Genomic DNA, 275,333 nt, shown 5'->3' with positions numbered 1-275,333 from the left:
CGCCAAAGCTGCGGCCACGTCTGAGCGAGCCTCGGTGCCTCGTGTCACTTCCAGGAGGCTGGGAGGGCTCGGGGGTGATGTCTGTGAATGTTAAAGGCACTTGTGTAGCCAAGCAGCACAGGCACATGCTGTCACTGCCTCTGCAGTGCCATCTGGCCAGCAGCAACGCAGCTAGAACCGGGGCTGTGCGCAGGAGAACATTTTACAACAGAAAGCAATTAACAGAATAAAGCCCTTTTTAAAATTCAGTAATTAAAAACAGTCCCTCCCCCTTGTTTTCCTTTTAAGCTGAAAGTTGCTGTTTACTCATTTGCTTTACAAAGTGTGCCTTGTTGTGGCTTCAGAAGAAATGAAAGTTTGAAGTGGTTAGAGAAGAAAGGCTTTGGGGCTGCTTCGTTCCAGGCAGGGCGGAGGGGCAGGGGCTCTCCAGCCCGGCTTGTTTGTATTTGTTCTTGTCTACTCACAAGATCGCTAAACACACATTTAACAAGTGGTGAAACTGTCTACCAGCCTGATCTCTCCCAGGGTTCATGAGAAGAGGCCTGGCACATTAGCATTGCTGGGGGAAGGGGAGGGGGAGGACAGGCCTTTTGAAGGGTTGGTGTTTTGGGGCTGAGCAGGGAAGGGCTCCCTGCAGCAGGCCAAGTCCCAAACAAAGGCATTGTGTTCCCCGGAGCCCTGGGGACTGGCCCCGGGGGAAGGCCAGGACCTTGCCTCACCAGCCACGGGTTTTCCCATCCCAGCTCCTCTGGTTTCCTAGCAGGAGTGCAGCCCTTGGGCCATCCAAGGCTTTCCAGCAGCCAGAGGTGGGAACGGGGCTGGCACCTCCAGGGCTGGCTCATCCATCCCTGAGAGTGAGAGCCACAGAACCCAGGGCTGCAGAATGGTCATGGGCACCATCCTGTGCCACAGCAGCTCACCTGTGCCCCATCACCCTCACCTTGTCCCTACCACCCTCACCTGTGCCCCATCACCTTCACCTTGTCCCCACCACCCTCACCTTGTCCCCACCACCCTCACCTTGTCTCTATCACCCTCACCTTGTCCCCACCACTCTTTCTGGGTACAAAATACCAGAGGAGCAGCCCAGTGTCCAGTGGTAACAAGTCTTCAGTCCTCTCTGGGTGGTCACAGGGGAGCCCTGATCTCAGGGAGCTCCTTGGACAAGCAGTGACCCCGTTTGTGGGCAGGTTTGGTGCAATATCAGTTATCACTCGTTGTGGCTTCTCTGTGAAGCGAGTGCCCAGTGCAGCAACACCATTATGGGTGGGGAAACTGAGGCATGTCTAGGGCCCAACCCACTGGCAGTGTCTGATGCTAAACCATCAGGATGTTCTGCTGATTCCAGGGCAGGATGGTGCTCCTGTCCCTCAGCCCCACTGCCCTGGTGACACAGAGTGGCACGGACTCAAGGGGACAGCAGCAGCTGCAGGGTGTCCCAGCTGTGAGCTGGCAGGTGCAACTTCTGGAGCCCCATCCCATCGGATTGCAGAGCTGAGCCACATTCCCAGACCTGCCGTGGGGCAATAGGTGTGAGGACACAGGCAGCCCTGCCAGGGTGGTGAGGGCAGCGCCGAATTCCAGCTCCAGGATCTGCCCTGTCCCTGCCTGGGGAAGGGTGAGGCCACGGGTTTGTGGGAAAATGTTGTTTTTCCCTCCCCTGGACTGCCCGTAGCAGTCGGCTGGGCGGGCTCTGGATTGCGTGGGCCGGGGAAGTGGGGGGGAGTTTGCAATTGTGGTGCCTCTGGCTTGGAGCAGAGCCACGGCAAACAATCCTCTCCTGGCCCTGCTCCAGATCTGACAGAGCACGGAGGTGATACCGTATTCATCCCTCCACGCTTTCATCCCAAATCACCTCCTGAAAGCCCTGCCTGCTTCTCCCAGCCGCCCGTGATGAATCTGCTTAGCCACAGAGGGAGGCAGCCTGTCCGCAGCCAGGAATCCTGTCCAGCATCCCTGTGAGGCCTCTGCCTTGGAAATTACAGCTGTGGCTCTGGCAGGCGGCGGTGGGACCTGAGGTTGGGAGGTGATGCTGACTGAAGATGTGAGGACAGGGCATTCCAGGCATGCACGGGGTTAAATCAGAGGTGTCAGTTCACGGGGAGGTAACAGATAAGTCCTGCTCCTCGGCTGCCTCTGGCTTTCCAGAAGCCTTGCCCTCCCTCCCACATTCCAGCTGCTGCAGCTTTTCACAGCTGGCCGCTCTCCTGGGACATTTCCCAGAGCTGGGAAGGAGGGAGGGGAGGGAGCAGCGTGGTCCCGGCGTGGGAGGGGGGTTGGTGGCTGGGCTGACCATTGCTCCTCCAGGGACACTTAGTCTGGAGCCCTTCACCCCCAGGACAGTCCTGGCACAGGCAAACCTAGGCAATCCCAGGTCCCTGGCAGGGATCCACCCTCAGCCCTGGCCCGGAGAGTTTTTCCTGCTGCAGGGAAGGGACATCAATCTTTGCAGCTCACTTATTCCTTGGCCTCTGAAGCAGGGTAGCCAATTAGTGCTGGGTGTGATGGATGGCTTAGCCCCGTCCTCGTGACACCCATCCTCTGGAAACAGTTCCCACCACGGAGAGGCACAGCCAGCCAGAGCAGGGGACAGCTCCCAGCAGCTCCTGAGTCCCTGAGGGTCCCACAGGGGTCCCAGGGATGGGGACAGGCATTGCAGCAATGCTGGCTGTGATTGCAGAGGGGAAAAGCCCCAAGCACGGGGCCAGAGCTGTGAATTCAGGGCTTGGGGAGAGATTTCCTCTGATAATTCCCTGGCTTGGCTGTGGCAAAGCCTGGAGCTCTCCAGGGAAAAGCAAATCAGCTCTGGGCAGAGGTTGGTCACCCACTGCTTGTGGCTCTGCTCTCGGGGTCACTGTACCGTGGGAATTGGCTGCAAAGACACCCAGTGAGAGGCCAGGGGGGGCAGAACCCCCATTTCTGCACCCCAGCTCTTCAGTGGGGGAGGTCTGGCTGCTCCCTCCCGTGGGACATGGGTGACACTCCCAAAATCCTGCTCCCCTCACGCAGCTGAGCCCATTTAATCCTTCCCTGTTGTCTCCACTGAACCATCCCGTGAGGGGTCCCTGCTCCATCTGGGGTGGCTCAGATGTCCCTCACAATCCCCCCAGGGATCCCTGGGGTCGGTTAGAAACGACTCTCCAGGAGCTCAGGCTGGAGAACGGATCCGATTACAGGAGAAGTGGGTTTGGGGGCCCCTGCTCTCTTCATAATGAAGTGTAATCCTAGAAAAACATGTTGCCAATTACACTTCAATTGAACCCAGATAATGATGCTTAGACAGGGCCCAGAAAAGATGGAGTCTGGACAGTGAATTCCTTTCTAATGGAGAAGAAAAGTGCTCCTCTGTGGCAGGTCTGGGCTCGGCTGGGTTCAGGCTCGCTGTGATATGAGCAAGGGCCTGAAACAACCAATCTCAGGATCCCATTTAAATGGTTTTATCAGTGGAAAGAGTATTAATCTCTCAAAAACACATGTTTATGGGAAGTTTGGTTTGGAGATGTATGTGTTTCTAACTGAAATCACTTTGGAAAGGGAGGAGGAGCGGGTCTCAAAACTGCTAAAATAACACTTTTCTAATTCTTCTGGTTCAAAGTAACTTTTCATTTGGAAATGTAAGCTAATAACAGCTCGGCTTCTTGACCACTTCTCATAGTGAAAACAAAACACCAGAATTAGAGCAACAAAGTGCTGTGACCTAAAGCAAAGGTTTTACTCCCTTTTTTTCAGTTTACAAACACTACCAAGATGTCAGTTTTCCGTTCCAGCCCAGGACGGCTGCTTCAGGTCCCTGCTGCTTCACTTCAGAAGGGAAGATGGTGTGGTTCAGTCCCAAAAACTGCTCGGGGGGGGGGGTCTGTGTTTTGCTCAGCTGGGGCAGGCGTGGGCGAAGGGCGGGCAGGAGCCGGGATTTGGCTTTTCCGGAGCTGCTGGCGAGGTGCTGGGGAATTGCAGACACCTCGGTGGGTGAGCTGGCAGAGATGGCTGAGGGAGATAGGGAGAACCCCAGGAGGCCACGGGAGACGGGCGGCTTGGCTGGCCCGAGCGGCGACGGGCTCTTATCGCCGCCACGGTCTCTGCAGAAGGGCTTTGGGAAACCCACGTGTTGCCAGATCTCAGCGCTGATTATTTTCTTCAAAATAAAAGGCATTATTTTCGTACTGGGAACCTCCACTTCAGCGCTCTCCCTCCTCCCCTCTCTCTGTCTCTCTCCCACACGCACACGTTTTTGCTGCCTTGGGGGATTTTAGCAGCAGCAGGGCTCTGAAAAACAGATTCCTGCCTCCTTCCTGCAGGAGCGGGGAAAGGGAGATGCTCGCTCGATGCTGGGCTGGGGGTTAAAGTTTCCAGCACTGTGAAAAGAGACCAGAAACCAGCGATTCATCCCAGCGTTACAAAGCCTAAAGTTGGGCTTGGGCCGTTTTGTCTCTCAGGGTAGGCGTCAAATGCCCTGGCAGCGCCGGGAGCTGGCACTTGAAGAGGCTCCAAGGCTGTGGGAGCGTGGCAGGGGGCCGAGCTCCCGGCGGGACCACCGCGCTGCGGTGCCAGACCCGGCCCTGGCAGCGAGCGCGGTGCCACCGCTGCCACCCGGCCCTCGCCGGTGGCCGCCGATCCCAGCCGAGGGCCCTTTGAGCGGCGTCCCCGAACCGCGCTCCGAGCATCCGAGCCCCGAGCCCGCAGTGCCTGCGCCGCGCCGAGCCGGGCAGACATGTGTGTGCGTGTGGGGCTGGATGTTGATTTTTCCCTGAAACAACTCAAGGCTTTATCAGTCCCATCTCTTTCCCACGGTTTTCTGTTGCCAGTGAGGTCACTGGTCCCTTTAAACTGGGGCTGAGGCCAATGTGCAGCGGGTGGAAGGGGGGCCGTGGGCAGGAGGGGGGGACATGAGACGGTTCACACAGACTGTTCCTTTTACAGGAAGACTTGGGATTTCGACCAGCGAGCGGGAGGAGGCGGGGGGGCGAGGAGGGGGGGCCCTGGGAACCGGGGAGCGCCGGCGCGGCCGCGTAATCCGTCACTCCCGGGAGATGGTGGCTCATTAACCCATTACCCGGGAGGTGGGGACGTGCCGGGAGGGAGCCGGGGAAGGAGAGCCGGGGGTGGGAGAGGCACAGCGGGCAGGGGAGGAGCCGTGCGGGGCCGGAGCGGCGGAGCCCGGGCAGGGACAGAGCGCTGCCCCGAGCGCGGCGGGCAAGGACGGCGGCGGCCACCGGGGCCACGCGTGGGGCAACCTCGCCGAGCCCAGCGGCCTCTGCCCCCGCCAGGATGAAGCGGCTCTGCGAGGAGAGCTCGTCCGACACGGAGTCTGACGGCACCATCGACGTGGGCCGGGAGGAGGAGTACAGGTGAGGGCAGGCTCCGTCCCACGCGGGGTTTGGAGTCCCGGCACCGCTCCCCGAGAGCTGCTCGGGGCGGCAGCGCCCGGTGCCTGCCGGGGCACGGCACGGGAGGGCACCGGGTCTGCCACGGCTGCACCGGGCACGGCACGGGAGGGCACCGGGTCTGTCACGGCTGCACCGGGCACGGCACGGGAGGGCACCGGGTCTGCCACGGCTGCACCGGGCACGGCACGGGAGGGCACCGGCGCTGCCACCGCCGCACCGCGAGTCCCTCGCACCTCGCTTGACCCCTCGGGGTCATGCTGGTCCTGCGGGGACCGGCAGGATGAGCCCAGAGTGCCGGCCAGGGCTGGTGCTGGCCATGGGCTGACCCCGCAAGGAAACCGAAGTGGCCGTACAAGTGTTAAAGCTGCGTTAGGAGCTTCGGGAGAATCCCATCAAAGCCAGCGCGGTGGCTTCTCCTGCCAGTGGGAGCCCGTTCTGTTCCCTGCACCCCCAGATGGGGCAGCCCCCCCCCGAGCAGAGGCACCCACACCCCTGCACTCAGGCAACCCGAGGGCTCCCAGGGAATGTGGAAGAAACGAGAGGTTTTGCATGTGAAAAACGCCTCTGCTGTGCTGATGCACTGGTAAGGCGGCAGCTGGGGCTGTGATGTGTTAGGGAAGGGCTGCCCCGGTGCCCCTCGGCAGCGCAGGGTCTGTCCCATCGCTGCTGAGCTGCATTTTGGCTCTGGGGCTTTGCTGTTTGTGAGGGAATGGTGAGGACAGGAGCCGTGTGTGGTTCCCCAGGCGATGCCCTCAGGCTCCCCTGGCACCGGGCATCCCAAGCTGGGTCAGCCCTCCCAGGCTCCGAGGGTGCAGACGGCACAGGGGATGAAGGAAAGGCTCTGTTATTTGTTCCCATCCAAAAATCAGCTGCTTTTGAACTCTTGTTTCAGTAGCCAAGTGTTTCCCCTCCCTCAGCGTCCAGCAAGGCCTTGGATTAATTCATTCCCTCTTGCTCTTTGGTATCCTGAGTGGAGAAACTGCCAGGCTGGTGCCAAGCTCAGCTTCTCATGGCACTAAATTCGTGAATCTGCTTCTGATACAGTCGCAGCAGAGTCGGGCACGTCTTACACAAAATGTCCTGCAGAAATTCCCTGAGCCCTTGTGCATTTCCAAGTGCATCAATATTTCAGCTGCTTTCCTGCTGTAGCTGAAATGTATCCCACCTCTTCACATCAGTGCAGCACAGAGGCCACAGGACCCCGAGGGATAAAATACTGGAATTGTCACAATATTTTATTTCGGTGGCCAGTAATAATGAACTTTTACTCTCTGTGGTGCTGCTAATGTGTTTGCCTTCTCAAGCCAGTGGTGGAACCAGGCTGGCTGTGATCTGGTGATATTTGTATAGGTGGATGTTGTTCCTCATGCCACGCAAATCTATGGCCAAAAGAGCTGTTCCTGCCCTGCTGAGGGCACACCCCGAGTAATGCCATCCTGCATAGGATGCTGGTGCGCCCAGAAAAATCAAACATTTCCAGGTGGGGAGTGAGGAGGAGGAGTGATTAGAGCAGAGAGAGGCTGCCTGGCTGGGGTTCCCAGCCCATTATCCATCGGTTGAGTGGTTTGGGCAAACCAGTTTCCCTGTAGTGAGGGGATGAGTCACGCCGGGTGTGAGGCTTGGATCAGTGCGTGGAGCAAGTTTGGGCTCCGGGGTCACTGCAGAAGTGCAGGATCTGCTCAGTTCACAGCCAAAGTTATGCTGTGGATGATAAAACCAAGCAAAGAGAAATGCAGAAATTGTCATCAGTGGAGAATATACTCACACTATGTTTTATGTGGTTCAAATCCACCAGATGTATTTTTAAAATACGTTTTGCAGTGAGATGGGTGTTGATATCTACATCTGGACCTAAAGCTCACCAAGAGCAATGCATCCAGACAGCTCTACAAAGAGAGTTTCAAAAATCCCTATTCCTCTTTGGGTGCCTATTTTGGATTTCCAGGTGAATTCAGCACCTACCCCCTGCACCTAAAACACCCTGGTGTCCATACAGAGCCTGTTTTCACACCAAAATTGCTCATTCTCTGTGTGTCTGTGTAGCTGGCAGCGCGTGTTAGCACTTGTGGAGCCAGCCAGCACCTCTGCCCAGAGAGAGCCCACCCAGCAGACATTCAAATAGGGGACCTGCATGGAGATGAGCAGAGCAGGCAGTAGAAGAACGTGTTATTGTGTAAAACCACTTCTGAAAGCACCTCGCTTGGGCCTATTTTTAATAGGCTGCGCTGGGTCGGCTCGCTGCAGACAGCGCTGTCTGTGCAGGAAAATCCTTAATAGACTCTTATTAAAATGCTTCGTCAAACTGAGAAACATTTGGACTGGGGTGAACCCAAGTGCCCCTTTTCCAGATCTGGGTGTCTGACACCAGCTCTGCTCCCTGCGGCGTGCTGGGCCGGCCGGGATTGCAGGCGTGTTCACATCCCTGCTCCGAGTTTCGTAAGGCACAGGAGCAGCTCTGAGCCAGCTGCCCTTTCCAGAGGGACAAACCCTGCTGGGGGGAGGTGGGGGTGGCCCAGCCAGCCTCATCCCCCTCCTCTGCCACGGGAGGATCTTGCTGCAGGGAGTTTCCCACGCCTGGTTATCCACGGTTATGGAGAATTCACCTCCATGGGGACCTAAGGGTTGAACTTTGCCTCCCTCTGCGTGTCCAGGGCTGACCTTTGGTGCTTTTAGCCGGGCAGGCACAGGGTGGTTTGTGGGGCCCTGTTCCTTAGACTGTCCCCACGATGTCTCTCATCCCCTGAGCAGAGCTGTGAGCCAGCAGGAGGGTCCCCTGCTCTGTCACCTCCTGCCAGGTGTCCTCCCTGCCCCTCTCTGAATGGTTCAGGGATGTCCGTGAGTTCAGAACATCCCAGCCCACCCTGAAAATTGTGGTTTGGGAAGCAAATCTCTGGGAAGCCCTCAGAAACCACATCAGTGCCACCACTGGCCTCACCCTGAGGAGCAGCCAGCCCTGCCTGGGTGGGAGCTGGGATCCCAGAGCTCAGATCCCTCCTGCTATCGCGGCTCCGAGATGCAAAGCCCTGCAGACAGGGCAGGCTCAGACACGAGAGGCGGGAGGTTCACACATGGAGGAAAAAAGGCCATGACTCCAGAGCTCAGATCTCTGCTTTTCCAGCCCTGTGGAGATGCCAGCACAGGCTGGGATGGAAGAATTGTGCCTGGCAGAGGATGGACAGTTTGGTGCAGAAATCTGTCCCAGGCTGGTGGGAGATTCTCGGAGGGGAGAGAGTGCGATTCAAGTCTCTGCTTTGCACCCCATCCTCAATTCCTGAGCTCTGTGTTGTGGGTAAAAATGAGATGGGAACCACAGAAGACATTTTTTGGGGTGGGGGGAGGAAACTGCAGATGGCAAACGTGTGTAGAACATATGTGCAACAGAGGTTGCTCTCCAGCCAGAAATGATCCCCTCTCCTTCCTTTCCAGCCATGTTTCCAGGTCTGTGTCTCCTACCACGACATCTCAGATACAAGCCAGGAAGAAGAGGAGAGGGGTGAGTGTCCTTTATGATGATCAGGGCAGCTGTGTCCCCTGGTCAGGCTGGCCCTGTGTGCCAGGGGAGCTCTGGGGGGCTGTTGGCCAGTCCTTACTGTTAAAATCACCTTTACGCTGCTCCTGCTCCACCTCCTGCAGAACTCTCCCCAAAAGCCAATTTTTTTTCCCAGCGATTTGGCCTCAAACCTGGCAGAAAAGGGGAGAGCAATTTCACCTGGGCTTACCACACCAGCCCACGTTTCTTCACTCACCTTCTACACCCCAAAACATTGACACACACGGCCCTTCCAAAGCACCTGGAGGGCTTTAGACCTGTGAGCTGTGGCTGTGAGTGACTGTGGTTCCTTCTGTCTGCTTGGGAATCTCCCACAGATCATCGAGAAGCGGCGCCGGGACCGCATCAACAGCAGCCTCTCGGAGCTGCGGCGCCTGGTGCCCACGGCCTTCGAGAAGCAGGTGTGTGTTTGGGTTTGGGGGAGCCCCCGTGCCCCCTGGGAGGCTGCAGGGTTTGGGGTACAGCCCCCAGAATGAGGCAGTCTGGAGCAAGGCTTTGCCTTTCTCATCCTCCTCACTCTGGGGAGTAAGTAGGTGGTGGAGATGGGGTGGGGAAATGATATTAGCAAATATTCAGGCGCCCTGGGGAGGATCAAATCAATCTAGGAAGTGTTTTGCAGATATGAGGAAGCACAGAAATGGGGGTTTTTCAATCTGCATCATGAAGGAGCTCTTTTTTCTGCTCACTTGATGTAAAAAGCAGAGCCCTGGTGGTTGCCCTGTGCCATTCTGAGCACTCCTGGGCTTCAGGGAGGTTTCAGGGAGGAAATCATTGGTCAGACCCTGGCTCCTGAGAGGCACAAAGCCCTGGACCATAAAATGACAAATGGCTTTTCCTTTCTGCTCCCAACACAGGGGTCTTCCAAGCTGGAGAAGGCAGAAATTCTCCAAATGACAGTGGATCACTTAAAAATGCTTCATGCCACAGGAGGAGCAGGTAAGAGCTGCTCTTACGAGCACATGGGTGAGGTGAAGGTGCAAACCTGGAAGGAAAATTCCCCACTGGAATTTGGGGAGCTGCCTCCAGCCTGCTCGGCCTGCTTCCCAAGGGAAATACCTTTTGAGGGAGGGCAGATGGGCATTTTCCTACAGATGGGTCAGCATCCCATGCATCCATTTGGGAGTCTGGGGTATGTGGGATGGTGAACCCTCAGCCCCACAGGGACAGCACTGTTGGTGTCACACCCCCTGCTAAAAGCTGTTTTGCCAGAGACTCATTTATTCCTGCTCAGAAATGGAGCCTGCTTCCAGAAAAACCATATTAAACTCTTTACCTCCTCCCTGGGATACATTTCCTGCAGAGGCTGAATTCTGCATGAGGACTCTGCAAATAAACAAGGCTTTTTTTCCCCTCTCTGTTCTTTTTTTTTTTCTTTTTTTTTTTTTTTTTGTGTGTGTGTCTCTTGGTTGTTATAAGAAGAGAGAGGGAGCCCTGTGCAAAATCCAACAAAGGTCTTATTTGTACTGAGACCTCAGTACAGACCCTCTGTCCTGTTCCAGTTAACAGGATGGAGATCACAGCTCCAGGAAAGAAGCCTCTGGCTTGCTTACCACCCAGTTTTGGCTTGCTGGGGACATTGCTGGCATCCAGGCTTTCGTTCAGGGCTGTAACTTGGTCTGGAACATTTGTTTAGATATTCAGTTTGACTGCACTGCAACAAAGGGCTGCATTGTCACGAGAGACCCCATCAAGCACAGTGGTCCAGCATTTCACTGTGCTGTGACATTCTCTGCTTTATTGCTTATGGTCTCATGAAGCTGCAAGTTGGGAGCAGAAGCCTGAAAATCAGGGGTTTGTTGCTGGTTTCTGTGGCTTTGAGCTTCCTCAGCCCAGCTGCTTTGGTTCTGCCACTGCCCTGTGACATTGCTTTAAAAGGAGTGTAAATTTTGGGAGCCAGGCAGAGGGAAGTGGTGCTCAGCTGTGCATTGAGACAATGTCCAGAGTGGAACATCCCACTGGCAAAGGCAGCCCGACCCCTGTGCCCATCTAGCCCACAGCCACATCTCCAGTATCACTGATAGAATCCAATAGGAAAAAAACCCTGAGCACAGCTAATGAAACCTCCTTGTGGTCTCAGGGCAGCGAGAGGCTCCCTGACCCAGGCGGGTTTATCCCGCTGAGATAACCGCAGATGCGGCTCTCAGGCACACAAACCTCCCGTCCCTTGGGACACCCACTTGGCCGCCTGCTTCAGGAATATCACACGGCAGCAAAGTGCCTCAAGTGAGATACACAGTGCATTAGAGAGGGTACTGAAATCCAAGTGCATTCCTGAGCTCTGCACGGTTTTACTGTCACCCACGTCCTCTCCCTCCAGGCTTCCTGGATGCCCGGGCTCTGGCTGTGGATTACAGAAGCATCGGCTTCCGCGAGTGTCTCACCGAAGTTGTCAGGTACCTGGGCATCCTCGAGGGCCAAAACGCTGCCGACCCCATCCGGCTGCGACTCCTCTCCCACCTGAATAATTACGTGGCAGAAATGGAGCCTTCGCCCGTGGCCACGTCCCTGCTGCCCGTCCAGACGTGGCCCTGGTCCTTCCTGCACGGCGCCGCCGGGCCCGTGCAGGTCCCCAGGAGGGAGGCTGCTCCCGCTCCGGTTGTTTTGACTGCATCTTCCCTGCCTTACCCCAGCCCTGCAGTGAGGCCGGCCCCTCTCCGCCGTGTCCCCGGTGAGATGCTGCCGTCCCGCCGGAGCTTCCTGGCCAGCAGGATGGGCTCCTCCAGCCGGAGGGCCCGCGGCGCCGGCTCGGCCGCAGCCGTGCCAGCCGTGCCAGCCGTGCCCAGGATGCCGTCGCCAGCGGGAGCACTGAGAGAGGGCTCGTCCAAGAGCAGCCAAATCACCACATTCCTCTTCTCCCCGGCCTCTGCCGGCATCCCTGTGCCGCCAGCTTACGCGGCACCGCCCGTCTTGGGCGCTGCCACGCAGGGACCAGGGATCAGGGTTGGGACATCCAGGATCTGCCGCTCCTGGGCGACGGAAATCGGGGCTTTCTGACCCTCCCTCCCCCTTCGGAGACAGGAGTTCTCCAGCGCTCGTCGCCCGCTGGGCTGAGAACAAACTCGGTTGAAAAGGCATCTTTCCTGCTTTGCAGAAGCCAAGGATCCATAGAGAAAATTCTCTCTGCTCTTGCCTCCCTCCTTGCACCGCCCTCCTCGCCTCGCCATCACACGTCCTCTCCCTCGTGACGCCTGCAAACGTAAATCACACCCAAGTCCATGCACTTGTCTGCACGAGGCCACGCTCCAGACCCTTCTGGATACGAGGGAGGGGGCACACGCAGATCCCAACCCCGTTTCTCCTCCAGCAAGCCCCTCTGCAGAACCCAGCCTTGCTCTCCTTTGGAAAACAGCCAGCCTTGAAATACTGTCTTTATTTCCCCGGGGACTCGGAGCTGCCAGCCAGACTCGCTCGTGCCGATTCCCTGCGACACATCCCCCAGCTGCAGCACCTAATTTTGGTGTGGTGGGATGGACACAGCTCACAGCCCATGCCCAGCACTGCTGGCACCCTCAAGGCAGGCTCCAGCCCCCCCAGCTCCCGAAGAGAACTGGCTGCCTGCTAATCCCTGTGCTTTCCTCTCTGCATTACCAGCTTTTCCCACTTATGTGCCCTTAAGGTGGAGTGAGGCAGCGGCTTAGCAGGGCTCGTTCCCACAGCCCGGCTGAGATCCCGCCGTGGCTGCAGGGCCTGTGCTGGGTTTCCAGCACAAACTCTGCTGGAGCAGCCGGCCAGGCTGCCTGGGCACAGCCCCTGCCCCGCACCGAGGTGTGAAGAGGTGAGACAGAGAATTTCAAAGGGACGCCTGTCACCGAGGGGAAGGCTCTGACTGCCAAAGTGAGAAGAAAATGCCTTTCCCTCTGCCAGCCTCCCTGCTGGAGCTGTCTCTCCTCCAACCCCTGCTGAACAGGCGTGACTGCAAAGGAGGAAAATGGGTTGGAGCAGCCTGAATTTGAAGTGCCTCCCTTGTTCTCCCTGAGCTCAGCATCCCTCACCCTCCCCTCCCACGGTGTCTCTGTTTTCTTTCTCCAGCACTATGTCTGGGTCTCACACCTCTCATCCCCCTCCCTGGGCCGGGACCAAAACCCACTGAGGTGTCACTGCACTTGTCCTGAGTCCTGAGAGCTCTCCCTGCCTTGCCCTGTGTGCCCCTAGATGACTGTCACAGCAGATCACACCTCTGCTCCCGCAGCTGGCCTCCCCTCCTCTCTTCTTTGGGCAGAAAGAACAGAAGCTTGAAGCTTTCGGGCCAGCCTGCCCCTGTGCCATGTCCTGTGGTGGCAGGACAGGGTGTCCCAGTGCTCCCCCCCACCTGAACAGCTCCCTGCATTTGTGCCTTGACTTGCTGGGATACACGTGCAGAATATTCTGGACCCAGCTGCATGCCCAACCCTTGCCCACCTCTACAGCACTCCGACATGGAAAGAGAGAAGAGGTCAGTGCAAAGAAAAGTAAAAAAGAGGGAGAAGATCTCTTTTGAATGGGAGAAACTCTTCCCATGCCTCAGGTCAGAGGTGCAGCCGGTTGGGCTGTGTGGATGAGCTGTTGTTTTCCCTCCTGCAGATGGTATCTGCCATGTGCATGTCAATGTCTCTATCTGCCATTGTTTGGGAAGTGAGTCCCTCCCAGTTGTTTTGGTGGAAGTCATCGCACTTAACACACAGAAATGCCTCTGCTGCTTCTCACCCTTGTCCTCAAGTGCTAGAATCAGCCAGGAACAACATATTCCCTTTTAATAAAGTCACAGGAGGGAAATCCTCGTGGAGCCTGGCTGTTCCTGCAGCTGGTTTGTGTTCTAGAGCTCATGGCCTCACTTTACACTGTGCAGTGCTCTTAGATTCACGAGCTGTGACATCAGCAAAGGTGTCAAATAAAGTCTTTCAAACCCCTGTCCTGGTTGTGCAATGTAGTGTTGAAGTGAATCCGCTCTGCTCATCCAGCCTGCCTGGATCACGGAAGGGACCTGGGGAGGTCATTGCTGAGCAATTTTGTGCCAGGTTCTGATCCCTGAAAAGCTTCAAAAAAAAAGGTAAGATGCAGCTTTAAAGGTGACGTCCCCTATGATTTTTTATAGCTCTTCTGGCCCCAAGCCATTTTACTTTGGCAAACGAGTCAAAATCAGATGGGTATTCACCAAGGCTTGCTCTGAGATTGGCAATAGAAGAAATAATTTTATTTAGGGTCTCCAAAAGTGTCAGGGAACAGATGGGGTCTGGCAGAGCCTTGCAGCCAGACTGAGGGCTCGCCCTGCTCTCCTGACCCTTTGCAGCCAGGACCAGAATAACCCCTGTGGCATCTCGCTGTGGGGAAACGCTTTGGACTAAACAAAGAGCCGCAGCTGAGAGCCTGTCTCTGTTTTGAGGAAAGCACCAGTAAATGATCCCTCTTCGCGAAAGATGCTTGGGAGAATTTTACTGGGGAATGGTGGGAATTCAACTTCCTTTCCCATAACTCCTTCTCGCTGCAAAATGCCTTTCAAAACCGCCCATAAATCCCTTCCTTAAGTGCTGTGTGGGGAATTGCTGGAAGGGAGCAACTGCAGCTGTGATGGAGTAATGCAGCATCCGTCTGGAAGCGGGGAGAAACTTCAAGAGCAATAATGGGGCTATTGATGACGCTCATCCCGCTGGTGCCTGGGCTGCCCTGACCCGGCTGGAGGTGGCGGTGGGAGCTCAGTGCTCTGCTGTGGCCTCGGCCAGAGGGAGGAACCAGAACCAAATTCCCCTCCGTGGGAGGCAGGCACACAAACCGGCCCCGCGGGCTACAGGGCTAAAACAAAACAGAGACAGTGGAAAAAAAGAAAAAAAACAACAAACCCACTTCCTGATCTCCGCGGATCAAACGGGAGCCAGGGTGGGTGGAAGGGCATCGGTTCAGGCCCGTGGGGTTTTCTCCCCACAGCAGTACGGTGATTATAGAGCAGTAGCTCAGGACTGCAGCTTCATTTTATTTTTTTTCCCAGGGTTTTCTTTAGCCTAAACCCTAATACATCCTGGCAGCTTTTGATCTACCCTGCAGGGGAAATCCCCGAACTCTTGGTGCACTCCCTTCATCCTCGTTCTTCAGGCAAAAAAATCCTGATGGAGAAGCCTGTGGGAAGGCGTGGGCAGCTCGGTGGCACAGCGGTGTTAAACAAGGCTCCCACCCAACGTGGAACAAAACAGGGTCCTGATGAACGAGCCTGGAGGGGACAGGGACACTCCCAGGCTGTGGGAGATCTGCTGCGCTGCAGGTGCTCCAGGAGCCAGCCCTGCTCTCCCAAATTCCCCCGCATGAAAAACATTGCTTATCTCAGCTCTGCTGCTGGCCGCCCTGGGTGAAATGCTCTCCCTCCTTCCCACTCGTGGAGCAATCCCGCCCTGCCATCTGCTGGTGAAATCCCAAAGCCGAGGAGGAGAAATCCTAAACCGGGGGCAGCATTTGGTGGAAAACCTGCCATCTGTGCTGAGAATTGGCTGATCTTTCAGGGTGACCATCAACCACTGAGGCACAGCAGCTTGGGAGGCCTCTGGATGATGGATGGATCACCCACCAGCACCATCCATGGGCATGGATTGGCCAGATAAAGCCATTAACAGATGTCCCCTCTGCTCCAGGCACTGCTGAAAGTCCTGAGAGAGCCAGCTGGGAGGATCTCAGGTATCTCAGGTCACCAGGAGCAGCTTGGTGTGTTGAGGGCACCAAGAGCAGGGCATCCCTGGGGCAGGTTTGTACCCCCAGCCTGTCAGTCCGTGTGGGGAGTGAAAAGGATCGAGCAGGACACAGGACTGTGGCTGTCTGCACCCAGTCCCCTGGGAGGGAGCACAAATGTCACTGAATATGTCTCAAATCAGAGCCACAGCGGCTGCAGCAGCTGAAGGGCGTTTTATGTGGAAACACGCTCTTTGAGCTGGGCTGTGTTTTGACTTTAGCTGTCAAAGCAGGAGCTGAACACTTCCACAGCGACATGCCTGTGTCGTGTCCCTGCTTTCCCAGAGGAGGAGGTGCCAGCTGTGAAGGACCAAGCACAAAACAGTGGCAGGTGTGATCCCACCAGTGTGGCCTCGCAGCACAGTCAGCTGTTGGGAGAATGATGAGAGCGGGAGGAGGCGGATTTGTGTCATTCGTGTCTTTCAAGACAGAAAATATTGCAAATCACTACAATTTGCTTTGCTATTTTTACCTTTTTTCTGCTACTCTTGGTTATTCCACTGTAGTGGAAGATTATTCCACTGAAGGGGAAGATATCATATCCCACTTTTATGATAACGTTGTATCCGGATTTTAAAGCAAATTAAAGGCAATTTAACAATTGAAAAGCCACAATGCAGTGTCTACAGACTATCTTAGTCCCCCTTAACAGGACAGCCATGGAGCCTGAAGGTCACTGATGAATCACTGAATCCCGCACTGCCGTGTCCTCACGCTCCGCTGAAGATGCTGGAAATAGATAATTACGGATCTCCCCGGAGCTGATCTCGTGAGCGTGGAGCAGAGGGGGGTGAATCCCTCTCCCTTCCCAGCAGCTTTCTGTTGGGAGCTGTTTGAGCCTCACCCAGGGAAGAGGGACTGACAGCTCACTTCCATGGGGAGCCATCGGGACCCTTGGTCCTGCTCCAGGGCAGCCCATGCTGGGAGCTGGCACAGCGCTGGGGCTGCTGCAGGAACTCTGCTAATTTGGGGGAAAATGATGATCTGAAGAGGAGGAGGAAGAGGAGAAGGAGGAGGTTGTGGGAGCAGCTCCAGCTTTGACCGCTCCTCATCCCTCTGCCAGCGACACCTCCCAGACCAGAGCTCGGAATCCCAGGGGAATTGTTCACATGGAGCATTCCTCTGCTTCTCTGGATTATTTTGTGTTTTATGGTGGGACTGAGCTGCCCTGTGAGACATCTGCACATGTAGGATGGGGTGGGAGTGAAAACAACCCTAAAAACTCCTCTGGGGTTTGTTACTGTGGATCCATCTCCCTGCCAGCTGCCCACAGGGGATTCATCCCTCAGTCTGTTGAGGTGAAACTTGTGTTTTACCTTATGGCTGGGAACAGTCTGGCACATTCCTCTGACACCCCTTGGGGATATTTTATGGATTTATGGGATTCCTCTCTCAGCCTTCCCTCCTCCAGGCCCAGCTCCTACAGCCTCCCTTCCTTAAGGCCGACGCTCCAGACCCCAAATCATCTTCGCGACCTTTGCCGGACCCCCCTCCAGCATCTCCTTTCCTTTATTACCCTAAATCTAACCAGGCAAGCGACACAATTTCCAACAACGACCAACTTTAATCATTCCCAACGCGGCCCGTTCTCCGGTGGCGCCCCCCGACATGGCGGGGACGGCCGCGTCCTCCCGCCCGCTAGGGGGCGCTGCGTGCGGCGCGGGGCGCTCCGGGCCGGGCCCGGCCGCCTCCTCTCGGCGCCACCGCGGCCCACTCGCGCCGCCGCGGCGCCTATAAAGGGCCGCCCGCCGCCCGAAACCGCCACCTCTCTGCCCGCCGCGGCCGCACCGCGTGAGTCGGGGTCGGGATCGGTGCCGCCGGGCCCGCCCCGGGTCGGCGCCGCGGGGTGGGGAGCGCGGCGCGCAGGGAGAGCGCGGCGGCCGTGCCCTGCCCGCCCGCCCTCAGGCCGCCGCGTGCCGCGCTGGTTTATTTATAATACCTTCAGGCTGTCTAGCCGAGCCAGTTTGAAGAGAAATTAGTTGTATTAGTGCTTGTTAGAGCTTTCTTTCTTTATTTATATATTTATTTTTTTATTTCCTCAGAAAATCAACGGGCCGCCGCTCTGCAGAATCTGGGCTAAATCGAAGCGAAAGATAAGAGACGTTGGGGTTTTTAGGAGGTTTTTTGCCTCAAAGCGCTCGGGAGCCGGCGGATGAATTTTGGCGTCTTATCCGATCCCTCCTCTCCAGGACGCTTAACTTTGGGCTGGTTTTGCTGATTTTTCAAGCTTGCACAACCCTCTCAGCTGCTCTGCGTCCTGGTGCCAGCCCCCTTGTCCCAAGCTTTGCCGGCCGCAGCTTAGGCTTTAATTAAGATTTTGAGTGTTCCCCCAGAATTAATATTTATAAGACGCTTGACTTGAGACCCCCCCCACCATAGTGAAAAACCCCAGTGGTCGAGAGGGGAAGATGAACACGGCCGCCAGCAGTTACCCCATGGCCTCGCTGTACGTGGGGGACCTGCACCCCGATATCACCGAGGCCATGCTCTACGAGAAGTTCAGCCCGGCTGGCCCCGTGCTGTCCATTCGGGTCTGCAGGGATATGATCACCCGCCGCTCCCTGGGCTACGCCTACGTCAACTTCCAGCAGCCCGCAGATGGTAAGTGACAATTGCAGCCGCATCCCTGGCTCTTTCCCCCCTCATTTTTCCTCGTTTTCCCCCAGTAATTCACGTAGCTGCCCCAGGGTGAGTCGTCTCTTTCTGTTGATTGCAGCTGGAATATTTTTTTCTGCTTGGTGTCTGCAAAATGCACTTCTTGCTAGCATCTCTAATTTTAGACAGGCCTGTTTCTTTCACTGTTAGTAAATTTCAGAGGTTTGTGGTTTTTTTCCCTCTCATGAGAAAATAATCCCCCGTGGTGTTTCCCTTCATTCTAGGGTAGTTTGGGGCTGTTTCTGTGGGGATTTGTGCAGCCAGTCCTAGCAGAGAAAGTTCAGAAGTAGGCTGAGTGCTCAGTTAAGTGACTGATCGGTGGCTGCTCCACACACTCCCAGTTTAATAAATTTAATATCTCCTGTTGTTCAAGCAGCTGGATGCGCCTCCCAGTTGGGGAAGTGGCATTCTTGCTTTAAAGTGAAATAAAACACTTTGTTCAATGTGTAGAGAGCCAGATTGTCTTATGTGCAGAAGGCACATTTGCTTTGCTCTTGCCAGACTTTCTTTTTTTTCACACTTTGTTTCCTGCTCAAAGCCAGGTGTTGCAGAGCTGAAGCAGCACATGAAAGATGGGACAGGAGAGGTCATTTTGGAACACGTCTTTTCTGGAAGGAAAATGGGTCAGCATTTTCTGCCCCAGTTTTCAGAGCTCTGCCTGCTGACTGCTGCAAGTTTGTTGCTCCGTGCTGGGATTTAACAGCATCTCTGTGTGATAGAGGCATCCAAGTAGAGATAAGAGTGATCTTTTCCCTTGAGTTTAGAATCAGTTTACAGCAGCACAGATTTCAGCAACAAGTAAACTTTACTTTACATTTTTTGCAGAGTTTCTATCCTCTCCCAGGGCCGTTCCTTGTGATGCCATTTCCTTGGACTGATCTGACTGAGCACTTTTGATCCTTTCCCTTGTCATGCTGATTAAAAGCTGACTTGCACCCCGCTGCATAATTTCTCATTCATGGCACCAAAAAGCTTTTTTTTTGTTGTTGTTTTTTGGCAGTGAGAAAGAAGGAACCTGGCAGCCTCCCTCTGTATGTGGTCCTATCCTGCCCTGTATAAAACCACCTTGGTACATTTATGTCCTGAAAGTTATCCCAGCTCACCTGCCTTCCTTAGGCTCTGATCTCATTTTGCAGGATCAGAGGCATAAAAACAAGAAGCAGAAACAAAGCCAAGAAGGATCTCTAGCTTAGATTTGAGAAATTTTGGGGAGATGGGTGGCAGAAGCGTAGCTAAAGTTCTCTCAAAGCAGAGAAGAGTGATCTCAGAAGGATCAGTGGGAGGTCCCATGTGCTTTAGCAGAAGCATTCTGCACCTTGTACAACTGGGGGCCTTCCCAATATATTCCAAGGGACTCTTTTATGGTAATAAATAGGCAGGAATTTAGGGGGAGGTTGCACCATTCTGGGCTGCTGGGGAGGCAGCAGACATTTTAGGAAGCTCCTGGGCTTGAAGTGATACTTGGAGCTAGTGGGTGGTGTCCTGTTACTGGTAGGTCTTAGAAGGTCAAGTGGTTTAAACCTAATCATTGAGTGAATATTGGGACAGGGAAATAGTCAAACTCCTCCTGCCCTCATGAAGAGATGTGAATTTTTGAATTTCTCCTGTCAAACTGCAGCAGGTGTTACCCTGCATAAATCCAAAACCCAGCTGCTGCACTCCATGTAATGCAGCAGGACATGGACAGAAAGTTTAGAAGAGGGTTATGATCACTCCAGAACAAACTTGACTATGAGGGATATAATTTTTGTTGTAAAATGCAGAAATTTGGACTGATTTCAAGGTGGCACTTTCCTGCATGAGGCTTCCTGAGAGGAGGAGGGATTCTGTGTTTTCTTCCAGGAATGCATAATCAGAAATGCACTTGGCTTCATCCCACTAAATCTGAGAAAAGCTGAGGGGAGCACTGCAGGAATCTGATGGGATTTATGCTTGAGAGTAGGTGCTTACAGTAATCAGGAGGTTTTGTGCTCTGCAGACTTCTTGTGGTATGTTTGAACTGGTGGTAGATGTTAAAAAGGTTGATAAATGATAGTTTGCATTTCCCTGGTACCTTTTGTGGAAGGGTGAGGGCTTTGTAAATCTGAAGAAAGCAATGTTTTAACTTTATTCTGGTGTGTTCTAAAGCAGGGCTCTGCCCCTGTGTCCACAGAGCAAATCAAGAAACCAGAGCTCTTCCCCATTTCAGGGCCACGAGGAGCTCATCCTGTCACATCTCGAGCATGCTCTGCACTTCCAGGCTCCTGTGTCCAAACTGGGCCAGAAACTTCTGGTTTTCTTTACAGTTTTTTAGGTGCTGGAGTGATGCTGGACAGGCATTGTCTAACTGGCAGCAGGCTGCTGCAGAGAGGTTATTTTTAGGGAAAATGAGCTCTGCTGGTTTTGATTGCAGTTCCTTGCTGTAGTAACCAGGGAATGCTGAATTCTGAGCCTGTCATCCTGTGATAGGCAGGGTGAGGAAACACTTCAAAGTTCTGGCTAGTTCAGGCTCAGCCGTGGTTGTTAATATTTATTCTGTTTGACTGTGCAGAAGGGAAAGAAAACAAGCTCAACAAACAAGCTGAATTTCTCTTTTCCTGTGTTCCATGCAATTGAATTCCAAACATTGACAGTAACAAAAAGACAGCTCAGGGCAATGAAGCAGAAAAACTTCAGTTTGGCTGCAGAGATAAGGTGTTCTGAAAGTGTAGGAATATTTCCCAGGCTAAGGAGGATCCCAGGGCTGGAAATAGATGTGTTTCTGCAGGAAAGTATAGATAAACTGTTTGTTCTCCTCCTTGAAAGTTATTCCTCCTGAAGACAGGAGGAGCTGTGTAAGGCAAATTGTGAAGTTAGAAGGGAAGCGTTGGTACTGCCACAGGCTTCATTGCAGCAGCATTTCGTTGTAACCTCAGTGATTGAGGAATTTAATTCTTTTGAATATGCACCATCTCTTTTTTTCAAAAAATAAGTGGCTAAATTTGTTTTGTGTGCTTTCCTTGTCAGGACTTTTTTGCTGGGTGACCTAAGTGAGAGCCTGGAGAATAAAACTCCTGGGGAGAATAAAACTCCTTGTGTGGAGTTTCTCCTGGGTGAATCCTGGGGTGTGAGGTTGGTTATCGATCTTCACGCTGCTCAAGCACAGCCTGTAATTCAGCATTGTGTTAACTCTGCATCTACAAGGGAGGTTAATTGCTCTTGAGGCCTGTGGCAAACTGCAGTGGGTGTTCAGATGCTCTCCCTATCAGAAAGGGAATTAAAAGCAAGCCTGAAAGGGGCTGTGAGTGTGTTTTATGTTCTGTATGAGCCACAGTTGAGTCTGCTGGAAGGATGACAGGAGCCAGTGGGAGAGAAACAGATACAGGAACTGAAATGGCTGAAGCTTTGTGGCTTAAATAGAAGAAAATGAGAAGGTGTTTGCTCAGATGAAGGAAATGAATCAGATGTGCTTGCTGTGAGTCATTCACAGAACTCTTGCAGATCCTTTACAGGTTTTCTGAGGTCCTGGTGTAGAGGAGTTGCATCTCCACCTGTGGGTGTGGCGCAGATCCCTCGGGGAATCCTTGTAGGGCTTTCACAGCTCACCAGAAGTGTCTGGGTGTAATAATAGAGTGGAACAGTAGCAACCTGCTGAAAGAGCAGTGCAATAGTATCTGCTCGGGGAGCTCGGGAGAACCTGAGCAACTTCCTAAGTGCTCTGGAGCTGGGTGCTGGCCGTGGAACCATCACACTCCTCCTGGTTACAGCCACTGCTTGATCTGCTTGTCACCTTCCAGCAGGAGCCTGTTCCTGCTGCAAATGGTATTATCCACCCAGTTTGTGCCCTTGCCAGCACATGCTTCTGCAGGACCTCTGCCTGCTATAAATAAACACTGCCAAATTTGACGAGCTGCACTGGGTCGCCTCTGAGCTGCCTACACCAGGAAAGGACTGCAGGAAGAACATGGCTTGCATGGACTTGGAGCAGCAGCTGAGGAATCGTTTTAGCCTGGCAGTTAATTGCATTTAACACCTTGGTCTAAGCAGAGCTGTTGGAGTCTTTAAATGATATTTTTTTCAAGCAGAGCTTGTTTCCAACTGGATTTGTGTGTGGGGAGAGCAGTGATGGTCCCACTTCAATTTAAAAAGCAGCAGGAAGAAAAATACACATTTCAAAGCACATGAAAAATTCTGAGAAACTTCCATGCAGTAGTGGAGGCTGGCCTTGGGGGTAGGGAGTGCAGGCTTTGGTGGGCAGTATTCCACTGGAATTCCTGGAGGTACTTTTGGGACATGCTGAGTAGTTAATCAGGCTGCAGGAGCCAAGTCACGTGCAAGGTGTTCAGATTGGTTTTTTTCCTTGAATTTTCTGCTCCTGAAATCAAATCAGCAAATACCACAGGGTGAAGGTGGCGTGGGACAACTGAGCCAAACAAATGTGGAAAGCTTGGGTTCTGCCCTGTTAATTTTCCTTGATTGCAATGCATGTCTTTCCATCTCTTTGCCTGCTCCATGCTGGGAATTAAGACTCTTTCTTCTCTGCTTGCTCCATGCTGGGAGTGTTTTCTGGCACAGACCAGTGCAAGCATCTCAATTTTATGAACAAGATCCTGATGTGTGTACGTAATGATCCTTTTAATACACCAGCAGGCAGCAGAAATAGCCTGGTGGAGGGGGGGTTTCAGTGCAGGTTAGAATGACAGTGCTGGTGTTTGAGAGCTTGGATAAACGCTTCCCCGTTAATCAGATGGGGTGTACAGACTTTTCCCCCCCCCCAGAATTTTCTCAAGTCTTTTGTCATCTTTAGCTTGAGCAACTTTGGAATCATTTTTTGGCCACATAAGTTGTGTAGAGGCTGACTCATGTCCTCACAGCCAGCCATGTGTTCGTGCACATTTTCCCTGACCTGACAGGGAGATGATCCTTCTCTCTGAATAGAAATGAGGATGGGGAGATGTGAGCTTCATGAAAAGCAAAACAGCCACACAGTCACTCCTTTTACTTCATTTTTTTTTTACCAGAGTTTCCTGTTCCTTTCCTTCTCTCAGTGGAGTAATTTACATTTATAATAATTCAGAATATGGCTAATAAACCAGGCATTTTGATATCAGTTTTGCTGTGGTGGTGAATATATTGCTATAATGTAAATTTAAAGTCTGTGAAACCTTTTATATACTTAGTGGCTGTGCTGCAAAGAAACATTGAGTTAAAAGTCATTGATCACCTCTGATAATAACCCAGATGAGCTGAGTAAAATTCAGAGAAAAGAATCACCCACCCACTGGAAACCTTTATATTTTAACCAACCACAGAAAATCTGTTCTTGGCTTCTCTTGCAGCTGAGCGAGCCCTCGATACCATGAATTTTGATGTGATCAAAGGGAAACCCATTCGCATCATGTGGTCTCAGAGGGACCCCTCCCTCAGGAAGTCAGGGGTTGGGAATGTCTTCATCAAGAACCTGGACAAATCCATTGATAACAAGGCACTTTACGACACATTCTCAGCGTTTGGAAACATTTTGTCCTGCAAGGTGAGATGTGGTTACATTGTCCAGTTCTTTTAGGGTGGGGACGTGATCAGAGATTTGAGTGTAGGTGTGAAAGGGACACTTCTTGTCAAGTGTAAGGAACAGAGACACAGAATATTCTGAGTCGGGACACACAAAGCTCATCAAGCCCAACTCTTTAAATGAACGGTTCCTAAAGAGATCAAACCTGAGACCTTGGTGTTAAAACAGAATCTCTGAAAGGCAGAGTTGACCAAAAGCTGAAATTACATCAGCTTTGGTCATGAAGTGCAGGAATCTGACACTCAGGTGGTGTTTCCCAGGAGCAGTGACACATTTTCACCCGTGGCAGAGGAGGGACGCTGACAGCTGCCTTTGCTCCCTCTCCTGCAGGTGGTGTGTGATGAGAATGGCTCTAAGGGCTACGCCTTTGTGCACTTTGAGACCCAGGATGCTGCAGATAGGGCCATCGAGAAGATGAACGGCATGCTGCTCAACGACCGCAAAGTGTGAGTGTCACAGGCGGCAGCAGCAGCGCTCACATGCTCCGGGATGCATCTCGGTATTAACAGGGACACACAAGGCACTGGTTCTCCTGGCCCAAGCCTTGGCCTGCTACCTCTCCACTCCAGGGCTGGTGAGTGACCCTGCCCAAGCCATGGCCTGCTACCCCTCCATTCCAGGACTGGTGGGTTTCCCTGAGCGAGCCTTGATTTGCCACCTCTCTGCGAGCGGGCTGGGGTGGGTTCTGTCTAGGGCCAGTGGGACTCCTCGGCCAGCCACAGCACAGGTGATTTTTCTGGTTGGTCTGTGGCCTGTTTGTTGTCCTCTGCTGTCACCCTTTCTTGTCCCCATTCCCAGCTCCTACTGCACACTCATTTTTTTTTTGCCTCGCCGCAAGTCACACATTATTTTTTCGCTCTTGAAACCGATCTGTTTATTGGGATTTTCTTTTCTTTTTATCTTACAGATTTGTTGGGAGATTCAAGTCTCGTAAAGAGAGGGAGGCTGAGCTGGGAGCCAAGGCGAAGGAATTCACCAATGTCTATATTAAAAACTTTGGGGATGACATGGATGATGAAAGACTAAAGGAGCTCTTTGGCAAATACGGTAAATACAGAAATACTTGTATTGAGGCTGGGAATTTCATGAAATGGGGTAGTTTGAGTGCTGCTGTGTAGTCCCTACCTGGGTCACTTTAAGGCTGAGAACATGAGGAGATATTACATGGAATTTAATAATCTTGAAATATTTTGGCTATTTACTAACCCTGTCCCTTGGTAACAGGTAAAACTCTGAGTGTTAAGGTGATGACAGACCCCACTGGAAAATCCAAAGGCTTTGGCTTTGTAAGCTTTGAAAAGCATGAAGAGGCCAACAAGGTAGGACCAACTTTTATGTTGCTTAGATAACTTCAGAGAAGAATAACTTGGTTTATCTTGGGTGCCTGTTTCTGAAATGGAAGAAAATTCTGCCTTGGGCATGACCTCTTCTAGATGTGGGAACTTGGAAACCTTTTGCACCTTAATAGTTTGACATTCAAGGGTAACTTGGCATCCCTCCAGTTTCCTAGAACCACACAGTGGTATAATCAAGAATGTTAATTGCTGAAGAAACACTACAGTGCAGGGCTGAAGGAGGAGGAGGGCACCTAGAGTGAGAACATTGCTCAAAAACGGTCTTTTCTAAGGAGAATGCTTGTTAAAATGGAGTTTTAATTACAAGAAAGGGTGGGGATGAATTTCCAAGTTAGTTCAGCACTCTGTGGTGTGTCAGCTTGAGCTGTGTGATAACTTCAGCTTGTCTTTAATGAGCCTACTGTTAACAGGAAATGTGCAAAGGTAACGTGCAAACTCTGATTTATTGGCTGGCAGGCAGGGACACAGCGTCAGCTCTGGGCAGTCCTGCTCTGACAGGATCAGGGGCTGTCCTGCTTCAGCAGCTGAGAGTTTCCTCTTGAACCCTCTGTGCAGGCAGTGGAAGAAATGAATGGGAAGGACATCAATGGGAAAATGCTCTTTGTGGGCAGAGCACAGAAGAAGGCTGAGCGCCAGGCAGAGCTGAAAAGAAGGTTTGAACAGCTAAAACAGGAGAGACTCAGCAGGTACCAGGTGAATGATGTTTGTTTTTCTCAATTTAAGCACTATTTCTGATCTGTTGAAGGAATTGCCAGAGCAGTTATTGTCCTGTGAGACAGCCTGGGTTAAAACACAGAGGTGTCTCTGTGGTATTTGGTTGCAGAGGGGGCATCAGGGCTTAGTCTTGATACTGAAAGTGTTTAGGAGGATGTGAGACAACAGGCATGAAGTCTCCTTGACTTTCAAATGGGGATCCCTGGAGGGATGGGAAGAGACAGCACAACTCTGCACTGCTCTCTGTAATTTGTGGCAGAACTGGGTCGTGTCAGAGGTGGCATCTGAAACTCCCCCACTCCCTGAGGTGCACTGCTGGACTGGGGACATGTGATGATGCCACAGGAAGGCAGAGGAAATCCAGACAAGCTCCCTTTCACCACAGTGGGACTTGTCTCTACGCCTTTGCAACATTTATCACCTTCAGCTTTGGGTGGTGTGGAAGGAACATGATGCTAAATTAAGAGTTTTCAGATAAATTACAGCTCTGGCAGATGGGTAACAGTTGATGTGCTTAAGAATTTTTTTTAATGTTGTGAATGTCATGCTGTTCTTTCCCTTTCCAGGGTGTTAACCTGTACATTAAAAACCTAGATGACACTATAGATGATGAAAAACTGAGGAAGGAGTTCTCACCTTTTGGGTCAATAACGAGTGCCAAGGTACCGTGGGATTTGGGGGTTACTTGGATTTTAAAGCCTGAAGAAGGAATTGTTGTCTACCATGGGATTAAAGGGCTGTTCTTAACCTGTGGTTATTGTGATTCTGAAAACACCTTGGCTAGTAAATAGTGGGATTGTACTGAAAACTTCATTCCCTTACAAAAAGGGGAGTCAGGAAGTGGCAAACATGCTTGCTTGAGGTGGTAGGCATGACATGGCACTTTCCTCTGTGCATTTAGGACTGCACCAAATCTTTCCCATTCCTTACTGTGCAGTGTGGGCCTGGGGACACATGGTGCTGACAGCAACGCAGAGCAAATCCAGACAGGTGACTCTTCATGAGAACCTGTCTCTACACCTCTGCAACAACTTATGTGCTACCTAAAACCTAAAAAACCACAGATTCTTCAGCTCAGTTGTCCTGGTACTCCATTAGCAATTGATCTTTACTGCAGGTGATGCTGGAAGATGGACGGAGCAAAGGGTTTGGCTTTGTCTGCTTTTCCTCTCCAGAGGAGGCCACCAAAGCGGTGACAGAGATGAACGGGCGCATCGTGGGCTCCAAGCCCCTCTATGTGGCACTGGCCCAGAGGAAGGAGGAGAGGAAGGCCCATCTCACCAACCAGTACATGCAGCGCATCGCTGGCATGAGGGCCTTGCCTGCCAACACCATCATCAACCAGTTCCAGCCCGCTGCTGGCGGGTATTTCATGCCTGCTGTGCCCCAGGTGAGCTCCTGTGGGGTTTTTAACCCGTGTTAATCTCACTGAGCCTTTCTCATGCCTGTAAGCAGCAACTCCTAATGAGGGCTGCAGCAGTGGAGTTAATTCTGGGACTTGCCAGCTGCCTGTTCTCTTAATCTGACCTGAGTGTTGAGTCCTGGCAACAGCTGCCAAAACACGTTGTAAACAATGTTTGTGATGCACTTGGATGTTGCCTCTGAGCTTATCTGATCTCCCTCCAGGCTCAGAGCAGACCCACTTACTATGCACCCAACCAAATGACACAGATGAGACCCAACCCACGATGGCAGCAAGGAGGGAGACCTCAAGGTGAGAGTGCCAGAGGCTGTTTTGGTTGTAGAGCCCTTTGGGAGCTGTACTTCCCAACAGGAGCAGTTGATGCTTTCCTTTGTGGGCATGGTCCTGTGTAGGGCCAGGAGCTGGACTGTTATCCTTGTGTGTCCCTTCCAACTCAGCATATTCCGTGATTCTTTGATTCTCCCTGTGCACCACCCCTGTAGCTGACTGTCCTGCCTTGCCAGCTGCTTCTCTTTTGAGGATTTCCCCTCTTTCCATCCTTCAGGCTTCCAGGGAATGCCCAACGCCATGCGCCAGTCGGGGCCCCGGCCCGCCCTGCGCCACCTGGCCCCTGCCAACGCTCCCGCCTCCCGGGGCCTCCCCGCTGCTGCGCAGAGAGTTGGTAAGATGGGGTCTCTTCCTGGGCTTTTCCTCTTCTCTGGGAGGGAGGAGGATGCTGTGGAGACTTGGCTTCTGCTCCCCAAGATGGTTGTTAGAGCCAGCACCTGCTGCTTTCCTGTTCCTCGCTGTGCGGTGCAGGTCTGGGGGCACTCGGTGCTACAGCACAGCAGTGGAAATCCAGATGGGTTCTTCTCCACTGGTTTGGGACTTATCTCTACACCCCTGCAACACTGCTCAAAAATCTCTGTAACTGATGGGTTTTGCTTTCAGAGGAGAGCAGCCAAATTAATTTTTTCCCAGTGATCAGCTGTAAAACAAAAGGTGTGGAATCTATGGATCGGTTCTAGGGAGAACAGCCCCTTCTTGAAGTAGCCAGCTACACTTTGGTTTCCAAAGAAGTATCACCCTTCAGGGCATAGTTGAGTTAAAACCAGACATGCTAAGTTGTTAGCATGTTGCTGCAGGTGTTTGTCACTGTGTTCTCCTTCCTTTGCAGGTGTTGGCACAGCCGCACAGAACTTGGCTCCCCGTCCTCCTGTAGCTGCCCCTGCTCCCAGGGCTGTCCCTCCTTACAAATACGCCTCAAGTGTCCGCAGCCCACACCCAGGTGTCCAACCTCTGCAGGTACCACCAGGGCTGGGCTGGGAAGTCCCTGCAGTTTCACATGCCACTGAAGTATTTTTATAGAAACTTCGAGCTCCTTTTATGACCCAGACAGTGTTAATTTGGAATTTAAAAGCCTGGCAGTTGTGCCTTTGCCAGGGGCACCCTGGTTGGTTTATCTGTCTTGTACTCACAAGCCCTTTTGTAGCCAGACTGGCTGTAAGGATATTTTTCTTGGTTCTTTGTTCCTGTTTTGCAACCATTTAAGTGTCTCTCCTCTTTGCCAAGTTCTCACTGGGGTATCATTGAAAGAGTGAGCACCATCTACACCTGCCTTTCTCAACATCTCATGATGTTTGATCCAGTTTTTGTAAGATATTTGTGGTGTTCCTGTGTGGCATTCTTGAGTTTTGAGTTCAAGACTTGCAGGGAGTGTTTGTGAACCAAGGGCACCTTACCTGCCCTTTTCTGAAGCTGAAGTGTTCTGTAGGCTTGACAAAGATTGTGTTTAGGAGTGAACATCTTAGAATTGTCTAAATATGAAGCAGTCAGCCTCATCCTTATTTCAGAAGCCTTGTCTGCCCTTTTCAGGCACCTCAGCCTGCAGTGCATGTGCAGGGCCAGGAGCCACTGACAGCCTCCATGCTGGCTGCTGCCCCTCCCCAGGAGCAGAAACAGATGCTGGGTGAGTAAAACCCCACTGCTCACCGATCATTTTTCATCCCCTCAGGTTTCAAAGATCCAAACTCACCCACTGGAATTCCTTTTTCTCCCTCAGGAGAACGTTTGTTCCCTCTGATCCAAGCTATGCACCCCAGCCTGGCGGGGAAGATCACAGGAATGCTGCTAGAGATTGACAACTCAGAGCTGCTGCACATGCTGGAATCTCCAGAGTCCCTCCGCTCCAAGGTGAGCTGCTGGCTCCCTTTTTTGTCTAGAGAGGGCCTCTGAGCAGGGAGAAAATCTCACTGGATTTGTGTCCCCAGGTGGAGGAGGCTGTGGCAGTGCTGCAGGCTCACCAAGCCAAGAAAGAAGCTGCCCAGAAAGTGGGTGTGGTTGCTGCTACCTCTTGAACCAGGATGACTGGTGAGTGTCTGAGTCCTCAGCTTCAGTGAAAAGCTTCCAGAATCAGTAAATAAAACACAGTTTTTAGTGAACAATTCATGTGGGTCTGTGACCAGCACTTACCTGATTGTTGTCCACTCTTCAACAACAAAAAGCTCCTAATGTAGTTTCTCCCAGCAGAATAGAAGTTAAGAAATATTGATTCTGATGCTTATTTAAGGGATCTAAAGATGTTGAAGTCCCTGAGGTGTTCCTTGGAGCTGGGGATGAGTCTTGTGGAACTGCTAATCTGGGAAATAGCCACATTTTGAGGCTAAACAGGCTCTTAGTGCCCATTGCTTGTTCTGGAAACCACCTGCCTTCAGGATATAATAAATGCTGGACATGTTTCACTGGATAGGTCTGTCCACACAAGTGGTGTCACCTGGGTTTGGGCTTGGCTCTTGTTTCATTTATGAATAAGGATTTTGATTCTTGGAATGCCTCTTCCTGTTTCCCATGATCCATTTTTCTGTGGGTAGTCTGGAATTGCCATCTCCAGGACTTTCTGTGCTGCTGTTTGTGATCAGATGTCACAACTCAAGCTGGTGAAGAATTCTTAGTTTCACTGAGTGATCTAGCAAAGAATTTGAGCTTCTTGTGGATAATAACAATTTCTGATCATCTGACCACCACAAGCAGCTTCTCTGTACCTTCCCAATTATATTGGAATCCTTTTTCCTTGGAATGCTGCAATGTTCCCTAGCCTGGAACAGCTGTGAGTAACTTCTCTCCCTTTTTCCCCTCCAGGATACAAAGAAGCCAAATAGCCCCTTCCTAGACATCAGCTCAAGATGTTTGAAGATCCTTCACTGTCCTGCAGATCTCAAGGCCGTTGCATTGTATCACATAGTTATATTGCATTTTGTAAATTAATCTTAAAGATCTTATTTAAAAAGCCAACTCTGAAGCTTGAGGTTTCCAAAACCAGAATCTGGGGGATTTGCAAGCTTTTCCTTTGCCAGAACAGAGCTGCCCCTTGTGTCTTCTAAAGAGGACGTTGAGGATATTAGGCTGGAAGTATTTTTGTGAGTTTGTGTTTAATTGAACAATCCAGTTTGGAAAGTTTGGGAAACATTTATCAATAAAGGAATAAACTTGCACTGTGTTTGTCATCATTCCTCTCTGTTGGATGAATAAATGTGCTGTGGCTTTGTGAAATTGAACTGATGGGTGGTTATTGGAGGGTGAATACATTAAACAGGGATTTGGCTTATTCTGCTTGGTAATTTGGGCTAATGAGTATTTAAAATCATGCCTGGGGCTGTGTCTCGAGGGGTGGTGGCTGTAAACAGTGATCTGAGAAGAGCTGAGGAGGTAATTTCAAGTGAAGGGTACAAGGGTTTGACCTGTTTTTGTCACGGGCTGTTCTTTGTTTACAATTCTACATTTTCAGCTGGATTTTTAGTGCTCCTGCTGCTCTTTTATACTCCAAAGGTGGCCGAGTTTTACCACTGGGGTTGACAAATCCTTTGCACACTCATTTTCAGTGATCCTTTGGGATAAAAAGCATTATTCAGACAATCCCAGAGCAGTCAAAGCTCCAACTGGAGCTGAATGGTTTGGAGGCTTTGGGAAGGCCTGGGATGGGGTGGAAGGAGCGTGCAATCACTTGTTTTTAAAATTTTAAAAGTTTTAATAGTAATAAAATGGTTATAAAAATGGCAACATAATTAATTAGAGTAATAAAAATTTTGGACAATTTGAATTAGGACAAGATGAGACAATAGAAACAAAGAGTTAAGGACGTCCAGGTACCTTTTCTGGGCAGCATAAGGCTGAAAAAGGACCCACGTTAACAGAGGATTAACCCTTAAACACAACAGCCTGTTGCATATTCATACATGATGCATAAATTCCATTCAAACACCGGATTCTGTCTGGTCAGTGTCAGCTTCTCCCTCTGAATCCTGACGGCGTGGTCCTGGCTGAGCGAGGCAGGAAGAAGTTTGTTTCTCCCGATAATGGGGCAATAAATTCTCTTTCTCTGAAAGATTTAGTTGTCCTGTAGCTGCTATCTGGTGCGAGTCCTTTCTTTAGGAAAAAAGTATCCTACACATCACAGTTTCTATTTTAACATTTCATCATAACCTAAAACTATATTTAACACCCTACTTACGAGAATTAACAGAGCGTCACTTTCTAACGCTACACATTTAACATTCATTTTAATATTTGCGAAAAGCCAATCATGAAATAGGCATTTTTCACCCAGGGATGCGCAGGATCGGACGGGATCTCCGTTCCATGAGCCGAGCCGAACCGAGCCGCTCCGTGCGGGCGCGGGGCGGAGCGCTGCCGCCGTTCCGGGGCGGGCCGTGCCGGGCCGAGCCGTTCCGGGGCACCGGGGCGCCATGGCGGCCACCAAGCGGGTGCTGTACGTGGGTGAGTGGCCGGGCTGGGGGACCCCCGAGGGGCCGGGGCCGCCGGCGGTGCCCGGTGACCGCTGGCCGCCCCGCAGGCGGGCTGGCCGAGGAGGTGGACGAGAAGGTTCTGCACGCTGCCTTCATCCCCTTCGGAGACATCACCGACATCCAGATCCCGCTGGACTACGAGACCGGTGCGTGCCTGGGAGGCTGGAGCATCCCTGGGGTGCGGGTCTGGGGTGGGACCCCCCTGTGGGACCGGCTGGAGCATCCCCGGATGCGGGTTTGGGTGCGACCCCCCCGTGGAACCGTCTGGAGCATCCTCCGGGTGCGGGTTTGGGGTGGGAGCCCCCCGTGGGACCGGCCGGAGCATCCTCGGGTGCGGGTTTGGGGTGGGAGCCCCCTGTGGGACCGGCCGGAGCATCCCCGGGTGCGGGTTTGGGGTGGAACCCCCCCGTGGGACCGGCTGGAGCATCCCCGGGTGCGGGTTTAGGGTGCGACCCCCCCGTGGGACCGGCTGGAGCATCCCCGGGTGCGGGTTTAGGGTGGGAGCCCCCTGTGGGACCGGTGTGTCCGTGCTGGCCCTGACCATTGTTTCCTTCCTTCCTTCTCTCCAGAAAAGCACCGGGGATTCGCCTTCGTGGAGTTTGAGCTGGCAGAGGTGAGGAACCAGCAAGTGCTTGAGCCGTTTGGGTTTTTGCTGCCCTTGGGGTTTTTGCTGCCCTTGGGGTTTTGGGATGGATCCTCTTGCTGCTGGAGGAATCTGAAATCGCATGTGGGTTACCCACCATAACATTCAGGTGTTGTTCTGCTTTTCCAAGTCCCCACTTTTCCCATTTTCTCTTGGGCTGAATTCCCACTTTTCCTGTTTCCAGCCCAAACTGTTCCCCTGCCACTGTCCTGGGCTGGGTTTCTTGGTTTCATGGATGTCATATATTTGTCCTCTGCTTGTCTGTCCTGGGCTTTGTACCCAAATCTCTCCTCTCCCAAATGCTCATGGCATCACTAAAACATCTTAAATACAAGGGGTTAGTGGGTTTTTGGTTTTTCCAAATCACATGGGGTTTGGAAACCCCCCTTGGATGGGGTTTGGATATGGCTTTTACAAAATCCTTCAGTTCACACATCCCTGGGATAAATAAGGTTTAGGAAAACCTGGCAGTTGTCTTTATAGTGAGATCCTGGGACGTGGCTATGCTGGACCTTGAGAATAAATGTTAGTAATGATTTTATTTGGATTTTTTTTTTTTTTTTGGCAGGATGCAGCAGCAGCTATTGACAACATGGTATGGACCCTGCTCCCTGTTCCTTGGGGATGTGTGGCTTTGCTGCCCTGGCTGCTGAGAGCTGCAGAGAGAGCAGAAGCTGTGTCCTCTGAGCTCTGCAGGGCTTTGGGGGGGCACGGTGGTTTTATACCTTTTGGTGGGCTGTGCTGTGCTGTTTTCCCCTCTGTAGAATGAGTCTGAGCTCTTTGGCAGGACAATCAGAGTGAACCTGGCCAAACCCATGAGGATTAAGGAAGGATCTTCCAGGCCTGGTGAGCTGGGGAACAGAACATCCCTGGGCGTGCTTGGAGCTCCGTGCATCAGCTGAGCTCCCTTTGGGTCAGTTCCTGTGCTCTGACCTTTCCTTTTGTGGCCACAGTCTGGTCAGATGATGAGTGGCTGAAGAAGTTTTCAGGGAAGACTTTGGAGGAGAACAAGGAGGAAGGAGGAGCAGAGGCCCCCAAAGCAGAGGCACAGGAGGTAGGAAAAGCAACCCAAGCCATCTGTATCCCCGTTACCCCAGAGGATGAGAAAGCAAAGCAGAGAAATGTCACCTCAACTTGCTTTTGTCTCTTTTCCTGCCCAGGACGAGCCTCCTGCCAAGAAATCCCGGGTGAACCCCCAGGTTTACATGGACATCAAGATTGGGAACAAACCGGCGGGGCGGCTGCGGATCCTGCTGCGCTCCGACGTGGTGCCCATGACTGCAGGTGACAGAAGGCTCAGCCTCCCCTCCTGGGACCCCCAGGGGGGCACAGCTCTCACCTCCCTCCCCTTTGCCCCCCACACACAGAGAATTTCCGCTGCCTCTGCACCCATGAGAAAGGATTTGGCTTCAAGGGCAGCAGCTTCCACCGCGTCATCCCCCAGTTCATGTGCCAGGCCGGGGACTTCACCAACCACAACGGCACCGGGGGCAAATCCATCTATGGGAAGAAGTTTGATGATGAAAACTTCATCCTCAAGCACACAGGGCCAGGTAAACCCATCTCCAGGAGAGAAGATGGCTCAGCATCACGTAGGGCTGTTTTAGCCCTGTTAATAGCAGCAGCCCAGAATTATAATTATTGTAATCTACGTTGGCCAGATTTTTCTGCCACATTCAGACCCTTGTGTCACAGACATATTTGATGAAAAATCCTTTTGTCAGGATCTTTTCTCCTGAGAAGCTGAGAAGCTTCAGCTTCCCCATGTTTTGCTGCTTTGGAATGTGATTTGGAGAACTGTTTACCCAGCATGTGAATTGTTTTTCTTGATGACCAAAGACAGCCACCTGTGTCGAGGCTGGGATTTTTTTATTATAATCTATTCCTTTTCCTTTCAAGCCTTCTGATGAAATCCTTTCTTCTATTCTTTTAGTATAGTCTTAATATATCATTTTCTTTTAATATAATATATATCATAAAATAATAAATCAGTCAAGATTTATTAGAATCAAGATTCTCATCTCTTCCCTCGTCCTGGGACCCCTGCAAACACCACCACAGACAGCAGCAGCCCTGAATTATAATTATAATTATTATCATCTACATTGGCCAGATTTTTTCTGCCACATTCAAGCCCTTGTGTCTCACCAAATGCATCGTTCCCTCTCCATCCACTTTATCTGCAGTATTACATAAAGGAAAAACAATTTCAAAGCTGCTTTTCCTGCTTGATTTTAAACGAGGAGTGTCACAGCATGACTGTGAAAGGCAGGAGCAAGCCAGCAGGTTTATCTCCATACAAACAGCTTTGCTGTTACTGCAGCTAAAAATAGCTGAGCATCTTTCACACTTGCAAAGCGTTTCTCAGCATAAATTGATTTCCAGTAATTTCTGTGGGTTTTGATGCCCTGTGGGGCGCGGGGCTGGGCTGAAGGAGCAGCTGCTGAGCTCAGCCCTGACTCTGCCCTCTCTGACCCCAGGGATGGTGTCCATGGCAAACTCAGGCCCAAACACCAACGGCTCCCAGTTCTTCATCACCTGTGACAAGACGGACTGGCTGGACGGGAAGCACGTGGTGTTCGGGGAGGTGACGGAGGGCATGGACGTGGTGAGGGAGATCGAGGTAGGTGTGAGGGCAGGGGGGAGCTGGGGGCACAGCCCACTCCCTTCCTGCCCCCAGGCTTCACTCCTGGAATTGCTGCTCTGTTCTCCAAGGCTCAGGGCACCAAGGATGGGAAGCCAAAGCAGAAGGTGATCATCTCGGACTGCGGGGAGTGCGCGTGAGCTCGGCGCTCCGAGGGGCTGGGTGGGGGGAGCCTGGCCTGGAGGGACGGGGAACCAGCAGGGCTGGGGCACCCCAGGGCCCCCCCAGCACTGCCCATCCTGCAGCTGCCATAGGAATTCCCCTGGGCAGGATTTTTCCTTCCTGGGATAAATCCCTTCCCAGCCTGCGCTGCCCGAGCTGGGCTGGGCTGGTCCTGCTGCCGTGTTTTGGAAAAAATTTATGTTTGGTAAAAATAAAACCTAGTTTTGAAAATACTGAGGGGCCTGGCTGCTGAATTGCCTCTGTGGGAGGCTGGTCTTTGAGCAAAGATTTTATTTTATTTTTTGTATTTACCCTCATCTTCATTAATCCTGTGTCTAAGTCCTGGCTCCAGGGATGGGTACCTGTGCCAGGGAGAGCAGAGCAGAGCTGAACCTCTCTTGTTGGTTGCATAGCAGCATCTCCTGGAGGTGTTTTTGGCTTTGTAGTGTCCTTTTCCAGCAGCAGAGGGAAGCAGGTCCCTGGCTGGTGTCTCTCCTGCTGGGAAGGCTGGTCCAGCTCCATCCCCATCCCCAAGGGAGGGCGTTCACTGGGCTGTGTGAGCTGGAGAGCACCAGGAAATGAGGGATGAAGAAGGAAAAAACCCAGAGTGATGCGGCTGTAGGGAGGGATTTCCAGCCTCCAGGTTGCAGAGAGGGATAAACCACATGGATTTATAGTTCCTGTGGTGGGCAGCCCTGGCTTTGCACTTCAAGGTGACCAGAAGTGATGGATTTGGGGGTTTCCTGTGAAATTATGGAAGGGGTGTTTGGTTCTGAGCTTGTGCAGGTGTTGGCAGGAGGGGTGAGGCTGCTGGTGTAAGGTTCCCCAGGTATCCGAGCTGAGAACCAGGACAGGCCTTTTCCTTTTAAAATCAGAGCAAATAAATAATTTAATTGTGCAAATAACCTGGGGAAGCTGCCTGGGACTGGTCACAGCCCAGCTGGGAGCCCACGGGATGGGCACAGCCTGACCTAAAACTCACATCAGGGCTCATTTTCAAGCAAATAAGTACAATTTTAGCCAATTCTGAGTCTTTTTTCACTGCAAAAGGCCCTCTGAACAGAGCCCTGTTGTGCTGTGACATTAAAAAACAAAGAGCAAGAGAAACTCCGTGTTTACTTTCCAAACTTTGCGTTTATTTTATAACAGTGCTGTAGCTCAATATGGATATTTTATTTTTTTTCCAACTGGCTGAGTTTGGTGAACTTTGGGTAAACAGGAGGGGGTTAGTCAGCCAGCTACTTAATTGGCTGATGATATTTTCATTAAGGGAATTAAAAGCGCTTGGGTAGAGGTGGGTTAGTGGAGAAATACACAGCTAGAAACAGCTCAGTCCCAGAGCAACCTGGGTGCTGCCTCCCCCCAAAAAGTGCCTCCAGCACAGGGAAAACTCATCAGTCACAGACAAAACAGAATCAGCCAAAAATCCTCTTTCCTATATATATATATATATATGTTTGTATATATCTGTGTCTCATCAAGCAGGATAAGAAAAAGGAAGTTTTATATTATTTACATCCACTTCTAGAAGGGGGTGGGAGAGGTTTATTTTTGGCTTTTATTATTAATTATTATTATTATTAATGGATTTTGCTCTGGTGCAGCCCACAAAGCTCCTCCTCCACGCATGCAGCAGAAACCCAGGGTCACATTGCTCTGGTGGGAATGGGAGGGGACACTCAGGGATGGGATGGGACATTCAGGGATGGAAAAGGGACACTCAGGGGTGGGATGGGACACTCAGGAGTGGGAATGGGACACTCAGGAGTGGGAATGGGACACTCAGGGGTGGGGATGGGACATTCAGGGATGGGGATGGGACACTCAGGAGTGGGGATGGGACACTCAGGAGTGGGGATGGGACACTCAGGGATGGAAAAGGGGACACTCAGGAGTGGGAAAGGGACACTCAGGGATGGGGATGGGACACTCAGGAGTGGGGATGGGACACTCAGGAGTGGGAATGGGACACTCAGGAATGGGAATGGGACATTCAGGAGTGGGAATGGGACACTCAGGAGTGGGGATGGGACACTCAGGGGTGGGAATGGGACACTCAGGAGTGGGAATGGGACAGTCAGGGGTGGGAATGGGACATTCAGGAGTGGGAATGGGACACTCAGGAGTGGGAATGGGACAGTCAGGGGTGGGAATGGGACATTCAGGAGTGGGAATGGGACACTCAGGAGTGGGAATGGGACACTCAGGAGTGGGAATGGGACACTCAGGAGAGGGAATGGGACACTCAGGAGTGGGAATGGGGCATCCAGGGATGGAATGGGACACTCAGGGATGGGAATGGGACACTCAGGAGTGGGAATGGGACACTCAGGGGTGGGATGGGACACTCAGGGGTGGGAATGGTACACTCAGGAGTGGGATGGGACACTCAGGGATGGGGATGGGGCATCCAGGAGTGGGAATGGGACATTCAGGAGTGGGAATGGGACACTCAGGAGTGGGAATGGGACACTCAGGAGTGGGATGGGACACTCAGGAGTGGGAATGGGGCATCCAGGGATGGAATGGGACACTCAGGGATGGGAATGGGACATCCAGAGGTGGGAATGGGACACTCAGGGACAGGAATGGGAGATCCAGAGGTGGGAAATGAGCACTCAGGAGTGGGAATGGGACATGCAGGGGTGGGATGGGACACTCAGGGATGGGAATGGGACACTCAGGGACAGGAATGGGACATCCAGAGGTGGGAAATGAGCACTCAGGAGTGGGAATGGGAGCTGTCCATCAGTGGCAGCCGCAGGATTTCACCACCATGTTCCGGTGCTTTTTGAGGATGACGTTGTTGTTGCTGTCGTAGTAGAGGACAGAGGTGGCACTGAGCTTGGTGGGGGCACAGCACGCCTTGGGCACGGCCTCAGGCTTCATCAGGTGGACCTGGGGGATGGATGGAGCCATCAGTGCCAGCAAACGTGGCTCCAGGCAACAAACCAACCAAAAAGCCCTGGGTGAATGGGGGGATTATTTCCATCTTTTTGCAAAAATATTTATTCTAAGCTCCAGGCAGTCCCTGCTGCGGTTTATATTGGATCAGGGCTCATGGCACTGCGTGGGCCAGGCAGCCCCTTCATTAATTTGGGATTTCAGGGCCCTTTTTCTCACAAAAACAGACAAATGACTTAAAAAAAAAAAAAAAACCATAAATCAGCACAGCACGGGTCAGGCTCCGGTGTGGGCGGGGGGGTGCTGGTGTCGTTCCAACAGAGATTCTCCACCCCAAACTTAAACCCTAAAGTCCACAACACCTCTGTGCACAGGACTCCACTCTGGGATGGTTTTTCCCTGCTGGGCACACGTGTTATCCCAGCGTTTCCCTGCAGGGCAGGGGCTGGAGGAGGCTGGCAGGACGCGGGAGCCCCGGTGGCTGCCCTGACATGTGCGATTCATTTTCAGCAGGGGCAGCCGAGCTCTCCCAGCTCGGAAGTCCGGTGTTTTTGCTGTCCAACCCTGCTATTTGCAGCTCAGGCTGGGGCTGGCACGGCTCCCCAGCCGCCTTTGCCCTGGCTCTTCCCAGAAGGGCCGGATCCAGGTGATTCACATCCTGCCCGTTTTGGGAACAGCGCTGGGTTTGGGGGTGATGGGTGGGTGTAGGGGGGGAAAAGAGCCCCTCCCTGGATGGTTCCCAGCCCCTGGAAGTTTTGTTAATGTCAAAATTAAACCCAGCCAGGCGACACCTTCAAAGGCTGGGCCCAGGGCTCGGCGCTCCCTGTAATTAACCGCGAGCACCGGAGCCGGGGTGGCTCTGCCATTGGGAAACCAAACACTCACAGGGCAGGAAATTCCAGAAATTAAAGCGCTGGCTGGGATGTGGGGTGGGTTTGGGAAAAAAACAAACCCAAGGCATTAAAGCTTTTCTTGCTGGGAATATGCTGAGCCCAACGTTTGGGTGCTGGGGCTGTGGATGAACCCGCAGGAACAGCTGGAGAGGAGGAGGCAGGGATGACACTGAGACTTTTTTGGGGGGCTCTGTGTGCCCTGGGCTGGTCCCTGCTCCCCAGCTCGCTGCCAGGGGAGAAGGATCATTAATCTGCCAGAAATCAGCAGTTTTGCCCCAACTGCTGCAAAACTGGAGCAGGATGGTGTCAGTCAGAAAATCAAGAGGTGAGGGAGCTCTGGGATGACAAAATCCTGCTGTGGCACCCCTCTGGCTGAGGATGAGGGACAGAGCTTTGTGCCCTCACTCTGGGTCTTTCCGTGAATGCCTTGAAATTCCATACTGGAACCTCCTGGGAGCCTGTGGTGGGGGCCAGCCTGTGAGCAGCCACCCAGATGTGTGAGCACCCATCCAGATGTGCGTTCACCCAGCCAGATGTGCGTTCACCCACCCAGATGTGTGAGCAGCCACCCAGATGGGTATGAACCCAGACAGATGTGCGTTCACCCACCCAGATGTGCATGCACCCACCCAGATGTGCATGCACCCACCCAGATGTGCGTTCACCCACCCAGATGTGTGAGCACCCACCCAGATGTGTGAGCACCCACCCAGATGTCTGAGGACCCACCCAGATGGGTATGAGCCCACCCAGATGTGCATGCACCCACCCAGATGTGCGTTCACCCACCCAGATGTGTGAGCACCCACCCAGATGTCTGAGGACCCACCCAGATGGGTATGAGCCCACCCAGATGTGCGTTCACCCACCCAGATGTGCATGCACCCACCCAGATGTGCATGCACCCACTAATTCTTTATTCCAGCCAGGAGCCCACCTGCACCCTCCCACCTGAACACCCTCAAACCCAGCCGTGCTCATCCCAAAATCCCAGCTCTTCCTCAGGACCTGCCGGGCTCTGACTGCTCCCCAGGACCCTGGGTGTCCCCCCAGGGCTGCCCTGGCAGGCTGCACTGACCAGGGACTGCAGGATGGCGTGGTTGGTGGCGTTCATGCAGGAGTCCAGTGGGAATGCACACTCCCCCTCGCAGTAGTAGGCTGAGTATCCCTGTGGAGCAATCACCCAGTCCTGCAAAAAAATAAAAAAAAAAAGAGTTACATTGAGGGTTTCACCCTTCTGTGCCCCCTCATCCATTCCCCACCTGCACAAACAGCTCAGCAAGGGTTTATTTTGGTTTTTTGGATCAGCCGTGAGTTGTTCGGGGTCACCGGTGGGGTTTGGGGTTGTGGCAGTTCATGTTTGCCTTCCCAGCTCCTGGGGTGGTTTCATGGGCAGGAGAATCCAGGGTGGGGGAATGGAATGATGGGGGTGTTGGGGTTTTTTTGGTCATTTACTTCTCCCAGCAGACAAGTACCAGCCAGCCGAGGTCCTGGAAGCTGACGTAGAGCTCGTGGCGCCGGCAGACCTGCCGCCCATCCGCGGGGTGGACATCATCTGTGGGGAAAGGGGACAGGGATTTCAGCCCTGGAATTCCCCCTCACAGGTGGGGTTCAGCCCCTGGGATTGGGATTAGCCCAGGAGAGCCAAAGGAGAGGAGGCTTTGTTGCTGCACAAAGGGAAAAGCAGCTCCAGAATATCCAATTGATATTCCTATATTGGGATGAATGAATTCAGCCTTGGAAGGGCTAAACCCCAGCTTTGCTCACTTTGAGGGTTTCCCAGACTCAGGCTTTCCTGCTCCCCTCCTGCCTGAGCTTTCTGGAGCTGTGACACCTTCCCAGAGATCCAAAGCCAAGGGCAATGAGGCAAAAATTCCAATATTCAGTAATCCTGACACGCTCACAAAACACCATTTCCTTGAGGGCATCCAACCCAAACCCTCTCTGCACCTCCCAAACTGCAAAAACCTCCAATCCTAAAACCTCAGGACTTTTTGCTCCGTTTCCCTTGGGCCAAAAAAATTGGGATTTCAAGGCGCTGACAAGCAGAGCCTCGTGTTTTCCATAGGGACATCCCTCCTGCTGCAGGAAACACCTTACCAAAAATTCCTGGGAGCTTGTTTGGGTGGGGGAGGTCGTTGGATTTCTTGTGCTGTCGCCTCCTCTGGGGTTTGGCTGCTCGTGTGACACGGGAGGGGCTGGGGCTGGCCCGGAAAAATGTCACCATGAAGGGCTGCTTGGAGCGGGGTCCCCGGCGCCCCAGGAGCCCGGCTGAGCCTGGATCCACGCTGTGCCCTGCAGGGACAGGACCATCTCTGGGGTTTGTCCTCAAATAGAACTCGTTTGGTTAAAGCAGAGATGAAAAACACAGGAAATTTGCAGTGGGAGATGTGGTTCTGGCATGCCAAGGGGTTGGAGCCTCCTGTTCCAGCATGAAATGGTCACAGAGGGAATGGCCAATTCAGGGATTAAAAGTGATTTTCTCCTTCACCCCAAGGAATGGATGGGGCTGTGATTCCTCCTCCCATGGAAGAGGAGCTGCTCTTTGTGTGCCTTCCCACCTGGAAAAGGCACTGCTGGAGCAGATTTAGTCCCGTGGGGAGAACGGGGTTAATCCTCTGCCCCACACACAGAGGATCCCTCCAGGTAAAGGAGTTCATTAACTATTAATGAGGTTAATTACAGTCCACGCCATCAGAACCTGCAAACCCAGACTGCTGGCACCCATCAGAGCTGGAAATTTAAAATTGCACTGAGATCAACCCCCCAGCACATCCTCAGCACAGAGAGGACTCCAATTCCTGGGAATTTGTCCCCAAACTCTGCAGGGCGGTGGGGCAGGCTCACCATCATCTGTCTCCACGTAGAGCCGCAGCCCCAGGGTGTATTTCTGGTCCACTGACCAGTGGTTGCTGGCAGCTGTGACATCAAACACCAGCCAGCCCTCTGTCCCAGCACGCAGGTCCTGCACATCCAGCAGGAACAGGTCAGATTCCCTGCAGGATCGGGGGGAAAGCAGCAGGTGAGTAACAGCACCCAGAGGGCTCCAGCAGGAGGGATAATGAATGGAAATGACTCCTGGGAGCTGTGTCCGGGCAGATCCCGGCTCTTGGGTGCTGGACACCATGGGGGTGTCCTGGGAAAAGCTCCCTCCCTGCCCAGTGGAGGTGCCAGGGCGTGGCACTGCCCTGGGGAAGGTGTGGGAGCAGCCGGACGGGTGGGGCGGGAAGGGAAAGCCTGGAGCTGGTCCCCACACCTGTCTCCATCTTCATCCCAATTCCCATCCCCATCGTCTTCATTTCCATCACCATCACCCCATTCCCAACCCCATTCCCTTCTTCTTCAGCACCATTCCCATTGCCTTTATTTGCATTCCCATTCCCATCTTCATTCCTGTACCCACGCTCATTCCCATCATCTTCATCCCCATCATCTTCATTTCCATTGCCATCCCCATCACCCCATTCTCCTCTTCTTCAGCTCCATTCCCATTCCCTTCAGTTCTATTTCCATTCCCATCTTCATTCCTGTACCCACACCCCTTCCCATCATCTTCATCCCCATCCCCATTTACATTCCTGTACCTATCCCCATTAACCTTGCTTCCACTCCCATTCCCATCTGCTTCATTCCCTTACCCATTCACATTTTCATTCCCACTCCCATTCCCATGCCATCATCCCCATCCCCTGCATTCCCATCATCTCCATTCCTACCCCCGTTCCCTTCCCATCTCCTTCATTCCCTCCCCCTTCACCCTCATCCTCATCCCCATTCCCATCATCTTCATTCCTATCCCCGTTCCCATCATCTTCATTCCTAACCCTGTTCCCATTATCTTCATTCCTAACCCTGTTCCCATTATCTTCATTCCTAACCCTGTTCCCTTCCCCTTTCCTTCATTCCCACCTCCATCACCTTCATCCTCACCCCCATTCCCATCCTCTTCACCCCATCCCCATTCCCTTCCCCTCTCCTTCATCCCCACACCCTTTCCTACCCCCTTCACCTTCATCCTCATCCCCATTCCCATCATCTTCATTCCCTTCCCATCTCCTTCCCTCCCACACCCTTTCCTACACCCGTGACCTTCATCCTCACCCCCATTCCCATCATCTTCACTCCTATCCCCATTCCCTCTCCCTCTCCTTCATCCCCACACCTTTCCCACCCCCATCACCTTCATCCTCACCCCCATTCCCATCATCTTCACTCCTATCCCCACTCCCATCATCTTCATTCCCACCCCCATCACATTCATCCTCACCCCATTCCCATCCTCTTCACCCATCCCCAATTTCTCCACGCCGTCCCCACTCCCCCGCCTCCATCCCCACTCCCACCCCCCTGATCCTCCCTCCCACCCCCTTTCCTGCCCTCCCTGCCTCCCCCAGCCCCTGACCTGTTGGAATGCTGGGCAGCCACCTCGTAGATGCTGACGTGGAGGCTGCAGTTGCCGTGCCTGGGGACGCCCCGGGATTTGTAGATGCGGAACTCGGCGGCCGTCACCGCCTCTCCCGCCGGCACCTGGGTCAGGTCGAACCTGAACTCCTTCCAGTAGGGCTTGGGGGACAGCAGGTCCCGGTCCTGCTCCACTGAGGAGAACCAAAAACGGGCTCAGGGATGGCTGAGCCAAGGCTGGAACCTCCCCACAGACCCCACCCAGTGGATTTTGGGGATAACTCGCTGGTTTTGAGCTGCTCGCCCTCGGTTGGAAGTTCCCATCTCCTGAGGTTTTAGGTCTTGATCATCCTCCCCTATTTCTGCAATTTATTTTGCTATAAACCCACCAGCTTCCCCTGCCAGCCCTCTTTCTTTATTAGTAATTAAAATAAATTAAAATGAAAAGCACAAACGCTGGCTATGAATGTGCCATGAGCGCAGAGAATGTGCCGGGCTTTAGGGGCTGCAGCCTTCAGTGATTCATCAAAAGGTGAAAAACACACACAAAAAAAATGAAGTTTTGGGGCTCAGCAGAACCATCTGGAGCAGGAATTGAGGTTTTCCAAATTTTTATTGCAGCAGACAAGGCCAGGGCTCATCAGAACCATCACTGGGTATCACAGGTCCACGAGTAAAGATTTGTCCACAAGCAAAAATTTAACCACAAATTGAAATTTTTATCCTGTGTGCTTTTGGGGAGCTGGGGGGGGGATTATCAGGTCACTGCTCTGTAAAAAAAACCCTCCCTTTTTCCTGAAAACACCTACTTTCTCCATCACACAGGGACAGGAAAAATCTGATTTTATTTTGTTCATCCATAAAGAATAACCCTTCCTTTCTCTATGGTAATACAGCCCCCATAATTTTGCTAATGTGCAATTATTTGCTTCAAATTGTTCTTTAAAAATACCCCAATCTTTCTGGTCTGAGTATAATTAAAGTTTATGATTCAATATGATTCAATATGACTAAAGCTTCTCCTGCTTCGGGCACAAAAGCAACGTAACCTGGCGCTTACTCTTAAAATAAAACCAAATAATTAACTAAATTTAAAAAAATAAACATTTTAATGCATTTTTTAACCAATTCCAGGGGGGAAATATTCCAAATTTAAGCCGCTATAAGCTTGCCATTCCCATATAATATATATATAATGATTAAATATATATATACATATATTTTATATATATACATATATAAAATGATTAAATATGATTCAATATGACTAAAGCTTCTCCTGCTTCAGGCACAAAAGCAATGTAACCTGGTACTTACATTTAAAACTAAATTAAATAATTAACTAAATAAAAAAATAAACATTTTAATGCATTTTTTAACCAATTCCAGGGGGGAAATATTCCAAATTTAAGCCACTGTAAGCTTGCCATTCCCATATATATTTTTTAATATATATAAAGTTTATGATTGAATCATATTTAACGTGACTGAAGCTTCTCCTGCTTAGGGTGCAAACCTAAACCTGGCGCTTCCTTTCAAAACTTTAACTAAATAAAAAATAATAATAATTTAAAATGCATTTTTTAACCAATTCCAGAGGGGAAATATTCCAAATTTAATCCACCATAAACTGGCCATCCCCATTTCTACGGAGGGAGCATCCCTCCAAACCCAAACTGCAGATTTTACTTATGTACCCACCGGGTTTTTTTTTTTTCTTCTTTTTATTTTTTCCTTTTTTCTTTTTTCTTTTTTTTTTTCTTTGCCCCCTTTTATTTTTTTTTGTTGTTTTGTTTTTCGAATCCCACATTCCCTGCAGCTCCCGGCCTCACCACAAGCTGTGTTCTAAAAAGAGCCCGGGGCCGGGCGGGCAGGGCGGATGCGGACAGCGCTTCCTGCCCCGGCGGGGCGGCTGCCAGCCGGGCAGGAGGATGCTGTGGGCACCGGGCCCCCCTCGGGAGGGGCACAGAGCCCCCCAAAATCCTCTGCAGCCCCTCAGGCTCTTCCCTCTTTTCCATTCCCACCATCCCATCGCGGGGGGGGGGGTTGATTCTCCCGGGTTTTTGGTGCTGCCAAAGCTGCCGAGGCCACACAAAAATCCTTCAGTTCCCCCAAAATGTGAGCAGAGGAGCCACCTCTGGTTTTCAGCCCCCTGTGAGTGTCTCACACCGGTCCAGGGGATGCTCCAGGGGTCCCCTGGGGTGGTTTTGGTCACTTGGGTGACCCCCTTGCTCCAAAAGCTTTGGCAGAGGAGGATTTTTTTGTCCGAGCCAAGGAGGTCACAGAGACCCCACACCAGATTTAAAAAGGCCAAAAAGGTGATTTTGGTCCCTAGAGAAGAGTGAAAGCCTCTGCTAAATTTTTTTTTAATGAAAATTTCCTGTTGCTGTGGAGGTGATGGAGGGGTCCAGGGATGAGGGCAGAGGAGGGGATTTGGTGGGAGGGGAGCCCAGGGACACCTTGGCAGCAGGAGAAATGCAAAAAGGGCTGCAATTAGCAGAGCTCCTTGATGAACCAAATAAGCTGGATCTGTTTGGGGTGAAATCCTGGCAGGAATCCCTGAATTCTCTGCTGCTTCGGGGAGAAAAAAAGGGAACCCCTTTGGAGGGGGAGGAGTGAGGGAGGATCTCCCCCTTCTGCGCCAGCCCTGGTGCACAAACAGCAGCTTGGAGCGCCACAGACGGGAGTTTGGAGCAGTTTGGAGTTTTTGGAGAGGGCTCAACGTCCCTGTGTTCACTGCTGAAACCAGAGTGGTCGTGAAATGAGAGCCCTGCCGCTCCCCCGAGCCCCCAGCAGAGCTGTGGGTGCTCAGATGCAGCCGGGGGTGTGCTGGAGGTGCCCCCCCCGGGCGGTTTGGGGAGCCCAGGGTGCCTGGGAACCTGCCCCTGCTCCGGCCTGACTCAGCCACACCACCAACCCTCAATTATCTGTGGGTGGATTATCCGGATTGCAGAGGAGAGGCACCAAAAAAGCCCAACCCAAGAGCTTTGCTCTCCTTTCCCCCTCCTTTGGCATCATCCCCAGGAGCTGCTGCACCTTCCCCCAAAGCTGAGTGCCCATCTGTGCTCCCATCTCCCCCCAAAAATAATATAAAAATGATTATAAAGCAATATAAACAGTCTTGGGGCAGGGGATGCCCAGCTCCATCTCAGCTGAGCCTCCTGGTGTCTCCCAGTCCCTGAGCATTCCCAGATCTCTTCCCAGATCCCACCCTTCCTCCTGCTCCCCAGGTTATTCTTAGCTGCACGTTTTTCCTTCTATAAACTTCTACAAACTCTGCATCAGTCGTAATTACCGGGCCTGGCTGCTCCCCATGGGTCCCCACGATCATTTCAGACACCAAATTAAAAGGAAATGCCAGGATATTCAACCACATCAAGTGCTCTGCATCCTAAAATAGGTTTAAAGGAGATGCAGGGAAGATGCTGTCCTTTCCTAGCAAGCAGGGGGAAAAAAATGAGCTCTGGAGGCTTTCTGAGGTGGGGAGGGATTTAGGAGTTATCCCAACACATCCAGACTCCCAGGGTCCGTGGGGAGCACTGACACCTTGGCACAGGCTGCCCTGGAGGCTCTGGGCTGGGAAAATCCTGGATTTCAGTGGTAATTGTGTAGGGCGAGGGCAGTGGGTGATGAACTTCCAGTCTGGAGTAGAGCAGCACTTCCCAACTCCTAAAATTCAATTTAAGAGGCTGCCCTGAGCTCCCACCCCACACTCAGGGCGCCCTGAGGTGCCTGGGGAGCTGTGGCTGCTTTTCCCAAGGTGTCCCAGGTTCCTCTCCAGTGCTCCCTGGATTTTCCAGGAAGATGTGTGGCTGTGGGCACATCTTCATCTGGAACAGCCACAGGGAATCACAGACTGCTTCGGGGTGGAAGGAACCTTAAAGATCCTCTAATTCCACCCCCTTGCCATGGGACACCTTCCAATGGATCAGGGGCCAGCAGGGGAAGGGGGATGTGCGCGCTGTGGTGCCCTGGGGGCTCGGGAATGCTGCGAGCCCTCACCCCCTTCCCCATTCCACATCTCCCCGCTCCACAATTACACCCTGCCCGTATCCACGACTCACAGCTGAGGAGAAATCCCAAAGCCCATCCTCACCCCGAGCTTAAAAACCCAACACCCCGCCGGGCTGCTGCAGGGAGGGCACAGAAACAGCGCGGGCCGGGCTCCATCCCCGCTCCGGGAGGAGCAGCAGGGTGGGAAGGGCCGATCCACCAGCCCCAAACGCAGCCGGGGCTGCCCCTGTCCCCAGTCCGGGCCCTGTTTGTGCTCCAGGGGTTTTTGTCGCTCCCCCTTGCCGGGAACAAGGAGTGCCGTCGGGAGCTGCGCCCCAGCCCGGCTCACACGGGTCCCGAGAGGTCCGGGTGCCCAATGGGGCACAGACTTTACCCCATTTGCATGTCCCATCAGGATAATTGTGCAGCGAATTATGTATGCAAATGAGAGCTGGCCTTCTCCCACAAAAAAACCCTCCTTATTTAATTAACATGAAGGGGCTGAGGAAGCCGCAGAAATCAAAGCCATTCAAATGGAAGGCTGGAGCCGCGCTCCCCAGCTCTCCTGGCCACTCCGGGAGCTGCGGGAAGGGCAGCAGTGCCCCCGTGCCCCTGTGCCCCCAGTGCCCCCTCCAAAGGCTCCCCTAGTTGCCATCAAACCCGACCATTTAAAAGCCCTTTTTGGTGGCTGGGTGTTGTCCCAAGTGCTGAGGGGATTTGGTGCTTCAGTTTTTGTCTCCATCACTCTCAGCTTTCCCAGGATGCTGAACTCCACTCCGGATTCGGGAGGGGAGCTGGGTGCACCTGGGTCTGTCCCAGGGAGACTCCTCACACCCACAGGTGGTACAGGGGATGTAGGAACGAGTGGGACGCACCTCTACAGCCCCTCCCTCGCTTAAACCTCCTCCCGAGGCGGCAGATCCAGATCCCCCTCCCTGCCTCCAATCCCCGAGGAGGGATTCTCCCCATCCTCAGAGGCTGCGGGGGATTTTGTGCTCGGGGCACCCAACCACCCCTTAAAACAACGAGCAGGGGAGGGGAAAAGCTCCATATCCGAACTCCCAGACTGGGCTCAGGCCACCCCAGTGCCTGCCCCGGGGGAGGATTCGCCCCATCCCGGGGGTTTGTGGCCCCGCTGATGCTGGGATCAGCTCTGCTGCTGCTCCAGGGAAATACGAGGGATGCTGGAGCCTGGTAACCAGCTGGACGGGATTCCAGCAATAATTAGCAGCCTGGAGGATTTTATTTGGAGCCGTGATTCGGTGTCCCATCGAGGGTCACCCTGCTGCGGGCACCAGAGCCGCTGTCCCGCCTGTCCTGAGCTCATTTCGCCGCCCACCTTGTGCCCGCTGAAACGGGGAGAGCGGGCTGGACGAGCCTCCCTCAGCTCCTTCTTGCTGCAGGACATCCCCCTGCTCCATTTCTCCCTTTTAAATGGACTTGGGATTCATCCCGGCCACTTTCACCCCGCCACCGTGTCCCTGACCGCCGCTCTCCCCGTTACTGAGCTCAGCTTTGGGCAAAAAGTTCCTTATCGGAACAAGGGCTGCGAAACCACCCCGAGGGATGCTCGGAGCTGCCGGTACCACGGTCACGGACCAGGGGTTGGGGTCAGCTCAGCCCGGTGTGCCCGTCCCGCCGGGGCTGTCCCTCGGTGTCCCCTCGGTGCCCTCCCGGCTCCGCCGCCGCCTCCTCGCCGGTCCTGCCCGTCCCCTCCTGTCTGCTTTGGTCCCCCCGGTCCCTCCGTGCGCCCCGGTCCCCCCCGGTCCTGCCTAAACCACCTGGATCACCCCCGTGCGTGCTCCGGTGCCCCCGGTCCTGCCAAAGCCGCCGGGATCCTGGCCGCACATCCCGGTACCCCCGGTGCGCTCCGGTGCTCCCGGTGTCCCGCACATCCCGGTGCCCCCGGTGCTCCCGGTGCGCTCCGGTGCTCCCGGTGTCCCGCACATCCCGGTGCCCCCCGGCGCTCCCGGTGCCCCGCACATCCCGGTGCCCCCCGGTACTCCCGGTGCCCCGCAGATCCCGGTACCCCCGGTGCCCCCCGGTACTCCCGGTGCCCCGCACATCCCGGTGCCCCCCGGTACTCCCGGTGCCCCGCAGATCCCGGTGCCTCCCGGTGCTCCCGGTGTCCCGCACATCCCGGTGCCCCCCGGCGCTCCCGGGTACTCCCGGTGCCCCGCAGATCCCGGTGCCCCCCGGTGCTCCCGGTGCCCCGCCGCGCTTCTCACCCATGTTAACGAGGCTGACCACGGTGTCTGCGCGGCTCACGACGCTGCCGGGCGGGGGGCTCTGCGTGCTGAGCCCGGTGAGCACCGGGCGCGACACCGCCGCTTCCTCACCCTCCTCCTCCTCCTCCTCGCCGGCCACGGCGTGGTACAGATCGAGCATGAAGAGCGGCGCGGCGGCGGCGGGGGCGCGGGCGGGGGCGCGGGGCCGGGGCCGGCCGGGCAGCCCCAGCACGGCCAGGATCTCCCGCTGCACGTCCCGCCGCTCGCCGCCGCTCAGCCGCCGCTGCGGGACCCCGGCGGCGTGCAGCCGGCGGCGGAGGACGCTGCCGCTGCCCAGCTGGCACAGCACGGCCGCCACCCAGAGCAGCGCCACGGCCCCACGGCGCCCCCCGCCCGCCCCGCGCCCCGGCCCCATGGCACCGCCGGGACCCCCCGCCCGCCCGGTGCGGTGCGGCCCCGGGCACCGGCACGGCCCCGGCTCCGGCCCCGGCCCGCCCCGGCGGGGCGAGGGAAAGGGACGGTCCCTGCAGCGGCACCGCCCCGGCCCTGCCCGCCCGGTGGCTCCGGGGCGCGGGGAGCATCGCCGGGCATGAGAAGAGGCAGGAACTCAAAGCCGTGGAGACGCAAATTGGTGGGAAGCCATCCCTGGGGATGCTTCTCCTCGTGGGCACCCAAAGCCCTGGGTTCCCACCTCACTCACACCCAAAAGCGTGGGCACCCATCCCTAGGGATGCTCCTGCTCGTGGGTGCATGAAATCCATTCCGAGGGATGCTCACCCTCCTCTATGGAGGCTCCACCTTGTAGGCAACCAAACCCAGGGGCACCCATCCTCACTGGCACCCAAATCCATGAATACTCACAGCTGGGGACACTCACTCTTGTGGGAAACCAAACCCAGGGGCACCCAAATCCCTGAACATCCACACCTGGGGACACTCACCCACCTGGGCATCCCTCCCAAGGCCACCCAGACCCTTGGACACCCCCTTGCATCCCTTCCCCTCTTCCCCACCCCACTGAGCACCTCACCAGCCTCACCCACCTGCTTGATTTTGGGGCTCCCTGCTCCATCCCACAAGAAAACCCGGGTGCAAACCCCCCCCTGCCTTCCCACACGGGACAAGCAGCCCCAGCTCCACCTGACAGAGCTAACACTGGGGAATAAAGCAGGAGGCAAGATTGTTTATTACCGCAAGCAATTTTAATACAAAAATGTGTCTGGTTCTTTTAAACAATTCATTGGTAGAGCTTCAGTTTTGCCTCAATTTGAAACCAATTGAGAGAATCACACAGCAACACGGTCGGAGCCGGAGAGGAACAATATTTAATAAATACAGGAGCTGTGCAGAGCCCTCGTCTCCTGGTCACTTGGTCAGTTGGATTTTATTACAAAGAAAAAGGAGCGTACAAAAGCGAGACAGGACTTGCAGCGAGTGTGCTGGTGAGACTCATTTCAAGGACAAGCAACTGTGCGTGTAAGTCCAGATTTCTCCTAGGAGCAGAGTTCACATCAATCTCAGCCTGGCTGGAAGTGGAATGACCAGTTAAATAATAAATAGGAAACAAAGAGATGCAGATAAAACAGTGATTGTGTAAGGAACGCCGCGGGGCGGGCTGGTTAAGCCATCGATCCAGAAGAATCCTTGATTTTGGAGGGCCCACCACCTCTAAGGGATGCATCCCAGTGATCCAGACCTGCAATCCCACCCCGGATCCTCTGGTGTGAAGCCCCTCCTGAAACCCCTCCCCAAACCCTTCACCCTCGGTTTGTTCTTTAAAAACAAAAGTTGTCAGGACAGTATTTTCAAGACAGCAAAATTGTCACGGCCTTTGCTGTAGTGTGTGCAAATTTTATTAAAGTCAAACTCCGCTTTCTTCAGATAAAACCACATAGCTTTAAAAAAAATGGAAACATAAGCCCCAAGTCCCCTCACCTCATGTTTCTCTGGTTGAGGTATCTGTGATTTACAAAAAGAGAGTTCCTTGAACACTGCAGGATTCAGGTCTTTGCTTTTAAATATAATTTACCTTGCTGAGACAGCAAGTTAAGTTTATAAAGATGCATTTAGGAAACAATCCTAAAAGATAAAGCAGGTTCACACCCTGCACCGCGCAGAAATCCTATTTATATTTTAGTTTTTCTTTACACTTTCACATCTTGACCTTTTTTTTTTTTGCTTCCTTTTTTTTTTTTTAAATCTTTTTTCTTGATTTTTTTTTTTCTTTCTCTCCCACATTTCAGTTTTCCAGGCCCCTCTCTAAACAGGGGTCACCGAGAGGCAATTTTTTTTTTTATCTACATAAATATTCACATGAAAATAGTAAGTTACAAAAAAGAAAAAAAAAAAACCAAAAAAAAACAAACAGAAAAAAAAAAAAACCAAAACAAAAATAACCCAAATAAGGCAGCTTCATAACACAACTTTTCTTTTACACTTTTAACAATATAGTTTCTCCCATTTAGAATAAATATACATCCAATGTACGGAGCAGGGTTAAAAACTGGACACAGGTTGGGTGCTATTTTTTTTTCTGTTTGCTTTTCCTCCCTCTCCCCCTCGGGAGGGCGGCGGGTACAGTATTATCTCTTGGGGCCGGGAGTTTTCGGGGTGGCGGCGGGCGTTTTCTTGGACATGGTGGGGATTTTGGAGGGCTTGGCGGCGCCGCGGCGGGAGCCCTGCCCGCCGGCCGCGCTGCTCTCCGAGGTGTCCGAGCAGGCCGACTGCGTCTCCAGCAGGTCGAAGTCGGAGGCGTCGCTGCCCCGCCGGCTGCTGGCCCGGCTCCCCGTGCGGCTCCCGGCGCGGCTCGTGGGACGGCTGGCTGCCTTCTTGGGGTCTGCAAGAGAGCCCGCACAGCCCTCAGGAGGGAGGCTTGGTCCCACTGATGCACTGAGGTTTGCTCCTCCTGATGATGCCCTGAGGTTTGTTCCTCCTGATGCCCTGAGGTTTGCTCCTCCTGATGCCCTGAGGTTTGGTCCTCCTGATGCCCTGAGGTTTGTTCCCACTGATGCCCTGAGGTTTGTTCCCACTGATGCCCTTTATCCCTCCTGATGCCCTGAGGTTTGTTCCCACTGATGCCCTGAGGTTTGCTCCTCCTGATGCCCTGAGGTTTGTTCCCCCTGATGCCCTGAGGTTTGTTCCCACTGATGCCCTTTATCCCTCCTGATGCCCTGAGGTTTGTTCCCACTGATGCCCTAAGGTTTGTTCCTCCTGATGCCCTGAGGTTTGTTCCCACTGATGCCCTTTGTTACTCCTGATGCCCTGAGGTTTGCTCCTCCTGATGCCCTGAGGTTTGTTCCCCCTGATGCCCTGAGGTTTGTTCCCACTGATGCCCTTTATCCCTCCTGATGCCCTGAGGTTTGCTCCTCCTGATGCCCTTTATTCCTCCTGATGCTCTAAGGTTCGTTCCCACTGATGCCCTGAGGTCTGCTTCTCCTGATGCCCTTTATTTCCACCTGGTGCCTTTAAGTTCTGTTCCTCCCAATGCCCTTTGTTCCTCCTCATGCCCTGAGGTTTGCTCCTCCTGATGCCCTTCATCCCTCCTGACGCCCTAAGGTTTGTGCCCTTCATCCCTCCTGATGCCCTAAGGTTTGTGCCCTTCATTCCTCCTGATGCCCTAAGGTTTGTTCCCCCTGATGCCCCTCACTCCTCCCTATTCCCTAAGGTTTGCTCCTCCTGCTGCCCTAAATTTTCTTCCTCCTGATGCTCTTTAGTTCCCCCTGATGCCCTAAGGTGTGCTCCTCTTCATGCCTTTTGTTCCCCCTAATGCTCTAAATTTTCTTCCCCCTGATGCCCTAAGTTTTGCTCCTCCCGATGCCCTTTGCTCCTCCTGATGCCCTAAGTTTTTCTCCCCCTGATGCCCTAAGTTTTAGCTTTTCTTTTTTCCACATTCTGTACTGCATTAGTGTGTAACTCAGAACTTCATATCAAGTGTTAACAGTCAGTTCAGTCACACAAACAATCAATTTCCAGCCCCAGAACCAAGGACACCGCTGCAGCCTCAACCCCAAAAAGTGCAAACAGCAGGGATGGAGGGGAGCAACCTGGAAGGGTGGGGCTGCATCACCTGGAGCTGGAATTGGGACAATTAACCCAACATGGAAATGGACCAAACCTTATAAAAGTGTGAAAACTCGTGACTCAGGGTTCATCTTGGGCGTAGCCTTGGCCAGGCCCTTGTACTGCCCAAGGTGTATCCAATAAAGACATTTTAATAAATCCCTGCTTTATTCCTTTAACTCTGCCCAGCCCCTGTTCCAGGGAGCCTCTCCAGGCACCACTCCCCCATCCCCAGACCAACAGCAAAATCCCCAACCCCTCTGTGGGTGCTCCCACCAGCACCCCTGAGATGGGAGGTTCAACATCAGCGCTGATCCCTTCCCAAATTTCAGCCATTCCTCGGAATGCAGAGCCGTGCCAGCATCTCCTCCCCCACCGCCCATCCCTCAAATATTCTTGATTTTCCCCAGCGTGCCAGGGGGGAGTTTTCCCATCTTTTCCCTCTGCTCACCTGCCCGAGTGGTTTTGGCACCTGTTGAGACTGGGGAGGAGCTGTTACTGGTGTCCCCAGCCAGGGAGGTCCTGCTGGAGTGGAAGGTGGGGCGCTTCAGCTTGCTGCCCGCCGAGGGGGTCACCTTGGGAGGAAGCACACACAGGACATCCTTCAGCTGTCACCTGCACCCTGACAGGCCCAGGTCACACCCCAGATCAGATCCTCAGCAAAAATCTGGGCATTTAAGGAACCCCCATCTCAATGGTCAGGGAAGGCACAAGCTGCTGTTTATATAGGAATATATATATATATAAAGTAATTTATAAAATAAGGGTGAAGCCCAAATGCTGAAAATTTGGAGGGGAATGGCAGTTTGTGAGCTGCAGGCTGATGAAAGGGAATTTGTTGGGAAAAAGAAAATTCTGAGCAAAGCTGTTAAGAGGCAGCATCAGCTGGGCTGGAAACCTCCACAAAGGGAATGTGGAATACAGGAAAAATAGGGATTTTAGCATCCAAACAGCTCAGCAGCATTTTGGAAGGTCAAATCCAACTCAGGATCTCGAGCGGCACAACCCATTGTGGGCAGAGGTGCAGGGACAACCTGGTGCTGATATCCACACCCCTCCCAGTGCCCAGAGGCAGCCAAACTGGAAAAGTGATGGACAGGGACACAAACCACAGCAGCTCAGCTCTGGCTGCATCCTGACACGGTGCCTTTCCCCGACCTTTGAGATGCTGGAAGTGCAGCTGGCGTGGGGTGAAGCAGCACAACAGGCAACTCTGCTCCCACTGCTGCTGCAGGAAGCCAAGGGGAAGGTGCCAGCAGGGCGAGGGCACCTGGATCCAGCTGGAAAAGGCAGCTCCAGTTCCAGTTCACCATCCAAAGCTCTGGGTTTGGGGCAGAGCTGCAGGGAAGCGCCTGCCTGTGGTGTCCCCAGCCCTGGGGGTTTTAGGGGTGCTGCATCCCTGGAGAGATGGACACAGATCCCAGAGGGTATCTCACTCAGCTGGAGGGGTTTTCCTCCATCTCCTGCGATTTTGTGATTTTTGGGAACCTCAGAAATGTTGGAGTGTGATGAAACTGGAGCTGCAGGGAGAGAGGGGAAGCTGAGGGAATCAAAATCCATTAGCACGCGATTTTCAAGGTACCACTGTCATCATCAGAGATTTCGACTCTCATCCTTGATCCCATTTTAAAATAGGCAGCAAGCATCAATTTGGGGCAGTTGGGGAAGCGCTCCTGACCTCCTGGTGAATCAAATAAATCCATTTTCCACATGGAAGGACCACTGAGCAAGACACAGCTACCTCACCAGCGCAGGGAACACCGGGATCTACCCCGGCGCTTACCCACTCACAAGGGCAGGAAAAATCCACGAGGAGGCTGAAAACTTTGGGGAAACCCAAGTCTCAGCCCAAATTCATCCTCCTGGGAGCATCAAGGCGGTGGCTGGACACACCAGACGCGCTTCAAGGCGGTGATAAACACAAAACTGAGGCGGTGTGCTTACGGTGCATGCGCTGTAGCTGATTTTCAAGTCTCAACTCGGCTGCCGGGTTTCAATTTTTGGGGAAGCCAAACGCGGCCCCTTTCCAATAAAACCGGGAAAATCGACACATTTCTCACAAGCACGAGAGGGTGAACACGGTTTGGAAGCAGGTGAGGGTGAATTGAGAGCGTGCTTCACTTGGAAGCTGATTATTTCAATTTCAACCCGAGTTGGAGACCCATGAAAAACGCCAACAGTCGGAGCGTTAGCGGTGCTACAAGCGCTGCTCTACCGCGAGGAAAGCGTTAAGAGCAGGCAGGGCTTGGGATTTCTCGGTGCCAGGGGCACTCCAGCCTGCCAGCAGCTCCTGGGGGCTGGCAGACCATACTCTACCTCGGCGCTCGGGAGCTGGAAGTCGGGATAATCGATTCCCCTCAGGGGGGTGCCCGCTTTACTGTTTATCAACCAGGGTTTGTCATAACATCGGGAGAAGTGATGTGGAGTCTGTGAAATGGAAAAGCCAAGGAAGGGGGGGGAGAGGTGGGATGAGTGGTATAAAAAAAAAAATGAAAGAGAAATGGGAGAGTAACTGGAAAACGGCACGAAAACGGAGCGAGAACCAAACGGGAATTGCATAAATTAAAATAAATAAAGGGAAAAAACCCAAAAGGTGATGAAACAATGACATGGTGGGGGAGGAGAGATGAGGGGTGATGGTTTCCTCCTGACACCACAGCCCTGCCTCGGGCACCGGGAGCCTTCAGCTGCACGGCGAGCGCTGGGGACCCTCCTGCGGAGCCACAGGGATCCAAGTCCGGGCTGCAAACCTGGAAACCTGCAGCACCGCACCCCCACCCCACCTGGACACCAATGAGCACCTTCTAGAACCTTCCCCAAGCCCCCAAACCCCTCCTCCCTACACCTGCAGCTCCTCATCTGGGTTTTGGAGAGCGCCAGTGCCTGGAGGGAAGGGAAAGCTTCCCCCCTGCTCCCACCTTGGCTCCGCTGGCTGGGGTGGCTGGGGAGGAGGGCATGGAGGCGCAGCTGTGGTTGCTCTGGCTGGCACTGGAGCTGGATCTGGTGGGGGAGGCTGCTCGGGAGGAGGGTTTGGATCGGCGGCCCCGCGACCGGAACGGGGTCATCCCCTGCGAGGCTCCCTCGGGCAGGATGAACTTCTCCCGCAGCTCCAGGTTGGTCCTTCCTCGTGCTGGGAGGGGAGAGAGCAGAGCAGAACTCAGGTTTGGAGGGACTCAGCATCCTCGTCGGGGCTCAGGAGGCGCCAGGGCTGGGAGCAGCTTCTTTGGGCATCTCCCCACGCCCAGCTCTGAGCAGCAAGGCTGCCCTGGCTCTCCTGGATCAGCTCTTTGAGAAACTGGCTGATTAAAAGCTGCCCCAGGGCCAGGGATTCACACTCTGTTCCTCTCTGGTGCAAAAGCATCCCAATGGCCTTTAAACTCACCGTGTCACAAGAGAGGCCAATATGATCTTTAACGTGGCTTAAAAATAACAAAAGCAGCTTTGAAGGGCTGAGATTCTTGAGAATCTGAGAGAGATTCTGCTCTCTCACAGCTCTCCAGTCATTTTTTGGGGAGAGAGGAGAGAAAACCACCTTCCCAACTTTTCCAACCAGCCACTGAAAACCGACTTTTCGAAAACTTTCATCCAAATGCCTCAAAGAGCTGGAGGGTCTCCTTTTGACAAGCAAGGGGCAACCGAGCAGGGAGAAGGTCTGTGGGCTTCAGCTGACGTGTGCCAGAGTGCTTCATGCTCAGGGGTGGTCAAACAGAGAGCGAGGGCATGCACCGAGCCTTACGGGACACCGGAGGAATTCCGCGGCTGGCGGATTACGGACCAGAAAGCCAAGAAAGAATTGCAGGAGGGAAGCACCACGCTGAGATAAGCAAGGGATAGAAACAACCTCGATGTCAGCTGCAAAGCGTGAAGGGCGGAGGAGGAGCAGGAAAAGCCTGAGGGCTCTCCCCAGAGCTCGCTGTAAATCATGCTGCTTTCAGCAGCAGCCGTCGGGCAGCCGGGGCACGGAATGCAGCAGCTTGAACAAGACACAGCCGAAGCAATTAACACCCCAGAGACCCCAGGGAAACGTGGAGCACTCTCCAAAACATGCTCTGGTCCTGGCCAGCCCCTGGCTAATCCTGCTCTGTCCCCTGGGCATGGCTCTGGTCCAGCCCAGTGGTTCCGACCACTGCCAAACAACCTCAGGGTTTTGGGAGGAGGTGGCCCCAGCTCCACTTGCTGAGGTCTTAAAACACAAGGAAAACACAACCCTTCCCTCTTTCCCTGGATAAACACTGCCAGGTTAGCTGCAGCATCACCAAATCTGGTGATTCCAAATTCTTGGTTTGCCTTGGATCTGTTTTCTCCAGCTCCTGCCCATCTGGACAATGACCCACGCTGGTGACCCAGCCACGTCATCCAAACTCCCCTCTGTGGGTGGGAAGACTCTGATTGCACCAAGCCTTACCTCTGCACGGGTCATTCTTCACTAGAAACTCGTCCAGGGCCATCCATCCTCCCCCCACACGGACCATGACCGTGCTCCTCAGGATCCGGACCAGCCGCAGCTGCTGGGAATCGCCGAACTGTGGGGCAAGGACAAGGTCAGGGAAGGGGGAACAACCAGGGCACCACGGCTCCTTCCCTGCCCAGGCTGCACCAAAGGCTTTCAGCCACCTATTCCACAGCTTAAAGGCTTCTCCAGACAGGTTCTTCTGGAATAAGTGAGAGGGAATCCCAATCGATGAGGAGTTTTCCTGTCTGGTTGGAAGACGCTTTACTTTTAAAGCTGTTTTTTCAGAGCAACAAAGGAGATTTTAGAATTTGGGGTTGGATGGGTTTTCTCAGCCAGAACTGCAGTTCTTTCCTCTTTTTTTGTGAAGGAGATAGAGGCTGGCACTGCCCTGACCCTCCTGGTGCAGCCCCACGTGGGAAGGAGCCGGCTGATTCAGCAGGACAAGCCGAGCCAGACACCTCTGATCACCACCAAGTCTGAAACCCAGGGATTCCCCTGAGCCTCAGACTTGACCCCACCAGCCACAAAGCCCCTGCTGCAGCAATTGCCCAGTGAGGATGTTTGGGTGAGTGCAGAGTGATGGGAATCCAGGCAGGAATCCCCAGCAATGTTGATTAGTGATTGCGATGTTCATTAGTGGTTTGAAATGCCTGTGATATCAAAAAAGTGCACCCCCAGATCAAAAGCATGTGTTTGTAAAGCTCCCCTAAATCTCCAAGCCCAGGCTCCTGGGTGTCTGCCAGACCTGGGAGGGACATGGAGAGCCTGGCTTGGATGTGGCAGCTCTGCATCCAGGTCTGCAGAGCACCTGCAGGGATGAGAAGACATGAGAACCAGGTTTTGGAGGGAAGACCCTCTCCAGAATGGTTTAAAAAAGGGGAAAAAAAACCAAACAGGAACATTTTCTGTGGGTGGAGATGCAAAAAAAATAAGAGATTCAGTGAAAACAGAGAATGCAAAGTGACTGGGGTGGGTCAGGGCAGGAGGTGACATCTCTGACCCACAGGGATATGGGACCTGGACCGCTGGTGGATCTCCCTGCTTGAGGGTCCCACCAAGCTGTCCTTGTCTCAGTTAAAGAGCTGCCACTGTGCTCACAGGCAGGGGAGGGAGCAGGGAAACTTTTTCCTTCTCTCCAGGCTCTGCAAGAGGTGTCCTTCAAGAGCCAACCCCAGGGACGAATTAATTCTCATTATTTTTTAGTTTTTGTTGAAGACATCTCTATAATCACTGCCTAAATTAAAGTTAGAGCTCACAGGAATCATCCACTTCCAACACCCAAGTTTGTTTCATTTTGGGCATCTTTTGGGGCATCTTTTTTGGGTGGGCACCATCACTGCATGTGAAAAAGAAGCTCTTTTGAATCTGGGCAGGGGCAGTGGGGACATCAGAGGGACACAGGGTGCTCCAGCCCTGCTCAGAAGGAGGCTGGGCTTATCTCAGGTCACAACACTCAGGATACATGCAGGTTCTGGGAGGGGAGCCTTGCCCCAGTGAGGAGTTACTCAGTGGCAGTAGCAGGGATGAGGGTTTAGTTGTCCTACAGGATTACTCAGCACTCTCATTCCATGGTGATTGCAGTCCAAACCCACCCCGAGCCTGGTGCAGGCTGTGCCCCTCAGGAGAACACATCCAGTGACCATGAACATCCCCAATAAATCCAGGGGAGGATCCCAGAGAGAAAAATCTCTGCATTTTGGCCAAATCCTGCTTTTTCCATCAGATTTTTTCTGCCCAATTTTTTTTTTTTTTTTTTTTTTGGGGGGTGGCACTCCTCTGTACCAGGCTCCCAGATCACATCCTCCCACAGCACCACAGGACAGAGCAGCATCACAACACACAGAGCTACGGTGGTTAAAAAAATTCCAGAGGTGAGAGACAGCACCACAAGGTAAACTGTACCTGATTGCCGAGGAAGAACTATGGAGGGAGAGGAGTTGTGTAGGGAGAGGGAAAGGGGAGAGGGGAGGAAAGTCCAGAGGAAGAGGAGGGGAAAGAAAAACAAGAAAAACATTTATGGGATTAACAGTGCAACAATCATGAAATCTGTTAACTGCAGGAGTTAGAAATCTGGGGGGGTTTGGGCTATCTGGGGGGAAGGAGAAGCTCTGGGAGCTTGGGGCCAGTGCTGCTGGAGGGGGATCAGCTCCTCCCAGCTGGAACATCAACCCCAAACCCAGCTGGGGCAGGAAAGTGGGAATCCTGCCGCCACTTCACCTCGGTGAAGGCTTTGAAACGCAACCAGCAGCTGGTTACAAAGAGATTCTGTCAGGAAATTCTTCTCCCTTCTTCGGGAGCCAGCTAAGAAAAACACAGGCACAAGGTACACTCGTCCAGGAGGGAAACTTCAAGGGCGGCTCCAGCCCAGTGAATGCAGCACTTGACGGGGCCCCAGGGCTGCCTGCCCCAGAACAGGGACACTTTTATGTTCTCCCAGCTCAGGGAACGCCCTGGGGCCGAGGATGGAGCTGGGAAAACACATCCCAGCCGCCTCTGCCAGTGCCAGGGGATGATGAGGTCTCTGCCTCACCCTGGGTCCCCCACCCTGTGCCAAGCTGGGCACCCCCTGGGTGATGCCCCCTCCCTCGGTGGGAAGGGGAAGGAGGATCTGGGGAGGTTTCCATCCCCCCCTCTGCCTTACCCGGTATTTGTTCTCGCCGATCTGCTCCACTTGGAATCTCTTGGCACACTTGCACTGGGCCACTTGCCTGGTGACCTGCCACCACCAACAGGAGAGGTGAGCAAGCAGGATTTTGGGAGTCTGATAAAACAGCCCCAAGCAGCCTTTCCTTCTAAAACACGCTCAGTTCCAACCAATTAACTTGGCTCAGCACCACCAAAATCATCTTTTAATCGAATTTTTCTCTTCCCCGCTGCCTAAACCGCCCCCCAACCCTGCTGAGCACCCCCTTTTTTTGGTGCTTCACCTCATCCTCGATCTTGTCAGCATCAGTGGTGGGTCTGTAGGCGTCCTTGTTGGGATGGAGGGCAGCCACAAACTCGTAGTAGTCGATGTAGCCGTCACCATCGCGGTCAAAGATATCGGCCACCGCCGTCATCTCCAGCTTGGTGGTGGGGAATTCTGGAAGGAGAAGGAAATGAGGAGAGGATGAGCTCCTCAGCCAGAGAGCAGCAAGGCTGGTTCCCCAGGCTGGGGACTCACTGGAAGCCAGGATGCCGTCGATGAATTCCTGCCGGGTGATCTTCCCGTCCTGGTCCTTGTCGATGCGCCGGAAGAAATCCATCACCCGGGACTTCTTGTGGTTCATCCAGCGCATGTACTTCTTCCTCCAGACGTCAAAGTCGAAGTTTGCAAACTCCTTCAACTGGAAGGAAAACCCAGGGAGGGTCAGTGGGGGAAATCCCAAAGGAGCAGCACTCACAGATCCACCCTGAAACGCCCCTGGGTGAGCTCCCGGCGCCACCGCTCCCTGCCCGCCCTCCTGGGAAGGCTCATCCGGATTTTTCCAGATCATTCCCAGTGAGGGCTTTGCCCAGACTGAATTCCCAGCACAGGACACACAGCGGAGCCAACAGCCAGCACGTGGATGGTGCATCCCAGGAGCCGGGGATGCAGCGCTGCCCACGCTGCTGGGGGGACACACAGGCAGGGAGGATCAGCTACAGGCACACAGACACACACACACAGCCCGTCTGCTCGGCCTTCTGGGGAGGCTTCCTCACCCCAGGGACTTGCCAGGCAGGAATTCCCACTGCCAGCATCAATCTGGGCACGGATCTCCCCTCTCCCTTTCCCTCTGAGCAGCCGAGAAGGGATTTATTGCTCATCTTCCAACTTCACAAGTCCCAGCCTAACACCCTCCAATTTAAACACCCTTCTTATCTCCCCCCACCCCAAAAGGACCCCACCAGCTCAAGCAGCTCACACCAAGGGTAAGACAACAATTTTAAGGTTTTTTTGGTTTGGTTTTTTTTTTTTTGTCTCTCTCTAAACATTCTTGGGGTGAAAAGCAACAAAGAAAAAACATGGATACGAAGGAACTGAACTGACCTACAGCAAAAGCAACAGAAAACAAAAAAACCACTCACTTCTGGGCATAGCTGCTTTGTTAAGCATAAATAAAAACAAAAATGACATTAGATGGTTGGATAAAATAGAGACAGTAATTGTTAAACTAATTATTAGGAGGAAAGCAGGGCCTGGCTGTCATTAACTCTACAGATACCAAATACAGGGGCATAAAGCTGGATAATGTGCAGTTAATTACTTAATTACCAAAGGGTTTTTAGCCTTAATATTTTAGGAATATTTGATTTCTGAAAAGGCAGCAGGAACTGCCTGTAAGAGCTGAGGCAACACTGATTTAAAATGCTTCTTGCACCTCTGTGGGGATGAACTCCCAGCTCCCTCCCTGCCTGGAGCCACCAGGGGCTGTTACCTCCTCCAGCCTGTCCAGGGCATCGTTGAGCTTCCTCTGCCTCTCCAGGGCCAGCAGCCAGACCTGCTGCCAGCGTGCTGAGAGCTGGTTTATCCTGGGATTCTTCGTTTCTGACTGGGAGATAATGGGCATGCTGGGGGGAGCAGCCTGCCCCAAGCATTTCCCTGGAAAAAACGGGAGAGGAGTTGCTTGAGGTGCTGTTCATGGAATCTGAAGAGCAGCAGTGAAAGGTGTTTTGTGTTTTTGGAAGGGAAAACCCCCCCAGCCTTGCTGGCTGCTGTCCCCAGGTAGGAGGACAGGGTGACAGACAGCTCTACACCCACATCCCTCAGGAATTCACACTGGACTCTGGCTTCAAGAAACCACATTAAAGCACCCCAAAACTTCATCCCAGAGAGGGAGGGAGAGGGGAGCAGTGCTGGCCCAAGCACCCCAGGACCAGCACCCCCAGCCTGGCTGTTTTGGGAAATGTCACCTGGATTCTCCCCTCCTGACGAGGCTCAGCCGCCTTCCTGGTGGCTGTCAGCGCAGGATGCCTCGTTAATTGATAATCAAAGCTAATTATCTTCCTAGGAATTTCATTTCCTGCCATGCCAGGACCCAGAGCAGACTCACTGTTGCTGCGGGATTTGTCGATGAAGGGCCCGTGGGGAGGCTCCGTCGCTTTTCTTTTGTAAGTTTTCGTCACCCGGTCCACGTCCGGCTGTTTCCGTGTCATCTCCTCCATAAAGGACTGTCAAAACACAGAAAGGATGAAGAAAACCCTTTGTCACTTCAGCCCTTTTTGCTTTCCAACCCTCACTGGGACAGGCCTGTAGAGGGAGGTGAGCATCAAGCACCAGCAATTGGGGATTGTGGCTGAGCTGCTGCTCAGTGCTGGCTTGGGTTTGCCAGGGCTGGAGATCCTCCCTGGGCTGGTTTTGCTCCAGCTGGGAATAAGGAATTCCAGGAGAAGGCAGTGCCTCCTCCACCCAGGCAGCCAGGGGAAGCCTCCCTCCCCTGCCCTGTCCTGAGCTCAGCTCGGGGCTCACCTGGTGCTCGGAGATGAGCGCTTTGACCTGATCGATATTCTGGGGGATGGGGTCTTGGTCTCGCTGGATCAGGGTGGTCTCAGCCCACTGGATCCAAGCCAGGAGCTCCTCCAGAAGCTCTGCATTGGCCACCAGCTCAGAAAGCGCCGACTCTAACCTCTGCTGGTGCTGCTTTGCCCACGTGAGAACCTGTTGGAAATGCGGGGTGAAACCCTCAGCACGGAAAACCCGGAGCAGGACCAGCACTCCGTGGCCATCCCTGGAACCCCCTCAGCCTGGAGCCACCCCTGCAGGACTCACCTCCTCGAACCTGGCCCGGATGATGGTGATCCAGTGCTTGATGGTGGTGATGCAGTCGGGGTGGCAGGCGCCCAGGATCACCTCGCCCATCCCCACCGCCGCGTTCACGTCCACCCTCTTCTCCTCCACTTTCTTCATGAACTCCTGCAAGCCCCAAAGGAATTACTTGCTGGTATTGCCCCCTCTAAACTTGCCCTGGGTTGTGTTTTGGAGTTCCCCCTTACCTTGTGGGCATCGATGAGGGCCTGCAGGGCCTCGGCGTCGTCGGGCAGCGCTCCCCGAAAGCGCAGGGACTGCTCCGCTTCCGAGAGCCACTCCAGCAGCATGTGCACGGCTGTCCTGAACTCCTCAGCCTGCAGCAACAACAGCACGGCCTTCTGTCAGCCCTCCTCCCCCCAAACAGGCTGCTGCAGTCACTCCTGGCAGCTGGGGGGCTGAAAAGGGCTTTAAAAATGCTTAAAAAGGGGGAAAAAGCCCTGTTTGGGGCTGGGTTTTGGGCTGCTCTGGCACCTCCCTCCGCTCGGCATCAGCTGCACTGAAGAAGGAAATGTTTTTAAAAACAGCACAAGTGCTGTATCCTGAGCAATTTGGCACCTGGGTAGTTTATTCTGTAAATTGCCTACTTGAAGTAAAAGCTGCTTAAGAGCCTTTGACCTTTTTGGTTGGTTTTTTTTCCATTTTTTTAGCTCCAATCGAGTCTCTCTGGACAGTGGCAAACACCGGCCTGGCCCGCCTGATCACTGCTGTGCACATCAGTGAGATCTTTTCAAACCAGCCTTTATCTGCTCCTTTTTTGGGAAAAACAACCAGCAACAGCCTGATACCACCCTCACTGCTTCTCAAGAACCACTGCAGGACCGGCGTGTGCTACCTGGAGAAGGCAAAACCTCTTCCCCCGGAACCCGGCAAAGCATCCCAAGGATTTCCAGCCGTGGGTTTCCTCCTCACCTGCTTGAGGGCCTGCTCCAGGCGGGTCTGTTTGGACACAGACAGCTTGCAGACCGTGTCCCAGCGGTTGCTCAGCTCCTGCAGCTGCACCTTCACCCAGGTGGTGTCGTCCCGGCTGTTGTCGATGAGCTCCCGGCCCGAGCGCTTCAGCACCTGCACCGTCCCCGTGCGCTTCCCCAGCTCCTTCTGGAACACCTGCATGGACACAGCAGCAGCTGAGCAAGGTCAGGCAGCCCCACTGCTGCCACCTTCCCAGGGATGTGAAAGTTCTCCCCGTTTTTTTGGCTGTTTTTTCCCCCTCTTTATCCGCTGTGGGAAAGCAGGACAAGCAGGACATCAACTCTGTGTCTGTTCTTTGGCTCTTGGGGAGGATGAATCCATTCTCATTATTTTTCAGTTTTTGTTGAAGACATTTCTATAATCACTGCCTAAATTAAAGCCAGAGCTCTCAGGAGTCATCCACTTCCAACACCCAAGTTTGTTTCATTTTGGGCATCTTTTGGGCCATCTTTTTGCCCCACTCAGGACTCAGAGAAGAGCTGCTCTCACCTTGTGAGCATCCATCAGGTTCATGACCAGATCCAGGTCCCCGTGGACAGGCTGGTCCTCAGCTAACTGGGGCTCCACCTTGTAGAGCCAATCCACCAGAGCCTGCAGAGCATCCATGAACTGCCCAGAGAACAGAAGGGCCTCCTCCAGCTTGTGCTGCCTGGAAAACAAACACCCCAGTGAGCTCCCACCAGCAAACCCACCTCCTTTTGTCACACCCCAGGGACCCCACACCTGCCCTGTGGCACTGCTGGGGCAGCCTTGGGGCTGGGCTCACCTTTCCACAGATTTTCCACACACTGTGTCCCACTTATCCCGGACTTCTCCCAGCAGATTGTCCAGCTTTTGAGTGTCATCTGGAAGCAAGGCTTTTTCTTTGAGGGCTCTGCCTGTCCTGATGGTGGTGTCATACACAGGCTGCTTCCCACCCAGGGTCTTCTGGAACTCCTGGGAAATGGAGAGAAAACAAAACTGCTTCAGAAAGCCTGGCCTTGGCTGTGAGGATTCCCAGATTTCCATGGCAATGGGAGGCATGGACATGCTTCTTCCACCCCATCCAGCACCAGCCTGGTTTTGGCAGAGCTTCACCTTGTGTTTGGAGAGCTGCAGCTTGATTTTGTCAGGATCGTTGGAGATCTCCAGCTCTGAGTCCAGGTGATTCTCTGCATCCTCCAGCCAATCAATCAGCTTCTTCCAGGCTTCGTGGAACTGCAAGGCAACACAAGCAAGCCTGAAACTTCCCACTGCTGGTGTCCCCAGTCCCTCTGTGCTCCTGGCACTGGTGTCCCCAGTCCCTCTGTGCTCCTGGCACTGGTGTCCCCAGTCCCTCTGTGCTGCTGGCACCTCCTTGGGGTCTGCCACACCCTTCCCACACCCCTCACCTGCTTGGCTCTCTTCCTGGCATCATCAAGAGCCCGTCCCCGCTCCACCGAGCGCTGCACCACCTTCTCCCAGCGGGACTGGACGCTGACCAGCAGGTTCTTGATCAGCACCACGTCCTGCTTCTGGCTGAGGAACTTCAGCTGGTTGCCAGTCTGGTCCAGCTCGATGATGCGATCGCGGTGCGCGTTTACCTCGTTGGCGAACACCTGCCAGCAGCAAAGGGTGTGGGCGTGTCAGAGGGGATGGATGTGACCCCGAGGAGCCTCAGGAGAGGGGAGGATCCACCCTGGCTCCCTCCACATCCTGGAGATGGAGCCCTTGGGTACCTTGTGCTCGTCGATCTGGGCCAGCACTGCGGCCAGGATGAGGCTGGGGGGTGGTGCGATGTTCAGGCTCTGCTCAGCCAGGGTCAGCCAGTTGATGAAATCCTGCAGGGAGTTCTGGAAGTCCGTGGCCAGGGCCAATGCCTCCTCCAGCTTCGCCTGTGGCAGCGGGGAGGGAAGAGAAAAGAGAGGAAAAAACACAACACGGAGGGTGAGAGCTCTGATGCGCAGACAGAGGCAGCCTTTGTGTCCCTGCAGCAGGAACCTCATCACCCCAGCCCGGGAACGCCGCTGCTGTGCCAAGGGGAGGGGGCTGCGCTGAAAGGCAAGGCTTTCTCTCCAAACAAGAATGGTCCCTGAAAGAGGAGCCCTTCCTCAGCACAGCAGCAGCTGCGTCACCCTCAGCTTCCTGGGAAAGGGATCTCCGTGGGGACAGGGCTGGCTGGAGGGGGATGAGGTTCTGATGGCAGCAGCTGCAGATTTATTCTGGGCCCAGGCCACCACGGCCCTCGTTTTATCTCATCCCCAGCCAAAAGCTGAGGATGGAGTCAGCTCAGAGGAGGGTTTGGCTTGACCAACAAAGCCTGCCTTTGAGAGCTGCGGGAGGCTTCTTCCCACCTCCCTGAATTAACCCAAAACGCCATTTTCACCCTCATTTTCTGCGTGATTTTACCAATTCTGATGACTACAAAAAACACCCCGCTCCAACAGCTTGACACTCAGCACCACCTGAGAAACAGGCTCAACCTTCACAACCAAGGAAGACGGATTAAAAAAAAACCACCCCAAATCCCAAAAATCCCAAATTTTGTGGGAAAACAGGGAGCAGCTGCTGCCAGACCATGGGGCAAGGCTGGATGCATTTTTCCCTCGATGTTACCTTTCTCTCCTCCATCTTGGTGCTGACCAGGCACCATTTCTGCTCCAGCAGGGCCACGCTCTGCTCTGTCTTCGAGCTGGAGCCGGAGTCGTCGCGGTTGAGCAGCATCAGCCTCCCCTTGGCCAGCAGCTGGCTGTAGACATCCTCCTTGGCTTTGAGCTGGCTGTACAGCTCCTGCAAAGAGCCAGCAGCCAAGGGTTAGGCAGAGAAAAGCTCAGGGAGGGAACGTGTCGTGCTGCAAGGCTGCAGGTGATGGGAACATGAGGCTGGGAGGTGACAGCAGAGCGACACTTTGAGCTGGGGGAAGGTGGTTAAAGCATCCTGATGGTTGTTCCAGGCATCAAGAGCAAAATGAGCTGTAAGAGGAGACCAGAGCAGCCTGTTCTCCCCGTCACACACAGAAAGGAGAAGTTTTGATGCTGATTTTTGACAGGAACTTGCTGAATTAAAAGCATTTAAAGAAAAAAAAGAAAATAAAAAAAAGATCTCTCCTGAGAAATTACCATGTGGGCATTGAGCTGTTCCCGGGCAGTTTCTGGCAGACCTCCTGTGGGTTTTGAGGCCGACAATTGGCTCTCCATCCTCGTTAGCCACAGGAGGAAGTCTTCAATCTCACCATGGAAACCCTGAGCCTGTTGGGGAACAGAGAATCAGCCCTGGATCAGATGACATCAGGCACCATTGATCAAGTGCCAGGGGTAACGCTGGCTTTGCTCTGAAAGCAGATAAAGAGGCAGAGCTGGATGTGCCAGCGTGTTCAGGAGGGTGAAATAGTGTGTCCACAAGCCACAGGTGTGCCTGGTGCCCACTGCACTTCCAGGCAGGAACTGAACCACAGCAGTTACAGAAAAACTTCCATAAAAAAATCCCAGCGTCGCCCCAACTCTTTCCCCTCTTTCATTTCTCCCTAAAACAAAGGGGAAGTACCCCCCACAGCACAGTGGGGTATTCCCACTGCCTCTTCTGACCTGCTGGAGGGTGGACTGCAGCTGCTGCTCCCTCTCCTCTGTTTTCTGCAGCACTGATTCCCAGCAGGAGTTCAGCTTCTCCAGGCGGTTCCGCAGGCTGCTGGCATCATCCCCTGCACTCGACTCCAGCAGCTCATTCCCTGCTTTGTTCACTGTCTCCACGGTTGCTTGGTGGGCCAGGACGTCGTTCTTCAGCACCTGCACAAGATTGGGCAAAGCTTGGAAATCTCTCCTAAACGCCCTGCTTGCCCCCAGGGATCAAAACAGCTCAAATCCTTCGTGAGAAATGGAGTGCAGCCACAGAAACGGGCTAAAAATGCGCCTGGAGTGGGAAAATACTCACGTGGTGCTTTGCAAGCTCAACCTCGATGACTTTTGGGTCCCCATTGATGGGTTTTTGGGCATCCAGCAGCTCCTCAGTGTGGGTCAGCCAGGCCATCAGCTCTGCCAGGGCGTGCTGGAACTGGCCCAGCGCCAGCAGGGCGGCTTCCAGCTTGTGCTGGGCAAGGACAGGGATGGAAAAGGGGAGTTTGAAAGGGCTGGGGAGCACCAGAGCCAGTTTCACCCTGTGACAGCCCCAGGTGTCCCCTCTACCTGTCTGTGAGCAATTTTCTCGCCCAAGTTCTCCCAGAGGTGTTTGAGCTCCGTCAGTGGCTCCTTGATGATGTCTCTGTCTGTCTCATCCGTCGCCTTTTTTAGCATCAGCTCACCTTGGTGATTAAGCTTTTCCATCTCAATCTGCTGCTGGTAAACCTCCATTTTAAACTCCTGCCAAGACAAGCAGGACAGAAACCAGAGGCAGAGTGAATCACTGGAGCTGTGTGAGGGGAAGCAGCAGCGCAGAACCGCTCCCTGCCCTCCCAGGTACCTTCATCTCGTTCATCTGCTCCTTGACCGTGCTCAGGTCGGTGCCCACGGGGGACATGTTGCACAGTTTGATCACAGCGTTGTCCAGCCAGTCAAACATGGCCTGGAAAGAGCAAGGACAGCGTGAGGGAATGGCAAAGTGTCCCCCCTGCAGCCGGGCAGGGGATGAAGATGGTGCCTCCACCGCCCCACAGCCAGGAAACTCGTCTGTCAGGGCAGCTCTGTCTGTCCAGCTCCCTCTTCCTTCCCTCATCGTGCTGCTCCAAGCTTTGGGAAGGCAATCAAATATCTGCTCCTCCTCTGAGCTGCTGGTGGAGCCCAGGCTCCCTCAGAGCCCGCAGCCCCTCACCCAGGAGATGCTTCCTGCTTTAAGGAATGCAAATCCCAGCACAGCTCTGGGGAGAGGGCTCACAGTGCTGCTCCCAAGGCTCACCCAGTCCCCACCAGCAGCCCAGCCCCTTACTTGGAGTGTGTCTTGGTACTGCACAGCCGACTGCATGGCTTCCTCCAGCTTCTCCAGCCTCTCCTTCCACGTTTTGTTCAGGTTTTCCCAGGCGTTGTTCATCTGTGCAACACAAAACTCGTCAGGCTCCACAACCAGAGCTCCCACTTGCTCCCAACCTGATTTTCTCTGGAGGGGAAGCTCTCCCTACCTCATCAATGCTCTTTTTCACTTCTGGCTTCTCAGTCTCACCACAGGCAAAGATGAGATCGGTCCCCAGGAGGCGGATGAACTCCAGCTCTTCGTGCAAGCCGTCTGTCTCCTCCTTGATAGTCTGCAGAGGCACAGCCACAGAAGGAAAACCTTTTGGATCAAACCCTCTTCCAAAAGGTGACCCTCCCTGAGCAGGAGGGTCCTTCCTGCTCCAGCGCCCTGCACCTTGGCCAGGAGCCCAACTCCCAACCCCGAGAGCAGGCAGAGTGCTGCTGTTGAGATGGTCACACAGAACAATTCTGGAAATCATTTATACAATTTCAGAAGGCTTCTCTCATCTCTCTTTGTCTCAAGATTCCCAATTCTTGATTGTAACAGCATGGTGTCTTTTACACCTTCCCACAAAGTTTATGATTTACTCATGGGTTACAGCAGACCTATGCAGGGTTCTGTGGTACAAAGCAGTTTTCAGCTAACATCCAACTGCCCGTTTCTTTCATTTATCTTTTTCTTCCTCTCAGTTTCCATGTCAACAACCTTGGTAGAATTCCTTTTGGGGGTAAATGTGAACCTTATCAGCTTCTTCAGCCAACTCTTGCTGGCTCACAGACCAGCTGTCAGCCCCTTCCACAACAGAGAGCAGGTGGCCACTTCTGTCACCACCACCACCCTGCTCTGCTCCCACCTCTGGGACTAAAATAAGAACATCTGTATTTAGCTGTGAGGCTGAACTGTCCTGGCTGAAGATGTTGTTTACAGGAGAGTTTTGTCAATACAGGAGTGAGGGTTTTGAGGTTTAAAAGGTACAAAGCAGAGTTAGAACTGTTATGAAAAGGGAGCAGCAAGGCTAAACTTAGCAAAGCATAAAGAAACATCCCTGCTCCTCAAGGCCTGAGTCAACCCAAACCCACCTGAAGTGGATTTTGCCACTTGAAGCAACCAGCAACAGACAAATCCAAGCACTTATCTCTGCTCTGACCAAAATCTAAATATACTCTTCCCAAGGCAGCCAGCCTCTGGCTTGGGTTGGGAGCAGAGCCCTGCAAGCTTCCACATCACTCCAAGCGAGTGGGCACAGAGCTCTGACCACACAGAGCTCCCAAAACAGCAGCACATAATGTGATTTCAGGTGAAGGATATGTGAAATCCACTTCTGTTTTTATCCCTGCAGCTCCAAACTGCAATGGAAATAACTCTTCATAATCTGACTGCCTGCCTGCAAAACTGATTTACCTCTGGCCACAGCCATGAGCTAAGATCTTCCCAAGATAAGCTGAGGGCAGACAGACAAGCTCCAGACTGAGGAGCAGCCCCGTGGGCCTCACCTCTGCTGCTTCCACCTGCTGCTTGATGATGGAGGGGTCAATGCCTGGGCTCTCCAGGTCGTGGACAATGTCCTGGGTGTCCTTGATGGTTGTCAGGAGCGCTGCCATGTCGTACCAGAACTTCTCTGCGAGCTCCAGGACGTCAAGGAACTTCATCTCGCGTTCCTCAGTCCGAGCTTTGATGTCTTCCCAGAAGAAAACCATCTGGTCCAACTTGTCCTGGATGACTGTGGAAGGAAATTGAAGTATTCAGTGAAGAAGGAAACCTTTTGACAATGCAAGAGCGTTTTGAAAACACTCAGAAACAGCCAACAGAATATCCAGAGGGGAATAAAGATGGCCAGGGCTATCAGAGCATTAACTCTGAGGGACGTGAGAAACTCCAGCTTGCAGAAAAGCCTTTATTTATGTGCAAGCTCAGGGCAAATTTGCCCACACACTCTCCCTCCAACAAATCTCTGTTCTGGCCACCTCTAGCATGAAGTCCCTGCTCACTCAGTGCATGAGCTGCCTGTTGATCTGCCAAGGAAGGCGCCAATTAGTGCCAATCGTGCTGATGGGCGTTCTGTGCTGGGGGATGTCCCTCCCCTCCATCCGATGCTGAAGCGACATCAACAAATCCTGTCCCAGGGGCCACCAACAAGAGGCCAGCTGGGCTGAGAAGCCACAAATGCTTCTTTTCTCTTCTGACTGATGCCACTCTGTCTATTCCAGATGGAAGAGGTCGGTCCGTCCATCCATCCATCCATCCATCCATCCATCCATCCATCCATCCATCCATCCATCCATCCATCCGATTCATCCTTGGTCCTAAAGCCAGGAGAACCTCCCAAATCCATACAGAGGACTCAAACTTGGTCCTAAGTCTAGGAGAACCTCCCAAATCCATCCAGAAGACTCATCCTTCCTCCTAAAGCCAGGAGAACCTCCAGAAAACACCCCTGGGACATCAAAGCCTCCCCAGCAGCGACGGAGCCACGGTTTGGGGAGAAATTGGACACTGAAATCCACCTCGAGCTACCTTTGGCTGCCAGGTCCTTGTCTGCTCCCTGGGAGCGGGCAATGAGCTCTTCCCCACGGCGTTTGAGGGCCTCAAAGGAGGGCTGCAGCTTCTCCAGCTCCACGGTGGAGTTTTTGTTCTCGCTGATGCACTCCCGGATCTTGTCGACCTCGGCGGGGATCAGGGGCGGCAGCCGCAGGCGGGAGGAGAGGCTCTCCAGGGTCTCCAGCATGGGCTCGATCTTGTCGTGGAACTGGAGAGGAGCAAAGCCATTAGGGCAGGAGGGAGGGGACAAAGTGACACTGCAGAGCCACCAGCGTGAGCCACGGCCCCCCGAGCGCCACGCCGCCCTGGAGAGGGGACGGAGAGCGCCCGCGACAGCAGCAACGACACCTCTGCAGCAGCAATGACACCTCTGCAGCAGCAATGACACCCCTGCAGCAGCAATGACACCTCTGCAGCAGCAATGACACCCCTGCAGCAGCAATGACACCCCTGCAGCCTCCTGCTCACACCTGCCCTGCTCCAGCAGAGCCCACAGAGCCACCGCCAGCACTCGTCACCCAAACACGGCGGCGCCCGAAAAATTCGCTTTTTTTTGCTGCCGTCTCTGTTTTGGTGGCTGGGCACAAAAGCTCAGTGCTGGTTGAGGGAATAGCCAGGTAAAAAAATGCTGCTGGAAAAGCGCCCGTGTTTGGTGCTGATGGGAATCTCCATGTGGTGCAAGGCCAGTGGAAACCCATCCCAGTTTTCAGGATCGGCAGGAGCTGCATGCGGGTGGGGAGGAGCTGCCATGGAGCTGCGGCCTCAAAAGCAGAACCAGAAAGCCAGGAGTGAGAGAGGGAGGGGGTCTAGCAGGGTTCATTGCTGTTTTTTTCAGAGAGAAGTCAACTTTGGCCTTAAAGATCCCAAACTGTCTCTGCTGGTGGGAAGGACAGCTCAGCACTGGGGCTGCTCTTGTCCCTTTCCCAGTTCCAGAGCAGGTGCCCAGCAAATCCCAGGCTCTCCCAGCAGAGAGGGGCTGGGGCTCTTGGTGCAAAGTTGATCAGGACAGGCTGGCTCAGCCAACAAGCAGGAGCAAGCCAGCACATCCAGCTGGAGCAGTGTGAGCCCTTCCAAAAGCAAAACCTCTGCCCTGCAGGAAGCGTTCCCAGCAGAAGCTGAGACCAGGCAGCAACGCAACCAAAGCCAGCCCGAAAAATGTGATTCCAGCCCCACCCCCAGCATTAGATCTGAAGCAAGTTCTGCTGAGCTGTGCATGGACCAGCAATGAAAGTCTGGGTGTCAAATAGAACCAGGCCAGGGAGGGAAAAATGAACATCTGTGGAGGGGGGGACTGGCTTACCTCCGAAATCTGCAATGGTGGGGCGCAGTCAACACAAGAATGAAATGGGACCATGTGGGGAGGACGGGCACAGGCAGCAACACACACAGACAACACATTCCACAATGGGAGTGAGAGATGAGAGGGGAGGGGAATGTGGGGTGGGGGGGGGGGAAAAACTCGGAGTTAATACAAGTGCAAACCAAGAGAAGTGACTACACAATACAGGAATTAAGAAAATAAACACCCAGGACGTGACAAAAACCAACTGCGCTACGGTGACACGGGGTGAAATGGAACAAAAGCTGGGGGTCATCTACCCTCAGCAGCAGGAGCACTTCACCCTCTTTCTGGACTTCAGCACCTCCAGCCTCTGCCCTTCCTTTCCTGTTTCTCCTCCTGCACTCACCCACCTCCTCAGGAGATGCCCAGACCCCCATACAAAGCATCCCATGGCTGCTCACTGCACTCACAGCTTATCACAACTGAAAATTATCTCTTCAAGCTCATTCAAGAGGCCCTTCCAACCTTGGGTGGATGCCAGAGAAGCCCCTTTGAACCAGCATCATTACTGAGGCCGTAAAAATTTACGACCCTATTTACTGCGTGGAGCCTCAAACACCTTCTCCTCTGCTCCCACAGCCAGCAGGAAACCACCCTGGAGGTGCCTGACCACTTTATGCCTTATAAAGGGCTTTTACAGGGGGAATGAAACCACATTCCAGAGCACGTGGCTCTCCCAGGGGGCTGTGAGAGGAAGATTCACCTCCCTGGCATACCTGGGTGGACTGTGAGAACGCCTCGTCCAGCGCCAGGGCCCGCTGGCAAACCTCCTCCTTGATTTTGGCATACAAGGCTTCAGCCCTGGAGTATTTTTCCTGCACCATCTCCCCTTCCTCGGGGTTGAGGTCCTTGAGCTGGGGCCCAATTTTCAGCAGCTTGTCGATGTGAGGTTTGTGTTCAGCGATGGACTCTCTCAGTTGCTAGGGAATAGAGGGAGGGGGGGAAAAAAAAACCACATTTGTTTAGAAATCTGCTGCGAGCCCGCTGCCTATTTATTCCAAACAGCACTCCAAGAGCAGGGATGGTATCTGGGAGGAACTCACAGCCTGGATTTCATGCCCCAGCATCTGCCAAGCACATGGCACTCAGCTCTTCCCAACATGGCTATGGCACAGCGTCTGGCACGGGTCCTTCCCCAGCCTCTGACCCTCCCCACAGCTCCACAGGGGACCCCATTGGGAATTTTTTGCTTTGCTTTCTACCCTAAAAACACAAAGTGGGTTTTTTTTTTTCCTGCCACGAGCAGGAAGGAGATCCAACAGCAGCCAGGTTTCCTTGGAAGCAAGCTGAATTTTGGTAAGGAGTGCTCCAACATAACAAGGGATTTTCATGAGGCCCTCTTGCATAACACAAGCAAACTCCCCAAAAAGAATGGAAAAATGGAGGAAAACTCAGAAGAAAAAGGCGCTCTGTTGATGGACAGGAGGTGCAAACTCTGCATCCCCTTACCCTCATGTCATCCTGCTGCTGCCTGAGCTGCTCGTGGTCGATGGCTGGGGGTGGCAGCTGGGAGATGAGGGCTTGGGTCTCCTCAATCCAGGGGTTCAGCTCCTCGTAGGTCTCCCAGAACTGGTTGACCAGGACCTGGGCACGCTCCAGGCGGGCGTAACGCTCCGAGTTGAGCTGGCTCACAGCCTCATACTGCTGCACCAGGGACTCGGTTTTCTCCTAAAAAAATTAGGGAGGAGAGTTATGGGGAGGGATGCAAAAGGGCCCAGGAAAAGGGCCAGCTCCGTGCTGTGAGCTGGAAGAGAAAGGAGGTGCCTTTGGTGGCCTTCCACGTTGTAATTCCAATTAAAGCAGCCTCGGGAATCTCCCCCTCCCCATCCCCAAACCTGGCAATAAAAACAGGCAATAAAGGAGAGTCATAAATGTAAAGAGATTTCTGCCAATGCTGGTGGGAATTGCTAAAGATGGAGTGATTTTAAACTCCCTCAGCCCGTGCAAGGGCTGAGGATTGGCCCCTCTGCCCTCTCTGTTGCAGTCAGTAGCAGAGGGGGCTCACCTGGAGAACAGCTTTTTGTTCCTCACCACAGGTGCCAAAGATCTCGTGGCGCTGGCTGAACAGCTCATCCATGGAGTCTTTGTGCCGGATGATGTCGATGGAAAACGCCTGCAGGAGGAGAAAGGGGAGAGCTCAGAGCTGAGCCCAGCCTCCCCCCAGCCCATCCACAGCACCCTCCTGCCAAAGAGACCCTGCAAAACTCAGTGCAAGCATTCTGTGGCAAGCTGAAAGTCTGGCTGGGGATGCAGATTCCTGCCTGTTTTCCTCATCTACACCGACTTCTCTCTTTCAAAAGCTCTCAAAATTAGGTATAATCCACACCCAAGGTCCTCAGTGGAAGAAAAGCTCCATCATCCATTTGTTAGTGAATGTTATCCCACAAAATGATGCTCTCCAGAGCTGCATCCACCAATAACTTTGCCATTCCCAAGGTCCACGAGATTAACAGCGGGAAGCTGAGCTCAATTTAACTTAATGCTCGATGGTTCAGTCCCCCCTCTCTTATAACACTGTCTTATTTTCCTTTTTTTCCTTTAATTTTAAATCCAATAAGCCTGTGTGCTGCTCTGATTGCCCAGGCAGAGGGAAGAAAAGGGCCGTTTATTTCAAGTGCACGTTCTTTCAGGCATGAGCTCATCTCAAAGATACTTAGGAAAAAAAAAAAAAACCAACCCCAACCCCTCCAGCACCTCTTTGTTCCACGTCTGGCTGCTGGGAGGGAACTGTGGAGTCCCTCACTGCAGGGAACAATGAGCAAAAAGCAAATGGAAACCACCCTCATTAATCAATAGATACATTTCTCTGAACCCTTCCTGCTGCCAGCTCCGGTGAGACCCTGGCAGAGCTTGCTCCACAAGGAAAGGCTGCCATGGGAGCAGCTCTCCCAAGGGAGACCAAAGCAAAGCACCCATCAAGCCCTAAAAGGCTCCTGTGAACAGACAGGAAGCTTTTTCCTTGGGCAGCCCAACACTTGGATGATTTAGAGCAATTTTTTCCTTTGTTGTGTTTTTTTTTTCCCTTTCACATCTCAAGGACAAGTGCTGCATCTCTCCTGCTGCTCTGAGCTCAGCACTGCACACCCCAGGGTAAAGCTGCTCCCCAAAAATGCATCCCATCACCCAAACTGGACCACCCCTCCTTGGTTTCCACCCCCCAGGACCCACCAGGGAGGGCACACAGACCTTCTGCACCTGCAGCTGAGCCGTTGTCTGGTCCTGCTCCAGGCGGATGGGACCCAGAGCCATCAGCTTCCTCTTGGTCTCAGCCACCCAGGCCAGCTCTGCATCAGCTGCCTGCTCATACTGGCACAGGGGAGAGGAGGGGCAGGGGTCAGTGCTGGGCACACGGGGAGCTGGGGACAGTGGGAATGACAGAGGGACCCAGCAGGGACAAACACCCCACCCCAGTGTGGGGAGAAGGGGACACTGGGGTGGGGCTCAGGTTTTGTGGCTCCTGCAGCTGGTTTTGGGGCAAGCTGGAGCAGCCACCTCTCCCTGCCTGCAGGGAAAGGGACATCCCTATAAACAGGAGCATTTCCTTTGCTCCTCCAAGGAGAAATGACTCCATGGAGTGAGGCCAGGTATTCCCAGCACTCCACAGCCCCCAGTTGGTGCAGGACAAGCCTTTCTGAGGAGGACTGTTGGCCTGGAACAAATCCCTGTGCTCTCCCAGTGGGGGATGATGTTTTCCCAGCTTTGACAGTCACCCCTCACCAGTTTCACACATCCACATCAGCCCTGCAGGCAGAAGCTCACAGGCAGGATAACACAGTGCTGCTACAGAGTTATCCCATCCCAAAAACCACACAGCAGGATGGGTCAGCCACCATCCCTGCTGCCTCAGCTGCTGCTGGGCTCCATTCCTTGGCATTCCTGATGGGATTTACCCTTTGTCTGCCTGTGCTTGCCACCCCTCCCACTGCCACGGGTGATGAGCAGTGCCTGGCTGCTGGCTCCTGCTCTCCCCAAGCAAACCCTGCAGGGGCTCTTCACTCACCTGCTGAGACCTCTGAATAGCAGCATCGATCTCCTCCACCCTCTGCCTGATGGTGTCACTGACCAGCTTGTAGCGCTCGTTGGTGTCCGACACCAGCTTGTCCAGCCCCTCCCGGGCTCTCCAGGGAACCAGCTCCAGCAGAGCCCTGCTCACCTCGTTCACCGTGTCCAGCACGAGCCTGTGCTCCATCACCTCCTTCTTCAGCTCCTGTGGAAGGCACCCATGCACGTGTGTCCTTCCCAGCTCCTCCCCAGCCTCCCAAAGCAGAGAACAACCCGTCCCCGCTGCTCTCCCACCTTTTGCCGCTGCTGGAACTGGGGGATCTGCTCTCCAGCAGGGGATTGTGCCCCGCTGGAGGCCAGCTCCTCCTCCACCTTGCTCATCCACCCAGTGAGCTCCTCGTGGGTGGACTGGAATTTGGTGGCCAGCTGCCGGGCCTGCTCCAGCGTGCGCAGAGCCTTGGAGCTGGCGGCGGTGATGTCGGAGTAGCGGGTCTTGATTCCGTCCAGCTTCTCCTGGATCAGCAGCACCTCCTCCCCTGCAGCAGGGGGAAAATGATGCTGGGCTCTGGGGGCTTCAGGAGCCACCCCTGGAGGCTTCAGGAGACACTTTGTCTGTCCCTTCCCCTTTTAATTTCAGCCTCACTTTTCTTTGTATTGGTGCAACTTCAGCCTGTTTTTACTAAGAGCTGACATCTTCCACCAGCATAACATCCACCTCATCCCTGGGATGGGATGGGATCCATGGGATGGGATGGGATGGGATCCATGGGATGGGATGGGATGGGATCCATGGGATGGGATGGGATGGGATCCATGCGATGGGATCCATGGGATGGGATGGGATGGGATCCATGGGATGGGGTGGGATGGGATGGGATGGGATCCATGGGATGGGATGGGATCCATGGGATGGGGTGGGATGGGATCCATGGGATTGAGGGGATCCATGGGATGTGATGGGATGGGATGGGATCCATGGGATGTGATGGGATGGGATCCATGGGATGGGATGGGATGGGATCCATGGGATGGGATGGGATGGGATCCATGGGATGGGATGGGATGGGATGGGATCCATGGGATGGGGTGGGATGGGATCCATGGGATTGAGGGGATCCATGGGATGTGATGGGATGGGATCCATGGGATGTGATGGGATGGGATCCATGGGATTGATGGGATGGGATCCATGGGATTGATGGGATGGGATCCAAGTGGGCTGCAAAGCCTGGTTTTGTCACAAGCCCCAAAGCCACCCCAACTCAGTTCTCATCAACGTGTCACAGCTCCAAGAAAAAAGGGTCAGTTCACCCCTCGCTGCTGTTTCCAAGAGGACACAGAGCTGCCTGCCAAATCCTTTGTAATCACTCTTCCTGCTCCACAGCTCCCACAAGGACACAGGGCTGTACATCTGCTCTGAGCACACCACATCTGAAGGAAACGCAGCGCCCCGACCTCTCTTCCCACTCATAAACATAAACTCACACCCACGTGGCAACAGCCACAACTGCTCAGTCTGGGAAAGCAGTATTAGGAGAGGGCTGGGGGTATTTTTAACCTCTTTACCATGTGATTTAGCAGCTGGCTGCAGTGAGAAAAGCCTCCCTCAGCACTGAGCATCCCCACAGCAGCAGTGGGAATCACCCGCTCCCCAAGCTGGGAGGTTGGGATTTTGGGACCAAGCAAATCCTAAGCTGGAGTGTTTGTGGCTTAGCATCCAAGCCTGGATGCAAACCAGCTACTCTGGGAGTTTCCAAAAGGAAATGAAGACCTGAGGGAGAAAAGTCTCCACCCAACAGAGCATGGACTTCCCAAGGAAAAGCATGTGGATGATGGATTCCTAGACCCCCCACATTTCCCAGAGCGTGCCAAGATCTCCTCTGTGTTACCTGTGGTTTGCTTCAGGAGAGCTTGTCCATTTCTAATGGCTTGGTCCACGTTCTTCTTCCTGTTCACAATTTCCTCATTCAGAGCCTGAAGAAAAAGGCAAATGTGGGTTATCCTGCTGCAGGCAGGTCCCTGTGTCCTGCCAGTCAGAGATGCTGTGGGGAACATGAACTTCCTTACTGAGCACAGGCAGGCTGGACAACCCCTCTAAAAACTGTCCAGTCATCTTGCTATGGGAATTATTTTTGGGACTCAAAGGCCCAAATCTCAGAGCAAACCCAACCCAACCCCTTGGATCTGTGTCACCAAAGGACTCGCCCTTGTATTAGACAGAACCTCACTCTTGAAAAGAGCCTGCACAGCCCCAGGGAGCGGATGCAGAGGCTTCCTCAGTGGCCAGCCCAGCTCCAAAAACCCACCAGCCTTTTTTCCAGCTCTCAATTTTGGGAACAGCATCCAGCTTTCTGAAGGCACAGGGTGGCCAAGCTGGCTCAGACACTGTTCACAAATCAAACGAACCATTTGAAGTTCCCCCGCCTTGAGAAACCCATTTTTTCTGGGGGGGGGGTGGCCCCCACAATTGTTTACAACACATGAAATCTCTTTACACTCCTCTCCAAGCCGCAGCAGATTCGCAAAATTAAAATCAGGCCCCAGAAACATAAACAAAACCAGCTAAAACGCAACAAAACAAACACAAACATGGAATGAAATTAAAAAATAAAAAAAAAAGGGGAAATACCAGCTGGTCGGCATGCTGCTTCTGCAGGACGTCCCGTTTGAAATCCTTTACGGACACTGAGCCCAGCTTGTCCTCCACCTCAGCCAGCCAGTTGAGCACTTCCACCTCCTCCTCCCCAAAAATCCTGGCGTTGGCCAGAGCCTGGTCCAGCAGTGCTGCCTTGCGGCTGCACCGCTCCTGGACCTCACCGTAGCGGCTCTGCAGAGCCTCTAATTTCTCTGCCAGCAGCCTCTGCTCAGCAGCACAGCTCAGGGAGGACAGGGACTGCCCGACCCCCAGCGCCCGAGACACGTCGGTGGAGTGGCTCTCTATGTCCTCCTCGAGAGCCTGAATGGTGGAGGGTAGAATGGACAACAGAAAGGGGTAGGGGGGAAAAAAAAATGAGTGGAGAATGAGGAAAATGAAATAAACGCAACTTAAAAGGGGGAATGCAACAATGGACGTAACTGAAAAATGGAGGAGACGTAAAAGCCACCCCTGAATGGGTAAACTGAGGAGAAATTCAAAAGAAACACATGAATGGGAATGGTTTTTTCTATCCAAATCTGCTGGGAGGTGCAAGGACACCAGTTTAATGTTTACCCACGCTGGTGGGTCAGGGCTTGCAGCCTTCTCTGTACATAAAACAGCCTGGATAACTCCTCCAGTCCTTGTTTGTGCCAAAAACCTCTCTGGTTGTGGTGGAAACAACACCACTGGAGCGGGACCTGACTCCAACCACCTCCATCCTGCTCCTGCACAGGTCCTACCTTGTGGCGGCTGATCTGCTGCTGGATTTTGGCAGTCTGGGTGCCAATGGGCTCAGAGTTGGCCAGTTTCTTCTCTGTCACCGACAGCCAGTCGGACACAGGCTCCGTGGTCTCGTGGAACTGCTTTGCCAGCACCAAGATATCCTCCAGCTGCTTCTGCCTATAAAAAGGAATCATAAAATTAGAAAGAAATAATTGTTCAAGGCCAGGTTGGAGCGACCTGGTGTGGGGGAAGGTGTCCCTGCTCGCAGCAGGGGGTTGGAACAAGATGGTTTTTCAGGTCCACTCCAACCAAAACCAGTCTGTGATTCTTTAAGTCAGTGGAAACACTAAGGAGCAGCTCCCAGCTGGAGCCAGACATGGGAAGCAGCTTCAGGTATTTGGAGGAAGCAGCTCTGTTCAGAGCAAGGTGAGACACCATTGTCAGGCAAAGATAAAAATCAATGTGGAGGAACTGCAAAATAAGCTTTTCCTGCAGCTGTGCCTTTAGTTTATTGCCCTGTGAAGGCAGCAGAAGGGCTTCCCCATTGTGCAGCTTTTCATGAAACAGTTTGAGATGGAAAGGACCTTGAAGATCATTTAGTTCCATTTGCTCCATCCCTATCACTGTCTTGGAGATCCCTCAGCTTGTGGCCAGGCTCTTGGTCTTTCAGAGCTTCTGGTGAAAGACAATCCTGGATGGACAGTCCTGGATGGACAGTCCAGCTTGTTGGCAATGATTAAAACGATGGAGAAAGGTCCGATGTGGCCTCAGAAGTGACTTCATGACCTCAAACATCAGCTTAGGTAGAAATAAGTAACTCATAAACAAGATTCTGGCAGCATAAAGGTGTCAACAGGATGTTGCTAAACGTTAAAGCTTACAGGAATAAAAATAACATCCCTCCCCTGCAGGGAAATTATTTAATCTCAGCTCTTCCTTGCCATTGTAAACCACTGCTATCAGCACCAGCTCAGCCAGCCTTTGACTCCTCACGTTCTCCAGCTGTTTCCAGGATGTATCTGCACCGAAATCTCCGCCAGCTCCCCGAGCACTGTCCCCCCAGCTCTGGGGCACGGTGCCCCGTGGGATGAGCCATTCCCAGTGCCCCTCACCTGGCAGCTGCCCTGCCCAGCAGCCCTGCCCAGCGCCGGGCCAGGCTCTCCAGCTGCCCCACGATCTTGTCCCGGTCCGCGGGCTCGGCCGACTGCGCGATCCGGTCGCCCTCCGCCTGGATCATCTCCACCGTGGCTTTGCGATCGTCCAGGAGGCGCTGGAGCAGCTGGGGGGAGGCAAAAGTTACCAGGTTGGGGCAGCAGAACCAAAACCCAGCCCTTGGAGGGGTCACATCTCTAATTGTGGCTCAGTGCTGGGCTGAGATCGGGCCCAGCCCAGGGGCACGGCTCCGCCTTCAAAACCAGTTCAAAAAATTAGAGAGTTATTGTTATATTATATTACATTATAATAATCACATGCTTTGATTTGGGCAGCCCTGAAGTGGTCAGACAGCTGGATAGGGCGATCATTGTAGGTCCCATCCCACTGAGCTTTCTATTCTATTCTATTCTATTCTATTCTATTCTATTCTATTCTATTCTATTCTATTCTATTCTATTCTATTCTATTCTATTCCATTCCATTCCATTCCATTCCATTCCATTCCATTCCATTCCATTCCATTCTCCTTTCCCTTTTCATTTCCCCTTCCCTCCCCTACACTACTCAAACCACTTCTGTGCCAGAAGAGTTTTCCAAGTCTTTCCCACCAACCCCCTCCAACTTATCAAGTCTTTAACTTCCACTTGAAGCACATTTCCTCTTCCAACCTCCACACGTCAGGCCAAGCCTGGGTAAGAATTCATTTCTAAAATATTTCCCCACGACCACACTTGACCTCCCCTCCTCCCGCTCCGAGGGCAGGCGCCGACCCCGGGCTGTTATCTCAGCAAACAGCGGCACACCTTGGGGCTGCTCTCACACTTTGTAACGTTCCCTTTGTCCAAACACCCAAACCAGGCCCTGCACCACCACCAGCTCGCTCCTGACACGGCAGAATTATCGGCACAAAGCAAAACTCAGGGCTGGGAAAACACGGCCGAGCAGCAAAACCAACTTCAAGAGGCAGCGGGACAAGGAAGGGACGCGGTGATTTAGGGGATGGAGATCCTTGAGTGTGGGCAAAGTGTTCATTACACTGGGATGTGAGGAACTGAGATCCACCAGGAGAGAAGTATGGACATCCCAGCTGGACCCCCAGAATACTGCCTGGTTGTCCTGAGCTCCCCCTCCCAGCGGTCACTCACCTTCTGCTCTTGGATCTGGGCTTTCACCACCTTGTACTCAGCAGAGGGAGGTTTCTGGTTGGAGATGAGCTCCTCGGTGTCTGCCAGCCAGCTCAGCAGCGGCTCCAGGGCATCCTGGAACTTCCCGCAGTGCAACAGGGCCTCCTGCAGCTGGGCCACTCGCTGGGCCACCTGCACCCCAAAAATAACCCCGCTGCAGTGTCAGGCACCAGAGCCTCAGCTCCCTGCCCGTGAGCCCCAGAAAAACCAGGGGCAGCCCCTCCCCGTGCTCCCACCTTCTTGTTGAGGGTGTTCCAGCGAGTGTTGATTTCTTCCATGTCATGCTCCAGCCCTTGCACATCACAGTTTTTCCCGGCACTTTGGATGAGCCCCTGACCAACTCCATTGACTTGTTGCAGCTTTAGCTGGAGGGGATCCACTTGCTCCTTCTGGAATTGCTGTGGGGTGGAAAAGGTGGGAGAGAAAAGGTGATTTATAAGCTGTGAGCTGCTCTTCCAGCCACTCAGTCTTTCCATGGATACAACAGGCTTTCCCCTCTAGGGAAGGCACAGTAGCCACTTGCACTGATTTTATTGGAATTGTGCAAGTTTGTCTAAACTCCTCCCTTGCCTTGACCTAGTGACACAGATGTCACAGGAATCTGCTGGTTTGGAGCACAACTCAGGGTCTATCCACACCCACCTCTGGTTTTAAATGAGTAAATCCCATTTTTTCCTGGGAAAAGCACTGGAGTGAGGTAAAAAGAGAAAACTGAGGAAGAAATGAGAGCATCGGCTCCGACTCGCCATCAGATTGGGAAATAATGCTCCTGGGGAAAAACCCCAAGCAATTCTCACAGTGAAGCTATTGAGAACAGAGACCTGACATCATATGAGTTTTGTTAACCACGAAATTACAGGCAGCGAGGAGCTCGCTGCATTTCGAAAGACAAAGGCAATAGGCAATTAATGTGCGAGTCGTTTACCACGGATTTGGCACGGTCCTGCCTGGGAATCCTGTGGGGAAAAGCTTTCTAAACCAAAAAAGATTTGATAGGGAAGGGGGAGGAGAGCGAATGAAGCTCCCCATTGTCAGCAGAGGCAGCAGGGAGAATCCTGTTTCTCCAGAGGAGATAAATGCTCTTTATCAGAGCTGGGGATCTGCTGGAACCACGCGCTGCCCCTGCACCGTCCCTCTGCAGTCCTTCCCCACCAGTCCCAAGGGACAAGCCTGCCCTGTCCCCCACAGCAAACACCCCAAAAATTGGGAGATTGGGAGCAGATTCCTGGCTGGCTCTGCTCCCCTGGCCCAGGAGCCCATGCAGAGCACGGGTCACCCCGCAGCCGGCGCTGGGCAGCAGCAGAGCCCTTGGCCCTGTCACAGCATTGGGAAGCAGAGGGGATGGCAAGCAGCCACCTGCTCCCTGTGCCCAAGAATGCACGGGCACTGCCTGCACTGAAAAATTCCCACTTGGATGCAAGATCTCCCCCAGCAGAGCAGCAGCTCGTGGAGGACACGGCTCTCTGCGCCCGGCAATCGCTTTGCTCCGGAGGAGCACCGAGCAAAACCCCCTAAAAACACCAAAATCCTCCAAAACACACAGGCACAGCTCCCAGCCTGAGCGAGAGGCACTGCTTTGACTTCCCCTGCCTTGTTTCCAAAGGAAAAAAAAGCTACTTTTTCCCAGCAGAGCTCAGGAACCGGAGGGCAGGGAGGTCCCTCCAGGACATGAGCGAAGGGTGAGCTGGCAGACACTGTCCAGAGCTGTTTGCTCATGGAGAACTCTGCCACGGTTATAAGAAATAAATGAGGACTTGGAATCACCAATTCCTGGGCTGTTCTCCTGTTACTGTTTATATATGGAGCTGCTGGCTACAAGAGCCAAACCCACAAAAGGATCAGGCTGATAAGCCTGGCATGCCAGGCTGGTCCGAGCTCTCCATGTACTGCAAAACAAACTCCAAAGGAGCCAGGCAGGGAGGGAGCCCTGTGGAAAAGCCTGGATGATCCAACCAGGGGTACCTGCAACACAGGTATCAGCCAGCCTGAGAGCCTGAACTGCCTGAGGAGCCTGACAAAAATAATCCCAGCAACAGCCTGAGGGTGAGCGTGTCCAACACACTTGTTTTCCTTTGCTCATAAAAGATTCCAGTGATTTAGCTCATTAACCTCACTGTGACTCAGCTTGGAAACAAATATTTAACGACTCCCCTTTGCTGTGGAGCAAGGTGTCCTGCCTTGGGGAAGAGCTGGACAGACATTTTGGGAGAGCAGAAGGACATCTGCTCCACCACACCTCCTCCTCACTCCCAGAAAGGATTCCCAAAGCACCCCTTTGCTTTCTGCTTCCCTCATCTCCCTTAACCCCTCTGCTGCTGGATGTGGAATTCTAGGAGGCATCTCCAGCAATGCTTGGAGCAAGGGGAAGGTTTGTGGGGTTAACAGTCAGAGGTGCTGAACCTAAAATAAGGATCCCCCTCACTGAATTTCAAGCAACAGAAACAACCATGGCAAGGACCCAATGGTTTCTTCCCTCACCCAGGTCCCCTCTGGGTGTCCCAGCCCGTGCTCACGTGGACCCCCACGTGAAACCACCTCTCCAAGCCCCTCCACGTGCGTATCTCAAAGGGGTGGTACAGCCCAAGGGATGAGTAATTGCCACCAAATCGGGATTTTTGGTGCTGACTAACTTCTGATGTCTCCTTAGTGATATTTCTCCTATTCCAGATGGCAGGAAATCAGCGCTGGGCTGTGGGAACTCCAGCACCGAGGTCTCTCCAGGCAAGAGCCACGAGCAACACAAATCCCCAAACACCAGAGAGAATCTGAGCCCCTTCCCAAGCACCTTCTGAGCCTCAGCACCTCAATGCTCACAGGAAAAACTACAGACAGCGATGACTGCACGGGGCAGGAATTGCTTGCACTTAATTCATTTCACAGGTTTCTCTTTCCTGATATATTTTCTGCTTCAAAGATGGGAACTCCCTGCCAGGAGCCAGCGAGAGAAGGTTTTTCTAAAGTCCGTGATTTCCATCTGAGTGACCACAATGTACTTTAATAAGCCAAAAAAGTGTAAGTCAACATTTCAGGTCATCGAGCAGCGAGAATCTTTTGCCTCCCTTACTTACACAATCACACAATTCCCCCCCACCCCCCCCCCCCAAAAAAAAAACTTTTTTGCCTGCCAAATTCAAGCTGATCTCAGGAGGGAGAAGGCCATTTGGAAGCCCAGATCGTGCGTTACTGAGTGGGCTCCCACCTCCCACCCATCCCTGGAGTGCAAAATAAAGCGAATTCTGCGCCTGGAGCCCCGGCTGCGGGAGCCTGAGCAACAAATACCTCGTTATCTGGAACGAATCCATCTGGGAGAGCTGGGGGCCCTTCTGCCATGGCAGCGGCGCCGAGGGGTCCCTCTGTGCCCCGTGTCCCCTGTCCCTCGCTGGGACAGAGGGAAAGGGCACCCCCACAGCTGCGGGGACGGAGGGGACCCCCCCTCAACGCAGCCCTGGGGAGGGTTTGTGCCCTGGCTGCTGTGGCAAAGGGGGTCCCCAGCAGCTCTGGGGTGGTGGGGCCTTCTGGGAGGGGTGAGAAGGCACCAGGGGGACCCTCCCAAGCTGCCACCCCTGCTGCAGGTAAGCTCCCAACGGGGTCATCCTCCAAAGCCACCACTTCAGCAGGCAGGTGCTCCAGGACGGGTGGCACGACCACGATGGCAAAGTCATCTGTATCCCCCAAGGACACCACCAATGGCACGGGGTCACCACCGAGGTCCCTGGCACCCGAGGAGAGTGGCTCAGCTGCTGCTGCTGGTGGCAAAGTGGCATCAGGCACATCAGCAAAGGGTGGTGGGGCTTCCAGAAGCTCCTCCACCATCAAGGGCATGGCAGTGGTGGTGGCTCCTGGAGGTTCCTCAGCATCCATGGTAGGATCCCCGGTGGCTGGTGGCACCCCCTGAGCCTGGGGCTCCAGGACAGCCACATCTCCTGCTGTAAGTGGGTGGGCTGGAGCAGAAAGCTCCCCAAAATCCCAGGGGATGGCAGACCCTGCAATGGACAGTGTGCCAGGAAGGTCTTCAGGGGTGGCTGAGCTGGCAGGACATGGGACCTCCCAGCTGGGGGCAAACAACAAGTCCACATCTCCTGGCTGCAGGATGGCTGCTGGTGTCCCCCCATGTGTGACAGCCACCTCCACGGGGCACCCCTCTGTGTGGGCAGCCCCTTCCAGAGACAGGGCACGGCCCAGGGAAACCATTTCCCATGGGAGGTCCTCAGCAGGCACTGGGAATGTTGTCGGAGCCTTGGAGCCTGGCTCTGATGCAGAGCCAGCGTGGAAAGGCAGCAGAGAACCACAGCAAACATCCCCACTCCCTGCTGGACGAGTCCAGCCCTCAGCTCCACTCCCTGATCCCAAATCTGCGGCTTCATCCTCAGAAACCAGTTCTGGGACATCCCAGTTGGCGACCTCAGTCCTTCCAGGCAGAAGGTGATGGGTCCTGAAGGGATCCATGCCCTCAACACCAGCCTGGCTGTGCCGTGGGGGGGACCCCAGCTCCTCCATCACTGGGGCTGGGGGCTGGCAGGGGGACACTCGGCCAGGACAGGTCCCCTCGGGAAGCAAGTCTTGGTTATCTTCACCCCACCCCACTGGAGCACTGGGGTACTCATCTCCCTCCAGTCCAGCAGCTGGATGTGCCCCTGTGCCAGGACACGTCACCCCAGCAGCCACAAACTCCGGGTCCACGAGGGGGTCAGGATCAGCCTCCCCCAGCAGCGCTGGGGAGCACTCCAGGAGGGACCCCAGCCCTGCCATGGCCACGGGGCTGGGGGAGGCCCCTCCATCCGAGTCCGTGGGGGTGACAGCCAAGGTGTCCCTTTCTGAGAAGGGCTCTGTCAAGGGCTCCAGCGTGCTCAGCACCTGGGAGCTGCAGGTGACATCAAAGTCCTCCAGATCTGACACAACAGCAGAGTCTGAGGCGCTGATATCCAAGGGGACCCTGTGCTGACCCCCTTCAACCACCAACCCGGCCAGTTTGGCCGAATCTGTGTCCAGCCCCTCTGAGTCCATTGGGGACATTTGAATCTCCAGGCAGCTGGGGACAGCTCCACCACCCCCGTCCTCATTCAGGCACTGCTCTTCCAGCTCCAGGAACATCTGCACCGAGTCCGTGTCGGACAGCTCGGGGCCCGTGGGGCTGGCTGAGCGCTCCAAAACTGGAGCAAAGTCCTCAACCCCACATTGCACCGCCACGTCCTCCGTGCAGCACGCAGTGCCACCACCCCCAGGGGACGTGCAGGACCGGGAAGTCCCCGGGCTGGGGGCAGAGCCATCTTCCGGAGCAGTGGATTGTTCCCTTTCTTCAGAAATATCTGCCAAGCAACAGCTCCTCTTCTCCTCTGCCACCAGAACAGCCTTTCCTCTCTCTGACAGCGTCGCCTCCTCCCACTCCTCCATCATCACCCAGCGCTCGTCCTCCTCAAATCTCAGCTCAGACTCCGTTTTCTCCCTGAGATTGGAGGTGATGAGAATATCCAGTCCCGTATCCAGCAGCTCTTCACTAAGGCACGGAGAGAGGTTCACGTTCTCCACTGTAGAGTCCGACTCGGAGGCCTCCAGGGTCTCCTGGTGCCCATCGTTGAAGTTCCCCCTGATGAAATTCTTCCTGGCTCGTGGCCAGGTGGCACTGGGCAGCCGGCGGGCCCTGGCCAGGTCCCTGACACAGCCGTCACCGGCGTTCAGCAGGGCCTGGCGCTCATCCCGGGGACCACCGTAGCCATCCACGCTGAACTGCTTGGCCCCCAGCGCCTCCGCCGTGCCGGATGACTTGGAGACGTGCTCCAAGGTGAGAGACTCCGACATGGGCTCGCCGTGCTCGGGCTGGCCCGGCGGCTCGGCCAGCATGGCGCTGGAATCCCGCTTATCCCGCAGGGAAGGGTTGGAAGCGCCGGCCTCCGACACCTCGCTGAGCGAAGCACCCATCCTTTCGGCAAACTCGGTGAAGTTGGGAGGCATGAAGGACTTCCAGGAGCGCCGGTTGACGTTCTCCTTCTTCTCGGGGTTGGGTCGCCGCTTTGGCGGAGCCGGCGCCGGCTTGGAGACGTCGCTGCTGAGCTTCAGCTGGTCGAAGATGACTCGCTCATCCAGCTTCTTGGGCTCCGGTGGCCTGGACTCGAAGACGTTGGCAGCTCCCAGAGTCCCGTTGCTGGAGATGGTGCTGCCATCCCCCTTGCCCAGGGTGCTCTTGGAGAGCTGGTTGAGCTTCGATCCCTGATCGATCTGCTCGTTAATTCTCATCGTGTCGTATATCGATCTCTGGGGCACGTAGCAATCCTCTATATAACCATCCTCATCCTCGCCCTTCCCCAGGCAAGTGCGGTTCTGCCGTAAACAGTCTGGCCGGCTCAGTGGTTTGCCCATACTCTCGTCCTTATGGATGAAGGAACCACCCCGGCAACCTTTCGCCCGCCACGGCAGGAAGCATCACACGGCCAGCAGGTCCCAAACCCGCCGCCGGGGCAGCCTCTAATCCCAAAGTGACACTACGGGGATGGGAAGGGGGACCGGCAGCACCGCGCCGGCTCAGCAGCCCGAGCGGCAGTGCCGAGCAGTGAAACAACCCATCTCATCCCCCCGGCCCCCCTAAAAAACCCCATCCATCAGCGGATCGGCCAAAATCCAACAGCTCCGGTAAAATATTCCAAGCGGTTCGCGACAGAAACGGCGGAAGAGTTTGAAGCTCTTAAATTATCCCGTCCGTCCTTCTTTACTAACAAAGGCACCGCTTGTCCCGGCCGCTCCCGGCTGGCAGGGGCGAGCGGCTCCGCGCGTTTTCTGCCCAGCTCCGAGAGCCGTGCAAGTCCAGCTGGTCCGAATTAGCCTCTCCCCCCGACTCTCGTGTTTTCATTTGAACCGAGCTTGTCAGCGGATATTCGTACAACTTTAAACACAGGAAGTTCTTCATTCAGGGCAAACTCGGAGGTTTCCTGTCTCAAAAACATGATGGCATTGTCGCTGCCGTCACCTCGCCCGGTGCCACCGGCAGTGGCGGAATCCCCAAAATCCAGTCGGGTGGGTGCGCGGCGGTGGCGGCACGGCCGCGGAGTCCGGAGGTGGAGGAAGGCTGCTGGGTCTTCGCTTTTTTTTTTTTTTTTTGCTTTCTCCCCAGGGGAAAAAAAAAAAAATTGGCTATAAAACGCATCCAAAAATGGCAAAGGGACGGAGCCGGGATGGAATCCCCTGAGTTGCCTCCGGGAGCCGACGGGGGGGACGGGGAGCAGCCGCGGCTGGAGGCGGCTGTTGCCGCTGCTGCTGCTGCTTCTTCTTCTTCCTCCTCCTCCTCGTCCTGCTGCTGCCGGCCCCGCTCGCACTAACTTTCCCGGCGGCCGGTGTCGGGCTGCGGCGGCTCCGCGCCACCGGGCGGCCCGGCCATGGCGGGGCGGGGGGCGGCGGGGCGGGCGCGGGGCCGGTACCGGCGGCGATGCGGGGCGGACCGGGGCGGGCACACACACACACACACCCCGGGGCCGCCCTCCCGTTCCCCTTCCCCGCCGCTCTCGCCCCTTTTGTGCGCGGTTCAGCGGCCGGGCCGGGGGCGGGGGGCTCCGCGCCGCCCCCGCGGGCAGCCCCCGGCCGGCGCGGCGGGATGCATGGCCGCTGCCTTCCTCCTCCTCCTCCTCCTCCTGTTCCCGCTCGTCCTCCCGTTCCCGGCCGCCGCCGCCCGCTCTCCTTCCCGCCGGCGGAACAAAAGGCCGAGCCGCGCAGGCCGCCGCACGCCCCGGCCCCGCCGCCGCCGCCAGCACCGGCTCCCGCGGAGCTCCAGCCCCGGCGGAGGGCGGGGGGACGCGGGGGCGGGCGGGGGGCGGCGCCGCGGGGCGGGGCGGCAGCGCCGGGGCCGCCCCCTCCCCGAGCGCCGCGGTGCCTCCCGCACCCCCCCGCACCGACCCCCCCGGCGGCCCCGGGAAGGGGGCACCGGAGCGCGACCCGGCTGGGGAGCGGGGGGGATGCTCGGAGGCAGCGCGGGGGTGGTCCCCGCCCGCCCCGCCGGGGATGGCCCCTCCTCCGGGGGGAGGCGGCAGCCCCCGACAAAGAGCAGCAACGCCCTGGCTCGGCGGCGGCTCCGGCTCCGGCTCCCGCCGCCACCGGCCCCGCTGCCCCGGCCCTTTGTCCGCTCTTCCCCGAGCCGGAGCTGGCAGGGAGATGGCAACCCCGCCACGCATCGGGTGTCCCTGTTCCTCACACCCGCCCTCGCACAAAGAACCGAGTTTCGAATTCACCGGAGAAACGCGCCCGGAACACCCCCTAAGTACCAATTTTACATCCCCCCATCGCTCTGCCAAAAAGCCACCCGCAACTCGCCACCGTTCCCCTCAACCACTGCAGGCTCTTTTCGTAAAAATCGTGATTTTTATAGCCACAGCTCTTGGGTAGCATCCTGCTCCTCCCATCCTGAGTCCTGTCACCCTCTTTTCCTCCCCCAAAACCCTTGGGTTTAAGAGATGGGGAACATTGGAAGTGGGGAGGGAGGCAGCCCGGGTGCGTGAATCACCGCTGCGAAGTGATGCTGAGGGAAGTCACAGACTTGGGAGAGAAAACAGGAGGGTTGGGAACAGCCTCCACGCATCTCCAGGCAACAACCCGCCCCACCAGCCACCCGGCCTGCTACTTTGGGATGAATTATGGCATCGGGATAAAAATACAAGGTGTTTAATACAGAAAAACGTGCAGCATTGCACTCCAAAAGCACCGACACGGGGAGAATCAGACCTCGGTCTGTGCCTTGCTGTGCCACAGCTTCACCAAAAGCCTTCCCACCTGGTCGTGGAGAGCCAGGGCCAAGGAAGATGAAATCCCGAATGTTTTTTGATGCACTGCCATCCTGAAAACACCGAGGCTTTGCCAAAGTCATGGTATGATATCCCCAAGCTCTCAGCCCCTGCATCCCCACGTCCCGACACCGACTGCTCATGCAGCAGCTCCAGCACGGCATTCCCAAAGCTTTGTTTTGCTTTGGAGAGATGGGATCGGATGTTTTGTGGAAGGGGAGGGGTCGGGGGGAATTGCCCATTAAATGGCCCCAAGTGCTCCTCGGATGGGGATTTTTGCACAGTGGGAAACCTTTGGAACCCCTTTTTCCCACCATCAAATACAACCAAGGGAAAGAGCGGGAGGCGGGGAGGGAGTGGGGATCTGGGAGGGGATTCCAAACATCCCCCAGGGAGCCCCTCTGCCCATCCAGGCCATGTCCCCTCCGCGTCCCCCCGAGCCCTCCCGGACAGACAGCCGGACATTCATCCCCGCAGCCTCCTCCAAGCCCCAGCTGCCAACACTGCCAGAGCGTCCCAACGCCTGGATTTTTCCCCTTGGCGGGGGACAGCGCAGCTCCTGGTCGCTGCTATTAATCCAGAGCAGCTGAAACAACAAGAGGACAACGGGGCCGTGCCAGCATCGCCGGCCCGGCTGCTCCGCTACCACCTTGGCCGGGAGCTGCCGGAGCCGCACCGTTACCGCTCCGGGGCCCCTCCGCCAGGAATCCCAGGCATCCGGGCTGGGGCGAGGAGGCTTTTTTGTTCCACTGCGAAGAAGGAACGATCTCCCTCCCTCTCTCTCTCTCTCTCTCTCGACGTGGAGCTGCCCCGTTTCACAGCCAGAAATTCTTTTCCCATTTCCTCACCGAATCACGTGCCAGGAGCGAGCCGAGTCTTCCTCACACATTCCCCCCCACCAATAATTTCTGAAATCATTAGGGAAATACTGGGCAGGGATGAAAGCCAATTGAAAACCCAAAGATCCCAGCCACAGCTCCTGCAGGTTCCTCAAATCACGGCTTTAAGCCTCCAAGTGCCACCCCGGCGATGGGGACAGGAGCCAAGCAGTGCTGGGAATTGCAAGGTCAGGGCTTTGCTCGAGCTTTGTGTCGGTGCAAGGGATGGATGTGGAAGGACATGCAGGTCCTGCCTGATTTTTGTCCTTTCTGCTGTTTCCAAGTGACCACCAAGACCCCTGATCTGGCTTTTGCTCAATCCCCAAACCTCCCACAAACAGCTCCTGTCACCTGGACCCACCCCAGGCCATGTCCTGCAGATAAAACCCCCTCAGCTAAAACCCACCCAGAGGCTTTCCAAGACCTGTCACAGGCTGATGTCACCCTGGCTATGGCTGTGCTGCATCCTGCCACCTCTGCCACCACTGTTTACATGGCACAGCACTCTTTGGAAACCAATGTATTTTTAGCTTTCTTTTAATGCATCTCAGCAGCTGGAAGCGAGGGCCTGTTTTATGTGACGAGCCAGAGAGATCAGAGGCAGCTCAAGATCTCTGATGGATGGGTCATTTATGAGATCAGGGGTCTTCTTCACCCTCAAAGCTTCTTTAAAGTTCACCTTGGTGCCCTGGGAGTGCAGGCTGGATGGAGAAGAGCTCCTAGCTTGGCACTATGAGCTTTGTCCCTACAGGTCTTGCTGATGTCATAAAACAGAATAGTTTGTGTTGGAAGGGCAGGAAAACTCATCTCATCCCACTCCCTGCTCTGGGCAGGGACATTTTCCACTAGACCAGCCTGCTCCAGGCTGGCCTTGAGGGATGGGCAGCCACAGATTCTCTGGGCAAACCTGCTCCCTGTGTCTGACACCGTGTGGGCCCCCGTGTCCCCCAGATGTGACTCCACCAGTGCCACCCCTGGGCTGGGACACTGTGCCACGTCCAAGCAAGGCAGAGTGGATAACCCCCAGTGCCTCCAGCCTGACAGAAGGACTGAGGGCGCATTCCACCCTCCCTCAGACGCTGCAATAAAAGCACAGAGCCAAATCAAGCACACACAAAATCTCCCTTAGAAACGGCGCTTTAGGTTGCGCTGGGATTTTTTAGCAGAGGATTCATGTTTTTTAAAGCCTTTGCTGCGTTTGTCAGAGGGTCAGAGGCACTTCTTTCTTTCCCTCTTGCTCTCCTCCTAATTCATTCCTTTTCCCAAATCTTTGTGATTGCCATTCCAGCTCCTGATCCAGGCAGGAGCACTGGGGCTATTCCCACCCCGCTGCTCTGCTCTGGGTGCTCCCTGATCCCTTTGGCTCACAGCTGACTTCAAACCAACCTCACACCAGGGCTCTGCCACCACTCCATCCCTCTTCAAAGGCTACAGCTGCTCGGGATGCAGGGAGCCAGCACATCCTTAAATCAGCCATTTGGAACCTGTTCATTCAGGGCTGTGGGAGGAAACCTCAGCAGGCTCTGTGGGGGTCTGCACCTCCACAGGGAAAGTTTTAGGAAGAGGTTAAAATCCAACCTCCCAGAGAAACCTCCTGCACTTTGGATGTGGATGCAGTGAGTGCTATGCAAAAAAAAAAAAAAAAAAAAAAAAAAAATTAAACTAATTTTGCTCTTCCAAGAGTGCAGGAGCTGCGCTGCAGCGCTTTCCCTGCAAGGCAGCTAATCTAGATGTTGGTATAAATAATTCTCCAGAACGAAGCCTGGGGCCCACGTGTTCCAGCAGAGCTCAGGCACAGCCCCACAGCACTCAGCGTTCCCATGGAACCCCCAGAGCACCCCAAAACTCCCTGGCAGCAGCCTGAGATGGGGCTGTGAGACAAGGGTAGAGCCCCGTGGCAGGGCCCTCGCGGGCAGGAGGTGAAAGCTGCTGAAATGCCCATTTTTGTCCTCAGCTGCTGCATTTCTCTGCAAATTGAAGCACCCTGGGCATCCCACTGCCCACAAAATGCAGAAGCTGCCCCCCAGAGCAAAGGGGGACAACAGGGACGGGGTGATTACCAAACTGTCCTGAGGTTCTTTAGGAAGTGAGGTAAGTGTGTTACCATCCTGAGAATCCTCTTGATGGGAGACATCTAAACCGCTCCTTCAGCAGGAGAATTGGCAATTGTTCTTGAAAGGCTGCAGTGACTAATCCAAGCCTGAGTCCTTCCCTGCTTGCTCCAGACCCACTGGCCACAGTCCCTCCCTTCCCAAGCCTGCCTTGGATGCTGTGGGTGCTGGGAATGTCCCCACAGATCCCCCCCCTTCCATGGCTGCATCCTGCCAGGACCAGGCTCCTCTCCCTCCTCTGCTCAGCCCTTGCAGACAAAAACCTTCCCATCTCCTCCTCCCTCGGATCCTCAGCTCTCCTGGTCTTATGCAAAGCTGGTATTTTTAGTTATCTCCTGGAAACACTGGGAAGTGTCACCACCACCAGCTAACGAGTGCTCTGGGGAGAGGACATTCCTCCGGCCATCTCCCTGGGCTCAGACCTGGCAGGGTCACCAAAGCATCTGCAAGTGGGTGGCTTTTGGAGCACTGACCCAAGGCAGCTCCTGAAAGGCACCATTTGATCACAGCCTGATTGTTGAAAAGAAAAGGAAAGGAGGAGGGGAAGAAAAAAAAAAGAAGAAAAAAAAAAAGCTACGATTTGGTCGATCTCAGCAACTCTTGGCTTAATTCACTCTTGTTCTCAGGATCAGGGGAGCCTCTGCTGACACGTCAAGGTCAAAGCCCACCCGTGGTTTGCTGATGAACCGGCACACCAGCAGCACTCCCTCTAGGAAGGAGGAGCTCCAGGGCTACCTTTGCTCTTCCCTCACTGCTAAAATTGACTCCCAAGGAGTGAGGAGGTTGCCAAGGCCGCTGGTGCTCCTGTGCAAGCACAAGGTGGCCAGGTTAGAAATGCACCCAGCCCCACCAGGGCTCTGCAGCTTGGGCCACTCTGCCTGGCCAGGCTCGGTGACAGCCCTGTCACCCAGCTCAGCCCCTGCTTATCACCCCCACTTACCACCCCCTTCCCCAGCGAGGGGAGATGGTGCCTTTAAGGCAGCTTAACAGCTGTCAGAGAGGAGGCATTTCTGCCTGTGCTGCTGATGCTGAAAATACAAGCCAGAGATACTTTAAGTAGGTCTGGAAAGCGTTCAACGAGAAGACACCGTCACGCAGCCTGTCCCCACTCCCAGCCCCGTCCCACCCAGCTGCTCCCAGCTCCACGACTGTCGGGAGCCACACGCATTCCTCCGGGGGCACACAAGGGTTAAAAATACCCTGGGCCAGCCTGGGGCACGGCAAGTGGCAGAGGAGTCCCTTCCCTGCCACATCCCATTCTCAGAAACCCACCTCCCCTCGCCCACCTGCCGGGGGCTTGGCTGTTTGATGGGGTGTGGAGGGCTCAAAAAAGCCACCCTGGAGGCGTGGGCTGGGTGACCACTTGTCCTGGCTGAGGACCACTCCTGTCCTGGATAAGGACCACTCCTGTCCTGCCTGAGGACCACTCCTGTCCTGGATAAGGACCACTCCTGTCCTGCCTGAGGACCACTCCTGTCCTGCCTAAGGACCACTCCTGTCCTGGCTGAGAACCACTCCTGTCCTGCCTGAGGATCACTCCTGTCCTGCCTGAGGACCACTCATGTCCTGCTGCCTCCAGAAGTCAGGGCTTTGAGCATCAGTACCTTGTGCCATCAGCACATGGAGTCGCTCCTGCTCTCCAGTCCAGCCCTGCAATCCCAAAATGGGATGCTGCTTTTCCTCTGGTCTCCTTAGGAGGGCTGGAATGAGGGGATCTTTAAGGTGCCTTCCAACTCAAACCATTCTCTGATCTCCAAGAGCAGCTCTGCAGCTCTGCAGTCCCAGGGAGAACCACAAAATCACTGAGGCTGGAAAAGCACCTCAAGATCACCCTACAAAGGAAGGTCACAAAATGCCACTGAGCAGCACAAACATCAAACCTAAATGGGCTGAAACTTCTTGGGGGAGAAACCCAAATTCTGATCCTCCTGCAAAATACTGCAGGATGAAAACACTGCAGGATGCTGGCCAGTGTCCATCCCATCCCATCCCATCCCATCCCAAATGGCTCATGGGGTCACATCAGTGGCAGCCCCATCACCCTCAGGCAGTGACACCTCAGAGGAACCCAGGGACACTTCTGACAGCACTCTTGAGTCAGCTCCCAGGTGGAAAGGTCGGGGAATTACGAGTCCTAAATGAAGTGCTGAGAGAAGCTGACACTGCCCAGGCAGGAAGGGGGCAGGAGGAGGGCACAGGAGCCTGCGTGGGCTCCCCAGCCCTGGCCAGCTGCTGCCTTCTCCCAGGGAGGGCCTGGAGCAGGGTCAGACAGCACCACTGGAAGGGCCAGATGAGTAATTCTGGTCTGTGCATCACCACTCCCAGGATTTTTTTCCTGATTTTTTTTTTTTTTATTGAAGCAGACAAAGAGGGTGCTGGAGGCACAATGGCTGTGTGGGCCCTGGCCGACCTGACCTACTCTGAAATAAAGCACTGAGGCTTCAGTTACTGCTGTCTAGGGATTCTCCCTCCCCCTCTTCATCATCCAGCATTAAACCTTTATTGGTGTGACACAGCACTGCCAGAGTTCACTGCACTGAGCAACTCCAGTTCCCAAAAACACCAGGATCCCAAAATCCTATCTCCTTCCTCCTCTGCCTTGGCAGAGCCATCACCCACGGAAGGCTGGATGTGGGAGACCCCCTCCTGCTCCTCCCTGAGCAACCCCAGATTCCAAAAACCTCCCCAAAAACACCAGGAAGAGCGTCAGGATCCCAAAATCCCATCTCCTTCCTCCTCTGCCTTGCCTGAGCCATCACCCATGGAAGGCTGGATGTGGGAGACCCCCTCCTGCTCCTCCCTCCTCTCTGGGGTGGGGTTTAATTAACTCGGGGATAAACAGCCCGGCTGTGCCAGCTGGGCAGGTCCTGGCTCGCCACATTCCTGTGCCCTGCCCCAGCGCCACCGAGCTCAGCTGTGGTGACAGCAGGAGCCACCAGCCAAGCACAGACACCTCACCAGGTGTGTCCCCCCCCTCCTCAGCCAACTGCACCTGCAGCCACCCCAAAGTGATGGGGACCTTTGGTTGGGTTAAATTTGATGCTTTTTTTCCCCCCTTGGGTTTGGTTTTGGGGGAATTCTTGCAGGAATCCCCCGTGGCTGTTGAGCACAGCTGGGAAGGAATGCGGGGTTGATCCTGCTCTCATCTTCCTCACGGGGACAAAGTGTCCCCTGGCACGATACACAGCTGAGATTCTTCCTGGAGGAAATGCCCACAGAAGCTTTGGCTGCTTCATCCCTGGAAGAGTTCAAGGACAGGTTGGGCAGGGCTTGGAGCAACCTGGGGGAGTGGAAGGTGTCCCTGCCCCTTCTCACCCAAACCATTCCATGATTCCATGCCTGGGGAGGCACCAGCATCCTCCCTCCTGAGCACTGCAAGGCAGAGAACCCAAAAACCCCTGCCAGCTGACCCAGGGCTGAGCTTGAACGCTGTGAATTTCGTAGGTGAAGTGTGACAAGGTGAGGGGTTTGTCCAAAAACAACAAAGAGGGATCAAAGGGGGTCCCAGCTCAGAGCTGCCAACGCCAAGCACCAGCCACGCTTTGAAACCCAAGTTCAAAATCCACTGTGTAAAAGATAAACAAAAGCCAGGCTTAAGCTTGCTTAGCCAGGAGGCCAAGCTACCCCAGCACAGATGTCTCCCCTAAAACACCCAAGAATTTGAATCCATCAGCTGAGTTCTGATGGGTTCTCCTTGGCCAGACAGGACAAGCCCACGCCTGGGGCTTTCTGGCACCCAACCAGCAAACCTCACCTCTGCTTCTTCAGTGTCTCAAGGAGGATGAGCCATTTGCACTGAGCAGCACAAGCTCCATCCCATTAGTTTCACCATTTTTGGGGTGAAGAGCTCTCACTTTTAGGGTCTTCCAGCTGATCAGGGGCTGCTCATGATGGAGACAAAGCAATGCAGAAATGCCCTCTGCCTTCACATGAGTGACCCCCCTGTCTCATCTGTACCTGGGGAATCATTTCCCTGGGGAATTCTGCTGCTTGCCAAACTGAATCCACAGAGCTGTTATGTTTAGAAACATCTCAACTGTAGCTCATTTGATTCCAGTCATTAAAATTTAATATTAGAGCGTAAGCTTTGAGAAACCTGAGCTGACAGCAGAGACAGTGGAGGGGGAAGAAGTGCCCCAGCCTGGAAACTCCTACGAGCAGCTCTGGCTGCTGCCTGGCACTTGTCCCTCGTGCTGAAGAGCCCAGCTTGGCTGTGTGGAGCTCAGCACAAAGGTTCTCCTGACTTTTAGCACCTTTTTACACAAAACACAGGCTCCTCAGAGAGGCAGCAATGGAACCAGAGCCGCTTGGGTTAAACCCCTGCTGGAGATCAGGAGTTCAAGATGAGGTTCCTTTGCTCTGACAGCTCCACATGAGCTGAAGCCATGTTATTTCTTCTGTGGCACAGCTGGATCCGAAGCGATCCATGGGGATGTCCATATAAGCACAGGCTCCAAACCACAGAAATGCCTTTCAGCTGCACTTGATCTCACCAGAAAACTCAGGGCTCAATCTGATGACCCCTAAAGTCCCCTCCAGATGGGCTTTCTTAACAATCCTGCTACAACCAACCAGTCCCTGCCTGGTTTTCCCACACTCCCAGACCTCCAGCTCCACCCTGGATCGTTGTCCTGGCTCCTGATGGCCGTGGGAGCTGGTGAGGATCTGTCCCCAAAATCACATTTTGCCGAAGCAAAAAATCCCCTGCCGCAAACAAAGCTTCCCCCTGAGCATGGTCTGACAGCTGCTTCCCAGCCTCCTGCCTGGGAGGAACCCAGCCAGGAGGAAAACTTACAGCAGGAGAGGGCTCATCCATCCCAAAGCCAGGATTAGTCCCTCTGTGACCTGGGAAAGGGGCTGGGGGGGGATAGAGAGGAAATGCACAAATGGCAGTTTTCCAAAAGTTAAGGAGGTTGTGGCCTTTTGGGGAAAGAAAAGGGAAAAGAAAAATACATGGGAAGCTTCAAATGTGAGCTGCTTCCAAAGTCATCCGTTCCCAGCCTCCACCAGAGCCTTCAATGTGTCTCCTTTATTAAAATCTGGACACAATGAGTCCAGAAGTGCCCACCTTTGTCAGGGCTCTATTGGCAACTTGCCTGGAGCCCCGGGGGCCATGCCTAATTTGCATCTCATTTACACAGATGTTCATTAAAATTAATGCCTTAAGACATAATATCTGCCTGCATTTGAGCCTTCTGGACAGACAGAGCGCGACCGCTCCCGGAGAGCCCCCGTCACCCCATCCCTCACCCCGTCCTCCCCCCAGGGCACTGCCAGCACCAGGAGCTCCTCTGCTCCACCAGGACGCTCTGGGCACGCCCCTGGTTTGCAATCCAAGGAGGGCAAGAGTTGTGATGTTGTCTTAGAGAGAGAATTTGTTGGGAAATCAAAGACGACGCAAGCAGGGGCAGCCCCCCGAGCTGCCCCCAGAGCACGAGCCAGGCTCTTCTGCAGCTCTCCCTCCAGTTCCACGTGCAGAGCAGGATCTGGGACTGAATTCCCCTCAGGTAGGAGCAGAAGGTGAAGCTTTGCCAAGATCAGCTCTGCAACCTTTAGGATTTGTGCAGAAATCCCTGGGGATTGCAGGAGGAATGAAGGAATGCTGCTGTAACCACGATTGCTCCATCCTCCCCTCCATCCTGCGCTCCTGCTTCTCCCCCATTTCACAGCAAAACCTTCCCACCACTGCTGCCACTTTCACTCTCCCACCCACAAAAGCCCCAACTGCTCCTGGTGGCCAGGGAATGACTCTTGGTAAGGACACCTCAGCCCCCCAAACCCCTGGGCTCAGGTCACCCATGCCTCAAAGGGTCATCCTCAAGGTCACTGAGCTGTGGACCACGTGCAAAGCCCACAGTGGGTTAAGCTGCTCCTGCCCAGTCTGGGTTTTGTCATTGCTCCTAATGAGAGCTGCTCAGCTGGGAATAATCCCAGGAAAGGTTCACTGGTTTTAAGGACCAAAACCTCCTTTTTGGATATAATTGTTCCAAGTGACTCTGTGGTGTTTAATGGTGATTTAAATCCTTCCCATAGACATCAGCTCAAAGCAAATTGCCCAACACAAGCAACACCATCAGGTGAGGTTAAATTTGTCCCATAAATACACTTCAGCTCTTTTTTTTTCTTTTTTTTTTTTGGATAGGCAAACACCAAACCAGAAACACCTTGTCCTGGTGAAGGTTTCACAGAGCTGCTCAAGTGGTGGAACGGGATCAATTAGCCATGAGATGAAAAGTAAATGGCTGTAAAACTGCCTCTCCCTCCCACCCCCCCATTAATGCCAGGAAACAAGCAGCCAGATGTAAATCAGCCCAATCATCAACTCCTGAGCACATCAGGAATAGAAGTTTCACAGCAAGAGAATTTCTAAGCCGTGTTAATATAATTAATGGAGTGTAACAGCATGACCCAACATCATAATACTGTATAGAAATATATCAAACACACTCCAACTCTTCCCTCTCTCAGTGCTTCATGCAAGCCTTGATGGTCTCCATCAGCTCCTTGCTGGAAATGTGAACAGCCACATAAAACTTCACCTTGCTTTTATTTCCTGGGTGCACTCCTTGTCTCACAGCTTATCTGTGCCTCTTTCTGCACCCAAGGATCCCAAAATGGATGTGATGTGTGACCCAGATGGAGTGAACAACAAACAGAACAGCAGGCCAGGCAGAGCCAGACCTACAGGATGACCTGATGTGGACTAGACTCTCAAATGGTGCAAATTCACAGCTCAGGTGGACTCAAATCCCTCCCTTCCTCCCCCAAAATCGAAATGCCACCCACCTCTAGCAGCCCACGAGCCGCTGGCACGCCAGCATCACCCATCACAGGACAACAGGGATTTTCCTGCCAACCCCAGAATCTCTCCACACCTTTTCACCACAGACTATCAAGTCCACCAGCAGGATCTCACATCCTCCAGAGCGAGGACATTTCAGTACAAACCCACTCACAAATCACAGCAACAAAAACCACGGAGACGCCGCGGCTTGAAACCCACCGAAAAAACAAAAAAACAACCGCAACGCCAAAAAACACTTTTAAAAAACCCCAAAAAACCAAACCATGACGGAATCCAACTCACCTTGAAGTCTGCCAGCTGCTGGTTGATGGTTTCCACCTCCGTGCCCACCACCCACTGCAGGGCCTCGTTCTCCTCGGCCGCCGTGGTCATGAGGCTCAGCTCCTTCAGGCGGCCGTAGAAGTCCTCGACGCGGGACAGCGTGGTCTCCACCTGCTCCTGCCGGTTCCTGCCCCTCTCTGTCAGCTTGCTGCACTGCTTGTTGAGCGTCTCCAGCTCCCTCTTCAGCCCCAGCAGGTCGGGGCTGCCCTCGTCCTCCAGCATTTTCTTGCACTCGCCCTCGGAGGATTCGATGTCGCACTTCAGCCGCTGGAGCTTGCCCAGGAAGGCGCGCACGTCCTCGGCCTGGGACTGCAGGCTGTCAGAGTCCCTCCCGATGGAGCCCATGCTGTCCAGCTCATCATCCAGATCTGCCAGCTGGGAGAACATCTCCCTGACCCTGCTGTTGAACTGGCCGATCCCTTCCAGCTTGCTCTCCATGAGAGCGCAGCAATCGTTGACTTTCTGCTTCACGGCTTTGAAGTCCTGCTGAGCCGCCTCAGCTTGGCCGAGGAGCTGGGAGCAGTCAGATCCATCTGGAGCATCTTCTACCAGACCCTGAGTGAGGTTTTTCAGATAATCCACCTGTGGCTCCAGGGCCTGCAGCACCTCCTGCTGTGCCCTGAGCTTCTCCAAATTCTTGTTGCTGCAGGCTTGTGGCCCCAGAGCATCGTAGATCTCCAGCTGGTGCTTCGCCCCTTCCAGCTTCTTTTCGATGTTCTTGAAGCTCTCCTGGAACTCCTTGAGCCTCTGGGACATTTCTTCGATGGAGCCAGTCTTGGTTTGCAGCTCTTCTGTGATGGCATCCATCTTCTGGTTGATGGCGGCCTTCTCGTCCCGGATGTCATCCTCGTCCGTCTGGGAAGCGTCCGTCAGGATGTCAGCAGCGCTGTTGAGCATCTCCAGCAGGGACCGGCGCTTCTCCACGTCACTCAGCATGGCCTTGGACCTCAGGAGAGTGGCCTCCAGCTGCACTGGATCCAGGGTTACCTCCAGCTCTGCCATCCTCACCCTGCAGTCCTCCACCCAGGGCAGGAGGTCGTCGGCGTGCCGCTGGTACTTCTGAGCTTTCTGCAGGCAGTCCTTGAGCTTGGAGTGCCTGTCAGCAGCCTGCTTGCTGAGCTCCTCCCAGTGTGTTTTGAGGCTCACCAGCTGGTTCTGCAGAGTGGTCTTCTCCTCCCCAGGCTGGACTGACAGCAGCAAAGATTCTCCCTCGGCCACAATCATCTCGTAGGAGCCGCTGTGTTGGTTGAGGCTCTTCTGGAACTCTTCTTGCTCCTGGATCTGGCTCTGCAGCCTCTCCAGTTTAGCAGAGATGGGTTGGCTCTGGGCTTGCTGGCACCTTTTGTCATCCAGCCAGGTCCTGAGTTCGTCAAACATGTGCTGGAACTGCTGGGAGCTGGCGAGCGCAGTCTGCAGCCGGTTCATCCGGTCGGCTGCAACGGCAACGAGATTAGGAGGCGACAATTAAACTCAAATCAAATAAGCAAAGTGCAATTATTTAAAATCATCTCAGATGCACCAACTGTGTTTTGATTAACAGGAAGGAGCTTTCCATTGCATCACCAGCCTTTTTTCCTTAACTGATTCATAAATTTCTTAAGTAGTAAGAGGCAGCGGTAATGCAGAAGTCTCAGCTCTCCTCTAAATGTAAACTCTGAGAAGCCAAGATCAGAGGGTGGCCACTGGGGTTTCTTCATGCTCCAATCTGAATTTAGGAACCTGGTTTTTCCCAAGCATGTGCCACCCTGCTTGGTGAAGAGTCACATCAGCGGGGCTAAACGCCTCTGCTCCCTCTCCAGGTATTTCTGGAGTTGGAACTCTCCCGTGCTTGGTGCCACACAAAACACCCATGAAGAACCCTAAAAAGTGATAAATGGTGCTTCTCCTATTATTTTCATAAACCCAGTGGTGGGAGAGCTCTTTGGCACAGAGCAGGGGTGCAGCTTGACATCCTAACATCTCAAGCAACTCCTCCTCTATCTCACCTGCCAGGTCTTCCAGCCCTTTGAGGGGAAGTGCCACCGTCTCCAGACGTTTCCTCAGCTCATCTTTGAGGTACTGCTCCCCAATCAGGACGGAGAGGTCATCACAGAGGGTCTGAGCCTCTGAGATCTCCTCTTCCAGCTGCTCCAGGTCCGAGCGGATCTCGCTGGTCTCCTCCAGCTGCTGTTTGACAGCATCAGGCTGGGTGCTGATGGCAGACTGGCTGCTCAGGCGCTGCCCAACAGCCTTCACCTTCTCTGAGAGGCCCTGGAGAAGCTCCTGGTACTGGGTGCTCTTTACTATGGCCTGGTCAATCTGGCTGGAGCGGGAGTTGAGGCGCTCGGTGAGCTCGGACCATTTCTGGTTGACCCCTTGGAGCTCATCCTGCACCTGGCTGGTGGATGGGGAAACATCTCCAGGGCCAGTCAGGATGCTCTGGGCTGCCTGGTTGAGCTGCTCGTGCTGCTGTCGGCGAGCTTCGAATTCCTTCAGCATAAACTGCAACAGAAATAACATTAAAATGTTTGCATAAAACTGACAGCTCCGAGTACACACAGTCAAAACAAACCAGGCTTCCAGGGGCTTTATCCAGCCCATGGGATCAGCAGGAACAGGCCCTGGGGTGGGACAGCAGTTGGGCTGGGTAGCCCAGGATTTACTGTGACCTTGGGAGTTAAAAAGCTGGGACGGGTCTGTGACTCCAGGACTTTGCTCTCTCTCTTATTTGTCTTATAATGCAGCATAAACCACTTAGATGGGATGAAAATCTAATTATCTCCACTGGGGCTTTTTGGCTTCATGATGTGGCTGCTTACAGCCATGTTAGGATTTGGAAGCAGGAGCAGTGGAAGGGCCAGGCTGGCAGGCAGAGGGGCAGCATCAGCGAGTCCTGCAGAGCGTCAGCACAGGCAATAGAGCAATTTCACTCTCCAAGAGGGGCCAGGTGATTCACTGCTGAGTCAATCCAGTGCAAGAAGGGAGCTCAGCACTGCACCCTTTCCAAGTTACTCACAGCAGTTTGGGCTCAGCGGGGTTTGGAGGATTTGGGAGAGGAGCCACGAGGAGCACTCACAAGACCAGCACAACCTTTGGGCTCAGCGGGGTTTGGAGGACTTGGGAGAGGAGCCATGAGGTCTCTGAGCACTCACTGCACCTCAGAATTGCTCACAAGCCCAGCACAACCCTTCCACCTCCCTCCTGGGCGAGACGCTCTCCTCCATGCTGCACCCACCCCTCTCACCTGCACCTGCTGCTTCTGAGCACTCAGCATGTTGGGGTCGATGGAGAGGGGGCCCAGCACGCTCATCATCAGCTCCTTCTCCATCAGCCAGGGCCTCAGCTGTGCCTCTGTGGCTTGGAACGTGGCCAGCTGGGTTGCTGACTCCTCCAGCTTCTGCTGCCGTGCAGCCGTGGCCTGGCTGGCCCTCTCCCACCTGCAATCTGAAGCACCACCTCTGTTGGTTGTGGTCAAGCTCCTGGCCAGCCCACCCCTCCATCACCAAGGTTGTTTTCCCCCTCTCTGTGGTTTTCACCATGGGAAATTTCTGTTTTCCAATAAAACTAGGCTGGCTCTATCCACTCTCCATCTAAGAAGCCATTCCCCAAATCCAGTGGCTTTCTCCTAGGAGCTCCTGGAAGCTCTTAGGAGAAAACCCTGCAAGCAGGATTTCTGTGCTCTAGTCACTGCTGCCACCTCACACCCCTGGCCTGATAAATGAGGATGCTCTGGTGTGTACCTGTCCTCACACAGCACACTCAGATCTCCTCAATGGAGCCAACACGTTCCTGCCACTTCAAAGGAGGGAATCTCTGGGCTTCTTTTTGAGCACACAGCCTTGTTTAGTCAACACTTAATTACCTAGGGTAGCCTCACTAATGACTAGAATTTTATATCAAGCAGTGAAGCTTTTAATCAAAACAATCAACCTGTGCTGCTAACACATTCCCCCCCCCCCTTTTTTTTTTTTTTTTAAGAAGCAATTTAGGAGGCAATCCTTTAAAAATCCACATCCATCACAGAGATCCCATTAATCAAGACAGTGCTCATCTCAGGAACACCTTCCACACCAGACAGCTCAGAGATAGGTTTGCTATTTACTGAATTTTAATTAGAAGTGACTCTGCTCTAGCGTGACTTTGGGATTGCCCCTCGCTCCTGAGCCACGTCTAACGTGATGTTTGGAGACAGAAGCCTCATTAATGCTCCAGGCACTTACTCAGGTCCTCCTGCATCTTCTTCCAGTTCGCTGCTTCTGGGGAATCTGGATATTTCTCCAGCAAGCCAGAAAGTGCTTCCTTTACCTTCTGGATCTTCCCAGAATTCTGTTCCAATTCAGCCAGAAATGCCTGGAAAAGAATGATTTGAATTTCCTCAGGTGCAGGGCAAAAGAATCGATGAGTTGGAACGAAGCAGCACCTACAAGCTGGAGCTGGATGATTTCTCTTCTTTGCTCTTTAGTTCAATCAATTTTTTAGCACTATTGTGACCTAACTTGGCTGCAAGGGCAGGGAAAGGCTGGGAATCGCTTTCCAGGAGAAGTTGGAGTGACTCAGCAGCAAGGGCTCCAAATAATCTCTTTTTCCCCTCAGCCTGACATCAACAGGTCTAAAAGCAAAGGGGAACTTTGGGCTGCTGCTCCATGAATCTGCCTGGAATTCACAGAATTCCCAGAATCACTGGGCTGGAAGAGACCTTCAAATCATCGAGTCCAACCCAGCCCCAACACCTCAACTCAACCCTGGCACCCAGTGCCACATCCAGGCTTGTTTAAAATACACACCCAAGGATGGTGACTCCACCACCTCCCTGGGCAGAACATTCCAGAACTTTATCACCATTTCTGTCAAAAACTTTTTCCTGATATCCAACCTACACTTCCCTTGGTGCAGCTTAAAACCATGCCTGGGAATACCCTTCTTTAACTGAGGGCAAACCCTTGGGGCTAATTCTGTGCAACAAAGCCCATCTCTGGGATCCTTTGGGAGGTGCACAGCACACTGGATGATCTCTAAGGGACATTTTGTGACCCTGTGACCCCAGAAAGTCGTGAAGAGCAATCACCTTGTTGTGCTCAGCCTGGGCTCTCATCGTCTCCGTCTTGGTGGGCGAGGAGGAGGCGTCCAGCTCGGACAGCATCCGTTCCTTGGACTCCAGCCACTTGAGCATGGAGCTGGCCTCCTCCTGCACCTCCTGCATCCTGTCCAGCATGGCTGAGAGCTGCTGCAGGCGCTCCTGCAGCGCTGCACCCAGCGCCTGGTACCGCCGGCTCACCTCCGACACGTCGCACTGGATCTCCGTCAGATCTGCCCAAAAGCCAGCCCGGGGTCAGCACCACTGTCCCTGCCCCCCACCTGGCACCATCAGGCTCTAACCCAGCCCCAGGCAGCCACAGAGAGCTGGGATGAGGAGGAAGAGGCCACGCTGTGCCTGCCTCTCATCCTCACCTCTCCTGCCACTGGGGATTTTCCGCTTGTCCCCCCTGTGCCCTTTGACAGCTTACAAACAAAGCTCTCTGGTGGTGAGCTTGATGCCAACTGAGCCCCTTTTTCCTAAAGCCACTGCTAATACAAGGTTAAATAATTTGGCTCCAAGATATGAAGCCATTTTTATGCACCAATTATCTCGTTGGACCGGTGAACTAACAGCAGATAACGGGCAATAATTAAAATTGCTCTTCAAAGTGGAGGGTTGGATGTTGTTATAATCCCACAGAACCAATAAATTTAATTGCAGGCCTTAAAATGGTTTCACATTTATCAGCTCCTAGCACCACCTGACGAGGTGTCAGGGTGCTGTCCCTCCCCAAGGCTGCTCCTCTCTGCCCTTCAGCCCAACCTCCACCCTCCACTGCAGCAGCTGAGAATTCCCAACCCCTTGCCAAGCTCATTTCCCTTCTGCTGGGATGCTGGCAGTGTCACACTGAGGTTTGCATTCCCAGGCCGTGGAAATGCATGGATGACAAAGGGACAGGGGGATGGCTCAGGGGTGTTGACAGTGAGCTCACCTTTGCAGGTGTGGTATCCGTTCACGCTGCCTCCTGCACCTCCTGGAGTGGGCAGAGCAGCACCTGGGCAGAGGGGACAGGGACAAGAGGGACAAGAGGGACAAGACAGAAGTGTCAGGGATGCAGACAGCAAGTGGTGAGTGGCTGCTGCATGACAGGGACCCCCAAGCACTGATGTGGTGTCTCCACTGCCCACCTGCCCAGCATGGGGCATCAATTTGCTTTGGAGCCCCTTTATGGCTCCTTCTCCTGCTCCTCTCATTTTCCTGGAGCTGTTCCTGCCTTTCTGGAGCTTCTGAAGCTTCTGGAGCTGGGCAGCTCTCCCAGCATCCCAACATGAGAGCAGGGATAATGGGGATGGGCCTGGGAAGCTGCTACCCCGAGCATGACTTGGTGACTTACACCCAATAAAACTGCTGAATGCCTTCCCTGAAGGGATTCATTCCCCCACATCCTCCTTTTCTTTATGGGATGGAACTGTTCAAACCAGCCCTGTGTTCATGCTGTCTTTGCCCAGAGATGCAGGATGCACCAGTGTCCCTTCTCTGGACACCAGATGTCACAACCAAAGGGAGAGTCACATTTTCAGGCAGGTCTCTCTTTTCTAACCACGTATTTTAAAGCTTTCATGGACATAAGGGGCTGCACCTTTGGTCACCCACAAGCCTCTCCTCACTTCTCCTGAGAACTGCTGATGAACTTAATCCTAACAAACAAATCCAGATCATAAATTCCCATAAATTCCCATCAGCGATGAGAGTCCAGGGACTTGTTCTCACAAGCTGGAAGACATCTTTGAGCTGGTTTCCAAATGAACCAGACATAATCTCATTGCTTCACAGACTTGAAGCCAAAAGGGAGACCAGTAAATCACATCTGACTATCACAGCCCCAAATGTCATCCAGATACAAAACCCAAACGCTGGAGGTTGATTAAAACCCTCCAGCCCTCAGGAGGCTGAAGAACATCACCAGGAGAGAGCAGGAGCCACTTCCATGAGCTCCCCAGCTCTGCCAGAGAGTGATATGTGTCCCCACAGCAAACACAGGGCAATTCAGAGCTCGTTAGGCTACAGTTAATTAAGCCAAGTTAGGATGATGCATCGAAGCAATGAGTGCCAGTGACTCAACCACTGGGCTGAGCCTCACGATCCTCAGATCACTCTGAATTTGGTTAAAAGGGGGAAATAACCCCATTTTTTGCAGAGAAGATGCAGTGCTGACAGCAGAGCTGTCCCCAGCAGTGCTGGCCACAACTCACCTGCCTTGGGAGGGGTGTTGGGGGCTGTGATCTCCACGATCAGGCTCTCCAGGAGGGTCCCTCTGCGGCCAATCTCCTCCACCTGGGGCCCCTTCCCCTTCCATTCCTCCAGGAGATCCTGCTCAAAAGCCAAGTTTGGGATTGGGGGCCACACCTGCCCAGCCACAGCCCCCTCCTCCCTCCCCTGTCCCCTCTGTGGTGACACCAGGACACAGCAGCCAGGGAAGCAGCACTGGGGGAAGCGGTGACACATTTATTTCTGCCAGGGGGGAATCAAACAGCAAAAAAAGCTCTTCCCAACTAATGGGTCTGTTGAAGGAAACCTTCTCCCTCCCACCATTCTGGGGACATCCCTCCTCCCCCTCCAGCCTGGCTGAGCCCAGTGCTGGCTGCTGTGGGGTGTGAGGGCTGTGGGTGACTCAGCAGAGCTGCTCTGCCTGTGAGTCAAAGCCCAGCACATCCTGATTTATCACATCCCTCTGCTGGAGCACAGAGGGTGACAGGAGGCCACCTTCCACCCCTACCACGGGAAACACTCAGGAAAACCCAGTGTGCTCAAGTCTCCCACTCCTGCATCCTGCCCAGAGCAGGCACAGGGAGTGACAGGAAACCAGGCAGTGCCCAAGAAACCTCTCACACTGCTCCCTGCTCTGCAGGCTGCTGGGTGCATGCTGAGACCATCAGCAAGCCTCTGCTTCCTGGCATTTGTTTCACATTCCAGCGTTTCCCAGTTTGATTCCAGCTCCCACCTGGACCTGCTGCCTGTGCTGCTGCAGCTCCTGGGTGCCCAGGGAGGTCTCAGCAGGTGGAATTTTGCCTTCACTCTCCCTCAGCCACTTCCTGACGGCGCCAACCAGATTCCGAAACTCATCCAGTTGCTCCTGGCAGGAGGATGCATCCTTTTCTCTGGGAGAGAAAAGGTTTTGGAGAGTCAGAGCTCGTGCTCTGCCTTGCAGTTACCCCCTCCTGAATGTGGCACAGTTGTGTCCCTAGGAGCCCTTTTTAAAATTATTATTATTATTATTATTATTATTATTATTATTATGTTGCCTGGGGACAGCACAAAATGGGGCGCACCCAGTGCCAGCCCCTCACTGCTGCTGACCCCCTCAAATCCTGGCTGCTGGCACTTTTGGGCACTCCAGTGGTGGCCAACAGCCATGGGACACCACTGCCAGCCTGCCCAGGCTGTTTGTCCTGGAAAAAGAATGCTTTTGGGAAGAGAGGGCTCATTCATGCCGTGTCCCCCCAGGCACCTGCACCCCTGGGGAGCCCAGGCTGTGCTGCCCCTCCTCCCTGGCCACAGCTCCATCCACCCAGCCCATCCTGGGGGAACAAGGCAGCCCCTGGATGGGGGTCACAGGCCCCTCTGGCTCGTCCTTGTGTGCAGCCTGCACAGCCCTGAATGGCTGGAGATTATTGGGAGTTTCATCTGCTTTTCCCCACCAACCTTCCCTGCCTTCCCCAGGGATTTTGGAGACTCAGCCAGAGAGGTGTGGTTCCCAGGGATGCTGCTGCTCTGACCCTGCCCAAGCTCCCTTTTATCCCCATTTCAGGGCTCTCCAGGAACAGGCTGCTCTGCTGCTCCCCATCCTCCCAGCAGCCAGCAGGATGCTCTGGGCTGGAGCTGGGGAATGCAGAGCTCCTGCTCCTGCTGCAGCACCAGGAATTTTTCACAACGCCCCCAGCCAAGGCTTTTTTTAAAGCGTCAGCTGGAGCAGAGCTGCCTCAGGATCCTGGCGTGGGAGGAGGGTGGCAGGAAGAGCTGGCTCATGCCCCCCTCCTGGGAAAGGAGATCTCCACAGGGCCTTGCTTGCACCATGAAGCCACCCCCAGGCTCCCCTCCCAGGGACTCACCTGTCTTTTGCCACCTTTTGTAGCTGCAGGAAATCTTTCTTCAGGCTCTGCAGCTTCTCCTGCTGCTGGAAGGAGCTGGGGGTGAAGCCACAGGAGCTCAGCTCCTCAGCCAGCTGCTCCAGCGTGGCCAGGTCCTCCTGGTGCTGCCTCATCTCCGAGTTCAGCTCCTGCCAAGAGCAAAGGGTGATGCTGACCACGTTCCCCATGAGCAGAGGGGATGAACTGGGCAGCCCCACACCCTGCTGAGCTCTGTGGGCAGTGCCACGAGTGGCACCAGTGCCAAATGCTGGGCACAGCTCAGCGCCACCTGCTCCTCCAGCTCAGCAAACACTTGGAGCAGCTGCAGGGGCAAATCCCACTGTCCCCAGAGCTGGGGGATGGGATGGCATGGCATGGCATGGCATGGCATGGCATGCCCTAGACCAAGCCAAATCAACCCCTGCCACAGCACAGGTGTCTGGTTTCCTGTCATCTCCCAACATTTCTGAGGCTGTGGATGAAGCACCCCCTGTAGCAGGACACTTGTGGGAAGCCAAAGGGAGGAATCCTGCACAGCTCCACAGCACCCCTGAAAGTCTCCAAGGCAACCCTGAGCAAGCTGGTCTAGAGGAAAGTGTTCCTGTCCCTGAGAGGGGGCTTGGAATGAGATGATCTTTAAGGTCTTTTCCAAGCCAAACCATTCCAGGATTAAAACACTCCAGGAGGCTGAAGAACATCACCCGGAGAGAGTAGGAGCCACTTCCATGAGCTCCCAAGCTCTAAGACCTCCAAGGTCTCTGTCACATCCTGCACCACCCTCACAGGGATATTTTGCTGTATTAACCCCATGGAATCTTTAACTGGTAAAATCCTGCTACACTCGGACTGGATCCTAAAGGAACCCCACCTGAAAACCAGCCTGGCTCTTGGGAAACACCATCCCCTTTTCCCACAGCTGGGCAGGGCTGGATCCTGCCAGCCTGGAGCCTTTTTCAGCCACCTGGTGCAGGTGTTGCTCCTGCCCAGGGCCTCACCTGGATGTGCTGGGAGAAGTGAGCGATGTCTCGGTCCGGCTGATTCCCGGACACCAACACCCGCGTCCTGCTCTCGGTGAACTGCTGCAGCTTCTCCCACAGCTGCTCATACTGCTCCACCTTGGGCAGGAGGCCCTTGAGGGCGTCCTCCCGCTCCTGCTGCTGCTGGCACAGCCTCCCAAAGTGCTCTGTCACCTGGGCCAGCTTGTCCTGCAGGGCGGTGCCCGCGGGGCTGTCGGCGGCCTCGGTGAAGCGCGTCACCATCTCCCGGGTGGCTTCCAGGCAGCTCCTCTGCCTGGCAATGTCCTGCTTCAGCTTCTGTGGGGAGCACAGGAGGGGAGAGAGGGATTTTTAAAGAAGGTTCTGCAGCAGGACTAACTGGGCTGCCCTCGGGAGCAGCAGCAGGCGCTTTGACACAACCAGAGTTGGGAAAAAATAGTTTTGTATCCCAGTTTTCCTTTCCTTTCTGACCTGCCCGACATGCTCTGCTTTTCCCTGTGTCTGAAATCTTGTTAGCAAAGAAAAAAGGAGATTTTTAACAAGCCTGTGACCTTGCACAGTTTGCCCAGAGATGCTGGAGCTGCCCCATCCTTTCAGATGTCCAAGGCCAGATTGCACAGGGCAAGCTGGTCCAGTGGAAGGTGTTGGAATTAGATGGTGCTTAAGGTTCCTTCCCACCCAAACCGTTCAGGGATTCCATGAAAATACAAAGGTTATGCTCATATTCCTTTTCTGGGGTTTTCTGGTGCTTTCAGCACTCAGTAGTTCCCCCTGCACGGTGCAGGTGCTGCTCTGGGGTGTTTGGGGTGAGGGAGCCCAGCCTTACCACACTCGTGGCAAGCGAGTCCTGGATGGAGGCAGAGGTGAGCACAGCTGGCTGATCCTTCTCCAGGCTCTTCTCAATCTCAGCCACGGACTGGAGGAGGCTCTCCAGGCTCTCCTGCACGCTCTGGGACTGAGCAATGGATTTCTGCAGCAGGTCCGAGCGCTCGGACATCTGCTGGGAGAGGCTCTGGAAGCGGCTCACGATGGCACCTGCAGGGTTCAGCACAGGGGACACTCAGTGGCACAGAGCTCCAAGTGCTCAGAGAGCAGCCAGGGTCACCTTTGCTTCCCCAAAAACTCCCAGTGATGACAAATCCCTGTCCCCAAACTCAGCAGAGTGACGGGGGACGCAACACAAGTGGCCACATCCCTCCCCACACGCAAACCCTGAGGATGCACTGCTATGGGATTACCCCCAAATTCCCCCAAAAAGTGACTTATCTTTGCCTCCTCTGGTTTGTTCCCACTCTCCCCAGCTCTCCCTGCCAGCTGCTTTGCTCTGTACCTGTTGTTTCCTGGATGTGGCCGTGGTCTGGGGCTGGCTCCCCTTGGATGTCCAGCAGGGTCCGAGCTGCTTTCTGGAGCTTCTCCACTGGCACCTGGTGCTCAGCCAGGTCTCCCTGCAGTTGCTGTTTTCACACAAGACAAGCCAAAATCAGAGATGGGTCCTGGGCAGGATTGCCACGCTCATGGAGCTCAGGGCTTCTTTTACACCCTCCATGGGATCCTCTGCACTTCATCACTAAATCATTAGGAAATGATGGAAAAATCTCCCCCCACGCTACAGGCAGAGCTGGATCAGCGGGTTTGGGCTGTCCCAGGGCTCTGGCACCCTCATGGGGGAAGAATGTCCCCCTCTATGTCCCTCTGGGCTGACTGCAGCCCCTAAGCATCTCTCCCAGAAGTTTGACCCACCTGATGGGCAGCACAAGACCTGCTACATCTCCAGGTGCATCTTTGCCCTCAGCCAGCAAAAAAACCATCAATGGGTCAAGGCTCCTCCCTGCTGCTGACTGCTCAGAGCAGCCAAATTCCCATCCAGGCTCCAGCACTTCCCAGGAAATCCCCCAAGTGTACCTTGGTGCTGGCAAGCTGCTTCTGCAGCACAGCCAGGTCTGAGGAAACCGTCTCAGAGAGCAGCTTCCCCAGGGCAGCTTCACTCTCCTGCAGCCACGTCCTGAGAGACTCTGCCACCTCCTGGAACTGCTGGTAGTGATCCAGCAAGGTGTTCAGGTGGGAGCCCAGCTTGGAGCACTGCAAAGGAGCAACGAGAGGTGACAGGGATGCACACAAGCACTGAGCAGGAAAAGGCGCAGGAATCGGCAAGAAATAAAAAGCAACTAAAAAAAAAAAATCAATCTTGCCACAGGCTGAATGAATTACCAGGGGTAACAGCAAGACAAGGGTGTCACCCAAGCCTTGTAGAAGACAATCCTTGTCCTACAATCTATAAATATCCTGGCAGCTGGGACAAATATCCCTCTGCCATCGCTGCACAGGAGGGAAAGAGCCCCCAGCTCCCAGCCCTTTCCATACCTTGGAGTGCAGCGTGGTGTATCTCTGCGTGGCATCCTCCAGCTTGCTCTTGACCACACTCCTGGACATCAACAGCTGGGATTCAGCATCCCCAGCATCCCCATCCAGCAGCTTCTCCCCCGACATGGTGACGAAGCGCAGGTCGCCCTTGTGGGAGATCACATCCTCCGCGAAGCTCCCCTGCCGCCGCAGCAGCTGCCTGAGGGACTCGGGGTCGCTGTCCCCCTTGTACATCCCCTGCAGGTCCTGCTCTGCCTGCTCCAGCCAGGCCTGGAACTCTCCGTGGTCCCTCAGGAACTTCTGGAGCTCCTCCCTGAGGAGCTGCGCCCGTTTCAGCTGCGCCTCGGCGCGCGCCAGCGCGGCCGGGTACCGCTCCCGCAGCTGCGCCAGCTGCGCCTGCAGCCTCTGCTGCTCCTCCCCAGCCAGGCTGGGCCCCTGCTTGTCCAGGAAAGCCTGTGCTGCCTGCGTGGCCAGGATGATGTCCTGCTGCTGGGACAGCAGCTCCTGGTGCTGCGCCTGGAAGAGGCAGGGGTGAAGGTGAGCTCGGTGCTGAGGGTCTCTGCAGCCCCCCGCAGCTGAGCCTGGGAGGGGTGGAGGGCAGAGTGGAGCAGCCTGGTCTGGTGGAAGGTGGGAGTGGAACAGGATGATCTTTAAGGTCCTTTCCAAACCAATTATTTCCATGATTCTGTGACAAAGCACCAGCAGGGTGGGGAAAACTGGGACTGTCCCAGGTTGGGGTGCAGGAGTACAGAGTGACCCCTTGTGTGGCCATCACGGGCACTGCTGGACCCTGATCCCACCTTGTGGGTGGGCACATGCCCGCCACACAGTCTGCACCTCCTGCAGGAAGCTGGGCAGGGCCTGTCTGAGCTTCCCACATGGAGGATGCCACGTTTCAGACCCAGCTAACAGCAGGGACAGGGCGTGGGCCAGGAGGCTTTGGGGGGACAAGGTGTCAGTGCTGACCTTCAGCCTCTCGTAGTGCTCATCCAGGCTCTCAGCAACGTGGCCATCAGGGACATCCCCAGTGCTTTTCCCTGCTTGTGTCCCCGTGCCTTGACTGACAGGGTGTGGTCTGTACTCTGGGAGCCCTCCCTTCTGCTCCAGAGACGCCACCCAGCTCAAAAGGGAATCGATCTTATTGCTGTTCTCCTCCAGCTCTTTGGCAGCTTTCACCTGAAAGCACAAGGGCTCCAGATAAGAATGACCCAGTTCTTGCATGTTCAGCAAACTGCTGCACGGGGGAGGGAGACAAAAATCAGCAGAAGGAGAAAAAAAAACCAAAAAAAAACCCGAGGAGTTTCCCAGCCTCAGCAAATGCCTGCGACACCTCCAGACCCTTTGTGGCTCTCTGGAAGGTGCAGAAAAGCTGTGAAAAATCTCAGCCTCGCTGCTGCATTGAATTTCTCATCCTCACATAAGCCAGGGCCCTCACCCCAAAAGGGCTGGGATGTGATTGACAATCCTCATCCCTCAGGGGCCACCCCAAAGGCAGAGTAAGGGACCTTTTCCTCCCCAATTCCCTCCACAACCAGCTCATCCCTGGCTGCAACTCCCAAAGCATTTAATGACAGAAATATCCGGGGGAAACCTCACCCAGGGAACACCCAGGAAGGAACCACAAACTGCCCTGTGCTGCATCACCCAGATGGGCTTCCAGGACCTCCCAGTCCCCCTCAAGCAAAGCCTGGAGGCTCTGCAGCTCCTGGCACGTTACCTTCTCAGTCTCCTGCTGCACTGCAGCACTCACAGCGCTCTCCAGCTCCTTCTGGGCCACCTCTGTCCTCTCCTGCAGGGACTGGTACTGCTCCTTGGCACGCTGCAGGTCCCGCTGCAGCGCTGCCAGCTCCCCAGGCTCCAGCTTGGCCTTGTTCTCCTCCAAAAACTGCTCTGTGCTCTTCAGGACACCGGCGAAGGAGGCGGCTCTGCTGTGCATGCTCCTCTGCAGCTCCTGGGGGGGTGATGCCATGAGGCTCTGGGCACTGCCCAGGTGAAACCTCTCCACCCCTGCCCCCCAAATTTTAAATATCACTGACCTTAACATCGCTTTGCCTCTGCTGCAAGGCAGGCAGGTCCCCTTCTGCTCTCTGCTGCTCTGCCAGGGTGTCCTCAGCCTGGCCCAGCCAGCGGCTCAGCTCGGCCAGGCTCTGTGCCCGGGCTGCCTGCTGCTCCTGCAGCGTCTGTGGGCACAGGAAAGGGGACAGGGGGACAGGGGACAGTCAGTGCCAGCCCTGCACCTCCTCTCACGCTGCTGAAAGGCAAGGTGAGGTTACAGCTGGAGCAGTTCCTGGAGGGGAGGATGCAGCACAGAAAACTTTGCGGCTCTCCAGGCGCTCCCTGTCTGGCAGCAGGTGCCACGTCCCTGCTGAGCTGGTGGCACCTTTGGAGGTTTCTCTCAGAGCTGCAGGATGGAGCTGCACTGCTCTCCCAGGAAAACTCAGCCACGAGTTTCTGTGCCTTTTCCATTCCACTTTACAAACATTTAAACTGCAGCAGAAACTCACTGAATGAGAGGCAACAACGGCCTGGGCCAGGCAGCGCCACTGTGGAGCCCCAGACAGCCCCAAATAGGGGATTTTTTAATGATTTGGGGTTGGGAAGGGAGCCCTGGAGAGGGAAAGTGTTTCTGTAGCTGATCCAGCTCCTCTTTTTGCTGCCAGAGCACAACACAGAAGCGCCTGTTTGAGCAATTGAGCATGATGTGACCTGAGAGTCCCTGTGACACCCCTGTCCCCCGCTGCCAGGGGGGATAAAAGGTTTCTGAGATTTTCACTGGGCATTTCAGCAAGGTGATGAACAAACTTGTGCAAAACACTGTGCCTGTTTCTCCCAGTGACAAGATAAAACAACAGAAGCAAATTGAAAGAGCCTTCTTAAGAGCTCTTCAGCTGCAAAGCGAGTTCTTCCTGGGTTAGGATGGGCGCACACTCAATCTGAAAAGGCAAAGCAAACTGGTTAATACACACACACACTCCAGAGAGGACAGGCAAGAGTTACAGAGAGCAATTGTTAATAAAAAAAACACATTAATCCTGTCTTGGATGAGAGGATCCATGCAGTGCTGGGTGCTGCAGCAGTGCAGCAGATCTGAGGACTTATTTTTGTCCTTGCCAGCTGCTTCCCTGGGACAGCAATGCCTGATGTGAGCAGTGGAAAGAGGACATTGGATGTCTGGGGTGGCCCTTCTGCACAGGGATTTTGGGGGTGATTACAGGGTTGATTCCACCCAGCCCCAAACAATTCCATATCTAGCAGAGAACTGTGCCCAGACCTCGGCAGGGCTCCATATTTTGGGAGCAGAGCTACCTTCTGCCTGGTAGGAAGAAGAAAGACTTTTAGAGGAAGCTCATGGTGTGCAGTGAGAACTCCTGAGCTGGGAGTGGCATGCAGGGGAAATCCCAGATCTGAGGTGCTTTAGCTCCTGTTCCTGGGGCTGGGAAGCGCTTCAGCGAGCAAAGGGAGGAGATGTCTCACAACCTTCACCTGCTCCGTCTGCTCCACTTGCTGGAGGCAGACCTGCAGCACCTCCAGCCGTGCTGTCACACGCTCTGACAGGTCCCTGAAGGCTTTCTGCAGCTCATTGAGCAGCCTCAGCAGCTGCCTGCTCTGCTGGGGGGTTAAATCCTGGGCGTGCTCCGAGATGAGGAGCTGGATGTCGAAGGCAGCGGCGTCCAGCTCAGCCTTGGTGTCAGCAAGGGGCCCCTTCAGCTCCTGAATGGGAGAGAAAAAACAACCAGAATGACCCTGCAGCCAGGGCTGGGCTGCACTGCTTCCCTTCTGCCACATGGAATATATTCCAGAAACACCAAACTGTCCCAAAACAGCACTGAGCATGGAGGGGAGTGTCTCACCACTGGGATTTTCCAACTTCCCTCTGCACCAGGTGCTGGAGGCACCTCACCAAGAGGTTTTTTACAGTAGGGCTGCCCTTGGGTCTGAAGATGACCCAGACCTGACCCAGATCAGCTCTCAAAGCCTTCAATCCCCTGATTTCCATGCCAAGATGCCACCACCAAGCTTGGCAATAATCTTTATTGCTAGAAAACGGATAAGGAGACTGGGCTGCTCGTACAGGTGATGGAGGCCAGGGCAGGTGTGATGGAGCAGCTTCCCAGAGGATCTCCCCAGGTCACTCAGCCACCACCACACCCCTGCACAGCAGCATCTTCAAACAACCAAACCAGGCTGTGCATTATGGAAACAAATTACTTCAGAGAACACCCAAGACAGCAGCACAAGCTAAGGGCAAACCCTGGGTAGGCTCTGGCAGAGAAGCAGGATTAAAAGCTTCTCCTCTGTGCAGAGGGCAGCAAGTTGATCAGCCTGCAGGATTAGGGGCATTGCCATGGTTACCTGGTAGTGCTGCAGGCAGTGACTCAAGCTGCTGCCATCAGTGACCTGCTGGAAATCGCTGTCATCCAGAGACTCCGTGGTGCCAGAGACCCAGCTCAGCAGCTCCTGCAGCCTGCCCTCCAGAGCCTCGTGCTGGGCCAGGATTTTAGCCTGAAAAGCAGAAATTCAACGTTTCAAGGAGGAATTTTAGGAAGGTTTTGGGGCAGCAGGGGGCAGGTGCCAGCTCTACCTTTTCAGCCTCTGCCGCCCCACGAAGGTTTTGCAGCCGGGACTGCAGGACTTCGCTCGCAGAGCTCAGAGACTTCTGGAGGTTCTTGGCATCCTTCTCCAAAGCCTTCAGCAACTGCTCAGGGACTTCTTCAGGGGGGTTGGCCACAATCCTCTGCACAGCATCCAGCTCCTGATTCACTGGGAAGCTCAGCTCCTGCAGCTCAGAGCCCAGAGCCTGAGACAAAGACAGCACGACAGGGTGACTTCACCTCCCTGCTGCCAAAACCCAGCAGGGGCTTTGGAGAGGCAGCTCCAAACACTCAGTCTAGAAAAATTCATCCCACCCTCCAGGCCTGCTCAGCTGCCAGCACTCTCCTGCCTTTCTCCAGGCTGTAAAATTCCTGTCAGCCAAGCTCAGGCTGTCGTCTGGGCAGGGTGGATGGATCAGAAGGAGGGATGAGGTTTGATATAAAAGCCTGTTAAACCTCAGACAAAACTCTCAGAAGCAGGGAGGGCTGTGCAGGAAACTGGGGAGCTCTGTCTAACACCAGCCAAGCCTGGCCCAGCCTCACTCACTTCTGCTTGCTGCCTCAGGTCATGCAGGGCTGCCAAATTCTGCTCTGCTGGCTGCACACGTTTGATTCTCATCTCGATGTCTCGGAGCATGGAGAGATAAGATATCAGCCTCTGGTCGTGCTCCAGACACATCTTCTTGCTGAACTTGATCTGCAGAATCAGATAGGAAATCAAAGCTTCAAACTTAGGCAGAAAAGAAGACAAAGTGTTATATAAAATTCTTTTTTTTTTTCCCCCAAAGGAGAAATTTGTTAATAACGTTCCCGCTCGTGGACTTGCCACTTGCCAGCCTTATCTAAAAGATTTACTACAGGAGAAATAAAACACATGGTTCTTCTTCCAACATAAGCTTATAAATGGCAAGAGATCTCTTGGTGTTGCAGCAAAAATGCCAAAAAAAAAAAAAAAAAAAGAGTTCTACTTGTTAGTCATTTAGCAGTAATGCTCCAGCAAAAGGAGCCACAACTCAGCCCTGAGTGTTTCCAGTTGTACATCACCAGCTCCTTTGCCAGCTGATACTGCAACATCCACCCCTCATGCTCCAGCTGACTGCTGTGCCGAGGATCCCAGACAGATTTAGCACCAAACATCCACAAATAGCTCAGAAAAATTGCCTAAATAGCAAAAATATTCACTGACCTGGGCTGGCCTGGTGGACTCCCTGGAGGTCTCCAGCAGCTCCCCCTCCACGATCACAGGCAAGAGCAAACCCCGATCACCTGGGCCTGGCTGCTTGCTCCTCTCCTGGGGGGCTCCTTCCTGGGATTTTGGGGGAGCAGGGGCACCTCCTTGGTCTGCTCTGAGCTCAGCTCTTTGCTCCTGCTGCTTCTCGTCTCCAAGCTCCAGGACTGCAGAGGTTTCCTGAATTTCTGGGGGTTCCTCTCGGATAATCAAGTCAAGGGGTGGTTCCTGTGCCACGGTGGTGGTGCTGGGCACATCCTGAGCGGTTTCCACCCTGATTTCTTCCTGAGCCATCCTTTCCTCCAGGCTCAGGGCCACCAAGGAATCTTGGCCATCCCTGGTCCCACCTTTCCCCACCTCTCGAGCCTCCCCGTGCTCGGGGGGCACAGGGAACCTCTGATCCTCCCTGGGGGTTTCTGCATCTTTCCCAGGAATTGTTTTCTTTCCTTTTCCACCCTTGTGCTTGCCTGTGTCTCGTGCCAACCCAGCAGCAGCCTCAGGGCTGGATTCACGTTTTGGCTCTGGCACCCTGGAGGCAAAGTGCTCCTCCTCACCCTTTTTCCTTGGAATTTCATGGGAAACCAGAGCAGGAAGGAGCTGCTTCTCTGCAGGTTCCTCTGGCTGAGCGCTGTCTCCTGGAATGCTGCCCTGCTTTGCTTTCTTTTTCTTGCTTTTCTTTTTCTGGGTGGGTTTCAGCTCAGTTTCACTTGCTTTTTCCTGATCAACGGCGCCTTCTGTGTGAGAGGTTTCTCTTTCTGTGTGTTTGACAGCTTTTTTCCCTGCAAGCTCATCTCCCACAGGAACACCAACCTCAGGGGGCTCTCCAGACTCTGCAGGAGCCATCCCTCCCTTCCCTGGGCCCACACTGACAGATTCCCTCAGTGTCTCCTGGACCACACTGGTCACTCTCTCTCCTGGCCCAGAAGTCACCACTGCACCTTCTCCACCTGCCACGACTCCCTCTGCACTCACCAACTCCCTCCTCCTCCTCCTCCTCTCCTCACCATCCTCCTCCTTGTGAAGCACAACTCCCTCTGCACTCACCAACTCCCTCCTCCTCCTCTCCTCACCATCCTCCTCCTTGTGAAGCACCTCTGTGCCTAGCTGCTCCTTCTCCAAGCCCTGTCTCTCTGCTTTCTCCATCCTTCCATCCATTTCTTCCCTCAATTCCTTGCCCTGGGCTGCTCTCACTTGGGAGCTGCCTTTTGGGATCCCTTTTTCCACAGCCCCTGCCACCACTGTCTCTTCAGGGAGAGACACTGTCCCCAACACTGAGGGGGGCTCTGGAGTCACCTCAGCCTTTGCCTGGGGGTGAGGAAGATGATGATGGTGATGTTCATCTTGGGGATGGACAGCACCCTCTGAAGCTTCCTGGGGTTTTAATTTCCTTTCTGTCCATGCTTTGGGGGATTTCTCAGTGGCTGCAGCTGCACTCTGAGCCGTGTCATGGCTCACAGGTTGAACTTTGGGCTCAGCACCATCAGACCTGGCAGGGAGGATGACACCCTCCTCTCCTGGAGATAGTTTTTCTATTTTTTCCTGCAGGAACTGCATTTTTTCTACCTTGAAGACCTCAGAACCAACTTTCTCCTCGGATATTTGCACATCCCGAAGACCAGCAGCCAACTTTTGGCTAATCAGTCCTTTTCCAACAGCTTCCTTCACAGTCAACCTTTTCCCACCGGGGGCATCCACAATTCCCCCAGCCCTGAGCTGGCTGGTGGCGATGACCTTGGCCATGGCCTCATCCAGCATCCCCTGCTCCACAGCTGCCCTCAGGGACAGCCTCTTGCTGACAGAGCCCTCCACCACCCCTCCACTGTCTGCCTGTGCCTGCAGCAGCCTCAGGGTGGGCAGGGGGTCCACCTTCCCCAGCCTCACTGCCTCAGCACAGGGCAGCTTGGCCCCTGTCACCTCATCCCTGATGGCCTGGAAGGGATGGACCTCCAGGTACCTCTGGCCAGATTCAATATCGATTCTGCACTTCTTCAGGAACTCTGAGTAGGGAACAATCTTGCAGGTCTCGGGGTCTACAATGCCTTCTCTCATCTCTGAAGATGACAGGGCTTTCTCCACCACCTGCTGGGGCACCAAGCCCTCCTGCACTGCCTGGCTCAGTGCCAGTCTCTGGCCAGAAGCTGGATCAAGAATGCTTCCACTCTCAGCCTGGATTTCCTGCACTTTCCTCTGGAATTCTGGGCTAAGGAGCCCCAGTGACACTGCCTGGGGCAAGGGCAGCTTCTCCTTTGTAGCTGGATGGACAAAGTCCTGCAGGACCACGCTTTCAGCTTTCCTGAGCTCCTTGCACAGATCTGGACTGATCAAACCGTGTTTCATGGCGTTGTCCACCGAAAGCCTCATCCCAGACACGTGATGGATGATTCCTCCATCAGCCACCTGCTTGGTCAAGAGCTGAAAAGCTTTTTCCTTCTCCAGGAGCCCTTTTTCAACAGACTCTGCCACAGTCAAAGGCCGTTTGCTTTCAGGATCCACAATCCCACTGGTCTCAGCCTGCAAATTAACGAGCTTCTGCCTGGTCACCTCATCAGTGCCTTTCCCCTTGGAAGCCTTCTCCAGCTTGACCAGCTCTGTCTGACTGGCTGGCTCTATCAGGCCCAGATTTGAAGCCAAAGTCACTGACACTTTTTTGCCACGTTTCAAGTCGACAATCCCCCCAGTGACCACCTGCCCTTCCAAGATCCTCATCGCCGTCTCCCCGTCCAGAAGGCCAACAGCAGCAGCGTCCTTGATGGAGTAGACAAAATTATTGCAAGGGTCAAGGACGCCACTTATGGCTTTGTCAGAGGTGAGCACCTTCTGGAGCAGCTTCTCATCCATCAGACCTTCTTCAATCACATCCTCAGTGGTCAAGGGCTCACCAGCCCCAGGGTCAAAGAAGCCACTGAACATCCTCATCCTCTCCATGAGTTTCACGGCCGTGTGCCCGGACACCACCCCAGAGGCCACGGCCTCGTCCAGCAGCAGGCTCCTGCCTGTCTGCTCATGGGTGATGCCACCCCTTTGCAGCTGCACCAGGAGCTTTTCCAAAGTGTCCTCTGCTTCCTGCTCCTCAGGGGCTGGCAGGGGTGGCTCCTCAACGCCCTCGTCACCCAGCACTTCTTCCCGCTCTCCTTCTTCCACTTCCAGCGTGGTTTCCATGTCCTTGCTTTGCCTCTCTGCTGGTGCTGCCTCCCCACGTGCAGGGAGCATAACCTCCTCTCCTCCCAGCACACCATTTTCAACTGTCCCCTCCTTCAGCAAATAAACCTCTCTCACACCTTCTGCCTCTCGTTCAGGTTCCCTCACGCCCTCAGATCTCTCTGCCACGATTTTCAGTCTGTCTCTGCTTTCTGGAACGCCCACTGTTATGCAGATTTCACTTTTCACAACCACTGCCCCACTTTCCAGTGCCCTCTTCTGATATTCGGGACCTTCCACTCCATCTGCTGCAGGAGGCTCGGACTCTTCTTCTGCCTCAATCATCATTTCCTCTCTTTCTCTGATTAATCCACTATCAAGGTCACTGGGAGGTTCTGGCATCAATAATTTTACCTGATGTTTATCCTTGGTTGTAAAAGTCACCTGTTCTTTTCCAAATTCAGCATCAGTTTCCCTCCTCATGGTCTCCTGCTCAGGGGAAATCTGCTCCTGCTCTTCCACATGCAGGAAATCCTCTGCCTCCTCCAAGAGGAGACTTTCAGGTCCCACCACCACCTCCCCATTCTCCAAAGCAGTTCTGGGTGGTAGGATCTCCTCACTTTCACCTTTTGAAGGAGCAAATTGAAGCTCAAGCTGCTGCAAAGCCAAACCATTGCAAGGTTCACTTTCAAGAGCTGCTTCTGCCTCTGTCTCCTCAAAGCCTTCCAGCACCTGTGCACAGGATCCATTGTCTTGGCTTTGGATGAGAGCTTTAGTGAGATTGTTCAGCTCTGCATCCACCAAGAGCACCTTCTGGCCATCGTGGATGTTGATGTAGCTGTGGGTCATCAAGTGGAACATCAGCCTTTCATCATCACTCCTCAGCAGAGGCTCCTCCTGACCTGTGGGGCTCCTTCCAGGGGAGCTCTGGCCCTGCCTACTCCTGCTTGGAGATCCAGGGAGCTGCAGGCTGGCCAGGGCATCAGGCATGGCTGTTGACTTCAGCTTCTTCACCACCTCTCTCTCCAGGGTGCCCTGCTCCACTGCCTTCTGCCAGGACACCACCTCTGTGGTTTCTGGGATAAAAACAGCCTGAAGGAGCTGCCTCTTGCTGAGAGCCTCCTCGATCAGCTCCGTGGAGAGGATCCCCTGCTCCAAAGCATCTGCAACAGGGATGACCTCCCCTGTCTCTGGCCACAGCAGCCCCATGAAGGACCACAGGGATTCCAGGAGCAGCAGGGCAATCCTTGGAGCTACCAAGCCCCTCCTGAGGGCTTCATCCAGGGTCAGCCTGTGTCCCGTGGTGGTGTCCATGATCCCACCAGTCTGGAGCTGCCGGATCAGGAGCGTGCAGGCCAAATCCTGGTCAATCAAATGGTGCCTGACAGCCTCATCCACAGTCAGCCTGTGTCCTGTCCTGGGGTCAACAATGCCACCAGCAAAGAGCTGGGCTTCCAGCAACCTGATGGTCACCTGCCTGTCTATCAGCCCCTCCTGCACCGCACGGGAGATGCTGACCTCCCTGCCTGACCTCAAGCTCACCATCCCTCCCGCCAGCTGCTTGACTGGGAGCAGCCTCAGCCCAGTCTCCTGGTGGGTGATGCACCTGTCCAGCAGCTCAGGCAGACTGATCTTCTCAGCAGTGTTGGGGTCAATCAAATCCTTGCCGCCTTCCAGGTGAGACAGGAGCCTGGAGTGGAGCTGGGGGGGAAGGAGCCCTTCTTGCACTGCTGTCTCCATGCTGATTCTGCCCTGCTGGAATTTAAAGCCCCCAGTGACGAGCTCAGCCTCAAGAATCTTCAGCCCCATGCTCTCAGTGATCCTCCCCTCTTCTATGGCAGCAGCGACAGGGAGGAGCTGCCTCCCTTCACATCTGACTTCTTCCACCTGCTGGAGAGCATCCTTCAGTTCCTGCAGCACCTGGAACGCCCTGAGATCAATGATGTTTCTTGCCAGAGCTTTCTCCAAGGAGAGCTTCTCACTGGTGTCTGGGACAACTAAGTCAGAGGAGATCACCTGGGCCTCCAGGAGGACCAGGCCTGTGTCCTGATCTATCAGACCTCTCTGCATGGCACCAAAGACAGGGAATATTTCTACCGTGCCAAGATCGATCACTCCTGCCACGGCTTCGCTGCCCTGGAACAGAAAGAGAAGGAAAAGAATTAAATCAAAATCCAGCATTTCCAGCACTCACTGCATGAGTTTCAGGGAGGCCTCAGTTAAAAAAAAAAACCAAAAAACTTAAAATCCCCAAACAGGCTAGAAAGTCCTAAAGTGTTTGAAATCTAGTCCATCACCAGGGCAGCACCAAGATGCTTCCAATATCCACCAGCAGTAATGCAGCAAAGCAGCAGGCACCAAAACTCAGAATCATTCCTAATGCTCCACAGAGAAGGGGGCAGGAAACCAACAAGCACAACAGAGCCCTTCAACAACTCCAGCTTTAAAAAGTAAAGACGACACAAATCCCACTCATGGGGAAGAAAACCCCCCCCAAAACCACCCACTGTGGGGTGAAGAGGAACCTTTCCCAGCACAGCCTCCATGCTGATTCCTGCCATGCTGACAATCCTGCACTTCCCAAGCAAATCCCCAGTGCCAGGATGGGTGGGGAACACCCCAGAGCCCCGTGCCATGGAGCAGCTCCCAGCCATGCATCAGGGCAGGAGCAGGGCAGCTCCCCAGGCATCACCTGGCCCCCACTCCAGCACCTCCAAGCTGCTCCTCAGACAGGGCCAGGCGAGAAATGGAACAAGTTGGAGGTTCCAGCATGAAAACAGTGACAAACTGGGACCACACCAACTACTGTGGTGGTTTTTGGAGGGGCTTTTCTTGCTGCTATCCCCACAGGGAGGGTGATAATTTAGGTGATAAAGCGTCTTTGTTCAAAGGCTCTTTGGACGTTTGGGTTTCTCCCAGTGCCACTGGTTGGGTGTAAGGCTGGCCCAAGCACTCCAAGATTTTTGTGGGGATAGCAAGGAGGGAACCAGGACTAGGGAATGAATTCCTTTTGCATCCCAACACCCTGCTGTGGGGACAGGAGGAACCTTCTGGGACAACCTCAGCTCTCCACCACCGTCACCAGACCCTGACGTGCATACTCAGAGATGAACAAGCCGTGGAAAGACAGAGAAGAGGGAAAGGGGGGAAAAAAACAAAAGAAAGAGATAAAAAAGGAGATGGATGGGAGGGAGGAGAGTAAAAGGCTTTTACTTACCGACTTGCAGGGTGTGCCTTGAGCAGTTAAAGACAGAGCCTTATGGAGCAGTTCAGCCGTATCACACACAGTGTAAAGCTTGGGGTTAGCGTCCAGCATGCGACTGTTTTGTTTTGCAAAAAGAACCCCACACACAGGTCCGTCCTCTTTCCCTTTTGTGTGTTTTGTTTGTTTGTTTTAAATCCCAGGGGGGTTAGTTAAACTTGTAAGCAAGGATGTCAGTTAATCTCAAAAACAGTTGACATGAAACACAAACCATACAGGGACACATCATGCTCAATTTAGCGCGCTCTGCTTTGCAATTTTTTTTTTTTTTTTTGGTCTTTTGTAACTTCTTTCTGACAGTTGGATGTTTCCAGCAAGCAAATGTTAAAGAGTTCTTCATGCTCCCTCTACAGTGAAGCAACAGCTCCGCAGCAGAGCCGCAGGGATGGTTCTGCAGACGGGGATTTAAGGTGAAGCCCCACTGCCATCTCTTGTTTTGCTGCCTGGGCTTCATCTGGTCTATGAGTGAAAACTGTTCCAGCCCCAAAGCAGCCTCGTGCTGCACCAAAACAAGCCCTGGAGAAGGCTTTTGCTCTAAAATAATTTTCCTGATCAAAAGGGGGGAAAAGGGAAAGGAAAAAAAAAAAAAGCATCTATTCCACGGGGAGGCTGCACCAAATCTGTGACGGCTTAACAAAGTGCTTTGTTCACCTTTCTGCTGCCAGCACAAGGGCTAAAGGGCTTGCAATAAAATAAATCATTTCCTGCTCTGAAACACCTGGAATGTGCTGCAAAGTCCAGTTTGGAGCAAAACACTGCATTTTTAGGTGAAAGCTGGACAGGCAGATCTCAAAAAAAGCAGCCCTGCCACTTTCGCCCCATGAGTGGCTTGAACAGGGCTTCACTCACAGACCTGAGAGCCAAAACCTGCGTCTCACAGCCAGATGTGAGCAGGCTGTTGCTTCAGGGTACAGGGAGCCAGCAAGCAAACACACAAAAAAATCCATTGACACATGAATATACACTTAGAGAACAGGCACACGTAAATCTGTGAATGACAGCTGGAACAGAGGCAATAGGGATGCACTCCCAGCCCTCCCTGCAAGGATGGGGCTGGTGGATGTGAACAGGGAACGGGTTCTGGAGGTCTCCCAGGTCAGCTGAGGGGCTGGATGATGTAATTGCCTTCCACAGGGAAGAGCTGCTTGGTTCAGCCACTGCTGAGAAAAACCCTTGGCCAGACCCTGAGTCCCACAAACCCTTGGCCAGACCCCGAGTCCCACCTTCCTGCACCCCCTGCCCGCAGTGGGACTGAGCCCTCTCAGCTTTCAGCCCTCAGAGGACACAGATTTCCTCCAGGGGACGTTTCCAGGGCAGAATTCCACCCTGCTCACCCAGCACAAAGAGGGCAGAGCCCTGCAACTCTCCCATGGAGCAGGAAAACAGCTCCTGCTTGGCCTCCAGGCACCACCAGACGCTTTGGGTGACCATGAACAGGAGAGAAGGGAGGGCAGCCACGTGCAAGAGGCTGTGAGTGGCCAGGAGACACAGGACAAAATGAAACCTCTTCCACAGCCTGAGGAGGAAGGTGAGGAGTGAACAGGGCTGAGAAGGGAGCAGTACCTTGTGCTCTGTCTCCTGAGCCAGCTGGCTCTGGAGCTGCTGGAGCTGCTCTGTGGAGTTGCTGCAGAGAGCCTGGTAGGTTTCCTTCAGAGCACCGATCTGAGCAGAAATCTGGTCCTTTTCTGCTTGGGAAAGCCTGCAAGGGGAAGGGGAAATATCTCAGATTCGCAGAATTACCACATCCTCCCAAGCACAGGAAAAGGCCAAATCCACCATGAGTCCCTGCCCTGCTCAGCTAAAACCTGCCAGGATAACAGCAAAGTTCCAGGATACCGGCACTGTAACAATCCAATCCCCAAATAAATGTGCCTGCATCTCACCTAAGGAGGATTAATACTGTCCCACAGCATAAATGGGTTGCACATTTCACAGATCTCACTGCAGACAATAAAGAATTCAACTGTTGTGTGCAGCTCATTGTTTTTAACTGGAGTCAGGCACTGGATCCCATGGATCCACCAGCTCTGAGGAAACTCATCTCCAGCCCCTGTTCCCTCCCTGGTCACACTCACTTGTGGCTGTGTTTTGCCAGGAAGATTTGGGAAGTTTTGATGGCCTCAGAGACCTGCTCCTTCTTTGCAGTCAGCTCCTCATTCAGGGCCTGGAAAAAAAATATAAAAAAAGAAAACAAGCAGCTTAATGCAGCTGTGAAAAAAAGAGCAGAAGTTAAACCTCAGGGTCTGGTGTCTGCCCTGCTTTACCTGCTGCTCTGAGATGGATTTCTCGATGTCTCCCAGCTCTCTGCTGCCAGCAGCAGCTGTCCTGCCCTGCACACTCTGCTTCAAGCCCAGAGCCCAGCCCAGGAGCTCCTTCACCTTGTCCACGTGCTCCTGCTTTTCCTCCTCCACCACTTTCTGCAAACCGAGCGAGGAAGGAGCAAGACAGCCACGTCAAAAGGGATCTCCAAAGGGGGAGGAAAGGGAGGTGCTGCTCCTCAGCATGGAGCAGCATCCTTGGGGACAGGGGGATGTGGGGACAGGTCAGGGTGTGCCCCAGGCCCTCACCTCCTCCTCCTCCAGGCGCCGCAGGGCGTCGCTGATGTACTTGACGTGCTGGGTGGTCAGAGTGACCAGGGCCGTGTAGCGAGTCCTCAGATCCATGAACTGCCAAGGGGGAGCACAGAGGGGAAAAGGGGCTGCATCAGTCCTGCTGGCAGGTCCACAGTGCCACCCTTCACGGGACAGGACACGGATGAGGCACCTCTGGCTTGGGATCCCCCCAGGGGAACCGGGCAGAGCCGGGATGGCACCAATGGAATGCAGCCAGTCTGCTGGGGAGGGTGGTGGCCACACAAGGCATGCTGCACTGGACACTGACACTGGAGCCAGGGGACACTCCGGCCACGGACACTGGGATGCTCGACTCTTACAGAGGGCTGGCTACTGGGATCTTTAATATCCACACAGAGCAGACAGGAGCTCGGGTCCCTACAAGGTTCTCATCCCAAAGATGCACACACAGCAACACTGCATGGTGCTCTGGTTATTTACCTCACAAGGCTGAAGGGCTGAGCCGACCCTGCTGGATTTGACCCAGGGGTTCCCAGGAGTCAAGGTATGGCATACCTGGTGCTTAGGGCACTAAGCCATCCTCTCTGGCTATTGGAAAAAACAGCGAGGGTGGAAACTTTATTTATACAAGAGAGTTCAGCAGGAAGGAGCTCATTTCACAGAGGCTGCTGGGTGGTTTTGCTGGGCGTGGAAGAAGCCCCAAAGTTTCCCCCTGCTGAGCTGAGGTGGGGTCCTACCTCCTGGGTGATGGCATCTGAGGAGGAGAGCATCCGCCGGCGCTTCATGGGCGACTTCTGCTGCGACTCCACGAAGGCCCTGTAGGTCATCAGCTGCAGCTCATAGTCCTGAAAAGGTGGGGAGACGTGGAGCTTGTGAGATCTGCAAACTCTGCCAGGGCTGCTCCTGCCCAGCACACCCCACCCCACCCAGGAGCTGTACCTTGACGGCGGCCGAGTATTGCTGGGAGAATTTCTGACACTGGTCCAGCTTGGCTTGGTTCTTCTCAATTTCTGCAGCCAAAGCCTTCAAGGGAATTCAAAGCAAAAATGGTTGTCAGAACAGGTTGGCTGAGTTGCTGCCCAGAGAAGCTGTGGATGACCCAAACCCTGGAAGTGCTCAAGGCCAGGTTGGACTGGGCTTGGAACAACCTGGGATAGTGGAAGGTGTCCCTGCCCATGGCAGGGGGATGGAAACAAGATGATCTTGGAGATGCCTTCCAACCCAACCTTTCTGGGATTCTATGAGAGCAGCCATGGGGACGTGAGCAGAATTCTGGTTCGCATCCCTGCACTTTTGGGTAAAATCATTACACTCTCCCATTTTCCACGCAAGACCTCATCTGCACCTCGAGCCAAGCAGAACTCCTCCACTTCCCAGACATGCAGCCTCTTCCCTGCTGCTTTTCATATTTCCAGGCTCAGACATGAAAAGAAGTGACAGCAAGGAGACATCACGAGGTCCTGCCTCACCGTTTGCTGGCTGAGCTGCTCCGACAGCACCCGGCTGTCCTCAGCCTGGCCTGGCTTCATCAGCTCCTGCTGGGCTGTGATCTCCTCAATCCACTGGATCAGGGCGCTGTGGCACTGCCGGTAATCGCTCAGCACCTCCTGGATGCTCTCCAGCTCCGTGTGGCTGAGAGAAAACCACCACAGGTAAGACCAGGAGGGGGTGAAATGCCACCAGCAGGAATCCCAGCCAGAAAAATTCCACCTCCACCCAAGCCTGACCCGAGGTCTCAGCAGAAGGGTGAGGGTAAATGCGGCAGAGGAGGGAGGAGGTCTCTCACCGGGTCTCGATCTGGGCGCAGACTCGCTGCCAGCGATCCCACAGCTGGCTCCCCTTCTCCTGGAAGCGCTCCAGGTCGATGCTGCGCTCCTGCCTCAGCCTGAACAGCTGCTCCCCCACCTCCTTCGCCTTCACCATCTCCTCCTCCAGCGTGGAGAACACGGAGCCCTTGTCCTTCACCTCCCCAAGCCATTGCTGCAAAAGGAGACAGCACCGGGTCAGTGTCACTGAAAGCAGAAGGGAGCAAGGCAGAGATGTCCTCCCAGCCAGAGGTGACACAGCTGGGAAGGGGTTAATGGGTTTATTAACCCCTTCTCCTTAACCTGCAAAGAACTGGGAGGTGTAGAATGAAGGGAACATGCTCCCAGCTCAGGCTGGTGCAGGGTCATGTCCTACAGCAGCAGAGCACAAGCCACAGCACCTCCTCTACACTGACAGAGCAATCAGGGCTCTCACATCAGCAGCACAAAACCCTCCAAAAATGTATCGAGGCAAGAAAAATGTCCCACGGTCCAAATCCAGCAGAAAAAAGGGAAGGACAGTGCTTGAAAAACCAACAGCACCAACCTGCAAGGCCGCCCTGTGGGTCTGAATGGCTGCCAGGTCAGCAGGAACAGCCTCCTCCTGGCTCAGCTTCACCTCGTAGCCTTTCACCAGGGATTCTGCTCCCTGGGTGCTGCGGATAATGATGTCAACCGTCTTCAACCTGGCAAATCAAACAGAACACACTGACACCCCAGACGTGGCACAGATCTGGAGGCTGCAGGGGGGTGGATTCAGATACATCCACCACCAGGTGTGCCGGAGGGACACAATAAGGCCTTTAGTGAACTGGGAACACCCAGAAGGGTGTTTGGGAACAGAGGCACATCCCAACTCACTTCTCCAGGTAGATGGAAGACAGCCCATGTGTCTGCTCCATCTTGTTCACCACCAAGTCCAGCTCTGAACGCAGGTGGGGCGTGCTGGGCCCTGCAGGAGCTTTGTTCAGGAAGCTGTAACACCTCTCAGACAAAACCCGCAGCTCCGACTGCAGCTGCTGCAGATCCTCCTGTGTGTGCTGCAGGGGAGGGAGACAACGTGAAAGGAGGGAAAAGGCAGGGGAAAGAGGCAGGGGGGAAAGAGGCAGGGGGGAAAAGGCAGGGGGGAAAAGGCAGGGGGGAAAAGGCAGGGGGGAAAAGGCAGGGGGGAAAAGGCAGGGGGGAAAAGGCAGGGGGGAAAAGGCAGGGGGAAAAAGGCAGGGGGGAAAAGGCAGGGGGGAAAAGGCAGGGGGAAAAAGGCAGGGGGAAAAAGGCAGGGGGAAAAAGGCAGGGGGAAAAAGGCAGGGGGAAAAAGGACAGGGGGAAAAAGGACGGGGGAAAAAGGACAGGGGGAAAAAGGACAGGGGGAAAAAGGACAGGGGGAAAAAGGACAGGGGGAAAAAGGACAGGGGGAAAAAGGCAGGGGGAAAAAGGCAGGGGGAAAAAGGCAGGGGGAAAAAGGCAGGGGGGAAGAGGCAGGGGGGAAAAGGCAGGAGGGAAAAAGGCAGGAGGGAAAAAGGCAGGAGGGAAAAAGGCAGGAGGGAAAAAGGCAGGAGGGAAACAGGCAGGAGGGAAACGGGCAGGATTGCCCTTGGCAAAGCAGCCGGCAGGAGATGAAGCAGGCAGCCTGCCGGCTGAGCTCCCCTTCTGCCTCCCGGGCATCGAGATCCCCTCCGACCCCTCGCCCACCCAGAGGAGCCCCAGCTGTGTCTGGCTGTGTGTGTCCCAGCCCTGACCTCCTGCTCTGCCAGGCGCAGGGTGTTCTCCTGGATGCTGTCCCCGTCCGCCCGGGCGCTGCTGGGCGCCTGCACGCGGCTCAGCAGCCGCTGCTCGCACTCCTCCAGCCGCAGGCGGATGTTCTTCAGCTCGGACAGATAGGTCCTGGCAACGGTCTCATCCTTGTCCTCTGCAAGCCAGACACACAGAACACCAGCTCAAGCACCACTGGGCAGTATCTGTCCCAAACAGCCTGCTGGAATCCCCAGAGCTGAGTGTGCATCTCTGCTCAGATGGGAAACAGCTCAATTAAATCATTAAATCGTTAAATCATCATCTTCTGGAAATGAGTCCAGCCACAGGGAGCCTCATCGGAGTCCTCGGTCCTGGTGGGACTCGTGGTGTCACAAGTGCCACCACCTCGTGCATTCTCCCAAAGACTAAATGCAGGAAGAGCTCCTTGCTTGGAATGCATTCCCTCTGCCAACACTAGAAGGGGAAGAGGACTCAGCAGCTCGGCTGAAGCTGCAAAGCCAAGGCCTCTCTGCAGGAACAGTGCTGGACAAAGGCCGAACACTTCGATGGATAGATGGAGAAATAAGGAGAGCAGCTGCTCACACCACCAACCAGCCAGCTCAGGAAAAGAAGAACACGAAGCCATCCCATAAATCCTTTGTTTATGAGTTCCCACAGCTCCTGGTTAAACCATCAGGCCCTTTGAAGCTCACCGTTCTCCATGGACTCCAGCAGCTGCCGGATGTGTTCCTTGGAAGACTCCACTTCCTCCTCCAGGCGCAGCCGGTCCGACACGGAGAAGAGCTCTGAGTCCCGGCTGTCCTGCAGGAAATCCTCGTAGTGGCCCTGCAGACTCTTCAGGGCTTGCTGACACTCCCCTGGAGCCAAGGATCTCAGCTGTGAGGGGAAAAAGAGGCACGTCCAAACATCAGGAACACCTTCCTGCACACCAGCTGAAGCGCCTTCATCTGCCCAAGGAGGGTTTTCAGGGTGGGAGAGGTAAATCCTCTGCCCAAGGAGTGTTTTCAGAGGGGGAGAGGTAAATCCTCTGCCCAAGGAGTGTTTTCAGAGGGGGAGAGGTAAATCCTCTGTGTCAGACCCATGCCTCCCTCCAGCTGTGCTCACTCCCTAATGAAATGCTCAATCCACAATCTCTCAGCAGCAGCAAACTCCTGATGCTCTTTTTATTGGGAAGAGCTGCAACCCTTTTGCACAGCAGCCCCAAACCTGGGTTTTCAAGGCGTGAATTGTTCCCCTTTTCCCCACTGCTGTGAACTGTGACCCTTTTCAAGGTGTGCACGCACTGTCCCAGGTGTAAAGACCTTTGATTTCCCCCCTCCCTGGTTTTCCCCTCTCTTTGGCCACACAGAGAAGCCTGGAGAGCAGCACAACCCCAGAACCAGGCAGGGAAGTTCCTCTGCACCTTTTCCATGCTGAAGCTCTGCACCAGGGCTATGTCCTTCCTCAGGTAGTTCCAGGAGATGAGGCTCTTTGTGTTCACGTGGAGCTGGTGCCAGAGAGCCATCACTTTCTGGTACAGCTGCTCCACCCTGCAAGGGGAAAGGAGCAGATCCATCAGCCCTGGAGCTTCCCAGCAAACCCAGCCCTGATTACTCCAGCCATCACTGGCAGACAGCAGCCCATCACTCCAGTGACCCCAGTCTGCCCCCACGCAGGGAGTGATGCTCCTGCTGTTCAGTGCCAGCAATCCCTGAGGGGATCCCTCCTCCCAAATTGTCATTTTTTTTCATTTTGCAAGCTACAGCAGCAGTCTCTGCAATGGAGTTTGCAGCTGTAGAACCATGAAGGATTCCTTTCCCCACCACAAACCACTTTCACACCTGCATCCCCACTCTCTTCCCATTCCCACCCCAAATCTCTCCCCTCCCACGCCACCATCCCACCTCTCTGTGACTGTCACCAAGTTACCTGTTGGCCATCTCGATGGCCTCTTTGTTGGGTGGGGGGATCAGGAAGCAGACAGAAGGCACCATGGCCTCATTCCCTGTGGGGCTGATCACCTTCCACTTGGTCCTCTGGGAATTGTCCTCCAGGACACACTCGTCGTTCCTGCAGATGGTGATCTGCAACAGCACCAGCACCAGGAGCCCATCAGAACCCAGCAGCAGGGCTGTGCACGCCTGTCCCTGCTGCCAGCCCCTCTGCTGGGGGTGAGCCAGCTCCCAGAAATACCCAGATGGACGTGTTTGAATGGAGCAGCAGCCTGGAAATGTGCCAGGCAGTGCGGCACGCTCGTGCCGGGAGAGGAAGGGACAAGGAAGTCACAGGGAGCTGGCTGCCACCCACGTGCTTGTTTGGCTCAGGATGATGAAGCCCATCCTCCTTGGAAGGGGAAAGGACTCCAGCTCCTGCCCAGAATAAATCTAAGACGTGGAAATCTGCTCCAGGAAAAACATCCCTGCTGTTTCCCTCCCGCTGTCTTCCCACTCCCGCGTTGCACTGACAGATCCAACGGTGCCCGTCCTAAACCACCCTGGGTGTCACCCCCTCGTCCCTGCCTTCCCTTCCCCAGTGCCACCAGCACCCTGCCAGCCCTCACCTCGATCTGCCTGTAGTCACAGACAGCCTTGATGGGGATGGTGCTCTTCAGAGCGTGCTCTGGGTTCCTGGGCCGGAGCTGGACGATGCTTTTGGACCGTCCCACCAGGCTGGCAACAGAACTCTTGGACTGGATCAGCTGCTCCTTCTCATCCTGGCAGGGACAAGGAGGATGGGCTGCTCAGGGATGGGAGGAGAGGTCTGTGCCAGGCATCTCAGCTCGCCCCCCACCCCAGAGCTGGCCTGCGAGGGCTGAGCAAACGTCTCAGGAGGATCCTGCTGCCCTGGCAGGATGGGAAGAGGGCTCAGGAGATGGGATGGGACATCACTGCTACTCCCACTGCCCTGCAAGGCCACATGCACATCTCTGCCTCTCTGGCTGGTAGGATGAGAAAATGTTTTCTTTCAAAAGGGGAAAAAAAATAAAAAAAAAAAAAAGAACACAACATCCACCAGAACAAAGTCCCAGGAGCTGTGAGGGGCTGAGAGCAGGACAATGTCCCCCAAAGCTGGGGATGCTCAGCTGCCTGCAGGAGTGCCCAGGGAAGCATGCTCCCTTCTCTAAAGCAAAGGATGAAGGGGTGTTTAAACCAATGGCTGGAATGGGAGATGATGAATTATGGGGATCAAACATCTCAGGAGGAGGGGCTGGGGGGGAGCGATCGCACAGGCCTCTGGCTTTGGGGAGAGATCTGCCAGCTGGAGGAAAATTTATTCCTACAAATCCCTGCTGGGCGTGGTGATGGCACCAGCCCAGGGGGAAAGGTGGCAAAGCTCCCCTGGAACAGCCTCTGGCACCGTGGAGATCACAGCTCTGTGATTAGTGACAGCTCAGCCCGTGCTGGCTGCAGCAAAGGTTTCAAAAAAAAGGATCCCAGAAAAGGTTCTCCCTCATGCTTGGTCCTCTGGGGTTGGTTAGTGTGCTAAGACAGTGGAGGAGACTTGAATGGTTAAAAAAAATAAAATTAAATAAAATTTAAAGAAAAGAATAAATGATTAAATAAACTACCTGTGCCTGTCCCAGGGAGCATGATTGGAAGAAATACAACTTTAACTTATTAGGTAAGAAAGAGTAATATAGCTGAGCTCAGGGCAGCTGCCCCAGCCCTGGGTTTGTGGCCACTCTCTGGCTGCCCAGAACAGCCTCTCCCACCCCAGATGGCACCTGCCAGACTCCTGATGTGCCAGGGCTCCCAAACACAGACCCTGGGGGCCAGCCTGGCTGCTCCAGGTCCTGACAGAACCAGAGACAGGCCAGGACAACCCTGGGAGAGGATGGGGGAGCCCCCAGGCCTCCAGGAGAGAAGCCAGTGCTGATGCACCCATCACCCCCAGTAAGGGCACCCCAGAGCCACTGGGGACACTCTGCTGTGCACTTCTTGGTGACCACCTGCCTCCACAGGCTCAGTGTCACCTCCTGACCCTGCCACCACAGCTCAGCACCCTGGCCACAGCCCAAATCCTCCCCTGACCCTGGTGTCAAACACCAGCTGATGCTTTGCTCCTTGGGGGTTGTTTTCAGGTTGGTTTTTTTCAAGAAGGTGACAGTGCCATGGCCTGGGCTGGACTCTGCTCTGCTAAGCCAGGCCACGTGTTCAGAGATCAGCCCCTGGCACAGCCAGGCTGCCCTGGCTCTCCCCCATCCAGCAGGATGGATTAACACAGGATTTGGGCTGGATAAAGAGCAGGCATTTCTCCACCAGCTCCAAAGCAGAACCAGGAGCATCCTGGAGGCGCTGCCTTTGTCAGCAGGATGGGCATGGCCGGGGCAGGAGCAGCTCACACGTCAGCACAGGCTGCCTGCTGCTCACCCTGAGGACACAGAGAGGTCAGATGGTGCCTCTAAATGACAGTGACCCACTCCTCAGCTGGGGCCAGCACAGCCTGCAGCTCATTCAGCAGCTCCAAGGGCAAGCAAATCCCAGCCTGAGGTGGGACACAAACCATACCCCAAACCGTGGGGATGCAGAGCCCAGTTCTCCCTGGGGAGGAAAGAGGAGCCCCAGGCAACGCTGCTGGACCAGAGCAGGGTGGTGGGGTGTCAGAGAACCCACCATGGAGTCCTGCAGGAGGTCCTCCAGCCGTGTCAGGCTCGTGTTGTGGTCGCAGGAATATTTCCTTTTGATGGAGTCCTGCAGGTTCCGCAGGTACGTCTCCGACTCCCGGGCGTCGCTGAAGAACTGCCGAGGCAAAAAGGGTCACAGGGACCTGGAAAAGCCCCCTGAGCAGCCTGGAGACGGGCAAGGAGCACCCCAAAGGCTCAGCCAGCAGCTCCTGACACTGCTCTGGCTTTAGGGCTGCAAGGGCAGGATCATCCCAGGTGGATGAGCAGAAACACAGGGAAGCTGATCCCTTTTTCCCCTAAAAGGCCCAGGGAGCAGCTAACAGATATTCCAGAGAAAAAAATCCCTTCTTCCCTCTCCATCAAGGACAACAGCAGTGTGAGGAGCTCATGGAGTGGGATTCAGCAGATGGGACTGAGGGAATTTGGCCCCAAATACCTGGAAATAGGCAGCGTTCTCCTTCACGTGCTGCTCCACGCACAGGCAGAGCTGCTTGATCCACTGCCACTGGGTGTGCACAGCAGCACTGTAGGCCTGTGGAAAACACAGACAAGGGCACTGGAAAAGGGCATGCACAGCCAGGAGGGGCACAGCAAGGACACAGGAGCCTGAGGGAAGGACAGAAATGACCAAAATCTGCCTGCAGCCAGGAGGGTTTGGACACAGAAGATGGCAGAGCCTGTCTCGGTGTCCCCCAGGATGCCAGAGGCAGGAACAGTTTTGCTTTTACCCCATGGAAAAGGTTCCCACAGCCCTTTGCTTCACCACCACGGTGTCCCTGGAAGCCTGGATGACCCCAGGGCAGCCAAGGCCATTCCCTGCATCCCCTCTCTGTGGGAAAGGCTCACACTCTGAGTGTTGGCAGCGATGTTTTGGGAACGGCCACTTCCCAAAATTAAAAATCTCTACCACTGCACCAATGTCCTGCCACCATAAAACACTTCATCAGGCACTGTGGGGTGAGGCAGTGAGTCTCCCAGTTCCAGCTGAGGTGATTTGATCCTCAGGAACCCCACAGCCCTGCTCACCTCCACGGTTTGCTTGGCTGGGTGGTTCTCCAGGGAGAGCAGCTCAGCAGTGTCCTGCAGGGAACGGAAGATGTCCTGCTTCTCTTCCAGCTCTGCTGTCAGCTCCTGCAGGAGGGAAAGTGCAAATCTCACTTCTGGGACCTGGCTCAGACCATGTGTCCAACTAACACAGTGTGGAAGCTCTAAAGGAGGCCCCAGTGGATGCCAGGGAATCCAGCATGGCACCACAGCCCCATTCCCAACAGGAATCTGCCTCCTGTGTGCCAAACAGGCACTGGAAACCTGCCCAGGGACCCCTTCAGCTTCACACAGCGATTGTGCAAAGATGGGAATTTGTTTATACTGCTGTAAAGAGGAATCAATTTTCCTCTTTGGCTCAGACTTACTCCCCTCGCCCCCGCTAGTTCAAGATGCCTTGAGCTCCAAAATAATGCTAAAAATACATCTTTTGATGCCTTTTTTGATTGCCATTCAATTGAACACACACATTCATTTCACTTTCTGCTCTGGGGAGCGCTTCCATCAGATCTGTTCAGGCACAACAAGCCCAGGGAGCCGGGAGGGAGCATCCAGCCTCAGGATTTCAGGTCTGTCAGGAGCTGAGGGCTCCACAGAGGACCAAGAGCAGCACCTGCCCTCCCAGCACTCACCGAGAAGTAATTCTTCTTGGCTGCAATGTTGGGGTTGTTGTCACTCCAGTCATAGGCCAGTTCCTCCTCCTCCTTCTCATTCAGCCAGATCAGCTCAGCAGTGGCCCGGGACACGAATCCATGCAAGCTCTGCAGGTGCCTCAGCCTGAAGCTCGAGGTTTCCTGGGCACCAAGAACGGTTCATTATTCCTCCTCCCTGCTCTGTAGCCGATGGTTTTTTTGCCCTCTCCCCAGCCTTGGAGCAGGGAAGGCCCCCAGGCTCCCTGGGCAGTGCTGGCAGCCCACTCACCATCAGTTTGCAGTACTGAGTCTCCAGCTTGCCCAGCGTCTCCGTGTAGCTGGCACGGAAATTCGGAGACATTTTACCCTGAAGGATGAGAAACGCTCTTGTTACCCACCACAGGACAGCATCACCCAGAACCCCATCCCCAAATCTTTCTCCACAGCTCTGCCTGAGGAAGGGGAGGGTGGAGAGGACGGCTCAGGGCAGCACTGCATCAATTCAGAAGCTCCATCCTTAAAAATCACCTCTGTCCCAGGGATGTGACCCACAAGGGATGATCCCAACGCCCTCATTTCCCACGTGGGGCCATGCCTGGTGTCCCCCAGCATACCTCATACATCCTGGCCTCCTTCACGCTGGAGCCCAGGTCCTCCACGCTGGCGTGGATGTGCCTCTGGGTCTCCAGCTGGGATTCCACACTCGGCAGGTCAGTGCCCCACTCTGCCCGCTCCAGCCTCATCTGAAACCAAGAGGCTCAGGTCAGCACTGCTCTCAAAGGGACACCAGGAATCCTCCCAGAGGAAGGAACAGGAATCACCCCAGAGGGAACAAACACCTCCCAGGCTTGGTGCAAGATCCTAAGCCAGTGCTCCAACTCTGAATATTTCTGGGACAGCCTACACAAGCTTCCCACCCACTTGAGACCAAGTGACTGCATCAGCACAGATCTGCTGATCTGATCAGGAGCCTCTGATCCCCACTGGCCAGCAGGACCACAAGAGAGAAAACCCAGCTCCAGATAGAAGCCTCAGATCTCCAAAAACGACAAACCACCACAGCAACTCTTCACAGATAAAGGCAGGAAAAGGCCTGGGGCATCTTCCCACATCAGCCTGAGCACAGGCAGGAGGTTTGGCCCAGCATCTCCTCACCTGCATCTCCTCCACCCAGGCCAGCAGCTCGTAGACGAAGCGCAGGCTGCCTTCATCTTCCGAGGAGGAGATGGCCACCAGCTCTGTCCTGGTCATGGGCTTCCTGAACCAGGAGGCCGAGGAGGTGTGGAGCCCCTTGGTCAGGGACTCGCCCTTCAGGTGTGTGGTGCTCAGAGTGGACGTGGGCACCAGCTCCAGGGTGGAGAAGTGACCCTTCCTGTACAGGTTGGTGCACTCCAAGCGCAGCGTCACCAGCTCGTCCTGCAGCCTCATGGTCCTGGGGAAGCAAGCAAGGAGTGGGTCAGGATAGGAATGTGTCACAGAGTGACAGAACCCTTCTTTGGCTCCTTAAAAAGGAAAAAAAGCCCAGAAGTTTTTCTCCTTGTTTAGGTAAAAAGACACCTCATAGGACTTGAGGGACTTCACCCCAAACCTAAGGATGGCCAATTGGACAGGAGCCAGAAAATCCTGTCTGAGCAATTTACTAGAAAAAGAGGAGAACAAAGAAACTAATGGCTTTTGTGAGGTGTTTTACCAGGAGCAAGAACCTCTTGCACCTGGCTCGGTTTTTCTCTGTAAAGAGTTTTGTTATTTTGCCTTTTATTAAAACTTTTCTGTTTCCAGCACTCCCACAGAAGCCATCCTGCTGATTTTATGCCTTCTGAGGCAGCTGAGCTATCTTGGGTGTGATATAAATGTCTAAGAGCTCATAAGACCTGGCTCAAGGAGACCATATATCAGGTAAGGAGATGGACACGTGTGCCACCAGGATATTTTCTGAAAAATCCCTTCACCAGGATTTTCCTCCTGAGAAGCTGAGAAGCCTCAGGAAAGAAATGTAGACAATAATTATCTGATTGCTTGGAACGTGGTTTGGGGGCTGCATCTTTGATTGGTCCCATGTGAATTGTTTTTAATTAATGACCAGTCCCAGTCCAGCTGTGCCAGACTCTCTGAGTCTGTCACGAGTTTTTATTATTCCTTCTTCTCTAACCTTCTGATGTCTCCTTTCTCTTTCTTTAGTATAGTTTTAGTATATAAATTTTCTTTTAACATAATATAATAAAATAAAATAATGCATCAGCCTTCTGAAAACTTGGGAGTCAATTCTCACCTCTCTGTAACCTTTCTCGTTCTTTAGTATAGTTTTAGTATATAATTTTCATAGAATAGAATAGAATAGAATAGAATAGAATAGAATAGAAGAGAAGAGAATATATCATAAAATAATAAATTAGCCTTCTGAAAACTTGGGAGTCAATTCTCATCTCTCTGTATCTTTTCTCTTTCTTTAGTATAGTTTTAGGATATCATTTTCATAGAATAGGATAGAATAGAATATATCATAAAATAATAAATTAGCCTTCTGAAAACTTGGGAGTCAATTCTCATCTCTCTGTATCTTTTCCCATTCTTTAGTATCATTTTACTATATAATTTTCATTTTCATAGAATAGAATAGAATAGAATATATCATTAAATGATAAATCAGCCTTCTGAAAACTTGGGAGTCAATTCTCATCTCTCTGTATCCTTTCTCTTTCTCTAGTATAGTTTTACTACATCATTTTCATAGAATAGAATAGAATAGAATAGAATAGAATAGAATAGAATACATCATTAAATGATAAATCAACCTTCTGAAAACTTGGGAGTCAATTCTCATCTCTGTTTCTTTTCCCATTCTTTAGTACAGTTTTGCTATATCATTTTCATAGAATAGAATAGAATAGAATAGAATAGAACAGAATACGTCATTAAATGATAAATCAGCCTTCTGAAAACTTGGGAGTCAATTCCCATCCCTCACCTCCTCCTGGGGACCCTCAAAACCCCACATCAATCTTTGAGCACACACGTGCCCCACACTGATGGGCTGTGCAGCCCCTGAGGAAGCCTCCCAAGGTCACCTGAACACCAGCTCCTCCAGCTGGTAGTAGTTCTCGTCCCGGAGGATCTGCACGTCCGCCTGGAGCTGGCGGATGAGCCCCTCGCTCTCCTGCAGGAACGCCACCACGTCCGCCTCGTGCTGCACCGGCTGGCCCGACTCCAGGTGAGCGGCATCCTGAGGGGACAGGGGACACTCAGGGACCCTCCCCTCCGCCCTGAGAGGGGGCTGAGAGTCACAGCACCCCCTGTCACATCCTTCTCCCCTTCCTTCTCTTTTCCCCCAGCGTGGAGCTGCTCCATGGCTGGAGGTCAGGGACCTCCTCTCCAAGCGTTTTCCTGTTTCTTAAGTTGGTGTTTTTCACAACAGTGGAGCTCCCCTGCCACACCTGCAGCCCCAGCAAGAGATATTGGTGGTGGTCTGTTACAGACATATTCTATGAAAAATCTTTTTGTAAGGATTTTTTCTCCTGAGAAGCTGAGAGGCCTCAGAAATGAACTGTAAACAAAGATGATCTGCTGCTGTGGGAATGCAACAGGGGCATCTTTGATTGGTCTCATGTGGTTGTTTTTAATTAATGGCCAATCACAGTCCAGCTGTCTCAGACTCTAATCAATCACAAAATTTTATTATCATTCCATTCCTTTCCTTTCAAGCCTTCTGATGAAATCCTTTCCTCTATTCTTTGGTGTAGTTTTAATATATCATTTTCTTATAATATAATATATATCTTAAAATAATAAATCAGCCTTCTGAAACATGGAGTCAAGATTCTTATCTCATCTCATCCTGAGCCCCCTGTGAACACCACCACAGTGGTCCCTTCTCCTTGCCCACCCTGGGTGCTGCTGGCTGGCAGTGACCATTCCAGGAGCCCCAGGTGTCTAAAGGGGGCTGTGGTCTGACACTGAGTCCTTTCCACCAGGCAAATAAAACAGATTTTGGGGGTTTTAAACCTCATTATACAACAAAAAAATACTCAACAAGCTGTTCCAGAAGGGCTGTTCTCCACCCCAGAACCTCTGCAGATGTCCAGCCCCATTTACTGCATTCCCAGAGACAAGACCATTCCCCATGCCCCCAAATATCTGCCACCACCCCCAGAGCACCTCTGGGACAGGCCCAAGGGCAAGAAAAGAAAGGAAAACATTCCAGGGGGAACCCACCACCCCAGGCAGAAGAGAGGAGAGGAGATGGGTACAAAACAAGAGTAGGAAAACAAACAAATCGATAAAATCAGGAGGGGCAAACCCCACTCCCCACTCACAGCCTGTAGCGTGTTCTTCGCCAGGGTGAGCTTTTCTTCACAGCTCAGAGCACCATTCTGGATTTTGTTAGCGATTTGTAGCAGCAATTCCAGCCTGGAATGACAGAGGGAGATGAGGGAGGGGTTTTGGGAGAGGAAGGAGCAGGGGATGTCCCTGCCAGGGGCACGGCACCCACCTCTCCACCGCCGGCCGCAGGAGCTTCTCGCGCTCCAGCATCTCGATGATGAGCTTGCCCCATTCCTCCTCCACATCGTTGGGGTGGTAGCCCTGGGGCAACTTGATGCGTCCAAATTCAATCCAAACCTGGGGGAAACATCAGCAGAATGGCATTTCCCACCTCTGCCTTGAGCTGCCTGGGGATTCCAGGGAGGGGAGAGGGGCTCTGCTCCTGCAGCGTGCTGCTCGCTGCCTCCTTTATCCTGAGGGGTGTTCCCACTTCTCCACCCCAAAATAAACCTGAACTGAGCACAGTTCAGTCCTGCTAAAAAAGCACAGCATTCCCACCTACCAGCCCTGGGCAGCCAGGATGATCCTTACCTCTAGCAGTTTGTAGAGCTCCTCTATCTGTCCTTTCTCCTGCTCTTTCGCTGGGATTTCAGTTTCTTTGAAGTGTATGTACTGGTTATAAAGTGCCTGGCATGAGAAAGGCTCATCAGGAACCACCCTGGGGAGTGCCACCACCCATCCCTCAGCACTGGACACAGGACACACTGAGGAGAAACCTTGTCCAGGACCTACCTTTAGCTCTACAGGGTTCTGGGGGAAGGATTTGTCTGACATGAGTATCGTGTGCTGCTTGATCCACGAGATGAGGGACTCCACACGGGTCTGGTACTCCAGCCACCTCGAATCCACCTCCTGTGGGGCAAGAATGTCTTTGTGATTTGCCCACTGCTGTGATGCCATCCCAGGTACAGAGAGGAGGAGGAGGATCCTGGCCTTACAAACACCCCAGCAGGTCACAGGGCAGACACCATAATGGGGTCTTATCCTCCCTCTGAGCCTCTTCTCTCTCCTCAGCCCTCTTCCACAGGGAACAGACCCTCTCCCAAACCCTGCCCACAACCCCCAGCTGCCTCCCAAATGGCTGTCCCAGCCTCCCAGCCCTCAGCAGTGCTTACAATGGCGCTGATCCCTTCTCCTCCCTCGGGGACTTTGGGAAAGGCATCGTAGATTGAAGACACGTAAGTTATCACGGATTTCTCATCCGGAGAGGGAACGTCCACGTCTGGCAGGAGGGAAGCAGAAAGGCAGTGAGGAAAGGGAGTGGGAAGAGAGGCTGGCATGTCCCTGCACTGCTCTCATGCCCTGGGCACCCACCTTCAGCATCCAGCAGCCGTGTGACCCCCAGGCGCTCGGCGATCTCGAAGGCTTGCTCCAGGTTCTCCCGGTTACTCTGGATCTGCACCCTCTCCATGTCCACCAGATCTGGCCTGCAAGACACGCCCCAGAGTCACAGCCAGCACCAGTGGCCAGGGCAGAGCATCCCAGGTGGGCATCACTGCCATGGGTGGCTCCCAGGGCTGCTCTGAGCTCCTGTGCCAGGGCAGGGGCTCTCCAAGGGGACTGGGCTGCAGGACTTCCCTCTCTCACCCCCTTTGGGAAGGGGGTTCAGGCTGCAAAGAAAACACTCTTGCTGCCAGCTGGGGAAGAAGGAATCAAGAGAGGTTCAACTGCTGCTTGAGACACCTCTAAGGTCCTTGGATAAAAGCATGGATGGAAGTGCTGCTGCTCATGGAGAGCAAAAGGGCAGCACTGCAGCACTCAAGAGTTTTAAAGCTTTTCCTTTCTGCCTCTCTTCCCAGCCTCATTTAGATTTTTTTTCCTGCAACCTGACGTACGTTTTGCTCATTCCAAGCATCCCCCCCTCCACAGCTACCTGGCAGAAGAGATAACTCCAAGTAAAAAAGACATTGCTCCCTGCCACATCTCCAAGCACTCCAGCCCATCACTGACCACAGTGGTGGGCAGAGACCCCTGGGAGACCCTCATCCCTCCTCCCACCCTCATGACACTCCCAGTGCTGCTCCCTGCCTACCTGTATCTGTGGATGAGGGCGTTGAACATCTTGCCATCACTCCAGCAGGAGGAGAAGTTGGTGCACTTCAACCCGATGTAACCTGCTGTCACCTTCTGTGTCCACAGCAGGAGCTTCTCCTTGGCTGACATATCCCCCAGCTCCCCACTGATGTAGATGTCAGAGATCTGTAAGGAAGCAGCACAGCCATGGGAGGATGCAGGAGCAGGGAAACCTCCACCAGTTTCTGGATGCCCCAGAGCTGGCTACCAGAAAGGGCAGGAGGCAACTCATGGTCACTGTGGGGAGAGGGGACCCCGTGGCCAAGGAACTTGGGAAGGGGTGACAGGACCTGTTTGGGCAGGCTGGAGATCCGAGCAGGCAGAGCCAGACATTTTCTAACCCCGTTTCACAGGGCCACCAGGTGCTGCCTGGCCACACAGCCCAGCCCAGCTGGGACAGGAGCTGACAACTCCAAAGCCCAGCTCCCAACAACCAGCAGAGCCACTCCCTCTGCACCATCAGGACACATCGGGACAGGGACACACCTCACTGGGAACACAATGTCCTGGAGAGAGGAGGCTCCAGACAGGCCCCTTCCTGCCTCTCCCTGCTCCCTCCTGTACCCTCACTGCCCCTGCCCAGCACCCTCAGACCTCCTGGAATGGTCACTGCCACCCAGCAGCACCCAGGGTGGGCAAGGAGAAGGGACCACCACCAATATCTCTTTTTGGGGCTGCAGGTGTGGCAGGGGAGCTGCACCTGGAACACCCTGTTGTAAAAAATACCAACTTAAGAAGCGGGAAAACCACTCAGAGAGGAGATCTCTGACCTCCAGCCACGGAGCAGCTCCACGCTGGGGGAAAAGAGAAGGATGGAGGGAAGGATGTGACATCCCCCCTCTGCCTGGCTGGTGCCAGGGGGTGCTGGTGGCAGGGGGTGCTGTGACCCAGTTCCCAACAAAAGACAGCGACAGTCACGGACCCCTCAGACAGGGCTGGCTGCGAATCCCAGACTGGCACGTGACACCACGCACGTGTCCCCGCATGCCAGCATATTCCTGATTGGCACGGCTTCCTCCTCACCCTCCCCTCTCCAGCTCCCCAGTTAGTACAATTACCTCCCCTTAATTAAGGAGAGGACAAAGGGGAGGATGGGAGCCACTCGGATTTTCCAGGGTGCCCACGGAAAGGCTTTTTGCTTCCCGGATTCCTCCTCCCAGCACTGCAGGGAGCAGGTGTGCCAGCACCCAGCCCTGAAAACACCCAAATCCCTGCCCAAAACACCCTCAGCTGGGTGCTGGCAGCGCTCAGGTCCCGGCTGTCAGACATCCCTTAGCAGGCAGGAGACAGGGACCTGCGGGATTATCCCTCTCGGCGGGGCGGGTGCTGCCGGTGTCATTGGTATGCTGCAGCTCACCTCCCTCTCCAGCCTGACACGCTCATCACACATAAAACTGCTCTTTGTCAGCTGCCGCCACACTGCCGGAGCTGCTTTTAACTCCTCCAGCCCCGGGGCTGCCTTTCCCCAGGGATGTCGGGAGCGGGCACCTGGCGGGAGCCGGGATGGATGGGAGGATGTGCTGGGTGAGCAGCAGGATGCAGGATGGGAGCCTCCATGCCTGCAGGGAGCAGGGGAGGACCCACAAAGCTCCCCCTGCTCAGCACCCCTTTATTAATTACCTGATGGCTCTTAATTTAGAGCAAAATTAACCTTTCTGTGAACCCACCCACCAGCTGTGCCCCACCCGGGCTCTCCAGCAGTGCTGCCCATCCAGGAGCACTCACAGCACCCAGATCTGGTAAATCCTTTATTTTTAATCCCTGACACAGCACTGGGGCTCTCCAACCACTGGGCCTGTTCCCTGAGAGGATCCTTGAAGGAAACTCTCCGAGAGATGTGCTTATGGAGGTGCAGGGTGCGGCACCGGCTCCACCCTCCTTTCTTCACATGCCTGTGACAGGACAAAGATTTAGGGAGGCACCAGCAAGAAGAGAGACTGGAAACTCGCAGGACTTGGGGCCAAACCCTTCCAGCATCAGCTTTGTGCATCAAGCAACTGGTGGCAGGATGCTGAAGGCCACATGGTGGTTGTGACAGTGGTCCCAGCCTGGCAAAGGTATTGGGGCCACAGCCCCTTGAACCACACACTTGTGGGGCATTCACAGCTTGGCCAGACCCAAGGGCACCTTTGCCCATGCTGTCACCCCCAAAAGAGTGACCAGCAAGCAGCAACAGGCTCTGAAACACAGCATCATCCCCTCCTGCTCCTCCTGGAGACCCCTCAGAGCAGGCAGAGCCCCCACGGCTCCATGTTCATCCTGCTGCCATCCATCCTGCATGGGCAGCAGGAAGGGGACAGCCCAAATTCACACCCTGAGGGCACGAGTGGCAGTGGTGACAGCAGCCACCAGCCGCACCCAGGGTCTGTCACTCCAAGCCTGCCTGTGCCAGGAGCAGGGGACAGACAGCTCAGTCCCCAAGGATACTTTCCCAGTGGAGATGCTGCAGGGGAAAAGCCTCAGGAGCTTTCTTCCCCAGCACCCTGCCACCCGTGCTCAGCACGAGGTTGCCCCTTGCCGAAACGACCATGCCCAGGAGCCACCAGGATTTGGGGTCCACTGAGCACCTCAGGTCCCCCCACCCCGCTCCGGAAAGGGGGCGAGGGCACACTCACACACTGACCATTGCTCCGGCTGTCCCCGAGCTCCCCCTGCAAGCCCGGCCCTCCACAGCGAGCCTGAGGCCACCATCGGAGGGTGACACCGTGGTCCCACCAGCTCCGGTGCCCTTGGCCGGCCGGTCGCTGCCGTACCCCGAGGAGCTCCGGGCCGCGCTGCCGCTGAAGGAGGAGGGGCTGCGGGAAGCCGGCAGCCCGTGACCATCTCCCTCCCCGGCCCCAGCCGACGATGGCAACCCCGAGCTTCTCCCCGCGCTGGGGTTTTCCAGCTGATCCACCATGGGGGACGGCGTGGACAGCTCGGACACGGTGCCCGGCTCTGCTGCGGAGGAGCAGGTCCAGGCGGCGCTGGAGCTGGGATCATCGCTGCCTCCTTTCCCCCAGGCATCCAGGGCGCTGCCGGCCTCCGGCTCCCGCCTGGCCGCTGCCTCCTGGCCGGAGCCGGCGCTGCCCGGGGACAGGAGCGGCCCGGCACGGCCATCGGTCCCTGCGCGCAGCGGCAGCAGCACGGCCCGGCAGCTGCCGCTCCTCTGCAGCTCGACCAGCCGGCTCACCGCCTTCTCGCAGTCCTTCTCGGCCGGGTTCTCCAGCAGGCGGGCGATGACGGTGGTGCCTTCCTCCCGGGAAGCTCCCGCCACACCCGGCCGCTGCGGCTCCAGCACCAGGCGCGCTTTCTGCACCTCCCCCTGGAAGCGCTCCTTCACCTGCACGATGATGCCGGGGTGCAGCGCCGCCGGATCGGGGTCCCCGCCGCGGGGCCGGCTGCCGGAGGGCTCCTCTCCTCCCTCCTGCCCTGGGGCTGCCTGCGACTTGGGCGCCTCCTCATCCTCGGCCACCTCCAGCGCCGGGGGCTCCTCCTGCGGGGCTGCCTCCGGCATCGCTCTCCTCTTCCCTCTCCGCCTCCGTTTGAAGCGCACCCTTTTTTTGGGAGACAGCGGTGCCTTCCCCACAGCTTTTTCCTTCTGCTCTTTAACGCAGCCCAGCGAATTCCCCATCTCCTCCTGCTCGGTGCCGGCAGGAACGCAGCTGAGCGAGTCGCCGGCTCCCGAATCAATCCCGACCCGGGCTTCATCGGATCAAACGCCCGGCGCGCAGCGCTCCGCCGGCTGCCCCTTGTCGCCGTCCCCTCCCGCCAGCCCTGCCGCCACCGCCGCCGCTCCAGACAGCCATCTTACAGCCTGGGCGCTGCGAGAAGACAAATTCAAAGCATCTCACTGCAGTTCAGAAATCACTTGACCTAAAAGCAGAGGGAGCGGGGATTGGCTGCGGCGTCCTTCTCTCCAAATATGAGGTAATTGGAGCACGGCCCTTGCCAACACAAACAGGGAGCAGGAATCAGGCAGCGGAGCGAGGAGGGGAGTGGGAGAGGGTGGGGAAGACGGGGATAAAACACAAAACCTAAGGAAGGTTGGCAAAGGTAGAATAAAGGAAGGGGTGGGAGAGAAATGGGAGGGAAAAAAAAAAAAAAAAGGCAGGGAGGAGTCAGAGTGACTCTGCATGCTCGCCAGCCGGCTCCGGCTCCGCAGGGCTGCTTCTCTCCAGTTCGGAAGGTTTGCTCCTTAATTCTTAATTCCGGGAGCCCCAAAAGCCCAACTCATGTGCTCACGCTGCTGCCAGGCTCCCCCAGTTTGGGGCACAGATGGGCACAGAGGTGCCCTGGGGACCCAGCACCGCTCCAGGGAGCCGCTGCCAGAGGGTCCCAGCAGGAACGGGAGCGTGATGCTGCCCAGCCCAGTCCGGCCCCAGTCCTGCCTCTGTCCTGTGGCTCCTGCCCCAAACGCCTCCCGAGGCAGGGGTTTGAGGAGCATGGAGCACCCCAAATTTGCCTGCCAGCTCAGAGGGACCAGGGTAGGGTAACACACACCAAAAGTGGGGCTGAGACAAAAATCGGGGAGCAGGGGGCATAAAGATGGGGGGACTGAGCTCAGCCCCAGGAAGCAGGGAAACATGCAATGAGGAAATGCTCAACGAGGAAACGCTCAACAGGGAGCAATCCAGAAGATGACTAAGGGAAACCAGCGATCACAAGAGCTCCCAGGGCACTGGGAAAAGCCCCCAGGGCACCGGGGCACCCCCCTCACCATCACCACACCGGAGCCGGCAGAGCCTGAGCTCCACACCAGCACCATCCCACCCCAAAGCTCTCCGGGGCTCTCCCAGCCGCCTGCCCCCAGGCAGCAGCACCGGGACACTGAGGGAGATTAAGAGGTTCACAATGGAGCTACAACCCCAGAAAAAATCCCGTTAGTGCAGCGGGAGCAGGATGCACAGGCTGGCCAGCACCCGCCCCGCTCCCGCGTCACCCACCCTGTCCCCCACGCCAGGGTGGCAGTGTCCCCTCCCAGCCAGGCATGGAGGGCACCCAGGACCTCCTGATGTCCCTCTCCTGCAACAGAAGATGCACCAGGGCTGGGTGACAAGGACAATGGGGACAAGATGCCACAGCCAGGGCCCCACGGAGATGGCAGTGACTCATCAGCATCCAGAGCCTGACCCCGGCTGCTTCCCAGGGCCAAAGCCTGGGAAGTGCCTCATCAGCAGCCTTACACCCAGCTCAGCCCCCAAAAGCCTCTCCCTGAGGCACTGCCCAGCCTCCAAAAATACAGCCTTCCAGTGCAATCTTCTTTAAGAGTCTCACAGCCAGCACAGTCCTGTCTGGAAGATGCCAGCAGGGATCAGGCAGGGAGCTGGGATACAGCAGATCCCACAGAGCTGATGCCACATGGCCAACGAGCTGCTGACAGCAGCACTGCCCAGCAAACCCCAAATGCCAACTCACTGAGGGCCACACGTCACCCCCCTGAAGCCAGCAGAGCTACAGTTGAATAATTTGAAGCTACCAAAGACCCAAAACTCGCTTTTCCAACAGCATCTCTAGCACACAATTGCTGGAGACAGTCCCAGGTCAGGGCACTTCTCCCATCCCTGTGCTGTCACCCAGATGACACATTCCATTCCAGTGAAAAGTCCTGAGGCTGCACTGACCACCCAAAGGGCCAGGAGTGCCTTGGGATGACAGCCTGTGGCCCCTTCCAAATTTGCTCTTTTCCTCCAGAGACTCCAGCTGAGCAAACAGCCACGGCCAACAACCCCGGGAGGCCACAGCACACAACCCATCATTAACGATTTCATTATGCAAATGACGAGGGGAGGCTGTTGCAGTTCTCCCAGCGTGGTCTCCATGACACTGCCATGAACCTCCAGACCCCTCCATGTGCCGACATCTCCATGGAAAATGCAGAAAAACAAGGATTCCACTGCCTGCCCCACATCCACGGCAAGAAAATCCCATGTCCTACCTGGAAGTGGAGGATGATGGTCCAGATGAGCCCCAGGGTGAGCTTGGGGTTGCCATCTGTGATGTCATCATTGCGGATATTCACCAGTTTCACCTGGGAAAAAAAGCAAACAGTGTTAAAGTTTCCCATCAGCCTCACCCGGAGAGCAGGGGGACACGTCCCCCCCACACTGTCCCCAGGGCCACCCCAGGCACTCCAGTGAGGAGCAGGCACACAGGAAGATCCCAGTGCTTCCCAAAGAGGCAGAGATGCCACCTCATCTCCTGGCTCAGGGAGGATTTTTCCATGTTTCCAGCACTCTCCATCCTGAAGTGCTTTCCCAGCACTTAACGGCTTTACTTCAGCTCACAGAGCAGCATCCCCAAAGCCCCGAGCACTGGTGCATAATTGAACAGCTACAGACCACAGAGAGTGGGCAAAAAGGGGATGACCAAGCTTTAACTCCAGCCTGGGCTCAAAACCAAGCTCTAATGAAGGCAGGAACTCCCTCACTCCTCCCCTGGGGGAGTCCCCTCTCCCCAGCACTCCACGGGACCCCATGGATCATCCCCTGGCAGGAGTGTCTGGGGTAAGATCCCAGCAAGGCCACCACACTTCAAAGGAACAAAGCTGTTTCATCCAAGTGGAGAAACAAGTTCCCCAGAGCCCTTGGCAAAATGTCTCTATCAAGGAGCTGAGGAGGAGGGGGGCTGGAAGCAGGGAATGTGCTCAAATTTATTCCATGCCCTCAGGCCAGCAGCGAGGGAGAAAAGTCTCTGCTTCAGCATGAACTGGTACCATTTATCATCATCATCATCATCATCACCTTGGCATATCTGGGAGCATCACGGTGGGGAGAACCTGACCCAACAGGCAGAACAGGACACCCAGCCCCTGGGGCTGTGGGGGTTCCACCTGCAGAGCCAACAAGTCTGGGGATGCATCCCACTGCTCCAGGCAGGATGTGCCCAGGGCTGTGCAGCTCCCAAAAGCCCGCTGGAGAGAGCCTGTCCTCCAGAAACTGGGGGATTATAAATCCATGCTGAGATCCAGAGGAGTGCCAGCCCCGAGGTCAAGGCTGTGTGGGCTGGGCAGAGCCAGCTGCCACATCACCCCAAAAGTTGGTGGGAAGGCAGGGAGGTGCCACAGCCACCCATCCCCACAGCAGGGATCTGCCAGGGAGCCCCAAGGGAGCCTTTTTGAGGTGCAGAAAAGAGACATTTGCCAAGCCCTTCTCAGAGCTGGGGTCAGGTCCCTTTTTCACAGTGGTTTTTGTGTGCCAGGGGTGGTTCCCAGAGGCACAACACCCACGGGGAAAATCCCCCTGCAATCCATCCTCCATCAGCGCCACAGAGACGGGCACACCCCAGCACAGGCTGCTTCTCCCCTCCTTCCAAAGCCTCAGACAAGACAAAGAATGCACAGAACCACCCAGCTCTGCTGGATGAGCTTTTATCAGCCCTCACCTGCCGCTGCTTCAGGAAATCCAGGGCAATCTGCACGTTCTGCAGGCGGTGGAAGCGCATCCGCCCCTTCTCACGTGGCTGCAAGACACAGGCAGCACTTTTAGGTCAGGCTGCTCGTGGGGCTGGGCTGGCAGCACCCCACATGCACTGTGACCCCCCCTGAGAGCTGTCAGTGCTGCTGTGACCCCCTGTGCCTCCCACACGTCCTGCTCTGGAGTAAGTAAGGTCATGGCTATGCACAATCCTGCTGGAAGAAGGTTAAAATGCCCTGCTGGGAGGTGGAGGTGGGAAGATGCTGAGATGCAGACCTCTGCTGAGGTCCTGAGGATGTGTACCCAGGCCTGGCTCAACCTCTGAGATCCCAGGGCAGGATCTTGCCCAGCTCATGGACAGCCAGACAAGCTGGGAAGAGGGTTCAGCAAAGAGGTGGACTCAAACAGGTGCAGAGTCCAGTTTGTCCAGGTGGGAGCAGAGGCAGGACAGGGGGACTCGGGACAGGGGGACTCAGGACAGGGGGACTCGGGACAGGGGGACTCAGCACTGCAGGTCCCCACTGATGGCAGAGGAACCCTGACCTCAGCATCAGCCCCTCCAGCTCTTCTCACACATGGCAGGGGCTGCTGCTCCAGGTACCTCTGAATCCCTTGGGAAGGGGCACATGAGACACCCTGGGCCTTGCCCATCCCTGCTGGAGCTGAGGGATTTCCAGAGGTTTCCATCAGCTGAGCCATGGTCAGGAAAAGGGGATGGGAGGCTTTGAATCAGCAGGAGCAGGAGGAACAACACCCAGAATGAAATCCCAGCCTCAGGATAAGGAATCACCGGGATGTTCATGGAGCCACAGGAGCTTTGGGTTGGAAAGGACCTTGAAGACCATCTCACTCCAACCATGGTGGGGGACACAGCCCACAGCCATGTTCTGAACTGCTGGGACACCTCTGAGCCACCTTCCTGTTCCAGCCTGAAGGGAAGAGCTGTCCCAGCAAGGGAGAGCTGTTTTTGGAAGGGGAAAATCTGTCCTTGCCAAGGGGAAAATCTGTCCCTGCAAGGGAAAATCTGCCCCTGCAAGGGGTAAAGCTGTCCTTGCAAAGGGAAAAATCTGCCCCTGCCAAGGGAAAGAGCTGTCCCTGCAAGGGGAACACCTCCAGGGCTGCAGAGGAGCATCAGGAAGGTGCTACAGCCCGCTCCAGGGAGGTGACACTGCACAAGGGCATTGTCACCCCAAGCACAAGGGCTGTAAAACACCTCTGGGCACATTCTGGGCTCTGACCCTCAGCTGGGGCTGTGCTGTGCTCGCTCCCACCCCAGTCAGTCCCATGCAGGATCCCAGAAGGTGCCCGTGCCCAGAGCCTGTCCATGCAGTGCCAGGTGTGTGCAGCCCCCACACGGCCCCGAGCAGCGTGGGGGGACCCGTGGCTGTCCCCTCCCGCCCCGTGGAGGGGACACATGCTGTCACAGCGGGGGGGTGGCGTGCCCTGCCTGCAGGCTGACCCCGCAGTGCCCACACGGACAATCCAGAGCCTGGGAACACATTCCTGCTCCAGCAGAGCACCCAGGGCTGGGTTTTATCCCAAACCCTGCTGAGATGGCACTGGATGATCTGGTGGCACTGGCAGGGAGCTGCTGCTGTGGCTGGGGCAGGCTCAACCTACTTCTTCATCATCATCATCTTCCTCCTCCTCGCTGCTGGCACGGCACCAGGCCGGCGCTGTCACCAGGCGAAGGCTCCACTGAGCTGCTGGCTCTACAGGCTAAGGAGGATGGGGAGGGTGGCACGGCAGGGACACAGAATGGAAACCAAAATGTGACACCCAGGCACGAGGAGAAACAAAAAAAAAAATAATAAAAAAAAATAAAAGACAGCAACAGGAGAAACACCCAGGCAGGGGGAGAAATAAAAAGTAAAAGACAGCAACAGCATGGGGTGAAGGTGGCTGGGTCCCCAGCACGCCCTGGGTTCCAGCACTGGAATTTCCTCCTGGTTTTGGAAGCTGAGGAGCAGGAAGCTGTCTGGATCACAAGTGGAGTGATCCAAGTTTTCAGCCCCCGCAAAATCGGGTTTGGCGTCTCCGGAGGGTACGGAGGGACGTAGGAGATCTTTGCCCAGATCCTATTTTTGGGGGAAACTAAAATAATTCCTGCTGTGCTATGGCAATGGGGATCTTCCCAGAGCTGAGGGAACGTGTCAGTCAGAGAGGGAAGAGGAGGAGGAGGAGGAAGGAGGGGGAACTCTACGATGCTCCAGGCACCAGTGACTGCTACAAACCCAGGAGCTGAGCACGAGGCAGGAGTGTCACATGTGAGATAAACTGCTGGGCACGCTGCCACAGAAGCAGTTTTTGGTCAAATTCTGCTGTTATCCATGATTTTAAATATGGAGACCCATCTGGAAGGTGAAGGTGTGTAAAACTTGGCAAGAAGAGATCTCTACCCAAGGCACTATAATCAGGCGAGATACCAGCCTGGGGGACAAGGGTTTGAGTAAAAATAAATAAATAAATAAAAATACAGTGATAAATATAATAATAAAGAATAATATTCATGATAATAAAAGAAACAATGACAGATATTTGAAACTGAAATCATGGGGTGAGAAAAGACAGCTGATGGCTGGGGGGGAGGGGGAGCAGGGAGAGGATGGAGAAGGTTTAGGGGGACCCCAGAATCCCTGCCCAGCCCTGGGGACTCACCAGCTTCACTCCCGACAGCACTTCCAGGAGGGAGATGAGGTTGTGACCATCTCTCAGGTCTTCATAGAGGTCATTGATGTGCTTGCGCACCTGGGGAGGGGAAAAGCCATCAGTGATGCCAAAATCATCACCAGGGAAAGCAAAATCACCACCAAGAAAAGTAAAATCACCACCAGGAAAAGCAGCCTCCCCCTTCCCAAAGGGCCTGGCAGAAGCTGCTGCCAATTTCACACACAAAATCCAACTGTGACACCATCTGCACCCCAGGTAACCCCAGGATTCAGTAAATCCCCTAAATTTAACTTCTCACTCCTCCCAAAACACAGCTCCCACCTGGCAGCAGAGCAGCTTTCCATGGGCACCAGGTGCAGCCTCTGCTCCCCCAGCACCCAGAGATTGTCCTGGAGTTTTACCCACTTGGGAATCCCTGGATGTTTTCCCCCAGCAGCCTCAAGATTTTTCTCTGTTTTTCCCTCCTCTGTAAGGTTTAGGAAGCAGCCAAAAGCTTGGCACAGAGCTTTGCAAAGCTGGCAGGAAAACACAGCTGGGACACCTAGTGCTCAAACCACTTTTTTCCTTCTTTTTCTTTTTTTTTTGGCAAATGGAGAATTAATTAAAACCCACCCAACATTAACCAAGAAAGCAGGAGGCACCTCGTGGTGCCATGTTAATCCTGCTTAATAAACTTTGGATCTTGTCTCCACCCTGGAGCATCCTTCAAAGGACAAAAATGGCCTGGCAAGGGGATGGGAGGGGGGATTCAGGATCCCCTCCTTTCCCCCAGGATGCACAAACCTCATGTTAAACAAGGACCAAGTGCCCAGAAGAGAAAGGTAATAAAAGGGCTGTGTGGTGATGCTACAGTGCCCTCCAAAGGCTCCAGCACATTTCCAGCACATCCAGCTCTGCTCTGACTCATGTGAGCATTCAAAACAGTGCTGGCATTAAAAAAGAAACTTAAAAACCCTTAGAAAGGCATTTATCTGCCAGTCCTGAGCTACAACAGACACAGGGATGGTCATTTCAGCGGCTTCATAACAAAATCCGTGACTCTTACCTTCATCAAGTGTTTATTGACCCATTTAGTGAAGGTTTTCTTTTGGACTCTGTCCCGTTCATCTGTCAAAAGGAGACAAAGGCAGCTCTTGGTCAGTGGTTCTTCTCATGCAGAAACTCAAACGACTTTGAAATGAGGGGAAGAGACAGAGGGATTGCCGGCGGTGCCAGCGCCGATCCCGAGCGGGCACAGGGAACAGAGGCAGCTTATTCAGGGAATGCTGCGGGATGTGGGGCTCCAGCAGTGCCCCCCGGGCAGGGAAATGCCAGGCAGAACAAAATACACCTTTTTTTTTTCGGCTGAGATTAAGGATACTTAAGGAAAGCAGCGTGGGTGACTGGGATAGGTACAACCGGCAGCACCCACCTCGCCCAGAGGCAGCACAGGGGGGTTTGCCCGATTTTAGGAGGGTGTCCCCCTCCCCTGCCCACTCCTGGGAGGCTTTAGGGTGTTACATAAACCCCCAGATGTCCCGTTACAGGCCCGGCGTGCAATTAGCAGCTTATTCTGTCCCTGTATTTTTGGTTCATTGGATTGCCAGGATTTAATGTTTATTTCTGTCCCACAGCTCAGCCCTGGCCGGACACTGGGAGCTCTGAGCGCTGCCAGGACAGGGTGACAATGTGGGTGCCATCCCCAGGGGTGGCATGGGGACGGGGTGGGAGGTTTGTGGTGATGTCAAGCAGCGATGGGGGAGCTCTGGGCAGGCTTTTTGCTCCGTGAAAAAATGACACCAGAGGAAAAACACAGGCAAACAGGTGAAAGGAGATGGTCCCACAGGGCAGGGGGGTCCCACTCAGCTCCCCAGGCAGCGAGGGGGGCTCAGGGCAGCCCTGTGTCCAGCAGGATTTAACAGCATCACCTTGGAGCACAGAGAGATCCCCCATGGCACACAACCCTGAGCACTGCACCTCCAGCCCAGAGGACCCCATGGATATTTCAGGAAAGGACGAGCCTTGCTCACCCAAACACATCTCTGCCATCAGGGTCTGCCAGACAGCAGCACCCCTTCCTTTGGTTTTAAGTCAAAAATAGAGAAAAAGGAACAAAAAACCCAGCATCTCCCAGGCCAAGCTGCCCAGGACAGCCCCAGAAGCCCCTCCTGGGACGGGAGGGTCGCTGGGGGTCCCTGCACAGCCCCAGGGACCCTGGGGCAAACCTCCCCCTGCCTCCATCCCCGCAGACTGGAAAGCACCACCCAACGTTCTTCCTCTTCCTCACCCACCCTGCGGCTTCCTCGCAGCGCACCGCAAACACGTGGCACAGGGTGACACAAGCGTCGCCTCCCTGTGTCCCACTCCTTCCCCAGGCCACGGCACGGAACCAGGTGCCAAAAACTGAGGCTGAGCCACATCCACCCTCACTTCCCATCCCGCCAGCTCCATCCCCGGCACGGCTCGCAGGAGCCCCGCAGCTGCCGGTGCCCGCCGGAGGAAGCTGCGCCGCTCGCTCCCACTTTTGCTTTTTAGGGATTTTCCTTCACCAGACCCCTCCAGAGCCGCGGTGCCGCGTCCCTTCCCCACTCCGGTGTCCGGCGGGGATGGATGGAGGGATGGATGGAGGGATGGATGGAGGGATGGATGGAGCCCGTGTCCCCGGGCAGGGGTACTGACCGATGCAGCACATCCGGCACACCAGGCAGGCGCTGAGCCGCCGCTTCTCCCCGGACAGGAGCCGCCTCTCCATGGCCCGGCCCGCACGGCGAGCGCTGCTCCCGGCAAAGCCGCGGCACCGGGCGAGGGTCTGCCCGCAGCTCCCGCTCACCGAGCTGGCCCCGGCGGCTCGGACGGATGAGTCCCGGGCCGCAGCTCCTCCCACCGAGGCACTTCCTACCCCCGGTGCCCCCGGCAAAGCGGGCAGCGGTTCCTCCTCCGCGGCATCGCCTCCGACCTCGCACCGCTCCCGGCTGCTCCCAGCTCGGCAAAACCCTCCCGGCGGCCCCAGAGCGGCTCGGAACGCTCCCAGCAGCGAAAGGGCAGAGCCGCTGCTCCCTCCGCTCCGCGGGGACGAAGCGATGCCGAGCGCGGCGCGGCTCCCGCAGCCCGGCGGGATCGGGATGCGGGCACGGGCTGGTCCAGCAGAGCCGGGCACTGCCCGCCGGCCCGGCTCTTGGCTTGTTTTTCCTCGTCTTGTTTTCCAGTTAATTGCACCAGGGACGGGAGGGACAATGCCGGGCTGTTCTCCGCGCTCCCGCCCGCCCGCCCGCGGCTTCTGCCCAAATCATGTCCCGGTGCCGGCGCTGGAGCTCGGCACGCGGGGAGATAACGGGGCCCGCCTTATCAGCGCCTCTCTTCCTCTTCTTCTAAATATAATCCCCCTGCAGCCCTTCTGCCGGCTGCTGCCCCGGCCTGGAGGGCGAGAGGAGCCGCGCTGCTGCCTCGGGGAGGTGGGAGAGCGTCCCCGAGCATCGCAGGGCACAGAGGATGGATGTCACCATGGATGTCACCATGGATGTCACCGGGTCCCGCACGGACAGCCGGCAGCCAGCCGCCTCCAGCGCTGCATCCCAGAAGTGCCCACAGCCCAAAGGCTGCTCCACGAGATCCCTCTTCCCATGTCCTGCAGAAATGGGGGTTTTCCTCTGGTTTTTTTTTGCCCTGACTCAACTCCTCCTGGGTGGTTCCCGGGCTCTAACCAGATTAAAGCTCCCCAGCCCCGGGCCCGTGCTATCAGCTGAGCTAATAATAATGCTGGTTACTGCTTACTAACAATATTAAGGCATTGCAAGCTTATCTCTGCCCAGCTAATCTTTTCCAGAGTCACCCTGACAAATAACTTGTTGCAATCCCCCCCATGCTCGTCCTCTCCCTGCTCTAGCAGAGGTTTGCTGGCCCCAGCCACCAAAACCACTCTGTCACCATCCAGGGACAGTCAGCAGAGGCACGGCAGGCAGGTAGGGCTGGGACAGAGGGAAGATTTTGGGGAAAAGGAAAGGAAAATCTGTCCCACTCCAAAGAGAAGCTAGTGGCAGGAAAAGGGACTGCAGAGCCTCAGGTGCCTCACACAGGGCACGCAGTGGCAGTGACACAGGGAGCATCAGCAGCAAGCAGAGACCATGAACAGGATCACACGTGGCTCAATTCCCTCCCCATCTCCTCTCCTCTCCCAACACTGCTCATCAGAGCTCAGCTCACTGCATCCCCAAAAACAGGGACCCCAAAGGAGCAGGGGCACTGTGGCACAAACCCCCACAAAGGCTCCAGGGCTGTTGGGGGCTGCACAAGGGGAAGGTGAGGCCTGGGGGGTTTTTCCTCTGCTCTTGAACTCACCTAGCAAAAGGAAACAGGGAAAAAACCACCCTGCCCCACAGCTGCTGGGGCACCAGCTGAGCACAGACAGAAAAACTCCCACTCCCCATCCCGCTGGACCTCAGCATCCCCAGGCACTTTCCATCGTCACAGGGATGGCTCCCACAGGTGCTGGGTGCCAGAGAACCCCCCCAGCACCAGCACAAGGCCCTGCACAGACAATTCCCTTCCCATCTGCCTGCAGCAACCTCTGTCCTGGCAGCCTGCCTGTCCCCAGCAGCTCCCAGCACGTCCGGCCAGGAGCTGCTGCTCCCCCCCAGATCTCTCCTCCATCATCACCTCCATCCCTGTGTGCCTCCTCCTGCCTCAGGCTGCTGCCAGAGTCTAGCCCCAGCCCCAGGAACCAGCAGGATAAAAGGTGCCTGGCCAGGCACCATCCCTAATCCCAACCCTGCCCCGGCACTCTCCATCCCACCAACACACGGTGCTCCCTGGCACGGCCTTTTGCCATCCTTGGGAGGGCACCAGGGGGTTTTGTGCTGCCCACCAGCTCCTGGAATAAAGTTGGGAAGTGGTTCCCTAACTTTCTCCTGCTGTTAAATCCAAAGGAACACAGGAGACATCAGACAGGGCACTGATCTCACAGAGATCGAGGATATCTCCAAGCCCACGCCCAGGGTGAAAATGGGATTAAACAAAAGCCAACCATGGGGTAAAGGAGGGCTTGGTTACTTTAAAAAGCCAAAGCTGCAAATTTTTAATCATTTAAACCCAGAGTTTTCCCTTCAAAACAAGCAAAGAATGAGAACGTGCAGGGGGCTTTTTGAACCTTGGCACTTCTGAGAGGGGGGATATACAAAAAAATCTGGCTGGCTGAGGAGCACAAGGTATTTAAAACATGCTGGCTGCCAACTTGAGAGCTGACATAATCCATCATGACAACAGAGCCAACAGGGCAGGATTTACAGAGCCTTTCACCCAGGGAGAGGAAACGGAGCCTGATTCAGCCTGGAAGAATGCACAAGAGATACCTGTGGTGGAAAAGTATCCAACACCCAGATATTTAATGAGGGAGACACCTGAGATGTGGTGATGCAAAGGAGAGCAGGGCAGATGCTCAGCAGGGCTGGCTGAGCACCACAGAGCAAAAAACTTGCTGCAAAATGATTCTGCTCTTCCAGGATTGGGCTTTACCTTCACTTTTCTGGGGAAAAATACTGAAAAAAACCAGGTTTTGAATATACTTGCTGCTTGCAACACTGACTTCAGGATTTTTTCAAAAAGGGGTAGATTTGGGGGTAGGGGGGGAACATCCCTCCAAGTAGGATGAAGCAGCAGGTCAGCACGGGGAAGAGATAGTCCAGTTGGGAAGCATCCAAGAGGTGCCCAAATGGAGCCAAGAACATCACTGGACAACACTGGAGATTATGTAAGTGGGCAGGTCAGCAGCAGGAATTGCAGCGGGGCTGGGTTTAGTGGGTGACAGGGTGCATTCTGCACGACATTTGTGCAATTCCCTCCCACCCTCCCTCTCTCCCCAGCAGCCCAGAGGGAGAAAGGAGGAAGCGGATCCCAAAGCAGCATCCCGGGCAAAGCCTGCAGGCGCTGCGCGGTCCCGCCCCTTTGCGCGGAAAAAAGGGAAAGAAAAGAGGGAATCGGTCATGGACGCGGGGAAAGGGCCCCATGCGGAGGCACCGGCGAGAACGAGCACGGCTGGAAAGAAAGAGCGAGGAATCAAAACAAACAAATCCCAGGGGGAAGAGGTCGGGACGGAGCAGGCGTTACCAAGTCCCCGTCTGGGGCCTGGAGCTATCCCACACCCCTGTAACAAATCCTTGCCCTCCTTGAGCAGTCATGTGCGGGCCCTATTTTGGGAAACTGAGGCAGGGTCAGCCCCAGCTGCTCGGAGAGGCCGTGCCAGCTCCGGGAGAAGCTCCCGGGGCTGTTCTTGCCGGGGCTGGGAGCGGAGGGAGTCGCCGCTGTCACGGGCAGGGGTGGGAGCCAGCGGGGCAGAAGGGAAGGCAGAACCCCAGCCACGTGTCGTGGGACTGTGCCAGACAAAAAGCAGCCTCATCCCCCCTCATCCCACTGGCCCCCAGCCCCACACAGGCCGACAAGGGGTGGTGAGGCCAAATTTAGGCTCTCACACCTCTGTCCCCCCTCCCCACTCGGGTTCAGAGCCCACTGAGCCCTCCCCGCTGCCGTGTCCTCCTCCCTCCTCCCCACAGCCACGCCTGTCCCTGTCCCTGCCGCTGCCACGGCTCCTGGGGAGGGACAACAACCCGTGCCGGGTCGTGCCGGCCATTTTAGCGCTCCGTGCCCCCCCGGCACCCCCTTTCCCTGCCCCTACCTTCCCTGCTTCGGCTCCTCCAGTACAGGACGCCGGCGATGCCCAGGACGTGGCTCAGGACAAAGGCGGCGGGGGGCAGATAGGAGCTCTCCGAAAGCGGCATCGCTTCCTATTCCCGGCCCCTCAGCCCGAGCCTGGCTCCGGCTTTCCTCCTCCTGCTGGAGCCCGGCATGGCCGGGGGGGTCAGGGGATGGATGGATGGATGGGTGGATGGATGGGGGCTGAGCCGCTGCCTGCAGAAACTTCCCAAACTCCGTGCGTGCGCCTCTGCCCGCAGCTGGCTGTGTCCTGCGGCGTCCCCGGAGCTGGCAGGGCTTGGGACAGCCAGCGCCGCTGGGACTGGGAGATTTGGGAGCTCCAAGAGGGGGCGGGTAAAGGGAGAAAAGCGAGCGTCAGGCCGGCTCAAACATCTTCCCTCGGAGTTCTCGCGGCCAAACTTCGTCGTCCCCCCCCTCCTTCCCTTCCCCGCTTGCTGGGGAGAGACGTCATCTCCTCAATATCCATTCCCAGCCCCGCCGGGAAGGAGCCGCAGCCGAGGGGATATCGGCGGCGGCAGCTGCCGTGGAGGCATCGCCACGACGTCCCCGAATTCACCGGGGGGTTCGGGACGGGCACAAAACCTCAGTGACCCCCCCGCGATGGGTGACAGCCAGCAGCGTCCCCTGCCAGCAGCGGCCGGAGGTGCCAAGCGCAGCCGGGACACGGAGGCAGCGCTTCCAGGGGCTCCCGGGGCACTCGGGCTGGAGCCAGCCGCGTCTGCCCGCAGGAAACTCTGCCCAGCAAGGGGCTGAAAGCAACGGGGACAAAATTTGGCCTTCTGGGGGTTGAGGAGCACAAGCACATCCCCATCACCCTCCCTGGATGCTCTGAATAACGTAAGGACACCCCACCGCGAGGAAACGCCCCAAAAGATGCTCTGACACCAGAGGTTTGTGTACTCCCCCACCCTTCCCGTGGCTGGGTGTCCTGCCTGCCCTCAGCAGGGCAGACTGTGCAGCCCAGCCCCGTTTACTAACGGTTTGCACCGTGGTGTTGGCTGTTACTCAGGGTTTCGGTTCTGTTCGGAAACGCTTCCGCTGCCGGCGGTGCCAGGAACGGCGCGGGGAAACCGAGAGCAGCCGGTGCCTGCCCGGCCCCTCCGCCCTTGTAACCACAAGCAAACGGGCTGGGGAGGCTCCCACAAAGCCTGGATTGATCTCACAGCCCCTCACTGCCAGCTCCGGAGGGAGAAAGTGGCTCTTGGAGGGAGGCTGTATGGAATTAAAGGCTCATTTTTCACTGTTTCTCTCTCCCCGGGCTCAGACAAGAGGGGGTTGTTCTGCCGGGGCTCGGGGAGTTGTTCAGGTGAGGGTGGCACAGAGCAGAGCTGCAGAGCATCAGCCTGGCTCAGGATTTACTGGTGGGAGAGCCGGGAATCCCAGCTCAGGATTTACTGACCAGCAGATGCAGCATCAGATGCCATCCCACAACTCCTGCTCCACATTGGGGAAACCCCACCAGGTCCAGGGTTTCATCCAGGTGCAAACAGAAATTTACATGATATTTACAGCCCTGAGCAGGTCCCCAAACCCCAGCTAGTCAGGCACACAAAGAAAACCATATCAAAACCTGACAGACCCAAACACTGCCTGAAACATCCCAAAACCTGGCACAGTTTGCCCAGAGCAGCTGTGGCTGCCCCTGGATCCTTGGAAGTGTCCAAGGCCAGGTTGGACAGGGCTTGGAGCACCTTTGGGATGGTGCAAGGTGTCCCTGCCCATGGCAGAGGGGATGGAATGAGATGATCTTCAAGGTCCTTTCCATCCAACCATCCCATAATCCCATGATTGCATCCTCCCCTGGGGTTCCTGCAGCCCCCACATCTTTTGGGACAACGGGATGAGTGATAAAAAATACAGAATTAACCCGGGGCTCGGCGCTGTTGCAATATATTCTCCAGAGCTCCATCCCTGCCTGGATGAAAAATATCCTGGCATAGTTTTCCTCCAACGACGTCTGCTTTCTGTTAAAGCTGCAGGAGGAACGACCCACCACGAGGCAGGCACCAGGCCACCATAAATGGGCCCGTGGTCCAGCCTGAGAGGGGCAAAGAGCCTCCTGCAAGGCAGATGGGAGCTGGTGACGTGATGGAGCTGGGATGTGGCAGAGGAAAAGGGTCCAGGAAGAGGAGCTGGTTTCCCACATCCCCTCACCCCAGCTGTAACCATGGGGGCTCAGCTGCTCTTGGGCTTCCCGGGTGTTTCCTGCACAGAGGGGATGATAAAATGCACTGAGTGCTGCCAGCTGCTCCAGCTGGAGGCTTTGGGTGAAATAAATTCTTAAAATATATATAATTGTATGTAAATACATGTTTTTATTTCTTTTTCTGCATATAATTTGATGGAATCACAGAATGCCCTGACTTGGAAAAGACCCACAAGGATCACCAAGCCCAACTTTTGAATATATTTATATAAATGTATATTTACATCGATACATCCCTCTGCTGCATCAGGACATCCTGGGGGATTCCTGTGATCCCAAATTCCTCCAGCTCAGTTTAACACCATCACCCCACTTCCCTTTCCCCACTGCAGGGAGCTGATAGGGCAGGAAGGAGGTGCCTGACCCGGGGTTTTGGGATGACTCTGCCAGACTCTGGGGACCACCCAGCCCCGGATGCAGCCACCAGCTCCCACACCCCCCCTCCCTGCCATGGAAACCACCCTGAGCACCCAAAACACAAACAGCTCATTTTTAGTTCCTTGCAAGGCAGCTTTGCCCAGAAAGGAAAGGGGTGGGGAGAGGACACATCTCCTGCCTGCACAGGAATGTGGGGAGGGGAGAGGCCCTCTGCACCTTGCAGGGCACCCCCTTGCTTCACAGGGCGCCCTGGGCAGCGCTTTGCACCACCCACAACGGTGGGACCCCAGCACTGCCCCCGACCCGGGTTTAGGGTCCCCCACGGGGCAGCAGGGGGGACTCAGATCCCCGACCCTGATGCTCCAGCCTCCCTCCTGTCTGGAGCTGAGTCATGCCGAGCTTCGGGTGTCCTGGGCCGTTCCTCCCCCCTCCATGTGCCTCCCCTGTGAGTAATGCTCAGGCGACAGAGATCAGCTCCCGGCTCAGCTCCCGGCTCCGGCATCTCCTTATATGACCGGGGAAGCTGCCGGGCAGCGTCACACGGGAGCCGGGCACAGCCCCGTGTCCTGCCACCGCTCGGGGCACGGAGGTGAAGCCACTGGGCTGCTCCTTCATCCCCTGGCCGCTGTGGCTTCGCAGGAGGCAGCAAAAGCTCCGTGAGCTCCGGCCAGGGCTCGGTGTCCCAGCCAGGTGGCACTGTGGAAACGCTGGAGGGGGCACGGCTGTGACAGAGCCAGAGCTGGCACCCGGCAGCACCGAGCCGGGGTGAGGCATGGCTCCGGGGTTCTGCCTGCACCCCGCCGTGCCCAGGTGGGTGAGGGTGCTGCCAGTGCCCCCCAGCCTAGCCCGGCAAAGCCCCCCCATTGCCTGCAGCAGGAAAAACTGGACGTGGGAGCAGCTGGGAGGGCCCTGCAGGGCTTCTCTGCCCCCAAGGGTCACCAGGGTCACCCCACCCTGCCCACCAGGCACCCCGACCCCCGCAGCAGGTAAAGGGTCTGTCCAGCAGCAGTGCTGAGCACACACAAACTCCTGACTGCAGGACAGGAGCCAGGTTTCCTGCCGTGCTTCCTCAGCAAAGCTTTTCCCCTTTCTGTTGTTTTTTTCCTCCTTTCTGGGAGCTTTAGGGGCAAATCTCAGTCAGTTATGGCAGTGGATTAAAATCGACCAGGAGGGGAAGGAGAGTCCAGGTTTTGGATCGGGGCGCCCTGGTAAATCACAGTCAGCATCACCCAGGGGCAGGTGGGTCGAGGAGTCTGTCTGGGCTTCCAGAGGGGCTGGATGGGGGCACAGGGCTGGAACAAACACAGCTCCCGACCCTCAGCCAGGGGATGGAGCACATCCCCTCCTCCAGAGCTCAGCTGAGATCATCCCCCCCTCCGCAGCATCACACCCTCCTGGCAAACCACAGCAAAGGCAGCTGCGGACAGACAGACAGACAGCCAGCTCAGCAAGGCGCATCCCTGGCTGCCGAGCGCTGCCGCACGTGCCACGGCGCCCCGTTCCGCCGGCAAGCACGGGCAGCGCCCCGCCGGGTGCGGAGCCCCGCTCCACCCTGCCCGCGGCGCCAGCAGCCTTGGGAAAGGAAAGCCAGAACAAAGATGACGTTTCTTCTGATCCGGGCTGTTAAAAAACAAGGTGGAACGAGGCAGGTCACAGCTCCCGACGCTGCCCAGCTCCTCGGCTCCAGCTCCCCATCCCCTCCCGCTGCCGTGAATCACCGGCCCCAGCGTGTGCGGGCACAGCCGGGGAGCCCTCGCCAACCGGCTCCTGGCACAGCGGGCACATTCCCCACGTTCGACATTTCCTTCTGGCTTTCATCATCCCCCGGCGGCCACATTCCTGCTGGGAGGGACAGGGAAAAGCCCGCGGGGTCCCGTGCCGGTCCCTGGGCATCGCCGCCCAACTGCAGCGAGGCAAAAATCGGGATTGTGGAAAGACATAAAGACAGCAAAGCTCTTGTGGCTCTGGAAAACCCACGTCCCGAACACAGGGGTTTGTGCAAATAGGGATTTTGGCTCTGAGTATCACTCCACTGCTCGAGGTGGGTTCATCTGGATTAAGCAGAGCAGCTCCATCCCACGCGGGGCTGGGGGCTGTTCTGCACCACTCCCCCCAGTCTGCACCGTGAGGGCAGCACAAATCAATATTTGCCTGCAAGTGTCTCACAGAGGAGCTTCCAAAGGTCAGCAAAACAAGGGGAGAGAGAAGGGGCTGGGAGGAAACCTTGGAACCCCCCCAGGCACCATCAGTGGTAAAATCAGAGCGACAGGAAGCTCCAGTGATAAGAATGGAGATGTTCCCTTTTCCAGCAGACGTCTGGGCACCAAAATTAGAATAATATCTTCTAAAAAAGACAAGACTTCCCTTCCCACAGCAGGGCTGGCAGTGCTGCATGGGGGGGACGTGGGAAAGCACCCCAGGACCCCCTTGCTGTGGGATACAAACATGGAGAGCAGGGATAAGAAGGTTCGAGGCAAGGCTGGAAGCAAACATCATTCCTGTGGCTTTCATCCTGCAAAGGCAAACAGCTGAGCTGGAGGGCCACCTGCTCATGACTTAATCATTCCCCAGCAGCATGAACTCCTGCTGCCAGGCTGGAGGGCAAATCCCGCAGCACACCAGCAGTTATGGGGTCTACAGGAATGTGACATCCCAACGGGGGCCATCCAAAGGGACCAACTCCAGTGAGATGGACAGAGCCAACAGGAGAACCCAGGGCCTCAAGAACCTCCAAAATAACTCAGCAGGAGACCGTTCCCTACACAGCAGGATCAGGAAGAGGCTCCCACATTTCCCGCAGGAAGAGCAGTTGGCATTCCCAAGGCATCACCCTCCTTTCCTTGGTGGGGCTCACTTTTTGGTGCCGCAGATTGAGCACCTTTCCAGAGCCAGAAGCACTTCCAGCCCCAGCAGGGCGCCCACCCCTCCATGCATCCCCCAGAGTGCCCCAGCTCCCCATGCCCAGCACGCAGACCCAGCCTGGACACATCTCATTCCCAACTCTCCCCAGCGCTGCCCGGCCTTTGGAACTCTCCCTGCAGCCCGGGAGCCAGCGTCAGGCTGGAGGGGGGGGTGATCTCACCGCTGCCTTCCCAGCATGACAAACCTCCCTCCCCAAGGCTGCTGGGATCCTGCTGACGCAGCAGCTCAGGCATTATTTCATCGCTTCCCACTTCTCGGAAGCCTCCCGTGGCTTGTCACCCCTCCGAGGACGCTGGCAGCTCCCGCTCGTTGAGTGATGCCACGGAATTCACGGAAAGCACCGAACCCCGAGGAGCTGGCACCGACTTGGTGGCATCGTCCTGCACGGGGAGGGCAGGAGGGAACAGGGACAGGCTTTGACAGATCAAAGCTGCACAGAGAGCTCGGAGCCATCCTGGATGCACTTGGAAGCGCTGGGTGAGAGGGAAGAGGTGAGGCTGGGGATGCACAGCGAAAGGAACAGCAAAGGCTCCTCGGGAGGGAGCAGCACCAGCCCTGGGCAGAGGAAGGCTTGCTCGCACACCCACGTGCAAGAGGACACACACGTCTGCACGCCTTCCCAGGGGCCTGTGCTGACACGAGAGGTGGCTTCTTTCCCAGGCCGGGGGAGGAGGAGGAAGGCGATGCCATCTCCGGGTCCCTCCCTGCCCCTCCGGCCACGGGGACACCTCCACAGAGCCGCCGTCTCCTCTCCGCGCTGGGTAAACACCCGCTCCGGAATTCCCAGCACACCTCGGCAGCGGGGGGAGAGAGCCACGAAACAACAAATCACCCAAAAAACCCCCCCACCAGGAGATTTGATAGAAACCCCAGCAGAGGGGACAGGCACAAGAAAGCAACCCAAATCCCAAATCCTGCACCCGCTGCCTGCACAGGAGCCGAGCAGCAGGAATGCCCTGAACGCTGGAAAAATCCCCCAAATCAGGTCTCAGACCCCAGCCCCTCTGGGAGGAGGCAGACCCCGCTGTGCTGTGGCTGCTCAGGGTCCAGGGCTGCTCGGGGGAGCTGGATCAGAGTGGAAGCACTGGGATCATCCCCGGCAGCTCAAGTCCACGCTTTGCACTTCCCACAGCAGCGGCTTAGGAGGCAGGAAAGCCGGGGGGCGGAGGGATGGCCGGCATCAAAACTCCTTTTCTGCCAGCTAACAAAAGAGCCGGTGTCTCCACAGAGAGGCTCGTTATTCCAACGCCAAGCAGAGGCTGCCTGGCAGCGGGGGAATAGGCAAATGTTGGGCTAGTGGGAACTGGCTGGGCTTTGTTTGGGGGCTGCTGTGTTTGCACAGGCCCCACACAATGGGGGTGTCGGGGCCAGGGGGGTCAGGGCAGGGCAGGGTATGGCCAGGCCTTGTCCTGCTGCCCACAAATAAAGCTCAGAGGTCACTGCCCGAGGTGGAGTTGTGGGTCCCCCCGTTTTTTCTGCCTGCAGCTCCCCAGGTGAGCCCCAAAAGGCAGCTCAGGGTTTCGCCAGCATCGCCAGGCTGCCAAGGACGGCGGTGGTGGAGCCGGAGATGTGCAAGGCCTCCTCTGAGAAATGGAGGTCAAAGAGAAGGAAGCAGGCGATTCCCTCCTCTTCCTCTGCAGATGGAGGGCAGGCAGCAACCTTGAGCCCTGATCTCATTAGATGTCCCAAACTAAGCAGTGTGAAACCTGATTAGCGCCGGGCGGGAGGCGGGAGAAGGAGCGGCGGCTTGTTCTGCCAGCCAGCCCCAGCACCCCGCCTTGGAGAGGGGCGTCTGAGGAGCACAGCACCCACAACTGTCTCCCCACAGCACCCAGGACCTGCTCCTGGTCCTTCCAAGCTCGATCACACCCCAGGTCATGGCTGTGCTGTGCCCTGGAGTGAAGCTTCATCCCAGCTGCTCCTGCCAGCTCCCGGCCAGTTGGCCTTGGCGTGCAGCAGCACAGAGAAATGTAGGATTAAAAAAAAAGGGGGAGGCAGGAGCCCAAAACTTCTGTTCCCTAGAGACCTGCTCTCCTGCAGAGAAACTTAATCCCTGTTAAAAAGCAAATGAAATAATCCAGTTGCTAACACCGCTCTGGCCGCTCCGTTCAAGCCCCAGATCCGCCGGACCCCTCCAGCCTGGCCCAAGCCCAGCAGATTCCCTCAGCAGGGCTGAGCCGGACCTCTCTGGGGCTAAAACCATCCCTGGCACCACACAGCTGTGGTGGGAAAGCTGTAAATCAGCAGAGATCCTCAGTTAGGGCACAGCCTGTGAGTGTCCCTGCCTGGCAGGGCTGCTGTGCTGGAAAAGCGTCCCTCACCCCTTCCCAGGAGACACCAGCCCCATCCTCCTCATACACAGGGCTGGCAGAGCCAAAACTCACCAGGGCCTCCACCCAGGGAAGATGTTGGCCCTGGATCTCTTATCACACCCGGCCACCTTGGGTGTGCTCCTCGGGGAAGCCACCACACGACGGGACGAAAGCAAACAGTGACAAGGGGACGAGCTGTGGCACCACTCCAGCACCGTGGCACACAGCAGGGCAGGATGCTGCTCCTGCCTCCTGCTCTGACCCCACACATCCCTCAGGCAGCACCTGAGACCCAAATCCCTCCTTTTTAACAGCAGAAACTCAGCAGAGCTGCAAAATTCTTCACTGCGGGCACATGTGCCGCCGTGAGGTGACAGGAACAAGCATGGACCTACTCCTTGGTCACGGGGGAAAATCTGAGCCTGGTTCCCCTGGGGAAAGCACGTGGCAGCTCCAAGGTCAGATGGAGCCAGATTAGCTGGCAATGCACGGACAGGGCCAAGGAGATGCCAGGTTTGAGCCGGCTACCAAGTAAACAACAAAACTCCTCAGAAAGCGAAAGCAGCCGGCCTCGTGCTCGCCGGTAAAATTAACCCAGCAATAAATTTGTAATCTAATGGGTTTCCTCAGCCCAGCCCAAAGGATCTGGTCATCTCGGGGCCGTGACTGATGCTGCCCCAGGAAACTCAAGATGGAAACTGTGTGGAAAGTCTGGGTGACCCCACGGCCACCGGGGCAGGGTCCCCCCCGGAGCAGCATCCTTTGTCCCCGGCATGGAGACAGGGATCTGGCAGGGCCCCCCAGCCCCGGCCCAGCTGGGCGGGCTGGGGGCACTGGGATGCTCTCCAAGCCCCTTGGAGGGCTGACAGGGATGGATGCTGGCACGGAGCCGGGGGTCAGGGGCCTGGACTTACAGGCACGAGCATTTACATATGAAACACTCGCAGCTCCAATATCCGCTGCTGCCTCCACCTCCCCGGGGAGATGAATAGAGATGAGGGGGGAGAAGGGAAAAGAAACCTCTCCAGCAATAAAACCTTGTTTTCCTCCAGCTCTGGCCGGCCCTGTAGCTCAAGGGCAGGCTGGGCTGGCTGTTCTCAGTGCTGGGAGCACACTTAGATCCGTGGCAATGCCAAACAGTGACAGCAGGATGCACGGCACAGCATCCCCACGCCAGTGAGCGCCACAGAGCCAAACATTCCCTGTGGGTACCCCTTTTGTGCTTGGATGCATTGGGAAGCCCCCCAGCAGCGTGAAAGGGTTCAAACTGTGCTGGTTCAAGCAGTGTTTGGCCTCCTCCAAGCAGAGGATCCCAGACTGGTTTGGTTGGAAGGGACCTTAAAGGCCATTTCAGCCCCACGGGCAGGAACACCTTCCACCAGACCAGGTTGGACACTTCCAGCCTCCACCCCACTGAACTAAAACCACAAAGGGCTGCGGTAAACACAGCTGGTGACAGACAAAGTCGTCATCACTGGGTCTAGAGGCAGCAAAACAGACCAAAACCCACAGACTGAGCTTCTCGGGGACGTGCCACCCACGTTTCCATGTCCTTGTTCCGGGCTCGGGGAAACGGAAAGTGCCACGAGCTCTGGGATGTGGGAGCCAGTGCAGGAGCCAAGGCTCCCAGCAGGGCTCTGGGCAGCACCTGGAGAGGGGAAGGCTGCCAGCTCAGCTCCTGCAAGCAGTCACCTTGTAAACACGATGAATAATGTCATCTTGGCTCCCTGCACCTCGCTCTCGCGGGCACGACGGGAATTCAACGAGCTGCAGCTGGAGACGGGGCTGGAAATCTCCGTGGGAGAGCTTCAGCAGCAGCCCCAAAACACAGAGTGGGGCTCAGTGGCACCCAAACCCCACACCCAAAGCCAGCACCCATCCCTGCTCTGGCTGCCAGAGGGCTGGAGATGGAGGGGACAGCAGCGGCCACCACCCCCGGCACACCCAGCCGGCACACGGCCACTCAGGGCTCCTCTTACATTGATCCCCAGTGCCAGCTGCAGCGAGGCTCAGGAAAAATGTATGATGGACACCAGGGCAGCGTAAGAAAGTGAATTATATTCCTCCCAGACTCGATAACTCAGGGCAGCTGTCAGCACAGAGCTGTGGGATTAACCCTTCGCAGCGGCGGCGGCGGCACAGGAGGGTGGGGACGCTGCCGGCCCGCTGGTGACAACTCCCTTGGCTCCCTGCTAAATTAAACATGGAATTGATTCACCTTTGTTATACAATGGGATCAGCTGGTAAAGCCCAGCCGAGGCCTCGCTGTAAAAAGGGGCAAGTCAATGACAGCATTGTTGGATGACAGGCGATGGCATTCCAGGTGCCTGCTGCTCTCCTCTCCTCTCCTCCTAGCAGAACTCCTGCAGCAGGGTGAGGCTGGCTGGGAATTCCAGAGGGAAAAAAGCTCCTCTGACAGCAGGGAGGATAAAAAATAGAGAAAGAAAGGGGAGAAAAAGCATTCTCAGAGCTCCAGGTAAGGCGAGCTGCTCCCCTGCAGCCCGGGCTCGCTGCTGGTGACCGTGGGACAACGGCTGCGTGCCTCCAGCCACCTGCCAGGGGCCAGCCCAGCACGATCGGGTGTCCCAGCTGGCTCTCCAGGGACAGCCTGAGAGCCAGGAGAGGGCAGAGCACTGGGAAAAGAGCTTTAGAAAGCAGAAAAGTGGGAAAACAGCAATCTGCACCCGGGTGCCACCATCTACCTGCAGCCACACGGTGCAAACACGCTCAGCAGAGCAGGGTCAGCCCCCAGCCCGTGGGAACAGCAGCCTGCTCTCCCCTGGAGCAGCAATTTGAGCTCAATTCCTTCCCCAGTTCTTTGCCAAGCAGCTTCCTCAGGCTCCCTGAGCTGCTCGCAGGGCTGCTGCCCCAGAGCTCCTTTGTGCCCAGCTCCAAAGGCAAGGAGAGACAAAAGAGGGAAGTGAAGGAGCCCTGGGAGCAGCTCCCCTCCCTCCCTCCCTCCCTCCCCAGCAGCTCCTCCTGGCCCTGCCGGGTCCGCCTCGATCAGGGATCGATGACAGATGGTGGCACCCATCTGCTCAGCCTCTGCCTGCCCTGGGTCACAAATACCTCTCAGGGTGCCCAGTCCATCCAGGAACTTCTTGTACTTCTCCAAGTTCATCTTGCAGCCCAACACAGCCCGCTGCTCAGCTGGGTGGCATCGGGGCACCCCGCAGCTCCAGCCGCTGTCCCCGGCTCAGCATTCCTGCCGGACTCCTCTCGGTCGCCCTTTGACCACTGGCAGTGTTTCCTTATTTGATGAAAGCCTCCCGGGGCTGAGGCCACCCCCCTTTTTGCAAATGAGCCCAGCAACTGCCCTGCACCACCAGGGCCCCCCGGCATCCCCTTCCCAGCAGAGCTTTCAGAGATTGGATGTCCTGGGGATATTTCCAGCAAGGAGCGTGGTCGAGGGAAAAAAACACCAATGGGATTCAAGGCAGGCAGGGAAGATGGGCTCCAATCCTTGTGGGAAAAGCCACCCTGGTGACTGACACCAGTCTGGGAGAAGCCACCAGAAAAGAGCCATAAAATGTTGGGAAGATGGGCCAGGTGAGAAGCAGGAGCAGATGGGGAGCAGATCCCTCCTGTCTCTGCCCCCCGCCACATGTTCACCTCGCCCCGGCTGCAAGGGGCTTACAAAGCTGAAAAGGAGATTTACTGGTTTTAAAGGAATTTTTTGGCAGCAGGAACCAGCCCAGAGCGATCCAAGGGGGATGGATCCAAGTGCCTGACCTGCTCATTGCTGCCCTTCAGCAGGACTGGTGTCCACCAGGCACGGACCAGGACTTCTGTTAAATCAAATAATAAAGACAATAATGACAATGATAATTATGATAATATAATCATCAGCAGCAGTGTTGAAACGTGCTGTCATGGAGGTGGATCCTGCTCTCCCCATTCCCTCTCTGGAAAGATCCCAGCAGATTGAGCAAGACCCACCACACGGTGCAGGATCATCCTGCCTGGGCTCCCACACAGCATTTTGAGAGGAAGGGGAGAGAAACAGAGCAAGGATGTGCTGCAGGAGCAAATGTCCCCCCAAAAACCAGGGGGAAGCTCCCTGAAACTCAGGGCAGTGAGGAGATTCCCCTCACCCAGGGCACACGAATGCCTGGCTCTCTCACCATGTGTTGAGATGCATCCCACAGTAAATTGTCCATAAAAATATTAACAAAAACAAAACACTCGTGGAAACAACCCTGTGTCCACCTCCTCCACAGCTCCAGGACACACAGCCACTTCTCCAGGGACGGACACACGCCGGGGGTATCACTTTGCACGGTGAGCAGAGCAAACCCAGCAGGCCAGCTGCTGCTGGTACCCCTGACAGCTGGGAACCAGGGAGCCAAAAATCCCTCTGGGAGCTCCCAGTTGGAAAGGGGAGCAGTGCTGAGGTGCCTCCTCCACACTCTGGTTAGCCCAGCACCCTCTGCACCCCTGGGGATGGAGGTGACATCTCAGCTCCCAGCAAGGAGCTGATCCAGGACCTCATCCAGGGAGAAGCCATGTGAAATCCAGAAGGGGCTCCTGGATTTAGGAGCTGGAGGTTCCTGGTGCCCTCTGCATCCCTGGCACCACAGGGCCATTCCCAGCCATCCCCCCTCGCCCGTCAGCAGCAGAATAAAAGTTGTTGGGAGAAGCCAAGTTGTCACCACTAAAAATAGCACAATGGAATTTTCCTCTAAAGGAAGAGAAAAAAAAAAAAATAATCCTGATCCTTGCTGACAAAGGGGCTGTGAGAAGGAAGGGTTGGAACAGCACCATGGAGGGGACATGAGGGGACATCAGGTCCTTCCTCTCCAACACTCCCAAGCTGAGAGCTGAGCCCATCATGGGGGGACAGTGAGATCCAACCTTATCCATCTCCATCCTCTCCTTCCTGGCAAAGGGAGGGACCAGGACAGCCCCTGGACAAGGCAAGCTGCTCCAAAACGCCAGCAGCAGGAGGGAGGTGGGGGGAACTCACCCCAGAACCCACTGAGCCCCCCCAAAGCCCTGAGAGAAGGACACGAGGGGGTTAATGGGAAGCGGGTCTGACACCAGCAGATCCCATCCCCAAGCATCCCAGCTCAGGGAACGCCAGGAATTCCTGCAGGAGGGAGGATCGCTCCAGCTGGCTCCGGCAGCGCTCTCAGACCGGGGGGGAGAGGCAGGGGAGCCCCCAGCTCCCGAAACACCCAGGAATCCCAGATCTCCCAGCACAGCAACTGCCCTCCCAGCAGGAACGAGCGGCATCCCGAGCAGCCGGCCAGGATGGAGCATCCCCGGCCGGAGGCGCCTGCCCTGACACCTCCTGTGCCACCCCTGGCTGTCCCCAGAGCTGCCACCCCGGAGCTGGGGGGATGCTGGACACCCCAGCAGCCCCAGGAGTGGGGATGGGGCTGTTCAAGGCGTGCCAAGGGTGTTGCCAGAGCCAGGGAATGGATCCCGGACACGTCTGGGGTGGATTTATTTAGGGACAGCCTTAAGGCTCGCCCTGGTGAGCCCCCAGTGGGGTCACAGGGACAGCCAGGGCCACACCAGCTGTCCCCAGCATCACTGTGGCAACTGAACACGCCTGAAGCACAGGGGTGGGGCACGGGGGGGCACTAATTAACACTCATTAGCGGGACCACCAGGCTGGGAAGACCTCCCGACCCCACACTGCATGGAAAGGAGTCGCTCCCACAGGATTTACCAGGAGCAAAACTGCCCAAGGTCAGCTGGAATCTCCCAGCCAAGGGAGCCCGTGTATACAGTTTCCTGCAGGGAAAAAAAAGCTGCTGCCAAAAGCATTTCTGTAGGGTCACAACAGACCCAACTAAAGATTAATAAAACCAAGATGAGTCCCAGCCTGACAGGACACAAAAATCCCACCGGGATCAAGGCACAGTTTCATGGCTGTGCAGGAGTGAGGTGGATGGCTGGGGGGAGCAAGGGCAGAGCAAGAGATTTGGAGAAGGAGCTGCTTTCAATCCCACGCCAGGATTACACCCCCAGCCTGGGCAGGGGTCCCAGCAGAGCTTGAGGAAGGGGAAGAGGCTCCCAGCAGAGCTCAAGGTGGGCAAAACAGAAGCTGGGAGAGAACACAGCCCACGCAGGTGCTGCAGATGTGCAAAACACAGCACTCATCACCTGTGGGAGGCTGAAAAGCTTCCCCAGCATCATTAAAAAAAAAACGCTCATCTGAGCAGAGAGGGCAGGCCGGGCACGCTGGGACTCAGCGGAGGGAAACAGGGCTCAACAGGAAATGAAAAATGGAAATGCAGCCTTGTCACGCACAGGAAAACAACAAAATAAACACAATTGTGGCCTCCCAGCTCCTGGAGCTCGCTGGCTCAGAGCGCTGATAAACAGTGGGTGACAAAGGGACACTCCGGGCACGGCTGCAGGGACCAGCACGGGCTCTGCAGCCAGACCTGTCCCACCTCTGCTGGCAGCCAGAGCCAGGCTCTGCTCCGAGGGGCCACGGGGGGCTGCAGCCCGTCCTGCCAGGATCAGCATCCTCCTTCTCACCCAGAATCTCCCAAACCATCTCGCCCAACAGCCCCCCTCCCACCTCCCCCCCTCTTCCAGGAATCCCTGGGCTTATCTCACCCAGGGGCAGGACACACCGATCACATCCCAGCACTCATTCCACCCTCTCCACGGCCAAACACACACCGAATCTGATCCCTCGGCCTCCTGCCCCACCAAACATCCCTGCGGGAAGCTGAGGCCGGAGGATCCCCCTCCCCGGCCCCCCAGCCGGGTGAGATCCATCCAGACACACAAAACCCCACGACAAAAGCTTGGAAGTGAAACTTCCCAGCTCGTTAACGCCAGCATCCCCCGCGCAGGGAATTTCCTTGGCAGTTTCCCTCTCCAAGCTGGAAGCTGTTTGAACACCCCCAGACCCCCCAGCCAGGGCAGTGCTGAGAGATTAAATCTGGAGTTTCCCGGGGGAAAGAGCGTCTGGAAGGAAAGGCAGCTCTCAAGGACAGCATCCAGCAGGGATGAGGGGTGTGCTGGGCAGATCAGCTCCCTGCCTCCACCTCCCAGCACCGGCTCTGCTGGTTCCCACCCCACGGGCCGGGACGGGATGGGATGGGAAAGGTGTGAGCAATCAGGGCTGCGGTTTGCTGCTCCTGCCCATGGACCTGCGAGGGCTCACCCACTGCCGGGGGGCACAGCACGGGTGACCAGCCCCAGCGATCAGCGGCGTGTCCCCGCTGCCGGCCCCATCCCAGGTGTGCCGGCACCGCTGCACCGCCTCTCCCCAGGGCGGCGATTGCCTCACCTGCCTGCAACACCCGCCTGGCGTTGCTAAGATCCGGCCACAGCACGGCAGAGGATCGGGAAGGGCTGGATTATTGCAGCTCAAGGAGTGAGTGGGGTCCCTTCCAGGGCTTCCCCGCGCTGCTTCCCAGCTGCTCTGAGCATCCTCCTGCCACCCCACGGCTGTCCCGGCCCTCCTGCTGCAGCCGGCAGAGAAACACTGCCCCGTGCAGGAACCGGCCACATGGTCCAGGCAGGGCTCAGAGCCCCTCTGTGCAGGAGGATGGAGCTGGATCCAGAGATCCCAGCATGGACCAGCTCCTTCACGCCCACCCCGAGCTCCAGTACAGCCTCTCCCTGCAGGAAGACAGGAGGAACTGGAACCTACAGCACCCTGCTGCTCCCACGGCCTGCATTTATCCATTTCAGACCCATAAAAAAGGCACTTATCACCCGGGTATTCAAACAACGGTGTTAAGACACTTTAAATTTAAATAAAACCTCTTGTTTTACTTCCCTCTGGGAGGTTCCTTGCCACTGGCATCAGCCACAGTATGTCCAGAGCAGTCTAAACTTAGCTGACACAGGCGAGACCAGCCTGGAAAGGAGGTTGGCTCAGACCCAGCAGACGGAGGTCAAAGACTCTGGTCTCGCCCCGGAGCATGAGCCGGGAAGGAAAAGGCTCCACGGGAATGCAGAGCCGAGCAGAGCAGGCAGAGAACGGCCCCAGCCCCTTCCAGAGGCTGCCGAGAGGAGATCAAAGCCTTCCGGCACAGCCCCGCTCGCATCCCGGTGCCGCCGAGGTACCGAGGCCACCTCGCTGCCACCCCCCGCCCTCCCAGGGGATCTTCTCACGCACGTGGGGAGGAGGAGAAGCAGCCAAGAGCTGCAGGAGCTCTGAGAGCAGCTCAGCCACGGTTCTGGGTCATCAGCAGGGCACCAGGACAACGCCGGCCGCGGCTTCCGCCGGTGCTGGGGATGCTGGCGGGGTGGGGGAGGCACACACTGCCTCTCTGCCAGACAGTGCCAGCCCGGGGGGCACTGCTGGGCCTTGGCGTGGGGATGGCTCCGTGCAGAGAGCCACCCGGGCCAGGTGGGGTGGATCCTGTCACCTGCAGCACCACCAGCCCCATTTTCCTGCTGGCCAAAACAAGCTGAGCAAAACAGCTCCTTGTACCCAGTGCTGGGGCTCCAGCTCGGACACCCAGGGCTGCCCCACCTCCCTGGCCCCCCTTTTGCCTCTGGTCCCCTTCCCCCGTGCCAGAGAAGCCAATGACTCCCATACAAACGCCCCCAAAATCAGGGTTATTCACCCAATGATGGAAAACCCCCTGGCCTCCAGCCCAGCTTCCCCCAACACTTCTCCAGCCAGGGACTCTCCACTCCAAAAGTGGAACTTGGCCACCCCTGCTCCTGAGGGATGAAGAGGAAGAAGGGCTTCCTCTCCCCCAGTGAGGAGTCACCACCACGCCACCAGCCCCAGCAGTGATCTCAGAGGCCACAGAGGCCTCGTGCAGCTCACCCAGCACCAGCCAGGAGAGAGGTTTATTCCCGTGGGATGCATCTCCCAGCAATCCCCTGCATCAGGAGGCAGCAGCACGCTGGGAGAGCTGCTTGGCTCAAGGAACAAGGCACTTCTGAGTCCCCAGACACCTCCAGGTGCGTTTGTTGTGGCACAACACCAGCCACAAGTGGGAAGAAACAAGGTTCCTCAGAGATGGGCATGGCCAAGAATGCCACCCACCACAGGAAGGCTCCAGTCCCAACTGGAATGAATCCTGGTCGATCTATACAAGGGTCCTCCACCTCTCCTGCCCACCCCAGGGCCTCCTCCAGTCCTTGAGGGGTTGTTCCCTCCCTAACTGGAGGCAGTGTACTCAACCAAGGTGACAAACCACCCTGTGCTGTCCCAGTCCAAACAAGCCAGGCCACGTGCCGGGCACCACGGAGCAGGCAGAGACAGCGCCGGGAGCGGGCAAAAGCTTTTGAGGTGCCACAGCTCCAGGTTTTCTACCCCCAGTCCCCAAAAAACCCCAGTTAATTATGAGAAAGAAAGGATTTCACCAGGATTGATTAGTTAATGTTTACAGCAGGGGAAGCATGACCTGTGTCCTGAGCTTGGCAGAGCCGCCGGCACCCTTGAGCTGCCGGGAGCTGCTCAGCACGGGGCTGTGATTTCCACGTGCTGGCTCCTGATCTTCCAAGCGAGGGTCAGCACCCCCAAAACACGACAGGAGGCTGCCACGGGAATGGAGAGTGGCCTCAGCTGCTGGGCCTCGCTCAGGATGGCAGAGAGGCATCCAAAAACCTCAACCATCGGCGTCACCCCCCGCGCCGACACCGTCATTCCCACCGGGATCCGCGGCAGCAGGTCCCGGCATGCGCCACGGCGCCGTGATCCAGGGATGAGGCAAGAGGGGCTGGAATCCCTGCAGGGAACTGGCCTGCTGGCACCCAGCTGGGCCACACAGGTGAAGGTGGTGGCACTGGGGATCTCCCAGCTGCAGGTTCTCTCCAGACGGGACAACCCGAGAGCAACGAAGCGCTGAGACGTCACCGGAGTCACCACCCCCAAAATGCCCACTTTTAGCCCCATCCTCTGGTTGCAGCCACCCCCTCAGGAGCAGGGCACAGCAGGTGGGTGTCCCCCGCAGTGCTGATGGAAATGTCCTCCCCCAGGCAGGCCCGGGATCGGGAGCATCCCGCGAGCCCCGGCGCCGCAGCGCTGCGGCACAGCTCCCGCACCCCGCTGCCGAGGGTGGGTGTTCTTAGAAAGAAAGGAATCACGGGGATCTGCCAGCTGCTTCGCTCCTGCTCACCAGGGAAATTCAGGACTCACAGCCTGCTCTGGGACCCTTCCCGTGCTGCTGCTCTCCTTCCCTCCAGACCTGTCCCGGCTCGCTCGACAGCAGAGGCCTCGCTGCTCAAATTGGGATTTTTTAGGGTATTCAGCGGTGCTGGCTGAGAGAAATGCATTTGCAATCCTGGCTCTGGCAGCGCCAAGTGTCCTCCTTGCCCTCCTTGCTGCCAGTGCCAGGTCCTGGAGGTGGCAGGTCTGGGATGGCCACCACAAGCACGCCACAGGTCTCCCCGCTCAGCAGTCACATTTCAGTGAAAACTCTGTTTTTGCAGGATTAAGAGGGGGAGGGGATGAGCCAGTGGAAAACTTGTTCTGGACAGGAAAAACCAAACGGTTTGCAGGAGCTGCAGTGGGGAATAACAGGGAAGAGACAACATATCCACCAACTCAAACCCAAACAACCCAAACTGGGGCTCCCATTCAGCCCTTGCAGCGCTGGTGGGATGCCCCAGGAGGGGTGGGAGGTGGGAAAGGGTCAAAAGCAGAGAAAAGCTTTTATGGAGTACAAACACTCATTTCCCCTACACCACAAACAAGCTCTGACAACACCCAGCAGGGTATTTCCAAGTTATCCAGCTTTCTACCATATCCCAGTGCAAAAAATCAGGAATTCCCTTGAAAACTCCTTCCCAAAAGAACCCAGCTGCTCATGGAAGTCACCAACAGCCAGAGTAGGGAGTGGGCAAGGGGTGCCCAGGTGCCAAGGGTGCTCCAGCTGCACCAAGGGCATGACAGGCCCTGGAATTTCCATTTTTTTTCTGGAACAAAGCAAACCTGATGCAAACAGCAGCTCCTTCCACGCCAGCGTCTCCACGCTGAACCCAACGACATCAAAGCATCTTTTGATTAATAAAAAAGTTTGTCAAGTACTCGGACGAGCCCGAGTCCTCACGTTTCCAGAGCCTCTCCAAGGCACCTGAGGAGGTTTTTATTCCCTGCTGCCTGCAGAGGCTGCGTGCCTCTCCCACCTCTGGGATGTTTGAGTGGCACCCCCCGAGTCAGGGAGCCAGGGAATCCATTATTCCCCTTTTCCGCAGGAAAAAAGAGGAAAAGGAAACAGGCACTGCGAGCGCCTGGCCCCTCTCAGCCCGGCCATCCGCATTTTAAAGAGACTTGGCTGCTAAACTCATAAAACGGAGCACTGGGAGCCCTGTGGGGCTGGAATCTGGGCTCCAGGACAAGCCGAGCGCTGCAGCGGAGAGGAGGAGGAGGAAAAAAAAAAAAAATAATAATAACAAGCTGAAGAATGGGAACGCACACACAGCTGCCGGGGACGAGCCGCTGACATCAAAACTGCACACTCACTGCCGGTACCGACACCGGCAGCACCTGGGCCCCTCATCCCCCTCCGAGAGGGACCCCGGCCGCGGCGGGGGCGGTGGGGACACCGAGGGGTCCCCGCGTCCCGGGTGGCACCGCGGGTGAGCGCGCAGCGATGAGGGATGCCGCGCTGCTCGGGGTGCCCCGCAGGGATGCTGAAAGGGACAGGGGGACCCCAAAACTCCGCGCAAGGCACCCAGGGGAGGTGGGGCGCTCACGCGGGGCTGCCGAGCGCCCCCGGACACCCCGCGCTGGCGACAGCAGCGCCGCTCATCCCGCGGGCACCCCACGCAGGGATGCTGAGCCCGCGGGCGGCCCACGCAGGAGCCGCGGCACCCGGAGCCCCACGCAGGGATGGAGCTCCCGCACACAGCCCACGCGGGAGCGCGGGACACCCCACGCAGGCGACACCTGGGACGCTCAGACGCTGTCCCCACGCTGGGGACACCCGCACCGGGGCACCCCACGCGGGGACACCGCGCTACCCGAGGATGCTGCCCCAGAGCATCTAGCCCGGAAAACCGAGAAAACACCGGGAAAACACCGGGAAAACACCGGGAAAACACCGGGAAGGCTCCGGGACGGCGCCGGTTGAGCCCCGCGGGGCGGCCCCGGCGCGCTCCAGGCCCGGCGGCGGGGCCCGGCGGGCTCGGTACCTTTGTATCGCTCCAGCACGTCCTCGTAGGCCTGCACGAACTCCTTCTCCTGGCTGCGGTTGGCCGGGAGCAGCCCCGGCACGTACCCGGCCATGGCGGCCTTTGTGCCCGCGCTGGGCGCAGCTGCCGGCGGCGCGGCCAGGGCCCGTCTGTGCCGGGGCCGCTTCCGCCGCGCCGCGCCCGGCACCGGCCCGCCCCGGGGAGCCGCCCCTCGCCACCGGGACCCGCCCCGGGACCCGCCCCTCGCCACCGGGACCCGCCCCGGGGAGCCGCCCCGAGACCCGCCCCGGGATCCGCCCCGGGATCCGCCCCGGGATCCGCCCCGGGACCCGCCCCGGGACCCGCCCCGGGACCCGCCCACCGACCGGGACACGCCCCTGGACCCGCTTATGGCCCCCGGGACACTCCCCACACCGGCCCGGTAACCGCCCATGGACGGGGACACGGCCACGCGTGGGGACACTGCCACGCGTGGGGACACGCCCCTGGACACGCCCCAGAGTCCGAAATTATCGTGGCCACGCCCGTGACCACGCCCGTCTGAACAGTCCCCGCCCACCTGGCCGTATTTGCTCCGCCCCGTTGAGGCCACACCCCTGAATAGGCACCGCCCCCTGGCGCCCGTCCCGGGCCCGCCGCGACGCCTGGCGGCCGCTCGGGACAGCACCGGGTGGGGACAACGAGGGGTGACACGGGGGTGACACCGGGGGTGACACGGGGGTGATACCCGGGATTATACTGGGGGTGACAGAGGGGTGACATCGGGGTGACATCAGGGATTATACTGGGGGTGACATAGGGGTGACATCAGGGTGACATCAGGGATTATACTGGGGGTGACACAGGGGTGACATCGGGGTGACATCGGGGATTATACTGGGGGTGACACAGGGGTGACACAGGGGTGACATCGGGGGTGACATCGGGGTGACACCAGGGATTACACTGGGGGTGACACCAGTGGAGACAATGGCTGTGATGCCAGGAACGACACCAGAGGCGTGGTGACACTGTGTGTGACACCGGGGGGGTGACACTGGGAGTGATACTGGATGTGATACCAAGAACAACACCAGGGAGTGACACGGGGGTGACATCGGGGATTATACTGGGGGTGACAGCGGGTCTGACACCAGGGGTGACACCTGGCACTGCCTGGGGGGAGTGGGGACCCCTCAGCATCACTTGGTGAGGGATGGGCAGGAAAATGGGGGCCCTGAGAATCAGCTGGGGGACTTTGGAGGGGAGGGAAAGGCCCCACCAAGGGGAGCAGAGGGGCAGAACCAAACCCCAGCGGGTTTGGGAAATGGGGGTTCAGGGCCAAACCTGCCTGGCACCCCCATACCCACAGAAACCCCACTCAGCCCCCCCCAAATCCCAACCGAGCTGATGGAGCAAAACCTCCTGTGGAAAAAGCTCTTACAGGGCACGAGGGTGGCTGTCCCCAGGCCAGGGGACACCCCAGTCCCCCCAGTGCCCACCCACACCCCGCTGAGCCCACAGGACACCCCCTCGCCATGACCCAGCCCCCCCCGACTGGGGCAAATCCCGGCCCTTTTTTGGCCATCTCAAGATGTTGCTTTTTCACCCCGATGCGCCGTTCCCATGGCAACTGGAGGGCCCGGCTGGGTAACCATGGCAACGAGAAAAGCCCCATCCCGCTCAGACAGACACCCTGTGTGTCCCCACCGTCACCCAGGGACCCCCGAGGCCCCTCAGGGTGGGGGGGCCGCACCCCGCATCCCTCCAGGAAATGAAGAGGGGCCGGGGGCAGCACCTCCATCTTCCTCCTCCTCCTCCTCCTCCCGCAGCCCCAGGCCTGGGGTGGGGTTACACAAATCACCCCCCTCATCCCAGTTTTGGAGGCATCTCCCTTTCAGCTTAGCGCCTTAATTAGGAAAAGTAATTAACGCGGCACAGAGCGCCGGTGCCCGGCTGCATCCCCGGCAGAGCCTCCGTGGGGAGGAGGGTTTCGATCGCGGCGACCTCGTGGCAGGGCCTTTGTGCCCGGCGGTGCCAGGCACGCATCCTCAGCGGAGCATCCCCCCGGGAACGGCCGGAGAATCCCCCGGGAACGGCCCCAGGGGCGCAGCTCCCCCGGCTCTGCCCGCGGAGCCGCCCCCGGCACGGCACGGAGCCCTGCAGAGGTGCCTGCGCTCGCCACATCCCTCTGACCCAAAAACGCGTTCCCAGGGAAAGGGAAATCTGTGCCGGCCAGCTGGCACTCAGCGATTCCTCCTCGGGCAGCGGGAGCGCTGCTCGAAACCTGCCCCGAGCTCCCAAGGCAGCGAGAACAAGGGGGTTTGTTCCCGTGTCCCCGGGGATGAAGCGCAGCTCCCTCCCTCAGCCAGCGCCGGCTCTGCCAGCGGCGCGGGTGACGCGCCCGGGTGACAAAGGACTCCCAGGAACCTTTTCAAAGAGCCCTTGGAAAGCCCCAGCGACGCCTCGTCCATCACCCCTGCCCGCTCACCCCTGGCATGCCGGAGTCCCCCGGCCCCTCCTGGCCCAGCAGCACCCCAGCTCGGCCCTGGCAGCACCAGATTTAGGATAAAAGAGCCCTTTTTTCCCCCAAAAGCAGCCACCCCCGCCCTCCCTCACCCTCTGCCAAGCGCCTGGAGGGAGACAGAGCAAGGCAGGGCCAAGGGTCACACTCTGACCCTCCACGTCCTGCTCCCCCCTCCCCTCCCACCGCTGCCTTCCCAGGAGATGCCAGAAAAGCAGGGAACGGCTCCAGAGCTGCCTGGAGACCTGGACCAGCGTGTCCCAGCCCCCCACTGGCCCTCCCTGGGCTCTGCCCTCCTTTCCTTGGCTCTGATGGCCAGAAGGGATGCAGAAACTGCTGAACCCCATGGACTGTGAGGAGGAAGAGCCCCCCCCAGATCTCTGTGTCCCCCCAAACCCAAGATCCCTGTGTCCCCCAAGCCCACAAAGGTGCCACTCCTGCTGTGTCATCTCTACAAGGTCCATGGTGGCACAAGGATGGGGCTCCCCAGCCCCAAATGATGCCCAGGCTCCATCCCCAGGCCCTGGTGCCCCTTCCTGGGGATCCCAAAAAGCCAAGCCCCCACTGCCCTCCCCTCAGCTCACTGAGAGGTGGCAGGTGCCCCAGGGCACATTCCTCAGGCCACCATCCCTGGTGCCAAGCCTGATTCCAGTGGGAAGAGGCCCTGGGGCAGCCAGCGCCCCGCAGACATTCCCACTGAATAATGCAAGGATCTGAATCAATATTTCAGCTCATTTTCAAACTTGGTGACACAAAACTGTCTCCGAACTCTTCTTTTTTTTTCCCAGCTCAGCACTGTCTCGCTGCACCTCCCGAGTTATTTTTAATGGGCAATCTGCATGAGACCGAATTTTGTGACATCCCCCTGCCTTTCATCACGGGCTGGATCCAGCTGGGTGATGACAAACACTCGGCATCCCGGGCAGAAATGGAGCTGGGGAATGGCTGGGCCTTGGCAGAATCCATCCCTGGGGTGTGGGAGGATGGGGATTTTGGGGCAGAGCAGGTCCATGAGAAGCAGTGAACACGGCAGGATCCCGGTACCTCTCCATCTCCCAGCCCCAGGGATTTGGGATTTGGGATTTGGGGCAGGGCCAGCCGCACCCTGCACATTTGCCTGTCCCAGCCCCAGACAGTGCATTCTCAAGAGCCATCATTTGAATCAACTGGTTCTTCCAGCCCCGAGATTCCCAGGCTGGCACGGTGGCACGGCCGGATCCCCACGCACCCCGTGCCATGGGGCAGGCAGGGAGAGAGAGAGGGAGCAGCACCCCACAGCCACCCCTGACCTGGTGGCACCTGTCCCTGTGCCAGGTGTGTCCCCGCTCCCCAGTGCTCCCAGTCTGTGTCCCCACAGGATGGGGAGCCCAGCACTGGGGCTGGTTTGGTCCCTGACTGGGGGTTGGCTGGGCAGAGCGGGCACCTCATGGGTTTGCCACCCTTGTGCCCACTGCCACCAGACAGATTAAAACCCAGCCCCGGGTTTCTCTTGGAGCAACAAGCAGGAACAGCCTGGCCAGGGCTCAGCAGGGGTCCCTCAGCACGGCCCTGATTCCCAAATCCCCGTTTGCTCCGGCAGGAGCAGATCAAAGGCGCCCGGAGCGCCGGGAGATGTGGACAGAGCCCGGCAGACACAGATCAAAGCCCTCGACGGCCGTTTGGCCCCAGTGAAGAATCAAACCCCAGCTCTGGTGCCTGGAGCCGCCACCCTGAGCAGATTTCCCCACCCTCCCTCCCCAGCCCTCCTGGAGCAGGGTCCCCACCACCCCCAGAGCGGCGCTTGAACCAGGAGCCATCGGCCAAGGTGGGTCCAGCCCTGCCTTTGTTTCTGCTTCCCAGCTCCGCTCCTTCCCCGGAGCCGTGACCGGGTCAGCAGCGCAGCAGGCAAAGGGACACACGAGGCACTGTCCCCTCCACACGGGGACATCGCGTGTCCCAGTGACCACAGCGACGGAGCTGCTGATGGGCACCACAAAGGAGCGGCCCCAGCTCCGTCAGCCGGGCGGGAATCCCAAACCTCCCCGGGCAAATTCCTCCCCGGAGTTCAGCCGAGGGCATTGTTCCACCAAGGAGCCATTCAGTCCTTAATTAAGCATTTTAATGTCACCCAACCCGCAGTTGGAGGTGCCCAGTCATCCCTTAACCCCAGCGCTGAGGGGATGAACCACCCGGGGCCAGCCTGGAGAGGACAAAGCCATGGCAGAGACAAACCACCACCCTGCTCCTCAGCCACCAGAGCCACCTCCATCCCTCCCCTCCTCTCCCCCTCCATCCCCAGGCTCCCTGAGGAGCAGCGGGGCACAGAGGTGACCCCAAGAGCATCTCAGTCACCGCCGGGGAGCCCCGGGAACCCCCGGGGGGAACCAACAAGGCGCTGCCTTACCTGCGACCCTGACGACAGCCCTCTCGGCCGGGTCCAGCACCGAATCCTGACTCTTCCTCTTCCTCTGCTCATGGAGGGGTAAATTCCAGGGCAAGGTGTCCCCGGGGGGGCAGGGGGAGAGGCTGCCCGAGCGCTCGCTGCGGTAGGAGCGCTCGCTCCGGCACGACCGCTCGCTCCGGCAGGAGCGCTCGCTGAGGGTCTCCTCGTCGGAGGACGACATGGCCCAGGGCAAGGGCAGGAGGGCGGGCAGGACGTCCCCGCGGGCAGCAGCAGCCTGGAGAAGGAGCAAACAGCGCGTGACACCGGGCCACCGGCCGCGGGGCCCTCCCCGCCACAGGTGCTGCGGGTGGTGGAGAAGGGATCGTCCACCATGGGTGTCTCTGCCGGGTGAATCAGCCCTGCTGGAGGTTCTGAATGCTGCCTCAGTTTCCCCCCTGCTGGGGATCCCAGGGATGGGGATGCTGGCACGGCTGCCCCTCTACCAGCAAAGCTCACACTGAGCTCGCTCCCTCAAAGCCAAGTCCAACCTTTTGGGCTCGATTTCTTTGTGCTCAGTGCAAGAAGGAGAATCAGCTCGGCTCTGCCCTTTGTACCTGCAGGTTTTTCCCCTCTGAGAACGGGGATGGATTTAAAAATCTTATTAATCATGGCAGAGGAAGATGGTCGGGCTTTCTGGAGCACGCCGGGAGTGAGCTGTGCCGCGTACACACGCTGGGCAAATAAGCACCTTGCATGAGACATATTTAAAATAAATCTCATTGTGTCCTCTAGCACGGCCAGGAAAAATGCCTGAGACTCCTACAACCGATGTGCCGCGGCGCAGGAGCCGCCTCCATCACGCCGAGCCTTTCCTTATTCCCATCATTTAATCAGCAAAACAGGAACAAAGAGACCCAAAAAAACATTGAAAGAAACGGAGAAAGGATTCCATGAGTCATTCACCCCCCATTGAAAAGCTGCGAAAAAATGAATCGCGGCCCAAAACCGCGGCTCCCCCGGCAGCCCCGAGGGGCTCAGCCCGCGCCCCGCTTTGGGGGACCCGCGGGTGTGGGGCTGGGGGGGCTGCGGGGCCGGGCGGGGTTCGGTGCCCAGGCAGCGGCAGGGCCGGGGGCTGCGGGGGCTGGAGCCGGGTTTGCGGCACGGGCGGGGGGGCAGCAGGTGCAGGAGGCAGCGGGGTGCGGGCACGGCTCTGCGGGGGCACACGGGGCCGGTGTGGCCCCCCCGGGTCCTGCTCCCACCTGGTCCTACCCCTTCTCCCAGCACCCTCCGGTGCCCATAGCTCCAGCCCAGCCCCGGCGGCTGCTCCCCCCTCTTCCCGGTCCTTCCTCATCCCCACCCGCCGCCCATCCGCGCTCCATCCCCGCTGCATCCCCGTGTCCTGCCCTTCCCGCTTCATCCCCCGCTCATCTCCCGCTCTGACCCTGCGCTTCCCCGCTCCATCCCCGGCCCATCCCCGCTCCATCCGCCGCCCTTCCCCGGTCCCTCCCCGGTGCGCAGCCCCCTGCCCGCAGCTCCGGCCCCGCTCACCCCCCGGCGGCGCTCCGGTACCGACTCGGCGCGGACAGGACGCGGCGCTCCGGTGCCGGCCCGGCCCCGCCGTGCGCTCCCGGTCCGGCCGCTCCCGGCCCCGCCGTGCGCTCCCGCCGCCGCGGCGCCTCCCCCGGCCCGGCCCGGCCCTGCCCACCGGGCGGCGGGGAGCGGCGGGGGGGTCCCGGCCGCCTCCCGCCCCGCTCAGCCCCGGGACCGGCCCCGCCGCCCGCCCCTGCACCGGCACAACCGGCACCTCCACCCCGGGCACCCCCGGGCCACCCCCTCGGGGCTCCCCGGCTGCGCCCTCCAACCTGCCCGTGCTCCAAAGGCTGCCGCCTCCCCACCCTGCACCCCCATTGCGCAGGGGATCCCCCCAAACCCCCCAGCAGCTCCCCGCACCCCGCAGAGCCCCCCCGGCGTCCTCCCAGCACCCCCGTTCCATCCTCATCCTCCGGATCCCCCCAGGCCCAGGGTAATTAGAGCACCCATCGATCGGGGATCGGGGCCAGCAGCCGCAGCGCATCGCGGGGGACACGAGCAGGGTGCGGGGACAGGCTCGGGGAGGTCCGGAGGGCCGCGCTGGGAGAGCCGTGAGCTGCCCAGGGCCTCACCTGCGGGGCAGCCGGGCATCCCAGCCGCAGCCGAATGTGTCCCAGCGCCAGCCGCGGCGCGGGCAGGGACACCAGGAGCAGCCCGAAGGGGTGGCGGAGCTGCAGGACAGCCCCAGCCGCCTGGCAGGAGTGAAGCAGGCTAAACCGCTCCGGCTGACGGCAGATCCAGCCGCCCCGCACCGACGGCGGCATCCAACGAGCAGCAGCGGCGGCAGCAGCTCCGTGCCACGGCCCGGGGCCAGCGCGGCTGCTCCCGCGGCGCCGCACGCGGCCCGGCCAAGCCCGGCGCCCCGGTCCCCCCGGGGTCTCGGCGCACCCGAGCGCCCCGTGGGCATCTCTCCCCCGCCGGTTTTCAGATCTCATCCCAACACTTCTGCTTCCCCGGTGTGTGTTTTCCTGAGTGCTTCCAGCGACGGGGTGGGACGTGGTGCAGGACACAGGGCGTGGGGTGTGGTGACACCGGCTCCTGGACGCAGCTTGGGACGTGGCTGGAGAGGAGCACGTGTTGCCCTGCGGCCCTGCCCGCTGGGATGCAGGGATGGGGAGGAAGCACTTGGCCAAAACCCGCCCGGGTGTGGACACACCGGTGGGGTGACCCCACAGATGCAGGGGCAAGGCCTCGACGACATGAACTCCAGCTGGGAATGAGTTCTGGGACCGGGGAACCCTCGTGGGCTGCATCCAGGCCAGACTGGTGCTGGGGAACTCGGGGCAGACTAAAGGGTGTACTGGAAAAGGGTGTGCTTGTGGGCTGGCACCAGTCCCACCACCCCAACGGGAGGTGATAGTGACAGGGCCATCACCCTGGTGCCACCCTGGCACTGCTTTCTGTGCACGCCCTTGGAGCATGTGGTCGGGTCCGTACTGGACACTGATGGATAAATGCACTCAAGGGGGGGCTGTGGTTCCCATCGTTACGGGGGACCCCAAAACCCGTGAGAGAGGAGCAGGGCAGGCTCATCGCGGCAGAGCCGGCGGCCCCAGAGGCGCTGGGAGGAGGGAAGCGCCTGGAGAGCCAGACGCTGCCGCAGCGCCGTTCCCAAAGCTCCCGGACGGGTTGGGCGGCTCCGCCGCGTGTCTGCAGCGCTGCCGGCCCCGAGAGCGCGGCCACGGCCGGTCCGGCCCCGGGCACACGCTGGGGGGATGCTGTGACACCCTCGGTCACCCCTGCTGCCCGCCTTGCTGACCGGGCACCGCCCGCCCTGGGGACAGCACGCAGGGTTCACACCCCGGCCGGCTGCGGGAAGTCCGGTGCTGGCTGCGGGGTGACGCCTGCCTTTGTCACCCCGTGTGTCACCAGCCGGGCTCCAGCCTCCTCCCTCACGGTGCTCTGGGAGCAAAGGCAGCCAATTCCAGCCGTGCCGAATCCCGGAGGAGCGCGGGTGGCTGGGAGACGGCGCCTGTTCCAGCCTGCGTGGATCTCGCACCTGGAACGCGCTTCCCGAAATCCCTCGCAGCGCCGGGAGCTGCTGGATTATTTGTGCTGCGAATCTGGGTTAGGATCGTGCCTTGTTTTGCCGACGTGGAGACAGGGAATCGTTATTTTGGGAGGAAGGGGGAAAATAATTTCAATCCCTAAATCATTTCATTTTCCTGCTCCTGTGCTGCTCAGCAGGATTGAGGGGACCCCTGGGACCCCGAGTGCCAAGACCTTGGACACCCACAGGGATGCAGGGAGATGTCTCCTGCTGCAAATCAGCCAGAACCCGGCTCTGCCCCAAGAACCGTCCCCTCTCCCTCATTAAAACCTTCTGCCCAAGCCCAGGGCTGAAATCTGCCTTTTCCCTTGACTTTTGATAAATTATTCATCTCCTGAGAGTTGTTTGTTCCCCTCTCCGAGGCAGAGAGGAGCTGCAGATGATGCACAGCACATCCAGAGCTGCAGGAGATGGGGGCTCATCCCCATCCCAGACTCTAATTCCCAATCCTGGGGGCTAAGAGTTGTAGGAAAATGGGAATGAGGGGCTGGGGGGAGGGATGCTGCTCTGCCTTCACCAGCTCCTGCCCAGCCAAGGCCGTGTCCATGGCAGAAGCAGCTCCCCATGGAGATCTCCCACCCCATCGCAGCCCCGGTGCCTCCCACCCAGCTGGGACGTGGCATCACCCCGTGCCAAAAAAGCGACAAAAAAGGCAAAGAGCAAAATATAAATTTGGAACTACTACAGGCTGGATATGGATCCTGTTCAGGCTTCGTGGTGAACCACACTGTGGAGCTGAGGATGCTCCAAATCCCTTTGCCCAGGGGAACTCGGTCAGGAGCATCGGATCCATTTTCGATCCCTGCTGCTCAGCCAGAGCCTCGGCCTCGGTCTCCTCCCAGCAGAGCCGGGAGGTGTTTTTATTTTAATCTCTCCATAAATTTGATTGTTTTCATCGGGTCTTTGATTATTCCCTTTATGGGTGAAATTCTTGACAGAGCTTTTAACTCAGGCAAATGGATCTTCCTGGCTGTGGCTGCGATCACCAGAGCAATTTGATTTTGAAGGGATCTAAAGAGCCCCTCGGGAGCCAGGAGTGCTCGGATGCATCCCAATGTTCCCTCTGACATCTGCACAGCTCCATGGGATGAGTCACTCTCCACACTGCCAGGCTTTTTGCTGAGCCTGGTTTTTTTCCTTCCTCTCCCTGGAAAAGCAACCCTTCTAATCAAAACACGGGTTTTTTTCCCCAAAATTCCTGGGAGCTTTGGCCCGTGTCACTGCGTGGCTCTGGGTGCCATCAGCCCTCACATCCAGCTTGGGAGGAACTTGTGATGCCACTGGCAAATTCTCCACCAGAAAAGTCATCCCCAAAGTCTTCTCTGCACTCCTCCAGCAGTGCACATCTCTTTGGGAAAGATAATTGATAATAATTAATCATCATCCATAATGAGCGACTGCAAGTGTGGAGGCTCATGAGGGTTTGACCCCCTGGCTCTGCTTCCCAAATCTCCATCCATGGCTGAAACCCAGGGATTGCCCTGGGGAGTTGCAGGGTGCTTTGGTGAGGGATCAGCTCCTGGAACAGCTCAGCCCTGCTCAGACCCTCTGGGTGCTCCATGTGGGTCCCCATGTCCCCCAGCCACAGTCCCATCCCCTCCCTCATTCCTTCTCCCCAAATCCCCCTGGGACAGGTCACTGAGGATAAATAACTCCAATGGCTCCGTGGCACTGCTCAGTTTCCATCCCCAGCACCATTTCCCCTCTTTATCCATCCCTTATTTGTTCTGACAGCCCTGGAGCCTCCCCAGTCCCTTTCCACCTGAAGCCACTCCCTTTTCCTGACGTGGTTCCCATATTTTCCCTGGGTTTCCCTCCTCAGAGCTCCTCCTTGCCCATTTTTACAGCTGGAATGCTGATATCCATGGAGCACTGATATCTGATGTTGGTTTTCCTCTGCTCAAACCCATCACCACCAGAGTTTTCATATTTAAAGAATCCCTGAGGATTATCAGTCTCCAACAGTTACTGTAAGGACAGCCAGGAATTAGCCAGGATCCATCCAGGATGGGGTCTTGGGTCATTTATTCCTGCTTTGGGCAGGAAACAGGAGAAAAATATCAAAATTGATGAAAAAAAAAAATGTAAAAGGACATTATTTCCAGAATTATCTAAATTAGAGGTAACACAAATGGCAGAGTGTGATCAGCTGTGCCAAACCAAGGCAGACAGAGGGCAGAGCCAGTCCTGGGACAGGGATGTGCCCCTGGCTCAGAGGATTGAACCCAGCCTGGGAATTTGGAGCTCTCCAGTGCCACCCTCCCCCAGTGCCTGCCCTGCCAGGGACAGGGGTGGCTGTGACTCAGGCAGAGCACAGGGAATCCATCTGGGCCTGGGGGGAGGGACAAACCTCGGGCAAGGCTGCTCTGGGGGGAGCTGAGGGACAGGAGCTTGTGAGGAGCAGCAGAAATCCCAGGGAAAGCTCCAACCCTGCTGGGATGGCGCCTGTGAAATCCAGGGAAGGGCTTCTTGCAGTGCACTTTGTTCCAAGGGGGAACAGCAGAGCTCTCCTGCCTCAGATCCCTGCCCTGGACACCCTGGGGAGGCTCAGAGCCCCCAAAACCAGCACCCAGGGGTCTGGAATGTCCCTTGTGTCACATCCCTGCCCCCAGAGGTCATGCTGGGCTCAGCCTCTGCCATCCCAGCAGGGGGATTTGGGATCAGGAATCCCCCAGCAAAGATCCAGCAGTATTAAAAATGTGGATCAAAGCACAGAGCTGGCCACTCTCCACTTGCAGGGACTCTCCCCCTTCAGTGCTGCTCCAAAACTGAGGGAATGGAAGGAAAAACTGTCCTTGGGAGGGACAAACGCCCTGGGCTGTGCCAGGGCCTCCATGGATCCTGCTGGAAAATGGAATTTCAAAGCCCCCAGTGAGGAAATCTGCCTCCCACACACTGAAAAGCCAGGAGAGATCCCGAATCCATCCACTTCCACTCTGAATCCGTGTGGAAACGAGGTGTTTTACCCCCCCAAAAAGAGGAGACAGAGGCCAGGAGACATTCCAAAGGGATATTTACTGCCCCAGCAATGCCCAACCTGAGGCTGCTCCCCTCCAGCCACAGCAGAGCCCCTGCCCCATGCTCTGGGGGTTTTCTTCCAAGAGGAATTTTTCTTCCAAGAGGAATTTTTCTTCCAAGAGGAATTCCAGAGGCAATCAGGGCCTGGGCTGCTCAGTGCCCATGTGATGCTCGGGGGGTCTGTACTTCCCCTGCTTGATCATCCTGTCCCGCTGCTCCAGGATGGTCCGGAGCCGCTGAGTCTGCCAGGGACACAGGGGGGTCTCAGGGGGTCCCCAGGGCAGGTCCTGGCAGCCCCCCAGATGTGGAGCCCACACTAACCCTGCCCTGGGGCTCCTCACTCCAGTTTGAGGCTCTTCTCAAAGATTTTAGGGCTCTCAGGATGTTCTGTACTGATGAAATTTGAGTTTCCAGCCCCGTTTTCTGACCAGGATTTTGTCCTGGGTGTGGACGCTGCTGGAGGAGCGCTGGGGACAGGGACAAAGGTCGGCTCCACACTGCCCCAAAACATGGAATGGTTTAATCCCATCCAGTCCCACCCCCGTGGGCAGGGACACCTTCCACTGACCAGATTGCTCCAAGCTGGCCTGGATCTCTTCCAGGAACGGGGCAGCCGCAGCATCCCCGGGCTCCTGCAGCCCCCACAGCCTCGGGGGAAGGGGCTGCTGCGGGGCCAGACCCCCCTCAGGCTGGGAACGACCAGGCAGCGCTCCCACCCTGGGCTGGAGCCCCCAGACCTTCCCCAGAGCATGTCCAGGACCCTCTGCACCCCTCCCCAGCCTGACCCAGCACCTCGAGTCCCCCCAGCCCGCACCTGGTTCCCCCCTTTGTCAGTACCCCCAGACCCCCCGTGTCCCCCCGAGGCCCCGCGGTGTCCCCCCGCACACCCACCAGCTTGGTGCGCTTCATGCACTCCATGAAATCCTCGTACTCGAGCTGACACTCGCGCCGGGCGCGGGTCTGGCCCAGCCCGTGCCCGCACTCCACCCACTCGCGCTCGAAGGCGTGGCAGGCCGCGGCCTGGCCGTGCGGCTGCGGCATGCTCTGCCGCAGCAGAAAGCTGTCCACATCGATGCCCAGCTGCTTCTGCAGGCCCACGAACGGCATGGCTGCGCTTCTGTCGCGACACGGCCGCTGTCGCGCCGCCGACGCCGCCGCCCCCCCTCACGGGCCGGCCGCCGTCCTTCACGGGCCTTTCGCGACGCCCCCGCCGTCAAGCGCGACCGACGGCGCGGCACCGCGTCGCGCTCTACGGCCGGGCGGAGCCAGAGGGAAGAGCGGCCCCAGCGCCCCCCCCTGCACTGCAGCGCCCCTGGCGGAGCGGAGGCCTCGCTGCACGCCGCGCCCCGGCGCCCTCTGGCGGCCACGCTGCGCAAGGCGCTCCCAGTGCTCCCAGTGCCCTCCCAGTGCCCTCCCAGTGCCCTCCCAATGCACCCAGTGCTCCCAGTGCCCCCAGTGCCCTCCCAGTGCTCCCAGTGCCCTCCCAGTGCCCTCCCAATGCACCCAGTGCTCCCAGTGCCCCCAGTGCCCTCCCAGTGCTCCCAGTGCCCTCCCAGTGCCCTCCCAATGCACCCAGTGTTCCCAGTGCCCTCCCAGTGCTCCCAGTGCCCTCCCAGTGCCCTCCCAGTGCCTTCCCAGTGCTCCCAGTGCCCTCCCAGCGCGCTCCCAATGCACCCAGTGCCCTCCCAGTGCACCCAGTGTCCACCCAGTGCTCTCAGTGCCCTCCCAGTGCCCTCCCAGTGCTCCCAGTGCCTTTCCAGTGCTCCCAGTGCCCTCCCAATGCACCCAGTGCACCCAGTGCCCACCCAGTGCTCTCAGTGCCCTCCCAGTGCCCTCCCAGTGCCCTCTCAGTGCCCTCCCAGTGCCCTCCCAGTGCCCCCAGTGCCTTCCCAGTGCTCCCAGTGCCCTCCCAGCGCCCTCCCAATGCACCCAGTGCCCTCCCAGTGCTCTCAGTGCCCTCCCAGTGCTCTCAGTGCCCTCCCAGTGCCCTCCCAGTGCCCTCCCAATGCACCCAGTGCCTTCCCAGGGCTCTCAGTGCCCTCCCAGTGCCCTCCCAGTGCCCTCCCAGTGCTCTCAGTGCCCTCCCAGTGCCCTCCCAGTGCTCCCAGTGTCATCTCAGTGCCCTCCCAGTGCTCCTAGTGTCCTCTCAGTGTCCTCTCAGTGCCCTCCCACTGCTCCCAATGCACCCAGTGCCCTCCCAGTGCCCCAGTCCTCCCTCTGTCCTCCTCCCAGTGCCCTCCCAATGCACCCAGTGCCCTCCCAGTGCCCCAGAGTCCTCCCTCTGTCCTCCTCCCAGCTCTCCCAGTGCCCCCCAGCTCTCCCAGTTCCTGGCACAGGGTGGGGAGGGTGACCCAGGGGCTTCCTCACTCCACCCCTCAAGCCCCACTGGGCTGCCAGTGGTCACCACCACTCCTAAAAACAGAGCCCAAAACTGCCCAACCCCTTTGGAAGGCACTGGGACACCACGGGAGCTGGAGGAGCAGGATTTATGGGACAGGATTTAATTCCAAGTCCATGAGAACAGAGTGGGGTGATGCCAGAGGCAGGATGGCATCCTCCCTCCCTGGCACTGCCATGAGATCCTTTCCCCTCTGGTACCACCACAGGACCTCTCCCTTCTGGTACTGCCAGGGGATTTTCCCCATTGTGGATTTTTAGGATGTAAAAATCCCACTTTTTCCACTGGAGGATTTTTATCCCTCCAGCACCACTGTGGGACCTTTTCCCCTGGGGCTGCCATGGGATTTTTCCCACCCCAACACCATTGTAGGACATTTCTCACCCCAATATCATTATGGGACATTTCCCCTGGTGCTGCCATGGGATTTTTCCCACCCCAACACCACGATGGGACATTTCCCCTGCCAGTACCACCACAGGACCTTTCCCACCGTGGCTCCTTCCCCAGAGCTGCTCAGATGATGCCAGCTGGAGCGAAGACAGGGGTGACACAAAGTGTCTCTGCCATCTCCCAGCCACAGGACAGCGGGGTGCAGAGGCTCTCACGGTCATCTTCTGTCTGGGGTGGCTTTCCCTGGAAGAGCTGGATGGCTTTCCTGCAAGGGGAGACACCCCAGGGGGAGCCAGGGGAAGGAGCAGCCCCTTGAGAATGGGATGGGGACACACCAGAGCTCTCCTGTCCCCCAGAATGACAGCCAGAGGTGAGCTGGCTCTCTTTTCTCCGGTAATAAATTGCCTCAAGTATGATTATATTAAAAAAATTGGATTTTTGCCTCTGAGGCCATGATTTCACCATGAATTTCTGGTTCTGGGACACAGCTTTCCCTCTCCCTTGGACCAAGAGAGAGCCCAGGTGGAAGAGAATCCAGCACCTGGCACAGGACCCAGCCCTGCCCTCCCACCCTGCCCATCTCTTACCAGGCCATGCGGGACATGGCGTAGGTGACCCGTGCCTGGGCAGCAGCTGGCAGCAGGGCTGATGCTGGCATGCTGTAGGCCCCCATGTTGCCAAAGAGCAGCCAGTCCCCCACGTGCAGCTGGGGCAGCTGCAGCCCCTCAGCGATGCGCTCCTCGCCGTGCCCCGGCGGGCCCCGCAGAATGCTGCTGTGCCAGGGCTGCTCCGGGCACGGCCTCTGCAGGGAAAACAGGGGGGAGCCTGGCCCAGGGGTACACTGAGCCCCAAACTCAGCCCCAAAAACTGGGTGCAGCTTCCCCTGTGGCAGGAGGGTGGCTGACTCAATGTGAGGGACATCCCAGACTGTCCCCAAGGCAGGTGAGCCCCTCACCATGTCCCAGGGGCACACTGAGCCCCACATTCAGCCCCACAAACTGGGTGCAGCTTCCCCTGTGGCAAGGGTGTGGCTGATTCAATGTGAGGGACATCCCGAGCTGTCCCTGGGCCAGGTGAGCCCCTCACCACGTCCCAGGGGCACACTGAGCCCCAAATTCAGCCCCACGGACTGGGTGAAGCTTCTCCTGTGGCAGGGGGTTGGTTAACCCAATCTGAGGACATCCCAGACTGTCCCCAAGGCAGGTGAGCCCCTCACCATGTCCCAGTGGCACACTGAGCCCCAAATTCAGCCCCACGGAATGGGTGCAGCCTCCCCTGTGGCAGGAGGGTGGCTGACTCAATGTCCTGGACATCCTGAGCTGTCCCCAGGCCAGGTGAGTCCCTCACCTTGTGCAGCCGAGGCCTGGGGCAGGGGCTGTCGAACAGGAGGCAGCTGAAGGCACCATAGATGCCATCACTGAGGTGATAGACCAGGCTCTTCTTGCTGCCACACTCTTCCTCTGGGAAGGAGTGAGGAGAGGGTTTAGAGGGGCTCAGGGACAGAGGGGACACATCAGGGAGTGGGGAGAGGGCTCAGGGGGGCTCAGGGACACAGGGGACACCCCCTGTTGTCACACCTACCATCAGAGCCAGGCTGCTCCACGGGGATCTCCTCCAAAGCAGTGATGCTGACAGCCAAGGTGAAGGCAGAGGTGACATAGTAACGCCCAGGCCTGGCAATAATGTCCACCCCAGTGCCCTCAGGGAAGTACAAATCCAAAGCAGAGTTTATCCCAGCAGCGATCTGTGAGGGAAGAAAAAGAACCTTCCTCTTGGTTAGCTGGGAATTCTGCAGGGAGCCAGACCCAGGGAGAGCTTCCAAGCTCATTCTCTGCCTGCTGAGGGTAGGTGTTGGAGGTTTGTACCTCTTCCAGCGGGGCTCTGGTGTCCTCAGTGCCAGGGAAGCCCCCCCCGATGTCCAGGAGGTGCATGTGGTGTCCCAGCTCCGTGCCCATGTCAAACACCAGCTGTGCTGTGGCCACAGCCTGGGCCCAGGCCTGGGGCTCCAGCCCACGGCTCCCCAGGTGGAAGCTGAGGGCACAGACCCCATCTCAGCAGGGTTTGATCGTCCCCAGAGCAGAGGGGACACGGCACTGGGGTTGTCACTCACACAGCTTCCCACACACCGTGCCAAGACAGACCCAGAGAGCCCCACAGAGCCTTTCCTGGGGTCAAACCTGCCCCAAACTGGCCCCACCGAGGTCAAATCCCTGCCTTCACCTCACCCCCAAGCAGAGCAGCTGGAACACTGACCCAAGCCAGACCCACAGAGCCTTTCCTGGGGTCAAACCTGCCCCAAATTGGCCCCACCAAGGTCAAATCCCTGCCTTCACCTCGCCCCCAAGCAGAGCAGCTGGAGCACTGTTGCTCCAGCAGGGCAGAGCTCCCCAGATCCCCACCCAGAGGGGCTGAGCACCCCTAGGGAAGGAGGCCCAGGGCTGTACCTGATGCCAACAACCTCCACAGCCTGGTCCTTGGCTGTCTCCAGCAGGTGCCTGCAGGATTTCAGCGTGGTCCCAAAGCTCATGCTCGCGTGGGCAGCAGGGATGGAGTCAGCAGTGATCCCCAACAACATCCTGCACAGCAAAGCCACGCTGTGTTGAGGGGTCTCAGAATAACAGGATCATGAAAGGAAAAGCCTTTGAGGGCTGGAAAAGCTCTCCAGGATCACTGAGCCCAAATATTAAGCCCAAGTATTAAGTCCAGCACTAAGCCATGGGGACCACATCTACGAGGTTTTTGAATGTTTCCAGAGATGATGATTCCACCCCTTCCCTGGGCAGCCTGTTCCACTGCCTGGTCACCCCTTCAGTGATTCAATTTTTCCCCTCATCCAATCTAAACTTCCCCTGGCACTGCTTGAGGCCATTCCTCTTGTCCTATCTCTTGGGGGAAGAGATTGACACCCACCTTGTACAACCTCCTCTTGCCCCCCAGAGCCCCCTGCCCATCCCCTCCTCCACTGCCAGACACCCACCTGGCACGGGGGTGGCTCCTGGCCACCTTGCTCAGCTCCACCTCGTTGTCAAAGGCCATCAGCCTGACCCCGTGGGTGGCTGCATACCTGAGGTGGGCGACCTGCTTGCAGGGGCTGCTGTAGAAGATCCTGTCTGGGGGCACCCCAATGCCTTGGACCCGGGTGATCTCTGCCTGCAGGGAGAAGGGGACACGTGCAGCAGGTCCCCAGGAGCTGGGTGGGGACCAGCCACCAGCTCTGGGTCTTGGCCAGCTTGCAGTGCTGAGGAGTGTCACAGCCTGGGCTTTTCCAGGGAAAAGCTACCAGAGCTCAAAGGGATCACAGTGGACTTTGTCCTGGCATGGACAGGTTTAAAAACACCAGGAGAACAGGAGAGGAGACAAGTGGGGCTGGCAGCCCTGGGGCTGACTCCTGGTCTGAGCTGTGACAACTCTTGCCTTTTCTCTTGCCCTTTCTTGTCCTATTTAATTACATAAATTGATTTTATTTTGCCTCCTCCCTGGAAGTTTGGCTGTTAAAAATTACAAGCAGGAGGGAGTAAAAAGCTTTATGTTCAACCCTAAGGACACCAAGAGTTGGACAGCTGTGGCAGTGACACCCCAGGGATGTGCTGCGCCACCAGCCAGGACAGCAGTTCCAGGGACAGGAACGGGGACAACACAGATGGGACAGGAATTTCTGGGCTGTGACAGCAGAGGGACACTCCTGCCCCTGAAAATGCCACCTAGAGCAGAGACTTAGGAAAGGAGGGAGAGCTCTGCCACTCCCCCACTAACATTTCCCCTGGAGCTGTCCTCCCACAGCCCTACCTTGTTGGCACAGGCAAAGCCTGCCCCCAGCTCTGCCAGCAGCCGGATCACCCCCTCGCTGCCGTTGCATTTCACTGGGAAATAGGGCTTCACCCGGGGCAGGGCCTTCAGGAAACACAGGTGCTTCTTCACAATGTCCCCAAGGTCTGCCACGAAGAAGGCCTGCTCGTGGCTCTAGGAGACAGCTGGAGTGAGCAGCAGCTCCAGGAGTGCCTTTTGCAAAGGCAGCAGCAGAGCATCAGCCCTCACCTCTTGGCACAGCTCCCCCAGGAGGTTCTCCAGGAGGTCTCTGGTGGTGAAGCCCTCCTCCACCATCAGGAAGTTGGATTCGTTCAAGTACCCGTTCATGGTGTGGTGTTCTGGGGGTGGGGATGCTCCTTTAAAGCCTTCTGGAGTAGGGGATGGATTCTAAGGATGAGACACACTATAAAAAGGAAAGGAATATTTAGAGGAAGGGTCCAGAAGCTCCATCAGCATGGACCACCCATCCCACAGCCTGGGGTGCCCCAGGGTAGAGCTCTGTGCTGCCCTGCTCCAAACCAGCAGCTCAGCAGGGCCCTGCTGTGGGTTACAGCATCTTCTCTGGGGGAGGAGACACATTTCTCTGCAGTTCAGAGCTGTTTTGGCACACAGCAGCCTTGTCTCCATCAGCAGGCACCAGCACAAAGCCAAGTGCACCACAAAGAGCAGAGATGCCTCTCTAGGCCAGGACAGGCCCCCTCATGCCCTGGAATGCAGCTGGATCTGCTGAGTGCTCAGTGGGGTGAACATCCCAGAGGTATCCCAAACAGCTGAAGGCTCCTGGACCCACCTTCCCAGTGGAAAGCCCCAGGACAAGGGAAGCACAGCACAGGGCACTCACTGACACCATCAAACCTCAGGACAGCCTGGATCCCTGCTGTGGGTGCAGTTCCATGGCTGTCCTGTGACACAGGCTGTGGAACAAGGACACAATTAAGCAGCACAGAGTTTTCTGGCTCATCCTAGCAGAGCTTTAGTTTTGAGCTCATACCCTGAGCTTTAATGATCTCCTGCCCTGGATCCAGCCTGGCCCATAACCCAGGAGCTGATGAGCTAGCAGGGAACATTTCCACTCCAATAATCCAGGTCTAGCTCCAGGGCTCTTCCAGGAGCATGGTCTCTCTGATTTGAAGCGAGCAGGAGGCAGAGGTTTCATTTCTCAGAGCTGCACACCCCCTCCTCCCCACAGAGACCTCCTGACAGCATTCCAGGGGGCACTGGGAGAAAGACCACGCTGACCCCGGAGCAGCAGGATGTTGTAATGCATTGAGCAAGCACCACCAGCCGATTCCAGAGACAGGAATGGGATGAAAAAACATGTTTTGAAGCTCTTAGAGCTTCATAAGCAGGAAAGGAGAGCAACTCCTTCAGCTTTACCCTTCAGTCCCCTTCACCAAACAGCACCAGCCCACCCTGGTTGGGCACAGAAGGGGTGAAATGGGTCACTCCTGTCAGAACTTGTGCCCCAGCCTGGGACATCCCCTCCTTACCACGGTCCAGCTGTCCCTCCCAGGTGTCCTGGTGTGCTGTCAGGGGGGCTCCCCGAGGAACACTGAGCTCCTGCAGCAGCCTGAGGTGTAACTGTGCCTGGGGGTCCGGGGTGTCTGGGGAGAAGCAGTGCAGGGGCTTAGAGAGGGAGAAGGGCACTGACAGCACAATGCCCTTCACCCCCATCCCTAAATTAGCAACCACAGGCACTCTACAGCTCCCTTCTCACTGTGCCAGGCAAGGCAACTCCCCCACAGCCCCCCAAAAGCCCCCTTACCTCGGAAAGCATTTAAACAGATTCTGCCATGGGTATCCCAAGAGAATGAACCGGCCCCAAGGCTGGCTGTGTGTCCTGCCCCAGCTCCCTGCCTGTCCCGAGCCCCTGCAGAGGATGGGGGGGCTCTGCACCCCTTCTCTCCCAACACTGCCTGCCTGTTCTGCCTCCCAACCGTAGCCATGACAACCAAATCCAGCCACCCCATTGGCTGAGCCGCCTCCGAGCATCCTTCATCCCTTTTGGAGGAGGCTCCCCCTCCTCGCCCACCCTCTCCCGAGGCTGGGGCTGCCCCCCGCAGTCACCCCGGGCTCTCACCGCGTCCCCGCAGCTCATCCCCAGCCTGGCAGCCCGGCCCTGCCTCCCGCGGCTGCGCGTCCTGAGCACCGCGGGGACCCTCGGGGGGAAGAGAGCCCGAAATACCTCGGAAATGCTGCTGCCAGGGAAACCAGGCTTCCTGCAGATGAAAGGCTGAGCGGTGTTTGGCTGGGACTCGGCAGAGGGGGAGGGAGTTGAGATGTCAGGGACTGATCCTGCCCTTGCAGAGCTGCCGCTGGTTCTGGTGGGCGCCCCAGGGGCAGATCCAGCTCTGCCGTCAGTGCAGATGCTCTGAGTGATCCGTGAGACCTGGATCTTGGGCACGGTGCCACTGCTCCCTCCTACAAACAGGATGGGCTCAGCAGGAACTTTTAAACTCTTCTTAAATGTGCAGGTCTCTCTCTGGTGCTGCTGAGGAGCCAATGTTCTGTCTGTGGAGGGCTGGCTGTCCCCACCAAGGGGGGAGTGAGAAGGACCAACTTATCCTGGGTTTCTGTATTCAACACTGTGGTCTTGGCTTTGCCACAGACTCTGCTGGCAACCAGGGCCAAGGAAGCTCTTGTCTGCTGTGAGATCCTGGCTGGTTTTGCCTGTGCTCTGGCCCATCCCCAGCGCTGGACTGTGCTGTGTGGGATGTGGGGACCATGCAGAGGCTGGGAGAACAGGGAGATGCAGAGCCCTGCAGTGCCAGCCCCCCCTGGATGTGCTGGGCAGTGTTGTGATGCACAGCCCACGCAGAGCAGGGCACTGAGCCCATCCCACACAACGCCAGGACAAGCACAGCTCAGAATCACAGGATCAATTAGGTTGGAAAAAATCTCTGAGATCACAAAGTCCAATTCTGACCAGACACCACCGTGTTAACTGGCCCACAGCACCAAGTGCCACGTCCAGTCTATCCTTAAATGCTTCCAAGGGTGGTGACTCCACCATTTCCCAGGGAAGCCCGTTCCAATGTCTAATCTTCCTGTGAAGAAATTCTTCCTAATGTCCAACCTTGTCCCCTTGTATAGCTGAAGACTGTGTCCTCTTGCCCTGTCACCAGCTGCCTGGGAGGCAAGTCCTACTGCTACCTGGCTCCAAACTCCTTTCAGGTAGATGCAGAGAGATAAGGTCACCCCTGAACCTCCTTTTCTCCTGGCTCAGCTCCCTCAGCCGCTCCTCATCAGATTTGTACTCCAGCCCCGTTGCCCTTCTCTGGACACATTCCAGCAGCCCAAGGTCCTCCTTGAGCCGAGGGACCCAGAGCTGGACGCAGCACTCGTGGTGCGCCCAGGGCTTGGGGACAGCTCGGGGCAAACGCGGGGACACCGAGCATCCGCGTGGCGCGCAAAGCCCCGCCCACCCTGCATAACCACGCCTACTTCATACATAACCACGCCTAATCATGCATAACCACGCATAATTCATGCATAACCACGCCTGCTCCATGTAAAACACGCGCTGTAGTTTGCATGTCGCCGCTCCTCATTTGCATATCCCCGCCCAGCGGCGCTGTCGCCGCCCACGAGGCGCGGGCCGGGCGCGCAGTCGGCGGCGGCCATGGCTCCGAGCGCGCAGGCGGGGGGCGGCCGCGGGCAGGCCCCGGCCCCGGCCGCGGGGATCCGCCACGGCATCCGCGCCGTGCTGCTGGGCCCGCCCGGCGCCGGCAAGGGCACGCAGGTGAGGGCGATGCGGGCGGCAGCGACCGGCGGGACCGGCCCGCCCGGCCTTCCCCACTGCCGGCGCTCAGCGTGTGACCCCCGCGCGGAGGGACGCGGGTGTCCGGCCTTCGGTTGCCCGCCGCGGGATCGCGGTGTGTTCGTGTGGCCCCGGCTCTCCCTTCCGCGGGGGTCGGTCCTATCCCGCCTCCAGGGCCCCGCTCGCCGGGGCTCTTTGTCCCCGGTCCCTTTGTCCCGGACTCGGGCCGGCCGCGGGGACCGGGTGTCGCTGAGCTCCGGGGCTCCGTGCCGGGCCCTGCCACGTGCTGGCCGGTCAACGACTGTCCCGCTGCCGCGACAGGGGGACGAGGCCCCGGCGGGCCGGGGATCCTCAGCCTCCGAGGGCCGCTCTCACCTCTGTCCTCTTCCACAGGCCCCGAAGCTGGCCGAGACCTACTGCGTGTGCCACCTGGCTACCGGCGACATGCTGCGGGCCATGGTGGCCTCGGGCTCCGAGCTGGGCAAGCGGCTCAAGGAGACGATGGATTCGGGGAAGCTGGTGGGTCACTGGGAATATGCTGGGAGGGGACATGGGCTGGCAGCATCTGGAATGAGAGCAGACAAAATCCATCTCCTAATTAGGATTCTTTAATCAGTGTAGGAATGCAGATTGCAGGGTGAAGGCAGATTGCAGGGTGAAGGTAGGGATGGGCTGGGGGCTTTCATTCTATCACCCTGCAGGAGAAGCATCCCATACAAACATCCTTCCTCTTCAAAATTACTGTTTGCTTACCAGCAGTTTGTGGCCCCGGGTTGTTTTTATCTTTTAGGGGGTGCAGTCTGGTTGGTAATTTTCTGGCTCCTGAACACTGAGGTCACAGTGTATCCTTGGAGCTGCAGGATGTTACAGCCATGCTTTGTGGTTTCCGTGTCTCTTCATTTGATACCTGAGTGAGCTCCAGGTATCACTTCAGAGGGTTCATCTGCATCCCAGCTCTTGCATAAGCTCGATTCACCTGTAACTGTGAGGTGAAAATAGACTTAAAGGTGTTGCTGTGGTAGTTACAGCAGCTGCTGTGCGAGAGAGACACTTTGGATTCTCAAGGGACACAAGTTAGAATCTCTGACATTCATTTTCTGAGGGTCTCATTATCTCATCCTAACGACTGAAATATCTCAGGGAAACTCGAGGGACCACAAATTGCAGTGACTTGCCCCAGTGTGGGGCAGATCTCAAGCATCCCTGAGGCTGCCACGGGCTCCTAACACCCCAGGGAGAATCTGCAGGCCCCAGATGGGGAGAGCAGCCTTATCTGACTTCTGCTCAGAGCTCATTGCAACACTGAGCCTGCAATACCCAGCTGGTTATGAAAGATAGGGACGTTATCTGGCCAGGCTGGTAGGGTCTGCCACGTGTGTTTGTGTGTGGCAGGCAGCTCCAGGCTGCTCCACGGGCACATCCCGCAGCTCTGTGATAACTCAGCTGGGAGCACCCCAGCATTTCAGGATGGGCTTTACGCTCAGGATCTTTTTTTCTCCAAAGGGTGTAATCAAGAAGGCACAGAAGTGACTTGTTGCTTACTTCCCCTGCCTGCAGGGCTGTTGTTTGTGTGTTGTGACAGCCTGGTCCCCAATCCTGCTGGGTCCTAGCTGTGTGTGCTGGAGAAAACAGAGCTGCTCCCAAATAAATAGCTATTGTTGGGGCTGCAGCATCTGTGAGTGCTGCAGTGTGGAAAAGGCACTAATCCCAGTGGTATGCTGAGATTGTTAGATGGGGAAAAAACTATCCAGTGAAGCCAGAGCTTGTCAGCAACTCTTGGGCTTTTACCTTCGTATGAGGTTTATGGGAGTCAATGAGCAACTCAGCTGCTCTGCCCTTCCTGCCCAGGCCTGCCTCCCGAGGTGGATGTGTAGGTGAAGGTACAAAGTAACAGGAAATCAAGGTTATGTTGATACTTTGTATTGTGAATTGGTAAAAAAAAAAATAATCTAAGGAGTTTGAGCTGACAGCCTTCCTTGCAATACAGTAACCTTTGTAACAGTGAGGTTACAGTGCTGGTCCAAGTCCCTGCGTAGGCTGGAGTGTCCCTGGAGTGAAATGTGGCATTGCCCATGTCCTGGTGTTGCAGGGAGTGCTGCCCTGATGTGGGCAGGCCTGAACAGGCAGCCTGAGCATTGACATGAATTATAGAATCACAGAATATCCTGACACACAAGAATTGGAATTATTGAGCCCAACCCTTGGCCCTGCAGAGGGCAACTCCAAAAATCTCACCCTGTCCACACGGACAGCAGCTGTGTGTAAATTCAGGGTGCCCCTCCTGACAACATACCTGTCTCATCTCTGCAGGTGAGTGACGAGATGGTGGTGGAGCTGATTGAGAACAACCTGGACTCCCCTCCCTGCAAGAACGGGTTCCTCCTGGACGGCTTCCCACGCACAGTGAAACAGGCAGAGATGGTATGGGAGCCCCTGCTCAGGGGCTGCTCCAGCACCCCCTTCCCTCAAACCCAGGGGTCCCTGCTCCATCAGCCCCTCTGAGGTGGGTGTTTGCTGTTGCAGCTGGATGAGCTCCTGGAGAAAAGGAGAGAGAAGCTCGACTCCGTCATTGAGTTCAGCATCCCCGACTCGTTGCTGATCCGGAGGATCACGGGACGGTAAATCCTCCTCTCCCAGTGCTCAGGGCTTGGCTTGGGATTTCCTAGTCTATGGAAGAGCATCCTCAGTTCAGGTCCCAGGTTGTCCTCATGGTGCTTAAGGCTGGCTGGTCTCTATTTCTGCCCTGTGCGTGGGCCAGCCTTGAGCAGAGCCCTATAAATCAGGGATTTCTATAGAAAATCTTAGCTCACTCTGTAAGTTCCTCCTTCCCCAAAGCTATCATTGCTCCCTTACACAGGAGCCTACATTTGAGCACCAGTAAATTTCCTCCAGGGTCAGGAGTGTGTTCTCTTGCACTGTTTTCCAGACCCCTTTCCCAGCAGAGCAGGATGTAAAACTCCCCTTCTCCATCTCCCAGTGCAGCTGCTTTTCCAAACTGAAGAGGCCCTTGGTACAGAAATAACTGGAGAGAATTTTCTTACAAGTGAAAGGCTAATGGTGTTGCTGTGGCAGATGTTTCTGTGCTGATGAGTGGCAGGTTCAGGAGATCTTGTCCTGACCAGCTGCTTTGCTGACACTTCTTTTCTGTCTCAGGCTGATTCACCCAGCGAGTGGCCGCTCGTATCACGAGGAGTTCAGACCCCCAAAAGAGCACATGAAGGACGATGTATGTGAGCTCCCAAGGCTGCAGCTTACCTTGCTTTGGGTTTAGCTGATGCTTTGCAGTCTCTCCCTGGAAAAACTAATTTCTTTCCTTCTGTTGTACCTTCCTGTCCTGGCTTTCTGGGGAGCGTGGGGAGCTGCTTGGGCAGACTGATCCAACGGCACTGCGGGGAGCGAGGCCTGGAGGGATGGATGGATGGATGGATTGGATGAAGGGCATGGCCAGTCTGCAGAGCTGGCCCAGGCTCTGCCAGCCTCTGAACTTGTTGGACTCTGTCCACAGCTCAAATTGTGACTGGTTTCCATCCTGGGGAGCAGCTGTAGCTGGTGCCTGGTCTTGAGGCTCCTTTTAACAAGCAGAGTTATGTGTGGGGAAAAAGCCCACGGTGCTGAGCCCTTCTCTCTTCAGTGACTGCTCTGGGACTTGTTCTGGCTGCCCTGGGCTCACTCCATCTCCTCTGCAGCACCGCCCTGAAAGAGGGGAGCAGGGAGAGAAGGGGGGAGCGTGCCAGGCTGCAGCTGGCTGGAGACTGTCCCCTTGCTTCTCCCAGGTCACTGGAGAGCCCCTGATCCGCCGCTCGGACGATAACGAAACGGCCCTGAAAACCCGGCTGAAGGCCTATCACACCCAGACCTCCCCCCTGGTGTCCTACTACAGCAAGAGAGGGATCCATACAGCCGTGGATGCCTCCCAGTCCCCCGACGTGGTGTTTGCCAGCATCCTGGCAGCCTTCACCAAAGCAACATGTAAAGACCTGGTTATGTTCATTTAAAGCTCCGTCCCAGGATGGAGTTCTCCTTTTTTTTTCCCTCTCTCTTTTTCTGTCTCTGTCTCTCTGGGGCCAAGGAGGGTGAAGAGCTGAGCAGAGTAGAAGGGGAAGGGATGAGGTGATGCAGCCCAAGGCAAGGCTGTGCTAATTCCCTAATTTAATTAAACGAGCTGTTAACGGTCTCGATGTGCCTATATGTGAACGTCAGTCTGTGTGTAGATGTTGGGATTTTGGCCTCTAGAGGCCGCAGCGACCCCAGGCTCCAGCTGCTCGAAATGGGCTCTGCACTCCTTTGGATCAAAGAGCCTTTGTTTCATCCTAGAAATGCTGCTCTCTGGAAGGAACTGTACTTCCAACTCCTCCCAGCTACCCCACAGGGCCCTTGGAGAAGGTTGGGGATGTGGGGGAAGGATTTCCCAGGAGATGTGAAGCTGCAGGATTGAATCCTGGGGTTGCTCTGTGTGTTTTGCTGTGGGAGCAGCCTGAGGGACAGCCTGGCTCCTGCTCGGGGCTGGGTGATGACTTGTTCTCCTTGTATGTGTTTTATTCCCTGTGGGGTAGCAGGTTCCTGTTCTGATGGCACTTGGTGGGGCAGAAGGAGGGTGGGGGGTTTCAACCTTTATTTATTTGTGGGATTTATAGCAAATTAGTGAAATGCTTCTTTTTAATGTGAAATCTGTGGCCAGAGTCTGATAGTTACTGTATGGCAGATTGGGATGCCCTGAGGATAAGAAAAGGACTTGGGTTTTTAACTCTTCACTCTTGCCTTGGTTTTGACCAAGGAGAGGAAGATGCATTGAGCTTCTCCTGATCCCCAAGTCTAAATATAATAAAGCCTTATTGCAAAACAAATGATTTCTCAAGGCTCAAGAGACAGCATTATTAAGCACTGGCTCCATGTGCCCTTGAGCTAACGACCTTGGTTGTGAGCTCATGGAAATGTTCCTGTTTCTTGAGCAAATCCAGCAGCTCCACCAGGCTGTGTTTGAGGACACTGTGTGTGCTCAGAGCCCTTCCAGGGCATTGTGCTGCTGTGTGGTGACACTGCAGGGCTGGCACTGACCTTTGGCCATGAGGGATTCCAGCCCTTCCTAGAGGACCCTGCTGTAAATACGGATTGGCCCAGATGAAACTTTGTCCTTTGGCATTCCATGTGTGTTTACTGATTGAATGTTACTGACTATCCTCCTCTCTCTCTCTGGGGATGGCCCACTCCATCCTGTGCCCTGAGCTGCTGTGAGCTCTGTGGCCAGAGCAGATGTTTAATCCTCAGGAATCCCTTGCTCTTTTCCTTTATAACTTCTCTTTTGCCTGACAATCCCCTCTCTGTCCTCACACATCCTTTCCAGGGACAGAACCTCTTCCCTTCCAGCAAACTGGGAACCAAAAGCAGTGGACTTGTTGCTCTAGAAAGCACATGACTGAGGAGAAAGGCTCTGACAGTAAACAGGGCTGGTTTTGCCAGCAGCCTGTTGTCCCCTGGGACTCCCAGACAGCCCTTGCTCTCTCTCTGGGTTTCCTGTGGAAGGGTAACCTGGAATTGGTGTGCTGGGAGGTTGGGATAGCATTTAGGATAAGACTGCTGTGCCCCAGGGAGTGGGAAAGTGTGTGGGTTACAGCTGCCCTGGCATCTTGGTAACTAAAGAAGTTTTTGAGAGCCAGAGGGAGAGCTGCAGCTCCCTACACTCTGGGAAGGGTTCCCAGCCAGTTGGCATTCCTGGATTTGGTCAAGATTTTACAGCAAGAGCAAGATGTTTCCCCGCTCTTCGTTCCTTTCCTCCCTTGTGCTCTCCTCACATCCAGCTCACCAGCCTTTGTTTTTTTTTTTTTACCATAAACCATGCTTAATTTTGTTTGTTTGTTTTTCCCTAAATATTTTTTTTCTCTCTGTTCCCATTTATTCCAGCTGAGTGACTCCATCAAGCAGATGAGACACCACCAAACGCTGCACACTCTGCTACATCACCCATTGCAGCTCTTCCCTGGGTGCAGGGAGGGCAGCTGGGAGGGGATTATGACTGATGGGAGGGGGGAAGGAGGTGGTAAACAAGGGGTTGGGGGGCTGATTTGGTTGGGTTTTGGTTGGATTTCTTATTTGGCAGAATCATTGTGAAGAGGAGGCGGCCTTCTCCTTAGAAATCATGTTTGTGGAGGCAAAACAATTGTGGAGAGGGAAACATCTCTCAGTGATCAGCTGCAGGTCCTTGACCTGTTGGAGGGCAGGGCTAGATGTTACTCCAGGCTTCTCCAGGACTTTCAGGGCTTGTCTCATGGGCTCCTGGTATTCTGAGGCCACTGAAAGGTTTGCTGTGATTTTTTTCTAAAGTTGCTTCCTATCAGCGAGGACCAAAAGGAACAAATGATTCATCATCATGTGTGAAATGGAAAGGAAAAAGAGATGCCGTGGTCTTTTCCTGGAAGTTCTGTTTTTCTTGTTCTGCTGCATTCCTAAACCCTGGCATAAAGACTTCTCAAGGATTCTCTGCTGCTGAACAGAGGGGCTGTGGCTCTAGTCCAAACCTGCCTTACTTGGGAATGGGGTGGCTTTTCTGTGATCATGACCAAGCTGGAATTCACACAATGCTGAAGAAATGCAAAAGAGACTTTTTCTTAATTGCCTGCAAAAAATAACACTTAATTGGGGTTTTTTTTGCATTTCTTTTTAGATCAAATGGTGCCTTGTCTAACCTCTGAATCAATAATAAAATAACCCCTTTACATTTGTATCTGGTGCTGTGTCCTCTTTGACCTGCAGACAGTGTGGAGGGTGAGGAGGCAGATGACAGCATCAACTAACAATTGAGCTGGGTGGATCCTGGGGCCTGATCCTATCTCAAGGATGTTCTGTGCAGCTGGAAATGTGGCTTGTAATTCCTTTTATCTCTTCTCCTTGCTGAGTGTGTCCAGTGCTTTAGATCACCATAGCAATGGTGGTTTTTTGCTGGTTCTCTCTCCTGTTTCTTCCTGTGTGAGGCTGAAAGCACCAAGCCCCTGTGTATCCTCTCTGTCCAGAGCTCCTTGCAGCATTTTAACTGATGTAATCCCTTTTTTTCCTCCTCCCTTTGAATCTCCAGTGTGTGGAGGAGCTGATGTTATTTCCTTCTCCTCCTGCAGCAACTGGAAGCCACATTATTGTGTCTTCTGTTTCTGCCTTTCATACTTTGCTGCATCCCTTCCTCTAAATTCACTGGGAAAATTCTGTCCTAATGCAGGGAATGAGAGCATTTCCTGGCCTCCCTTTCTCCTGCCTCCACAGGGACTCTGACCCTCTGTGGTATCCCAGAGGAGGCTGTTCCTGATGGACTGATGGAGGTTTGTTGTTTATCCACGATTCTTGCAGCCCTGCATGTGTTCAGGCACCAGAAAGGGTTGGGCTGCTTGTACCCATTTCCTGCAGGAATTATTGGTTTTCCAGCATAATTTGGCTCTCCCTCTCCTCCGCCATTCTGTCTCTGTGCTCAGGTGTTTTCATTACCTCTCTGTACCTCCCATTACCATTTTTGTGCCTCTCTGGCCTTTGTGGTGTTCTTCCCTTGTTCCTTTTGATGGTGGATGTTAAACTGTGCTCTTCCTCCTTGTCTGGGATCGTGTCCTGTGCTCCTTGCCTGCTGTTGTTTTAAAAACCTGTTCTGCCTGCTCCTCCTGGCTTTCTGGTCTGTGGGATGGAGGAGTCCTGGCTCCTCTGAGCTGGGCTGCCTCTGTTTGATCCTTACATGAGTGTGGAGCATGAAATGGATTGCTGGGGAGCTGTGGGGAGGCTGCAGTGGGGAGTCTGTGAGCTCAAGCCTGGATCCTCTGGAGCTGGATCTGTGCTGTGACCTGTCTCTCTCAGGCTGACCTTGAATGTTTTCCACAGCACACGATGCTCTGCAGGTGCTGTAAATTCCTTCTGCTCAACCATTTCGTTCCAGCAAGCTGCTTATCAGGCACTCTTTTGAAAACTCTGTTCATATTTCATACACACAATTATTCAGCAACTATAAAAGGGGAAAATTCCTATTTATAGCACAAGGACCAGCATCAAATAGGACACTGAATTCTCACTGATAGAGGAAGTGACCTGTTCTCTAATGCAGCAGTATTTCTGCTGAAAAGAAACAGCATCTTGAATGGGGGGAGGGATGAAAGCCCTGGGCCATTTCTTTCCATTAAAAATGTGCTGCAGTCCTAAAAATGTATCTGCCCTTCTCCCTTCCCAATGAAACCGTTGGCGACAGGGATTGAAGGAAAACCTTTCACTGTGGGTTTGTGGTTGGTGGTAATGAGCCCACCGACTCCTGATGGTCTGGTTTGGAGCTGGGCTTAAGTTTCTGATCAATAACCTGATCTCTGACCTTGATGTGGGGCGAGGAGAAGCCGCTGCAGAGATGTCTGTGGGGACTTGGTGCCATCACGGTGCTCATGTGCACAGCCCTGAAGGAGCTGAGGAACACGTGGGGCTGAGGAACAAAGAACTGCCTGGGAGTGAGCAATGGAGGGAGTGGGAAGGTGGGCAGAGCTCAGGGGACACGGGTGGAACTGCTGCGGGTAAGGTGAGAGCCTGTTTGCTCTGAGCCTGCTTCCCCTGGCTCCCTCTGCTCTCCCTTCCCTTCCAGGTTTGTTAAGCCCCAAGGCCATCGCTGGCCGCTCCCTGCTGCTGTCCCCTGCTGTCGCCCTGTCCTTTGGGAAGAGCTGCAGTGGGTGATACCAAGCGAGGCAGGTGGAGGAGCAGAGGATGGGATTCCCCTGCTGTCGCTGTGGCAACGCTGGGCAGGGAAGCAGCAGCAGCAGCGGGATGCGATGGGCGGCTGCGTGGCGTGAAGGGTGCGCTGGGGAGGCTGCGGGGGCCGGGCTGCGCTGACATCACGCGGGGAGGTGGCGCAGAGGGAAGGGGAGTGGGAAAGAGAGAGCGGGGAGACTGCGGAGGGGAGAGCGCGGCACCGCGAGTGGGCTCCGGGGACAGGTAAGGGATGCCCGGGGGCAGCGGGCAGGGGGGGCTCCGTGGGCTGCTGTGGGATCAGCGCCTGCCTCGGCAACTCTCGGGGTGATGTGGTGCTGGGGGGTGGCTCCTGGACAGCGGGAATATTATACAATGCCCGAACAGCCTGGCACAGCAGGGCTTGGCTGTGGGACTGTGAGAGCAGGTCAGAGCCCAGCTGGCTGGTGCAGAAACTGGTGCAGATGCTTCCCCCCAGGATAGCAGTGTGTGTGTCACTGGTGCTGTACTGGGAAGAGCCAGGAGTACCTGCACTTCCAGAACAGGATAAAGGGACTGGAGAGCAGCCCTGGTCCCTGGCTGGAGAAGGGGAGCAGAATTCTCCCTAGGGATTAGAGCAGGGATCATTGAAGAAATCAATCAGAAGTTTGAGACTCCATCCCCCGAGCTGCATCTATCTTAGAGGAGGCTGTGAGCAGAGCTGGTGCACTGGGACTGAGCCCAGCAGCGCGTTTGTGGTGGGAATCCTAAACTGCACATCCCCAGCAGCATCAGCACTTCCCCTGCCTGTGCAATAGTTCTGGGGAAGGCAGCCAGGTGCATGGGTACTGCCAGCAGCTCTCTGGATGTGAATCCTGGGGATTGCAGACCTGGAAGGCAAAACAACAAAGTCCTTGACGCCTCTCTGGGTGTCGTGTTGCCTTTTAGCACAAGGGTTGCATAACGGGATCTGTTTTGTTAGCAGAGGGGGTAGGGGTGACAGTCACCTCTGCCCAGCAGTACCTGTGTGCTGTGCTGGCCCATGGTCCTGGGGGGAATTTAATCTTTTTCTTAATCCAAGAGCTGGGCTGGTTCCTTGCTGTTTGTGGGTTCCCAGCTGCAATCCCACAGCAGCAGGATGTAGGGACTCTACACCTACACTCAGGCTACACAGCCTTAGCAAAGTAGAAGATGAGTTTGTGAGCACCCCACGCATCTGTGCTGACCTGATGCTGGCCTGTCAGGATTCTCAGTGCGTGCCTGACTGAGGAAAATACAGCTGGGGTCAAAAACCCAGTCTTGGTGACCCCTGTGAGTGTCAGAAACCAGTATGGGAGTGGAGATGGAAGAGGCACAAAGTAGAAACCTTGCTTGAAATCCAAGAACAGGGAGAGGCCAATGCTCCTGTCACGACCATTTTGTTGAACCAGCACATTTCCCGAGGCATTTAAAGGGCTGGGGGCTGTGACCCAGCAGGACCACGAAGAAATGCAGCCAGGAGTGCTTGAGAGTGTAATTGCAACAAGAAGCATAAGTATTCTTTAATTAGGGAAGCAATTGCTGTGTGATGCACAATCCCTCCCCACCATGGCACACATGCTGGGTCTACTGGGACCACTTGGGAGTGGCCCAGGTGGCCATACTGCTGCTTATGGGATGGAAACTGCCGACAGCAACAGCTTGTGCTGCTCTGTGGGGCTTCTCTGGGAGCAAGGGCTGGGAGCCCCACGCTGGGAGGGTGACAGGCAGTGCTGTCACCCAGGTGGCTGCAGGGCCAGCTGCATTTCAAGGCTCTGGCATGGGCAGGCAGGGAGGGGAGGGCCCATCAGCTGCTCCGTGCCAGCTCTCAGCTCTGCCCAGGGCAGCTGTGCTGGGAGGGAGCCAGCTTGGGATGGGCCCCCATGCCCCAAGGGGGACCTCACTGGGCACAGCCTGAGCTGGGCTCCCAGGGTCAGCTTGGGAAGGGTGCAGGGAGGAGTTAACACTGCTATTCTTCTGCAGTTTCATTCCCCAGGTTGTGGTTCTGCATGACCAGCAGCAGGACTGCTTCAAAGTCATGTTCCAACTTGATTTTTTTCGAGGTTATTCAAATTTCAGTGCAGGAATGGCACCAGGACCTCTCACAAACAGAAAGACCAAGTCACCCCCTCCTAGTCCTTGACCTTCTCCATGGCTCAGCTGGCTCTCTTTGCTTTCCCCCATACTTGCCTACACTGCAAAAGGGATGATCATGTGAATATTACAAAGCCTGGCATCTGCACATCAGCTGCAGCAGCTGAAGCTCTGACATGCTCCTGGTGCCTTGGTGTGACCCTGTCCCCACAGCCATGCTCTGTCACCTGTGTGTTCAGCCCCCACAACAGGCTGTCACTGCCAGGCACACAATAATACATAAATACATTAACTGGGAACTCATGCTCCCTCCTGGGAACAGTGCTATGGATCTGTGAGCCTCTGCAGAGACCTGGAGCACCAGGAGGAGCTGCCTTTGTGCCAGTGTCCAGAGAAGGCCCTGGGAGCTGAGCCAGGTCCTGTGAGACGTTTTAATCCTGCCTATTTCACAGGCTATCTTGGCCACAACTGCACTGCAGTGAACATTTTCCCCTTCCTTTGTTAGGGGCACTCACAGGCACCTACCTGGTGTTTGTTTTCACTCCTTATCTGGTGCCACTGGGAGCAGGCAGGGCAGGAGTGCAGCAAGGAGAGTCAAGGAGAGAGGGAATACACATTCCCACTGTTGCCTGGCCACCCTGGAGACCCCTCAATCCTCTCCCTAAAGCCAGGCTGAAATTTCTTTCTGCTGAGGTAGCTGTTAAATAGTTGAGGTTACTTGAGTAATCAATAGTTCTCTGGTTCCCAGCAGAAATATTATCCCTCTGGCCAAATCAGCTTTTCTATCTTTGCTATAAACCTGCTCCTGACTCTCAAGCTGTTGAAGGATGGAGGTGCATTCCTGATTTACCTGCACAGAACCCCACCTCCCTCTTCTTTCCTCCTGCCAGCACCACTTTTTCTCTCTGAGGTTGAGCTGTAAGGGCTGGAAGCACACGGAGAAATCACTGGAGATATTCAGTCTCAGCCCTTCTCTTGGCCCTGCCCCAACAGCTCCTTCTCTGTGCTCGCTTCTCCAAGGAGAGAGGTGAGAGTCAATGGGATCCTCATGGCCAAGGGCACTGCTGACATAAGTCCCAGTCCACGGACTCCAAAACAACTTGGCTCAGCTGCTGCCAGCTGAAGAAAAATTGTTCCCATCCCACAGCAGGAGCTGTATCCCAGAGAACCAGGGCTGGAAGACAAGCCACATAGTGAGGTTCCATGGCTGCACATAAATTTTCCTTGCAAACAGGCAAAGGCACCAACTCCCAGGAGCTGGATTTCTGGTTCCACCCCAGCAGCCAAAGGCTGGGCTGTGGCTCTGGGCTCCAATTTCTTGTGACTGAAGGAGGCCACGAGGTTTGTTCTGCTGCTGGGGCAGTGGAAACAGCCTTGCTGTGCATTGTGAGCATCTCTGCACATTTCTGTTCTTTCCAAACCAGAAAAGGTCACAGAGACCCAAGAGAAACCCACTTCCCTCCTTCACTGAACTCCTTCTGCCTCGCACATGCTTTTGTTGCCATCCCTTGCTTGCCAAAGGCAGGAACAAACACTGGGGTTTGGCAGGGCTCAGAGCCTTGGCGTGTTGGATGGGAAAGAGGCATTCTTGGTCCTCAGCCCGGGGACAGGGCTCTGCTCCACGGCCACTGCCAGATTTTCCAGCTGAGATTTTGCTGCTCATCCCATGCTGAGGGCACCATTCTGGGGATGGGGAGCACCCCTGGGTGCTGGGCTGTGAATCCTCCAGGAGATCCATGGAAGGGGGAGGGAATAGCTGGAGCAGCACCCAGAGCTGTGTGAAGCCCTGCATGCTGCTGAGCTGAACTTCACATCCACGGAGAAGCACAGGAGCTGGTGCTGCCCTGAGGGACTTTTCCCAAAGAATGCCCAATTCCAGGGGAGCAGGGAAAGGCAGAGGGAGGCCATGTAAAGCCAGGCTGTCTCTGCTTTGGTTAAATAGGGCTGTTTTTTGCTGACAGCTCCTCCTGAGAGCCTGCAGGGAGGGATTCTGTAACTCAGAGGCAGCTGAGAGGCTCTTGGCAGCTACTGCTGTTTCAGTGTCAGGCACTGGACTTTTCCTGGTGCTCAGGGGAAAAAGGATGGCAGCCTGGATCAGAGATGGCAGGGCTGAGCAGATGAGAGGCTGCTGCCTCCCTGTTAGAAGGATGCTCTGGAGCAACAGCAGGGCCTGATTTCAGAGAAGCATTTGAGGTTTCAGGGCACACTGATCGCTCCAGACACCTCCTACTCAGTTTTCTGCTGTGCACAGCCCAGCCTGAGGCAGCACAGGGGGCAGTTTGCTCCAGCACTGGTTAAGACAGCCCACAGATGACAAGCCCCAGTGCGGGGTGAGTGTTTCTCATGGTGGTGAAGGGCTGAGGGAGAGGAGGGAGGGAGAAGAGGAATTTCCTGGTTGTGGAAAAGGTGGGTTGTGCTTGAAGTTAGAGAGAATGGGCTTGTGGTCACTGCATCAGGTTGGGGGAAGGAAGGCGTGGGTCAGCAGCAAAACCCAGCATAAAAACCTCATTTGCCTTTCTGTGCCAGCCCAGGAATGAAGGACAAACTACAGCTCCCCTCTCCCTTTGCCCACCTTGTTGTGCTGCAGAGAACAGAGCACAGGGAGAACAGACCTGGACTGAGCTGGGGGCAGGGGCCTGGCAGCCAAGGGTCAGACAGGAAAGATCTCAGCTGAGACAAGGGAACCCTGAGCAAGCACATGTTCAGAGTGAGAGGCTCACACATTCCCCACCTGGTTAATGCTGGCTCAGCCCTCTGGAAAATGACAAACGTTTTCCTTGCTGTGGGGCCAGAGCGCTGTGCTGGGAGCTCTCTCTGCTCCCCCAGGCTGGCTGGAGGCAAGAGGTGCTGCTGGCAGAGTCCAGAAACACTGTTCTTTCCCCTTTTCACAGCTGTTGCTGGTTATGAAAATGGGACTGTTCCCCAGGCAGTTCTCAGCAGGAACTGCCCTTTCCAGGGCTGACCGCACGGGCTCTTTCTTCCTCTTCCCACCTCCTGACAGCAGTCACAGTTTTGGGTACGTTCTAGTCTTGGCAAAGCACTGCCCTTCCCTGCTCCTCTTCCTCACATGACACACAGGAGAGAGAAGCTGTGGCCTGTGGAAGGGGAATGTTTGTTCCTGGACTGAGATCAATACAATTATTGAGCCAATCCTCCTCCCAGAGCTCAGACAGAGACAGAAGAAAAGTTGGGCTCAGTCTCACGCCGTGGGGATTTACACCCCGAACTGTCAGTCTGTGTCTAGCACAGAGATCCTGACACCAGCTCTCCTCTCCCCAGTGCAGGATGGGGAGCACAGCTTGCAGGAACACCAGAGCGTGTTGTGGAACATTATTTCACACCTGATGCAGTGTCAACAGCACAAAGGAACACTGAGAAAAGCTTAGGGAAGGCAGGAAGGAGACAGCAGGGCTTGCTGCTGCTGGAAGCTGAGGGTACAGAACTCTGCAGAGGAGTCAGGCAGTGAGACTGTGCAGGAGCTACCACAGATTTCAGGGTGGGAAACCCCAGGGTTCAAAGCTTAAGCCAGTTTCTAAGAGAGAAGAGCTGGACTAGCAGGAAAGGGGAATGACTCCAGGCCATCTTTCTGGCAGTGCTGGATACTCAGAGGATACTGAGTGGTGGCACAGAAGGGGGTGGGTTTGGGCCACATCCTAGCCAGGAGCTTGGGAGTCCTTTGTAAAACCCAAATAATGCAACTGAGCTCAGTCAGAGAGGAATGGTCTGGCTAAGGTCAGTCTGAATAATTCCTTCAATTTTCTCTTCTGCTTTTGTGCAGTGAGGCAGGAAGCTGAAAATTCTCTGGCTGATTTTGGGAGTCCAGAGGTCAGTGACAATTGATCATGCTGGCTCTGAGGAACAGATGAGTGTGTTAGCACCCAGCCCTGCTCTCAGCTCCCTCCTGACTCCTTAGCACATATCCACAGAATTTCCTGGCTTTTTGTTTCAGAACTCAGGGAAAATTCCTGCTACCAGCACTGAGTTAAATTGAAAGTTGGTAAATTCAGGAGGTTTCTTTCGACAAGGCACTAACCTTTGGAATTGCCTCAAGAGCTGGCAAAGTCAAATAATAACTGGCTTGGAAAATCCTGATGGTTTTATGACCTTTCACAATGTCTGTACTTCTGTACCCAGACAAGGGTCACCACACTGCTCCAAGACATGACCAGAGGGATAAAGGAAGAGTTCTCTTCCTGTCTTTCCCTATCCTGGTGTGATTGCTATTGCTCAGCTCTGTAAAGCACAGGAATTACTCCAGGCCAGAGCAGCATGGCTGGAGTGCTGAGCCTGTTCCCATAACCCCACTTTGGGATTAGAATTCAGGTCTCTCCATGACCTCCTGACAAGTGAGGGAATCTGGATGTGGCCATTGCTGAAGGGGCTTCAGAAGACCCTGCTGAGGGCAGTCATGCTCTTGTCCTTGGAAGTTCTGCTGAGACCTTTCCCTTTCCAGGTGCTTTGTGGGATTGAAGCCCAAACCTCCTTGGAGGCCAGAGAGCCATGGGGACAGGCTTCATCCACCACCTGCCCATGGCAGCAGGTCCCAGTGGTGCTCAGTTCACTGCAGCTTTCTCCCACCAGCAGGTCCCTGCGAGCAGTGGATTATGCCCTGGCAACAGGGAACTGCAACATGCAAGCCCCAAAACTGCAGTGCCTGCTCCACTACACAGCAAAATAGGTCGTGCATCAGCAAATGAAAAAGGACAGATGGTGTCTGCTAATACAGCTTAGTTTATGGCCTGCAGGATTAACTCACTAGTTGTCGTGTCTGCAGAAAATAGGAAATGGGTGGGTCAGCTGGAGGAAACGTGTGGTGTGCCCAGCCCTACCTGTGCTGTGGGAAGCACCAGCTGGAGAGGATGTCAGAGACCTTGTGAGGTTCTGAGATGTTGCTGAAGGGCTGCCAGTGTCTTTTGGAGGCTCTGGGCACTGGAGATGGTGCCTTGTACCAAGCCTTCCTCCTTCCTGCCCACCTCAGATTGCCACAGTCCCACTGCAAAGGTCAGCACTGCAGGGATTGATGTGAGCTGAGCAGGGATCTCCAGCAGAGACGGGGACACCCTCTGTGGTGTCTGCTCCAGCAGCTCTGCAGGAGGAGCCCACAGCTTCCTGTCCTGTGCCAGCTGCAGGACAGCCTCCAGTTCAGCCTTTTGAACTCCCGAGCACCCACGTGTCTGCAGGAGTAAGACCGAAAGCTGAGGCAGAAGCCTCAGGTCTTTTCAATGCCTTCTCTGTGACACACTGTTCTCCTTTCCTAGAAACCAGGCCAGTGCCTCACTCTGTTCTCCTTGCAGAAATCCAAGCCTGTGCCAGAGCTCTGCCTTGTGCATCTGCCTTGTGCTCTCTGAAGGGCAGGACAAACTCTTCCCTAGCTCTCCATGGGTGTTCCTCCTGAAGATTTCACTTTGATCTTGATGCTTCTGCTGTGGCCAGGTTTGCTCGTGTCCTGCAAGATGCTGAGCATCCCAAAAACCAGCTGGCATCAGGGAGATACTCCAGAGCCAGGAGCATGCCATGCCATGCCATCTCCATGCCTCTTGGCCTTCTGCTGTCACAGGTGTTTGTCACCACCACCTTCTAACTCAGCCAGCCATCACAGGCACTGAGGTTTTCTCCAGTGACTAATTTGCCTGTGTTTACGCCAACACCAAACACTTAATTGTCTATTTAATGACTCAGGTGAGGAGGGAGTCTGGCTCCTTCCTCCTGCCATAGGGATCTGGCCAGCCCTATCCTGATGGCAGCACTCTACAGTGCTAAACCTTCTCAGCTATAAATCCCCCATCATTAAGGCTAGCAGGTCAGCGGTGAGAGTGACTTGAGAGCAGGGATCACTGTCACTTCTATCCCCAAAGCTGTTCAGTGAGCGCGGAGGTGAATAAAGAACACAGAACAGCCTGTGCTTTTATTACAAAAGGAAATGCTGCTTTTTGTAGAGGGAAAAAGCATGTCAGATTACTATTATAAGTAATTGCTTAATGGTCCCTACCTCTGCGTCAGTGCTGAAGTACATCCGAGTCCCTTTTTGGGGTCTCTCCTCACTGCACGTGTGTCACCAACGGGGCCAAGCCTGTGGCCGTCCCAGCTGTGGGAGCCCTGCAGGAGACAGGACGGGGGAGCTGTGTGGGCATGAGAGCCTCCACATTTCTTCCCCCTCGAAATCTCCCCACCTCCCACCTCTTTTATCAGCTGCTGACAAGACTTGCCATGTGTGTAGGCGGCTCCCAAGCTTCCAAGATGATTCCCCGCTCCCCCCACCTCCCATCCGGGAGAGGAGCGCCCAGGATTTCGGGGAGGGGGAGCGCAGCGTTCCTCCGGCTGCGGGCCTGTTCTGCCAGGCCTGTTCTGATGCTTTCAGAGAGCTCCATGTGGTAACTCTCTCTCTCTCTCTCTCTCCCAGGATTTCACATGACAGCCTCTTCCCCAGAAAGTCACAGCAGGGAGTGGAAGATTGCCGTGCGTGTGGGTGTTAGGAGGGAGCAGAGTGGGATGGGGAGATGGAGGGGAGAGGAGGTGTAACCACAGACTAAACCAGAACAAATCCTCTTGGAAGAGCCTTGCATTTCTGATCCCAAGACTCTCATCTCCTGCCTCTTCCTCTTCATTTAAAAGAATGTCAATCCTTGTTAAGTCCAGCAGAGAAAAGAGGAGTCAAGCACAATCATCTCCTTCCTTCCCTGAACACATCTCAGGGGACCAGGAGAGGCAAACAGAACACGAACTAACTGGATAGAGGCAGAGATGTGCACACTGGGGAGAGCCCTCCCCAGCCTCGGGTGTCTTCCCTGGAGAGACATGAGCAGCCCGTTAATGACATCTCCATCTGACAAACGATCACAATGCATGTCATTACGACCCAGTGCTTCCCTGGGGTCCTGGCAGAAAATGACCCCAGTGAGCTTCAGTTCTTGCAATCACAGCTGCTCCCCGTTCAGCAGTTCCTCCGTTCCTCCCGCACAGCTCCAGGCTCTCGGGGTTAAGCCTCACCGAATGCCTCGGGCAAGCCGAGATTGACATCCCTGCCCTGGAGCTGGGACCTCTAAAAGAGGAGTAGGGAAGCACACGTGCCCCTGGCACAACTCTCCAGGGCAAGGAGCTGGGGGGATACCTCGCACTGCACTTCTGAGAGGTTTAAAATGACCTCTGTGCTACTTAAATCTGTCTGTCCATCTCATCTTCCTCCAGATGCTGTGAGTGCAGCACATTTCAATCGGGGCCCATGGTGGGTGCTCAGCAGAGAGACCCCTGAAACTGCCATCTGCATTTTGGCATCTTGATGCACCTGGATCACTTTAACAGCCCTGGCTGTCCCACCTTAATAGGGCCAAAGGTCTCAGCCTGCCCAGTAAAACCAGAGCTGAGTCATTCTCCAGCCTCCCTATGCAAAAACGAGGAAGAATTCTTGGTGTAAAGCTGCTCCCCTCCTTCCTGCATTTCATCAGCAAGCAGCAACACGAGCTGGGTTTTCTCTAAACTCCATTTGCTCTGCAATGCAGCCTGTCCCCCTTGAATAACCCCCCCATCCCTGCCTGGGAAAAGTGGGAGAAACCCTGAGGAGACCCACGGACTTCTAGAGAAAAGAGGCAGTGCTAAGGAGAGGTACACACCTCAGTTCCTGCATTCCAGAGGTTTAAGGCAGATTGGATCTTTGTGTGTCTAAAATAGCTGTTTCAACACCCCCTGTGTCCTGCATGCCAGGGAGGAGAGCACCAGGCAGGTATTTCCCATTCCTGTGATATTTGGGTCACCAAGAAGGGGGGAAAGGTGGGCAAAAGGGATGTGGTAGGAGCTGGAATTTCAATTTTATCAGCTGCAAACCCAAACTGACGTGCCTCCTGCCACAGCGACATTCCTGGCCAGGCACACCCCGCTTCCTCCATGCAGTCTGACTTTCACAATCCCTTCCCAGCAGCTCAGCCTCTGCTTTCACTCTCTGAATTACCAAGGGGAATTTTCATTACATCACCAGAGGCGCTTCCTCCTCGACAGCGACAGAGCTGTCACTTTGCTTTGCAGGGGGTTTTTGGGGTGTGGGTGATGAGGATATTTCTCTGGAAAGAGAAATACCTCCCAAAAGCAGGTCCAGGCCAGCTCAGCCTCCCCCAGTGGCTCCATCCAGGCTGGGAACGGCACTGGGCAGTGTGGGGTGGCTCCAAACGGTGTCTGGACAAAGCCTTCTCCCTGGAAGCCTTCCTGGGGGATACAGCGCTTTCAGGCAGCTTTAAAAGCCGCCTGTGCCAAATCCAGCGGGGTCGGAAGTCAGCAATCTTCCAGCTTTCTGCCAGCGTAAGCAAAAGCAAATTTGCCTATTGGAGCTGGGATTTGCAGAACGATTCGCTGCAGCGTTTGAATCCCCCCCCCCCGCCACGCCCCTGCCTTCTGTATCTTTTTTGTTTGTTTGGTTTGGGTTTATCTTTTCAAATATCCCCCAGTTTAACGGTCAGGCTGGTGGCAGCTTCCCCGCAGCTTCGGGGAGGGGCTGATCTGATCTCACTCCCAATCCGGTGACTTCCCAATCAGCCTTTTTCCTCCCTGGCAGCTTGCTTTCCTGCCCTCTGCTTCCAGTTCCTGGCTGTTTGTCTTGGGGTGTTTGTTTTTTTTTTTTAAATCAAAACAAACTACCGGGTTCAAACTACTAGTCAGGAACGCGCTGAGCAGGAGCCTTTGCTCCTGGCAAGGGCTGTGGAAACTCGCCATGGAGAAACACCTCTGCCATGGAGAACTTGTTTTTAAGTAGCTGGGGATGTCTGGACCACAGCAGGGTCTGGAAAGTTGGAAATCTGTATCTCAGAGCTGTATAAAAGCACTGAGTTCCCTCAAATATATAACCACTGGCAAGAGCTCTGCACAGCTTGGGAGGAGGGAAGATGGCTCTGAAGTCACTCGGATTTACCCTGGCCTCCCACAGCCTTGCTGGTATCATGATTCCTCATATAAGGCAGTGAAGAGTCATTTCTGCCCCATCAGCCCATCCTTTCCCAGGAGCTCCAGATGGTTTTGCTCTCTGTCTCTCTGTGTCTGCACTACTGGTAATTCAGGCCTGTCTCACATTAACTTTTGAGCTAAAACCTTCCCACAATTAGTTAGAGTCTGCTTCTGCGCTGCAGAGGACGTAGGGCTGAGCTGGCACAGCGCTGTCTGGGAGATCCGTCCCACACAAGTCCTGTTCAAGTTTCTCTATTTCAGTCAAAAGTGTGATTTTTCTAGTGAAATCATCAAAGCAAGACAGTCTCTGCTACAGATGGGCAGTGACAGCCATTTGAAAATGCCTCATACCTGGCTTGTCTCAAGACAGGAGTAGTTAATTTCAATATAATCTCATTTTACACCAGCCTAACATCTCTCCCTTCTTCATCTAGCCCTCCTTTCCCAAGGAAAAGGGTCTTTTTCCTCTGGGAGTTCCACACCACAAAGTATCAGGGAAATCTTCATGCCTGCCCAAGGACCACAGCTCAGCAACTCACTGCTCAGGGAAAATGTGCTCCACAGACACACCCTGGAAGCATCCCTGCTTCTCTTGGAGCAGAGCTGTTCGGCCCTTGCCCAAATTAACTTGCTAATTAACAGGGTTTTTTGATCCCAAGCAGGAATTTACCACTCTGAGGCCAAACCTAAGTGTGGTCCAAAACTTCCAGCTGGTCCAAAGCCCTGTGTGCTGTGGCAGGAATGTGAAGAGCTGACAAATGTCTGGGGAATGCAATCTCTGGGGAAGGACTTGGGTGTAGCAGACATCTCGGGATAAGCAGTAAGGGAGGGTGTATAGCAGGCACAGAATTAATGGAGAAGGAACACAGGGAAAAGCAGGATTGCTGCAGGGCGTTTAGGAGAGGAGGAAGCTTCATTTGTGCAGGTGATTTACTCCTTCTGTGCCTTCATTCACCCATCAGACAGGGAAGTGTCATCATTATCCTCGCTGTGCCAACAGATCTGGGTCTTTGCCTACAGCAATCCAGCAGCACCAGCACCGAAATCCTGGTTCCTTGTTCCCATCCCAGCTCTTGGAAGGATCCTGGTAATAATAATTGTGCAAACAGGCTTTGCTGAGGGAGATGATTTCAGGAACGGTGATAGCTGGGAGACAGTGATGGAGCCACACTTGTCACATGAATAACCACAGTCTGTCCAGTCAGAGCTGACAGTCTAAGGCAAGGCAGCTCCTTCTGTGATGATTTAAGAGGCTCTTCGTAGACACAGCAGATCTTTCTGCTTCACCTCCCCTGCATAATAAGAAGCAGCATCCTTCCTGTTAGTTTATCTGCCTTTGGATGGGATGTGAGGCTGGCAGACCCCTCTGGGCACAGGGGAACCCTGGAAGGATACGAAGGCTTTTAAATTTCTGCATGAGTGCAGTGAGGATGTGGGTTGTAGTTTCAGTGCCTCTAAACCTGGCACTTGGGGAGGAGTTCCCAGCTGAGTAAATCTTTACGTGATCTTCAGAAACGTTTCAAGGAGGGACACACAGAGAAGGACAAGGTGCTCCACTGGGATGGATGGAGTTAGAGGGGGCTCCTGAGATTACTGACACCCCTCAACAACGAGAGATGTTAAAAAGCAAACTGCCCCAGGTTTTTCTTAAATAGAAACCTTTTTTTTCCACACAATCCAGCCAGAAGATTCCCCCCATTCCAGGTCCTGGGTGAGGCAGCCATGGCAGTGCTGAGTGAGGGATGTTGAGGAGAAGATGTAAATCTGACAGGAGAATCATAGAATAAGCTGAGATGGAAGGGACCCATCAGGAACATCGAGTCCAACTCCTGGCCTTATGCAGGACACCCCATGAATGCCACCATGTGCCTGAGAGTGTTACCCAAACACTGAGAGAATCAGGGCGCTGAGGGGAGAATGGGAGCGCTGAGGGGACCTGGGGACTGAGGGGAGCTAGGTGTTGAGAGGAGCCAAGGGCACTGAGGGGAAATAGAAGGGAGACGGGTGTTTAGGGGACATGGGGGCACTGAGGGGAGCAGGGGGTGCTGATGGAACCGGGAAGATGAGGAGAGTCAGGCGCTGAGGGGAGCAATGGCGCTGAGGGGAGCAATGGCGCTGAGGGGAGCCAGGGGCTGAGGGGAGCAATGGCGCTGAGGGGAGATGGAGGCGCTGAGGGTCGGGGGGCACAGAGGGGAACCCAGAAGCCGAGCGGAGGCTCAGCTCTACCTCACTGAGATGCTTCAGAGCCACTTTCAGGCACCGCAGCCGCGGGACGGGGACGGGCACTCGGACGGGGACCGCAGGCTCCGGGACTGCCCGGGGGCGGTGCCCACAACCGAAATGGCGGCGGCGGCGGCCGCGCCCGGTGCGGGGCGGGACGAGGCGGAGCTGCGCTCACCCGGCCCCGGCGCCGCTCTCGTTACAGCGCGGCCGAGGCAGCGCCCGGCGGGACGCGGCGCCCGGAGCCCTCGGACTGATCCGCTGCCTCCACCTCGGACCCCGCCGCCGGTGACACCGCCGGGCTAACCTCGCCGCCATGGGCTCCGAGCGGGACTCCGAGTCGCCGCGGTCCTCATCCATCCACTCGGCCGCCGCCAAGTGCCCCAAGCCCGGCCGCCGCCGCCGCCTCTCCTTCCAGAGCGTCTTCTCCGCCGCCGCCGCCTCCGCCGCGGGCGGCCGCCGCCGCGCCAAGGCCGAGCCGCCCCCGGCCGCCCCGCCGCCGCCCCCCGCCGCCCCGCCGGCCCCACCGCCGCCGCCGCCGCCGCCGCCGCCCCCCGAGGAGGCTCCGGTGGTCCCGGAGGGCGAGGAGGAGCTGGAGTGCCCGCTGTGCCTGGTGCGGCAGCCGGCGGAGAACGCGCCGCGGCTGCTGTCGTGCCCGCACCGGTCGTGCGGGGCCTGCCTGCGGCAGTACCTGCGCATCGAGATCACCGAGTCCCGCGTCAACATCTGCTGCCCCGAGTGCAGCGAGCGCCTCAACCCCGCCGACATCCGCCGCCTGCTCCGCGACTCCCCGCACCTCGTCGCCAAGTACGAGGAGTTCATGCTGCGCCGCTGCCTCGCCGCCGACCCCGACTGCCGCTGGTGCCCGGCCCCCGACTGCGGGTGAGTGATGCGGGGGACGAGCGGTGGCGGTGGGGTGATGCCACTCCGTGCTGGGACAGCTCGGACAGCCGGGACCTGCTTGTCTCTCCGTCCTGGGACACCTTGGGGAGTGGGGAACTGCTGTCCCCGTAGGGTTCTGTCCTCTCTATCCTGGGACAGCGTGTCCCTTCCATCGTGGGACAGCTTGGCAGGGAGACCTGCTGTCTCCTTAGGGCGCTGCTCCATCTGTCTGTCCTGGGGCGTATTGGGGAAGGTAGACCCCACCCTGGAGGGATGCTGCCTGTCCCCTACACGTGCTGGGATAGCTGGGTGAGGTGGAACCCGCTGTGGTTGCTGCCTATCCCCAGCATCCTGCGGATGGCATCCCAGCTGGGATGGCCCTGGGATCACTGTCCTGCCCGTGCCCACGTGGGTCCCAGGACGGCACAGGGAGGGGTGGCACACCCTCAGTAGGGTGCTGCTGATGATGCACTTCTGGTCCTGCTGTGTTCCATAAAGAGCCCTCGCTGCAGGGTTTCTTTGCTTATCTGCAGTCTGTTCGGGACAGCTGATAGGCCTTGGGTACCAAAATTCCATTCATCCCCATTATCTCTCAAGAGCTCCAGGATTTGACCTTGGGGATTGTGAAAACACAGACAGATTGGGTAGGAGTGATATGACTTGAAGGGGGTTTTTGCAGAGCCATCGCTTCCCTAATAGAACAGAAACCTTTTTCCTGCACAAATGGTAAGTGTGGACTTTCCCAGTTGTGCATTTCTCTGCCAGTCCTGGGGACACTTACATGGGGACAACGCTGCAGCCTCCAGTGGTGGGGAAGAAGGAACAGTAACCAGTCACTTTTTCCCAATGAGGACAGGAATACACAGCAGAGAGGAGTGATGTTGACTCACTGTCCGTTGCCCAAGTGAGGAAACGTCTGTCTGTCCAGAAGTCAGCCCAGCCAAGCCTGATGACTGTGTACTTATGAACGTGTTGCTTTCATTTTCTCTTCCCTTTTCTTTTAAACGAACTCTGTTAGGTTTCTGTTTTGGGTGTGAGCTAAAGCTGCCTGGAAAAGGGCTTGGTCGGGGAACTTAAAAAGAAGTGCTGTGAAGTTGAGCTACGACTCAGCTTGGATGGCAATTCTGGGTAGCAAGAACATGAAAGGAAAGTCTGACCTAGTAGTCGGAATGGAAAAGTTGGTGGGAGGATTGTGAAGATTTAATCAGGGCCTTGTAATAGGCATCCTATGCAAATCAGTGAACCTGGCTCAGGTTACCCATTTCACGGCCTCTCGAGCATCCTGTATAAGGGCTTGTTCCTTCAGAGGGTGAAATTAACAGCAAACAACACCTTTGCTCCTTTCTGGAGCCAAATCAAGTGCAAGATCTGGATATTTCAGCATCGCTGGGGATAAGATCAGGGAGACAGAGCAGCCACGGAGGGAATGCCTCTGCTGGTAACCGGCTAGAGAAAATCCGGTTCCTGCTCACCGAACCTCGGCTCCTTGAGTGTTGTGATGTTATCTGTGCCCAGGATAAGGTGTACAAACAGCGGCGTCACCCGGGCTGGCTGGTTGGAAGGAGCCAGCGCTCCAGCTCGGCCCGGAGGGCGTTGCCTCTGTGACAGCAACGCAGCCTGAGCCTGATCCCTTCCTCTGGGGGGGTTTGGGCAGGCTGCTGTCACACACGGCTCGTTCTCTGAGCTAAAGCCTCCTCCCTGGTTACTCGGGGAGCAGGATGAGCCGGGTGACGTGCTGGCATCCTCCTCCCAGCTGCCCAGAAGAGCAAGAAGCGACCCCGGGGCTATTGGAGATGTTGGAGACAGCTCTAGTGGACCAGCGCTGCTGGTGTGTCTGTATCGCTCGAACAAAGGCTGTTGGAATCAGCCCTCCGGCAGGGAGAAGAATTAATCACCCTATTCATTCTTCCCAGCAGAGCTTGTGTGGCTGTGCTTATGTAAAATCAGGGTATGAATTATTTACAGCGGGCTTTCCCCGCTGTAGTAGTGGTGGAGTAGTACCGAGTGTAGGGCTGGGGGCACGGCAGAGTGATGTTTGGCACTGGGTGTCACCCACCACTGTCACCCGAACTGAAACTCGCCAGCAACGTCATTTCAGTGTCAGAGAAACAAGGCATTCCTTTATTCTGGCCAGGATGTGCAGCAGAAATCATTTCATCCACACATGCCTGGCTTGTGCAGTGAAAATCCTTCCATGCCACCTGGTTCTTTACCAGACTTTTCACATATTTATACATTAAAAACCCCAAAGAAATTCATGCTCGTTGGTCTTCAATTCCACAATGATTCCATCTCCTATTGGGTATTGATCCCTTCGATGCTAATTCAGCCCTCATTCTTTGGTTCTCTTATCAATCTTTCCCCAGACCAGGTGTCTCCAGCCTCACCAGGGGGTGATGTTTGTTGATGTCCCTCTATTTCCTCTGTTTCTCCTGGCTCCTCCCAATCTGTTGATGTTCAGCTCATGAGGCCTCACCCGAAACTTCAAATCCCCTCCCCCTGGGCAAAGGCAAACAAAACCCCTGAGTGAAGTTACAACAAAAATGCTAAAAGTTGTATCATTTCCAATACCCCACAAGGGCTGGGGTGGCATTGGGTGGTCACCCCCACCGAGGTGGTGGCATCAAGGAGCTGCAGGGCTGTGACAGGACCCTAAAAACATCCTGTGCCTTCCTCCTGCATCCTGCAGTGTTTCCTAAATGAAAGAGCCTGGCTGTGCTGCCCAGGAGGAGGAGGACAGCACAACACCGGTGCGTGTTGCCATGGAAACCCTGGTCAATTGATGCGCCATCAATCGCAAAACAAATCATTTTCTGTGTTTGCAGCTCCAGGGTTTTGGTTTTTTTTTCCCCTTGCTACAATCAGGTGGTATCGCTGTCTAGTGTTTGTCACACTGCAGCCTTCCCAAAAGCTTGGGAGAAAAACAGAACCTTTAAAGAAAACGGAGGTGTGTGGGCTGAGATCCGTGAATGGGCAGGAGGAGGGACAGAGGAAACTCGTGGCCATCCAAGGAGGGGGCTGGAAATGGAGCTGTGCCATTCCTGGGGTCTCAGGAAGACACTTGCATTTCTTTGTGGGGAAAACTCAGGGAAGAGAACTCAGTTTCTCTTCTTACCTAAAGGAACTGAGCCTGAAAATGGCCATTTAAGCCAGTGGAAGAGGAGAACCCCTGTCCATCCAGGTCCTGCCATGACTATTCCTCAGCATTTCACTTCAAAACCCACTTTTTAGTGGACCTTGACATGGAGCTGTGTTATTTCTTTCCCCACTAGACAGTCCTGGAGCTTCTTTCCCCACAGCTGTGGGCTTGTGCATGATATTTGTCATTTCAGCTCCAGCAATAAAATATAAATGCTGATGATTTTGATTTCTTGAGTGTTTTAAAAAACCCAACATTTTGAGCGAGGAGTTAATTTAGAATGTGCTTAATATATTACACTGAGCTCTCCTAGGCTGCTGTTATGGTTTGAAATAGCAGTGTCACAACACAGCTGGGCAGATGAAGCTTTTCCTTTCTGTTTTGCCAAGGGCAGGCCAGGGTGAGGAAATTTAGTGGGATATTCCCTAGACAAGGTGCACAGGAATCAAATTCATCCCTCCTAAACCCCAAGTCATTTCCATAACAGAATTATCATATAGGAACAGAGTGGTTTGGGTTGGAAGGGGACCTTAAAATTCATTCAGTCATGGGCTGGGACACTTCCAGGGATGGAGTTTTCCCATCTCTCCTCCTGCTGGGCTCAGGTGCAGGTGTGTGGATGCACAGGTAGAGCTGCAGTCGTGCCTGCCAGCCCTCAGATGTTGTTTCTCTGGCGATGCTGTCGTAGCCTGGCAGGATGAAGTTGCTCAAACTCCCACGGGATATGAATCATTGTGGTATGACACATTCAGTGGTTCTCACGCTGCTGCCTCGGAGAAGAAGAGGCAAATACAACTCGAGCCACACAAGCTCTAAATATGAAACCTTAAATAGGAGTTTATTCTCCTCTGACCACTAACAAAAATACCCTTTTTGCCACATGGGTGTTGCAGGACTGGGAAGGCCCTTCTGGAATTGCTCATGTCAGCCCCTGCCAATGGAAACAGCCTCATCCTCAGTGGCTGTCAGTCAGATTTCTGCAGCACTGCTTGGTGATGCTGCTTAGGCTTCTGTGTACACAGGACACTTCCTTCTGGGCGTGTCACACTGCTGTCACAGTGAGCTGGTTGAGCTTGGCCTCTCTCTCTTGCACAGTTGATTTTTTAACTCCAGTTTTGGCTTGTTCCAAAGGCAGGGCATTGTTTTTCACCACTCTTTGGAAAAGGAAGCTCTGAAGAGATCCTCAGGAGGTCACTTGTTGGCTTAGCTACGTATGGAACTGTTATTCTGGAACTATTATTCCACCTTTTTAGAATCATTCAGCTGAGAGAAGTGCCCGGGACAAGCTCAGCTTTCCTAGACCGCTCTGGACCATCCACAGATCTGTCCTAAGGAAATGAGGGATGTGTGTGCCTGGAAAGAGCAGCTGGGAGGAAACAGCAAGGAGTTAACTGGGCACACTGGGCCAGACAAATCTGCTCTGTGGGAGTTGCCAGCAAGAACTGCCAGCAGTTTCTGAGGAGAGAACAACTCAGCATCTCTAGCTGCCTGCATGAAAGGTCCCTGCCCTGAGTAACCCAATTAGCACTGCTCAATTCCAGGCCCTGCAGAGTGCAGGAATGTGTCTGGTGCCTCTGTGGAGGCTGCTGCAGCAGTGACCAGGAGTGGGATGGGGGAGTTGGGCTGGTGGCTCTGGGTGTGTGAATGAAGCGGCTCTCACTCGGTAACTTTGTGTTTCAATTCCTGCCCGCAGGTACGCCGTGATCGCCTACGGCTGTGCCAGCTGCCCCAAGCTGACCTGTGAGAGGGAGGGCTGCCAGACAGAGTTCTGCTACCACTGCAAGCAGATCTGGCACCCCAACCAAACGTGTGACATGGCCCGGCAGCAGCGGGCGCAGACCCTGCGCGTTCGCACCAAGCACACCTCGGGGCTCAGCTACGGGCAGGAGTCTGGGCCAGGTATGCACTCACCCACTGCTCAGAAAATACCCTCTTGGGGAGGATGAAAGCCTGACAAGAGATATGTGTGCTTAGCAGAAAGATTTTTGAGTGTAGAATCTGAAGGAGGAATAGAGATGGAAGCAAGTTTTGATATAGAAGAAAAGGATTGCTGAGCCAGTCTCACTGGATAACCAAGGAGGGTGTGTTAGTTAGAAGGGGTTTTTATGACTTAAAACAAAGGATAAACCCACCTCAAACAAGATGTTTTTACCAAGCAGAAAGAGAGCACAGGCAAACAAGGCAGCAAATGTGGCAAGTAGAAAAAAGGTCTCAGAATTTTCCACTGCAAGAAAACTGAAAAACAACTTCCAGCTTAAACTGTGATGTACTGACTGTTAGTGATTGGAGAACAGTAACATAAATATGGTGATTATAGTGGTTATGGTAGGCTATAGGTAATAGTTATAGATTGGTTCTACTGTATTAAGATGCTCAGCAAAGAAAAGTAAATAATGCATTGTAACCAAAAGAAAAGTAAATAATGCATTTGTAACCTAAACTAAGGTTCTCCAGGCCTGCCTGCAGCTGGAGCTGACAGCTGTAGGCACAGGCTCTGTCACCCATGACCCTAGGCTGCTGTAATGTCATGGATGTAATAAACTGCATTTTGAAGAGCTGCTTGGAGTCCCACATCCCTCATCCCAAGTTCAGAGAGACCCACTAGGCTCCAGCTCCTTGCCCTGCAAGAGTCACACCCTGATTTTTTGGCTGCTTGGCTCTGTGTGTGTGATGAGGAAGCAGCACCTCTGTGCAAACCTCCTCCCCTCAAAGTGTCTCCAGCAGCTGTGAAACTCAGAGTCATTTCCCCTCCTCCTATGTGTTAGAACACATCTGATCTCTTCCAGCAGCACCAAATAGATCAGTAGGTGATGATGTGCTTTGGGTCCTTTTGTGTCACGGCAACTCCCCTCATCCGCCCCAGCTCTGCTTGTGGCTCTTTTGATCTTGGATGTTCTTGCTTTTTTGCTGATCTAAACCCTGAACAAGCAGTCACTTTTTTACTGTTGCAGCTTCAAAGTTGCCTGGTGGTGAAGAGCAGCATTCACGGCCAGCTGTGTGTGGGGAGCTCTGCTCTGTGCACTGTTAGGTCTTGGTAATGGCAGGTACCAAAAAAATGCCAACCCACAGAACTCCTCTGCTGCTTGGTAGGAGCTGCTGTGTCTGCTGAGTTGGTGTTCCTTAAAAATAACTGTATTGACTCTGGAAGTGGGCAGTGAGGCCATTTGTTAAAGCCCTGCCCTACCCCCAAACAAAACACCCTGGTTTTCCTTCTGTGTGAGGAGTTTAAATATTAATTCACTCGGTGTGGAGCTGTCGTGGGTGGTTCTGAGGTGGCTTCGTGGTGTGCTGATGTCCAACATGCCCAAATTTAGAGAACCCTAAGAATGGACAGCATAGATACTGCCCCAGCCAGCAGAAAAACCCAGTTTTAATATGCTGTTCAAGAGATCCCTGCCAGGAAGGGCACTTAGCCACGGGAAGGGAGGTTTTTGAGACAGTGGTTTCTCCCCACCCCGCCGTGCTGGATCCAGCCTGGTGATTAATAAGGTGTGAGCCGGGCTCACAGCTGGATTTCATCTTGCTGAGCTTTGCAGGGGCCAGCAGAGCCCTGAACCACGGCACAGCCATTGCATAACCACCATCAGATGATGCCTGAGCTAAGGAAGGGATGAAAACCCCTTATCCTGCTCTGCCAGCAGCAGGCTGGGGCCTGGGCAGCCTCTGCAGCTGTGTGGGGCTGCAGCCCCTGGTCCCCTAAAGGCCAGGTTTGGGGTTTCTCCAGTGCCTGTTCTCCCACTTGTTGTGTTGTTCTTGGCCCATGAATCACCTCCGTGGAGCAATTCAGTAATGGCTCGTTGTGCTGGGCAGGTATGACTTGTTCCCTGTGTTTAAGCATGAATTCTGGAATGCATCCCATCCAAGATTAGAGCAAGCTTTTAAAAGTGGCTGTTGTTCCCAATCCCTGCTGTTGGTGGGGTCTGTCACATCAAAATTATCTTCTCTGAGATAAATTAAAGGCACAGCACCCCCAGCGAGCAGCAGAGGTGTCCTGCTGCAGAGCAAATAAGGATTTCAGTCCTCAATGAGAACCCCCTGGCTGATTGTTGACTCTGAGAGCACAGATCCCATCTGAATTCCCTGTTTCCTCCCTTCAGCTGATGACATCAAGCCGTGCCCACGCTGCAGTGCTTACATCATCAAGATGAACGATGGCAGCTGCAACCACATGACGTGTGCTGTGTGTGGCTGCGAGTTCTGCTGGCTCTGCATGAAGGAGATCTCAGATCTGCATTACCTCAGGTGAGCAGGGCAGCAGCACCTGCCTCTCTCGGGCTGTGTGGAGGAGTTCACTGCCCCTGCTGGACTTTCACCCTCCTGCTTCAGTGAAATTTTATTGTTTCTGACCCAAAGAGGTGAACTCTGATCCCAGTTTGCAGCATTCAGATCTCTTCCCACACCAAACAAAGCTCCTGGTACAATTACCTTTGAGACCTCTTGGTGTACTGACCATTAAACATAGACCCAATAGTGTGATATTCACCTTTTGGGGGAAAAAAAAAGGCAGAAAACTTATTTGTGTTGTCTACCTGCTTCCTAAATTTTGGGTTTTATTCATGTGCAAGTTGAACTTGGGATTCTCAGGAGTTTATAGGAATTGCTGGAGTGCTAATGTCATTTTTTCCCTTCCATGAAGCCCCTCTGGCTGTACATTCTGGGGCAAAAAGCCATGGAGTCGTAAAAAGAAGATTCTCTGGCAGCTGGGCACGTTGATTGGAGCTCCTGTGGGCATTTCCCTCATTGCTGGCATTGCCATTCCTGCCATGGTCATTGGCATCCCTGTGTACGTGGGGAGGAAGGTGAGTGTGGGGGGCAGAAGGCTTTGGGGTGTTCTTTGTGCTGACCAGAAATTTAGAGCTGATAGGAAGGGTGGATCATGTCATAGGACCCAAATTCAGTTTTTTCTTCTAAAGCTTCTCTTATCTCCTGGGCTTTGTGTGGGCAGGGGCAAGGTGGTGACTGATAGCCTTGAACCCTTCAGGTTCAAGTCCTCCCAAATGCATTTTACATTTCCCTTGTGCCTCTGCCTTGACCCAGGAGCACCCAGGGGGTCCCTTTTGAGCCCATCAGCCCTGTACTTGTGGTTGCTGCTTTTTCTTCCAACACAGACCCTCCTGCTAGGTCTGCTCTGTGAGGAGATCTGTGCTCAAAATGAAGCTCTTCAAGGGCTCATGCAGCCTGCAATGCTGTAAAGTCACTTCTTAATGTCCCCTGGGACTCTGCTGTTCTCACCTGGTGCTTTTTCTTCCATCAGATCCACAGCAGGTATGAGGGGAAGAAAACCTCCAAGCACAAGAGGAACTTGGCCATTACTGGTGGGGTCACCCTGTCTGTCATTGCCTCCCCAGTCATTGCTGCTGTCAGTGTTGGTAAGTGGGCTCAGCCCTGTCCCTTCTGCTGGCCCAGGAGCCACTGAGACAAGGGGGTGGCCCAGCCCTGTGCCATGGGGGTGGCCAAGGGACAATTTGCAGAGTGTCTGTGGGTTTGGGCACAATGCTGTCTCACATCCTGGTGTGCTCGAGCTGGCCCACAGCCAGCACAGGGCTTGTCTGCAGCAGCAGCTGGCTGTGCCACAGCCCATCCTGGAGTCCCTTGTCACACAGAGCTGTCTCCTGTCATGGTTTGGTGGCTGATGTCTTGTGGGTTGAATGCTCTTGGGGTTCCCCCACTCAGCCCACAGTGCTCCTCCACTGTCTGTCTGCATAACTGTGAATTGGAACCTTTAAAAGCAACAAAAACATGACTGAGAGAGTCCTTAAAAAATCTTTTCTGTCTGCCCATCACATCCTAAAGCTCCTCTTAACCCAGCTCATCCTCCTCTCCAGGAATTGGGGTCCCCATCATGCTGGCCTACGTCTATGGGGTCGTGCCCATCTCGCTGTGCCGGGGCGGTGGCTGTGGGGTCAGCACAGCCAACGGAAAGGGGGTGAAAATCGAGTTTGATGAAGATGATGGACCTATCACAGGTAATAACTGGTGCTGGAGAGGGGTTGAAGCAAAATACTCTTGTTGTTGCCTCTTGTAATGAAATGGTTTGAAGTCCTGATGTCTCTCAAATCTGAGATGAGACGTCACGGCCGAGCGCTCCCGCTGCCGATTCCAACCCCTGTGCTCTCCTTCCCCGCAGTGGCCGATGCCTGGAGAGCCCTGAAGAACCCCAGCATTGGAGAGAGCAGCATTGAGGGGCTGACCAGTGTGCTGAGCACCAGTGGCAGCCCCACAGATGGGCTCAGTGTCATCCAGGGCAACTACAGCGAGACCGCCAGCTTTGCCGCCCTGTCCGGGGGCACCCTGAGCGGGGGCGTCCTCTCGGGGAGCAAGGGGAAGTACAGCAGGTAACTGGGCTGTGGGAACAGCAGAGGGGATCCCAAGGCCTGTGTGGGTTGAGTGGGTTTGTTTTGGGGAGCTTTCCAGGAGTGTGAGTGAAGCTGCTTTGATCTAGGGGTTGCATCGTGGTGTTTTTGTGCCTTGGTCTGTTGTAGAATAACCAGGTCTAGGAGATCACCTGGGATGATCTGGAACCCAGAGCCACCCAGGGTGGGGAGACACCGGCACAGATTGCTCAGAGAGGTTGTGGGGTCCCCATCCTTGTAGATGTTCAGGACCAGGCTGGGTGGGGCTCTCAGTAGCCTGGTCTAGGAGAAAGTGTTCCTGCCTGTGGCAGGGAGTTGGAACTGGATGATCTTTAAGGTCCTTTCCAACCCAAACCATTCCATGATTCTGTTTCTGGAGTCAGTGCCAGTCTAGTTCTTGCAAGCAGGACAGATCCCTACTGAGCTCCTTGAGACCACAGAGCTGATGCTTCAGCTTAATTTGGAACAGCACAGAGCTCCTGCCTGCCCTGCTTAAAGCTGCTCCAGCCCTGTTATCCTAGCCTGGAGGCTTTGATGCTTCCTGTTCTGCAGGCAGGATCATGGCTCTCCAAGTCAGGAGGTTACACCACAGTTTTCCTCCTAACTTGCCTGTGAGTCAGTTTGCTGGGTAATTAGAGCCACGTGTTGATGTGGCAGCCAGGATGTAATCACAGCTCTGTGCGAGATCCGTGGAAATCAGCTCTTCGCAGGAATCGTGTGAGTCATGGATGTAAACACGGCTTTACCTTCGTCATGGAAAACGGGATGGATTTGCCTAAATGGAGCCAAAAATGAGACTAAATGAGAGCAGCCACTGGGGTTAAACTCCTCTCACACTCAGCTGGGCCAGCTCACAGGGATTCTTGCTTTCCCGTGAGGAGCAGGGATGGGTTGGTGCTCCTCAAGCATTTCTGAGGAACCCTCTTCTTTCCTGCAGGCTGGAAGTCCAGGCAGATGTGCAGAAGGAGATTTTCCCCAAAGACTCGGTCAGTTTGGGGGCCATCAGCGACAACGCCAGCACCCGAGCCATGGCTGGTTCCATCATCAGCTCCTACAACCCCCAGGACAGGTAGGAGGACGTGGAGAGCTGAGCAGAGCGTTGGTGGAGGCTGTCCTGGAAAAATGCAGGCTCTGTGAGCACTGCTGTGGGTGGTGGGATGGCTGTGTTTGCACAGGGATCCGTCCTTCTCCCAGCACAGGAGGAGGGCTGGGGACAGTTTGGGAGCAGCTTCCCTGTGTGGTGTGGAGGCTGGCGAGGGGATCTGCAGCCCAGCACCCTCAGGGGCTGCTCTGGCACTTGGAGGGGATTCTGGAGCTTTCCTGGCTCAGCTTTGGGATGATCTTGGCTCTGTTGGGAGGATTCAAGGAGAGCAGGGAGTCATGAGGTGGTGAGCAGCATCTTGCTCGCATTTGGGGGGTGTGATGTGATCCTCCCAGCAGAGCCCAGTAACGTGAGGGTGGTTCTTCCTGCAGGGAGTGCAATAACATGGAGATCCAGGTGGACATTGAAGCCAAACCCAGTCACTACCAGCTGACCAGCGGCAGCAGCACGGAGGACTCCCTGCACGTCCACACCCAAATGGCAGAGAACGAGGAAGAGGAGGAGGAGGAGGAGGAAGAGGAGGAGGAGGAGGACGACAAGCAGGAGCAGACGTGCAAACACCAAAGCTGTGAGCAAAAGGACTGCATTGGCAGCCAGACGTGGGACATCACCCTGGCCCAGCCCGAGAGCATCCGCAGCGACCTGGAGAGCTCGGACAGCCAGTCGGACGACGTGCCCGACATTACCTCGGACGAGTGCGAGTCCCCTCAGTGCCAGACTGCAGCAGGCTGCCCCCACACCCCCAGAGCAAGAGGTGCCCAGAGCCCAAGTGCCCACCTGAGCCACTGTGCCCAAGCCGAGGGCTGCCGGCTGGATGAGATGGTCCAGCTGGAATGCATCGAAGCCAGAGTGTGAGCTGAGCACACTCCCATTGTCACTGCAGCTTCTGGGCCAGGGTTGTGTCCCTGTTGGCTTCTCTTTGCCATCCTCCAGCTGGCTCCCCCAGCCTCGCCTTGGGGAGTTGCTGTTTCTTACGTGACAGAAAAAAAAACAACAAAACAAAACAAAACAAAAAAAAAGGAAAGGAAAACAAAAAATCCCCCTCGCCCTCTTTTTGTTTTAATTTATTGGTTCAAACTCTGTGAGGTGTGTAAGAGTGTAAATATGTACGTGTGTCTGTATGTCTGCAACCATCCTAAGGGACTCTTGGAATAAAGACTCTGGTTGTCATTGGACCTGAATCCAGCTCATCCTTTCCAAAGCTGCAGGGAAATCTTCCAGCTGCCTTTGCCCACGTGAATGCTGTTCCCAAAGGCTTGGGAATAGGAGACGTCTCTCTTCTCCCTCTCCCTGTGCACCAGGGCTGGGTACAGGTGAAAGGAGGGGAAGAACAGGAAAAAAAGGCAAATTTCCAGCGCTTGTGGCTGTGTGGGAGCTGAGGATGCTGAGAGCAGTGGCTCAGGTGGGGCGTTGGGGCCAGTGCCTTTCCCCAGAGCAGTCCCAGGAACCAGAGTTGCCCCTGGAATTAAATTGTGGGAGCCCACAGCCCCTCAGTGTGAGCTGAACTCGGCGCTCCTCCCACAGCCACCCCAGCAAAGTCCTGTCCCCATCCCAGTCCCTGGAATTTCCCTGGAAGCTCCCTGAGAGCCATGGTCACCAAACAGCTCCTGAGTCACCTGAGGCCAGGTCACCACCTGCTCTGACCCCTCTGCTCTGCCCTGTCCCTGCAGGGCAGCCCCTGGCACTGCTGCCCTGTGGCCTGGCAGTGTCCCAGCCCCAGGGGCTGCCCCTTCCCAGACCCTCAGCCCGAGCCTGGGACCTGCCTGGCTGGATCCTGTGCCACAGCTTTGGGGTGTGGGCACGGTGGGGAGGGGGATGAGGAAGCCTGGAATGGCGAAATGGCATGGCATGGCACAGCACGGCATGTCACGGCACGGCTGCTGGCTTGGCAGCAAGGGGAGGGCAGGGGTGGGACACGCAGGAAAAGGTGGAGTTATCCCTTTGTCCCGGGGAGCTGGTCTGACAGGAACTGGAGCGGCAGGCGGGTGGCTCCGGGTGGCCCCGGTGTCCTGGTCCTGCCCCGTCCCAGAGCCGATGGATCCGGGGGCTGAGGGCAGGGCAGGGGCACCGAGGGGCTCTGACGGGCTGATCCCGGCCTGGTGAGGATGTGCCGAGCGGGTGAGTCCAGCTCGGCGTGGGGATCACAACAGGAGGGCTCCATCTCTGCCCTCTGCAGGGGAAACTGAGGCAGGGAGGGAGGGAGAGGAGCTGAGGGACTCGGATCGGTCGGGGAAGGAGCTGGGCTGAGCTCCGGTGGTGATGGCTGTGTGAGGGTGGCTTCCAGAGGGGAACAGCCCCACAGTCACTCCTCCACGTGCTGGCTGCCAGCACCCAGCCCTGGAGCTGCCATTTGGGGCCAGCTGCTCTCCCAGAGCTTCCTCCTCACCCCGAGGAGCCCCAGCTCTTCCCTGCCCCACAGGGGCCCTGTCCCCATGGCCACTGGCCCCGCACCTTTGCTCCAGTCCCACGAGAGCTGGCTGGACCAGTGGTCTGCATACCTGGGCTACCGGTGACTTCCACATCCCCTCCTGCCTCATCCCCCTGCCAGCTCGGGCCACGTCCTCTGGGGCTGTCCCCAAACTCCTGTGCCAGGCAGGGACAGCTCGGTGCTGGCCACCCCACACCCTCCTGTCCCCTCGTCTCAGGTCACCTCGATCCCAGCAGCCACCGAACGGTTCTGATGAAAACGGGGCTCATCCTCCTCATCGTCGGGCACCTCAACTTCATCACCGGGGCCCTGGTGCACGGCACCGTGCTGCGCTTCGTGCTCACCGCCCGCGACGCCACCTCCCTGCACTACGGTGTCACCAACAGCGCCTCTGTCATTGCTGCACTGCTGGTACCGCCCGAACGGGCTGGGGACACGGGGGGACGTGGGGAGGGATGAGGGAGGGAAGGGGAGGGTGGGAAGGGGAGGGATGCAGGATGGACGCTGCTCTGTCTCCCCTTCCCCACTCGAAACAAACCTTTCCTGGGGAATTCAACACTCCGGGGCTCGCTGCTGGGTGAGGCTGTGGGAGGGGAAGCTCTGTACCCCTGGATGGGCTCCCAGGGACAGCCCCAGCAGGGAAAGGGGCCCGGTGTCCGTGGGGCAGGGGCTGCCCCTCGCTGACCCCCCGTTCTTCCCCGCAGACCATCTCCTGTGGAGTCTGTGCCCTGCTGCTCTCCCGTTACCCCGGCCCTGCTGCCCTCGTAAGCACCCCCAGCCCCTCTCCCGTCACCCGGGGGGTGCAGCCCTCCCAGGGACCTGCACAGCCCCCACAGCCCCTCCGGGTCCCTCCTGGGCAGGGAGCATCCCCCTGTCCCCACTGCTGCGTCTCCTCTCCTCTCCCTCCTGCAGAAATGGGCTCTGCTGGCCCTGAGCGCCTGCAGCAGCCTGTGCAGCCTGTGCTGCCTGCTGGGGCTGCTCGTGGCCATCGGCCTGACCCTGGGCACGCAGGGCCGGGTGCTGCTGGCCCCCTGCTCCCCCGGCAGCGCCGCCCCGGCCCCGGTGTCCCGCGAGTGCCCCTTCGACCCCACCCGCGTCTACGTGAGTGCCCCGCGGGCTGGGGACGGGATGTGCCGGGGGTGGGGAGGATGTGCGGGGGGCTGATGCTCCCCCCCTGCCTCCCAGAGCTCCACGCTGTCCCTCTGGGTCGTCTCCATCCTGCTGGAGGCCATGGGGATCTTCTTCAGCATCCGCTGCCTCCTGCTCACCCTCGAGCTCCTGCGCCTCGGCCGCTGCTGCCGCGGGATGCTCCGGATGAAGGTGATTTCTGATTCATGGGCCCAGCCCCAACCCCTTCCCTGCAGGGCTGAAGGTGATTTCTGATTCATGGGCTCAGCCCCAACCCCTTCCCTGCAGGGCTGAAGGTGATTTCTGATTCATGGGCTCAGCCCCAACCCCTTCCCTGCAGGGCCGGGGCAGACCTGGCTGTGCCCAGGGGTGATTTGTGGGTCCCCTCTGCTCCCCTTCTCATCCTTCTCTCTGGCTTCCAGGTCTCTCTGCAGGCAGCCCCGGTGGAGAGCCCCGGGCCCGGGCAGTGCCTGGCCTTGCTGAGACTGGACAGTGGAGAAATTGCCCGGCTCTGAGGGATGAATGACCCTGTGGATGTGTCCTGGCCCTTCCTGCCCCGTTCCAGCACCGGCCCAGCCCCACGACAGGACTCAGCTGCCTCCCAGGACGAGTGCACGCATCCCCTGGAACACGAGCCCATCCCGTGGCCTTGGGCTGCAGCAAGGGATGGAACCGGCCTGGATCCGGGCCCTGCAGGGAGGAACTTCCCCCAGGGGCTCCGTGTCCCCTTTCCCAGCACGGACTGCACTGACACAAAGTTTATTCTGCAGGTATTAAAGCCCGGAAGCGCAGCCCCACCCCCTGCACTGGCCGTGGGGAAGGGGCTCACCCAGCCCTGCCCCTGGGGGTGTCCCCTCGTGGGGCTGGGTGCTGGGGACCCCCCAGCCACGGGGGCTTTGTCCCCTGGGCTGTGTCCCCACACCTGTCCCACCAGGCTGGGCTGTCCCCCTGCTCCAAGCCTGGTGCTGGGGGGTCTGTCCTCACTCAGGGCAGGCCCTGCCTCCACCCTCCCACCAGTGAGGCCACTGAGGAGCCCCCCAGGGATGGGGCTGTGCCCCGGGCCCCCCTCACCCCAATATCAGCCGGGCTCCAGCTCTCATCCCACGAGGGGCTGTGGGGGCACAGCAGGGACTGCAGGGGCTGGGCAAGGGACAGTGACCATCTGCAGGGTGGGGGGTGGCAGGGGGGGCTCTGGGGGTCCGTGGGGCTCAGAACTGCATGGCCCCGCTGGGGTCACACTGCAGCAGGCGCACGATGGACGGGTCGCTCTTGGCCCCTCGGATGAACTCCTCCAGCGAGAGCTTCCCTGTGGGGAAGGGACACAGCTCAGCCACCCACCAGCACCAGAGACCACCCAGAGCAGCCCACGGACCCCTCCCCACCCGGGGGGAGCACCCTGGGGTGCCCAGCACCCTGAGCCCCTGGGACATGAGCCATTTAATCAGCTCCTCCTGAGAGCCCTGGATTTAGCCATGAGACCTTTCCCTAATCCCCTGCAGCTCCTCTCATTTACCGTCGTTATTAGTGTCCATCTGTCGGAAGATTTTGTCCGTCCTTTTCTCCGGGGTGGATTCATCTTCAGGCATGTTCATGACAGAGGAGACCATTTTGTAGATGGCCTGGGGGAAGGACAGGGGGTGAGGGTGGGTCAGGGTGGGCTCCTGGCATCGCCCACCTGGGGCAGGGACAGAGCTCTGGGCTTTGCTTCCCTGGGAATGGGGCTGGTGTTTATCACCCTTCCCATGGGATTGGGATGTGGGAACTTCAGCTTCCAGCACAGCCGGGGCTGGAGCTGCTCCTGCAGGGAGGATTTGGCCGCTGGGATGCCACTGAGAATCACCAGGTAGGGATTTGGGCAAGGAGAGCATCTCCTGCCCATTTGCCAACACTGCCAGGCGTGCAGGGAGACAACTGCCCGCCCTGGAAGCACGGGAGAGTCCCGGGATGGAGTGACAAAGGGGGACAACTGCCCGCCCTGGAAGCACGGGAGAGTACCGGGATGGGGTGACAAAGAGGGACAACTGCCCGCCCTGGAAGCACGGGAGAGTCCCGGGATGGAGTGACAAAGGGGGACAACTGCCCGCCCTGGAAGCACGGGAGAGTGCCGGGATGGGGTGACAAAGGAACATCCCCAGGCAGGGAAGGACTCGGGATGCTCCAGGATAAAATGACCCCTGCAGCCACAGCTACGAGGCAGCAACGGCTTCATCCCTGCTGCAGCAAAACCCTGTCCCGGGGGTCCCACGGGGTGAAATCCCCAACCCAGCCGCACCCCGGGAGGCGGCAGCGCGGTGACAGCCGGAGCGCGCATCGGGAGCCGCGGCGGGGCGGGGCCGCCCGGTACCTGCACGATCTCCAGCATCTCCTCCCGGCTGATGTAGCCGTTGCCGTCCAGGTCGTACATGCTGAAGGCCCACATGAGCTTCTGCTCGAGCTTGCCGCGGGAGGTGACGCTCAGGGCGATGATGAACTCCCTGAAGTCGATGGTGCCGTCGCCGTTGGTGTCGAAGGTGCGGAAAACGTGCTCGGCGAACTTGGAGGCGTCGCCGTAGGGGAAGAAGTTGGCGTAGATCTTCTTGAACTCCTCCACGTCCAGCATGCCCGAGGGACAGTCCTTCAGGAAGCCCTTGTACCAGCCCTGCAGCTCCAGGTCGGAGAACTCCGTGTTTTCCCGCAGGTCCTGGAGCATCTCCGGGCGGAGTTTGCTGTTCTGCTTCCCCATCGCGCTGGGACGCGGGGGACGCGAGCGCTGCGGGGACAGGGGTCTGGCCGGGCTCGAGGGTCCCTGTGCGCTACAGGAGGGGACAGGGACGGGGCAGCGCTCGCTGGCAGCCCCCGGACACCCGGCCGGACGCCGATGCTGCTCCCTCCATCCCCGCCGGCCGCTCTGAGCCCTCGGGGCCGGCCCCGGGGAGCACCCAGCGCCGGGCAGCGCCAGCCCCCTCCTGTTTGCGTAATAAGCCCTTAGAGCTCATTTGCATAATATATAGGTGATATATAGGTGGGATCAGCCGGGCAGAGCGGCCCCGAGGAGGGGAGGGGGCCCCGGCAGAGCCGTGCCTGCGGTTCTGGGTCCAGCCCAGCTCTGGGCCGGCCGGATCTGGGTCAGATCCCTCGGAGGAGGGTTATTTTCAGCTCCTCCGCTCTTTCCGTTAATATTTGATGCCTCCGGCGGGCACTGGAGCCCCGGGAAGGGCTGGGGGTGGCAGGGACCTGCTCGGGGCTCTGTCCCTGCCCCAGGGTGCCCCCAGCCCGGGGGGACCCGGCCCAGCAAGGAGGAGCTCACCAGGGAGGGCGTCCAGCGCCCAGCCTGGGGACTCTGTGGTGACCTTGACCCACTGCCACCCCCCTGGGGTGCCCAGGGTGCAGAGGGGGCTTCGGCGCCTGGAGCTGCCTCATCCAGAGTGGGGAGAGACCCCAGCACCCCCAAACCCCCAAAGATTCCCTCGGATCTCCGGGCAAACGGGACTCCCCAGGAGGAGCAGCCAGGATCCCCCAGTTCGGGGGGCTGGGACCCCTCAGGGTCTCTCCATCCCCCCCACGGCTCCAGCCCCGCTCCAGCAGCCCGAGGAAGGACCTGCCTGTCCCCACCCCACTCGGGGGTCCCCGGTTTTGTCCCCCCGGGGCCGGCACGACCCCCACCCCCAATGCCCGGGGTCTGTGATCCCTCCCCACTGCCCGGGACAGGGGAGGGAACCCGCGGGGGGCTCTGCACCCCGAGAGGGCTCTGCAGGGACCCCCCCACAGCGGACACCCCCGGAGGGGCGGCTGGGCACTCCCAGGGGATCCCCTCCGGGGGCGGGGGGGCTCCGGGGGATTCCCCCCAAACCGGACACCCTGGATTGCCGGGATACACCCGCGGAGAGGCATCACCGGGCAGCCCCGAAAGAAACGTCGGGGACCGCGGGGGACCCCGAGCACCCCCGAAGGATGCGGCGGGGCGGGGGCGGCTCTGCGGCCGCCGGCGGGGACGGACGTGCCCGGGGCTGGGTCCGCGCCGGTGCCCCGGGCTCGGCGGCTCCTCGGTGCCCCCCGCTCGTGTGTGTGCGTGTCCCCCCCGGGCCCCTTGTCCCCGCCACCTCCTACCTGCCCGGAGACGGCCGCTGTCGCCGCCGCCACCGCCACCGCAGCCCGGGAGCGCCCGCCGCAGCGCCGGGGGGCGGGGGGGCACCGGCACCGGGGGGGCACCGGCACCGGGAGGGCACCGGCAGCGTTCCCTGGGACCCCCCGGGGTACCTTGCACCCCCCCGGGACTGCGCCCCACCGAGAGAGCTCGGGGTGCAGCCCCTGTACCCCCGGAGGAGGGGCTGGGGGGGCTCTGGGAGCACGGGGGGGTCTTGGGGAATGGGAACACTGGGAGTACTGGGAACACTGGGAACACTGGGAACACTGGGAGGTTTTCAGGCACTGGGAACACTGTGAGAACAGGAAGGTTTTGGGGACTGGGAAGGCTCAGAGCACTGGGAAGTCTTCAGGCAATGGGAACACTGGGAAGGAACACTGGGAGCACTGGGTGGACTGGAAGGTCTTTGTGCACTGGGAACTCTGAGAAATCTTGGGGGACTGAGAGCTCTGGGGGCACTGGGAGCACTGGGAGGGCACTGGGAGCACTGGGAGGGCACTGGAAGCACTGGGACACGCTGTCTCCACTGGCCCCAGAAGGTGCCAGGCCAGGCTTTTTGGGACTAGAAAGGGACATTTTGGGCTGGCTATCCCCAGGACTCGGGCAAGGGCAGCAGAGCATCCCCAGAGACTGCAGCAAGGAGCAAAGTGGATTTCAGAGCGCTGGGAAAGGGCTGCAGTGGGGACAGATGCTCTCCATGAGGAGGTGCCATTCCCAGCTGGGTTCCAGCACCAGCTCCCTCCTCTGCAGAGCCCCGGGCAGCAGATGGCAGGGGCAGATGGGAGCAGGAGCCACTCTCCTTGGAATTACACAAACAAAAATGCATCAAGTGATTAAAGCCAGGGCCCCACCGCTGGCCTGGGGGAGCAGGGAGGTGCTGGGGTGGCTGCTCCACCACGGGGAGCTGGGGGAAGGACCCAGCATGGAGCTAATTCACCCCAAAATCTCCTGGGCATTAATAAACTGGGTCTGCCCCTCCCTGGAAGTGTCCAAGGCTGGGTTGGATGGGGTTTGGAGCAGCCTGGGGTGGCAGAAGGTGTCCCTGCTGTGGCAGGGGTGGCACTGAGTGAGTTTCCAACCCAAACAAGGCCATGGTCAGTGAGGCTGAGGGGCTTTGGGCACCTCCTGGCACCTCCAGGCCTCAAAGCCAGGCTGAAGCAGGGCAGGGGACAGGGAGCAGTCCTGGCACAGCACCCAAAGCCCAGAGGTGTGCTTTGGAACATCAGCTCTGCACCAAACAGAGACAGAGAACAGGAGCAGCCCAGCCCTGAGGATCACGGGGACTTGACACAGCCCAGGAATGAAAAATTCCCACTCAGGAACCTGGGAACTCTCCCTGAGCTCCAGGTTGGGGTTTGGGCACTGGGAACTCTCCCTGAGCTCCAGGTTGGGGTTTGGGCACTGGGAACTCTCCCTGAGCTCCAGGTTGGGGTTTGGGCACTGGGAACTCTCCCTGAGCTCCAGGTTGGGGTTTGGCCACTGGGAACCCTCCCTGAGCTCCAGGTTGGGGTTTGGGCACTGGGAACTCTCCCTGAGCTCCAAATCGGGGTTTGGGCACTGGGATCCAGCCCAGTGCAGCGTTCTGGGAATGGGATTGGGCTGGGAACACAGGAGCTGGCAGGGAGGAGGTGCTGCAGTGGTGATTTCTCCTCTCCTGTTGCAGAAGGAGATTTGGGGAGGGGGTGGGATGGGGTGTGAGCAGAAGGGTGAGGAAAAGGGAGATGTTTGTGCCTTTGGGGAGGCATCCTGGGGTGCTGGAGCTGAGCACCCCACAGGCAGCAGTGTCAGGGCTGAGGGAGAGTGGGGGCCCCAAGGTGGGGGTGCAGCTCCCCTCTGATAATCTTCATATCTATTTTAATCCCCCTGGGCATGAGTGACAGAGGCACAAGTGACGCAGGCTGATTTGAAAGCATCCCATTTCCGACTCCAACCCGACCCTAAACCCACCTAATCCCCGAGCTGGAAGGGATTGCAGGAGGGACGGGGGGGATAATGCCCAGGAGGGGGGCACAGGCACCACATCCAACCCCCAGAGATTCCCAGGGTCCCTGGCACGGGGGCAAACCCCTCCCAAGCTCATCCTGCCTGGTTCCCACCCCCTCCACCCCAAAATTTTGTGGGTTTATGGCTGGAGCTGCCTCAGCCCCCCTTGGCACGGGGATGGGCAGCAGCTCGTGGTGCCCTGGGGGTGCCAGGGCTGGGTCCTGCTGGCCCGAGGGCGCTGCCAGGAGAGGCTGAAACAGCCACAAGTGCCACTGTGGCATCGTCCCAAAGCTGCTGGGGACACACCGCGGTGCTGCCGATGCCTGCCTGGGCTTTTCCTCCTGCTTTTCCTCCTCTTCCTTCCTCCTCCCTGCAGGGATTTCGGATGTCGGTGGGAATATCCTGCGTTGTCATGGCAGCCGTGAAGCCCCCGAGGCTTGGCTGCGGCAGAGCTGGGTGGGGTGGGGCTGCAGGGGACACCCCGGGAGGGGACACCCCGGGAAGGGGAGGGGACACCCCCAGGACGGGGGTCAGGGCTCCCAGGGCTCGCACACACCTCTGTGTGCCCCGGGCAGTGTGCGGTGACCTCGGCCTGGCCCCGGCTGTTGTCCCCAAGCTGATGGGTCTCCGTGATGCTCAGGCTGCCCAGAGCTCGGGGATTTGGGGTCCAGCATCACCCCCCAGTGCCCACGGGAGGGTCCTCGTGGGTGCCCACACAGCCAGGGGGGCACAGAAGGAGCCCGGGTGTACCCAGGATGGCCGTGGGGGCGTCCAGACAGGTTTGGTGCTCAGCACAGAGCAGACACCATCCCAAAAACCTTCTGGGATACTGGGACAAACTGGGACGGGGCTCAGCCCCTCGTTGCACCAGTGAGCACAATCAGGGTGTCCCAAATACCTCACAGACCCCTCCCCGCGGGCCCACGCTGTCCCCAGGGCCTGTCCCTGTCCCCAGAGCGTGTCCCTGTCCCTGTCCCCATGCCCTGGCCCTGCGGAGGACAAGGTAAGCAGGGCAGGGTGGGGCAGGGGCAGCGGGAAGAGCCGGGGATTAAAAGCAAATACCCAGATAATGAGGATCTTTGGGAAAAAGCCCATTTGTATAATTTAAAGCTCTAATAGGCTTCCTGGAATACAAAGCCCTTTGTGATGCCCCATCTCATCGGGATCAGGAGCCACTCTCGCTAAACCTTGACTTACAGCGGGGGATTCGGGGACGTTTCATAACATTTCAGAACCGAGTGGCTCCATCTGGTGTCCCCGTGTCCCCGTGTCCCTCTATCCCCACGTCCCCATATCTCTATGTCCCCATATCCTCATGTCCCTGTATCCCCGTGTGTCCATGTCCCTCTGTTCCCATGTCCCCATGTCCCCATATTCCCATGTCCCCGTGTCTCCATGTCCCCATGTCCCCCATGTCCTCTGTGTCCTAGTGTCCCCATGTCCCCGTGCCCCCGTGTCCCTGTGTCCCCATGTCCCTGTATCCCCGTGTCCCCATGTCCCCGCATCCACATGTCCCTGTGTCCCCGTATCCCTCTATCCCCGTGTCCCTGTGTCCCCATATTCCTCTGTCCCCCTGTCCCTGTGTGGTGCCCGCAGTGCTGACCTGCACGTCCAGGTCACCTTGCCCTGCCAGCCAAGGTCGGGGCTCCTGGGGACACCGTGTGGCACCCGGACACGTGTGCTCAGCAGAGCGGTGACACCGGTCTGGGCCGTGCTTTGGGGCACTTTGGGCACGGGGCTGTCCCTGAGCTCTGCCCCAGTTTGGGCTCTGTTGGGGGTCAGGCCATGCCCAGGGCGCCCGGGGGCTGCAGCTCGTCCCTGTGTGTCCCAGCCCGGGCACCGAGGGCTGCAGAGGTGGCACTGCCACCCTGGGAATGGCACGGCCCCATGGTGCAGGAATGGGTGACACTGGGGGGGACCCAGAGGGGTCTGCACGCAGACTTGTCCCTTGTCTCCCCGCCCTCGTCAAGGAACGCAGGGGTTAAACGCCATCACCAGCGCCACCAGTGCCACCAGCGCCACCGGTGCCACCGCTGTCCCCAGTGCAGCGGCCACGCGCGGGCCCCGGGCTCCCTCTCGCGGCTTCTCGCCCCTTCCCATGGGGTGACCGAGGGACCCTCGGGGACACCGCGGGGCAGCGGCAGCCGGGACGGCGGGGCCGGGGGGCTCCGAGCCGGGGGCTCCCAGCGGGGACACCCCGGACCCCTCCCGGCCAAGCTGTCCCCAGCCCCTGCGGCAGAACCCGCGGGGCACGGCGGGGCCGGGGTGCGGGTCCTGTCTCGGGGGCGCCCGGGGGATGTTGGGGGGTCCCGGCTGTGCCCCCCATCCTCTCCCGGCGCTCCGCGGGGCCGGAGCCGGCGCGGTGTCGGCAGATGGCAGCAGCGGCTTTCGGCAGCGCCGGGATGCGGGGGCTCCCCGAAACTGAACTCCCTGCACCTCCTGAACCCCCTGAATCCCCCTGAACCCCCTGAATCCCCCTGAACCCCCTGCACCTCCTGAGCCCCTGCACCTCCTGAACCCCCTGAATCCCCCTGAACGCCCTGAATCCCTCTGAAACCCCTGCACCTCCTGAACCCCCTGAATCCCCTGAACCTCCTGTACCCCGCACCCCCTGAACCCCCTGCACCTCCTGAACCCCCTGTATCCCACACTTTCTGCACCTCCTGCATCTCCTGTACCTCCTAAGCCCCCTGTATCCCGCACTTTCTGAACCCCTGAACCCCCAGAACCCTCTGTACCCCTCGCTCCCTGCACGTCCTGCAGCTCCTGAACCCCCTGTACCCCCTGTACCCTCTGTACCCTCTGTACCCCCTGTACCCTCTGTACCCCCTGTACCCCCTGAGCTCCCTGTACCCCGCACCCCCCGCACCTCCTGCACCTTCTGAACCCCCTGCCCCCCCTCAGTGCGCCCCTCTGTGCCACCACAACCCCCCAGGAATGGGACTGTCCCTTTTGGGGGACATCCAGCCCCATTTCCCTGCTGGGCTGCACAGAGAGCCCCTCCCCACGGCCCCACCCCACATCACCGATTTGGGGACAGTTTTTTGGTGTCACAGAGCTGCGGGCTCGGTGCTCGGCCCCGGCGCAGTGAGGAGGGCTGGCTGTGAGGGGTGGGACAGCTGGCGACCTCCCAGGTGTCCGTCTGGTGCCGGGAGAGGGAAGAGGAGCGTCTGCGGAGCCTGAGTGCGTAATTAGAGCTGTGACTTAATTGGCAGACGGGGGACGCGTGACGGGCATCGTGTGACTTGAATAGTGATGGGCTGGGGAGGTAGAGGAGGCTCCGCACCGCACGGGGAGCCCAGGGGGACCAGGACACCCCAAAAAGCTTTGGCCAGTGGTGGGAAAGGAGAGGGGACAGAGAAAGGACAAGCACAGCGTGGGCTGTCCCATGGAACCCGGGGGCAGCCGGGACCTGAGCCCCCAGAGGGGACCTCAGTGCGGTGGTGACATCCCAGGGCACCTGCTGGGCGTGGCAGATGTCATGGGGCTGGAAAAGAGCAATGCTCCTCCTTTATTTGGAAAGGGAGAAAGGAAAAAGCCAAGAAATTGTGGTGGTAGCTGTGTTCAGCCTCTGGAAAAATACCAGGACACATCCAAAACCCTCCTGTGGGAGTCTGGGAGGCAGTGGGATGACAGGGACCAGCCTTGTCACATCTGCCAGGAGCCACTGGGGCAGAACACTGCCCGACCCATGTGCTGGGGCCCAGCCTTGGCCCAGGATGGGGTCCAGGCAGGCAGGGAATCCTTGGTTTTGCGTGCCAATCCCTGCAAATCACTGCTGGGGGACTTGGAATTCCCTCTGCAGAGACTGGGGAGCTGCTGCTGCTGCTGCTGGCACAGAGGCACATCCTGCTGGGACCTTGGCTTTGACTCCTGGAGCTGTTCTGGCATCACTGGTACCAGAATTCAGGGTTTGTGGTGCTGCTCCAGGTGTGCAGGCCATGGAGGAGGCACCACCAAGAGCCTGAGCCCAGCAGAGTCTCCTGCCCAGCCTCGTGTTCTGGTGAAGGAAGGCCCAGGGGAATCGGCAGCCTGGCCTGGAGCCACCCCCCTGCAGGGCAGTGCCCAAATCCTGCTCCTTGCAGCCCAGCCATCCCTGCAGGGCTGTGCCCAAATCCTGCTCCTTCCAGCCCAGCCATCCCTGCATTGTGCCCAAATCCTGCTCCTTCCAGCCCAGCCATCTCTGCATTGTGCCCAAATCCTGCTCCTTGCAGCCCAGCCATCCCTGCAGGGCTGTGCCCAAATCCTGCTCCTTCCAGCCCAGCCATCCCTGCATTGTGCCCAAATCCTGCTCCTTCCTGCCCAGGCTGGATTTGGGGTCCCCCAAGCTCAGTGCAGGCAGCTCCAGCGAGGGGCTGAACCCCCCTGTCCATCCCAGGGCTCCTGCTCCTCCCCTGCACCTTCCCCAGCTCTGAAGTGATGAAATTTTAATCTGCTGCCAGGCAGGAGATGAAAGGGAGGCACCACAGGCATTTCCCTGGGATGCAGCAGGGACCGTGGCACAGACACCGTGCTGGGAACTGTCATCACCCAGGCTGGGCACAGGGAGCTGGAGTGGCACCACAGGGCTGTCCCCTGGCTGTCCCCTGGCTCTGGCAGAGGCTTTTTGGCTCTCCCTTGGGTCCTGTCACTCTCCAGGAAGGATCTCTGGGGATTCCTCAGGTGGGGGGGGGTCTCTGCATGGCCAGAGGGAGGGTGGCAAGGGGAGGGTGGCGAGGGGAGGGTGGCAGAGCCCCCCACGCCTGATTCACCCCCCTCTCCATCCAGCTGCAGGGATGAGCAGGGAGAAACCACCGGGCCATGAACCAGCCCATGGGGACCGGGATTGCCACAGTGACGCTCCTGGGAGTCCCCAGCACACCCGGGCAGGTGGCAGGTGAACATCTGGGACAGACAGACAGACAGACAGACAGTGAGGGACACACAGCCAGCACTCCCAACACTCAGCACGGGTGGGTGCCGCAGTCAGGGCTGTCCCTGGGTGCTGGAAGGTGTCACCCGTGCACAGAGCCCCCCACCCCACGTGCAGCCCCTCCCAGGGCCAGGACACCCCATTGCCGGTGGGGAGCAGCAGCGGGGTCACAGCAGGGTCCCCCTCCAGTGTCGCACGATTTGCCAGCTGAGCTGGGGACTTGGATTCTGCTCCCATCCCAGCGAGCATCAATCAGAGGGTGCCGGTTAATTACCCTGCAGGCACGGCTAATTCCAGAGGCTCCTCGGATCCTCTTCCCTCGGAATTCAGCACCTGCTGCCCCGCAGGGGCTCTGTGACACCCCGGCGGTGCCACGTCCCCGCTGCTGCGCCCCAGGGCTGCTCCCGGCCGGGATGGGACCCCCGGTGTCCGAGCACCCCCGGGACGGCTGTGCCGGGACCCTGGCGGGGGCGGGAGGGGCGGGACGGGGAAACTGAGGCAGCGAGCGGGGCCGTGCTGAGCGGGGGGCCCGAGCCGCCCCCGTCCCGCCGCCTCCGCGGCCGGGGGAGGGACCGGAGCGGGGCTGCCCGGCGCTGCAGCGGGCGGAGCCGGGGCTCGGCGGGGCCGCCTCCCGGTCGAGCCCAGCCGTACCGTACCGTACCGTACCGTGCCGTGCCGTGCCGTACCGAACCGAACCGAGGCGAGCCGGGCGCTGCCGGGCGGAGCGGAGCCCCGCCGAGCCGCGCCGCACCGGGCGGCACCGGCGGCACCGGGCGGCACCGGCGCTCTCCGCGGTGCTGAACGGCTCCGCCGCGCCCGCAGGACGCGCCGCCGGCGGGGCCCGGCCCGGCCCGGCCCGGAGCGGCTCGGCCCGGCCCCGAGCGGCCGCGGGGGATGGAGCCCTTCCTCGGCTGCACCGGCGCCGCGCTCCTGCTCTGCTTCAGCTACGCCGGTCTGCGCCCGGTGGAGGCAGGTACGGGCGGCCGGGCCCGGGAGCGGCTGCCGGGCTCTGGGGAGGGGGTTCGGTGCCAGGAGAGACCCCCGGGGGGGAGCGGCGGGAGCGGGCAGGGCTGCGCAGAGGGGTCGGAGTTTGGGGGGACTTTGCCGGGAATTGGGTGCAGAAGAGGCGGCGGTTTGGGACACGCAGCCCCGCGGCACCGGGATCGGGCAGCGCCGGGCGCTCGCAGCCCGGCATCCCCGGGGAGGGAGATGTGGAAACGGGGAGAGGGAGCGGAGCCCCTCACCCTGCGCTGGGCAAGGGCAGGGGGAGGTTTGGGGCACCTGAGCAGCGGCCCCGGTTCGTGTCACGGGGCTGAACCGGAGTGGAGGGGGCAAAGCCGGGTCTGCTCTGTCAATGTCCCTTCCCGGCTGTCCAGGGCCCTGCCGGCTCTGCTGGGAGCTCTGTGAACGCTGGGGAAGCACCGTGGCCCCAGAGGAACCCTGGTGGTCCCAGAGGAACCCCGGTGGTCCCAGAGGAAGCACCTCTCCAGGGGCACTGCACATCCCTGCCACAAAAACCAGGCCCCTCCGAGCTGAGCAGCTCACCTGGAGTGGGGGATCTTTGGCGGTCCCTTGAGCTGGACCTAATTTTGGAGCTACCAGGATGGACCCGAGTCCACTCCTGCCTTCACTGGCCCCAGCAGCCCCTGTGTGGGTGTAAAGTGGGCAGTGCTGGTGGAGCTCCCCAGCCCAAACCAGCTGAGGGCTGTCTCCTTTGCTGGCTGTAAGATGTTGGTGGAACAGCTGCTTTGATTTGCAGCCTGCTGCTGCCAGGATATCTTGCATTCCAGGAGGCTGGGGGGTGATTATTAGGGATGCAGAGCTCCAGGGAGTGGAAATTCCTTCTCTCCAGCCATCCCTGGAAGTTGCTGGAGTTACATTTGGGGTTACATACAGGGCTGCAGCAAGCCCTGGATGCCTTCAGCTCTGCCACCCGTCCTTGGCCAGGCGTTGGCTCCTGAAGTTGCTGTTTCACAACTGCCAGAGCCGGGGAGATTAATGAAACATTCCCAAAGGGAGGGAGCCATGAGGAAAACACCGCGGAAAACACAATGGAGGCGTCTGCAGTTGTGACAGCACTCGGGGTTTCTGTAAACTAGGCCACTTCCCTGCTCCTCCTTATCCTTGGATCACCTCGCTTGGCATCCCAGAGTAAACAGGGAGTTGTGTCCCTGCACATAAACACCTCCTGCTCCTGTCAGTGCCACGTCCCCAGGAGCTCACGGTGAGCTGTGGGACTTTGGGGTGCTGCCATGCACCCCCCACTGCCTCCTCCTCCTGTGTCACCCGTGCCAAGGGTCCTGACGGGCTCTCCCTGCACCCAGGTGAGGCAGAGGACCTGAGCTGTCCCTGTTTTCCAGAGCAGGAACGGAGGGATGAGGGCACAGAGTGATTTTCCCAAGGTCACACAGAGGTAGTGGCAGCGTCACCACCATGACAGCTCCGTGTCCCCAGCCCTGCTGATGATGTGGCCACAAGGCCACCAAGGCACACGAGCCTTGGAAAAGCCCATGGGGAGGAAATCATTCCCAGGCAGGGATGGAGGCTCCAGGGTCTGTCCCCTTTGGACCCAGAGCTTGTGTGAGTGGGTTTAAAATAATTCCTGCCATGAGAGATTAAAGCTGCCATTCCCAGGAGGGACTGGTGCAAATTCCCCCCCTGGCAATACCAGGGCAAGGTCTGCTGAGTGACACCGAGCACAGGCCCTGCTCTGAATTCAGGGATTTTGGCCAGGCAGGACCAGTTTTTGCCAAGGTGATGCCAAGGTGAGTGAGGAGGGGAAGCAGGAGCAGGATGATGAGGTGGCTGAGAAATAATCTTCACACCAAGGTTCCTTGGCAACCCCAAATCCCACCTGGGTGGGTGATGCCCTCCCATCATTCCCACTGCTCCAGAAGGACCCTGAGGAAACACTCAGGATGGTTGGCAAGTCAGGAATAGGATTTAATTTAATCTTTGTCCCCTCCTCATTAGGCTGAGCTAATGAAGAGAGGGGAGCTGGGCTGGGCTCAGGGCACTGCTGAGGGCTCAATGAGCAGGGGGGTGATGATGGAAGACCCCAAAATAGGCCACAGCCCCAGTGACTTGCAAGCAGCCTCACTGCGAGCTGCCAGCCCATAGAGCAGCTCAGGTCAGGTTTATTTTTGTCAGATGGAGAGCAGAGGTGACACAGCTCAGGTAAAACCTCCCCTGCCAGCACAGCTCTGGGCCAGCCCTTGGCACCAGGACAAGCTCCAGCTTCACAGCTCCCCCACCTCAGCTCCCCAAAAAGGTGCCAAACCCCCCTGGCTGGATTCTGAAGCGTGTCCTCACCCCCTGAACCACTTCAAACCAGCCTCACCCCGTCCCTAGGCAGCCCCTCAGCCTCGTGGGGGGAAGGAGAGCAAAGCAAAGGCACCAGTCTGACTCCAGGTGCTGATCCCCAGCTTGCCCGAGCTGGATGTGCTCCCTGGGGAGCTGGCATCACCCGTGGATCAGGGTGAGCAACGAGCTCAGCAGGCTCAGGAGAGCAGCAGAAGGTCTCTCAGCAATTTGGAAACAACAAGGCAGCCCATTGCAGCCCTCTCCCTCCATCCCAGAGGCCGGGGAGATTCCTGCCTGGCTGGGGATGGCGTAAGCGCTTTATTGATTGCCGCGCTCGGCGTGGGAGGGATTTAATTGGGATGGGGAGGTTTCTCACCCCGGTGTCAGGCTCTCAGCAGGGATGGTGCTGTGAGAGGCAGCCAAGGTTGAGCCATCCTCTTCTGTCTCCTGCTGGGAATCTGCTTGTGGGAGATTCCTCCCAGAGAGATGTGCTTGCAGTTATTAGCCACGCACTCCATGCACGTGCTGCTCCTGGATCCGTCCTCACCCTTCGGATGTTCGTTGCTAAACAAACTCTTGCTGGTTTATGAAGTGCCCAAAGGCTGAATTAGGGCCTGGATTGAGTATAATTCAGTTATAAGCAGAAATGTGTTGAGCAATGAAGCTGCAAACTTTTATGTGTGCAGTAAAAAGTGGGATACAGGAGCAGAGCTGGGCCTGGAGCAGGCAGCAAAATCCTGGGAGAGCTCTGGTGTCAGCATCCAGCACTGTCCAGGAAATTCCAGGCTTCCTCACCCCCTCTGACTGCTCTGATATGACAGAGGTGTGGGATAAGAGGAGCTAAGAAAGCCTGTGGTACCCAGTTCTCCGTGGATATTTAGATCCTGGATAAAAAATGCCACGATGGGAACGACTCTGCTCTGAGTTGGCAGCATTTAAACCCAAATTGTAGCACTGGGGAGACCTGAGAGAATCCTGCCTGTCTCTGGGACTCTCCAGGGTAGAAACATTCCTTCCTTCAGCCCCAAGAAATTCCTAATGCTTGGCTGGCCACAGTCTCTGTGCTCCCTGAAAAGGCTCCACGCTCCTGGCAGCATTTCCAGCACGTTTGGGCAGCTGCTCCCTGGGGAATCAGCCACAGAGCCAAGGGGTGGGCAGGAGGGGGCTGCTGGCCTATTAATATCCCATTTTTATAGGCAAGTGAGCAGTCAGCAGGGAATAATTGCCTCTTTCCCAGCTGAAGAACCACCAGTTGGCCTCCCTGCTCTTTGAAATCTCTGGATCTTAGCAAACAGCTCTGCTTCCCATGGGGCTGGGAGCAGGAATGATCCCTGCTCCCACACATACCCCTGGGGCTCCCTTCATTAAAACTCTTGGGAATGCTGAGCAATGTGCCAGCCCTTCCTACACACCCCATAAAACCCACAAGCAATTAGAGCCACGGATGGGATCCATGCTGGGAGAGCACAGAGAAAGCAGCAAAATCAGCTCTGTGTGAATCCACACTCGGGGAAAAGGCAGAAAACATCACATGCATTTTAGGGATGCTCCTTTCAGGTCGTGTCCTTTCATCTCCTGCATCTCCAGGGAAGGTTGTGGTGCAAAAATCAAGAGATGCTGGGAATTAAGGCTGGGATTCACTGCTTCCTGCAGGAAGGGGCAGCTGGAAAGCAGGGAATGAGCAGCTTCAGAGCCTCAGCTCACCAGACCATGTCCCTGGGGCTCTGAGGCAGCTCAAGCCCTTCCCAGCAGGGAAGGAGCTGCTTGGGAGAGGAGCTGAAAGAAGTGGAAAATGCTGGGAATACAGCACAGCCTCAGGAAGGATGCAATTCCAAGCACCTCCATGGAAGAGGTGAATTCAGGGGTTTTGGGCACCCCTTGGGTGAAGAGATAAATCCAGAAATGCACTTTAATTCCAGACCTGTGGCCTGGACCTGGCTGGCCTGAGGTGACCCCAAGGGTGTGACATTCCCACAGGTTCCTCCTTTCCTTCAGTGATGCCTTTGTGGCCTGGGTACCTCTCTGATCCTACCAGACACCCCAAGGTTTGGACACCCCAATATTCAGCATCTTCCCCATTCCCAGGTGACACCAGCAGTGGGATGGGACAAAACTTTTCCCTGCTCTTTCTCCCACTCCCTCCCATCCATGCCACAGCTCCCACAGGGAATCCAACTCACAGGGAAGTAGGGGGGCTCCTCTTCCTGCTGCCACATAATGAGCTGTAGAGGGTGTGTGGGGCCCCTCTCTCTCCAATTAAAGTCCAACAATAACGAGGAAAACATTTAATGGAAGGCTGGGAGGGGTTCTCAGCACGGGGAAGGGATGAAGGATCATCTCCAGGGCTCAGGATTTCTTGGTGCACAGCGGAGGCTCCGACCTGCTCCTGCCAAAAGGGCCCCAGGTGCGGCGGAATCGGGGAGGGCTGGGACACACAGGCCTGGGGGATGGGAGATTTCTGACTCTGTGGGAAGGAAACCAGATGGGATTTTAGAAATCCTCTGTTTTTAAGCTGCTATTCATGTTTAAAAGTCCAGATTTCAGCTGAAATCATCAGGGTTTCCCTTAATGAGGGGTGGGGCGATTTTCTGCTGACATGAAAATGAGAATATTTTTTTCCATCTAAATTTGGGTAAATATCCTCTGCCAGTTTGCAGGGTGGGATTTGCTCCAGCATCCTGCACTGGAATGAAGTTAAAGTGCTAAACCAGAAATCTTGCACCATTCCCTTATGGAGCAGACAAGGAACGTGCTGCCCTCAGCAGCTCTGGAGTAAAGAGGCACAAAAATAAAAACCTTGATCCACAACCCATTCCCTGTTATCCCTGCAGCATTCCCACCCTCTGTGCCCACCCCCAGAACACCAGCAGTTTTCCTGGCTGCCACAGGCACAGAAGCAAAGTTTCCAGGAGTTGCACATGACTCTAGAAGGAAACAAAAATTTAGATTTGGCTCCTCAAAGCCCTGCTGGAGCTGCTGACCCCCTGCAGCCAGCTGGTAAATTACAGGAATTGCACCTTTTCCACCTGATCTCAGCCAGGCTGGCACTGACAAAGAGCTGCAACAGGGTCAGGGAGCCAAAAGTCCTGTGGAATATCTTGGAACGGTGTTTTAGGTCTTAGGAAGTCGTGATCTCATCATTTCATCTCTTGGGAACAGGGAGGAAAGAAACCTCATGGATGAAAATTTTGGTTCCAAATTATCCCCACAGCTCTGGGAGCAGGAAATTCATTTTCCTGGGTTTGTGTTTCTGTCAAACACAATTTAATTCTCTTTTTAGTGTTTTTGTGCTGGTTGGGCACCACTGATTTGGGTGTAGCAGTGCAAGGGAAGGCACATTGGGATCTGCTGCCCTGGATTCCTGGATTTTAGAGCTGCTGGCTTCACTACCCCATCCCTCTCTCAGGTATTCCTACAAAGAAAGGTTCTAGAATGTTCCTGACCACCCACTCCAGGGGATTTCTCCCTCACCTCCATCCAGATTCCAGTTTTGGAGGCTTCAGGCTCTGGATTTCAGCTTTGCTGAGTGCTTCCCTCCTGCCTCACAGCTCTCCACCCTCTCCCACCACTTCCCAGGAGAGGTTTTTGCTCTCCTCCAGCTCTTCAAGGTCCTCCCAACTCCCCCACATCTTATGCCATCAGGAAACTCGGACACTTTTTATGCTGTGCCTCCCTCAAGGTCACAAATTTCAAAGGGGACCTGAACACTCCGAGTGCTGTTCCCTTTTCCCAGCTTTTTTAACATGATCTCTGCTCTCTGTTCCTGTGGGGTTAATTCATCTCTTTTCAAAGCCCTCCTCCAACTGAAGCTGGCTAAATCAGTGGTAGCTCCTAAAAAAATATTAAAATTTAGCTCCTAAAAATACCCAGGGAAGCCAAGCAGGGCGGGATTGAGCGCTGCAGCCGGGAAGGGCCAAGTGCTCGGCTGCAGCTGGAGAATGTTTTGTCTCCCATCCCTCAACTCCGTCATGTCCTCCGTATGTTCCAGCAAATTCATCAGGCATGACTCACAGACCTTCCCCGTGCACATTCCTGTCTGCTGACCGCCCCTTCCTAAAATTAGACTCGACTTTTGTTGGTTCAGTCACGGGGGAAGGTGAAGAGCTGCAGACCCACGTCCCTTCCTCGTGTCACAGCCGGCTTTGGAAGGGACTTTTATTCTTTTATTCCAGGATGGGGAGGATGATTAGTCTCCTCCCTTGGCTTGTCACTGGCATTGCTGCTGCAGGGAGGGTGAGGATGGTGAGGGATCCCATCCTCCAAGAGGATGGCTGGGGAATTCTGCTTCATCCCATGAGGGCCGAGCCCTGGGAGATAAGAATGCTCTGGGTCAACACGGATTCCATTGTTAGTCCAGAGAGGAGTGACATCCCTCTGTGGAATCACAGACTTGCTGCTCCTCCTAAAGTCCTAAATTTGTGTGAATTCAGCCATTCAGTGATTTTTTTTCTTACTGAGTATCAGTCTGGCTCGAATGGCTTCTCCAGACGTTTTATCCCTAAGGCTCTACCTGCTGGCTGTGAAAGGAACGAGGGATCACTGTGCCAAGTGACCTTCAGCTGGGGAATTCTGTGCTCCTCTGTCCCTGGGGGAACATTCACCAGGAGTGATGTCACACACTGACACTACAGCTTGAATATTTTCAGCTCCATCCAGGCAGCTGGGAATGACCATAAATCCAACAAGTGTCACTGGAGATGGGCACAAGTGCACCCCTCTTATACTGGTGACCTGTGTCAGCCCCCAAGGGGTGGTTATAATGAAATAAAAGCATTAATTTCTCATAAAAATAGGAATAACACAACTCTTCCTCACCCTACTGACCTCCTGGGGGGCTCAGAGCATTCACTGCTTTGGGTTCAGAGCAAAGCTGAAGATTGTGAATTAAATTTCACCAGAGGAGAGGGAACAGAGTCCAGCTGGAAGAGCTGTGCCAAGCCTAGGAGGCAAAACCTTCCCTTGAGATGCCAGGAAGGGCTTTGGACTGGGCAGCTCCCTTGGGAAGAGGCTCCTGGGGAGGTTGTGCAGGAGCCCAGCTCTCCTTGGCAAGGCTAGGAGGATCCTGCTGGAAATTCAGCTGTGCTCTGGAACTGGGAATAAACACAGAGCCTCAGGCTCCTGCTCTCCTGGCCTGCCCTTTCCACATTACAAGATCCACCAGGTCCTGGCAGCTCCAAGTGGATGCTCACTGGATGTGCTCTGACATCAGCCACAAAACATTGTAAGGAACATTTTCTGCCAGGAAAAAAAACAAAAGAAACTCTCCCAGTTCCTGCACTCCTGTGTTTCAAACCTCCAGAATGCTCCTCAAAGCATTCTGAGTGCACACGTCCATGGCAGAGCTGGAATTTCCTCCCAGCTGTCACTGTCAGGCTGTGACAGGGAAAAATGTGGCTGGGGAGGATGGCATGAATGAGCTGCTCAGGGCTTGGCTGTGGTGTTCAAGAAATTCTTCCCAAGGGTCGAGTATTTCACACATGGAGTCATGGAATGGTTTGGCTGGAGGATCAGCCAGTCCCACCCCCTGCCATGGGCAGGGACACTTTGCACTGTCCCAGGTTGCTCCAGCCTGGCCTTGGACACTTCCAGGGATCCCAGGGGCAGTCACAGCTTCTCTGGGCAACCTCCACCACCTTCCCAGGGAAGGATTTTTTCCCTGCATTTAACTTAAATTTCCCCTCTATCAGTTGGAACCCGTGCTGAATGTAACTCTTATTGTCAGCTGACATCTCCTAGCTCCACCCTGGGAATTGAGACCTGGAGTGCCTGCAACTTCCAGGCCATAAATCCAAACCAGATCCTGAGGAAGGTCCTTTCCCACCCCCTTCCTTGCCCTTGCTGTGTGTCCTGTCCCTGTAAAGGCTCTGCTCTCCCTCCTTGCAGACAGCCCATCGGCTCCAGTAAATGTCACAGTCAAACACCTGAAAGCCAACTCGGCCGTGGTCACTTGGGATGTCCTGGAAGACGAAGTTGTCATTGGATTTGCAATTTCCCAACAGGTACCGTGCCTAGAATTACCCAGTTCCAGCCATGTCCATCTCCCCCCAGGTGCCCTTGCTTCCCAAATCCTCCTGCTGCAGTTTAAGCCCATTCCTTCTCGTCCTGTCCCTCGTGGTCCCGGAGGGGATTTGGCTCCCCCATCCCCTTTGCAGCGGCGCTTTGCACTCAGTGGCTGCAGAGAGGGAAGGATCCTGATGGTTTCTCCACATCCACGTGGTGGGCAGGGCAGGAATCAGTGGCCTTAGGTGACAGCAAATGCACGTGGAGAGGCCTCTCCACCACTCTGTGCTCTCCTCTCTCGGCTTCCAGAAGAAGGACGTGCGGATGCTGCGCTTCATCCAGGAGGTGAACACCACCACCCGCTCCTGTGCCCTCTGGGACCTAGAGGAGGACACTGAGTACATTGTGCATGTCCAGTCCATCAGCATCCAAGGCCAGAGCCCTGCCAGTGAGCCAGTCCTCTTCAAGACCCCCAGGGAAGCTGAGAAACTAGCCTCTAAAAATAAAGGCAAGTGTGGGTGAGTTCCTACGTGGCCCCTGGGACGCAGGGCTCCGCAGAGAGGAACCAGGATCCTGAGTGGTGAGAGGAGCTGGGAGAATAAATAGGTGACAAATAGATAAAAACACTCGTGGGGCTGAGTGTGCTCTCAGGATGTGCTAAGGGGGCACAAGGTGCCAGGGAGGTGCTGCTGGAGGTGGCTGCCCCTTCTCCCTTCAGATGAGATTTAACAAAGTGAGGAGGAGGAGGAGGAGGTTTGCAGCTCTGTGTCCTGCTCCCTACAAGTGGAGAATGCCAGAGGTAATTCCTGGCCAGCCTGTGAACTCACATGGAACCAGCCCCCCTGGATGGCACTGGGCACACCACTGTGCTCACAGGGCACCTGTGGGATTCACAGCACCTCCTGGGCTTGGGTTTCAGACAAAAAAATACCCAAAGGCTCCCACTTTTCTTACATTTTCAATATTTCTGCCAAATCACAGAGAGCTGAGCTTGGAAGGGACCTCACCCAGGCAGGGTCAAGCAGAGCAGGTTGTCCAGGATCACATCCAGCTGGGTTTGCATTATCTCCAAGGAGAAAATCAGGCACTTCCTCACTGGAAATTCCTTCCCTTGTTCCTCTTTAGCCAAACCGGGCTCTTGAGGGTTTTCTGTCAGCAAGAATCCTGCTCCAAGGAGGGCCTGGCAGTGCAGGGCTGTGGGGACACCCAGGTTCCCCCTGCCTGCTGAGGGCCCAGCCTGTTCCAGGGCTTTTGGCCGTGGTTCTGAGGATGTGAGTCCTTGACTCTCTTTATTAAACTGATTTGGAGGCAGTAAATCCTGAATTGCTGTTTATCTCGGAGCACTAAGAGGAGCACTGCTCCTTTCCTGGGGGCCTGAACTGTAATCTCCTTAATGCTTTGAAGCCAAGGAGGCGAATTATGCCCTGCAAAAAGGCTCTGCTCCTTTCTGAATCCCAGGGCTCTGCTGAAAAACATCCTGCCAGGCTCTCCACACCCCGGAGCTGGAGCTGCTGGAGCATGCCAGGCTTTGTGACAGGTGCAGATGGCACTAACAGGGACAGGGACAGCAGAGAGAGCAGCCATGGGGACAGAAAACACTGCCCTGTCCCACTGCTCCTCCCTGCCCTGTCTCCTCAGGGTGCCACAGGATGAATCCTGGAATCCCAGCCTGGTTTGGGTTGGATGGGACATAAAGCTCATCCTGTTCCACCCCCTGCCATGGGCAGGGACACTTCCACTATCCCAGGGTGCTCCAAGCCTGTCCAAGCTGGCCTTGGACACTTCCACGGATGGAGCAGCCACAGCTTCTCTGGGAAATCCATCCCAGCCCCTCTCCAGCCTCAGAGGGAGGAATTGCTTCCAAAATCCCAATCCAAGGAGTCTCAGGACTGCCCCTGACACTGCCTGGGGTCAGGAGTGCTCCTAAGCCAGGCTCTGAGCCGGGCTTTGGGTCTCACGGTGTCTCTTTGCCCTTGTGCAGATGAGGTGACAATGAAGGAGATGGCGAAGAAAAACCAACAGCTGCGAGCGGGGGAAGTTCTCATCATTGTTGTGGTGTTGTTCATGTGGGCAGGTCAGTCCCGACTCCCTGTCCAAAATAATACCCACAGGATATCCTCAGCAATGCCTGGCTGCACGTGGAACCATGGAAGAAACCCTTCCTCCCACAAAAAATAAAAGTTCTCAGCTGTAAGGGCGCCTCAGGTTGGGTTTTGCAGCTCGAGTTTGGTCCACCAGGAAGCAGAAAATGGATTTGATGGAAGCAATGCCCTATGGCTAATCCTGTAATCTCATTTTTTTCCAGACTGCCCTGATTATGATGCTCTCAGCCACAGAATCATGGAATGGTTTGGGTTGGAAGGGACATAAAGATCATTTTGTTTCACCTAACCTTCCACCAGGGCAGGTTGCTCCAAGCTCTGTCCTGGAACATTTCCAGGGATTCAAATTCCAACAGGATATGCCTTGAGTCCTTCAGATATTACAGATTGCAGTAATTTTCTGGATATTAAATTACTGCAATGCTCAGGCAAAACAGAGATTTAAGAGTATTGCTCTCCACACCCACTATTTATATTTATATTTATATTTATATTTATATTTATATTTATATTTATATTTATATTTATATTTATATTTATATTTATATTTATATTTATATTTATATTTATATTTATATTTATATTTATATTTTGCTTATATTTCTATATACATTTTCCAGATAAATTTCCCCATCACAGAAATGGGATGCAGGAATCCAGGTGAAACCGAATCAGATCCATGTATAATAAATTTTTTCCCCTTTATTTGCATTTCCAGAGGCTGGACAGCAATTATTCCTAAAGCCAACAATCACATGAAAATCGAAATCAATTTAGAAGATTTCCAGAACCTCTAGGCCGTTATTTTTTCAGCATTTATGCCATGTTTTAGTTGTGCACATCCCAGTTTCAATGCCCTGCCAGGGAAAATAATCATGAATAATTACATGGGGTGACTGAACAACTGATTCATCTCCTGCTGTAGAATAATCTGAGACTCGGATCAGCTGGGAACAAAGAATTTGCTAATCCCACAATTTCCCTTCCAGACAAATTACTTACATTTAAAAAGCAAAAGGGGTGTGGGGAGAATCTCTCTACATCAAATGGGTTCTTTAAAAAGTCTCAATACACAAAAACCTCCCTCCAGCCTTTCACCTGGCCTGTATGACAATATTTGGGAAAATCCAAATGGAACCAGTCCCTGCCCAGGGCTCTGGACTGAGCCAAGCCCCAGCTCTTGTGTTTCTGGAATTTCTCATGGCATTTTCCTTCTTTGTGTGTCAGTTTTACCCAGGGAAATCACACAAGGAATGGCTGTGGCAGATGTTAACGCCTTTTCTCCCGGAATCAGCCATTTACCCACATTCCCAAAGAAAGAATTTGGGCCACTGTGTTTATCAGCAAAGCCTGGGGGCAACTGCCAGCTCGTTTTATAGAGCAGGATGCTGGAAGATTTAAATATATTTGGCTATTAAGGAAGATTTTTTTCAAGGAGGGAAAAGCAGCATCTGCCTGGATCCACTTCACCTACGTGTCTGGAATCTGCAGGCAGAGAGGTTATTTGGTGGAAACATCACATAAAGCTTCTCAGACAGACATTTGCAGTCATCTTACGTGCCACGGCTGCCCCTGCTTCCCTCTCCACGTGCCTGGGGCTGTGGGGAAGGAAATTTCCACTCGCAGCTTGTGCTGGTGCCCATTTGCAGGTGCTGGCAGGTTCAGAACCTCTCCTCTGCCAGCTCCAGCTCCAGAGGACGGGGAGCAGAGGACAAAGAACAGAGGACAGGGAACAGAGGACAAGGAGCAGAGGACACTTTTCCACCAGGCAGAAATTCCAGGAGCTCCTCCAGTGCTCGCTGAACCGCAGGGTTGGTGTTGGTCGAGCTCCAAATGCAGAGCTTAAAACACTTCATAACAGGGAGGCTGGAATCTAATTAATCTTCTGTCGTCCTGTCTAACTAGTTTAGCATGGAATTAAGGGAAGAGCCAGAGGGCAGCCTGGCTGTGGTCTGGGAGGAACTGGGAATGCTGCCGAGGCTGGCCAGAGGGATCTGTGATCTCTGCGGGCTGCTGAGCTCCCGGGTGTGATGGTGATGCTCTCTCCCGACAGGGGTGATCGCCCTGTTCTGCAGACAGTACGATATCATCAAAGATAACGAGCCCAACAACAGCAAGGAGAAAGCCAAGAGCGCCTCGGAGAACAGCACACCCGAGCACCAGGGCGGGGGCCTCCTGCGGAGCAAGGTGAGTGCCCGATTTGTGCTAAACCGACCCAAAAAAAGCTCTGTTAAAAATCCTCCCCCCAGGCGGGATGCGGGAAGGGAACACCCTCCACACCCACGGCTCTGCTGAGCAGGACAGCAGCGCTTCGCTCCCACCCCCAGGATCCTGCCTGGCCGCCAGAAATCAGATTTCAAGCCACGTTTCTGGATGATCTGAGCATCTCTGGAGGGAAAAAAAATGAGTTCCTTGGGTCCTCCCACAGCAGCACGTGGCAAAGAGGACACTGCTTCTGTAATTAACTGGAGAGTTAATCAGCAGGAGCAGGGATGGTGACACACACGATGTCGCAGTGTAAATAGGTCAGGCCTTTAATTTATCCCAACTTATTTCGATTAATGCAACTTCCTCGTGTTTCTGTTCACATTCCCACTATATTTATTCAGTATTTTAAGCTGTTCACTGATTTATGATGGTTCAGACACAGTGATGATCCCCACAAGCCTAAAACCTCAACTCTGACCCTTTTTCACCACCATGAAGGTGTGGGAAGGAGAATTTTCACAAAACACAACCTGCAGGCTGCACTGAGCTCTGATGTGATTTTTCCTTTCTACACATCAGTTTTTCCTTTGTTTCCTCTCCTAGTTTCCAAAAAACAAGCCCTCAGTGAACATCATTGAAGCATGACAGCCTGACACCTGAGAGATGGACTCCATGCCTCACTCTCACTCTGCCTCTGAGCCGTGCTGACTGGGGAGGTGAAACATTGTCGGAGCAATTTGCAAAACAAGACCTCGTGATTGTCACTCGCTGGCATCCACCTCCTCATCCGTGTTTCTGCAAAACATCTGGCCAGGAAGGGAAATCCTGCAAAAAAAAAAAAAAAAAAAAGAACCAAACCCTGACACCCAAACAAAGAAGATGGAGAAGAATCAGTGATGCTGGAGTGATCTGTGAATCAGATTGGAGCAACATCTCCCACGCTCCTTTCCACGCTCACACTCCATCTTCTGGGACAGTTTTCCTGGGTTTTGGGAATGCACAAGGTTCTGTTGTGTCTTTCTCTGGTCTCACTGTCACTCCATCCCTGGCAGTACTCCCAGGCATCAGGCACATCCCTCTCTGAGCAGGAATGGAGGGAAGCTCATGGCAAACTCCACCGAGAAGCCAAATTTTGGCTGCAGCGCGCTCGGGCCTCGCTTTGTTCATCGATGTGTGTCGTGTGCCACGTCTTGCAGGTGGGTTTTTCAAACAAAAAAGGCATCCCCCAGTTTCCATTTCCACCAGGAGAACTTCCCTGGCTGTTCTCCAGCTGGGCTGCAGCACATCCTCCGCTGCTGCTGTCTCTCCTCTCTCACACTGGTGCTCTTCACCTCAGAAAAATCGGGGAACACTGAGGCACAGACCAACATGAGGGGACACCAGAAGCTGTTCTTTAGCTTCCAGGATAATTTCAACCATTTTCTTTGTGGTATTTTCAGCTGGGCCTGAGTCCACCACCAATGGGATAAAAGGTCCATAAAAATGTAGCCAGTCAGCAAAAAAAAAAAAAAATACAGAAAAAGACAAAATACCTGATGATACCGGTTGCTATGCAAGGTCTCCAGGGGCAGGAGCTGTTTATTGTGGAAGGCTCTGGCCTGAGGGGCCTTTTTTTGAGGGCTTAAGTTCTTAAAATGCTTCTTTTAGTAAAGTTTCTGTGTGGGAAGGGCTGGTTCTCCTTAGAAATCCTGCCTGTGCTGTTCTGCTGAGGTTGGAATGGCAGGAGCCCTTCCCAAAAGGGATGAGGATGCAGGGGAAAGAGCTGGGCTTCTCCTCTCTCTTAGCAAGTGCTGGATGTTTGTAAGCTGACAGGATCCCTGGGGATTGCTGGTGCTCTGGAAAGCTGGGAGATGCAGGACCATGACATGAAAAAGATTTACTTTTGTAGTGTGCCATGGGGTATCTGTGTTTATTTAACTCCTCCACAAGACCACTCCACATGCACTTAGGGGATGAGGTAGGATCCACCTTGTTCCATCAAATGCCAACAGAGGTTGGCCTGAGGAAGGTTTGGAGGAGCCTGGGTTGGGAGTTCCTGACCAGGAACAGCCTGGCAGTGAGGAGCTGCCATCTCTCCTCTTCCCCTGTCACCAGCTTTTCCCAAAGAGCTGGTTTGGGAAAAAGGCACTGGGAAATTCTCCTGAGGATGTGCTGCCTCCAGCCAGGCCAACCCCAAAGGTGGCTCCAGGATCCTTTGCCTGAACATACTCTTCCATCACCAAGAAGGAGAGGTCACCACCTCTGATACAGACAGAGCAATAAACATTTTATAATGTACAATAAAAGATTAAAGGCATCTCTTGTGTCCTTGTAATGCCTGAATTGAATTATTTTATATTCACTTGTTTTGAGCAGCAAACACATCCTGAAACTGGGGAACTTTGTATTTCCCAGACCTAAAAAATAAAATATTTTCTCAGTGTCTGGGTGGAGAAAACCAGGGAGGGTTCTGGACTAAAAAAACTTACACCATAAATAGCACCCCCAGCCCTACCTAACAAAATTCTTCAGCCACGTCTGTTATCTCCCAAGGAAGAAACAGCATTTGGAATGCACAGCCCTCCAAAGGGAGATTTAGGACAGATGGTACAGCATGTGCAAAATGATAAGGGAGATGCTCTCTCCTAATCCTGGGGCAGACAGCCCTCAGAGAGCTGCTCCAGAGGAAATCCAGCCTGGTAATTTGGCAGGTTTGGGGGTTGTGTGGCTGTTTTAAAGCCACTTGTCCCTGGGAATTCAGACCATATCCCTTTTTTTTTTCCACAGTTGTTGTTCCCTAGGGACAGGTTTAAGCTACTTCTTTCCTCACAGAGATGTGATCACTCATTTGGTAGAGGAGAATTAAATTTAAAGTGTCAGTGTGGGGCAGAGTTCAATATTCACATGTGGCAGGAGATGCCAGGGTTATTTTGATAACCTGCATTTGATAACCCATAACTGCAGGCTTGGAGAGTAAGGAAATGTTATTTGTGAGGAGAAACAAATGTGGGCTGGCAGAATTCAGCTCAGACAGGGACTCCAAACCACTCAGTCCAAGTGATTCCCTTCAAGGAAATTTTCCAGCCCCTCTGAATTGAAGTGATGGAGTAAATCCACACTTCAGGAAAAGGTTATAGGAGAATAAAGTTACTTAAAACGCTGCTATTCTGAGGGTCATAAACATCAAAGCTTTAACTGCTGTCTGGATACTAAATTCCACTGTAAGCCACGAGAGTCAGCCCCTGTGTGAGCTCAACCCTAAACCCATCTTTAGAACAGAGACCTCACTCCCATCAGCAGCTGCCAAAAGATCTTCCTGAGGTGTTTTACAGTCAATAAAGGCAAGAGAACAAGCAAAAATAAACCCAAGACGCCCTGAGGGAAGTCATGCTGGGCCACAGCACAGCTCACCCTCCAGACCACCCACGTCCCCCCACGTGTTTCTGCCCCGAGTGCTGATTTTGACTCATTGTTGGAAGCGGGAGCTGCAAAAAGAAAGTTTCAAGAAATACTAAAAAGCAGCGAGTGGGAGTGGGCTGCTGTGCCAGGGATCCCAGAGAGGCCGATTCCCTGCCGAGGTCTGAAAGCAAAGCCCTCCCAGCTGGCTCGGGATGAATCCCGTGGATTTCCAAGAACCAACTGAGCAGAGATTTGGGGCACAATAGGAGCAGGGAGCTGCAAACAAAACCCTTTGGCAGCACACCCAGGGCGTGTTTCGAGTTGAGCGCCGCTCTCCTCCCTCCTTCCCAGCACTGTAATATTATGCCTACAAGTACAATTTAACCAATAGATTCCTCCCCCACGAGTTTAGCAAAAGAGGAGCCGCGGGAGGAAGTGTGGAGCAAACAATCCTGCACAGCGTGTCCTTCCAACTCACAACACAGCCCCAGCCACTTGTCACCCCCTCCCCCGGGCCACCAGGCACCGGCACAGGCTCCTGCTCCCAGGAAAAACGGCAACACGAGGCACTTCTGAGTCTCTGCCACTTCCATAGAAAGCGAGGAGGAAACACCTACACGGAGGAAAGTGTTAGCACAATCTCAGCTGGTGATGGAGATGCCAAGGGAGAGGAACGGGCTGCTGGTGGCAGCGTTTGCCAAAGATGGGAGAGGTGACATCACTCCAAAGCCGATGTCACAGCTGCACATCCATTCTCCTCAGCCAAACACGGCACCTCGGCGAGGCCCGAGCTTCCCGAGGAGAGAGCTGAAGATGACACCATATGTTCCACCAAATGTAATTTCCCCCAGATTTGCAGCAAAAAAAGCTTCCTAACGACGCGTAATGAGCTATTACAGCCTCGTCTGGAAGCAGAGCTGACCAAATTCAATCAGCTTTTCCAGCTTTTGTTAAAAAAGCTGCCCCATCAAGGCGCTTGTTATGTTAAAATATCTTCTGTTTGCTCCACAAATCTGGTGTCTATTGAATTGTCTGGTGACCTCAGGCATTGGAATGATGCTGTTCCCCCTTGGTGGGGCTGCAGCCCACACGTCTGGAGGGAAAAGGAGCTGCTTTCTCCTTCAGCCTCAATTTTGGTTAAGTAAGTTCCAAATGAAGAATCTTCATTATTAGTGACAGAGCCGGGGAAGGCACAGCTTGAATTTCACATTCCCAGATGGAGGCAGCAAAGCTGGCAGCCAGAAAAATCTTCTTTTTCCTTGGAATCTGGACATGCTGGATGCAGAGCCATTGAGTGGCAATAATGACAGAGCCCCACGATGCCATTTGACACTTTGCAGCATCTTTGTCCTTTTGAACTCACAAAACCCTCACCTTTCATGCCACCAACCTCTAAATCAAACCTATTTATACCACCCAGACCTGTTCTGCACCTAAATATCCTCCCAAACCAAAGGGAGAATTTAATCAGCTTCCACTATTTCCCCTTTGAGGATGTAATTTCTTCCTCCTTACAGGCAAGAGCTGGTTCGTTTTTGAGAGGAAGGCAGAAAAAGAAGCCCCCACACAGTGGTTTCATTCCAGCCTCATTGTTTTCCAGCTGCAATGCATTGATGAACACTGTTAAATTTTTAATTGTGAGGCATTTCGTCAGAGCTCACACAGGGCTCACACAAAGCCAGTTTTATTCCAGTTTTTATTGATATCACTGGGTTCTACTACAGCAAAAATCATCAGCAGGGCCCTTGGCTACTCTCTAAGAGCAAACAAACAGCAAAACTCTCTGTCCTTCCATGCAGGCTTCATCCACAGCGCCTCCCTCCTCTCTCCACCATTCAGATGTGGATCACTTGCAGGGTCAAAGAAGGAAATTTGCAGCCTTAAATCCTTCCCAAAGGCAGAGCTGCTCCACGGCAGAGTTTTACACTCCCAAAGAACAAACCCGAGGGGATGGAGCACCCCTGGAGACGCCATCAGCACCTCCCTGGCACGGGCAGGAGCTGCTTGCTGAGAATTTCCATCCCTGGAAGTGTCCAAGGCTGGGTTGGGCAGGGATTGGGGCAAACTGGGAGAGTGGGAGGTGTCCCTGCCCTGACTGAGATGATCTGAATGATCTTTGTGTTCCTCTGAACCCAAACCATGCTGGGATCCCATGGACATCAGGTGAAATTGTCCCCAGACCACAGGTAAAGGATTCCTTTCCCAAAAAACTTCACTGGTTTAACAGCACTGCTGACAACTCTCATGTGCTTCCAAGGGATTTCTCCTTCTCCCTCAATGCAAAGCTCTCTGTAAATAAAATTTACAGAGGTAAAAGTCACCTGAGAGGCTCTGGTGGCACCAAGGACCTGACAGGGCCATGCCCCAGCCCCAAAAGTGCTGTCCATGGGTTCCCTCCTACCTGGCTTCTGTGATTTCTGGGTTTTTGTGCAGCCAGGCTCTGCTCCAAGCTTCACTGCTGATCCTTTGGACAAATGACTTCCATTCTCCCTGTCTCAGTCACTGCACATTCAGGGCAGGGAGAAACTTTGCCTGTTTTCCAAAGTTCTGTCCCACTCTGGGTGCCACAGAATAAAATCTATGAACCACAACGTTGAAAAACTTCAGTACTGAGCTGAAATTTTGATTTCTTTAAGATCACATTGGCCAAAAGCATCTCCAAAAATAGTCAGATTGCAATGATAAAAATATGAGATGATTTGCTGCCTGAGTAAACTTAATTTGCTCTCCAAAATTCCACTTATAAATACCTAAAGGAGTCACAAGGCCCTGCTGGCACCCCTGGGAAGAACATTGGGAAGATCAACCCATCCACCTCCAACTCATTTGGAGTTGCTCAGTAGCACAGGAAAGAAGAAAATGACATCTAAAAGCTGCAAAATATTTATAAACTCAAGTGCAAATCTCATGAAATGCTTTTGCAGAAGGAGTTACAAGTGAAACTTCAAACCACTGAAAACCAGACCAATTAACACCTCTAAATGCAGAACAAGTACCAGCACAGCCCCTCAGCAGCAAAATTCGGTGGGGTTGCACTGGAAGTGTTCAGGAATTCTCTGGAAATTGTGGTTTGGTCAAGTTCTTGCTCACCCTCTGGGATGGGTTGGAATTTGGGGAATTTCTGTTTAAAAAAGTCAGTCAAAAAATTAAACACATTTGGATGAGGCTGGAGCAGCAGCAGCTCTGAAAACAAATCTCCATTTCCTTGGTGCTGGCAGCTGGTACCTGATTTTCTTGGTAGGAGCTTTTCAAAGTGAAACCACATCCTCAGAAGGCACCTTGAGAAGTGAGAACATCAAAGTTCCTTTCAGGAATTCTGCCTGATGCCTCATCCCCTTCTTTGCAAAGCTCCTTCTCCCTGGCCCACCACAAAGGCTGAAGGTTCAACTTCAAACAAAAAGGAAATTTTCCTCACAAAGTGCTGCACCCACCTTAAATCCTCTCATTTGCACTTCCTGAAATAGCACGACAAAGCCCCACCAACTTGAGGCAGCCTCAGAAAAGCAAGATTAAAACCCAAACTACTTCAAGAGACTTGGTTATCTGCAGGCCTCAGAGTGCTACAAAGCTTTGCCCCATCTGTGTTTTAAAAAAAACCCAACTTTGCTGCTTTATTTTGATCTTGTTTATGCACAGGGATGAGCCCAACGCAGGAAATCACAATTCTGAACTGCAAAACCATCTGGTTTTCAAAGCAAAATCCAACCATGGGGGTCACTCCTGTGAAAGCTCTGCTCAGACATCTGGTTTGGAGCAGGAGCAGCTGCCTGGCACGGGGCTGTCACCTCTGTCACAGCACAGTTTTATTTTCACTGCTCAGCAAGAACAGGCAGTGACCAGAAGGGCTCCAATCAAAGCAGCTTGGCCTGGATTCCACTCAGAGCTCAGGGAAAGGCCAATTCCCTGGAATTCTGCCCTTCCCAGGGGCTCTCAGCACAGCACAGAGTCCAAACTCCAAGATTTTCCATCCTGCAGCCATGTGATGGATGTGAATCACAGCTCCTCTCCCCAGCAATCCCAGCCTCCTTCATGAACTGCAGGATCAGCTCCTTCTTACCCAAAGGAACAACTTCTTGCCAAAAACTGAAACTTCTAGAAGGGATTTTTAGAAGTTTTTCTTGAGAAATCCACGGGTGGTGTGGGAGGAAGGGAGGTTCTCCAAGGCAAACTCTCACTGCACACAGCAGTTCCCATTGTCTGCAGTGAGTGTAGAAGAAATCACAACTTTATTTCACAGATTTTGAGCCTTCCTACATCTCAGTTCCTTCCCTTGGCCTTCTGACTCAGAGGTGAAGCAGGTCATAAAAACAGAGGGAACATTTCCTGCTGCCAGGGGTGGGTGCACTTTTCACCCCTGAGGGAAGACAAGGACTTGGACAAACTTGCACCCTGAGTCACTCCAGGAAAAGATTAGAGCTCCTCTCCAACAGGGGAAGTCCCAGGGGCAGATTAATCCCACCAAATATTTGGAGGAACTTATCCCAGTGCCTCAGCATCCACCCCAGGGCTCAGAGGCCTTCTGGCCTGAGGAAAGGGACTGGAGAAACTCAGCTGCCATGGGACAGTGCTTAAAACCTTTGGACTTCTTTCCCCTCATTCCTTCCACAGCAGTCAAGACCACACTAAACATTTGGGATGAGGTTTTCAGACAAGTTGCACTCATTTAGGAACCAGGGGCTCTGATTATTTCAGCTTTGCCATTAGAAAAGTTAGTTTCCCACTCTGAACCCAGGGAACTTCTTATTCTCCTCACCATAAACTTAGAAATCCACTTTATCAATTCTTACTCCATCCCACATCTCTTGAAATTTAGGGTTTGGAGGTGGATTTCATTTGCTTTGAAGTGAAATCTCCCTCCTGAGCTCAGCCACTAAATGGAATTCTTCCTTTAGGTCAGCACAGCCCCAGCCCTGCACCTTCCCTGCCCACTCTCCATCCAAGCAAAATTAATTTGGGCAGGTAAAAACTGCTTCAAGATTAAGTTTTTTTCCTTCCCCTCAGCCAGCTCAGCATCAATCAAGAGACCAGAGTCTTTCAAGGCAGAGTCTGCTAGCAAAGAGTTCATTTGTGTTGCACAGATTTGTTTCTCCATCTGTTCCCTGACACTGCTCTCACTTTCCATCACCTTAAACACACTGTCTGGTTTTTTAAAGATATTGATCTTTGTTATTACAGTAAAACCAGATGGTTTGTGCCTCTTTATAAGGTATTTCCTCCTCCACTCCCTTTGATTCCAGGGAGATCCAAGGAAATAATTTATCAGGTTTCTGCCAGGTTGTGAGAAAGTCTGATAAAATTTCTAAAAGCATCAAAAACCTCCAGCAAGCACACCAAGCCTCAAGGAGAGCTTCCTGGCTGGGAAAAAAAAATGGATGGAGGTCAGACAGGAGCCAGCTCAGCTTCCCAGAGGTGCCTGGAGCAGTGGAAAGTTCCCTGCTCGTGGCAGGGGGTGGAACAGGATCATCTCTAAGGTCCCTTCCAACCCAAGACATTCTGTGATTCTGCTCTAAATAACAGAGTTTTAGGAGCCTCATTATTTGTGTAGCTGATCCAGCCCCAGAATTACCAAGGAGGATCTCATCAGGAAGGAAATAATTCCATTTACTGCTGGATAAAGGGCAATAAAGTGCAAACACTGACAAATGGTCAGCTGGCAGAAATCTTGCGTGGTCAATTATCAGCCCCCCATTGCCAAGCAGATGCTCAAATCACAGCTCATTTTTACATCTGCTCCAGCAGAGCCTCAGCAGCATTTAAATTCTTAGGGGAAGCTGCAAATAAATGAATATATTAGGATTTAACAG

General features: G+C 55.7%; 14 protein-coding genes across 23 annotated transcripts in view; 7 read left to right on the top strand and 7 right to left on the bottom strand.

Moving 5' to 3' along the window:
- Positions 1-5,137: 5,137 nt before the first annotated feature.
- On the top strand, positions 5,138-13,811 carry HEYL (hes related family bHLH transcription factor with YRPW motif like). The gene is made up of 5 exons (XM_084222729.1): positions 5,138-5,345; positions 8,811-8,877; positions 9,252-9,335; positions 9,789-9,870; positions 11,252-13,811. Exons 1-5 carry the CDS (start codon positions 5,266-5,268, stop codon positions 11,926-11,928), a joined length of 990 nt encoding a protein of 329 aa, XP_084078855.1. The 5' UTR covers positions 5,138-5,265; the 3' UTR covers positions 11,929-13,811.
- Positions 13,812-17,289: 3,478 nt separating this feature from the next.
- On the top strand, positions 17,290-30,768 carry PABPC4 (poly(A) binding protein cytoplasmic 4). The gene is made up of 16 exons (XM_084222667.1): positions 17,290-17,412; positions 17,664-18,222; positions 23,574-23,767; positions 24,137-24,252; positions 24,714-24,853; positions 25,031-25,125; positions 25,717-25,854; positions 26,442-26,537; positions 26,993-27,265; positions 27,502-27,589; positions 27,843-27,959; positions 28,455-28,582; positions 29,153-29,246; positions 29,340-29,470; positions 29,548-29,647; positions 30,416-30,768. The coding sequence occupies exons 2-15, from the start codon at positions 18,030-18,032 to the stop codon at positions 29,632-29,634; spliced, it is 1,890 nt and encodes a 629-aa protein (XP_084078793.1). The 5' UTR covers positions 17,290-17,412; positions 17,664-18,029; the 3' UTR covers positions 29,635-29,647; positions 30,416-30,768.
- A 1,233-nt stretch (positions 30,769-32,001) lies between these two features.
- Positions 32,002-35,753, top strand: PPIE (peptidylprolyl isomerase E). The gene is made up of 10 exons (XM_084222710.1): positions 32,002-32,050; positions 32,127-32,225; positions 32,649-32,692; positions 33,291-33,317; positions 33,487-33,568; positions 33,676-33,776; positions 33,883-34,006; positions 34,090-34,275; positions 35,203-35,345; positions 35,438-35,753. Exons 1-10 carry the CDS (start codon positions 32,020-32,022, stop codon positions 35,504-35,506), a joined length of 906 nt encoding a protein of 301 aa, XP_084078836.1. The 5' UTR covers positions 32,002-32,019; the 3' UTR covers positions 35,507-35,753.
- A 2,523-nt stretch (positions 35,754-38,276) lies between these two features.
- Positions 38,277-50,362, bottom strand: LOC311163653 (bone morphogenetic protein 8B-like; the record flags this gene model as incomplete). Its single annotated transcript, XM_084222685.1, has 7 exons — positions 38,277-38,426; positions 40,404-40,514; positions 40,801-40,880; positions 41,426-41,620; positions 42,173-42,321; positions 43,728-43,920; positions 49,948-50,362. 7 exons carry the CDS (start codon positions 50,360-50,362, stop codon positions 38,277-38,279), a joined length of 1,293 nt encoding a protein of 430 aa, XP_084078811.1.
- A 781-nt stretch (positions 50,363-51,143) lies between these two features.
- MACF1 (microtubule actin crosslinking factor 1) lies at positions 51,144-182,804 on the bottom strand. Of its 8 annotated transcripts, none has more exons than XM_084222735.1 (101): positions 182,684-182,804; positions 157,158-157,219; positions 156,101-156,190; positions 155,063-155,161; positions 153,411-153,488; positions 151,966-152,058; positions 146,008-146,174; positions 145,290-145,402; positions 145,091-145,197; positions 144,708-144,827; positions 144,507-144,602; positions 144,145-144,272; positions 143,969-144,062; positions 142,724-142,878; positions 140,814-141,090; positions 140,273-140,401; positions 139,948-140,025; positions 139,659-139,820; positions 139,009-139,113; positions 138,419-138,514; positions 137,972-138,097; positions 135,919-136,071; positions 135,288-135,442; positions 134,782-134,908; positions 134,072-134,255; positions 133,364-133,533; positions 132,489-132,667; positions 132,175-132,313; positions 131,609-131,802; positions 131,292-131,454; positions 130,762-130,845; positions 130,560-130,667; positions 129,817-129,915; positions 129,514-129,666; positions 129,325-129,413; positions 128,813-128,948; positions 120,808-126,123; positions 120,169-120,318; positions 119,612-119,827; positions 119,383-119,532; positions 118,507-118,740; positions 117,066-117,209; positions 116,747-116,980; positions 115,996-116,205; positions 115,030-115,545; positions 114,571-114,747; positions 113,999-114,122; positions 113,495-113,703; positions 112,669-112,986; positions 111,656-111,822; positions 110,548-110,704; positions 109,799-109,916; positions 108,538-108,600; positions 107,595-107,836; positions 106,750-106,879; positions 105,774-105,973; positions 104,536-105,031; positions 102,512-103,983; positions 83,913-84,074; positions 83,638-83,808; positions 82,450-82,616; positions 81,355-81,514; positions 80,606-80,932; positions 79,866-79,950; positions 78,271-78,512; positions 77,975-78,181; positions 77,161-77,280; positions 75,980-76,087; positions 75,424-75,642; positions 74,691-74,894; positions 72,609-72,840; positions 71,588-71,814; positions 70,261-70,383; positions 70,071-70,172; positions 69,609-69,710; positions 69,335-69,508; positions 69,084-69,239; positions 68,741-68,938; positions 68,276-68,404; positions 67,773-67,946; positions 66,896-67,051; positions 66,569-66,775; positions 66,276-66,395; positions 65,965-66,134; positions 65,688-65,847; positions 65,139-65,333; positions 64,415-64,543; positions 64,191-64,334; positions 63,891-64,079; positions 63,475-63,592; positions 62,860-63,023; positions 61,623-61,785; positions 61,387-61,541; positions 61,101-61,175; positions 60,362-60,379; positions 59,205-59,267; positions 58,412-58,529; positions 56,925-57,136; positions 56,323-56,433; positions 54,458-54,581; positions 51,144-52,783 (listed from the first exon to the last, which is right to left on the bottom strand). In XM_084222735.1, exons 1-101 carry the CDS (start codon positions 182,775-182,777, stop codon positions 52,530-52,532), a joined length of 22,479 nt encoding a protein of 7,492 aa, XP_084078861.1. In that variant the 5' UTR covers positions 182,778-182,804; the 3' UTR covers positions 51,144-52,529. The 8 variants fall into 8 exon arrangements, with proteins under 8 accessions (XP_084078861.1, XP_084078860.1, XP_084078862.1 ...); XM_084222734.1 differs by lacking the exon at positions 182,684-182,804 and adding an exon at positions 162,756-163,098; XM_084222736.1 differs by lacking the exon at positions 182,684-182,804 and adding an exon at positions 162,756-163,098 and having other exon boundaries at positions 144,507-144,587.
- LOC311163690 (uncharacterized protein) lies at positions 86,351-91,247 on the bottom strand. The gene has a single exon (XM_084222742.1). It carries the CDS (start codon positions 90,028-90,030, stop codon positions 86,857-86,859), a length of 3,174 nt encoding a protein of 1,057 aa, XP_084078868.1. The 5' UTR covers positions 90,031-91,247; the 3' UTR covers positions 86,351-86,856.
- An 11,388-nt stretch (positions 182,805-194,192) lies between the features above and the next one.
- Positions 194,193-195,428, bottom strand: NDUFS5 (NADH:ubiquinone oxidoreductase subunit S5). Its single transcript, XM_084222687.1, has 2 exons — positions 195,098-195,428; positions 194,193-194,448 (listed from the first exon to the last, which is right to left on the bottom strand). The coding sequence occupies exons 1-2, from the start codon at positions 195,311-195,313 to the stop codon at positions 194,344-194,346; spliced, it is 321 nt and encodes a 106-aa protein (XP_084078813.1). The 5' UTR covers positions 195,314-195,428; the 3' UTR covers positions 194,193-194,343.
- A 1,692-nt stretch (positions 195,429-197,120) lies between these two features.
- AZIN2 (antizyme inhibitor 2) lies at positions 197,121-201,131 on the bottom strand (the record flags this gene model as incomplete). 2 transcript variants are annotated; one of them, XM_084222671.1, is made up of 9 exons in its annotated part: positions 197,121-197,262; positions 197,585-197,799; positions 198,345-198,457; positions 198,579-198,741; positions 198,863-199,028; positions 199,442-199,573; positions 199,975-200,147; positions 200,784-200,957; positions 201,027-201,131. In XM_084222671.1, the coding sequence occupies 9 exons, from the start codon at positions 201,129-201,131 to the stop codon at positions 197,121-197,123; spliced, it is 1,383 nt and encodes a 460-aa protein (XP_084078797.1). The 2 variants fall into 2 exon arrangements, with proteins under 2 accessions (XP_084078797.1, XP_084078798.1); XM_084222672.1 differs by having other exon boundaries at positions 201,033-201,131.
- A 3,269-nt stretch (positions 201,132-204,400) lies between these two features.
- Positions 204,401-211,263, top strand: AK2 (adenylate kinase 2). Of its 2 annotated transcripts, XM_084222814.1 has the most exons (7): positions 204,401-204,546; positions 204,958-205,083; positions 206,875-206,985; positions 207,088-207,182; positions 207,718-207,790; positions 208,338-208,533; positions 210,463-211,263. In XM_084222814.1, the coding sequence occupies exons 1-7, from the start codon at positions 204,427-204,429 to the stop codon at positions 210,468-210,470; spliced, it is 729 nt and encodes a 242-aa protein (XP_084078940.1). In that variant the 5' UTR covers positions 204,401-204,426; the 3' UTR covers positions 210,471-211,263. The 2 variants fall into 2 exon arrangements, with proteins under 2 accessions (XP_084078940.1, XP_084078939.1); XM_084222813.1 differs by lacking the exon at positions 210,463-211,263 and having other exon boundaries at positions 208,338-208,737.
- Positions 211,264-226,721: 15,458 nt separating this feature from the next.
- Positions 226,722-239,110, top strand: RNF19B (ring finger protein 19B). Its single transcript, XM_084222711.1, has 9 exons — positions 226,722-227,370; positions 232,203-232,408; positions 234,607-234,751; positions 235,146-235,308; positions 235,764-235,878; positions 236,335-236,475; positions 236,637-236,844; positions 237,800-237,931; positions 238,336-239,110. The coding sequence occupies exons 1-9, from the start codon at positions 226,805-226,807 to the stop codon at positions 238,817-238,819; spliced, it is 2,160 nt and encodes a 719-aa protein (XP_084078837.1). The 5' UTR covers positions 226,722-226,804; the 3' UTR covers positions 238,820-239,110.
- A 959-nt stretch (positions 239,111-240,069) lies between these two features.
- TMEM54 (transmembrane protein 54) lies at positions 240,070-242,035 on the top strand (the record flags this gene model as incomplete). The annotated part of the gene is made up of 6 exons (XM_084222482.1): positions 240,070-240,082; positions 240,610-240,803; positions 241,097-241,156; positions 241,404-241,493; positions 241,578-241,712; positions 241,943-242,035. 6 exons carry the CDS (start codon positions 240,070-240,072, stop codon positions 242,033-242,035), a joined length of 585 nt encoding a protein of 194 aa, XP_084078608.1.
- Positions 242,036-242,692: 657 nt separating this feature from the next.
- HPCA (hippocalcin) lies at positions 242,693-244,242 on the bottom strand (the record flags this gene model as incomplete). The annotated part of the gene is made up of 3 exons (XM_084222717.1): positions 242,693-242,826; positions 243,034-243,139; positions 243,865-244,242. The coding sequence occupies 3 exons, from the start codon at positions 244,240-244,242 to the stop codon at positions 242,729-242,731; spliced, it is 582 nt and encodes a 193-aa protein (XP_084078843.1). The 3' UTR covers positions 242,693-242,728.
- A 9,190-nt stretch (positions 244,243-253,432) lies between these two features.
- Positions 253,433-268,385, top strand: FNDC5 (fibronectin type III domain containing 5; the record flags this gene model as incomplete). Its single annotated transcript, XM_084222612.1, has 6 exons — positions 253,433-253,511; positions 261,725-261,840; positions 262,151-262,355; positions 263,823-263,915; positions 265,997-266,130; positions 266,755-268,385. The coding sequence occupies 6 exons, from the start codon at positions 253,433-253,435 to the stop codon at positions 266,794-266,796; spliced, it is 669 nt and encodes a 222-aa protein (XP_084078738.1). The 3' UTR covers positions 266,797-268,385.
- Positions 258,188-275,333, bottom strand: part of S100PBP (S100P binding protein) — a gene marked incomplete at both ends in the record, with an annotated part of 21,971 nt that continues 4,825 nt past the window's right edge. Inside the window, one exon of the mRNA XM_084222611.1 lies at positions 258,188-258,305. Within this exon, the coding sequence (XP_084078737.1) occupies positions 258,188-258,305 (118 nt within the window). The remainder of the gene's footprint in view (positions 258,306-275,333) is intronic.

Source organism: Fringilla coelebs, assembly GCF_963513975.1.
Source record: "Fringilla coelebs genome assembly, chromosome: 28".
Lineage (NCBI taxonomy): Eukaryota > Metazoa > Chordata > Aves > Passeriformes > Fringillidae > Fringilla > Fringilla coelebs.
The sequence above is the reverse complement of the archived record's forward strand: the minus strand, read 5'-3'. Positions and strand labels throughout refer to the sequence as shown.

Bases quoted from the DNA above. Each gene is read 5' to 3' on its own strand.
- HEYL (XM_084222729.1), top strand. From the start codon at position 5,266: ATGAAGCGGCTCTGCGAGGAGAGCTCGTCCGACACGGAGTCTGACGGC. The intron at 9,336-9,788 runs GTGTGTGTTTGG...CTCCCAACACAG, and splicing joins CCACGGCCTTCGAGAAGCAG to GGGTCTTCCAAGCTGGAGAA. The intron at 9,871-11,251 runs GTAAGAGCTGCT...CTCTCCCTCCAG, and splicing joins TCATGCCACAGGAGGAGCAG to GCTTCCTGGATGCCCGGGCT.
- PABPC4 (XM_084222667.1), top strand. From the start codon at position 18,030: ATGAACACGGCCGCCAGCAGTTACCCCATGGCCTCGCTGTACGTGGGG. The intron at 25,126-25,716 runs GTAGGACCAACT...CCCTCTGTGCAG, and splicing joins AGCATGAAGAGGCCAACAAG to GCAGTGGAAGAAATGAATGG. The intron at 27,590-27,842 runs GTGAGAGTGCCA...TCCATCCTTCAG, and splicing joins GCAAGGAGGGAGACCTCAAG to GCTTCCAGGGAATGCCCAAC.
- PPIE (XM_084222710.1), top strand. From the start codon at position 32,020: ATGGCGGCCACCAAGCGGGTGCTGTACGTGG. The intron at 33,318-33,486 runs GTATGGACCCTG...TCCCCTCTGTAG, and splicing joins CAGCAGCTATTGACAACATG to AATGAGTCTGAGCTCTTTGG. The intron at 33,777-33,882 runs GTAGGAAAAGCA...TTTCCTGCCCAG, and splicing joins CCAAAGCAGAGGCACAGGAG to GACGAGCCTCCTGCCAAGAA.
- LOC311163690 (XM_084222742.1), bottom strand. From the start codon at position 90,030: ATGGGCAAACCACTGAGCCGGCCAGACTGTTTACGGCAGAACCGCACT.
- MACF1 (XM_084222734.1), bottom strand. From the start codon at position 162,858: ATGCCGCTTTCGGAGAGCTCCTATCTGCCCCCCGCCGCCTTTGTCCTG. The intron at 80,933-81,354 runs GTAGGACCTGTG...TCCACCATTCAG, and splicing joins AGCAGATCAGCCGCCACAAG to GCTCTCGAGGAGGACATAGA. The intron at 78,513-79,865 runs GTAACACAGAGG...CCCCTGCTGCAG, and splicing joins TCTCCTGAAGCAAACCACAG to GGGAGGAGGTGCTGCTGATC.
- NDUFS5 (XM_084222687.1), bottom strand. From the start codon at position 195,313: ATGCCGTTCGTGGGCCTGCAGAAGCAGCTGGGCATCGATGTGGACAGC. The intron at 194,449-195,097 runs GTGGGTGTGCGG...TGTCCCTGGCAG, and splicing joins GCATGAAGCGCACCAAGCTG to ACTCAGCGGCTCCGGACCAT.
- AK2 (XM_084222813.1), top strand. From the start codon at position 204,427: ATGGCTCCGAGCGCGCAGGCGGGGGGCGGCCGCGGGCAGGCCCCGGCC. The intron at 206,986-207,087 runs GTATGGGAGCCC...TTGCTGTTGCAG, and splicing joins CAGTGAAACAGGCAGAGATG to CTGGATGAGCTCCTGGAGAA. The intron at 207,791-208,337 runs GTATGTGAGCTC...TGCTTCTCCCAG, and splicing joins AAGAGCACATGAAGGACGAT to GTCACTGGAGAGCCCCTGAT.
- RNF19B (XM_084222711.1), top strand. From the start codon at position 226,805: ATGGGCTCCGAGCGGGACTCCGAGTCGCCGCGGTCCTCATCCATCCAC. The intron at 232,409-234,606 runs GTATGCACTCAC...TCCTCCCTTCAG, and splicing joins CGGGCAGGAGTCTGGGCCAG to CTGATGACATCAAGCCGTGC. The intron at 237,932-238,335 runs GTAGGAGGACGT...TTCTTCCTGCAG, and splicing joins TCCTACAACCCCCAGGACAG to GGAGTGCAATAACATGGAGA.